This window comes from Lagopus muta, chromosome 1, assembly GCF_023343835.1.
Source record: "Lagopus muta isolate bLagMut1 chromosome 1, bLagMut1 primary, whole genome shotgun sequence".
Classification (NCBI taxonomy): Eukaryota; Metazoa; Chordata; class Aves; order Galliformes; family Phasianidae; genus Lagopus; species Lagopus muta.
In genome coordinates this window covers 49,602,220-49,808,111 of record NC_064433.1, presented here as the reverse complement: position 1 = coordinate 49,808,111, position 205,892 = coordinate 49,602,220, and the positions used below count along the sequence as shown (strand labels likewise).

Genomic DNA, 205,892 nt, shown 5'->3' with positions numbered 1-205,892 from the left:
GACAGCTCACACGCCTGGGCAGGCACCCACGCTTCATGTGATTCTCCAGACTTCACAGGCTTCCGTGCATCTTTTAATATTGACTTTCCTGCACAGCCTTTCCCTGCCCTTGGCTCAGTGACACCTTTGTTTCTACATGCCCAAGTGTGCTCCTCTCTTATCCAAGCATCAGCCCTGGGGCCGTGAGGAATCTGCTATAGCTCTGGTACGCAGTGAGCCCCAGTTTTATGTGTCTGCTCTGGGAGGTGGGGGAAGTGTTTGACATAAAGAGAAACATGAAGTGATGCCACTTCTGATGAATCCCTGCTCCTTAATTCTCAAAAGACACGCTAGGGTAAAGACATCCTGTGAGAATTGTTTTAATGAGGGCTAAGCAATTACCATTTAACTAGCATGGAGGATATGTTGTATTAGAAAGGGAGTCTCCATCTCTAGCATTATTCTTCCTGATACCCCTTGTCTATTTTTTTTTTTTTTTCCCTTTAATCTGTTCCATGATAGAAACAGATCAGGTGAGATCAAGCATATTTCACATCATATGGTCTCTTATGGGAACAGCTAATAGAAGCTGCTCTGTGGAAGCTGTGCCAGCTATGACACCCCTCGCATTAATGCCCTTGCAAAGCTTAGGGCTTGCAATCCATATTTAATGTATGTAGTAGTTTGCACTTTTGCATAAAAGTTGTCCCAGCATGCACAGTGAGATCAAAAGATAGGGTTTGTTTAATGGAGAGCAGAAATAATTGAGTGGAGTCATGGTAATTATTTCATGTATGCAAAAGGTTGCTGCAAAGAACAGCACAAATGGCTTTCTGCAAATGCTCTGGCTCTCTTTTGTTCTTAGCCTAATGAACAAGCAGCTTATGAGAGCATACATTGTTAAATAAGCACAGTCCTGGCCTGGAAATGAATGTAGCCAAGCTTACATTTAAAAATTCAAAAGATACAAAACCTTAAAATAGTTGTTGTGCAACAAATATGTTCTCTACACAATTGATAGCATGGTGTAGCAGTTTTATTAGCATACTCTGAGAAGGACAGCGTTAGTCACAAGTCACTGATCCAGAAATGGGGTGGTGAGCAGGCTAATAATATCTTTATAGGATATGATCCTGTGCAATAACCTTGCAAATGGTGAGACTGAAGAGACTGGTCAGACCAAAGGGTAAAGCAGAGATCTTGAAGTCATGCCATTTATAGAAAGTATTCTTGTCATTTTATGGATAGCAGGAGAGAGGAGTCTGGCATGTGGAACTCAAACTTTTCTCCATCTTAAGCTTTCCAATGTACTCATTCAGTAATGAGTTGTGAACACAATCACTTTAAGCACACTAAAAGGCAAATGACTTTTTATTTTGCTGGTTCAGTTTCCCTGGCTCCAGTAGCTAAGTAGAAATTTGATCTGTCAAACTCAGTGCTAAACTTCTCAGGGGAAATTATATATATATATATATATGTATGTATATAAATTCTATCCACATTCCTCATGAAAAGGCTTCTTCATCTAAATAACGAGCAAAAGTTGCTTCCATGAGTTTTCTGGGTGTTTTTTTTTTTTAAGATTTTAAGCCCACCCCTACCCGTGTCTCTCATGGTAGAATCATTGCCATTCCACAGAATGCAAAGGCAGCAGTGACATACTATCCTGTTAGACATCCCACTGCAATGATCCCAGTCCTCTAAGGCTTTCTTGTCTCATTCTACTCAGCAGTGCGAAGGACATGAGCGTTGTAGGCAACAGACACAAGGGCACAGATGGCAAATGATGGAGCTCTGAGGAAAAGAGCAAATTGTCTCTTTACCTGGTCCCGTGCCAGACATTTTGTCAAAATTCACAATGCACTGTAGGCAGGCTCCTCACCACCTTTGAAAGGCAAGAAGCAATCATTCCTGGAAGGAATATGGCAAAGAGACATTTTTGTCTTCTAATTCTTGAATTTATTTAGCGTGGTGGTTAGTTATGGCCTTGGACATAACTACCAGCAGCTACCTAGATAATATCAGCTGAATTATGTTCAGGCTCCTGGTTGTTTATAGCAGTGGTGATATGCTGTCAGAGGGCCTGAGATATGCAGAAGCAAAGATAAGAGAAGATGCAGTAATCTCACAGAACTGGACTCCCACGTTGCTTGTCAGAGAGCGTTGGCTGGGCTCCCAGCTTCATGACATTCAAGTGGAGGTTGGGTTTTGCTGAGGCAAGCGCGTGACCAAGGCACAAATCTTCCCTTAATTCCTAAATCACCACAAAGGGACAGCAGGAAGCACCTAGGACAGTGCCTTTTATTGAACGACGAACTAGTGATGTGTACTAAGAACCCTCTTAAAAAAAAAAAAAAAACAAAAAAAAAAACCAAAAAACTAATTGCTTTCTTGCATAAAAGAGAAAGTAGGAAGAATGATCCATCTTCATCACTATGCACTGCAAAGGAAGATGTATGGTGTCGTGGGCACAATGTCCTCCCAAACTGTGTGGCTTCAGACAAACTCAGCCCTTTTATGGTCAGATGGAGTCTGCACTGCCTCAGGGAGACTCGCTTTTCTGGTGAGTATTGAGCTTGCAGATCAGCGTCACTGAGAATTCCCGACCAAGACATTCAGATGTTACTTTCCTGAACAGTGCCTACATTGCCTCAGACCCAGAGGAGACGTCCACCTCTGTCACAATCCCAGGAAAGTTCTCACCCTCTGAATGCTGAAAGAGCAGAGGTGGGTTGCTGCTGCTGATTCCTCAGACAGAACTCTCACAAAAGTCAAGCTCAGAAACATTTTCCTGCTGGCAGCATTGCAAAGCTCCCTCACCAAGCACCACAGTGGCACGAGTAAGAGGGGCAGTAGGCTGAGGAACCACAACACCTACTCAAGACAATGCTTTGGCCACAAAGTATTTAGGGGGACTATTCTCCAGCTTGTCCATAGTCAGTTGCCCCTTAACACACCTGAGGAATCTGTGCCAAGGCTGCCCATGCCAGCCACTAGCTCAGGTGGAAGTGGAAGGAGCAGGGCAGACTTCTGGAAGAATCTTTGCCAAATATCCCAGCGCAGAGACCTTAGGAAGGAAAATGAGTCACAAAGGCAAAGGTTATCAACTTGGTATTCTGAACACATCAACATTTGCCAAGAATTTCCCCTTCCTCCACCATAAACAAACACATATATTGAAACAGATTAAAGTCTGCTGGTAAATTCCAGCTGCCAACAGCTTTTGCTTACAGAGCGGAGAAGGGTTACAAAATAATGGCTGCAGTGTTCCCTCTGAATCCAGGGAGCTACAGCCTCAACTCTGATTTATCCCCAGGTGAGTTGAAGAGCTCCACCTGAGCTGCCTGGTATGCCTGTGTTCCTGCTGAATCTGCCTGCCAGCAGCAGAGACCAAGTGATCTCAATGCATACAAGATATCCTCAGGATCCTGCTTGATTTCATTAACAGAGTACACGTTTGCAATTTTTCTTCTTTGCTTTTCAGTATGCTCTGAAGTGACATGAAGAATGGTAGAATCACAGAACATCCCAAGTTGGAAGAGACTCACAAGGATCAGTGAGCTCAACTCCTGGAAAGTTAAAAAAAAAACAGAAAAAGGAATTTGCATTGCCACTCTCCTTCTCATTCTGTTTCACAGGAAGGCACAAGGCACCTGGCACATATGTGTCTCCAGCTGATGTTGCTACTGATGCACCTTCACTTCGGTGGGCACTGAGTGCACACACATCTGCACTGCGTCTGCATAATTGAGTCCTGGTGAATAACAGCAGTTTCCGATGAGATACAGTTCTGTTCTTTTATTGTTTGTATAACTGGAAGGCTTTCGTTTGTGTGCTAAACTGTTCCCATGTGTGCTAATACACACAAGGGATTATACTCGACCCTCAAGTCCTTTCATCATAATAAAAAACGGCTGGAAGATGAGAAAACCCCCAAATCCCCGGATGCTCCAAACAAAAGTCAGCTCCCTCCCCCTTCACACATATTTTTTGCTAAACATCATTTTCAACCTGTTGTAGCTTTGCTCAGGAAATTCATGCTTGGGCAAGTTACAAGTTAAATCTCACCTCCCTCTGACTGGATTTGCACAATGTTTTTCCTCATGGCAGCTGGCCACAGCCTGTCCAGCTCTGAGTAACTGAGCCTCTGGAGAGATGTATTTTGTGAGCTATCAGCATGTGCTTGGCATGCCTGCTTTTGCTCAGCAAGAAAAATGTAGGTGGACAACCAGGAGTGTTTCCATATCTGTCTGAAATTATTGAACTGCAAGTTGCAAATGTAAATTGCAGATTTAATCCTTTTTTTTTTTTATTAGTCTCCTTTCAAATGTCAGTGATATTTACATATCAGGATGGAAACATAAGAAACTGAGGGGGTGGGTAAGCAATGAATGATTTATTAGAGATTCTATTTGGTGCACCAGTCCAAAACAAACGAGGCACAGCATATGGCTAACTTATTTCTTGTTTGTACATAATAAAAAATGGACACTAATACCTCCCAGCTCGATCTTCAATCACACATATTCATCTCTCCACCCGGTTTTAAAATGGAAGGTCTATAAAGCAATCCTTAAAGAGCTTACAACAGGGATCTGGCAGAACCAATTCTCCGGTTATCCGTTTGTGCCGCATGAGGGGAGAAGCAACCAAGCACTGCAAATTACCCTGAGCTGCAGAGACTGTAGGTAATTCTCCCTCAAAATTGCTCAGACTTTATAAGCACTTTGCCTCAATCCATCTTCGTGTTTCCCTCAACAATCTCTGCCGGAAAATTTCCTCCCGGTGTCTGGAAATTCTTTGCTCACTGAAGTGCAGAGTTAGGCTGAATGCCTGGGGTTTGTTTCCTGTTGCCCTGCCTATGAATGGCAGCTTCAAAGGACAGAAATTATCACAAGGACCCCCCCCTGGGGTGTGAGACCCTGCAGGAGCCCAAAACACTCTGACAGAGCCACCATGGGGCCTGCAAACCCTCCTGGCTGCCCCAGCATTCCAGGAAGGGGCCAGCATCTCAATCTGCATTACTGTTGGTGGTTATCTTCCTGGCCCTGGTAATGCATATCCCTCACATCCCCCTCCTCACTCCCCGCTATGCAACACCACAAGTGCCTCCCCCCCTTGACAGTCCCTGAGCGTCATATACAGGCCAGCCAGACTGTGCAAAGAGATGTTACTATGGAAACATTTACGTCTTCCCTTTGTGTATTTAATAACACAGCATACAGCATGTTTATCTCCCGTATATTTATTGATAAAAGAAAAACTCTTTTCCTTTGCAACGTTAAGATGAAAGACAGACAGACAGAAGGACAGACAGACAGAAAAAAAAGCAAGTTCATATATTGACTTTCCATCTTAATGAAGAAGAAGGGTGAATGGAGGAGAATCAGTTTACCTCCTGGTGCTTTCTGCAGTGCTGTATACATCTGAGAATTTCGTCACTCCCCAGCAAGGTCATTTTGGCCTCTATCCTGCTGTGAGCTCTGCATGAGCATCTCCTCTTGCCTGCAGCTGGCCCCTAGCTTCTGGATAGGAATGGATCCGACTTATCGCAGGAGCTCTCTGCTGAGATACCATGCCTAAGGCAGAAAAATAACATCAGCAGAGCTAAAGCTGTTAACGTGTCATCAGGAGTTTATTGACCGTGCACACACACTAATCTTCACTCAGAAGCCATCTTTTTGTGCTGCAAATTCAATTTTCTTCAGAGCTATCAGGCTTCTCTCCACACATCTAAGCCACAAATATATTCTGTGGTATTGAAAAAGGAACATTTGAGTTAGTGGCTAGCTAGTAGTTCTCTGCTTAGAAAACATTTGCTGTTTTATTTGCACAAAAAATCCTAAGGAATTGTTATTTAGGCTTGAAGAATTATCTTCTAGCTCAGTCACAAAACTCAAACCTCAAAGGAGAAACCTCTGATGTAATATCTGCAAAAGCAGAGACGTGTTTCGTAATGGAATTAGAGATGTGTCTCATTAAATTATGTAACAACGATAATTCTGCAGTCTCTTTCAGGAAAAGGGGAGAAATAACACTAATTATTACTAAATGGCTGGCTTTTTGTTACCTGATTTCACTTCCTGAATTGAGGATGATGAAAAAAAAAACCACAACAAAACATGTCTGGTGCTCAAATCGCAGACAAATTTCCACATTTGCAAAATAAAAAGGGAAGCAGGCAGCTAGAAAACAGGCAGATCTGGGTTAAGTTCCTTATTACATACATCATTTTTGCTTGCACAATTCTTGCTCACACATACCCAGAATCCTTTCTGCAGAAATCTATAATTACCATTTCAAGAGGAAAGATTGGGTGGGTACAGCATTTCTGTTTATTTTACAACAATTACAGTGGTACAATCACCTTTTTCTTTGCACTTGGGTGTCAGGGATGTGAGAGCCCTCCTTCAGCCAGCCAAACACAGAGATGCTGCTTTTCATCCACCCAAGCCAATCACCCACCGAGCTTCTTTGTAAGCTGCTGCATCCATCCTCTGAATTTTGCTTTGTAGCAAGATCTGCCTGCTCATTGGTGCATGTATCAGAGCAGTCATCTGAGATCACTCAGTTGCTAGCGTGCTTTCTGGCACTGGAGGGCATTTTTTTCTGCTGCCTCTTCCATCTTAGTGAGCCATTCAAAATCGATGCTTTATTCAAGAAAAGCAAAAACAAAATAAACACACACACAAACGAAAAACACCACAGTGAAGAGGAAAAATTGCATTTTTTCTCTCAGCAGCCAGTGTTCAGTTTACAGAGCTGGACTGACATACCCTGATTTGTATCGGTGATTATGACATCCTGCTGCTAAAAGTAGAAACCTGGCCATGACTGCCCTCCCTGGCCATGCCCGTCCTCCAGAATTATCAGTCGAGTTGTTTAATGAATGCCAGGCAGTTTTACCTGTGTAAACTGAGCCAAGGCCATGGCTGTACACAAATACTACCAAACCCTAACTGGAAAACAAAGGAGTCTTTTGCAGTGGAGCCAAGAGCAGTTTGCCCGACAGGGTGATAATGTTTTGAGCAAGCAAGGATCCATGGAGGGGGGTTGGAGCTTGATGATCTTTAAGGTCCCTTCCAACCTAAGCCATTCTATGATTTACCTTCAGAGCTGATGGTGTGCTGTAGGGCTGGCAATGTGGGAAAGCAACCAAAGGCTAGATAGTGAGAGAGTACATGGGTAGCAACCTTTCTAGCTCACTCTGAGCTGTATATGGTGCTTTAGTGTCCTCAGAGAATCATGAGGGGACTGAAACCATCTGTTCCCCATGGGTTTCATACAGGGTTAGCAAAACCAGCTGAGGGCCCGAGGAGCTTCTAGAAACGTACAGGCTGGGCTAGAGGTGAGGTTGCAGGGCTGCTTTTTCACTTGTTTGATTTAGCTCAGATAAAACATAATGCAAACTGCTTGAAAATCTTCCCAAGGTGAGGCTGCTTGCTAAGGCTGTAAGACTGTGTAGATGACCCACTAATGCTCTCCTCCATCTGAGTAATGGCTGCCCTTGGGTCTCCTCACAAACCACCAAAGGCTAATGTTACGCTGTAGTTACAAGGCTGGCAGAGTGTCAGGGACACAAAAACTCAGCCAATGCCCCACGCAGTCCTATCTCTGAGGAGCAGGTAGCAGGCAGGGAGGCTCCCACTTATCTGAGGGTGCAGTGACTCTCCTCAGCAAACTTCTGCCCTCAATTCTGCTGGGCTTTGTCCAGCGGGGCTGTTATGAGTGCAGAAAGAACAGCGCTTGGAGGGGGGGACAGGACTTCGTGTGGAGAACGTAAGAAGCTGCTAGGAACAAAGCAGACGCGGTGCTTGAGGGAGGTCAGGCCACAGAAACAAGAGGCACCAAACACAACCCTTCCGCTCCAGACGCCATTTTAACTCTCCTTGTCCTCCGTGCATCTCGCCTCACCATCTGGCCTCTTTCTGGCCTCAGCCAATGGCGGCTCAGAGTGCACATGAATACCACGCCGCCAGCCAATCAGCGCCGGAGCGCCCTGGCTTTGTTGGCGGGCAGGAGCAGGAGCCCCCCCAAATCCTCCAGCGCTCGCCGGCGGGCGGGAGGAGCCTCCTCAGCTGCTTCATCACGTGACCGCGCTTCTCGGCTGGGAGGTGTCCGCGCGGAGGAACACCATATAGTCCCTCTGTCCATCAGCTCACGACGGGGGGGGGAAAGTTATTGTTGTCAGCTTTTATGGTTCATCCGAACCAGGTTGGAACGAGAGAAGCCCAGGCCAGAAGTTACAGACCGAAGGGCGCTGACGAGAGGCAGGTGACGAAGAGCGGAAGGACACATCAGGCCGGATCTCGTTCTGCTTAGCGCGGTCACATATAAGGGCGGAGCGCGCGCTGTGCCACCTCATTGTGTGCCTTTAGCTGAGCTGACAGGTTGTTGTAGTGGCCGTGCGCAGCACATCTTCGCGCGGCGCTGACCGGAACACTTCCTTCCCCCACCCCAGCCGCCATGGCTCTCTAAGGGCGGCAGGGCCAGCGGCGGCATCGGCCAGTGCAGCGGGCGCAGCAGCAGCGGCGGCGGCCTCGGCACATCCCCGGCATCTGCAACCATGGCGTGAGTAGCGCGTGTGGGGAGCGCACGCTGTGTGGCACCTTTCCCTTCCCCCGGTTCCTAAAGCGGGGTTCTGCGGTGCGAAACGAATCCCCAGAGGAGAAGCTGTCTGGGCAATAGGTTGGGGGTGGGGGCTAAAAGCCTACTTGGGGGTGACAGAAACGGCAGGAAGTGACACTTTAAGAGGAAAAGCGAGCCGTAATACCCTATATTTTAGAAAAACCCACATCCTGAAAGCTTGGAGCTTTTCCAGTTTTTAAGGTTTTTGTGAGTATTAGCTCCCTATGCTTGTGTCCTAGTCGTACAGGGGAATGCCTTCGTACAGGGGCATTGGGAATAGCAGATGGCGGGGCTTCCAGCGAGCGGGCATTGAGGTATGAGTGGATCTCTAATGCCGCAGCGCTGGAGGGGATGGTGTGAAACCAGCCTGATAGAAGGATGTGAGCCTCTCACAGCGTTTCTCAACCGAATCCCCCTGCTCCATAAGTCAGCATAGAAAGGTGCCCTGTCCTTCGGTCCTGTCACCCTCCCCCTTCTCCCCCGGCGTTGATGGCGGTCCCAGCGACACGAGGTGGAAACGTGGCACGGCACAAAATGGCGGCGGGGCCGGGTGGGGAGCGGGAGGCGGCGGATCGCGAAATGGCTGCGGCGTGGGCGTGAGTCAGGGCGCGGTGGGCGGGGCGTGGGCAGCGCGGAGCTGGTTCTGCTGTGCTGGGGATGGGAATAGAAGAGCCTTTAAAAAAGAAAGAAATAAAAAAAAAAAGTTAAAGGCAAGCAGCCTGGAAAATGTCTGGTGTACCACCACTCTCCCTGCATGCTGTGTCTTACTGTGAAGGCTGTTATTCCAGTAGAACAACCACTGATGTGTTTGGAAAAAATGTCTGTCTTACAGGTTTTTCAAGGCACCGCACAGCAGCACTGCTGTAGTCGACAGAAAGACCTTCTCCTTGTCTACATCCTTTGACGTCAAAGCACTAAAACCTGACCAAGATGAGCCTCTTGAACAACGAGATGCTGTTGGGGGAGTCCTCCCCCTTCAGCCAGCCGTGTTCGGTGGCTGAGGAAAGTCTGGGACTCCTCGATGACTACCTGGAGGTGGCCGTGCCCCTCGGTTCGCATGGGTTCTCCAGCGACAAGGCTAAGGCAGTCTCCTCCAATTGGCTCGCTGTGGACAGTTTAGGCAACACCATAGATAGCAGCCAGGGTAAGGCACTAATTCATGCGGAGAAAATACATCTGTGGTGATAGCACATAATAAACAATGTAACCCTCCCGTTCAAAAATATACTGTGCAAGTTCTCTAAATGTAGAGGTAACATCAGGTGTGTACTCAGGCCTGGAAAGCATCCATACAACACTGATTACACAATAGCAAATGGCTAGTTACTAGACTGGCCTGTGGGAAAATGACACTTGTGTTGCCCTTTTAATAACATGCCAGCTGTTAAAGTAGCCTTCCCTGGAAGAGGTCACAAGAAACAAGTGTGGTCGTGTGTTTCAAATAGCCCTGAGTCTGTACAGAGTTGAGAGTAAGAGGGATGGAATGTCATTAACAGCTGACAGCTACATTGTATCATGCAGTACTCCCCCCCCTCATGGTGGGCTGAAGTTCTGGTAGTTAATCTTTTGTACCATTAAAAAGAATGGGGGAAGGTGTAACAAGTTAGGGTTTTTTTTTTTTTTAGGTACCTTCTAGAAGCTTACTTTATTAGCTCACTGAAAAAATATGCATTTCTTTTCTCTCTTGTTTAGAGGATGCCTTCTCTGGCATGGAGTGGATGGTGGAGAAGATGGATCTGAAGGAATTTGATTTTGATGCCCTGTTAGGAATGGAACATCTGGAAGCCACCGTCTCACCAGACGAGCTGATGGCCACGTTGGAAGACACGTGTGATCTTCTATTTAACCCTACCACCCAGGAATTTCACAACAAAGAACCTCCACTCATACCTGATCTAAATACCAGTCTCCCTGAATCTCCAATTGGAGCAGATCCCATGGCCCCTTTAGCTTCCCTCTGGTCTTTTCCCCTCTCCCCAGAGTCTCTGACTTCTGTTCCAGACCATTCATTTAGTTTAGAACTAGGTAGTGAAGTGGATGTTCTGGAAGGTGAAAGGAAACAGGAGGGCCCCACCTTTCTGGTAGTGATCACCAAGTCAGAGAAAGAGGAGGAGAACCATTCTGATGATAGTGGAATATGCATGAGCCCAGACTCTTATTTGGGAACGCCCCAGCATAGTCCTACCAATTCACTTGGATCCCCCAATGACAACCAGTTCCCTGCAGATGCCACCTGTGGCTCTGTGCGGTCCAAACCATATGACCACCCTGCTGAGAAGGTAGTGTCAGCAAAGGTGAAAGGAGAAAAGAAAATAGATAAGAAACTGAAAAAGATGGAGCAAAATAAGACAGCTGCCACACGTTACCGGCAAAAAAAGAGGGCAGAACAGGAGGCACTGTCAGGGGAGTGCAGAGATTTGGAACAGAAAAATCAGGCCCTGAAAGAGAAAGCAGATTCCTTGAGTAAGGAAATCCAGTACTTGAAAGATCTGATTGAAGAGGTGAGGAAGGCCAAAGTCAAAAGAGCTAGAGTCCCTGAGTAGGGTAGTCAGTAGTGTTCATGTGCATGTATATATGCTTGCTGCTTAAGCTGTGTATGGTGTCTTAATAAATTATTTTATAGTAAACTTGAATTTTGTGTGGTAATTGGGTATGTGTAAAATAAGTGTTAATTTGCACCACATCATTTGGGGGCTTCAACCACCTAGAGTGCACTGCTCCACTGTGGAGTGTGCAAATAGCATTTAATTAATGTGGTTCAAGTGATAGAGCACACATTACAGCTAATGTACAACTGAATTTATACTTCATATATCTAGTAAGATGGAGGGGATCTAATGGGGATACTCTCAGATCTTTAATATCAAAGGCAAAATCATAAAGGCTATGAGCCTCTAGAGGAGCCATTTAAGAGTACTTATGAATGGGTTTTGGAAAAGGTTCTTGAGGGAGCTGTATGTGCTTGTCAGGCTTCAACACAATTCCTGGTGGAGGTGAATGGTGCAGGGTACAAGAGTTATGAAATTAGGAGATGAGCTGGAAGATACCTCCATCAGAACATAAGTATGCAGAGGATCAGGTGCTTAGGAGTAGGGGTTTGTAGGCTGCATTGAGGGTAGTGGTTATGACTGGAGCCTGTGCTTTGTGAGATAATCTTTATACTGGAGTGCTGGGAGGGAAGGTGCAACTGGGAAAGTGTGCTGTGATGTTCTGTGTTACACTGAAGAAGCAAGGTGAAGGTGGCAGGTAGGAGCCTGCATAGCAGGGTGATTTCAGCCCATTAGATTTATTAGCATTCTTTATAGCAATATTAAGTATTCTTTTTTTTGTTTCTTTTGTGAGATTCAGAAATTCAGTAAGCTCTGTGGTCAGCACAGCTGTACCTGCTAATACCTTCAGGATTTGGGATGTGCCCTTTATCATCACGTGTGTGATGATTATTTTCTTTGGCTCACTGATACCCAGATTTAGTGATTCATCACATTCCTTAATCCCTGCTTGTCCTGCCAGGGACAGCTTTTGCATGTAGATGTGTGCATCCTTCCCGGGTTGTTAATTCCTGCTCACTTGCACTGACTTGTCCAAGCATATTGCCCAGCTCAGGCATCCACATGGAGCTGGTGTCTTTGTGCTCACAGCTTTTCAGAGGCAGCTAACGAGGTGATCTTATGCGATGCCTCTTGCAATGATGCTGTTCCCATACTTAGTAACTTAGTTAAGACTTTGCACTGGCTGAAGGTTAGGGCTGGCTATTCCTCTGTATGTTCATTTAGCATTTATAAGATCATTGCATTAAGAGATGGGAGAAAGCATCTGAGCAGCGGACAGCCTCCTGACTGATCTCACATGTGCAGGCTTCAGGAACCTCTTCGTTTTCTCACAGGCTCTCAGAAAAAAATGTGATTCAACAATCTCAATTGTTTACATGCATGGTGACACCATTCCCAGAAATAGACTTTGGTGCATGAAATACAGGCTTTAGCAGACCCCAGAGGAAGCCAGTGGAAACAGTGGAATTTTCCCAATCTGCACTCTCTAAAAGCTCAGTATTCATAGCTACCTTCTTCTTCATCCTGCATTTAGGGAGACCCAGGTGCTCGTAGTTCTCTTTGTAAACAAGAAGAGGAAACCGCTGCCACTGAGGACTCCACCACTTGCCCCTGTGAATAACCGAAGGGGCAAAAATAACCTCCATCTGCAGTGCTGGAGAATGAAAGCAGAATGATAGCAAACGCTTCCAAAGAGCCCTGGCAGAAAGCCCAGAACAGCAGCAAGGACAGGGTGTCCTTCAGGAGAGGAGTTTTCCTCAGCACTGTGCTAGTGGCAGGGAATTGTTGGCCATGTATCGTGGTGACAGAACCATCACAGTCACAAGGGATCAGACCTAGGCAGTACTATTTCAGCCACTCAGCTATCCCAGCTTTGCACTTCTTTCAGTGCACTCATGCAGCATCAGAAGCCACTAAATGAGGCTAGCTCTACCCACAAGCTCCAATTTTTGTATTATACAGGCACATGTTCTCAAAGTAACGGTTAGCCACCTCTCATTTTTCCTTCAGTTGTCCTTTTTCTCTCTTTCACACCTGTAGTGGAAATGCTAAGTCAGGGCTTGAAACAATGACTGAGCACCTGGTGGGAAGGCAGGTTTAACCCAGGGGAGCTCAGGTGCAAGCAATGCATTGAATGACTGGAAGGAGTGAGGCAAGAGTTCACCCCTTCCCAGACCTCATGTAAGGAAGTGGAGGCAAGGGTATTTTGCTGGAGATCCCTGTATACCTGAAACTTTCTAAGGGTAAGCAGATTTTTTTTTTTCCTTTATTTCTGTGTCTGCAGCTTCTGCATTTGGGTTTATTGTTACTTGCTGCTGTCTAGGACTTTGCTACCCTGCTACTGTTGCTGTGCTTTCCATCACATTATAGCATTACAACTCCCAGTGGTAGGCAACAAGACGCAAGAGAGCAACCACTTCAACTTTATTTAAGTAGGGCAGAGGATTTCTAAAGCACAAGCTACCTGCTGTGAGCCTGACTCCTCTGCATTACCACTGGAGTGCAAGGACAACTAGAGAAGAACATCTACTCTTTCCCTTCCATTAATGACAAGTTAGTGGAGGAGATAAATGAGCTTTCTTGCATACAAATGGTGCTGCTCAGCTTGGCTAGGTTGCTGCTCAGCCCTGCCAACAGCTAATTCCTTCAGAACAAGGTGTATGTAACCCTGCAGGCAGAGCAATCTTCATGATTTCCATTTCCCCTGCCCCCAACAGTTAGTGGCTGGCGCTGTTAATCCTCTTTAATGTAACTATGGATAGTCATGCAAACCTTTAATCCGTCTCAAACCTACTAACCGTTCAGCCTGCTTTGGCTGGAGTTCCAGGTTTTGAGCTGTAAGCAAGCATTAGGCAGCTTGCCTTCTTTTACATTCCTCATTTGATTGTTCTTCTTGTTTCAATGTGAGAAACTTCCAAGTGCTTCACCATTACATTTGTGAGCTATTTAGGGTACTGCTGCTGTGTTCCCCTTTCTGTGGTGACCAACCCCTTACCCAATGTGTTCAGAGCCCATTAGTTTTGTAGGTGTGGATCCAACACTGTGTGGATCATCAGCAAGATTGAAAGGGAAGTCAGTCCTAAAAAAACTAGCCAAACTAGCCAAGGACTAAGATTCCAAAAGTTTCTAGGACCCCTCCCAGCCATGGTTTTCCTCTCTCCCTACTGTGGTCATTTCAGCATTTTAAGTCTTGTATGCCAAGCTACTTTGGTTCGTTTGCAGCCAGGCTTGTTTCGCTCTGTTATTTCAGAGGGAAGAAACTGTTGAGTGTCCTGGGCAATCATGTTTTGTTATTTTATACTTGCAGCCTTCCTGATACGCTTCTATGCTGATACTGGCTGTCATTGCTTTCCATGCTGAGGAAGAACACATTTGCTGATACAGCAGAAGCTTTGAGCCACTCATACCTGCTCATACAAGTTTTCCTGTTTGCTTTCCATTTGCAAACAGAGGAAGACCATTAAATGGCTTTGTGAATCTTACTCACAGGAAACCAGCCCAGCACCGAGCATCTGGGAACTATTCTTCCTTCTCTAAACCACTTCCCTGGAAAGGTTTGACCACATTATTAATGCTCCAGAGCTTATATTTGCATTTATATTAAAGCTGCTCCTTCCCATCTTGATTCCCTGCTGCTTGTGGGTGTAGAAGTTCTGGAAGATGGCATCCCTCTCTTTCTCAGCTCGACCACTTCTATTTTTTTTTTTTTGCTGTGGGATGCTTGGCTGATGTCGCAGAGCTGGGAAGAGAGCCAGCAGCACGATGAGCTCAGCCTCCCTGGATTGCAGCTGTGCAGGAGAGAAATGCTGTCCAGCAGGTTGGAGGGCTGTGGGATGCAGCATCTTCGCTCCCAGTGTGGGAACCAGTCAGGTCGGAGGCCCAGTAGGAAAAGAAGCTATGGGAGCTTCTCCCTCCTTCACCCCTCTTCTCTCTGTTGTGAGGCAGTGAAGCCTGGCTGTGAGCAAGCAACAGAGAGGTGGCACACAAAGTTCAGATAGCCACTGCCTGGATTTCTCAGCTGGGGTGAGGAGCTGGCATGCTCTAAGCATGACTAGTCTGTAATATATAGATGGTTGGGAGTGTGAGAACGCAGTTTTATCTTACCACCAGGCAATGAAGACATTCCTCTCAAAGGCCAGCTCATGTTCTTACACGACAAGCAGGAAGCACTGCCATTCTCTCCTGGAGCTCCAGCTCTGTGAGAAAGGTGAAAAAATCAAGGCTAGGACATACCAGATCTTTGCTGTTTCCAAGGATGGTTTATCTAGAACCGCACTTTTCTTCTTGCTTTTTCTCCCTCCTGCAAGGTAAAATTTAATTTAGTTGGGGATACCGTTGGCTGTAAAAGCAACTTTGATTTCAGCTAGCAAAACCCAGTCTGACAATTGGCTTTACCTTCTCAAGCAAGTGCCACGCCTCTTGGCATACAGCCACAAGTATGGGGATTACTTGTGTTGGCCCTAATAGTCTTCCCTGCCAGTAATTAGAGCTCCCATCCAACTTTAAAATTCCAGGTATCCGGGTGTTGTTATCCTTGGGGAAGACTGCTTTGGAGTTCACTTTAAAGTTCCTTATTGACTTTGAAAGAGCAACTTCCCTATTTACTTATGTTTGCAAACAAACAAGCTGGGTTTTGTGCAAACAGAATGAACCACGCTTCCCTACCGTTCCTTTCTGCAGCAACAAAGGATGTTTTTGCTTTCCTTAAGGTGTAGAAAGTTGGCTGAACGACCACAGGAACAGGAGTGCGTAGGAGGAGCTCGGAGAGGACATATGGGGGCTGAGAAGGACTTCTTGAAAGTCAAAGGAACAGCTGAGTGCTGAAGGTGAGGATAGGACACAAAGTAGCACCCCCAAGATTTGCCCCTTTCAAGTCATGCCACAGCAGAACAGGCTTTTCCACACTTTGAATAGTCTCTATAACAGCTCCACACAGAACTACATGTATTAGAGCAGCTAATGCTCTCAGCAGCCAGCATGGAGTGCATCAGTTTTATAAAGATGTATGCTGCATACACATCATTTTCAACTATTTCTTTACACAGTCATTCTCTCCCCTCCTACACATCTCTCCATTTTAGGAGTAGAGACAAATTGAATAAGAGGGCAACCGGTCCTTGAACTGTTTTATTTACCACTTTTGGCTGCAAACAGTTGAACTGATCTTATTACAAGAAATCCCCTCCCATATGCTGTTAACACAGTTTCCAGAACACGTACTTTAGTATGTTCACTATTTCCCTGTTTGGACAAAGTACATCTGTGTGACCTTCCCTTCCACGCAGACACAACAGAAAGAACAGAACACAGGTGGTGCAGACTTACGATGCACTGGGTGGATACCAAATTCCTTCCACTGCTAACATCTGAACCAAGCTACTTAGACTCAGGAGTTAGTTCTAACCAAGGGCTGGTATTATTAGTACTAGTCTCTTTTTTTGTCTAAAGGGAGAACACTTCCCATTTGTTTAAGGAAGGGGTGGGAAGGGGCAGAGAAAGAGCTCCAAAAAGCACGTTTACAGTAGTTTACCAGGAAGATCATCTGGAACAACACTCCCATCTGCTGGGCCATCTACTCATTGCAGCAGGGAATTTAGCAGTATGAAGAAAAAAAAAAACACCAACAAACTACACAAAAACCCCATCTCTTCAATCCAGCACCACAGCCTCTGGTTCAGATGATTAGATAGAGAGCTGACTTTTGGGTCACAAGCATTCTTGCCTACAGGAGCTGGCAGCATCCAGCAGCAGTGCCCTCCTAGGGCAGCTGTAACCTCAGAAGAAAAGCTTGGGCTGAAATATGAGAAAGAGCTTTCTCCGTTTCAGACATCTTTCTTGGAGAGGGGTGACTGAGCAGGCAGAGCAGGAGTCATCTCAGTTCCAACCTGCACTCTGAAAGCCTGAGCATGTAGGAGAGAAGATGTCACATGTCAAGAGGAATCAGAGCAGGGACATTCACACAACTGAGTCATCCTAGTGACAGGAATGCTTGGATCAGAACAATGATCTGGTCTGTCTTCTTCAATCACAGCTACTCATAACAATCACTATCACAAAGGCAAAGACAGGCAGCACCTGTAACAACAATTGTTTAATCGTACAATACATACAAAACTTTTTACAATGTCAGAAAAACCTGACAGATGTTATAATGACAGAAACTGCAGGAGTACTAGGATTTCAGTCTTTTGAAGCATCCTTCCCTCTTAATGATTTACTTCTGCTGTCCAAAACATATCTCCATTGAGTTGGAGACTGGCAGCAGATGCCTTACTGAAGAACAAGATTTGTTTTTGGATTAGTCCACCTTTCTATGTCAAGAACATGCAAGACATGCTGGCTGAAGGGAGGTAATGATAAGGACAACGTATTGCAAAGACCAAAGAGAACCTCCATGGCCCCAGCAGTGAGTTCTGGACAGGTGCAGTTATTCTGCAAGTCTGATGCTAGTTTATTTGCTGACAAAGTGATGGATCTCCTACATCCATTCTCAAACACGCTGAGGAAGTGGCCAGTCCTGCCTTCTGAGCACTCAGCTGCAGATGGACTGGAGCTGCAAGAGTTCCTTTCATGCTGTTTATGGGATTCCAAAGTATTCTCTCTCAAATTTACGGAAGTCTTCCTCAGTAAAGACAGTGCCCTCAGGCTTCTTCTTTTCCTTCTTCTCTACAGGCCGATCTTTTGACTTTCTGCCTCTGTTCTGTGTAAGAACCTTCAGGAAAAACAAAAAGAAAAATAACATTCACTGTCATCTAGATCAAATCACAAAACATTTTTTGAGCTCGCTTACCACACCCTTATTATTTGCTAGTACCCTGCTACATTCTGGAATGCCTCCAGAGAAGTGTGAGAGGCAAACATTATCTTACCCAAAGCAGGTCACTGGGACAGCAGCAAGCACCCAGGTAGTTTTCAGAGCCAAAAAAGGAAGCTACTTTCTGATAACTCTTATTGAGACTGCAATATTGATTTTAACTCAAACTTTTTCTGAAACTGTAGCCTTCTTTTGTCCTGTCTCTCCATGAGACAACTAGAAAACCCAAGAAATTGGTAGAATTCCCCCGGCATTTTTTAATTGCATCATTGCAATGGTCATCCTTGCCATTTACAACCTCAAACCTGAAAAACAGTGGCCTAAATAACTTAGTTTCTTTAAGTTAAAAGTGTTGTCGTAAAAACAGCCTATGAATCTAGTGGTGTTGCTACCTTCAAATCCTGCCTCAGAACTATTATTTGGGAAAGACCATTGGTTAAATTTTCAAGTTATGAGAAACATAATTTCAGATGCTATGAAATTCCTACTGTGGGGGCCAGCAGCATGTCTGGTTCTCTACTAAAACAGCCTCTAGCTACAGAAGAGGAGAGTTCAAAGAACAGAAGGGAAGTCTGAACCAAGGCTTTGCTGTGAAATACCTTTAGTAACCAAGAGAAGTCAACAGTTACCAGATTATAACGAGTAGCTGTAAGAAATAAGATTCTAACCAGATTCTAACGAGAACACTGTAAGAAATAAGCTATCAACAAAAATTTAAAGCTTAGTAAGGTGTTTTGCTTGAGCACAAAGAAACACTTCAAGGCCACTACCAGGCAGAAACTTAACTCTTTTGCACAAGGACTAAGCTGGAAGACCTAAAGATAATTCCCATTCATCTGTGCTTCTCAGAGGAAGAAAGAAGTGTCATCCTTACTTGTTGGGTTACAGCTCTGTCAGCAACGCATCGTCCGCTTGTCATGTACTGCAAATTCGCTTTGAGGTGATTTACAGCTTTCTTCTTGTGATACTCCTCTAGGTCAGAGCACAGTGAGACAAAACACATCACCTGATTTCCCAGGCAGTACCTGAAAGCTGCTACAAGGAGGATGGGGAGGGATAGCCACAGGTGATCCTGACAGGGGCTGCAGGATACCACGAAAGCACCTGGCCTGAGAGTGTAGAGAGCAATAAGGCCGCTCTTCGCTAGAGCTAAGCCAAGACTCACCTATCGCCGACTTCACGACTCTGCCCTTGATCGTAGCCTTGTTCTTCCCAGGCCCCGCCATTACCTTCCTCCGCCGGGCGGCTCCTGCCGGTCTGCCGCCATCACGCCCCTGCTGGAGTCCCGGCGGGGCCTTCCCCCGGCCTGAAAGACGAGATGAGGAAGGTTACCAGGGCCACACACTGCGACAATCCCCTCCTCCCCCGCCTCCGGCCCCTCGGGCCTACCCGGTGCCTCCAGTAGCTCAAGGCCCCGCCGTAGCAACGAAGCAGACATGGCCACACACCCCCGCCTTTCACCCACTTCCGGCTTACCCAACGCACTTCCGCCTTCTCCTGAGACCACTTCCGCCCTTTGAACAGCCATACTGCCGTCTTTCCCCCGGCTGGGCGCGCATGCGTGAGGGAAGCTGGGAAAGGGTTTAGGCGGGAAGGAAGGAATGCGGAGCTGTATTGAGGCTCTGTGCTTTGTGGAGGCTGGCTTGGGCCAGCCCTGAGCTGGCTTTGTGTACAGATGCAACGCTGATGCCTGGCTTTCCTCTCTCCTGCCGGGCCTGCAGGCCCTCTGTATGTGTACCCTTACTGAATTAATGCATTGGGAACGGGCTTTTTGAGGCCCTGCTGTGGTGGTGATCACAGGGGAGGCAGTAATTACCAGCTGAGAGGAAGGGGAGCATCCAGCAGCACTGTCACATTTTGTCTCTGCAAGGCCCCCCAAAGCGGGTTTGACTGTGCCCAGCTCCTGAGGCGCAGAGTTTTGCTCCGCCATTAATTGCATCTATTATTCAGTATTACTTTAGCGTGTTTATTTAAAGCTTGCCTCCCCCGCTTTTGCCTCTCCAGAGACTTGCTGCTAATGTCTGCTAAATTTAGCTATCATCTGAATAAAGCGTATTCAATTATAGCCAACGCTGGCAGTAACAAGCTGGTGCTGTAGGAGGAGAGAGGTTTATTCTCCCTCAGATAGAGTCCCATAGGGAGAGAGCGGTACAAGCAGCGCTCGTTGTTTCATATGGCAATGATCTCTAGTGGTGGCTGATAGCAGTTAATCTGTGGCTCATTAACAGGCATCCATTCTCTGCAGGTTGCTCTCCAGTCCCTGCAGATGTCACCTCAGTGCCAATCTTCTTATTCTTAGTTCTCTTTGGAGTCTTGTTGGATGGTTCCTGGCATCCTGTGTCAGTATTTGTCATTGTGATCGTGCAAATGCATCTTTCTGGACAAGACAGTCTCAGTGCTCATTCTCGGGAAATATTAACTGTTTGCTTCCTCTTCAGCATGTCACTTCTCACTTGTGATTTTCCTCTTAAAGAAATCCAAACCACTTTTTTTGGCTAATTTGGGTGGGCAGTGGCTGGGTGTGTAGCCTGGTGTGGCTCTGGGCATCCTGGTATAATGGTTGATGACCCTGCACATAGCAGGGGGGTTGAAACTAGATGATCATCGTGGTCCTTCACAATCCAGGCTATTTTATGATTCTATGAATATTTCTCCATTTTCTTGTCTTCTGCTAAACTAGCAAAAACTGAGGCTGCTCAGCTCCTTGTTCTGTGCCGGGTTTGTCCCTGCAGTCATGTGAGTTAGCATATTTGTGAGGATGATACTGTGTTTTGAAAAGCAGACACTGAACAAGAAGTGATTTAATAGCCTGTTGCTGAAATAAAAGTGAGTGTTCTAGCCTCTGACATATTTGTCCTTACTTGAACATTGTTCAGCATATATTTTGGTCAGATAAAGGATAGCTGCCAGTGATACGACTGTGGGGAAAGCATTTCCAATTTTACCTTATCTGTCAAACATTCTCCTTTAGCCCCTAAGATAGAATTACAGGTTCTTTGTAAGCTGTTCATACACATGTATCACACAGGATAGCTTTTTCTACTAGTTAAACATGGCATTTACATCAATTAACTTTACCAGGCTCACCTGATGACATCATCACATGTGTTTAGTGTCAAAGCAGTGTAACCTTATAAATGTCTTATGAGGCCTCCTAATGCAAAAATATAATTGCCTACACTGCTAAACATGTTTTGATTTAACAAATTAATGCGTTACAAGCTGCACTGATTTATTGTCTCATTGGAAAACGTATGCCCTTTTCTATCTCAAAAGTAAGCCTCTGCAAACAGTATTGCATTTCTATTTCTGTTGCACCAATTAATAACGCTGTCAATTATGTAGGTCTCTGAGAAAATCTGAGTCCCTTCTTATTAAATATCTTCAGTATGAAGAAACCTTAATACAGGCAATGCCTCCTTTGACCAGCAAGGCTGAGTGCAAACCTGCTATGATTTTAGTCTGCAATTACCTGCAGGATAAAATTTAACGAGCGCATGGGGTCATTTTGCTGAAGAGGGAAGGCAAGACATTTTCTTCAAGTGCATTCACAGTCTCCTGCATTGGAGTCTGCTCAGGCTCTTGGAGCTAGTGAGAGCACTAAGAAGTTAAATAGGCGCATGCTTTTTGGTGAAATGCATTCCCCAGGTTTAGATCTGTTGCTGCCCCAGAACTGCACAAAGATCACCATCCGACATGAGCCATGGATTTTTTAACGCTTTGTGAAACCACGTAGCTATTATTAATACATTATATTTCTTCCACTTCTTTTAACAGCATCTGGCAGCCTTTCTCAGGGGATGATCATTAGTGTTTCTCCTAACTGCATTCTGGCTTCAGCTACGCTTGGTCTTGGCAGACATGGTGATAAGAGCATTTGTCATGTCTCTGGGTGACTTTGGTACAGCTAATACCTGCCATACTCCTGCAGATATAGTTGCACATTCTTCCTGTATTCTTTGACTTCAATGGAAAATTATATTTACAATTCTTTTTTCCTGAAATGCTAAACTAGATCAGTTTATTGTCTTGTATTTTACTTGTGTTTGTATGTTCCTTTAAACCTTCACTGGTGTAGAATTTAGGCATTTGGATCACATGATCTCATCTCCCACATGTCATAAACCATAAAATTTCCTCTGTTGACTTTAGATTAAGTCCACTAACCTGTGTTTGAGAAATCTGCTTTGTGCTGAGCACAGCATATAATACGCTGTATTTTTCTTTGCAGGAGCTTTGCTGGGTTTATCACTCTCACAGTGAGGATGCATTCCTTTTTTCATCATGGTATATACACTTAACTCTCACTTTCTTTTACCTGAATCACCTTTGAGAGCAGATGAGAAGCCCCAGAAAATAACTTTTTTTCCTGACTGGTGCATACTTTGAAAAATGTAATGTCAGGAGACTTTGTGGCTACGTCAGTAATAAGTAAATAAATAAATAAGGAACTCAGTGTTTTATTATACTCTTTAAAGGCTCTGCTCAAATTAAAATTTCATCCAAGAAAACTTCATCACTTTGTAATCTCTCAGAAATCAGTGCAGTTGGCTCTTTGGAACACTTTGGGGACAGAATGAATGTCAAATGGTATTCATTGAAATGTATAACATCCAAATAAATCGCTGTCTTAGAGCCTGAATAATCTAACTTGTGATGGCAAAAACTACAGGCGCTGCCTTTCAGATGGAGAATGTCCTTGCTTCTGAGAGTTAAGCTGTCTTCGAAAGCTTTCTGCTGCTAATGTTCATGTTTTATAGCTTTCTCTAAATTTCATGCCTCAGTGATTACCTGTGAGCTAGCTGGCTTTTCAATTACAAATAACTCAGCATACAGATCAGCTGAAGTTTTAAGTGACTTCCTTGTGTGGCCATTACAATTTTACTTTCTGCTTTATTTCTTATGACATTGAAAATGGAAAATTTCCCTGTTGGAATAAGTTGGTAAAGTTTCTGCTTCGTTTTGGAGAGACTGTTCTTTTCCCTGTTATTCTGGGCTATGGAAGATGGTTGAGATTATCATACATTTGGTCTGTGCCATCTTGTTATTCTGGTTAATATGATAATAAAATCATTTTGCTGTCTGTAGCGGTTCTTAACAGCGGTTTGTGTGTGCTCTTTTTTATGTTCTAGCTTCTGGATTTGGGGGGTTACACAGGAGTCTCAGTTTGAAGGGATATTCTGAAGAAAGTTAGAAAACAGAAGCTGAGAGCTGCAATACAAGTAAGATGCAACAATCACAAGGATTTATTTAGTTTAGGACTGTTTTGAACATTCTGATAGTGTTGGTAAATGGGGTCTTGATGTTTAAACACTGCGTATTGTTTGTACTGACACACAGACCTGCATTTCTTTCTTCTTTCAAAATGAAACAGACTGATTTTCAGGTTGATCGATAACAGATTTTCACCTTTGCATGCTCCTTCACATGTGGGTCACGTAATGTGCTTTGCTTTAGGCAGATATCCAGCTTCACCACATCCAGTGTTCTGTATTTTCTCTCCGCAGCAATACATGTTGATGCCTTAATCAAAGCTGCTGTCATTACTACTTATCTGTGTTTGCTAACCTCAGTGGTTTCTGTTGTGGTCATTGTTTCTACAAAGACCCACGGATCACTGCTTGCCCTGTACTTCAAGTACACAGGAACCTTTGTCCTTTAACTGTGTGATATGCCTTTGAAAAGTGATTTGACTTTCTGGCCTGCTGAGTTTGAACAAGTGCTGGACAATGCCTTGATTCATATCCCTGCGTGGGTAAGCTTGTAGTTACTGCAGATGGAAAGAAAGCCTTTTTTTCTGATTTTTTATTATTTTGTCTTAACACAGTGCATATACCTGCCTCTTCAGTGCACTTTTCCAGGTCACTGAGAAACCATCTCTGCATTACATAGCTTCTGCAAATAATATTGGCTCAAGCTGGGACTAAATCAGCTTCCCACTGGACTAGATGCCATAGTATGAAATGAGCTCTGCCTCCAAACAAGGCAGAGTTGTTATCCTTCCTATATAGATGGGATAAGAAGGCATAAAGATTAAGCAATTCAGAAAATATCTGAGACAGGACGTGTTCATGCTAGCTCTGAATGGCAATGTGGGGCCTTACCCTTTTTTCTCCCTCTTCTGCTTTTTACTCCAAATGGAAAGATACTGCCTTTGCTGAAGCTCTAAGAGCTGACTTTGTAGGCAGAAGTAATATTTTTAAGAACACAAATGTTGAATTTGGAAAGAAACACATAAATCCTTAGGGCCTTGATTGCCAGAAGAAAACATTTTAATAATAAATCTTGCATGCCAGTGAAGAGTTGGTGTCACAAGGTTTTTTTGTGGTCAGAAAAAACAGAATTTTGCATCCAGAATCACAAAAATTACAAACTTCCAGTACTCTCATACTCCTTACATAAAGGCAAAAATCTCATCTGAGGGACACCTGCTGCTGTTGCACACCTGCTATAGTGTCCCTCTCTCCTGCCCGCTGCTATCCTCAATATCAACAAAGGGAAAACTTCCTGAAGGGAGGTTGTAGTGAGCTGGGGGTCGGCCTCTTCTCTTGTGTCATTAGTGATAGGACCAGGGGGAATGGCTTCAAGCTACGGCAGGGGAGATTCAGGCTGGACATGAGGAAGTATTACTTTTCAGAAAGGGTGGTCAGGCACTGGAATGGACTGCCCAGGGAGGTGGTGGAGTCACCGAGCCTGGGGGTGTTCAAGGAAAGGCTGGATGTTGTGTTGAAGGACATGGTTTAGTAGGAGCTATTGGGAATAGGTGAACGGTTGGACTGGGTGATCTTTTAGGTCTTTTCCAACCTTAGCGATTCTATGATTCTATGATTCTATGAAAGGGAAGAAGTAGAAGAAGGATCCTGAACTTCTGTGTCACCTTTGGCTTTCAGCTTAACTCTTTATTTTTCCCTTATGTTGTTTGATTTGCCCTTCCTATCTTTCTCTTCTGTTTCATTCAGAACCACAGATTTTTCATGCCAGCATCTGTGAAATTTGCCCCCAAAACACTTCACTGTGGAGGACAGAGCAAATGGATAGAAACTGAAAAAGGGATTTTGAATCAAAATATGGAGTGTAACACAGATTCTTTAAATAAAGAGATTTGTAAAAAGGCTGTAGCTCTTAATTTAGTGAATATTGTAGCCTTTGGTAACACAAAGTCTGGTTTCCTCTGGGAAGGATGCATTTTATCCATGATTACAATGGAAATAATGATCTCTCATGTAAAGAGTGTGAGATCTGAGCATTCTTAAGCACCCTCATGCTGTGCAGATCCGAAACTGGGGTCTGTCAGTCATTGTTGAACGTGGCAGCTTTCAGAGCAGTGACAAAGAGGTGGAAGGCTCTGTGTTTTGTTCCCAGACTCTCTGCTCCAGGGCCATAAAATGTTTACAAGCCCCAGAGCTGGCTCTGGATGCAGTGAAGTTTAGCTAGTTATGCTTGTCACCTACCGTTAAGGGTTTGGAGGCAGACAGGAGATGGGCTGGAGCTGTCACAGGCTTTTGCTGCCTTAGGCAGGCCTTGTTAGCTTGATGCTTGATGTAGAATGGGGCTGTTAGAGCATTGCTAGCTGCTGCGGTTTCTGTCTGCTCCATCCTGTGCTGGAGCCCATCTGATCTCCCCATACTGGTTCAGTGGCTGGAGGATTGTCATGCCCCCTCCTGTTCCCCAGTGTCCCTTCAGACTTGGGAGGGACCATTTGGTAACAGCAGGAAAGAAAAGCTCCCTGTTGTCATTGATGTGGCAATGGACAGCAAGGCAGCATTGTGAATTCAGCTGTGAGCAGCAGGGCAGCTGGCTGCTTGTTGCCACAATGCATACTTTGTGGCTTCTTAGCCCAGGATTTTTGTTTGTTTGTTTGTTTTTCCCATCAGAATTGTTCAAAACCACACAGAACTATATGTGAGGCTTGTACAGAGCAAGATGATCAGTCCCATGGCTGTGTTTATCAGCACGGTGCCAGGCCCCTTTCTGCCTTCACCCCGCCTTTGTCATTTTTCCTCCTCCATTTTTCCTTCCTTTCCTTCCTTTGCTCTCTCTCTAACAGCGTATTTAGTCCTTCCTGGTGTTAATCCCTGTCTCCTTGACTTCTCTTGCTATCTCTTACCCTCCCCAGCCAGGATCAGCAGTTTCTGAGTCTGTGTGAAAGTGACAGTTCAACCTGACCTTTTATCAGTTGTTTGTGACCCTTTGCTCTGGAGTCCCTCTAAATAATCTGCTGGCTCTCTCTTCCTTTCCCTCACTCCTTTCTTTCCCTCACCATCCAGCTCTCTTTCACTGAATGTCACTGTCTTGTAATGGGTGGAACTGCATCCCCAGGGAGGTCCTGGCACCCACAAAACCCTTACTCAATTGGGGTGCAGGGGCAACCCTGGAAGTGCTGGTTACTGGGCACCCTTCATCTCACCACACCATATCCTTTAGGTTGGGCCGCCTTCTCCTCCAGGGCCACATCTGCTCTGCCCTGCCTTATGTCTGGGGGGAGGAGGGGGGACAAAGCAGTGGGAGAGGTGAGCAGACAGGCCAGGCTGCAGTTTGTGAGGCTGGTCCATGGTGCCACGAGGTCTCTCCTCACTAGATGTCACTGTGAGGCTGGGTTTTAGCTGCCTCAGGTGAGATAGGTGCTGAGGTGGGTGCTGAGCTCTAGGAAGGCCCTGCCAGGAACAGGACAAGGGCATAGAAGAAGTTCACAGGGCAAACACTGTGTTGCTGTTGATTTTCCCCAACCTTGGCAAGATGCAAGAGGGCTTTTTGAAGCGCAGCTCCATAATAACTCCTTTGAATGCTCCAGCCTGTACCTGTGTGTGAATCAGTGTGAATCAGCCACCGTGACTTTCTCATCTCCTGCTGGTCACGATACAGGTTTGGCAGCAAGTCCCTAGCTCACACTCAGCCCTGGATCACTGTTCACTGTCCCCATCTGCTGCCAGCCCTCCCTATGCACTTTGTAAGTCCTCCTCCCTGCCCTGGCTACAGCACAACTCCCTGCAGCAAATGGCTGTGCCCAGGCTGAACTGCAAGGAGAGGATATGGCACATGCTTTTATATCTTCTTTTATTTTTTTATTTTTTTCCTCTTTTCATTTTTTTAATTCTTTCTTTCCTTCCTTTTCTCTTGTTTGCCTTTTGTTGCCTGTTTTCTTCTCTTCTTGACTGCTCTCTCTTTGAACTCTTGCTTCTCCAACTGGGATCAATGATTTCTGGGCAGAAGAAAGCTCAGCCTGAGCTTATATGTCTTTTTCTTGACTGCCAGCACCTGAGTTCCTCTACATTATAAGGCCAACTCTTTTGTTGTTGTTGTTGTTGTTGTTGTCTTTCTCTCTACTTTTCTCTTACTCCTTCTCCCTCTGGACTCAGCAAAATGTTAGAGTGGAAATACCAACCCTGCCCTTTCCTGCCTAGCATGGTTTAACCTCCCTGTCCCTGTTCCTCTACTATTTGTTGCTTTCCTTAATCTTTGTGTTGAGAACTGGACTTTGCAATGATATCTCTCTTCTCTCGCTATTGTAGGGGAAAGGAATTGGCTGATAAATGCCCCATGAACTGTGCTGTCAAATGGTCTTTAAGAAAATGATAAGTTTTTTATTTTTAAGTGAATCATCTAAAAGCCAGGAGCATGGGAATGAATGTTACGTGGAAAACAATCAGTGCCAGCAGAGCATTTTGGTTTGGTCGTGCACAGGAGTACAGCCTCCTGTAGGCACACCTACATTCTCCTAGGGACTCTGTGACTTTGATAGCTGTAAGATCAGACCCCATGTATCTGTTTGCACATCCCTAAGAATTTCTACCTCTATACATATGTATGGAAATCATGCTCCGAGTGTACGGTGCATGAGTTCCCAACCTTGCATCCTCACTGAAAGTTTACAGGCAATTCACTGCAAGGTATTGGACTTGATGATCCTTATGAGTTCCTTCCAACTCAGAAAATTCTATATTCTATGCTTCTGTGCATAGGATTTGGATAGCTATAGGCAAATATGTGCATTTTTGTGTAACTGGGGTGTATACATTTACATAGACACATGCATCAGTGGTGTAGAGAATGTGGAAGAGATTGGTTAAGAACTATCAGAATATACAATCCATTTGGTATGAGCTACAAGGACTTTTAATATCCCAGCACTGCCTTCCTACTTCTCCCAGCTCCATGGGTGCCACAAGCTTGTTGGGGCTTTGCTCTTCAAATGAACCCAAGTCCCCACAGCTTACATGTCTTGGATCCTTTGTCCCTCCCAGGCTCCTTCTAGTGGTTTTGCACCATACAGGGCCAGTTCAGCAGATGCTTTTGTCATACTCCAACCAACACTATTCAGCACTTTCCTGTTGGTGTTTCGGGTTTTGCTTCCACGTTCCAGACAAGTGGATGAGGCTGGGATGGATCCATTCCCTTCCCTTTTTAGCCCAGCTGCCTGCTGTCTCTGAGGGCTGGGCTGTTGCTGTCAGCCTCTCCCAGATGTGACTGCCCCCTCCCAAGCAGACATCATGTCACTTTCCAATTGAAAAACCAAATGAAATTTCCAGGCGGTTTGCAGTTTTTATGATGCACTTGTTTGCTTTTCTCCCCTTCTTTCCTTTTTTGTTTTTTTAATTTATTTTTTGTTCTTTCTCTCTTCTGTCTCCAATTTACTCCTGCCAGCTGCCTGCTTTGAATTTAGTTTGTATCAAGGGCAGGAGAAATTCATTTTCTGCTTTCCTGTTTGGTGCAGAGTGGATTCTCCTCCCTTCGTTCTCCTTCCCTGCCTGTTTCTGGAGTAAAGGGAGATGCTTGGAAACATTTCCTTTTTTTTTTTTTTTTTTAATCTCCTTATGCCCTCTCATAAATCCTTGGCCTCTCTGCTGGGACAGGTGCTAACACAGTACTCCTTTCCTGATCCAAGATCTTGGCTATGTTGCAGACAACCAAGTGAGATCACATTTAATTACAAAAACACACAAAATATATGTGTATTAGGTCATTCAAAGTGGGATAGGTTTTGCATCTGCTCTGGGAAAACAGCTCTGCCACTGGGTAGCTGGGAGTTGTGACTCAGAGCATTTCTGGGTTCAGAGGCAGCCTGACCCACTGGGAGCTGGGAAGGAAAGCATGGCACGGCAGAACAGAGGCCAGGAGGTGGTGTGGTCCATTTGTGGTGGGCATCTGGAAAATCTGTTGTTTCACTCTGGAAATTGTGGTTTTGTGCTGTGCATAGAAAAGTTCCCAGTTAGGCACAAAGGACCTGAAAGCAACTTCCCAACTCCTATAGTGCAGCAATGTGTATGGGCCTTATATGTGTCTATGTAACTATAATACTTTATGGTATAGCACATTTGTGAGATGTGGTGTTTGCGTTACCTTTTAGCGAGGAAGAATCTTTTATCTCAGCATTCTAATTATGTCCCATTAAAATGCAAATTTGAGTTTATGCATTGAAATTGTCAGTGCCATTGCCATGGCAACTGGAGCTTGAGGGTGGGGAACTGGGAAAGGTAGGACCATGCATCTCTCTTCATATCCCTCTTCATTGCCTCCAGGTGATGGAAATCACAGCGCTGTTCCCCATGCACCACGGCACCTTCCCACTAGTGAGTGTGGGGCATCACTGAGGTCCTCTTTAAGTTGTTGTAATGGGGCAAGCTATTACAAGGACAGGCTGCTGGCCAGGTGCCAGGGAAGTGGAAGACCTAGTGTGCAGGTCTTTTTGAAGGAGGTGAAACTTTTTCCTTTTTACCTATATCATGCTTCCTGTGACGTGGGAAGGAGGAAAAGAAGGTCCTTAATGACACCCACATACCTCCCCACTGAAAGCCCTTAGATGCTCTCCCACTTACTGGAAGATCTAACAACTGTCTATACTTTTAGAGTCACTGACCTCCAGGCAAACACCTGGTCTAGCTGTCTGTGTGCTCCCCTGGTCAACCATCCTTGGCACAGAGTAGCCTTCCCCACAGCATATCTTTGGGGCCTTTCTTTTTCCAGTGCTTGTTTTACATATCCAGATGTGACTTAGTGCCTTCCTTCTTGGTTCATTCCTCCTCCCTTCAACAGGTATAGCTGGCACTCCTGGAGCAGGTCTTCCTCCTGTTCCAGAGTTGAGTGAAGAGGTTTTAGGATGCTGGGTGGAAGCAGATGCTGAGGGAGATCGGAATGCAGAAAATTTTGTTGGGGAAAAATGTGTGTCTGTTTTGGCTGTTGACTGAAACTGTAACAGTTTTGATGATACATAAAGCATGATGAGTTAATTCCCAAACCATGCTGGCAGCTGGGCAGGAAAGATGGGACTGCAGTCTGTTTTCTGTCTTCCCAGCCCTGTTAAGAGGTTCACAAAATCCTCTGAGTCCTCATTCTGCTACTGCCAGAGGATTGCTAGAGGAGTCATCAGGAAAAGCTATAGGTAGTGAAGCACAGGTCTGGATTGCCCAGACATAAGTTGAGGTCTGAGCCGTTGGTGAAGATCTGCTAACATCAGCAAAAGATGGCTTTTGTCTCATTGATTCAGGGGAGATACAGAGATTCGCTGACCCTGTGCTGTCCCTCAGCATAGTCACATGTTCCTGTGATGCTTGCAAGCATCATCAACCTCACCTGACAGTCTGGCATTGCAGCATCTTGTCCCAGAGCTCACCTTGCCCGGGTGAGGTTGTCTGGTGGTAACTGTGGCAGAGAGGTTGAGTCCTCTAGCAGAGACATCATAGCTTTCTTTCTTCTAAAAATATATGTTTTTAAATTGTCAGTGGAATTTCTTTTGCCATTTTCATCAGGTCTAAAAAAAGTACCCTTCACTGAATATTCAGCATGACAGTGCTCCCAGAGCCATGGCAGTGGTCAGTGGGGCTGTGGGTACCAACTAGAGTGCATATCTTGGCTTGCTCTCTCCTCTGGCTGAGGCCTGGGGGCTGGGATCCCTGATCCAAAACCTCTTGTAGGGATCTCCCCATGGACTTATTGTGTTTTTGCTTTAAGTTCTTTCCTGCTGGCACCTGAGCCAGCCCTGGCTCATTTTCACACAGCCTCCCGTGTTGCTCGGTCATTGAGTAAATTAAATTTCAATTACTTTTTTTTTTTTCTTTTCCTTTTTCTTTTTTAACCAGCAAAAGCAGTGGTGCTCAGCTGGCAGCAATCACTTGTTGCAGAAGGGATGAGTTGTTGCTCACTTTTATCTTTTTTCTCCTACTCTACTGCTCACTACAAATCCCTGGGAAAGGCCACCCTTGCCCTGAGCCTTCACACCTGTTGGCCATACCAGCTGCCAACACCTGGAGCCCTTTTCCTGCCGGTGACATCTTGTGGCACAGGCTGACAGGTAGTCAGGACTCATTGTCTGGCCAAGAGGCTGTGATTACTGCCCTGGGCAGCCCGTTCCATGCCCACTGCCCTCTGGTGCAGACCCTGTCCCTGACCCCCAGCTGCCCTCCCCTGACAGCTCCATGCCGTTCCCTCGGGCCCCGTCGGTGTCACACAGAGCAGAGCTCAGCACTGCCCCTCCCCTCCCTGTGAGGAGCTGCAGCCGCCATCAGGCCTCCCCTCAGCTCCCCTGCTCTGCGCTGAGAAAACCAGGGGAGCTCAGCCACTCCTCACAGGTCTTGCCCTCCAGACCCTTCTCTGTCCTTGTAGCCCTCCTTTGGACTCTCTCTAACAGTTTGATGTCCTTTCCTTATGGACGTGGTGTATGAAAGCCTGAGTAGTGTTTGGCTTCATTCAAGCCACCAGAGGAGGGAATTGAGAAGACAGGCAAAGGCTGTTGAAGAACTGGGCTACAGTGGACTGTATGAGTTCATTTTATCAGAATGGAATTAAATGCCTTACCTAGGTAGGTGCCCTGGCCATGCCTGTGCCCCAAGGCACGATGCCTGCTTGCAGTCCATCTCTCTTTACATTTATTCCACTTGCAGACCATTTTCCGCTCATCTTGGCTTGTTTATCTTTTGGAGATTTGCCCGGGAGTGGGTTAAGCTTCTTCATTAATAACCAGATGGATAAAAATCACTGGAAAAGGTAAATGAAATGCTGCTCTGACACATCTGATGCAGTGAGAGAGACAGATCCTCCATACTGGAAAGCTGTTCTCTCCCAGGGGTTTTCAGATATCACAGCCTCAGTGGAAGCAAACGGGACATGCCCAGATCCACAGTAGCATCTGTCAAGGTGTTGTGGAGAGAACTGTGGAACAACTTTCTTTCTGTGTTTCCCCATGTCACATTTGCCTGTGGTCATTGCTGCTGTCCTCTCACCAGTGGCAAGGATGGGATGGCACCCATGGCATAGCATAGAGTTAAATAAAAGAAGGAAAAAAGAGTAGGGAAGTATTTAGGATGCCTCTGGCTATTGTCAAGGAGGCTTTGCAGCAAGTAGAGGTCAGGCCAGTAGAAGATGTCTAGGCTGCTTCCAGTTAGGACATCTCAGCAGGAGATCGTACTGAAGGGTCAGCGTTGAAAGCAGAAGTTGCTGCTGCCCTTCTGAGCCTTCATCCCCATTCTCACCATGCTGGTGACACCAGGCACTCTGCAGCACATCTCTCCCATTGCTATGTGCCTCTACTCTAAACCTGTTTGGGATAAAAAGAAGCAGCGAAGAGAGAAGAGAAGGAGAGAAGAAATGAGGAGTGAAGATGAAAGGATAAGTAAAAGAAAAGGAAAAGAAAAAAGGAAAGGAAAAGAAAGGAAAAGAAAAGAAGGGAGCAAGTAGGAAAACTACTTTGGAAAAATAACTCCACTGTAATCAGGAGAAAAGTCTATCTTATTTTGTTGGAGCAGATGCAGTTTAAAAGAAGGAACATTAAGGAAACACTTTGGGGAAATCTTTAATCTGGTAGCAGCATCCAAGAGAAATAGTGTAAGAGAAAAAGACCTGAGGGAGATGAAGGCGCGGTGATGCATTAGCAGATAAATAGCTAGCAGTGGACTCTGGGCACTTCCTCATCACTGTGCCCGGCTCAGGCCAGCTGGGTCTTCTCTTCAGCAAATGGGGAGAGAGGGATGTGCATCTCCTGACTGTGTCCTCAGCTCAACAAAGGTTTTCCAGCGATCTAGCTTCTAATTGTGATACCCAGAGCTTGTTCCTTTAAGCATTTACACCTCCAATCAGGCCGCCAGTCCCACTACCATGTGGAGCCATAAACAGGGATAAACAGTAATTAGTATGGTAAATAGCTTGGCCTTGCATTTTCTGGTTACAGTATCATGGTAATTATTTCCGGCTCCCTGCCTGCATGCTTCTGCTGCCTGATTTTGTGCTCCATGCATCCCTTGCCAGACTGATTATCACCGGACGCACTGCATTCGGCGATGGCTCCCTCCTGTCTCCCAGCTGCTTCACGGGGTTACTGACCCAGGCCCATTATGCTGAGGCGGCTGGGGATGACTGAGAGAGGATGGGCTGATTTCTCTGGGTTTTGTCCTGTGAAGGACAGATGTAGTGTGTCTGTGTGGGGTATCCTGAATTCCTGCTCAGCATGCACAGATGCTTGGTCTCTTGGCCAGCATTCCAAGTTCTGCTATTCTCAAATGCAGCATGGATGCTTTGGCTAGGTTAGGGTGCCTGAGACCTTCTTACCAGCTGTGGGATCCACTCTTCACTTTCTGACCCAGGCTTCTCCCTTCTTTCTAAATTATCCCCAATAAAAGTCTCTGTTTTGCAATGCACTATGTTTTCCTTTTGCCCCTGCACTTCCCCAGAGCTCACGACTCACTTTTTCTTTCTGAACATCCCTCCTCCTGCAGACTACAGCAGGTCAGTACGCATCTGTTGCTTTGTTTGCATCCAGCCCTTTTTGATAGGTATGCACACAGGTGGGGGGGCACTGGGGACAGCCTGTGGATCTGGTGCAATTGCTCATTCACTGCCTCTCTCCTGGTGGCCAGGAAATTAGTGTGAGCAATTTGTTAGGAACCTCTGTCAGGTCCTGTTTTATTCATGGTTTCACATATGAAATGCCACTAAAATGGTTGTTTTTTTTTTTTCCCTAGTTATGTTTGAACACTGCCTGTGTTCATGGTGAGTTGGACTCCACAGCACTGTAAGGTCCATCGACAAATGCATTGGCTGCTCCCAGTGTATACCAGCATGCGCCACAGCTGACCCAGTTTTTTGTTTTGCTGTAGATATATGAGTGCTATTATTCACAAAGCATTGCAAACACATGCTGGGCTCCAAGAGACTCTCAAGAAGACAAATGGGCTTTGCTGGGGAAGGAGTGGCCAGGGGGTAAGCAGCTGCTGTTTCTCCCCAAAAAGAGCCTCACTAGCAATATTTGGTTGTGGCAGTAGCCACATGCACTTGGGATTAGAGACCCAGAGAAGACAGGGTCCTCAGGAGTTTGTGTCCATCCCATGAGGCTCAGTGCATGTGTTGTTCCCAAGAGGTTTTGGCTGGCCAAGTTTGAGGGCAGGCCTGTAGTGCAGTTTAAGCCCATTACTTCCTCCTCTGCCCACTGTGGACACTGAGACCTGAGGACTCTCCTTTTGTAGCAACCTTTTATGTATGTGAAGATTGTTACTGTGTCCCTTCTCAATCTTCTGCAGTCTAAACAGCTTCATTTTGCTCCATCTTTTCTTGGTAGGTTCTATTTTCTGCATCTCTGATCAAGCTGGCACAATTCTCCTAACTATTTGCAGGAGTGCTTCACTCTCCTCCCCCATCACTCTCAGTCTGACAGCAGAAAACCTCTCTCTCACCCCTCCAACCATAAGCCCTGATGGAGACGCACGTTATCCTTCACTCCTCAAATATAACTTTGACGACATGTCATTTTTCCAGACAACTGAAATAATTCATCAGATTTTCCCCACAAGACTTGGACTGGAGTGCATTGTTGTTCTCTCAGGCAATTAATTCTAGCTGAATCTTGGCTTAGATGTGAGCCAAAAAGGTGTCTGAATGAAAACTGATTTTATGTGTGTCTATGTGTCTCCTTTACAAAGTTGCTGTAGTATAGCTCTAAGGGGTGGAGAACCTTACAGTTTTTGCAGTGTGGTACCCATGCTGCCTGGAAAAATAGCTCTGCAGTGGAAACCAGCTCTTAGAAAGCTAGCCCTGCCATCCCCAGCCTTTCTGGGGAGGTTTACAGTCAGCAAACAAATGAGCAGTCTCTGGGAGGCTGCCTTTGAAAGCTGCCTTCAGATCCCCTCTGCCAACACACCTAAGCATTGTAAGTTTATTTCCTCTGTGCCAAGGTACAGAGAAGAGCACAAACAAAAACCAAAGATGTTTTACTGGGATTCTGCTGTGCTGCCCACAGGTTTTACTTCATGAAGGTGGAAGATCAGGAGGCACGTGTCATTGGGACTGGTGGAAGGTCATTCTTCTCCAGCATATCCAGCAAACGAGACTGGAGCCAATGTAGTCTTATGAGCTGCTCTTTGTCTTTATAGTTGGATCATTTTTCTGCCTATCTGCCTTCTGAAACAGCTGAGGGCTTGTCTTGAGGTACCCCTTCCTTAGCTGTGTCCAGAGGAAGCCTTCTTCTCAGCCTTCTGGCCCTCATAGCTTGCCATTCCCATACTCTTCAGGCACCTGGAACAGACACAAAGCACAAATGAATGAGACCCCTGCACATGCAGCAGTATTGCAATCTTTTTGGGTATCCAATAATGCAATTGCATCCTTCGTCCTGCTTCCCATCTGCCTGGCTTGCAGTGCAGGGTCACTCTCGAATCGCTCTGCACAATAAAGACATTCCCTTCCCTGCTTGATTTGCCTTCTACTGCTCTGCTTGCTTGCCATCTCACTGCAGCAGCTGGGAGAACATCAGCATTGCTTTGCTTTGCCTCTCCTCCTGCTGAGCACAGCTGAAATCGCACACGTCTTCTCTCCCCTTGCTCCCATGCCCTCCCTCTGCTGCAAGTTCAGCTGGTGGGCAATGACGCATGCAGAAATACCAAGCATGTGCTTAAGATATACAACAAGTACTGAGCTCTTACATGCTGCTCTTCACCCTTGTTCTCCAACACACTCGAGCAGAAGGATGGAAATATCCTTTCTGTGCAGAGGAGCAATCTGAGTCACACAGGGCTGCCCAGAGCTGGAAGCAAGATATGGACAACCTAAAACTCTGCATGATACCTTTTGCTTAGTCCTGGCTCTGACTGTGCTGTCCAGCCCAGAGCACACTGCCCACTGATGGGCTGCATCTGTGTGTCTCTGTGCAGAGCAGGAGAAGGCAATGTCTCCAGAAGGGTGTGGAGCAGATGCCTTGCATCAGTCTCACATGCTCTGGGCAGCCTGGTCTAGTGTTTGGTGACCCTGCACATAGCAACTAGACGATCATTTTGGTCCCTTTCAACCAAGGCCATTCTATGATTCTGTTCCAGTGTGAATGCAGCTGTGCTGTGCAGGGTGCATTGGAATGCCCTTCCCTTGGCAATGCGCTCCTTGCAGCCTGAGATTTGGTTGTTGTTTGGTGAGATGTAACATCATCCATCGGGTCACACCGAGTTGGTGCTGAGCTGGTGTGATGTTTGATCAATTGCTTTCATTGCTGGGCCTCGGGTTCTTCATCTCTGAGAGGAGAGCTAATTAGATCTGTTCCCTTCATCAAGTGCTTATATAATGCCTCTCCAGCTGAAAAATGCTGGAGAAGATGCCTTGTTTTGTATCTCAACAATATAAAAGTACATCAGCTACCTCTATATCTAGAAAATTCCTCACTGTTAGCATTAAAGATGTGGGAGAGCATATCCTGCTCAGTGAGGAGGCAAATCAGTGTGTGCCATGCTTCAGAGAGAACGGAAAAGGGGTGGCATAGGGAACAAGGAAAAGGACCCTATCAGTTTATGTCCTGGGGATCTGATCCTGGTTTCATGTTGCTCTGGAACCCAGAACCAGGGTCACTGAGTATTGTCAGTTTTCACTGTAGAGTTGTAGAATTGTAAAGGTTGGAAAAGACCTCCAAGATCACAAGGTCCAATCACCAGCCCTCCCCTACCATGCCCACTGACCCTGTCCTTAGTGCCACATCCAGATGGTTCTTAAATGCCTCCACCACCTTCCTGAGCAGCCTGTGCCACTGCAGCACTGCTCTTTCTGAGAATAACTTTTTCCTAATATCCAATCTGAATGTCAACTGAATCTCAAACCCTTCCTATTGTCCTGGATTATGCTTTTAATCGAGGAGAAAGAAACAGCCATCTTCTGCTCCATAGGCAGTCCTAAAAAGCATGTTCTTTGTTTCTGTATCATCTTGTGCCTTTACTGCACCATCTTTTCTGCTGCAGGACATGATATAAATAGAAAAAGTTGTATCCATCAGCATTTGAGGTGTCCCAGTGGAAACTCTATTGTTTGTATTTGGTTACCTGCTTCCTGTGTTGCAATCAGCAACGACAGTATCTGAGCCAAAGTCACATCTTTCTGAGCCTGGCAAACGTGAATGAGCCTCAGTTTGTAGCTCTAATCGCTTATGGGCTCTCACCTTGGTCCTGCTCTGGTTCTTGTGCCTTGGTAGATGATTGCCCTTGGACCCAGGTCTATGCTGCGCAAACATATCACGAGGTGGCACCACAGGATTGCTTTTGTTGCTCTTTTTTTTATAAATCCTCTTTATTTTCCATCCCAGCCCTAAGCCATCCTCTCCCTTTTGAGCCCTTTGCTGCTTTCTGCCACTTGGATGGCTACAGACGCTCATTTGATTTTCCTCCAGAGAAGTGAGGATGCCTGGGAGTGCAGCCCAGCATGGGTTTCTGTTCAGCTCTAGCCTCATCCTCTGCTCCCTGGAGGAGCTGCTGAAGGGAGGATGTTCTGCTGGGTGAGACAGCCCCTTAGAGGCTGGGGTTGACCCCACAGGATGCGTTGGGGAAGCGCACGTGCCCCAGATGTATCCCACAGACCCACATCTGGAGAAAATTCACCCTGAGCTTTTGAAGGCACTGGTGATCTTCGCAGCAGCTGCTTGGCACATTGCAGTGCTGAGCTTCCTTTTCTAGGCTGAGATGTGCTAAATTGAATTCCATCCCTCAGAGACCTCTCCCTCAAACACACACCCCCTCATTATGCTTTTCCTCTCTGCTGCTGTTTTCCATTACGCATCACCTTTTCACACATGGTCTTTGTCTCCCATCTAGAAAGCCGTCTGCCACTGTACCTCTGGCTGCCCTTTGAGGGACAGAGACTCCTTTTCCCTTGCATTCTCTTTGCTTCTCTCTTCTGCTAGAGGGATTGATATTTTTCCTTTGGCCCCTTTCCAAGCCATTATGATTCCCTTTTCCACGTGTCTCAGCCCATTTGGGGTGAGGAGAGCAGAAGCTTGGGGCTACCACAGGGATTTCTTCTCCAAAACATAAGATGCTCTTCCTTTATCATCCATCCCAGGTGGACCACCAGGACCAGGAACAGATGTTGGATCTGAATGGTGGCCGCAGGACCAGAAGAGGATGCTCAAATCCGAATGCTGGCCCTGCAGCTGGCATAGAATCATAGAATCATTTAGGTTGGAAAAGACCAATAAGATCATCTGGTCCAACCATCAACCCATCAAAGAGCAGTGACGGAGTGCCAGGCCAGCTGGGGAAGGCTCTGGCTGCTCCACGTGAGGAGCTCTGCCTCAGAGCCACAACACTGAATCACTCCCAGAGATCCCCCAGCAGCAATGAGAGGGGAAGGTGGGGAGACGTGTTGCTTCCATCTCCTACAACAAAGCAAGCGTAAGGGGATTAGGAAGGCAGTGGGGGGGGGGGGGGGGGGGGGGGGGGGGGAAAGGGAGAGATTAGGAAGGAAAGGGAACATTAAGATTGAGAGGGATAATATGCAGATCGAAGCTGTTGGGCTAGAACAGAACTTTTCAGTCTGTATATTTAGCTCTGTGAGGTATATAAACAGAAACCTACAGCCAGCTCAGCCACTTCTCCCCCAGCAGAGTGAGTCATCAGCTCTTGGATCTAAAGTTAGGTTCACGTCAGAGCTTACACTCTCTCTCCCTCATTTTATTTTTCTCTTTCTATTTTGAAGGCTGTGGGAAAAGCTGAGCACTGTCTCCTGGAAGCAGCAAACACAAAACCATGGTGGCAACAGATGCTGGACCTGCTGCCCTACCTGGGAATGCCACGGAGGAGTCTGCTGTCTGCCTGGCTGCTCCTCCTCACTCCTGTGGGTGTGGGATGAACTCAGCCCATGCTGTGGCTGATTGGTGCCACTGGGACATGGCCACAGGATGCTTCTAAGTCCAGTGTTGCAGGTTCAGCTTCTCCTTGGCACACTGCCAGACCTGGGCTTTGCCATTCCTCTCAAAAATTGCAGAGGAGACAGGGAGGGACCTTTAGAAATGCTGTGTGTGCTTGTGTAGGGCCAGTGTGTGCCATCCTTATTCCTGATGTCACCCATCTCCAGGCTGCTCCCAGAAGACCTCGTATGTATTTGCTGTTGGACTTGGTAATCATTGCAAGACTCTTCCAGTTGAACCACTCTATTCTGTTCTGTTCTGTTCTGTTCTATTCTGTTCTGTTCTGTTCTGTTCTATTCTATTCTGCTCTGTTCTGTTCTGTCCTGTCCTGTCCCGTTCCGTTCTGTTCTTTTCTGTCCCATCCCGTCCCATTCTATTCTGTCCCATTTCATCCTATTTCATCCCATCCTGTTCCATCCCATGCCTCAGAGCAGATGACAGACCTCCTTGAAGGAGCTCTGGTGGTTTGAGATGGAGCCCTGTGACTTCCTGAGCTGCAATATGAGGAACTGCTTGTCTGCAGACACTTTTCTTGGGACTGGGGAGAGGAGGCTCTGTTCAGAGAGGGCAAAGGTGTCTCAGCCTCAGGCTCTATGACAACGATGGGTTTGCCACAGTCCCAGCCCACAGAAGTCCTTCCTGGTGGAAGGAGTATGGGGATGAGAGGCTTTTATCTGGATTTACATCTTTGCAGGAGCATGAGCTGCCCTAGGCTTGCTCTTGTGATCACTGAAATTGTGATGGGCTGCATGACATGGCTATTTCCCTTCCTGGCCCCTTTCCATCTCCCCTCCTTCCAGGTGTTGCATGGTTTTATGAATCTGTTGGGTTCATTTGAGCAAGAGTTCAAATGTTGTCTAATCCTCATGGTGTAAATATGCTGGAAAACAAATATATGTGGTCCTGGGTTGTGGGCATCAGTGGTGACCCACAGGATGTTCTGCATCTGCATCTATCTCCCTGTCCCTCTCTGTGTGTTCTCTGCATCTTCCTTCATTTCATTTCTCTTGCCTCTCCTTGCTGCCCTGTTTCTTTCTGCCTGTCACACCCTCTCCCTCTTTCTCCTGCCCTCCTCCTCATTCTCTCTTTCTCATTTGATATTCATGCATGAATAAATTCAATTGCATTTTTTCCCTGTTCCCCCTGAAGGGGCTTGTTGGTGAATTGCAGGCATCTGAAATCATATCATGCTCAGATTCATCATTTCGGGGACAGAATTGAAGCCCTTCTTCCCGGGAAGAAAGAGCATCTGCCGTTTTATGAGACGAAGGAATGGCAAATGTCCTGTGACTGGAGGGGGGGAAGACAGAGAGCCAAGGGGATTAACCTCGGCAGCCAGGGTGGGCTTGCTGACATGAGAACACGGGGGGTTGAACCAGCCCCTCCAGTATATGTGGGAATGAGGAAGGGACACGTAGGTGTCTGTAAGTGGGAATGGGAGTGGGCATAACTCATGCCAATTTTGAGCTCTCTGGCTGTAAGTCTGGTCTTGCTTCAGCACTAGTCACTACCTTCGAGCTGTTACCCTGCAGCCTGAAGTAAAGCATAAGTCAAGCATCAGAACAGGCTGCCCAGGGAAGTGGTGGGGTCACTGTCCCTGGAGGTGTTCCAGAACCATGTGGATGTGGCACTAAGGACATGGTCAGTGGGCACAGTGGGGATGGGCTGACTGGATGATCTTAGTGGTGTGACCTTGGTGATTCTGTGATTCTATGGGCCAGTGGTAAACACAACTGAGTTCTGCTGAAAGCAGGAAGCAATTACCTCCTCTGCTTCAAAGGAGTATCAGAGCCTCTTGAGAGGCTGTGTCAGTGCAAACAACATGCTGGGGCTCGAAGGACTTATATATCAGAGCCAGCCCTAGGTTCCACGTCTTCTGCTCAGTGCCATGGCAAAGCAAAGCTGTGCTGGGATGGAGGTGCCGTGGGTGTTTTCCACCATAGATTGTGACTTTACCAGAAAGTGGGCTTAGAATCACAGAATCATTAAGGTTGGAAAAGACCTCCAAGATCACAAAGTCCAACAACCAGCCCACCCCTACCATGCCCACTGACCATGTCCTCAGTGCACATCCACAGATTTCTTGAACACTTCCAGGGATGGTGACTCCACCACCTCTCTGAGCCTGTGCCACTGCAGCACCGCTCCTTCTGAGAAGAAATCTTTCCTCATATCCAAAGTGAACCTCTGCTGGTGCGTCTTGAGGCTGTTCCCTTTCCTCTGATCACTGTTACCTGGGAGAAGAGGCCAGTGCCTACTGCTGTACAACCTCCTTTCAGGTTACTGTAAACATCTCTGTGTCCATCCCAAAGAGAGTTAACATAAGAGGGCCTCTTTCACAGTGAGATGGAAATGCTTGCTTTCATGGCCATTTTTGGGTCTGAAGTGTTAATTACCCTGACCCAGCTATTCTAGCTGTAAACGCAAATGCTTTGTCATTGTCTGGAAGATCTGGAGAAGGATCCATGCAGAAGTGAGAGAGAAAAGAGGAGCTTCTGAGGCACAGAATCCCTATTGTACTGCACCACAACAGAGAGCTGGGCATCTCTTTGCTGCTTATTTACAGTATAAGCCATCTGGCAAGAATACCTCCATCTCTTCTAACATCTGGGGTTTTGTTGGTCTGAGTAACAAGAACCCATGACCAGCTTTAAGGATTGAAATGACTTGAGATGAACCCCCACAAAGTCTGTCTGTGTACAGCACTTCACCTTGTGTCTCCTTTTCAGGACAGCTTGGGTTCACTCAGTACGCAAATGAATGGCTCCAAGGATGAGGAGGATGTGCTGCTGTGGGGCTAGGCTGCTCAGCCATGGGGCAGGTGGGGATGATGGGGCTACAGCACTCTGTGGTAGCATTGCTGTGTTACCCTTCTGTTACCACGTCGCAAAACACAGCAAAACACATCCATTGCAGGTGTGGGGATAGAATGAAGGCTGATTTTGAACAGGGGGTTGAGGTTATTTTGTTAGACATCTCCAGGAGGTGTTTCTGCTCTCTGCTTGCTTTGGGATACTTGCTTTCCAGGACAAGGCCATATGCCAAAGGCAGTGTCTATCAGGGAAGAGGGCTGAGGACACGGGGCAAGGAGGTGTCCTGAGACCCCCAGACCTGTGTGCACGAGGAGCTTTCTCCCTTTCCTCTGAAATCTCTACCTTATGTGCCTCTAATTGTAGGTTTCCCCTAAAGACATTTGGTGTCACTGTAAGGACGGCGTTTCTCTCTCCCTCTATGCCTGTACGTTGATTCTCTCCCTCGCTGTGCAGCCGCTCTGTGAGCTGCCGGTGAACGTACCGTAAGACACATATAGAGGCAGACAGACAGACAGACAGCACAGAGCGGCCCTTCCTCCTCGCCTCCCCACTGCGGAGCTTCCGAACTTGCCCCCACCCGCACCTCCATCGCCTCCCAGCACCCCAGCATCGTGCTGACCCTCCGGGCTTTTCAGAAGGAAGCTTCTGTCACTTCTTAACACCACCCGCCTGGAAAACACACTCACACAGCCACACACAGCCCCCCGAGCCCTCCCGCGAACGAAGAAGTCCTATTTGTGGGGTTTTCTTTTTCTTTTTCTTTTTTTTTTCTTTTTTTTTTTTTTTTTTGGACACCGGAGCTTCAGACTCCAGCCTGAGCAGCCACAATTTCTTACCATGTATTCTCCTTTTAAACCATCTCGTTCCTGCACACGCTCAGTCCTCGCAGCCACGGATCTAACACAACTCCCCGGTCCTCGCCTGCAGGTCCTGTGCTCCCCATCACTCAGCTGATCCTCATCTTTGCCTTTTATTTCCCCCCACCCCCTGGGTGCTGAGGTGCGTGTGTGTGTGAGTGTGTCTGTGTGCAAGGGGTGGGGGGGAATGCGGGGGGTGCCTTTTTATTTTTAATTAATTTTAATTTTTTTTTTTTTTTTCCCCGGTGGGGAATTTTTCAAACCGTTTTTGTTAGTAATTTATTTTGCTTCTCCGCCTCGGACACTTCTCCCTTGGAAATTTCTTTTCCATGCAAAGGTAGGTGAGACGCATGCACACCTGGCTGACCCTGTGTCTGTCTCATTCCGCTTGTCTGTGCTTCCCTTCTGCTGGAAAACTTGCATCCACCACTGTACCTGCATCACCCCTCTGCTCTTTCCTACCTGTTTCCTCCCTGGCAGAAGTAAAGCTTGGGGTAGACATGTCTGTCATGTTAGCGATCCCGGCTTTCCAGAGAGGAAAGTTGTTTCTCTGTGCATATGTGTGCTGTGCCCATGTATGTGAGGCTGCCTCTGTTTACCCAACAAGTCTCGAGAATCGGTTCGGTGTGTGCTTTGGGCAGGGGGGGGTGGTGGAAGGGCGATGAATGCCAGTCCAGCAATCCACATCCACGGGTGATTGCAGGAGGGGATGTGTTCATCACACTTCTCTTGATACATGGCTATAAAAGGTACACAGAGTGTGAATAATCCCATGGATTTAGAACCGAGCCATGGTTAGTTTGTGCTGTTGTGATGGGGAAGGACAGCGAGGAAGGGGAAGGATTACAAAACCTCCTCCCTGGAGAGATAACAGTCTGAGACTTGGATATATATATAACTTTTCCTAAAAGCATCTCGCTGGTGAGGTTTGGGTTTGGGATAATTTTTGCTTCTCTGCCAAGTGAGAGTTGGGTCGCGGGTCTGGGTTTCATAAATTGCCTTTCCCTGTTTTGCCTGTGATTATTATTGCATTCCAATTGTGTGTACAACATCCAAAGTGTCTGAAAAGGGACAGGGAATAGCGTGTACTTTAATACAGCAAATGCATCATTTTCTGTACATCACTGTTGGCTGGAGTCGAGGGAAGTGGGGGGGCTGAGGAACGGAGAATTAAAAGGGAAGAGAACCAGAAATAATATCAGACATTGGTGACTGGCCATTATCTGGCATATTTTCTGCCAGTACTGGTGTTTGTCACACTCTTGATGGAGACCTTTTGCTTCTTGGTAACAGCGTCTGGCTGAAAAGTACCAGGGGCTTTGGAAACAACAGAAGGAGAAAAAAAGAAAAGCAACATGCATAATTTCCCTGCAAATTGCTACAAAGAAAAATGATAAACCTCAAAAAGCAGAACTTGCTCTGTATTTTCTCCCTGCTAATAGGGAAGGAACATTGATCTGAGGGTTGCTCGTGGTTCTGTGTCTCTGTTGCTCCGCTATGTTAATTGTCAGCTGTTTCTGTGTGCTGTGGCAGAGCACAGGTCTGACATTCGGGCTGTCGGTTAAGGGTTTGTGATCGTGGCAGGGGGAAGGGGTCTGCTGATCCCCAACCGTTGATGCTTTCCCTCCAAGATGTGAACTTCTCTACTAGTGGGCAGGGCTGGATCTAGCCCCTCACTGAGGCTCCCTTTGGGGTTGGCAGGGAGAGCACCTTGGTGGGAGGCTGGCAGGAGCAGATCCCTGCAGATCCCAGTGGGAGGTCACCAGGCAGCAGTGGACATGTCTGGAGCGAGGCCAGCGCTGCTGCAGCCATCGAGGAGAAGCGTTGCGGGAGGGGGATGCTGATTCACCAGGAGCTCACTGCTTGCGTGGTTGTTTCTGGGTAGGCAGGGTGGCCTCAGCTGGAGGCTGCTCATGTGCACCACTAATGCTGGGCAAGCTTTTCTCTGTTCCCATTCTTGTCCCCTCCACAGCAGTGCCTTCCCCATTCTTGTCCCCTCCAAAGCAGTGCCTTCCCCTCTGGTCCAGCCCCAAGCATCCTCCAAGCACTACACCCATGCTGTGGCTGTGGCTATGGCCTCTCCTCTGGTCCCAGATCCTTCCATCCATTCACAAACTCCTTTCATACATAGCTGCATTCCTGCTGTCTGATGCAGGGTTGAAGAACACACGTATCCATGCCCAAAGCGACTCAGCTGTGTCCTACCCAAGGGGACATCCCAAACCAAGGGCGATTCAGCCTGACACGTTTCATCTGGGTAAAATCTTGCAATCCCAAGGTCTGCTGCAAAGAACGCATGGTCAGCCTTTTTTGCTTTTCTGGGGAAAAGAAGTGTCGAGACCAATTTCTATTCATTTTCTTCAGGGAACGAGTATCTGCAGCTGGAAACTCATGGAATGCTCACACAGTGTTAGGGCCCTTGCAGAGGGCCAGCTGCTGGTTTAAAGTCAATTTGATCTTTTATTAAATCCAAGACCTAATCCTGCAAATTCAATGGAGCAGGTGAACGGCTTCACTTGCACAGAGCTGCACTGAAACTGCCACGTCCACCAATGGGCTCAGAAACCAAGTGGTGCAGGTGGATGTGTGAGAGCAAATATTCCCTCTCTTAACTGTGTAGTTTTAATCTGTAAAATGGAATGACACAGGGGTGATTTTAAGATCATTTAAGGTCCACACAACCCCAACCTATTATTGGAAAGCAGAGATTTCTCCCCAGCCATGCAAAGGTGTGCAGTTTTTTATAATGACCTAATGGAGTCAACCGGTTGGGTTTATTCATCTGTGTCCGAAATGCGTAGCTTGAAGCTGTTAGAAATCGTGTGGTGATTTGAAAAATGTCTTATGCTGATACCGAATTTATTTAAGCCCTCTAATCATAACTCAGGTTCCATAAATCAACCCACTAACTTGGTAATAAACTCCTTGCTTTCCCGTTACTCATCAGCCCACTGCGTTTGAAGCGCTGCAGTGTGCCCTGAAGAGCAATCAGCCCCGTGCATCAGGGACTAATAGTGATGAGGAGATCTCAGCAAATGCCTGAGTGCTTGCTTGTGATGAGGGATCCTACTGCTGGGGAGTTTGTCCCTTGGCCAGACAGGCTTGGTGGGTCAGAGCCAGCCTGTGGGCAAGCAGATGTGCTGATGGTGGGAGATAACTCCTCGCTGCTTTCCTGCAGCAGTGGATTCCACAAGATCCCACTCCACCATTCCCCAACATTGAAGCTTGACAGGGACAGCTGGTGAGTGACATTCCCACATGAGACACTGGAGCTTGGCTTTGGGATGGGACGGAGAGGAGCTGCTGTGCTGCAGGAAGCTGGAGAAGGTGCGAATGCTGGGGATTTTGTAGCTGCGATGTGGATGTTGAGAGTATTTGCATGGTGAGATCATTGGGAGGGATAGGAGGTATTTTGTTTCTTTGAAGTGTCAGAGTTTGACTGTGGTTAGAAAAAAAATGTTGTACAGGGAGCACAGGTGGCTTTAGTGGTGTTAAGCATTTCTCAGGTGTTGGGCAAACACACCTTGCTGACAGGCTCAATTATACTTCTTGCTAGCATGCAGCTTAGGAGTGGATTTACCTTCAGGCCTGACTGGCAGGGATGGATCGGACCTTCTGGAACTTCTACTGCAGTGTGTGCTGCCCAGCATCATCTCCAGCTTCATCACAATTGGACTAGATGGTCTTCGTGGCCTTTTCCAACCTTAATGATTCTATGATCTCACCTCTCCTCCCAGCGCAGGGACTTGGGATGATGGTGATGCTCGTTTTCCTTGAGTGTGTTTATTTTTTCGCTATTTTGCTTCCAGAGCTATTCTAGGTTTGCTAGAGAGGGTGAGAGGAGATGGGGGATGGGGCAATATTGTGTGTTTATGGCCTTTTTTTAAACTGATTTTTCTTGCACCGTTGCCCATTGTGGTGAGGGGTTGGACTTAGACCTCAGGGATGAGGTGTGGGAGTGGCTTGCATTGATATCTTTGTTGTTTTCAATGATTTCTATTCAAGCAACCATCCATTTTTTTTTTCTTGGTGGCAGTGGGGAGAGAAGAGGATTTTCTGGCTCATAACAATGAGTGGCAGAGCTGGTATGCAAATTATGTGGGATGCAGGATGCCATTATAAGGTCCAGATCTACCTACTGTCTAGTGGCTAGGTCAGAAAAGGTTGTTTTATGAGAGACTGGAAGAGTGCTTCTCTAGCACTGGCTGCCATCTGTGCTTGCACCAGCCACAACTCTGTTCCTCTTGTGTGAGGTTCTCCTTGGAACACAACTAGTTATTCATACACTTTACCTCTCCTGCAAGTGCTTTGTGTTTTAGCTCAAAGGCTGAGGATGTGAGGATGGCTCCAAGGACAACATAGCTGGGAGCCCACAGGAGTGCTTTTAAAAAATTTCCATCCTCATCAGGCCTGTCTTAGCTGGCATCTTCATTGCTGATGTGAATAAGGGAGTAAATAACATGCTAATGACTTTCCCAGATGATGATGAAATGGGTTTGTACCTGCTGGTGAGGACATGGAAAAACAACAGGAAGGGAAGTAGCGAGGTCAGAAACACATGCAGAAAAAGATACAGTGAGATTTGCCTTGGGAAAAACACAATCAAATGCATCTGATGGCAACACAGCTTGAAAGAGGTGGTTTGCAGGGCTAGCAGTTGCAGAAAAGGGATGATGTGTGCAACTAGATCAAGGTGTGACAGCAGATGTCACGTCAGATGTAGGCTTGCAGAATAATTGCAACCTACTGTAGGGAATCTACATTAGCAGCGGGCTGGATTCAATGATCTCCAGAGGTCCCTTCCAACCCTTACGTTTCTGTGATTCTGTGATTGGGACAGCAATGGAGACATCAGGTGGCAGCCCACCTCTGTGGCTGTTGAGGAGCTCACCCCTTGGTGCATAGCATGTCATTATCAAAGAGCATATGGATGGCTGAGAGGCAATTTCCATAGAGGATCTGCACAGAATGGCTCTAGGGTTTGGGAGTTTAATTTATGAGTGAGGATTAAGGGCTAAAGGTGTGCAGCTTGGCTTAAGTGAAAGAATATGATGGGAATCCACTCACGTGGAAAGAGCCAGCGTCCCAGGGGAGGCATTGCTGTGAGCAAGTTGGAAGGGGAAGAGCTTCCTCATGTATCTGCTAGACTGGAGGTTCTTCTCCAAAAGGACATTTTTGGGAGTCTGTTTATTTGAGATTGTGTTAATTCTGTGCCTTGTTTTAATTCCATTTCACCAGCAATTCCTTGAGTGGTCTCTGCAGGCTTGGCCAAGGCTTCTCAGCGGTTATCAGCAGATGCCCACTTTGCTGTGCTGTGATGATAAGAATGGATGGAAGAAGCCGTGAGATCTAGTCTCACTCTTCCAACGGCCATGGGGTGCTGTCCATGGTACAGGCTGTAGGTGATATGTTTCAGGGAGTGCACCCATTTCTTCTTGGTTTTCTGCTCAATTCGGCCACATTCTTCCTTTGCATGAGGAATTGCTGTGAAGATTGTGATGCAGCAGCTCTTCTTCCAAATCAGAGAGACGTCGGAAGGATATCATTAGCCATACATGGGCTAACTGCTAGTAAGTCACTCAGTTCCTCACTGGCATGCACACAGGTTTATCTTCATGTATGTACAGATACACAGATGGCTGTGCACTCAGAAGCACCCTCAAGCAAGGGGCACGTGTGGTGATCAGGGAGTGCCTGGGAGTGCCCCACTGCTTGGGTTTTCCCTCTGCCTCCTATGTCACAGTGTGAGAATCCTGCTTAATGTAGGAAACACACTGTGATCACAGCCTCAGGGCTGGTAGTCTCAAGAAGGAAAGGGGCAGCTGTCATTTCAAGGCTGCATTTAGCATCTGGACTCCCAGAGGGATTCACCTGGCCCCATATCCATAGTGCCTCTTATGAGTCATGCTGAGTAGCATGGATTGAAGTGGATAACTGCCTGAGATGCAGCCATAGCTTGATCTGTGTGTGTGCTTGATCTATGATGGTTTGTCAGCCCATGTCAGCCCACCAGGCACCCCTCTTAGATATGAGTACAACTGCTATGGTGCCTTGGACAGATCTGCATCCAAAATCCCAGCTGCATCTGGCAACAGTGGGATAGAATAGTGATGTTTGTTAAGAAGCAAAGTAGGGAAGTGATAAAGGAGATGTTTCCCCCATCCCTTTGTTCAATTGTGTTATTAATCATGAAGCTTTGTATGTCACTTTTTGGAACTGTTGTGCCCTCGTCAGCGTGGGTGCTCTGAATACTGTAATAGGTCATTCCTCCTGGCTGTCCCTGCTAACCTTTCTCCTCCATGTTAGTAGGAAAAAAAAACTGGGTTCAAACACATTGTGTTAATGACCTGCAATGGAGCTAGCTCAGAGAGCAGGTGATGGGGAGATGGTGGGAATAAGGAGTGGGAAAAGTGGTATGAGGAGTTGCATTAGTCCTTGGGGTTAAAATTCTGGTGAAAGTGAAAAAAGAGATGTTGGGTGATGGGAAAGATGTGCTCCTGATTTTGTCACAGGGAGAGAAAATACAGTGTCCCCAAACCAGTCAGAAGACACAATGCGTGTTTCTTTCCAATAGCTGCAGGACTTTGGGGTAATGAATTCAAAGAGTCTCAGTGCTATCCCCTAAGGGACAGCATGTCTGCTTGCTAAACCTCTGTACTTGCTACTCTTTGTTCTGACAAATGCTAAGCTTCGAAGAACAAGCAAAGCTTTAGATCAAAGCACCTGTGGGAAGCCGGTGCCAAGGGAATAAGGTGGCAGAGCTTTCAAGATCTTAACCAAGGGTTAATAGGGGAGTGCAGCCCATGGTGGAAAGGTTGGTTGGATCCACGGACAGCACTGACACAAAAGGAAGCTCAGGCCAAAATATCAGGGATGCAGCATGGCAAGGCAGAGCAACATCAGCCAGAGATGCGTGGAGGCTCTGAGATCCTGAGGTGAAAGGGGCCTGAGACAAGTGTCTGGCAGGAAAACTTATGAAGGCAGAGGGTGGTGAGATCAGCTTCGTACTGTGGGTGTTGGTGATGGACACAGCCTCTCCTGCTGCAGGTCAGCTCCTTCTGCCACATGTTGTCTCTAAGGGCTCTTGTGACCTGTGCTTGTAGCGTGGGTACTCCTTAAATAGAGTACATCAAAAGAGTCAAATGTAGAAAAACCCATCAGGCCACCACTGGACAGTCTTTGGGCGAGCAGTCCCTGAGGTCATCACTAACACTCTTTCAATGGAGGCCCTGGAGTTTATTTAATTTCCCACATTTTGACAAGCCACTTCTACTATGTTATTTAGTAGAAAACATTCGGCTTTATGTTTTCACAGAACAAGGCTGCTGTTAAGTGCACCCAACCAGCAAAGCAACATTCTTTAGCACAGGCATGGTGCTATGCAGCATACAGGTGCCACTGAATGAGACCTGTTGTTTTGCTTTTCCTCTACCCACCTTCCTAGTTAGTCAAATGACTTTTGCAACCCACCTACCCATTGCTTCCACTGCTGTAGTATAGAAGAGATCCACAACCTCTAGTAAAGAGATTCATTGAATGCCCTCTTCTAGATTGCTTTATGTCCACCTCTTGGAATCATGGAATCATTAAGGTTGGAAAAGACCACTGTGATCGTCTATCGAACCATCAATGAGTGCCTAGACTGTATGGTTTTGACAGACATTTCCCAATCTTGGTCTTAAGGGGTCTGTTTAACATAAGTTGTGGTGTGATGTCAGCCCAGTTTCCTCAGCTGAGAGGGCCATGTGAAGGGCTGCAAGGGCAGGCTGGCTGTGACGTGTCAGCGTGTCCACACCTCTCCAAAGTGAGCAGACATCATCAGCTGAGAAGGTGCAGCACCGTGCTAGGGCATCTCAGCGACTGTGGGGAACATTTAGTTATGGAAAGGCCTAGCCAGAAGGTAGAACAAGGGCATGGCTTGCAGTGCTCTGGCTGCTGGTTTCTCATCTGGGTTTCTTTACTCTTTCTCCCTCCTTTCTAGGGGTTCTCACTTGCAGCGGACATGGCAGAGTGCATCCCCAAGCCTCCTTCCACCTGGCCCATGGGTCCACAGCCCCACAACACCTCTGCTGCCTGCTCACTAGAGCCTGTGAACATGGGGGTCTCAGAGCAGCAAATGCCACTGGAGCAGCCCCCATCCTCCCCAGAGCTGGGCGAAGATGAGGAAGTCACCTCCCCGCCAGATCCTGACGTTCCCTATCCTGACTTGGCCCCGGTCGTCTTCTTTTGCTTGAAGCAGACTACCAGCCCACGGAGCTGGTGCATCAAAATGGTGTGCAACCCATATCCTTTCTGAGCTGCCTCTTCTCCATCCTCACCTCCTGCCCCTTTCCTTCTCTCTCCCTGTCCCCTCAGGGTGCCTTCCAGGTAAGCAATGAACTTTCCTATGTATTTAATGAACCGCTTTGTTCCTTGCTCACTTCTAAAGGGAACCTCAGCTGTTGCAATGTGTGATCAAAAGAAGCTGCCTGTGAAAGAACTTCAGAGATACTGACAGCGCGGATCATGGCAGAATGGATTGGAAAGAAGGAAGGATAGGGAGAAATATTGTAAAAATGTTTGTTCTTCTCCTTCCGTACTCCCTGGGACAGAGAGGGGAAGCTTTTGGCCCAGGAGTTTGGTTACCATGAGTGGACGAGATGTCTCCTGCTTCTGAGCACATAGGTTTAGTGAGAGCTACTAGAAAACCACCAGTCCTTGGTTGCAAAGTACCATGGTGATCAATGCTTTTTTCCTACAAGCAAATATCACTCATTTTGCCCAGGGAGGTGGTGGAGTCACCATCCCTGGAGGTGTTTGAGAAATTTGTGGAAGTGCCACTGAGGGACATGTGTATGGGAACTGCTGAGTCACGGCCTGAACCTCTGATTGATCACCTGAGGTGAGCCATGAGTCAGCCAGAGGAGCACAGGTGAAGGCAATTCACCTGTGCTGCCGGAAGGGGTGGAGCCAGGCTCCACCCCTCCTGGACCTATTTAAGAGCTGGCTACCAGAGGGGAAGGATCTCTTCTGGAGATCCTCCTCTTTGATATCTTCTAGTGAGCTCAACCCAAGGGTAAGCTCTTCTACTTATTTTCTTTTGTGATCCTTGTTTGCTTTGCCTCACTCTTTTGATTATATTGCAATTATAACATCTTGGTTATACAGCTTTGCCTTACTCTTTTGATTATATTGCAATTATAACATCCTGGTTATACAGACATGGTTTAATGAGCAATGTTGGTGGTAGGTGGACAGTTGGATTAGGTGACCTAGGAGATCTTTTCCAGCCTTAATGATTCTATGGTGAGCTCTCTCGGAGGCATCTTGCTGTGATTTATGTCCAAAAAATACATTACAGGTGCTCTGGTGAGCCTCATATATTCTCTGGGATGCAAGCAAATCCTTTCCATGCAAGGGAGGCCACCAGTCATACACATATGTCCCCATTCACAATTAATGCAAGGAGGATCCTACAGTGCAGTCACACAAACAACTACCACCTGCATGGCTAATTAGCACCAAGGTTAATAGTAATGCTATATAAAGCAGGCAGAGGGCAGTTGTTGCTTTTTGGATTGTGAGATCCTTCAGGGTAGGAGGAAGTGGAGGGTTTGATGAATCGTCAAAGAGGTTGGTTTGAAATTTTATATAAACACCTTTCTGGGCATAAATCTCATGCAGTGGTGCTTTCTCCCTCGGAATTTTTTAGCTCCTAGTTAGGTGGCTGTTATCTAAATGGATGATTTTTGTGTTTTTGATGTGTTGGCTTCTAACTAAATCTCAGTGGCTGCACAGCAGAGGCTTGGAAAATATCGCCAAGAGACTTTTCAGCTTCAGAACTGAAAACCCAAGTGAAGTCTGGAGGTGCTGTTAGCAGTAGCAGGTGACCTTAGATGCAGATGAATCTGGAGTTTTGTTTCAATTTCAAATGTAGCATTTGAGTTTCAGATCTGAGCTCTTAAAGTTCAGAAGCTCTTGGAAAGGTTTGGCATTCTCAAGCACTAGTTATGGCTGAGAGTTTGTTGGAGATTCAGGGCTTCAGCTTTCCCTTCTATTGGTTGCTTCTTAAAATTTTGGAACTTCATACTGAATTATGCATTGCTTTTCAATCACTGCATGGCTGCTCTAGCTATATGTCCTAGGAATCTCTTCCCAACATGTTGTGGGCTGAGAGCAATGCACGATAGATTTGTGTCTATGAAAAAACTGCATTTAGAAGATGTGAGAAAAGCAATAGGCCAGATTTGGGGTCCAGATTTACTCCCGAATGGAGGAAGGAGGCTACTAGGATACTACATCCATGTTTCTGGCTTAAATCGGTCAAAACAATTCCTGCACGGTACAGAGTTTGAGAACCTGTAATTGTATTCTTCAAGGAGTTTGGTGCTGTATGCTCATGCTTGTGTTTAAGCATACATATATGGCATGGACTACAGAGGAATTTTTCAAAGTACAGGCTACAGAATGCCCTCTGTGACAATCTATGGCACATGTGAAGGGCAATGATGGGGCTGCTGGAAGCCTGTTGAAAGAGTTGTTTCAGAGCTGTGATTTCAGCTCAGCTGTGTGTAGTTTGCTTACTTGAAAAGCAGAGACTGAGGAGGGAGGATTCTGCTCTTCTGGTTTTTTCCTCTTTTAGTCCTTTTTTGGAATAAATCATGTAGCAAGTAGTTGCTTTTTTTTTTTTTAAATGAGAGAATTTTGCTACAGCCTCAAGGTTGCTTACAGGTCATTGCATATTTCTGGCATCACATATGTTTTTGACAGCATCATAGAAGTTGTGTGATTCTATGCCCTGGCTGCAAAGTGCTCACTGTGGTCTTTTCTCCATAAGGAAATGAGCTCATCTGTAAGGGGTGTTTCTATGAAAGTCAACTTGTGTCTTCTAAGAATTTGCTTGCTTGATTTTTGCATTCTGAAGCTTTTTCACCTTTTTATATTGGGCTATCAACTTCCAGGGCTTTTGTGCCAAGCCAGGAGAAAGCTGAGTCAACACCACAGGGCAACATCTGGCCTCTCCTGAAGATTCAGCAAAAAAGGGAGGTATTAATTAAAAGCCTCTTAATCTTCTCATTGACTTTCTACTAGGGCAGAGCTTCACAATCATTATATTTGGAAGTGCTGTCAATGAGACTTAAAATGGAAGCTCTAATCATTAAGGACTATGTAGTAATTTTTGTAAGCACAAGGTCATTAACCACCAAATTTCCATTTAGGTAATTGCATTCCACCTATTTAAACCCCCCTCCCCTGAAGATTATTTTTTCTTCCATGAGCAGTCCTGCAATTTTATGTGCTATTAAACAACTGCCATAGTCCTTTGCTGCAGTGCAGTAAGAGGAGAGGAAAAAAACACCCAAACTTATGTCTGTGTTTTAAAGTCATTTCTAGATGCATATTAGCACACAGATATGTGATGCTGTTTTTGCAAAACAAAGCAAATGAATTGGAAAAATCCAACAAGAACTGTGAGTGCAACTCAGTGTTAAGACTTTGTTCCAGGTAGAATTTGCAGTGCTTTTTCCCCTATGGAATATTGACTGGGATGGTTTTAAGGATGGGGTGAATGACTGCTTGAATTGCTGGAATGGATGATCTCTGAGGTGTTTTCCAACCTTGGTGATTGTGTGAAAGCGGGTTACTTTGGTTAATCTCTATTTCTCTTTTGATGACCAGACACAAGGCTGGCTGCTCAGAATTGCAGATGATGGGACTGCTGCAGCCGAAATGCAAACACAGTCAATATTTGAGATAGGACTATGAGAGAGACTGTAAGATTTTTTTCCTTATATAAAACCTGAACTCCATGTCAAATAAGATTTCAGGCTGAGCTTGAAGCGGAAATAGGGTGGAAAGTATGAAACGTGTTTCCAAAACAACTGTGTAGCATTCATCTTATGAATTCATAAAATCTTGGGAACTAAATAAAGGCTATGCCACATGGTGCCTTGCACAAAGTGCCTGATGCAGACATCAGGCATCTCTCAGTCTTCTCATAATTTGCAATGTGCATCTCTGCTAGTCTCCTTGGGGTTCCAGGAAGGCTGCTTGCTTCACTCATCTTATGGTCAAATGCAATAGATTTGGTTTATCCTCTGAGACTTTCCTTAAAAAGCTCTTTGCAGGGGTCTAGACCTCCCTTTGCTGTCCTATCTATAATATTGATGTGACAGCAAGAGTGAGAATGAAGTCTGCCATTAAAAAAATTGATGTACACACTTAATTTTTAGTACTGGGGGCTGTTTTATGGGGTAGAAGTCAGGACAGCTACTCAAAACTGGTAGGAATGCTTATGTGGGCAACCCTGTATCTTGTTAAAGATTTCCCAAATAGGGATTTTGCTGCCTGATGTCTCTAAATTTCCCATTGCTAAGCTTCAGGCTGCCCAGGATGTGGTGCAGTCACCATCACTGGAGGTGTTCCAGAACTGTGGATGTGGCACTGAGGGACGTGGTCAGTGTCCATGGTGGGGATGGGCTGATGATTAGACCGGATGATCTTAGAGATCTTTTCCAACCTTAATGATTCTGTGGTTCTGGAGCTATCTTTCCTATAAACTGTCGAGGCACTTTTCAGCTTGGGCTGTGTGTTAAGCGCACAAAGAAACAGGACCAGCTTTGGGCACATTGATGGGAGAGCCAGGGAAGCCCAGAGGTCTGCTCCCCACCTCCTTCCTGCCTGGTGCCGCAGGCATCGCTTCACACTTGGTTTGCTCATGTGGAAACAGTTGTAGGTTGCAATAGCCGTGCTTCCTGCAGGCACTGCCCAGTGGGAACAGAGTGGAGAATCAAGTGCTGGAGGAGGAGGGAGAGTGCTGTGTGTGTGGATCAGCAGTTGGTACTTCTCTCTGTGACGCTGAGCTGTGGTTCATGAGGATGTGGTGATGCATGCAGCTGAGGGGCCGACAAATCTTTTGCTTGTTAATAAGCTTTTGGTGTCCAGTTGTGTTATATATTACAGTTTGGGCAATTTGTTTGGTGTGAGTGAAATTCCATCTGCAGTTTCTGAAGTGCGTTGTACTTGTTTTTGCCTGAAGCAAGGGCTTATTTTTGCTTTGTGTGCTGTTAAACCCCTGCCTGCAGTCCTTGTGACAACTGGATGTAATTAATTAATAAGCTGTCTGCTTATTAATTAATAAATTTATTGCAATGTTTTAAATATTTGCTGTCTTACAGCCTGAGCTTCTGCACTCTTCTGATTGTTTACTTTTTATGTATCTACTTTTATTATTTATAGATATGTATCATATATATGCACTTAACTATAACTATATCCAATTAAAAATACACTTTAATTGCTTCTATTTTCATATCTGCACATGCACAAAAGAAAGGTTCCTACCACTCTAGTAGGTAGAGAAAAACTTGAAACTGTGACTGGAAGGTATTATAATACATCAGAGTGGCTTATGAATTTTAAGCAGTATTCATCATTCTTGAGGATGGGAGGGATCATGGCTTTTCATTCTCGGGGTCAGCAGTGTCAGCATTTCTGTGCATAGCTGGAAGCACTAAAACGTCTGTTATTCCTGCTTCTCCATTTCAGACAGATCTCTCCTGCTTCTCCTTGCAAATTGAGCTCACCAAGCAGGTGAAGAGCCTGGCACTTATTTGAGATCTTGGGTAGATATGTGTTTGTTTTAGGTCAGCAGGAAGGTGCTGCTCTGCCCTTAGGCATGGATTGATTTATGTGGGTTACACTGCTCTGTTCAGACCTTTCGTTCAGCCAACAGTCATATCTGTCTGTATACCAGGGAAGCAACAAGCACAAGGTGGTTTTCTGTTTAAAAGATTGTGTAACCTCGACACATTGCAATGTTCTGAACCAATGCTACAGCTGCTCCTGTTGTTTGGGAAACTGAGCTGTTCAGAACTCTGTAGAGGATGCAGTTTGGGTGGCATCAGTGCTCTCCTGGGAGTTCACTGAATGCATTCCAAACTTTAAGAGAGGACAAACCTGCCTCAGTGTCAGGGTTTTCTGCTGCACTGTCAGGTTCAGTTCTGGGGGAAATTAAGCTTACTGTTAGTGACTAAGGGTAACTTTTAATATATAGGTTGCTTATTAACTTCATTAACATCAGAAGACAATGCATGTGGTGGACCAACACAGCCATCATCCCCTAAGGAAATATCAGGGTTGGCCTCTTCTCCCAGGTAACAGCAATAGGATGAGAGATAATGGCTCAAGCTGCACCAGGAAAGGCTCAGGTTGGACATCAGGAGAGATTTATTCCCTGTTAGAGTGGTGCTGCAGTGGCACAGGCTGCCCAGGGAGGTGGTGCAGTCACCGTCCCTGGAGGTGTTCCAGAACTGTGTGGATGTGGCACTGAGGGACATGGTCAGTGGGCATGGTGGGGGTGGCTGATGGTTGGACCAGGTGATCTTAGAGGTCTTTGCCAACCTCAGTGGTTGTATATTCTAATCCATCCTCAGCTACTCTTCCCTTTATGCTATCATGTGCTTTAAAGCAGTCGTTTCATGCACTTGTGAACTTCTCTGTTAATTCTCCACTTGTGAAGGTAACTGATGTTTACCTCATCTAACTCCACCTGTCTGAAAGCCTCACATCCAGGCTTTTGTTATTAGATGGACTGCCATCTGTAGTGGAAAATTATACAAGCTTAACTCTTCAGAGGGTGAAGTTGCTCTCTGGAGTTGTGTGTTTTTTTTTTTTTTTTTCTTCTTCTAGTTAAAGAGTTTCTGGATAGCAGGTTGCAGAGTTGGCTGGCTGGCATCCTGGGCTGTCTTTGGGGCTAATGCATAGCTCCTTCCAGATACTATGGAGGTAAGGCAAAGGAGAGTGCAGGCAGCAGGCTTATTTCTGGGAATAGTGTGGGTTAGTATTTCCATAATGAAATATTGGGTGCTCTCTGGGCTTACTTTATAGTGGCAGTGGGGAGATGCATTATCTGCCTGGGCTCTGGATTGGAAAGCAATTCTGTGATAAATTTCAGGTTATCTCCTGAGATAGAAACCCCAACGCCCAGCTGCAGTTTGTGGGCAAAAGGCAAGTGGCATCATAGTGGCTTAGGACCCCCCAACAATAGCTGGAAAGGAATCTGCCTCTGCAAAGCTAGTGTCAGGGGAGCATCATTAGCGTGGGTCATTTGATATGCACGTTTGCAATGGGAAGTTTAGAGGGATCATTTGCTCAGTCAGACACGGTGTAAATTGAATTTAAACTCCTGCATTGTCATTAGTGGCCCACAAGGGATGGATGTATTTGAAGGGGATTTGAATGCTTATGATCTGTGAGAAATTGACTGGGTTGCACATATGTGAGATGTACGCAGTTCCAGGCAAGTGGGCAGATGTGAAGGCATGAGGTCTGAATTTGGCTGGCTTGCAAGCTGACCCTGTATATCTAAGCAAGAATGCTGAGACAGGATATCTCACTGCCTCCTGTCCCTTTATCTTATTCCCTGGAGGCTCTTAACAATGAGACATCAAAGACCATGGATTGGAAGTGAAACAGAGCAACAGGACAAACTAAACCAGAGCTCTGACTGAAGCTTTAATGTCCTCATAGGATGGAAAAAGTCTGAATGCATCTCTACTGTTTTGATGCAAATTCCTGTGCCTTTTCCTCTTTACTGGAGATTAGATTCCCAGTGCTTGGTGGAAGCGCTGACAGCAAAATACTGAGGAGAGATTGCTTTAGAAGAGGAGTGATTTTTGCTGTGTCTCTATTCTACTTCTGTGTTTCCCCAACAAGTGCCAAAAGCAATAAAAGACCAACTAATGCAGCTTGCTCTGGTGCTTCAGAAAAGTGGTGCCAGGACTTACTGCAGTAGGTTTTAACAAGGTGGTTGCTGGGCTTGTGGTCAGTGTACATGGACCGTGCGGGGAAGCAGGTAGGAGGGGATGGAAGTCTAATTCTTGTCTGGTGCAAATTGGTGTTTGGTGTTATAGAATCATAGAATATCCCAAATTTCAAGGGACCCACGAAGATAGAGTCTAATGCCCGTTACTCTGCTATGCCTAATAGAAACAAACATATTTACACCAGCTGTTGCTCATCAGGGTACCTTAGAAGGATTGGTTTTGTTGCACTGCACACTGATACCCAGTGCAGATGGCATGGTTGGTGCCAGCCTAGGAGGGAATGTAGTTGTAGTGAAAGAAAGGAGTGATGCTCTCTGCTGAGTATGGGGATGGTAGCAGCACCTACTGCTGAGGACCTCTCCTTCCCTTTCAAAATGTGCTGCTGAAACAGAAAACCCTTCTGGAGATTATTATGTGGATTCACTGGAAAATATCCTGCCTTGGAGATAAAAAGCATTTACTCACTGAGAAATGGTCAATTTGCCTTTTTCAACCACTGAACACTGCAGCAGGGTGTGTAAGGGAGCTGGATGTGGCTCTTGGTGTAATGCAAAGGGCAATAAAAACACTCATTTTGAGTTTAAGACCTATAAAATATTCTGACCAGACGTCTAATTGCATGTTCCGCCATAACAATTCGAATTAAATAATGCAATTAACAGCTAACAAATTGTCCAGCTGCCAATCTGAAGACTTGATGTTGTTCCCACCCTGGATGATGAGAAAGGGCCTGCAATTAGTTGAATTTGCTATGTATCCTGAATGTAATGCTTGGCTGGAATTACTTCAGGTGTGGAATAGTTAAGAGCATCAGCCCTTCTGCAGCAAATGCCTACATCTGCATCTGGGATAGTTAAGAGGGAAGACTGCATGAAAAACTTGGCCTGGTTCGGGTCTGGAGAGAACACAAGCAAAGTCTGCCAAACATTCAGCCTTTGTTTGGCAGAGGGAAGACCTTTACAGCCCTAGAGAGAAGGCTCTTTGGTAGATGGAAATGTAGGGCCTCCAGCTGCAAGTGTGAGGCCTGACATAGGATGGACTAGGCTCAAGCTCATATCTACTTAATCAACTCAGGATTACAAAAGAAGGGATGAAAAGTGATGATGAAAATGTGAGACCCAAAGTGATGGGGAGTGGTAAATGGAAGTTGTCTAAGTTGGGAACAGCTACTTTGGCACCGTGCTGCAAATCCCTGCTGAGCTTGGCAGGCATCCCCACACATCTGTTATCAAAGGCAGCCGATAGATCTGAGAGAGCCAGTGTGAGCACTGGGTGATCTTTATTGATTGCCATCATGGATAGGTGAGGCTGAACATGGAGGTGGTTGTAACCCTCCAGCTGGCAGGTCTGTGTGGAAGCAGGGTGTGCTGGGGGCTGGAGCCTGAGTGTGGCGTTTTGGCTGCTTTCCCCTTCCCAGCACTATCTGCAAGGTCAGCAGATGGGGATGGAGAGATGCCCATCCCTCTTCCCTCTCCCCCCAGCTCTCTCATCTGTGCTGATCAGGAGTGGGAAGAGGCTCCCTTGGGGTGGGGGATGCACAGAGCTGTAATGTGGGTGACCATCTGTCCCCTGGGACAGTGGTGCCATTTGCACTTACATGCTGTGGCTCATCCAGGAAGAAAGAGAAATCTGTCATTGCTCATGATATAAAGCCACATTCTTTACTTATCCTTTCTTTAGTCTTCTTTCTCCTGGTTTCCTCCTGTCATTGCCTACTGTTCAGGAGTCTATAAAAGCTTGCTGTTCCTGTTGCTCCCACTTCTCGAGTGTGACTCGGAGATGCTGTGTCCCTGCAACTCCCCCGGCAGCCCCTCCTGTCAATAGCTGCCCTGTCTCTCCCCTCTCCTTTCTCCATCTGTGTCAGTCTGTCATTTTTCCCTTTCCTTTTTTCCCTTCCCTGACTGTCATTCTCAGCATTTGTTTCTCGCAGTCTCTCTCCATTGACTGCTGATGTCGTTGAATTGGCTCTTTCCATCCAGCGTGGCTAAGAAGGGCACTCTCAGAAGGGTGGTGGTCACTGAAGTGGTGGTGGCCCAAGCTTGGTGGTTGTATGGTGGTGGAGTCTTGGTGGAGCTTGGCTGAGACTTGCTGGAGCATCTGTCCCCAGTCCCTTCTGGGAAATAGCCAGCTCCTACTGAACCCCGCTCCCTGGGGCCCAGCTGTCATGTGCAGCTGCAGACAGATGTGAGATCAGCATGCTTGCCATGAGCCATGTGGCTGTGGTGTCCTGGCTCTGTGCCCTGGCTTGGGAGCTGGGCAAGGTGTTCAAGGCTTTGTATATGCAAGTTGAGCCAACCCTGTTGTCTCAGAATCGCACAGAATGGCCAGGGTTGGAAGGGACCTCAAGATCATGAATCTCCAACCCCCTGCCACATGCAGGGTCACCAATCTCCCCATTTAATACTAGACCAGGCTGCCCAGAGCCCCATCCAATCTGGCCTTGAACTCCTCCAGGGACGGGGCATCCACAACCTCTGTGAGCAGCCTGTTCCAGCACCTCACCACTCTCTGTAAAGAACCCCTGACATCAAACCTAAATCTTCCTCAACTTAAAACCATTTCCCCTTGTCCTGCTGTTATCTACCCTTTCAAAGAGTTGATTCCCCTCCTGTTTGTAGGCTCCCTTTAGGTACTGAAAGGCTGCCATGAGGTCACCCCGCAGCCTTCTTTTCTCCAGGCTGAACAAGCCCAGCCTTGTTCCTGACCCCCAAACCATTGTGGGAGCTGTTTCAGCTTTACTTTAATAACTCAGTTTTGTTTACTGCTGCCTCCCAAAAGTAGCATAAATACTGAAATACCACAAGGGCTTCCAGATTGCTTGTAGTTTGAACTAACTGAATGTCTTGAGAGGCAGACTGAACCAAATGCAGCTCTTGTGTGATTTCGGCTCTTAAAGAGTCACGGTTGAAAAGGGTGTACATCAGTACAAATTAATCCAAAAGAAAGCTGCTGAATCCAGTGCTTGTAATGCTAGCTATGAGATTTGTCTCAACAGACAAGGAGAAGTAAAGAATGGGAAGAAAACGATAAAATATTGACCTTTCTATTGTGACTGGCAGCTCATAACAAACAGCAGCTGTTCTGTTTCATGGCATGGAAGAGGCGGCAGTTCAGTATTTGAGGGTGGAGGAGTATTTTCTTCCATGCAGAGGTGGATAGTCTATGAAGTCAGAGATCCAAAATGTTTGCCTTCCATGCTCTGCTTGTTGTTTGGCAGCACACTAAAATGCCATGAAAATGTGCTTGGCAAATCTGCATGCCCCATCATTTATACACTCCAAGGGAATGCTCGCCATGTTTACCTATACCTTGCGTCCTGTTTCTCAGCCAAAACCTCAGCACTCAAGTGCAGCAATAAGTCCCCATAAGAATACAAGGTCTTCACTTTCTATAAAATGTTCTATCAGCTTGCTAGCAAGCATTGCTGGAAAACATTGTTATCAATAATTAAGTTAAACCATGTTCAAACAAAATATGCTTTGTGATGTATTACAATCTTTGTTTCTATTCACGCATTTATTGCCTTATGATGTAATTTTTACACTGAGTATGTCCCCTGGTTTCGTGGATGGACCTGGCAGGCTCCGCTCTGTGCATGCGTGAGTTTCAGGCCAGGCCTTGAAAGTGTTTGTGTCACAAGTGAATTATATTAAAAAAGGCACGCTCAGAGAAGTGCAGCAGTAATAATACATTGCCTTTGTGGTACTGCCTGATGCTCAGTGCCGCTGGCCAGCTCTGATATTTCTTAATGAAAGATGTTTTTTTTTTTTTTTTTTTCTTTCCTTGTAGCACTTGTTTTTGCTTTCTTTTTTTCTTTCCCTGTGGCTCCTTTGATTCATCTCAATTTTGCAAGATCATTCCCTGCTTTGGAGTTTGCTCTTTTCCCCATAGTATAGCCCGCTGCTTAGCAGCCTCTCTGCTGGCAACAGCTGTTGTCTTCTTATCTGGAACTCTCTTTGGATATAACATTTTGGTGACTAGAGGGGGAATAGACTGTAGTTCACTTCCTTAGCCTGTCATACTACTGCTTCCTAGTTTCTCTTACAGATGGACCCTGTTGTCTTCCCTTGCATGGGGGACATCTTGACAATATAGTTTCATCCTTGCTGGGTGCACAGGAGTGTTTTCTCCCCTTGTCTTCTGTCCAGTGGGATTTCTGAAGTCATATGGTACATGCGAGGGATGTGTGCCCATACCAACATAACCAAAGACATGAAAGACTCCTGTTTTTTTGTTGTCACATGAGGTGGCAACACAGTTTGCTAAAGATGCTCGACTTTTCCCTCTGTTAAAGAGGGAAAAGTTACTCCGTTACTTAAAGAAATTCTTGTTTGAGATATGGGAGATGGGGTATTGGAATGGGGAGCCAAGAAGCTAATGAGAATAGTAAGTTCAGAGAATCAGGGAGCCAAGGTAGAAGGACTGTGTGTAGGGGAAATGGCAACACAGGGAAGGAACTGGTGATGGGACTGAGCAAGGCTGATAAAGGGGTGAATAACTGGGAAGAGTGTATATGGGTGGGAAGAAACTGTCTGTGAAAATAAAGGCTGGGGCAATGGGCATGAGTAGAGATTGCCTAGATCTTGACTGAATGCCATCCCTCCCTGTGGATGCAGGGATCCTGTGGCAAAACCATGTCAATATGCAATAAAAGACTGAGGGTTAAATAAATAAGACCTAATAAAACACCAAAAGCAAACAAACAAAAAACCCTGCAACAAAACAAGCCTCAGTAATTCTTCTGCAGGGGCAAAAATATTGCTATTTAAAAACTGCTGAAATTGGTTTTTCCACTGGGAAAAAAAAATAGCCATGCCAGCTATGAAAGTTTCAGCTCAAGCTGCCAATCAGGTAAAGCTTTAAGTGCCTGGGGAGGTTCAAGTTGAATATTAGGAAAGATTTATTCTCCATAAGAGCGGTGCTGCAGTGGCACAGGCTGCCCAGGGAGGTGGTGCAGTCACCGTCCCTGGAGGTGTTCCAGAGCCATGTGGATGTGGCATTGAGGGATGTGGTCAGTGGGCATGGTGGGGGTGGGCTGGCGGTTGCACTAGGTGGTCTTAGAGGTCTTTTCCAACCTTAATGAGTCTATGGTTCTGTAAGAGTGACTGCTTGAATTAGAAAGAGCTTAGAGTGGGATTAATTAATATTAGTGTTATCAATGTAGCTACGTACAACCTTCTGCCATGTAGCTTAGCTCTAACTGAAGAAGCCTTGTCTTTCTCTTACAATACAATAATTAACTATTAAAGTAGGTGCTTAAAACAACAACAACAAAACTCAACGCACGCTCTGTCTTTGAGAACAATGACCCAGGACTTTTCTAAGCAGAATTAATTGCATCACTCTACAGTGTGTTTGAGATGCTGTTATTTCTTTAACATGCATTTATAGCATATTGTGATATCTCACACATCCTTTAAATATCCGATAGCTTTTTAACTTAAAAAAAAGAAATCTATTTCACACTTAGTGGAATGCCTGTAACACATTTTTCTGGAATGTGTGGCAGATGTCTGGAGGAACTGTGTTTTCTCCCATATGGGGTTATTTTACTGAAAAATGAAATAGGATTGGCACTTCATTTGAATTCCCTGAGCTGTCACACCACGGATTCTCTATCTGGGTGTGAGACGTGAATTGAGATCATAGGTAGACCACAGAAGGCAAAATGTGTTCCCTTCTCCATGGGAAGTTCTCCTTCACCCAGAGGAAACGTGCTCTTGGGTTCACCTCATCTTTCTCCAAGCACTATAAGGGGTATAGAACAGACTGGGGAGGCCTGCATGGGGATATCCCCTCCATTAGACTGTTCTGCATGATCTAGAGTTCCAGAAGTAGTGCTAACTGTGTACTGGGACCTTCCTTCTTGAGTAGGAAGATGGCAGCTTTGAAGTTTCTCTGTCCTTGAGGAGACTCCTTATTTAAGTGATCCAAGCTGTTGAGGTGAGAACAAAGCCAACACTTCAGGGTTAGGTATTGCTGAATTTGACTCCTGGATGGAGTCATAAATTGTTATTTTTGTGGCTGTGTCAGGCCATAACTGTATGCAATTGCGTATGGCTTAGAGACAGATCCAGGTATCACTGTTCACTAGCTGTACTTTCCTCATATTTGGTGGGTGTTTGTGTTGACACCTCTTCCTCTCTGCCATGTTTGAATGTGGATTTTTGTCCCCCTGTCCTTGCACTGTGGTAAGTCCTGTCCCTGTGTGTCCTTTCTTCTGTTCCCTAGAACAGAATAGACACCCTGGTCTAGTATTAGATATGGATGTTAGTGGCCCCCCTTGCAGCAGGGAGTTGGAGTTTCATGATCCTTAAGGTCCCTTCCAACCCAAATCATTCTGTGATTCTATGATACAAATTGAATACCACACTTGGGACAACCCCCTCTGAACCTAGGACTTGTGTCAACATCTTCCCTTGGAGATAAATGGAGTGGAGATGAATACCAGGTGTCTCTGGAGGAGGCAAATGCATCTGCTTTCTCACTGTGGGACAACTGAGCTCTTTGTCCTGCCTCTCTCCCTGTGCTCAGCTCGAGCTGAGTTTCTGGAAAGTAGAAGTCCCAAGGCTTATTTTGCTGCTGTAGCAGTATGTGTGTGTGAGACATTTCTGAGCAGCGTTTCCAAAGGGTGGAAGAGCATAGCCCCATGCAATGCTGTCAGCAAGGCCTGTATATCACTTGAATTAAGGGTGTATACCATGGGGCTGCTACGCAAGGATGAAGAGGTTGTGGCCAAATGACGGGGGGCCTTTCACATAGGACAGAGCATGACTGTGGTCCCATCAGAGGGAAGCAGAGGTGTGTTAAGTTGGGCAGCTCTAGCAGGAGAGCACTAAGTGATTATCTCCTTCCCAGGCCCTTTGATTTCTTTGGGTGCTTGAATGTAATTAGGCAGGTTAGTGTCATGCACTTGAGGCTTTGTCTTGTACCTGTGGCATTACAGACTCTTGTGTGCGCTTGGAGGACTTCCTTATCTGTTGCTGTGGCACCTCTCAACTGGACATAGGATTATTCCTTTCTGAAGCACTTAGCTGCAGGCTTGCATTTGGCAATGATACGGAGGCCTTATATGCACCATCAAGTACAGTTATGTCTCAGTCTTCTCCCCCTGTATACTACACATGCACACACTGAGATGCGGGCAGGGGTTAACTAATGGGAGATGCAGTGATCAGATGGTCAGAGTGCCCTGATAATTGAACAGAAGAATGTGTGAAATACCACAGTAATGTGTATATATTGCTTGTATGTATTAGCCCTTTGCACTGGTGATACATTCAGAATAGATGTATTTGAATAATGATGCTAACTACTACACAATAAATCTAAATGAACTCTTTATCACTGTAATTTATGGGCATCTATATAAATTGAAGGAGTACTCACCATTCTCCTCTTGCTGTCCCTGAAAGTTACAAGAGGATTAGAAGACATTTGCATTGATGAAGCTTAGGTAAATATTTAACCTACTGGCAAGTTCCTCTCTAATTATCACTAAGAGAGACTCACTGTGCCTTCCCTTGTGTATCAGGCTTGGTGATGTCAGGGGATACAGAGAAAAGAAGGGGGAGAGATTTCCACTGCTGCTTAAATTCCTGAGTTATCTCAGTTTTTTTTTTGTCTGGAAGTTGATAATTTAAACCTGCTTGAGGTGCAGGGGGAAAGTGTGGAGCTACGATGGGAATAGGTCATGGTGGAGGAAGTTTGATGGAGTAGGTCATGGTGGAGGACATACAGTGGTGTGATGAGTTTTGGGCCACCTGAAAGACACCGATGGGGGTGAAAGTGACCAAAATGCATCAGATGGTTAAAAACAGTGGGATCCCAAGTGTTTCTCAGGTGGGAGCCCAGTTCAGATCACCAGTGCAAGGAGCTGTGTTTTGGTGGCTGCAGTGTAGCCCTCCCAGCCCTTCCTCAGCACCATGCTGTGGTGTGGTGCATTCAGGCAGCCAGTGAGAGATGCAAAATGTGGTTTGTTCGAAAACTAAGCTACAAGGATTGGGGTTTATACCCAGAGAGTGCTCAGTTGGCCAGTGGTGAGGAGACCCTGCTTTGGCAGAGGTAGGAGTGGGGCTGCGCAAGGTGGGCTGAGCCTCCTTACAAGATATGGAACTCAAGGCAGGTGAGTGCTCAAACAGAGCATGGATAATAAATTGACACAGCTCCATTACCTTCCAGAGAGCTCTGCTTGTTAACCCCATCTCAGAGACTCTAGAGTTTCTCAAACTGGAGTATAAATCTTACAATAGGGAATGAGCTCTTTCTTGCGTGACTTCATCCACCTTTCCTGTGTTGGTCAGGCTGAATATACCGTAAGGGACAGTCTTGGTGCTGTTTTCATGCGCTTGTTTGAACCAGGCATTTACTGAAATACAATGAAATCTGAGCTGGACAGCTGGATTTGAGATTCAGCTCTGCTTGGTTTGTGCTTTATTCACATCAATTTCCTTTCCTCAAAATGCTCCTATCTCTCACCCTGTCCCCCAGCCAGGGAAGCAGCTGTTGAGCTGCCATTTCTCTGCTTTTATGATGCCCAGGGGGAGGAAGAGACAAAGCAGAACATCTCCTCCTGCCTTCTCCTCTGATTGTGGGTGGGGAGCTGAGTTCCCAGCTGAGCCTGTGCTGTGCTTTCTGTGACATGGTGAGACATTGCTCTGGGGATGCTCTGGAGGTGGGACTTGCTGGAGGACGAGGAGAAGGTACTACAGAAAAGGTGACAGCAAGCCCAAGAGTTGTGGAAGCTTCGCTTCGGGTATTTTGCTGGTCCTCTGTGTGTCTGTCCATGTAGAGGAGAATTACTGGGCAGGACCTCGTGGTGAAGCCAGGAGAGTTGGAGCATGGAGAAGGCACAAGAGAGGGGACCTGGGGAATAGGACAGGGCAGTGTACTGAGGAGATGTGTGTCTAAACCTGATGTGTTTCCATGGATTGTGGCTGGCAGTGAAAATCCCTTGTTGCTTTTTTAATCCCATTTGGAAGAAGAAGAGTTGTGAGGGAATTCAAAGCAGAATGAAGCTACACCATTTCCTGCTGTAGTTGTACCCCTGGCCCCTGCACCTTCTCCTGTCTGGATGTTTCTATGACTTTTTTGAGTAAAACAACCTCTCGTATACTTGAGCTCCAACTCTGGCCCTGGCTCAGCTCCTCAGCTGGGTGAGCCATGCTCTGTCCCATTGCAGAGTGCTGGGGATGAGCCCTATGAGATTTGACTGGCATCCTCACCTCTAGTCCCTCAGCATCTTGCTCATGCTGCTGCTCCGACTGGGGCCCAATGTGTCCCTACTGCATGTCTTTTTTTTGTCACTGATGGCTGCTGCACATACAGGAGTCTATACAGCCAAAGTGCCCCTTAGCCATCTGTGCCTACAACCACCTCAATTCTCCATTTGAAAATTGCTTCCTTTGTTCAGTCTCATGTTTTAGTGGGGAACCAGTTGAGACTCAGTATTACCTGAGCATCTAACAGAGGAATAATCTGTAAGAAAGGACTGAAGGTAGCTCTGGATCACATCCGGGGATGGTGACTCCACCATCTTCTTGGGCAGCCTGTGCCAGTGCAGCACCACTCCTGAGAATTTTCTCCTACCATCCAACCTGAACCTCCCCTGGTGAAGCTTAAAGGATTGCTTCTTGTCCTATTGCTCTTACATGGGAGAAGAGGCCAAACCTGACCTCCTTGGAGAACCTGACACCCTCCTGTCTCAGGCTGCCCTCATCTGTCCCCTATATCTGTAGGTTCCCTGTGCAACTTTGCCAATGGGTTTCTCTCCTGCACATCAGGCTGCTGAGCTCCTTGTGCCCATACTTGATTACTGAGGGATTTAATGGGTGTCTGAAGTGTGGATTATTAATACTGACCTCAGGCAATGGCTCATTAAGAATGAAAATAAAACATAAAATGAATCAAAAAGGAGACGAAGAGGCTGAAGTTTAGAAAGGAACTGTGAGGAAGTGTGAAAGCAAGGATGAAGAAATTGAGTTTGAGAGTTGATTACTCTGGAAGCAGAGTGGAAAAGAAGACAAAATAGGAGGGTTAATAGGGCAGGAGAGCCAAGTGAAGGGAAGTGGACTGAGGGAAAAGAGAGCCCAGGCAGGCTTCCAAGGGCCTTTAGCCTGCTGAGATTTTTGGCAGGTGAAACAGATGGAGAGAGAAACTGTGAGTCTGGAGGCTGCATGAAATATTTAAGATGCTCCATAGAACTAGCTTCTTGGTAGTGGTGAGATTCTGGGCAGGAGGAAGACAAGAAAAGGTTTGGCTGATAATGGGAAGACTGAAAATATTCTGCCAACATGCAGCTCTGCTTTAGATCTTTCTTCTTACCTCTTATTTAATCTTCTTTGGAGGCGACATATTTTTTCCTTACATCAGACACGAGGGAAATTTTTGGACACTGAAGATTTATTTTGCTTCTCCTTCATTCTTCCCCTTCTTTCCCTTTTCCCCATCCCCTAAACTGAATGCATTTCTCAGACCATCATTAATAACATCAATGTGAAGTCTTGCTCCCTCCTTCCTACTGCTAAAGTAGGATATGCCTCTGTCCCCTTTGGGCAATAACCCCCCCCTTCTCCCTTACTTCCCTGTAGTGCAGCAAGGGACACAAAACTGGGAGTTACCTCCTCCAACCCCTTCCTTCTGCCCACGTGGTGCATCATTCCTTTGTCTGTTTGCTCTTGGGGAATCAGGAGACTTGAATAATGCTCAGTGCAATGAAGCCTGGAGCTCATTTGTGGTGATCACAGAACTACAGAGAGGTTTGGGTTGGAAGGAACCCTTTGGGTCCATGTGATCCAACCCCTACTTAAGCAAAAACACCCAGAGTGGTGTGCTCAGGAAAACGCCCAAGTGGCTTCTGAAGATCTTTGAGGAGACTCCACAGCCTCTCTGGGCAACCTGTGTCAGTACTACAGCACCATAACAGTGAAGATGCAGGAGGAAAATCTGGTTATGAAAGTATTCACAATGAACTTCTTGTTGACTTGGATGGTGGAGGCAAAGCTATGGAAGAAGCGGAGGTCATGGAGTTAGGGGGATCCAAGCAATGGCAGAGGCCATTTTCTCTGCTCAGCCCTACAAGAGGATGAGCATGCTAGCTACAAGTACCATTGCTGCTTTTAAAATAGGCAGCTATTCAGGCTTAATTCTGAATCTTTCAGCTCTGGAGATTCCATTTAGAGGTGACTTACTGCACCTGGCTTTCTGTAATCTTCCTGTGCATGTTGCATCCTACCCACCAATTTGCTGCCTTCCACCTTCATATGAACCACACTTGACTTTTTCTAAGAGGGTGGAATTGTTTTTCCTACTGATTCACTTAAGTTCTGCGGGTGTCAGGTCAGCAAGTGCATGTTCACCCTTTTATTGGTGGCAGGGAGGATCTGAAGTACGCTTGGCATGGTTCACAAAGCAAAAGAGTCTGGATTGTCAATCTTGAGCTTCTGTGATTGCTCTGCCTGGCATCACAAACATCACAAGACACAGTTGAGTAGACAAATATTACTGTATTAAAGGCAAAATGTACTATAGGTCCTTTCAACAGAAGAACAGAATGACACTAGTATGAGTTTAATAAAGGTGAAGGAGTGAGCAAAAAGTAAATGCTATCTTAGATGACAAAATAGCAGGTTTTAATAATGAACTCAACACCCTTCCCTGGGAGTAATGGCTTCCAATAAGCTTGAGCTGGTTTTCCACTCTTTGATAATCATAGCCAGAAAACATTCAGAATTGTTTTTTTCCCAGGGGATTTTGTAACAGGATCCGAAGTACTGAAATATCTGGTTAAGGCATTTGATAAAACATCCACGGTGCAAGACAGCAGCACCTCTTTCAATTTCTTCTGAAGATGAGACATGCATCTGCATTTGCAAGAGCAGTATGGCAGCTCACATAGCTCATATCTGAGTGGATTACATATGGGAAGCCTTCATGTTGATGCAGTCTCAATTATACTGTATCAAGGTTGGTATCAGTATTGCTTTAGCTTTCCTCTAGTGTCATATTCTCTTTGGCTGCTCCCATTTGCCTCTCGTTAGGAGGAACTCAGGAAGGGGGAGTGAATACACACCACCAGATTTGGCTTAGGGTGCTGGTGAGCTGACAGCTGTTGGTGGCTGGAGGAGTGCCTAAGGGAAGCACTGTGCCTTCTCATCTCATTTGTTCACACTTCCCTGGGCAGCCATGTTAATGCTTGGGCTGGGCAGCCCCAGTGTCTCATCAAACAGCAAGAGATGCCCATTTGTTTGACTCACGCTCTTCTGACTGCTCCCTGACTTGTGTAGGTTTTTTGGGAGTCTGTAAACACTCATTTCCTTCAATAAACATCATCTGCTTAATTTTCTCCATCACTTTCCCACTCTTTCACTTTCATGCTGTTTGCCCTTCTTAGTGTTCCCAGTAGAGGGGACAACAGATCTCCAGCTCTGGAGAGAGAGCAGAAAGTGCTCCGGTCTGCTCAATACTTCTTGCTGGGAATAATTTCTGGCTCCTGATCAGTAACCTTCCCAGAGAGGTAAATACAGGCTCTGACTCCCCACTGCTTTCTAAATAGGTGAGCAGCTTGCTTGAGGAGGATGGGATCTCTCAAGTGGGAGATTACTTCTCTTGGCTGGATGTGTTGGCCCTCTCTGGCTCATTGGGGCACACTGCATTCTACGTTATGGCCTGTTTTGGGCTTGTTTTCCATGCTTCTCCACAAGTACTTACATACCTTTGGTCTGAATATTCAAGTAGTGACCTCACTACAAGAAAGATACAGAGCTGTTGAAGTGGATCTAGAGGAGGACCGTGATGTTGCTCAGAGGGCTGGAGCTCCTCTCCTGCAAAGGCGGGCTGAGGGAGCTGGGCTTCTTCAATATAGACAGAAGAAGGCTCTGGGGAGACCACACTGCAGCCTTCCAGTACTCAAAATCAGGAGGGGGACCAACATTTCATGTGGTCTGATGGTGATAGGACAAGGTGGATTGGCTTGAAACTAAAAGAAGAGAGATTTAAGTTAGATGTTAGGAGGAAATTTTTTAACTCAGGGCAATGAGATACTGGCACAGGCTGCCAGAGAACTGTGGGTGCCCCATCCCTGGAGGTTCAAGGCCAGGTAGGATGGGGCCCTGGGCAGCCTGAGCTGCTGGGTGACAGCCCTGCCCACAGCACGGGGTGGGACTGGGTGGGCTTTGAGGTCTCCTCCAACCCAATTATTCTGCAATTCTACAGCCTTTTCTTTTTAGACTGTGATACAGACTATGGTTACAAAGTAAGATCTGTATCAACCTACTAACTAGGTGAAGGCTCAGCCGTGTCTTGAAGTTCATTTGAGGATAAACCTGCTGCACAGAGAGTGAGTACACAGGCAACCCAGCAGCCTGAGGCTGCTTTAGGAACACTCTGCCTGGACAGAAGACTATTTGCACAAAAACCCAGACCTGTTGCATGACTTTTATGTGCCCTGCTTGTGGCTTTGCACAAGACCTGCAGCATTTTCTGTGCTCTCACAACAGCTCAAGCTCCCACAGACTGTGAAGTTCTGATTCAGTTAGAGCACCAGTAGTTGTCAGCAGAAGATGCATGTGCTTCACAGAAAACTGCTTTTTTTTTTTTTTTTTTTTTTTCTCCCTGCTTTTGCTGAGTATCTGTATGAGAAATGTTTCTTAGTTCTTCTATCTTTCCTTGTCAAGTTGTACTCAGAATTAGTTAGGTGTTACTTCCTGCAGACTGCTCCTCCCATCCTCCCAGCCTAAGGCTTCTCTTTTTTGTGTTTTTTTTTTAAGCATTTAGTACAGTTCTCGTGCCCTCTTCTTTAACTGAGCACTATTTGTAGTTTCACTAATCAATTTTCTAGAGCCATGCTTCATTTCCAGAATTGCATCTAAGCATACTGTAGGAGCCTGGAGCTGAGAGAAGATTGGTGACCTGAAAGGGCAGGGGTGAATAAACACAGGCTTTGATGGGCATCCGGAAACAACCCTGTAAAGGTCTGAGAGACATTCAGGGGTGGTTATTAAATAACATAAAAAGGGGAGAGGTGACAAAGATGACTAAGAATTCAGGGAGGTCACAAGTGGAATCAATCCACCTTCTTAACAGAAATAGCTTATAGAGGTAGAGAAAGAAAATGAAAAAATGTATGGATTAAGCCAAAGTTAATGTTCTTCGGAGGGAACCTGAGGAGGCTGGGGAGACTTCAGGTGGGGTATTAAGACAGATTTCTTCTCAGAAAGAGCAGTGCTGCAGAGGCACAGGCTGCACAGGGAGGTGGTGAAGTCACCATCCCCAGAAATGTTCCAGAACCGTGTGGATGTGGCACTGAGGAACATGGTTAATATGCATGGTGGGGTTGGGCTGAATGATTTTAGAGGTCTTTTCCAACCTTAATGATTCTGCGATTCTGCACTGATGGGATGAGACACTCAAATTGGAAAAAGGATCTAATTTCCTTAAAAAGGAAATACTAAGTTTAAAAAAAGTACTTTCTAGTATTAAGATTAATTTTAGAGGATGGAAATGATTGTGGCATGAGGTAGAGGATGGTACGAACTCAGATGGCTTAAGAGATGGTTCACTTGCTGGTGGGTTGCACAGCTTGATGGGCAATAGGGTAGGAACACAGTTGATTTTTTAGCATCTGCCTGAGCTTTCCCTGTGTTATTCCTAACTGGGAAGGAGGCAAGATGAGAAGCCCTGATTAGAAGTAGGGATGAATATCATGTTCCTCAGAGAGGGAGGCTTGTAGGCAGAGTGCTATAGTCTATATGCAACATTGCCTTGAAGCCTCCCTTGTAGTAGAGTATAAACATATTTGTCCTCTCCCAAAATCAATCTCTCCATCTGTTTTATTTTCTAGGACCTTGGTTCTTATCTAGTGTTTTATCACTTTGATAGCTCTTACCTTGTTAAGAACGTCTGTTTTTCTTTCTAATCTCTTCACATCACCTCCCCTGGGTGCTCTCTCCTTTCTCTTACAGTACTCTGTGACTCCTATTTGTTTCTCCCCTCACTGATATCTTTTAGCCTCTGTTGGCATTTCTGCTTTCCCTTGGAGCAGTGGTGAGGAGGTGCTGTGTGGTGGGTAGGGGAAAGGGATACAGTATGATACAAAGCAATGCTATGGGGATCTGGTGTCCACAGGGTTGGGAACTGGTACCTTCAAGCTCCCATTGTAACCTAGGCCATCTCTGACTTTTGGTGGATTTGACAAACCAGTCCTGAAGGCCTCCACTCTACAGTCATGTGAGAGGGAGATTTATGGGAGATGGCATCTGCCCTCAGGTGATGTTCAAGAGATTGCAGTAGTGGTAGGAGGACCACCACTCTGTCCTGGCCCTCTCCACGTGTCTCCTCTCCTTCAGGTCCTGATGCACAAGGACAGTTTGACTGATAGTGAAGAAGCAGATTACAGCGTGTTAAAGGAAGAGAGGGCTTCACAGTCAAAATTAAGACAGTCTGGAATAATCATGGGTCAAGGCTGGCCAGGGCATGGGTAGAGATTCCTCTTCCCGAAAAGTAATGGATAATGTTGGTGGTAGGTGGGCAGTTGGATTCGATGATCTTAGAAGTCTTCTCCAATCTTAATGATTCTATGAAATGACAGGGCTGTCTACCTGCAGCCTGTGCAATGGTCCCCTCTTGTATCAGCCCCATCAGCAGTGCTAGCAAGACATGGGTGCACGGAGAAAGTTTTTTGTTCAGCCATGACCTCAGTGTAGAGAACCTGCAGGCTTGAGAGCACGGATATCCTCAGCATCTTGGTGTCACTGTCTAGAACCAGTGTCTTCTCTGATAATGCCCAAGGCAGGTAGACTGGATGGCTCATCGAAGTGCTGGTTTCCCACTCATGATGAGGAAGGCAGCCTGATTTACTAGCTGAACCTGCATCCCTATCTTCTCTTGGGCTCTCTGCTTTCTGGCTGGAGCAATGTGAGAGGAATCTGAATTGGTGTGTGCGTGGGAGGTATGTGCCATTATCAGTGCTGAATGCGTATCACTTGGTTATTCTCGTGTTGCACAGCAGGCAGCTCTGCTCTTACTGACTGCTAACAGCAACACTGCACCAGTGATGTGTGTGTCGGTGGTGGGCACCCTGTCCTCATCTGCTCTCATCAGGGATAAGAGTGGTGTTTTGTATTGCCAGCAGTTGAGTGCTTTGTTCCCTGGTACTGGTTACAGCAGGTGACAGAGCTGTTGGTGGGGCAACCTTCATGTGTGAACATGGGTCTGCTCAGGCATAGAGATGCAAGGAACTTTTTCCGTCTCTTGAGCTCTTCCTGCTGCTGCCTCTTCTCTGCCTTCATTCCCCAGATCCTCTCTGTTATTTTGCCTTGGCAAGAAGAGGTGTTCCAGTGTGCTCGAGGCTTGAAAAAACATAAGCAAAATTGGAAACGTTTCAGCTTTTTTATACATGTTTCAATTTTTCCTTGCAGTTTACAGCGCTAGACGCTCTGGATCTTATTACATAAAGATGTTGTTTCTTGTCATTAATCCAAGGCATGGTGGCTGTTCTTGGCACTTTCCTCCTAATTTGCTGCTCTCCTTGGTGAATAGCTATCTCGTCACACACAGCCACTTTCTGAACTTCCTACTTTAGCCCTATTAATAGCATTTTCTCTTTAACACTAAGGTCAGGGAAGCATCTTTTCCCATCTTATCTCTTACTCCTGCTACAAAGTAAATCTGCCAGCAGAAGAAATGGCAGCCTACTGGGACCTGGCCTCCTCTTACTGGGAAGCACAGGTCTGCCTGGGAGCAAGGCTTTCCAGGTAGGCACACTTAGCTTGGGCAAGAGTGACAGAGCTCAATTCAGCATCCATTCAAACAGTGGACCTGTGGTCACAGGTATGGGCTGAAGGTTGGACTAGATGATTTTGGTGGTCTTTCCAACCTCAATGGTTGGAAAGGTTCTATGGGCTTGTCACTCAAAAATGCTGTCAGGATGGCTTTCTCCAGCAACAAAATAATTTTCAGACCTCAGTTGCTCATTCTTCTATGAAAATTACATTAATATGTCAGTGCTAATGTTTCAGTATTGTCTAAATCAGGGATGTGGTGGAGACGCTGGTCCCTGGAAGTGTTCAAGAAATGTGTAGATGTGGTACTATGGGATGTGGGTTAGTGGGCATTATTGATGATAATTGGATGGTTGCAGTAGATGGTCTTTTCCAACCTCAGCGATTCAATGTTTAAAGCTGTCCCATGCACAAGGGTGATCTTTCAGCTGGACACTCATTGCTGCATGAGCTGTACCACTGGAAAAAGTTAGGGCCAGAGTTGTCCAAATTCTTCTCTTACACTCATCTGAGGTTAACCTTAGATATGTCACTGGACTTTTCTATATCACACTCATCTAAAAAAAGTTCATCATGCTCTGCCACCTGTTGTGATGGTTAATTAAGGTGCTCTTGAGCAATTGAAGTAGCTGGGAAAAAGGGGAAGATGGAAAAACAAGGAACCATTGCAAAACCAAGTGCTCCAGCATTCAGAAGTGCTGGTGCCTTTCAGTATGTGCTCACTTAATAAGCAGCCAGATTATACTTTGTTTTCCTGTGTTTGTTCGATGTGTGGCTCTAGGCTTTATCGACAACTATTTAAGCCCTGTGCTGTGCTGAAGACAGGATTATTGATTTCCTCGTGGTCTTTTTTTTTATTTATCATAGTAGTATCTGAGTGCTCATCATTGTAGAACCCAAGCACTTCACAAACATTAATTTATCTTTACAACACTCTTGGGAGGAAAGGGCTGCTCCCAGCTCACTGTTTATACAGAGGGGATGGCAGTGTGCACAGATGAAAATTAAAACCATCCAGTAATTTTAAAATCCTAATTAGAAATACCTGAGTACAGGTTTTTTCAGCACTCTTTATGCTCAAAGTGGGAACCATTCTGGCACAGAAGTGAGTTGTCTGTACTCCCTTGCACTGCACTCAGGACTTCTGTAGAGCATAATGTAAGTAACAGAGTTGGTGACCACAGATTAAAGTGACTTATTTTGTGCAGGAAGGCCTGAACTCCATACTCACTTTCAGCTGCAATACACCAATCCTTCCAGCAGTTTACTGTTCTGTGTTTGGTCTTTCTCAATGCTCTGCAAAAAAACCGTCTGTTTTTAATGTCTTTTATCTGTGTGCTCCTAGTTCATTTCTAGCTGTTCCTGTCCTTCATGCTAAACAAAGGAAAAGACAGTAAAGGAGCAGAGCTTGGTACCACTAGCAATACTGTGAGTGCATGGATCCAAATGGGGCTACACAGACAACCTTCAATTCTAGCATTTTCTTACTTGTGTGTAGGGCATCCAGCTCTAACAGTACTCTCAGCATAAGAAGGTATGTGACTGTATATAATTCTGGTAATCCTCTGTGTTTTCTACGCCTAGTGAAGTAAAACACAGCACCATCCTGGAATGCAAATGTAGTTCCTTGGTTAAAACTTGCGTGTGCCCTCAGTAGACTTCAGTCGTTTAATAAAAATGTTGAATTTATACCTTTTACGTGGCTAAGCAGAAAGATGTGCTTGCTGCCTGTTAGGGCTTTTTTGAAGTGTATTGGGAAGGCAGAGAAAGTTATTGCCAGCTGTACCCGGCGGCGTGATGGAGGGAGCACAGGTCTCATGGATTGATTTCTCTTTCAGTCTGTCCTGCTCTGTTCTTTGCTCACCCTTAATTCTCATTCCACTCCTATCTTGCCTGTTCTGTCAGCTCCCTGCAATACCGCTTCTTATTCAGATGGAAGGAAGTCTCAGTATTTTCCTCAGCTTCCATATGTGTTTCCTTTTCATCTCAGCCTCATCAAACTCTCAGGATCATTCTTTCCCCCTCCCTTTGCTTAGATGTTTTCTTCTCTGCACTCAGAACAGAACAGTCCTTCTCTACACTGCTGTCTTGAAGACTGGAGCCTTGAGACAGACATTTTTCCATGCTCTGCACTCTACTGACCCCATGGTGACATCTGGAAGGAAGTCCCTGTCGCCCCCATAGCAATGGATTATGAGATGGTGCACCATGGAGTTGGGAGAGAATAGCACGTTCTTTCTGGCTGACCTGGGTCGTGTGTGCTGGCACAGGAGAGTGACTGTATGGGAAACTTCCTAATAGGGTTTATTTTACTATCAAAATTTTAGAGTAGAGCAGTGAAATCTGAATACTTTGATTTTAGGCTTCTGGAGCAGACATCTTGCCCTACAGTCAGAGTTGGTCTTCCTAAGGTGCCCTTTCCGTGGCAGTGAGACATCTTAGCTTACCTGGCTGTTGGGATTTGCTGCTTCTGGTTGCCAACTGTCCTGCTTTACAGAAGGGCTGTCAACAGGGATCATAAAGCAGTGAGAAAGTTTGCTGAGTGACTGTCTAAGAAACCCATGGAGCAGGATTTCAGAATCTAAAAAGTTCATCTAGTTTGCTCCAATAAATATTTTGATTTCAAGCCAGAAATAGTGGATTTCTCTCTGGGGAGGTGAAGAAACATTTTCTGACGTGGCACTGCACTTTGCAGTACAGAATTGCATTGCTGTTTCAGGGCTAGCAGCTTTACTTTTTGACTTCTTGTTGTCACTGTTTGATCTCAGCCATATTGGTTGATTGTCTAAATGATGGCTTTATATGTCATAGTAAAATTTTAGTTTATTTTGCCTCTCTTCCAGCTGTATTTGCAACTCTGGTGTTTGCTTGGATTTGGATAACAGATGTCTTGTGGAGAAAAAGTCCTTGTTTATCTACTTGTTGGCATCTGTGAAAGAAAAACTAATCCTTCCATTGGAGCATTTCTAAGATCCAGCAGAGATAGATGCAGCTCTTTATTGTCAATTTTAACTATGTTTTAGGCATACATATTTGCTGTATGATGGGATGCCTGGTTCTCTGTGTGCATCTTGATGAGGAGGTAAAAGGATGAAATTTGTGTTGTAGGGGGATATCTTAAATTTCCTAGCTGAGAATTGGACTCCTGTGTTTCTATTTGCAGCAAATGATCAAGTCTGCCGTTGGAGCTTTTCTCCTCATTCCAGAATTGAATCAATTGTTACATGCGTTTTTTCCAAGTCCAGATTGACTGCTATGCATTTGAGTGAGAGCTTTTTTTTTTTTCTGGGTGTTGCTGGAGCAATCTGTCTTGCTCCATTTAGCAGAACATCCCCCTCAGATTTCTTCCCTCAATGGCTGATACTATCCCCATTTGCTTCTGCTGCAAGCTACCGTTGGGAAACTGCTAATTGCAGCTTATGCAAAGTCAGGCGTGTCTTTGTCATTCAACTTGAAGTGCTGCGCATTTGGATCTGGGAAGAGACAGCTGCACTATGAGCACCGTATCTGCACACTGTTTGGAGGTGGGCACAGCTCTGCCTGTCTGAACTCTCAACTGGCCCCCTGTGAGCAAAGTCAAAGCCATGCAGCTACACCTGGTGTGAAATGGAGCATTGAGTCACGTTGAGGCTGAGTGTTGTGCTGGTGTGATACTACAGCTTCCAGCTGGATCTGAGCACCAGTGTAGTATGAACGTTGCTTGCCAGATACTGTGCAGACATTGCTTTTGGGCAAAACTTCTCAGAGCTGAGCACCAGTGAGGCCATGGAAGGCTTGGTCCTTCCAAAACGGTGAGAAGATGCCCAGGTGCTGCCCACTCCAAAGCAAAGAGAGACACTGAGGTCTTGGAGCTTGTCTAGTGAAGGGCAGCAGAGCTGTGAGGGATCTGAAGCACATTAATGGGGAGTGGCTGAGGGAACTGCGGTTGTTCCATCTGGAGATGAGGAGCTCAGAGGAGACCTCATCACTCTCAACAGCAACCTGAAAGGAGATTGTGGTGAGGTGGGAGTCGGCCTCTGCTCCCAGGTAACAGAGATAGGACAAGTAGTAATGGCCGTAAGTTGCATCACAGGAGGGTTAGGCTGCCGAGGGAGATGGAATCACTGTCCTTGGAGGTGTTCAGAGCTGTGAATGTGGCACTGAGGGACGTGGTTAGTGGGCATGGGGTGGGGATCAGCTGATGGCTGGGCTAGGTGATGTTAGAGGTCTTTTCCAACTTTGATTCTGTGATTCTATGACCTCTGTTCTGGCTCTCTGCCCTTAGAATATCTTGGCCACGTGCAGCTCACTCAGAAATAATGCTGGCATGTCTATGCCATGTCTTAGCTCTTTTCTCAGTTTCTATTCCATCTGGAAATAAAGGGCATTTTTTGTGTCCCCCCCTCACACCACAACATAGTCATTTTTGGATGTGTAAAGTGGATTTATTGAACTGCAGGTGAAACAAGCTCCATTATCTTTTCAGCTTTGGCATCGTATATTCTGGTCGAGGTGCTGCTCCAAAGCACGCTCTTAAGAGGAGCCTGCAGCAATCTGTTTGATATTTATGAGCTTGTAATTTTATATCAGGGAATTTATTATTCTATATTAAAAGGCAGGCATAAAATAAACCAAGCTAAAGGGCACACAACCTTTCAAAAGGTTTTCAACCACTTAAATCTTTCTCTCTCTCTCTCTCTCTCTCTCTCTCTCTCTCTCCCCCTACATAATACTGTGTTTGAAAGCAAGATAACAAAACACCTGGACACAGTTCCTTTTAGCTCTTTGTGGAGACTGACTGCTGTTCTTTATGGAGGAGCAAAAAAATTCAGTACTTTTTTGGAGGAAAATTGCTGGCAGTGCAGCTGACTTATTTAAGACACATACTAAGCTGGGCAGTTGGTCAGTGTTGAACTGCCTGGGTACTTTTGACCCCTCTCAAAGCAGTTGCTGGAGGCAAGCCATGTTCCAGTACTTTCCTGAAGTGGTTTTACTGTCTAATGGTAGATTTGTTGTGGTTTTTAGTCCACGCTTTATCACACTCACAAATCCTCATTGATTCAGTTTATGCTCTGATGTGGCTTTTTCATCCACAGCTTTTATTCTGCTCTTTTATTTTTCTTAAGTCACTTTCAGTCAATGCAAGGGTGGTTGACCAAAGCACAGCTGTTGCTTGAGTCCTAAGTGGACATGGGTGGAGGGATATGCCTGGATTTCATTAAGAAGTTCTGTGCATTTGAAGTCATCCTTACTTGGAGTCTCAAAATGGAGCTGAGGTATGATGTTTGTGCAGAGATAAGTTTGCCCCACAAGCAAGACTAATTAACAAATGTCCATACAGCTTCTTGCTCTGAGGTACTGCTGGACCTGGGGAGACAGTTGGACTGGATGATTGGAGAGGCCTTTTCCAATCTTTGATTCTATGTATACTGTAAAGCTTTGCATATAAATTCATGCCTATCCATATTGGGTTACTGTGCACGTGCAACCATATAATGATTGCTTTCATGTATGCATGAATACGCTGTGCACAACTTCATCATGTGAAAGATACATTTCTTCACTGGTTTTGCATGAATGAACACATTAGCCTATAGCTTCTCAAAGAATCATGGAATCATAATAGTTTGAGCTGGAAGGAACCCGTAAGGGTCATTAAGTCCAGCTCCTGGAATCCTAAACTCTTAGACGAGGCTCAGAGCACCCTGTAGGTGTCCCTGTTTGTTGCAGGAGAGATGGATGAGATGGCCTTTAAGAGTCCCTTCCAGGTGTTAAGGTCATCCAGTCCAACTGCCCTACAGTGAAACAGGGATGCCTGTATCTAGATCAGTGTGCACTGAGCCTGGTCCAGGAGTTCAGGAATCCAGGAGCTGGATTCGATGAGCCTTTCAGGTCCTTTCCAACTTGGAATATTCTGTGATTTTGTATGTGGGTTATTTGAGCTAGACAAAGTGCAAGATTTAAATATCTCTATGGGAGTATAAAGCACACAAGCATGTGAGGGAGTTTCTGTGTGTTTGAGGAGATGTGAATGTTGGGTTGTTTTTTCCAAAAAATGAAGCCCTCTCAACCCGCTGATGTTTTGACGCCTCTTGGGACCAGAAAATTCTGCCATCTTGTAGTTTGAACATAAAACAGATAAGTGAAGCATTATAAGCCAAAGCCAGTTAGATTTTTTTACTGTGAGAGAACACCTTAAATTCTGTGCATCTTGGAAAGTGGGTTTGAGAGATGGCAGAAATTAGTAGACGGTTGTCTTAGGAAACATGTGATGGCAGTGTATGTTGGCCAGTTCTGGGTTGTGGTGTTGTGTGATTTGCTGAAAGCTGCTTCATCTCGGGATTCTTGATAGCAGAGCATAGATACTTTTCTATAATTACAATTTTAATGCATTTACTAGTTAATACATATATATTCTCAGCAGAGCTTGTCTGTAGAGTGTTCTTAACCGCTTGTAATTCCACCTTTGGAAGTTTCTGCCACAAATAAAGTGGAATTACACAGGAGAATCAGACCCTGTTCTCTAATTGTTCCCTTAATGGCTTAGCCTAATTAAAAAAGTGTTATTAAATAATTAAAATGCACTATTTTGTAATTCTGTAACAATCTAAGTAGTTACTCTTCAAGGCCTGAAGAAAAGATTTAAAACCGGGTAGAGAGCATTCCGACGCATGCAGAGTACATGCACAATCAATAGTGTTCACAGTTCAAGCTTAACCCTTCTTTCATTTGCCAGGATGCTTGTATGTATGATGTATGTATATATAATCTCCTGTCTCTCTTGGGAACTTGATTTTCCTCTTTAGCAGTGGGGTTTCTCAGGCAGTGTTCATACTTGATGGCTTTATGTAAATCTCATGAATCACTGGATAGCCATATTTAAGACTGCCTTCAGTAACTATCAGAGGCTCTGACTTCAGAAAGTTTAACTTTTTTCAACTTCCCAGACTTTATATATATATACACATATATATTGCATGTTAGCAAAAATTGAGGTTTTTCCCTGTTTCTCCAAGGGAGGTGTGCGTGTGTGTACTATCTACCTCCTGAAACCCATGGACCTACTTCTGTCCATGCTGACAGAAGAGCAATGTAAAACACTTGCAAGGAGGCTACGTATCATAGAAAGGTTGGGTTGGAAGAGACCTCAAAGCCCACCCAGTCCCACCCCATGCTGTGAGTAGGGCAGCCACCCACCAGCTCAGACTGCCCAGGGCCCCATCCAACTTGGCCTTGAACCTCCACAGCTCTCTGGGCAGCCTGTGCCACTGCCTCACCACTCAGTGCAGACTTAAAAGACCATAGAAAGGCCCCTGCTGTAGAAATCTGACATCAGGGATTCATGTGCTTTGTTCTGGGACAGGAGAGACCCCACTCTCTGCAGAGCCCTTCTCTGTGTTCTCTGGATGCATCTGCAGGTCCCCAAGCCCTGTATGCATTAATGTCAAGTTCCCCTAACAGAAGGGAATTTTCACTCTTTGGCTGTCCATGCAGCTTGGAAGATGAGTATTTGGCCACAATGGGGATGAACATCAAATCTGAAGCAATGACTTCTTTTAAAATGTTATTTCCCCTGGTGCTCTGCCTCTGAAGTCACCTCCTCTACCTCCTGCTCGGAGATACTTCCCTATCCCAAGCCAGTGACTCAGCAGTGATTACCTCCATCTTCATGCAGCTCACGAAGGGAGGGTGGCTTGGCAGAGAAGCCCTGCACTCCTCCGCAGGGCCTTAGAGACCGCCGATCTCCCCATGCCTGGCACTGCAGGAAGGCTTCTAGCTGCCATGTGTTAATCAGCATCCACTGTATGGGGAGTTGTCATTAAGTGCTACTGCTTTGTTTTTTTGTTTTTTTTTTTGTAGTTTTTGAGCAGGGTGGTAATAACAATTTTCTCTTGTCCTTCAAGTCCAGGATGAGCAGTCAGCTTTGCACTCGATTTCTGTGCATTTTCTTTAGCTGTGCTGTTTATTTTGTAGAACTAATTCTGCCTGGCATAAAAAGATAGAGCTCTGTCTCTATTGTTCTGTTGTAGCTGCCAATCTGGAGTAGTTACGGTTACCACAATTACCAAGAGATATGGATCAGTGCCTTGGTGCTCCCCAGGTGTATGTGAAGCATTGACTATAGCTATGAAAAACTTCCAAAAAGAAAAAAGACATTTATTTCACATAAGTGCTGATGGCGTAACTGGCAAAATGCTGAGAATGCTCTGGTTCCTGGTTCTGTAAGGTCTGGTACAGCTGCTGTGAGACACTGGAGGATCTTGGTTGGCTGCTATGGTGGTGAGGTGTGCAATCAGCCCTTTGTGTTCTTGTTTGGAGACCTGATTTTTCTGAATGTTGCACTAATTTTCTGTTTTTTTCAACTCTGGGGATTTCTTTGTCCCCCCCTTCTTTTTTTTTTTTTTTTTTTTTTTTTTTTTTTTTTGAAAGGGAGGAATGATATCACTTTGAATAGCTGTTTCTGCTGTCTCCTAAATCTACATTTCATATAAACTTTTTTTTTTTTTTTTTTTTCAAATTCTGGCTTGGGCTAAGGTTAAATCAACTTCCCATATGAGTGTTTGGCTTGCTTCCTTTGTATTCCACGTATGAACTCAATCTTTTCATTAAATAACTGTATTTCTTCATATTGACATATCTGAGCTTTAAGTCTGTCATGCATCACCTGATTCATCTTTCCACTGAACTAGACTAGAAGGGAGGAAAGTCCCCTCAGTGATACCTCACTGCATGGAAGAGGCTTGGCTGCCTTTGCATCTGTGCTCTCGTTTTCTGTCATTCTTCCCTTCACATGAAAGCTCCACATGCCTGCTCTGCTGGAAGCCCGCTGCAGGAATGAATTATTACATGCCTGTGGGTACTGCAGAGAGAAGAGACCCCTCCACCATCACTTCATATTGCTGCTTTGCGTGCCATTGCAGCTGTGGTCCCTTTGATGCTCTGTGGTGGATGGAAGAAATCCTGCTGTCTTGTGACAGACATATGGGTCCTGATCAGAGCACATGAGTGCACTGCCATAATGCAAATGATCAGTAGCACTAATTGCATGCTCTCAAGCAGCAGAGGATGCTTCAGTGTGGGCTGACTGGACAGAATGTCCTGACTTTCAGACAAAAGATCTGTACTGTAGGGTTTCCCTTGAGAACAGGGTGGCAGCAGGAGGTCTGCAGGCAGACTCTTGCTCACCTACTGCCAGACAGTTTCCATCCCCATCTCTGTAACCTCTGTTCAGCCTCACTTCTGGTTCATTGCTGGCTGCATCATTAAGGCTGGAAGACACAACTTAGGATCACCCAGTCCAACTGCCAGCCCATTCCCACCATGCCCACTGACCATGTCCCTCAGCACCACATCCACGTGGCTCCTGAACACCTCCAGGGATGGTGACTCCACCATCTCCCTGGGCAGCCTGTGCCACTGCAGCACCACTCTTTCCGAGAAATTTTTCCTAATGTTCAACCTGAACCTTCTCTTGTGCATGTGAGGATATTCCTTCTCATCCTATCACTGCTACCTGGAAGAAGGGGTTGACCTTCACCTTGTCACAACCTCCTTTCAGGTCATTATAGAGAGTGATGAGGTCTCCCCTGAGCTCCTCCAGACTGAACAACCCCAGTTCCCTCAGCTGCTCCCTATCAGAACTGTGTTCCAGATCTCTTTACAGCTCCACTGCTCTTCTCTGGATATGCTTTAGGGCCTCAGTGTCCTTCTGGAGAGACCCCAGAACTTAACACAGCACTCAAGGTATGGCCTCACTAGAGCCGATAACCTCCCTGCTCCTGCTGGCTGCACCATTTCTGATGCAAGCCAGGATGCTGTTGGCCTTCTTGACCACCTGGACACACTGCTGACTCATGTTCAGCTGGCTGTCAACTAACACTCCCAGATCTAGGAATCAGACAGGTGTTTAGGGTGTACCTCCCCAAAGAGGACCACAGTGGGGAAGTGGTTGTCTGTATCTGGGTGAGGTCATTTGCTTTCTTACATAAATGGGTGATCTTAGAATCTTTTTTCTCTCTTCCTTTCTGTCTCTGCCTACTTTGTTCTACTGCTCAGTTGTTTGCATTTTTCCCTTTCAAGCTATCTTCCCTTTTGAAAGGAGAAAAAATTGCCCCATAAAACCTTTGCTCATAATTGACGGGACTCTCTTGGCACTAGGGCACAGAGAATGAGTGTGATTGAAGGAGAGAGAAAACAAATGGTGTTTCTGTTCCTCTGAGAAACAAAAGAATTACTTTTTTTTTTTTTTTTTTTTTTTAAATTTCTTGTTTTAATAAGTTTATGCACAAAATGAAAAGGGGAAAAAAGATAAAAACAGAAGAGTTTAATTCTGCACCAGGGATGATCACTGTGTCTTGCAGTCCCTGTGCATGGCATATAATTAAAACCCAAAATAGAGCAGTGAAGTGAGGGAGGGTGCTGGGGTACAGGACCAGGCAGGAGGGGGCAGGGTTGCTCGCTTCAGAAGCACTGTCCAAAAATAAGTCCCTATTTCTTCCTCCTGCTTAGTTTGACAAATGGCCACCGTCTCATTTCTATCCATTTTTCTTTGGTTTTTCTCCCTTTTCATCTCCACCTGCCCCCATTCTCTGTGATGTTGCCGTGACTACTGGATATATTTTGGGGCATCGTGTCCCCAGCTGGGACTGGGTCTGTCCCGAGTTGCACTGCAGTGAAGAGGCCAGTGGGCTGTGGGAGCTTGCTCGATATTTTGTTGTGTCTTTTTCTCTTCCAATCAGCTTGATGTTTTTGCTTTGGGACAGGAGCTTTTATCTATTGATCTAAATATATTTTAATGCTGCTCATATCCCAACCACTGCTCCCCTCACACCTTTCACCAGCCATATATACACATTTTCTTTCATTCTCCTGTCTTACTTAGCTTTGATTTCTCTTTTTTTCTGTTTTGTTTTTTTTTTTTTTTCCTATTTCTTTTCATTTTTCATGTCTTCTCTTCCAATTAATATTCTGCTTATTTTACTCCCATCCTGTATGGAGCTGCAGGGTCTCCCTGGCATGTTGCTGGCCCAAGTGCTGTACTTCAATAGGCAATTGCAGAACAGGAGATGATTTTCTGTTGCATAATAAGGTACTTGTCCCATGGCTGGAATTACAGGCACATAGAGAGGAGAGGAGGCATGAAACAAATAGTTGTTTTAGCAACTGTATATAGGGGAAGAAAATTATACCCCTGATAATTTCCTGTTCTCTTGTCTTTTTCCTATGCTGGCATCTTATATTGTTGTTTTTTTTTCTTCCATACTTCTTACTTTCTTCTTCCTTTGAGTTTTTCTAGGGCATCATACTAATAATATAGCCACAAGGTGAAGGCCAACGGGTCTGTGAAGGAAACTGCTTTGCAAGAAAGTGAGAAATTCAGGTTAATTGGATGCAATCAGGTCAAAATTTAGTTAATCTTTGAGTGGGTGGGTGTGTTAGCACCAGGCTGTGTATGCGTGCCTGGTCTGGGGGCTGATCCAGGCATTTTCATTTCCAACTTTGTGTGAATGTGCACATTCCCTTGGAGACCGAGAATGATGCGCATCTGGGGAGAACGACAGGAATACAAAAGTGACACTCTTCATGTCACAGAAGAGAAACTTTTTCCCTGCCCAGCAAGCTAACAAGGCTGCAAAAACCTAAAGCAAAGTTAGTGGCAGAGCCGTAATCTCATAAACAAGATTGAAAGAATAAATGGAGCATCCATCCTTAGGAGAGGATGCTGCAGAGGGACATTGCCTGCATGAAGGATGAGGGAAAGGAAGGTTCCCACTGATTTCTCTATTGATTCTTTTGCATTTTGTGATTAAGGAACAGATTTAATTTTTCAAAATCATTCTGTTTTATTTGGTTACTGATGCACCTGCTGTTGTTGAATGCCTGGATGGGAGTGGAAGATGAAGAGAGTGGTGTATTTCTGGAGGGGAAAAAAACTGTCAAATCCTTCAAATTAGGAGCAACCTCCAGTCCAGCTCAGACCAGGCTGTTCAGGGTATTGGCTGGGTTTTGAAAATCTCTAAGGGTGAAGACTGCACTACCTGCCTTGGCAACACTTGTCATATCTTAATTATCTTCGTAGGAAAAAGGTTTTTCCTCTGGTTTTCTTTAATGACCACGTTCTACTATGGACAGCAGTAAGGAGATATGTTCCATCTTGTATGTACGAGGGGGCTGTATGTACTAGGGGCAATGGGAAACTTCAATAAGGCTAGCTTGTCTCTTTTAGGGAAAAGGCAACAAAAATAACTTCTCAAAGTCACCCAGTTGGAAATAGTGAAATTTTGGCATCTGTTAACTTTGACACACTGAAAACACAGCACTCTGAGTTTCTACGCATGGCTGAATGTGTTCCACTAGGCACTGCTAAAACACTGGTATCTCACTTGATTCCATGAGGTCACTTTTATGTCTGTCTCTGACATGTGAGATCAGATAAAATGATTGCCATCCTCCAGTAGCCATAGGTCTTTCTAAACATGGTTAAGAGTAGAAAACATGCCTGCAAAAATGCTACTGAAACAATCTCTTTATTCAGACCCTAGAGGACTTTAAACTCTAAATTTCAGTGTAGCATGACAGACCTTTGCCATTCACAAAGGGTGCTTGTAACTATTCAGCTCTCCTAACCTGCGTGGCATGGCATGACTGATGAGGCTATGGGCTTGTGAAAATACAATTTGCAGTAGCTGTTCAAAAGCTGTTTTACTTTCAGTGCTGATTTTGTTCAGCAATGGAAGTTAAAAATATTATGGGCTAGAATTATTCACTTCTGTATTTTTGTGTGTAAGTAGCTAAAGCATGATATTAATAAATTACAGGGTATTTCCTAATCAGTTTGAGTATTGAAAAATATAGTGGAAACTCAGCAAGAGGAATTACAGACGTATTGCAAGGGGAAGCCATTTAGAATTGCAAGCTGAGTACCCTTTCTTCTGAGTTTGGTTATAAATCACTCATGATTAGGATCTGTGGGAGGATACTAGAAAATGGAGCTGAAGGAAATTCCTAGGAAGCTGGAAAAGCACTATCTCGGTGACCTAGGTAGCAGAAAGGCTAAGTCATGGCTTCAAGCAGTGATTGAACACCTGGTAGGAAGGCAGGGTCAACCCAGGGGAGCTCAGCTGCATGCAATATACCTGAGTGACAGGAAGAAGTAAGGCCAGGATTTGCTGCTTCTCAGACCTCATGTAAGGGTTGGTGCTGGAGGCAAGGGTATCTTGTTGGAGATCCCTGCCTAGCTGAGGCCTTCTGAAGGTAGCTTCTTTCCTTTATTTCTATGCCCATGGCTGTTGCATTTGAGCAAATCCTCACTTGTCACAGCCTAGGACCTCGTTATTCTGCTGTTTTTGCTGCACTTTCCAATGCGTTGCAACCTGAAATGCTTCAAAGCTCAGAGATATGACTTGCTGAAGCTGCTCTTTCTTTATTCATTCCTTGGAGAGTCTCTAATGGAGGCAGGCACCTCATCTTCTACCACATCAAGAGGAATGGCTCCACTGATGAGTTAGGTAAACCATCTGGGGGCTGATGAACAGTACGAGTGTACTTGTGCTTCTAATTCTGGAAATCAGAAAGCAGGGTTTTATTGATGGGAGTTATTGTGAGTCAGGCTTCACCTCATGGTAGGAAGTGGTTGGAGATGAACAGTTCACACTCTGTCAGCAACACGAGGTATGTGGTCTCTCTTGGCTGTGTGGCAGCTGTCTGGTGTAGTTGGTTGAGTTAAGAGCTTGGAGTTTGTGCCCATGCTACAAAGCAAACACTTATCAGATACTTCAGTGAATGTAATGGATTTTAGTTTACGTTGTCTCTTAAGGTTGGCTAAGAGAGTGGAGGACTACTGTGGTCAGAGCTGCTTTGGTGTTGCCTTCCAGAGGAGAGAGCACCAGTGTTGAGTGCAAGGAGAGGAAGATCTTGGAAGCAGAGCTCGGAGTGCAGGGGATGAGGAGGAAGGGCTGATAGGTGAGGGTGTTCTCTGTCATTGGGGGTGTCCTGCTTACCACTCTTTTGATACATGGTGTGGAGGTGCTTTTCGAGCCAGGAGTGAGGTGATTTTATTTATTTATTTATTTATTTATTTATTTAGGTTGGAAATTGGGCTTTGCTTGAGAAGTGCAGCCCTGGTTCTCTGCCTTCTCATAGGGCTCTGGAACCCCTGAGGAGGATGGCAAGCAGGCTTATGTGATGCTGTACCAGTCTTTGTACCTTTTATCCTGTAGCTATGTCAAGGAAGCATGCAGCCCCTGATAGAAAGATTTTACAACATCTTTATCTGTGGCTTGCTAAATGCTTGTGATTAGTTCTAATTCCAGCTATTTATAGTGATTAGAGCACTGCTTTTCCTGCATGGCCTTGTGCTTTTAATTAGCCAAAGCAAACCCATGTGCTCCAAAATCCTTTCCTTCATCCAAATGGAGGACAGCTTTATCATTTCTGCCACAGCTTCTCTTGGATACACAGAGCAGGAGCCAGTAGCTGGCAATGCTGAGAGCTGACAGAGCCTGTGCTGCTGCAGGCAGTTTCCAAGGCATGGGAAAGGAGGATTGGAGACCCTTTTTGCTATATGTGTCTGCGCTGCTCATTGGCAAGCAGTGCCTGGGACGATGGTGACACGAGACCTGTGAGGCATGGGTGCCATCTACCCACAGGGTCTCTCTGGGTCACTTGTTCAACCAACATATGCAGTGCTGCTACCCCCCCACCCCCATATCAATCTGGTCCTGATGCCTTCAGCCCAACCCCTGCTTTCTGTTCCTGTAGATGCTTTCTCCCCTCTTCTCTCTGTAAGCGCCGATTTTCAGATAAGCGATACAATATCAACCTATTTTGTGTGCTATCTGCTGCACTAGCCGTATTCTCTGAACACAATAGCACAAATTACTTTACATAACAGAAGTAGGGAATTCAATAATAGCGGCAGTGGAGGGAAGGGGGAAATCAACCACTGGAAAAACAAGAGATGTTTCCAGCTATGAGTTTTAATATTCATGTGAGCTAAATTCAATGCAAGATTGATTCCTGCAGGCTGGTCCTGAAAAACTTTGCCAAAGAGCCTATGGGGAATCCAGATGACTGGTTTTCCTGAAATGCAGTGGAGAAGGTAGGAAAGTGGGGAATGAACTTAGGCCAGACTGGTATGGTACCAACAAGAGCTGTCATTGCATCTCCTCTGTGTAGTATGCTCATGCTCATTGTGGCGTATTACCCAACTTCCCTATGTCTGATTTCTTTCCTTTCTGAGATGGTGACCAAATGCTGTACGTGATATTCAGGGTGTGATGCTGACCCTGAAATATGAAGGGCTCAGCACTGTTGTTGTGTCCCTTTATTCTGTTCCTGCTGTGTTCTGACATCGTGGTTGAGTTTTCTAGCACAGCTGTGCAGTGAGCTGAGCTCAGCATTCAGCTGTTCCTATTGCCATTTCAATTCCTTTCTTCGCCTAACACAGTTATTTCGTAAATCTGAAAGATATGTGAATAATGTGCAGTTTTCTCCTCTTCAGAGGTATTATTTGCATTCACCCACACTGAATGACTTATTATGACATTGTCTATTTACTTAAATCTCACTCAAGCTCCTCCCTGCTCCTTCTGGGCTTGGGTACCTCAGACAACTTGGTGTTGCCTGAGATTTTGTCACTCATTGCATGCAGCGTTTTCTGGAGTGTGTGCGTTTAAATAACATGACAACATAGAAATGAAACTGTATCAATCACAAAAATAATTTACTGCCATAGTAAGGATTTTAGGTCTACCAGGTGTATATATTGATCAGTTTCATTCACTAGCTTGTCCCGTTTGAAAATATTCTGTGGGTTTGGTAAGTCATGATTTTCTTTAGTGTTTACATATATATTTAAAAAAAAAAATCTATGATTCTATAGTTTGTGAATAGAAACTATATTTCTATAGTTTATAAAGGAACATTTCTTTTGGGTATCATGGTACTCTGCTTCTAAGGGTTGTTTTATCCCATTTGCTGGGCCTGAATTGAAGACTTCCTTGTCTGGTGCTCTCTGGATTGGAAAGTATCTTGAGCCAAATATCCTGTGTGGCCTTTGCTACGTGTTAATTCTCAGTCTGGATGTTATTCAGACTACATTTGTAAGTGATGGAGTTGCCTCATGTCACAAGTCATCTGGAGATCCATCTATGAAGTACTGGAGTTGGAAGTAAATTATCATTGAGGTCCCTTCCAACCCAACTCATTCTATGTAGAAGTAGCATCTTGGTTGTTTTTTTTTTTTTTTTTTTTTGCTTGCTTATTTTTAAGCAATATGGGTTTGTTCCTGAGCCTCTTCTCTTGGCTCTTTAATCTTCAGCAGCACTGTGTCATTTTGAATGTAGAAAAGATGGAAAAGAAGCTGGAACAGAGACTGTAATGTGGGGAAATGTTTAACTAATTCCTTTTAAATGAGTTGAAGTTTAATAGAGCTATTGAAATGCAAGAAACATGATAGCTTTTCCTTTACAATGTGAACAGTAAGTGATATTGGGGTCATGCTAAAGTGAAGTGGGACTTGAGGCAAAGTAGGGAAATGGGTCAAGATGAGAGGAAATGAAAGTGTGGATGAAGTCTGTAGCAAAGGGAGACTCAGGGAAACTGTGCCAGTGATTAATAAGGTTCCTCTGCTAAATAACATTTCCCATCTGTACATCTGAAAGCAGCTCAGATATGCAGCATGCATTTAGGGATTCCTACAGGTAATAAAGTAGATGAGACACAAAATTATAAATGGATGCATCAGGGAAGTTCAGCACAATCTTGGGCTGCATTGTTAGTGTTATGCTATTGTTATGTTTTGCTTCCTTTTGTGAAGGGACAAAGTGGAGGTGATTGCCCTTTGGAAGAACTTGTTGGCCTATCTCATAACCTGTTCTAGGTGGAGGGAGAAGGATGGGCAAAACCAAGTCCTCATCCATTTTTTCTTGGTGCAGTACAGGGGTGGTCATGGTGCTTTCAGCTTGCTGAGCTGGTAGGGCATGGCATGATGAGTGAAGTATACCAAAGGGAGTGGGGAATAGATGTAGACCTTGGAGCGGGTGAAAAGTTGGAGAACATAAGAAGTAAAATGTTGTGGTGCAACATGGTGTGTGGAGCTTCTTGTTCAAACGTAGAACAAGGCATCACTCTGTAGACCTGACAAAATGCCATTTATTCCTACAGGACTGGGATCTTTACATTGAGCACTACTCTGAGCTCAGGGATGATTCTGGAGAGGGGGAAGAGAAATGGTGAAAAAGGGAAAAAGTGCTGAAGGGTCTTGAGGGACAGAGGAATTTTCATCAGGAAAAATTGGAAGTACCAACTGTAGGTTGTTTGACTTAGCAACAACTCAGGGGGGAACCTGGAAGGAATTGATAAGAACAGGAAGCTTCTTTTCCTGGGGAGTGAGAGTATTTGATTTAAGACTGTAAGAAATGCTGCAGGCTTATGGAGGAAAGGGACAGAATATTTTGAATATTCAAAAGAGCCTTGTGCCTGTGAAGTTGTTAAACTGATGGATGCCCCATGGCTTGTGACACTTGCAACCCATCTCTAAATGCTCCAGGAACAGTGTTGCTAGGATCCTTCTGGTAGGAGCCTAGAGAAAATGCCTGATTGCTGAGTGTGCCTCTGTCACTGCTGACTCTTATATTGCCAAGGAGAGAAGCATTAGCTCAAGGACAAAATTAAGGAGTGTGGCAATTATCAGACAGTCAGATTGGAAGTCCTAGTATGGGTTTTGACTATAGACAGCAAAGAAATACTTCACCACATTGTGGCCTTCTAGTACTTGAAGAGAGCTCATAAGCAGGAGGAGGATAGACTTTTTACACTGTCTGATAGTGATAGGGCAAGAGGGAATGGCTTTAAACTGAAAGAAGGAGATTTAGTTTAGATGTTAGGGAGAAACACTTACTTAGAGGGCAGTGAGGCTCTGGCACAGGCTGCCCAGAGAAATGGTGGGTGCCCCATCCCTGGAGGCATCCAAAAACTGATTGGGTAGTCTGGGCAGTCAGAGCTGGTGGGTAGCAGCCTTGCTGATGGCACGGGGCTGGAGCTTAATGATCTTGAGGTCCCTTCCAATCCAATCATTCTGTGAGTATCTTGGATTTAACTGGGTGCAAATCATCAGGAGTGTCAGAGTCTGGAATACTCCCACGAGTGATAGCAGCAGTTTCCAGCTGTTGCTGCAATCCAGGAGGGACCACTTACAGTTCCTTTTTAAACAAAGGTGACCAGAAGGCCACGGCAGACAAGGGCACGTTTGAAAATAGTGCTAGAGAAAGGAGTTGATGTATCACAAACAAGGAGAAGCCAAGCAGGAGCAAGCAGCGCCAATGCTGAATTCCAGGAGGACACAGCAGCTCAATATTTAAGGCTTTGCTAAGGTCAAAGAGAACAAGCCAAGAGAAAAGCTCATGGTTTGCAGAAGATGAGATCATTAACTATCCCAAGCAGCTTCAATGCTGTGGCTCTGCCAGAGCCTGGTCTATAACGGGGCCCGGTCCATGCTGTAGATTAAAGTGAGAAGTGGATTTTTTCCTTTGCTGTCTTGAGAGGAGGGAAGGTGGCTAAGTGAGAATGTGTCAGGGCAAAGGTGGGGATGTGCAGCATGTGTGAGTAGTGGTATCTTTTAGCAAGGTTTTGGAAGACTGATAGAAGAGGAGAAATTCAGTGTTGCAACAGAAGCGCAGGAGAGCTTGGGGGGGGGGGGGGTGGAGGGAATGGGAAACAGTGCAAAAGGAACAAGAGATGAGGAAGGCTATCAGAGATGTGAGAAGAAATAAACAGTAACCTGGAAGGAATAAAAGGCAATGGCAAGCAGGGACCAGCATCACTGAGATTTAGAATGGTCTCATTTTGAAAGGCAATGACATGTGCTGCTCATAATGCATGCATGGAAGCTGCAATCCTGCATGCACAAGCTTTTTCAATGATAAGGAAATGAGTAGCAAATTAATTAGGAATTGGGAGCGCTGTTTAGATTGGCTGGCAATCCATAAAGAGAAGATGGTCAAGTGCCATGACTGAAAAGTAGCTTGAAGCTCAGAGAGTCCTGGGTACTTGGCACGTTGGCAAACTGAGCTAGATAAAACTCTGCAAAAAAATTTGGCTGGCAAAGCAATGTACTTATCCTGAAACTGGCTTGCATCACTGCAGCTTCCCAGAGCAATACAGTTTTGTAGCTGCGTCTTCCCTGGACACCGAGCAAAGCAAATTCTCTTCTACCTGTCTGTACTGAAGAAATGGATGTGAAGAGGATAAGAATATTAGGCATCTCCAGTGAGTCTGAATTGCTGTTCTGACCTCTTTGACAGTGACTGGTGTAGAACGTGACAGCTGTCTGAAATTGTCCTACCATTTTGGGGTATTAACCTAGCATGAATCTAGCTTAGATGAAAGAGAAATGGCTGGGCTGGGGCTGGTTGGTGCATAGATGCTGTTGATGAACTGGCAGGGAGTACCTCCCAGGAAGGCATCCAGACCCTGCTGCAGGCAACGTGGGCTAATCCTAAGGGTGTGCATTAGAAATTGATGTAAGTGCTGGGGCTTTGAGCCTCTATAGTGATGATAACTGTGGTTTATGACTTCATTTCTCTACGGATTTCTTGGTCCCTCATTGCATGCTGTGGGATTCTGGTCTTGCTTCTTTCCAGTGGCAGTGAGTTCTGTTGTGGAAATGTACCTTGAAATGGGGAAGAAGAGAGGAGGGAGTATTTTCCATCTGCCAGCTTTGTATTTGTAATCTTCAAAAGCCTCTGTGCATCCACTTGGCCCTGTACTGACAGTGCAGAAGTTCCCCAGTAACCTGTGCCACTTAATACACTTCTGTCCTATTTTCTGTCCAGAGAAGCTCAGGAGTGAAAGGGAGGGATGGTTGGACTTGCCTCAACCAGCACCCTGTAATCATCAGCTGCTGTGTTATTAAGACCAGAATGGGCCACTAGAAATGTACTCTTACATCAGAGGTTGTGAAATATTTCTGTGCTCTCTATAGCAGATGTGGGACCTACATAATGGCAGATCAAAATTGTTGATTGGTGCCACCACTGTGGCAACAGTCTTAGGAGGAATCAAAAGGTACTGTTGATGTAATTGGAGGTCAGGGGAGAGGACTTCCTTAGTAAAAGGGCCCAGAGAGGTTGTGGAGTTTCCTTCCCTGGAGATATTCAAGACCCACATGGGCGCTTTCTCATGTGACCTACTGTAGGGAACTTCCCTGTGTAGGCTCTGCCAGTGCAGCACCACTCTTTCTGAAAAGAAATCTTACCTAAATATCCAACCTGAACCTCCCCTGATGCACCTTGGCGCCATTCTCTCTCATTCTGTCACCGTTACGTGGGAGAAGAGGCTGACCCCCACCTCACCACAACCTCCTTTCAGTTTGTCTTAAAGAGTGATGAAATCTTCCCTGAGCTCTTCTTCTCCAGACTGAACAACCCCAGTTCCCTCAGCTGCTCCCCATCAGACTTGTGCTCCAAGTCTGATGCTCCCAGCTTTGCTCTGCTGCCCTTCTCTGGACACACTCGAGGGGCCTCCATGTCTGTCTTTAGTGTGGGGCCCAGAATGAGCACAGCACTCGAGGTGCAGCCTCACCAGAGCTGAGTACAGAAGTATGGTCACCTTCCTGCTCCTGCTGGCTGCACTATTGCTGATGCAAGCCAGGATGCCATTGGCCTTCTTGGCCACCTGGGCACACTGAAATGACTTAGAATAGCTTCAGTGCAGGCTTTCTGAGATGATCACTATTTTTATTGAGGTGGTATCACTTACCATTGTCTTTGCCATCTGCCTTGCTTAGTTAAGTCTCACTCTGATACCCAAGAGCCTTCTCTTGTCTTGAGAGGCTGTTTTGACCTACCCAAAATAACTTGTACCTTCTGCAGATCCTGTGACCCCACAAAGAACTCCCTTCCCACATCACATATATTATTCAAACCATCTGCACGATGCTTGCTTCCTTTGCTCTGAACCAGTGTCCTTCTGAATGAGTCTTCTGTGCTGTAAACACTTTCCTAAAATCCAGTGTCACTTGTGTATCTCCTCGCTCACTGCCTCCCCCTCGGATGCTGCACTTAATTACGTTGTGAACCCTATTACTTAAAGGCTCAGCTATTGTCACTTCGTGAATTAGTTCCTGCGTGCTACTGAAAATGAAGTCAGGAATAGCTGCTTTTTCTTGTGGGCGCTGGAATTAGTTGTTCCAAGAAGCAATTGCTTAAAGCACTGAGAAGGTGTTGTGCTCCTTGTGCCAACTTACAGGTGGATTCCCCCATTTTCATTTCGTCAAAGTTTGCCACTGCTCCTTGCAAAACTGCACACCCGTTGTCTTTATCTGGAGCCCTAATGATAACTCTGCAGCGTGGGATTATAAAGATATTACAGTTCATGAGTTTGTGAATCTGCACAGAGGAGATGATATCCTTTGCACTAACAATTTTCCCCCTTAAGAGTTCTAAGGTTTCTGAGCTAACTCCACAGAAGTAGTTAAAAGTCTGCATTTTTCCTCCAACCCTTTAGCTTAATCCCAATTCTCTCTATGACTTGCAGCCAGGTATTATAATATCCCATTTGCTTTTTAGCATTCCACCAAGTTTCTGTCATTCATAGTGTATTAGTCATCATCCATCACCAGGATTTCTAGTTCACCTTAAAATCAGCCCATTTTGAAGTGTTTGAAGCCAGGCTTGGTGAGAGGAGGAAAAGAAAAAGCTGGTAGTAGAAATGTTAATGCCTGACCTTCCTCCCTGATTTAAGAATCTATGTAAGATGCAGCTTGATGTTTCTTTCCTGCTCCTGTCTCCTCTGAAGCTCTTTGAGTTGCTGAGGGAATGTGATTTCTAGGCTTGCATTTGCTTGCTAACGGGTTTACATTTTTATCTGCTGTAACGAAAGCAAGTGAGCTGGAAGCAGGCGTGTGAGGTGGGACCTATAACAGTTCCCCTTCCTCCTCTCTCCTGCTTGAACCTGGTAGGTTGAAGGGGCTGAGAGCTTTGCATCCCTATAAGTGTGGGGTGCTCTGTGTGGCACTGCTGTGGCTTCCCACATTGTAACATAAACTTAGCTACCAGGGCAGTCCCCATACTTGGCTGCCCTGCTGTCTCAGCACATGCTGCACATGGATCCCAGTGCACATCAGCCTCATTGCTTATCCATGGGGAAAGCAAGCTGTGTCCTTGCAGGGCTGCCATAGGGTGCAGGAAATAAAGTGCCTTCTCTTGCCCCATTCCATTATGCCCCCCCACACCTTCCTGCTGGTCCTTCCTTGGATCTGGGATAACTTCCTCTGTTGGAGTCCTGGGGTTGTCATGGACTGTAGGCTGCAGGACTATACCAGTCCTCTTCCTGTAGGGCTCTGCAGGGAAGGGACCGATGGGGTCTCCTGCTGATTAATCTGGTTAAACCATCCTTCACAGGGCAGATAATCCTGTGTCAGCATTCATGAGCTTAGACCCACTGATGAAAGCTCTTCTGCAGCCAGCTGTGAGCTGAGTAAATAGGGGAGATACTGCCGAATGTAATGGTTTTGAGCACTCTGAAAAACTCTAGGTGCCGAAAAGGACTAAGCTTGGTTGTGTGAGTCTGTCCATGTATGCATCAGATGCATGCTAGGAACAGCATCTGAGCTCCTACTGGTGCTTCTGGAGATGTTTGCCCTGGAAAGGGCTTCAGTTAGAAACTGCAGATTTGGTGAAATCAGCATACATTAATTGTTATCCCTTGGAAACGATGTGCTTGTTTTAATCAGCTCAAAGTGTTTCCTTTCGGTTTTGTGTGATAATGTAGAAGTCAACGTGGTAATAGGCAATAGTCAAAACCTTTAGGTCAAAACAACATACTTTCACTTGTTTGGATTATCTTTGTGTATATATCATTTCAAGCCATTGCAAATTAGGAAGACACAGGCTTATGGCATATGGCATGATGTCTGACTTCTGAGAGCCTACTAGAAGTCCACAGTCTTAATGCAAATGCTCAATACAGTTCAGTTTGTTTCTTCTTTTTAATGGAGTTCAGATCTCATGACGGCTGCAAGGCTGACAGCTCTGAAGGAGTCTTAATGCATTTGTGCGACTTGCATCCTTAAAGCTTGATATGTCCTGGCAACCTCTCTTCCATTTCTGGAGCTATTTTTCTCTTTCTTTCAAGGCTTGTGGAGTTTTCTAGGTGGGCATGAACAGTATCCATAAATGCATGCATGACCTGAGCTGTAAGGCTGGACTTGATGATCGTTAAGGGTTCCTTTCAATTCAGGATGTTCTACAATTCTCTAAGGTTGGATAGTGGGGTCTGTCATGCTGCCCATGTTGCTGGCTCCACATCTAGACCTCGTAGAGGCACAGGCTTCATTTTGAGCTCAGGCTGCCTGTGACAGCAACTCTAGACTATATACATGAGAAGAGGCAGAGTGTGGTTTGGGCAGACACAGCAGCTTCTCATGACTGCCAGGGGTGCAAGAGGGGTGAGGATGAAGCCTCAGACCTCTGCTTCTCTGAGATGTTTCCTCTGCTCTCAGTTTATTTGGTGTAGGGATCTGCCTGCAAGCTCTTGATGTCAGAGCAGGCGCAACCTTGCATATGAGGCCTCTCGGTAGTCTTCTTGCTCATCTTCTTGCTCTCGAGTGAATAGGGAAGGTAGCAGGTGAGTGACCTACCCAGGAAAAACTGAACGTACGCAAATTCTTTCTTTGACTGCTGTTTCATAGAGAGCCGGTGAGTTAGTGAGGCTGTGTAAAGGCCGTGTTTGGGGGCTGGCCACTTCTCCCAGATAACAGTGATGAGATTAAAGGGAATGACCTCAAAATGCACCGGGGAGGTTCAGATTGGATATTTGGAATAATTTTTTCTCAGTAAGACCAGTGCTGCTGTAGCACAGGCTGCCCAGGTAGGTGGTGGAGTCACAGTCCCTGGAGGTGCTCCAGAACTGTGTGGATGGGGCACAGAGGACATGGTTAGTGGGCATGGTGTGGATGGGCTGGTGGTTGGACTGGGTGATCTTGGAGGTCTCTTCCAACCTTAATGATTCTATGACCCAGGCAGGACATGGCACTGCTGCCTTCCCCCATCGCTCTGACCTGGTGGAACTAGATGATCTTAAAAGTCCCTTCCAACTCGAACCATTCTACAAGGGGTTAAGAAACAGGATAAAATGTGCCAATGGCACAAGAAAAGGTGTTGCTGGAGATCTCAGTGGCCAAGGCTTGTTTCCAAAGAGCACCACCTGTTCCACCCCTGCTCCTGCAGCTGTCTTGGTGCTGCATGGCGTAGCTGGGGTGACGTGAGGCACAAGCTCCCTCTCAGGGCTGGAGCAATGTGGGGAGAGGTGCGAGTAATGGAAATTGAAATGCAAATTCTTCTACTGAGTGCAGAAAAGGCCCCCATAAATCAGGAGTGACAGGAACACAAAGACACCATCAGGATGCATTTGCACAATCAGGAGATGTTTCATATATCAGAGAGAACCAAGGCACAGCCTCCGCTCCTGAAATAAACCAAATCCATTTTTTTCCTCACCAGTGAAGCAGCCCCTGAAACTTCTTGTTTAAAGAGCAACAGAAAACAGAAAGGAGATTCGTGTTAAATTTTACTCAGAGGTGACATGTTTTCCTAATCCAGACAGGAAAACATTTGTTTAAAAGGGTCAGGAAAAAAATAAACAATTCCTCTCTCTCTACACATCCAGCAATGTGATAGGAATCTGCATTTTTTTTTTCTCTTTTTATTTAGGTTTGGTCATCTACAAATAAAATGGTACCACAGCTGAGACCTTTCAGAAATAATGCTTCATAATGTAATTATGAATCTAGAAACAGCAACTTCATGGTGAAGACAGCAGAAATGCCTTCGGCAGAGATGCTGCATGCAGGACACCAGCACAAGGGGCCTGGCAGCACAGACAGCTTTTCCTAGGATTGCAACTCTATCCACAACCAAACATTTTGCCAGTCTGTACATAGGGTTGAGCCAGCTGGAGGTGCTGTTAGAAAGAGATTAAGTTTTAATCGGAAGTTAGAAGTGGCAGAAATGAGTGAATGAATTGGGCCTTGCAAGCCCTACCCTGGATTTTTAGTGTGTTCTCCATCATATTGTCGCAAGCACCAAATCCACCCAATTTTTAGTCTCTACAACAGATTCTCCACCTTGGCCCTCTCCTGGGGGCTCTTTGCCATCAAGAAGGGCTGAGCAGGACTTGTCCCTCTGCTACAGCAATCTGCAGACTGTGAATTGAGACTCACAAGGTGCTGGAGAGCCCTATTGACTGATGGATTTGCAGGCTATTGTTTCTCAGATGCAACAAGAGTGCCCTTTTTGGAAAAAAGAAACCCTCCATTAACCCTCCTAGAAATGTCTCAGTGGATATTCCTTCAGGCTGAGCCACTGTCCTCTGCTATTCTGGCTGCAAAAAGGGAATTAAGCAGATGAGCTTTACTGACATGATTTGGAATGGATTAAAACTTACAATTGAGTTATACAGGTTCTGCGTTAATAAAACCTTTCCATCACACCACCGCATGCTCCAATGCACATTAGAAAGCAGCTGCATGAGGAAGGGTTTGGGGAATTCAGATTTTTCCTGCAGCTGTTTCTTCCATCTCTGCCAGGCAGGGTCAGGTGTGTAATTTGCCATCAGAATCACTTTAATGGGGCTGGAAAGAGCCATCATCTTTTTTATGATGTGATCCATGATGACTTCTCCAATGCTAAACTGCTTTATTATTTCAGTGTTTTGAGCCATTTCAGAGCCATTGGGAAACCAGAAGCACTGCTAGAAAGTGGGAGGCTCCTTTCCATGGGAGGGCAATGCTTATTCCTTGGATCAGATTCCAGACTTGCTGTGTTTCCCTGTGAATGCTTTGTGTCTCATGGGTTCTTGCTCCATGTCTCACCAACATGGTGGTGAAACCATCTGTGGGGTCACTGACATGAACTGAGACATGAAAACCCAACATACTGGCACAAAGTGGATCTAGAGGTTGTAAGATAGTTCCAGTCTTCCACAGTGGTATGCTTGCCAAGATTTGATAGGACCTAGAAAGGTGAGCTTTTTGTCGTGTAGCCCCGCATCAAATTGTGAAAGTCTTCCCTGTGCTTGGAGACATTCAGTGTCTTGGTGCTGTGGTCTAAAAGGAGTTGTTTTGCTCAGGAGCTTGTCTGTGGTGCCTTCGGGGGTTTATTGACTTCAGTGGGTTTATTTCAGAGCTTGATGTTGGCTGACATGAGGGAAGATGCTGAAGGATCGCTCACAGCAGTTCTTTCTGCAGGGCATAGGACTTCATTGCAAGGAGGGATAGAGAATAATGAGCTCTTTTATTGCCTTTTTAAAAAATTAGGATTGATCAGAGAAACTATGGGAATTCTTAAGGAGGGGAAGAGAAAGTCGTCTTAAGAGGAAGACTGTGTCTAATTAGATATGACTAGCTTAAAGTAGAGGACTTCGACCATCTTCAAAAGAAACCAACCCACTTGCACCAAATATGTCATCAAAAAGCCTGGATATGCTAGGTGAGGAAATAACACTAGACAAACTATCAAAGTGCCTGAGTGTACACACCTCCTCCATGACAGCCCTGTATCAGCCCTGTGCATGTGCTCTGTATCGTTCTATAAGTTACACATACATTGGCATGCATCCTTTGGAAAGCTGTCAAGCAACAGCCCATAACGGGGCCAACGTAAGTCTATCAGTTATTTTTTTTTTCATACATCTTCAAACCAAACCCTGAAAGGTAGCATCCAGGAAGCTGAAAGGAGGGGTGTGAGATGTGACTGCTGACGGGGGAGGAAGGGATCAGCCATGTGCATGTGGGGAGGCTTTCAAGCTCATGGAGAGGTAGAGAAACAGAGAGCTTTATACATGACAGCACAGCCCAGTATGGTGATTGTCACTTGGATATCTATGGCTCTGTACGGCTGGAAAGTATGTTTGAAGGGTCACTTAGAACTAATTACACTGGAGAAATGAAGCTGAGCTGAGGAAAAAAAAAGAGAAAAAAATAATAAGGGGCACCATGCAGAAATACTGATGAAAATGTGCGTCTTTTCCTCCTTTGTGTTTTATAATGCTTGCCTTGCTCACAACCATGGTGGCAGCTGGTGGGAAGGGCACAGGGCAAGGGAGCAGGAAGGGATGCCTTATCAGCTTGACGCAGCATGCAGGGCTGGGGTGCGTAGTTGACACCAGTGCTGGCACAATGTTGGCTGCCTGCCTGGCCAGGATCCCTCTCCCCATGGGGATATGGGACCTCAGCCACCTGGTCCTTGGCTGGCAATTTGTCATCCTCTCCAGCAGCAGAGGGGTGGGAGTGGGTCTGGTGCAGGAACAGGCTGTTCTTTCTGGGAGAATGATGGGAGCTCATTTGCACTCATTTTTCGAGATTTACAGCAGGTCCATAGTGGCTGGCTCTTCTAGGCATGCTTGTGCTGTCTTTAGTATCCCGACCTAATCTCTGGCTTCTGTTTTTCTTCCTTGCTATTTTAAATCATATGAAAGCTTTTTTAAGTACAATGAACCCTAGTGGGTTCTCAGAACACGGCTGAGAGGAGCTGAGCTGTGCACACATGGAGGGAGAGATGCCTCCAATCAGCTTCCTGCTGATGGGCATGGAAACTTCTTTTCCAAAAAAGGGTGATGCAAAGGGTTTTTCTCTTCTTTATTCTTCTCTGTTTCCCTTGGGAGCAGACATGGGAAGCAAAGCATACTTTCATTGCAAAATGAGTGGACCTGGAGGCTCTGGTCACTGCAATGATTTTCTCAACCTCCAAACCTCTTTCTTAGTTGAGACTTTCCAAGAAGACCAATATTTTCTTCATTCTTCTCATGTCCTTGTTCAAGTCCTGTCACTGCTGACTCATAAGCTGAAGTGGAGCAAGCCAAGAGCTATGGTCTACCACTCTTGGAGAAACACATGTAGGTAGTCAGCCAAGTATTAGGTGTCCGGTTGGAGGAAGGGGCTCTTTCATCTCCTATACCCATTTTTAGATTGAATGTAAGGAAAAAGCTCTTTACAGTAAGTAAGTGTGGCAAAGAGCTGGAACAGGTTGCTCAGAGCCTGGTCTAGCCTGGCCTTGAACGTCTCCAGAGATGGGAGCATCCGCCACCACTCTGGGAACCTGGTTCATGTGCCTGCTCATTGCAAGGGAGTTGGACTAGATGACTCCTTCCAACACAAATGATTCCATGGTCATTTTTTTTCTCTCCCGAGTGCCTATCGAGCTGAGCATCACCTTGTTGATGATGAAGATGCACTTAGTACTGCTTTGCATCTGTGGTGTGTTCCCAGCCAGGTGGCATTCTAGGTTTGAGAAGCATCAACTTGTGCAGTAGCACAGACAGCTCCTGGTTTGGGTCTGATACCTGTATGCTGATTGCATAAGCTGAGAGCATGTATTGTGTAAAATGGGCTATGGGGAAGGGAGATAATTCCGTTGTCTGCTGTGCAGACAGCTGGATGTGTGATGACTGTGAGGTCTGTGAGATAATTTGCCATCTAGATACAAGGGTGTCATATCCCACAAGGCACGTAAGTGCATTAGAAACAGCTGTGGAGGAGCCTGTGGTCTTGTTGCATTTTGGTATCAGTGATATAAGAATCTGCAGGAATGAACTAGGAGCAGATTACTAGCCCTAAAGCTAAAATTTCTATGGTCCTCTTTTCCAATACACTGCTGGCTTTGTATTTGATCACATCTAGACAAGAAGAATTACTCTCTGATGAATGAAAAGACTGTATAGAAAAGACTTGAGCTTTGTTAGTCAGTGCTAAACCTTTTTGGGAAAGGATATGCTGCATGTAAGAGGTGGGAGAATAAATTTGCAGCAGGTGATGAGTGTGCTAACAGCAGGTATCCTGAGCCTGGTGGTAGCTGGTGTGTTATCTCACAGAGCAGCATATGACGGGCCCTTGGCAGGGCTGCAGTGAGCCTAAAGCATCTGTTCAAATGTGTGAAGAATCTATTTATCACAGGTAGCTGGCCGCTGGCAGCCACCCAGCAGCACTGTTCCTGCTTGCTGATTGGGCCAGGATATCAGTAACCTGGGGTCTCCTGTTAAAGTCCAAGCAATACAGTTTTGAGTGGTAATCTTTTGACCCGGTAGATTTCGTAGAATCACAGACTGGTTGGGTTGGAGGGGACTTCAAAGATCACCGAACCCCATCCCTGCAGGGCTGCCACCCAGCACCTCAGGCTGCCCAGGGCCCCATCCAACCTGGCCTCGAACCTCCAGGGATGGGGCACCACAGCAATCTGGGCAGCCGTGCCAGTGACTCACCACTCTCTGGGTAAAAGATTTCTTCCTAACATCTAACCTAAATCTCCCTCTTTTTTAGTTTAAAGCCATTTCCCCTATCGCTATTATCACCATTTCTGAGGTGAAATAACCACAGCACATAGCAGCCTTGCCTGTGGGTCTTTGTAGGCTGGTCATGACTCACCTCAGCCCCATCCTATGGGGCAGGAGATGGATGGGTTTTGTGTTCTGATTACTGGCATTTTTTGCAAGCTAAAGAATCTTTTTTTTTCTTTTTTTTTTTTTTTGTATGCTGTCTTTACGGTATGCCCCTTAATCATTAAAACCAAAAGGGAAATAAATTGCTGGAAATCAGGTAGTTAAGTGGGCACTGTTTAAACAGTGTGTGCTGTGGTTGAGGGAGGAATGTGGAGGTAGCTGATGAGTAGATGAGGCACTGAAACCTGCATGGGAGAAAGGAAACACAAGTGATCCTTTGGTGCTAGGTAATTAATGTACTAGAAGATGGATGACTTTGAAACAGTGGAAAGTATTTCAATAAAGGAACAGCTCCTGCAGGGTGACAGAAGTGGGAATGGTGTTTAAAAATAAATACCCAACAACAATAGGCTCATGGGAAGGGCTCTGAAAAGAGAAAGGGAGATACTTGGCACGGCTGGGAAGGATGGGGTAAAGAGCTAGGCTGCAGGCAGAATGTCCAAACTAAAATGAGATTAATGCATGTCCGTAGTTTGTGACAGGAAAAATAAGTCAGGCTGTAAATAAGAGGAGGAGGCATATATTTCCAGAGGCTGTCGGAAACTTCTGAGAAAATACTGTGAATATGAATCTATATGAAAGCAAATAGGTCACAGGAATATAAATGTGGTAAAAGTAATGTACTACGAGTCCTAAATCTGAAGAGAAGTGGTGAATACAACGGGCAGAAAGGCATACGGTAGCTGAAATACACTGTGCTGATGATGGAGGCTCCAGCCAGTCCTTTTGGCATCGTACTGTGTAGGAACCACCTTTTTGAGCTGTTCATTTTGCAGTCAAATGTGTCGATTATTTGTGCTTACACAGCGCATTCCTGTTGCAGGAACCTGGAATGTGGTTGGAAGATAGCAAATGTTTTGGCAGATGGGGGATGCAGGAGGGAAGTGAGATGAAAGAGTATTAGACTGGATTTAGTGCTATGTTATTGTAACTATAGGTTAATTTAATCTTGATCCCAACGAATGTATTGGCAGAAGATGGAAGTAGAGAGCACAGGTCTTCTGGCTCCAGTCAGTCTGTGTGCTATGCACCCAGACGGCAAGAGATCTCTCTGAACGGGCAAAGAAGACCTGCATTTACAGTAGTTAAAATGCAATGCATTACTTATCTCTGCAAAGTAGAACTTTGAGATTTTTTTTCCCCTTTTGTTTGCAAGAAAGACTTACGGGAGAATGATTCTGCCTGTGGGTACCACCCTCATCAAATGCAGTTATAGTTGAGATGGAGAACGATCCTAGGTCAAAGACAGTGGAGAACAAATTGGGAGGCTCTTGCTCAGTTCCCAGCTGTGCCCCACATCTCCTATGTGCCCTGGGGTAAATCTGTTTATTTCTCTGTGCTGTGGCTTCTTGTGTGCAAAGCAGAGATTGTAATCATCGTTCGCCTGTCCTGTTTGGTTAGATTAAAAACTCTTTGGAGCAGGCAGCTTGTTTTTCCGCATGTTTATGTAACGTTTTGCATAATTTGTATTTGATCTCAGCTACTGTCATCTAAGACATGTAGAGATACCTCATAAATAATACTAATAATATTTTAATATTGATAATGCTTAGTGCATTCACAGCATTTAACCTCCCCTAAAACAGCACTCAGTACCGTCGGCATCGCGGTGATTGAGCATGAGTCACGTTGGCTCCTTTCCCTGGCATGGTGCGATCTGTCAGCTGGCCAAAGAGCTGAGGCATTCAGTGAATACGTCCTGGGTATCAGGAACACCTGAATTTTAATGCAGTCTGTAGCAGTAACTTAACTGTGTGATCTCTGGGTATTGTTTTTCGAATAGGGACTTCAGGATTTGAAGCAGTGTGAGCCTGCTGCTCGGAGCATTGCAGGTGTTGTACTTAAGGATGTGGTTCAGTGGGCTATATTGGCAGTAGGTGTATGGTAGGACCAGATGATCTCAGAGGTCTTTTCCAACGACGTTAATAATTCTGTGATTTTTGTTGGTTGAGTTCCTTCCTCTTACACGAGAAGAAAATTTAATTAGCATCATCCCCACCTCACAAATACCTTTGTCACGTGCACCTGTGAGGGTCTACCTTTCCAGGAGGCCATCTATATCTATTGATAGATAGATAGATAATATCTATATCTATCTATCTATCTATATAGGTAGATAGATGTCTTTATATACAGCCCTTTTTCTTCCTAGAGGAGGTGCCATCAACTGCAGTGAACCTACGTGGTGCGAGCTGGCTGGTGCTCCTGGCCTCCAGTTATCTGCTGAGACAGATTGGCTTGGTTGTTTGCAATCAGCCCTTCTTCCAGACACGTGTCCTATAGACTATTGGTGCCAGCTCTCCCAGCATACCCTCAGGAACCACTGCGAAAGGCTCTGGGATGCATCCAGCTACAAGCCTGCAAAAAAAAAAAAAAAAAAAAAAAAAGGAAAACATGAAGGAAAAAAAGAAATGAATTCAAAGTGGAGGGGATAACATCCTGAAAATAATGAATTTTCTTTAATTATAACCAGTAATTAATGCATTGAAACAAACAACAGCTCATCCACAGCTCTTTCTGTTACTGCTCTGCATTTCACTCAGGCTGCATGCAATTTCTTCAGAGTGACCTTACTGAGCGCTCCTTGCACTTCTGAATTAATCTTTATTTGCTTTGCTGCAGAGCTTTGTGTCACCACATCACTTTCTTTTCTGTGCTGAAGCACTCCTCAGCAAAGCCTGCTAAGCTAAGCACCAACCACATGATTGCATGATGCTCTATCCACTGAAAGTACTGCCTAGCTGGGAGAAGAGAGAAAGGCAAAGAGGCTTTACCCCATCTTACCTCCTCTCTAATTCAGGAATGCCAGCAAAGTCAGAGTATCCTCTAAGATCAATTAGCCTTGGAAACTGTCTGGCCAGAGGAGGAAACTGGTTTACTTCTGCATCTATCAAGTGATGTGCTGGAGTACAGTGCACTTAACCTGTAGAGACCAGAGACTGTCCTTTAAAGCTGTGAGAAGGTCTGTAATCCATCCTTTGTGCTTTTATTATCTTCTCCATGCTCCTTCTGCAAAGGAGAGGGTTGTTTTTTACCAAAGTGCCCTGACCTTTTAGACCTGAGTGTCCATTTCAGGAGGTTCATTGGAATATCCACCTTGTGCTCCACAGAACACTTCCCAAGGCTCCCTGTGTCTAGCACCCATAACTGGGAGGGGAGGACAAACATCATGCCTGTAAAACACTAGGAAGGAAACAGGGAAGAAATCCCTTTGCTGGGCAGACAACAGTGTGCCAGAAATTGGAGGAGTTGACTACCCCTCATCTTTATCCTTAGACTTTACTCAGCACTTTGCAGCTAACTCCTGCTGCCCTTGACATGAATTCTCCTATCATAGAATCGCAAGGTTGGAAATGACCTGTAAGATCATCTAGTCCAATCGTCCTCCCATCACCACTGCTTCCACTATGCCTCTAAACCATATCTTGTAGTTTCTCATCCAGATGCCTCTTGAACACTGCCAAGGACGGCGACTCCACCACCTCCCTGGGCAGCCATTCCAGTGCCTGACCACTCTGTGAGAGAAAAAGTTCTTCCTCATATCTAACCTAAACCTCCACTGGTTCAACTTGTGGCCATTTCCCCAGGTCCTGTTCGTTGCCTGGGAGAAGAAGCCAAACCTCTCCTCATCACAACTTCCCTTCAGGAAGTTGGAGAGTGCAGAAACAAGAGAAATAGTGCAGAGTAGAATCAGAGAAACATTAAGGTTGGAAAATATCACTAAGATCATCTAGTCCAGCTGTTCACCTACCACCAATATTGCTCACCTATTAGCCATTTGCTTTTGTGAGCCATCAGACCCCCTGGTAGGCTGGGGGAGCATAACGTAGTATCACAAAAATGAACAGCAGGCAGGGATGGGTATGCTGGAAAAGTCCCACAGAATGTTTTGGTATATCCTTATGGGCCAGGGTCATCTAGAACCTGGCACCATGGTTCTTGAAGAAACAATTATTTCTTCCAGTACGATTTTTCATTTCAGCATCACTTTCCATTAGTGCAAGTGTAGGGAGAACTCTGGAAAGCAAAAGAGAACACTCAGGCAAGGCAGAAGGGAAAAACAAACAAACAAAAACTGAAAACACTGGGAGTGGGTAGGGAGCATCAACTCTTCTAAGGTGCCTACCTTTACCACAGGTGCCAGTAGAGAATCAAATCTACAGAGTGAAATCTGAAGATGATGCTTTTTTCCCTTCTTTTCTATTGTTTTCTCCTATATCTATCACTGGTTCCTTTCTTCTCCCTTTCTTGATAGTTAGTTGCATAGATGCTGCTGTTATAGTGCCATGTTTATCTGGTGGATGTGTCCAGTGGTCCCACACAAGGCAAAGACTTCATTTAAACCTATTAACCTATAAACCTATTGTAACCATGGAAGGGACTGTGGTACTGCCAAACGCATCAGGACTGTGACATCTGTTTGAAAAGTGCTGGAAGAAGGCTTCTGTGACTTGGGATGGTGTTTTTGGGAGGTAGATAGACCAACTACAGAAGCAAAGAGGGAGGAGCAGGAGAGATTTGGATTTGTTTCCAATGTATTTCACATTTTTACACTTTGGAAAGAACTTTCTGTCAAATAAGTCTGACCACATCCAGATTAAATCAGATAAAATGTCAGTGGAAGAAACCCACTATGCATCTGTCTTTGGTTTGAGAATGGTGACTCTACCAAACTGCCCAACCTGTCTCCTCGCTTCCCAGAGTCAAGCACGATGTGGGCTTGTGTTTTAGAGCATTCTACAGCTCAGTTCAAATTCAAATTATGTAACTCTGGAGGACATAAATTCTAATTACTCCTGGACTGCAAAAGTCTCCTTGGCTTGGTCTGCCCTGCTCATAAGTTCAAGTCCTCTCCAGCTGAGTGCAAAAATAAAGACTAACTCTTTTAAGGTGTCCGCTTAACCACTGATTCCAGTAGAGAATCGACTCTACAGAGTGAAATCTAAAAAGCACTAAGAGCTTTAAGCTTTGGAAGCCAGCTTGAGTTGAGGGAGCTTTCTCTGGTGGCCCTTCCCTGCCATGTTACCCCTGCAGATCCAGCTGCAGTGGGAAGCAGCTGCTGAATCTTCTGTTAGGAGATTTTTAGAGCACAGTTCTTTCAGCTGTCTTGTGTTATAATTATGTTTCAAGCTGCAGTCATATCCCCTCCTGCTGTGACCTTGTTGAAGCTCTGAATGTGAAGCCAGGTCAGGTTTTGGATAGAGATCTCCAGGACAGAGCCAGAATGCTGCGGGAGGCACCATTTGGGGGTCAGCAGGAGGTGCAATTCCTCAAGTCAGTCCTGAACTGATCCCACAGCATGGTGGAGTATTGCTTTGCTGGCAAGAAAGACGTGCAACGGCAGTCCTAGCCATCTGAGGATATTAAAAATCTCTTTCTCCAGGAACAGTCATTACCTCTAATACCCTGCTCAAGTTTAAATTTGGATAATTACTTTCTTCTGACCTAAAAAAAAGATCATTGGGTTTTGTGGTTTTTTTTTCCCCAGATGCTGTATTTTTTTCACGCTTTCAATAGTAAAGAGCTTTGTAGGAATGTTGTACACTGTTGAACAGATGCTCCGTTGCCTCCTAAGAGTTAGATGCAATTTGAAGGTGGGTAATGAGTTATAAGTGGAGAAGTTCTAGGGTCCAGCAGCTACAGGTGGAATGTAACTGTTGATAGTAGAGCTGTAGCAGCATTGATGAAGATGCATGGTATTTGTGAGGTATTTGAATAAGTAATAATGAATAATGAATCTCATCTGCAGACATTTGCTGAAGAAAACAACAGGTTGCTTTAGAAGACTGAGATATTCATCCAATCGGTGGGATCAGCCAGCCAGAATCTTTCGTGTGACTTGCTCTGGCTCTAGAATGATGGGCTCTCCTGTGTTTGCTGTGTTGAAGAGTATTGTAAACAAGTCTTTCTTTATCCCTGCAGCCTTACATTTGATTAGGGGCCCTCAGTGGCCTGTGGCAGCCTTATGCTAGGTCAGAGCTCTCCCTTTGTCTTCATGTTCCTAGAGTATCTGAAGATTTGTCTCATTGTGTTAATACCTCTGCATATTTGCTCTTCAGATTCCTTCTTAGCCTCTTAATCTCAGTCGTATGTTTTTCCTGACAGGTTAAATTTCTTTCTATTAGTTTTCATTCTGCAGAACTCAAGTGTTTAATGGACTCAATTATCAGGTCTAAATTAATCATTATGGAAAGAGTTTTATGAAATGAGAAATTTGTTGGTTTGTTTCTGTAATGGAATAAAAAAAATCCTTTCCAAAAGCTCTCTTCTTGCTGATATATATGCTCATTGCATATACAGTGGATATGATATGGTGTATGAGATACATCTGACTTAGGTTTCATTAGTCTCTAAGTCAGCTCTGAATTTGAGTTATGCAGCCAGAAGCCCATGTAGCCTGATACAGGGCCTCCTTTTGAGTGAACCTGGGATGTTAGATTGATCAGAGGTGCTCACCTGTGGTGCTTTCTTTTGTTGGTTTTTATCTCATTTACTCTGGATATGACTTTTTCCTCTTCCAATATATGCGGCTTTGGAGGAACCCCCCTTCCAAAGTACAGCAACATGGGTGCATTTGTCAAGCATTTGAAATCTCTCTTCTCCTCCTCCTTCCATGCTCTGTTGCCCTTCCTCTCAGGATCACCATCACATGTTGTGTAAGTCTTCCCTAGTGCCTCTCAAATCAATGTTACAGCCCTGTCTTGTTCTGGCAGTACTGCAGTCCTTTTCTTGGCATCAATGCTGTGAAAGATTTGAAGACCTCAGCATGCATATGCCAGTCATCTAAAGTTTAGATGCCTTGCTTTCATGTGAAGAGTGTTTATATGACAGTGTGACGAAAACAAACGTGTACAAGAGATTGCCTGACACAGGAAGACCTAGAGCATGTTGACCTTGAGGGCTTGCAAAAAAAGCCTCTGTAACTTGCCCTATATGGCTTGGCTGCAGTGAAATCCCAGCACTGCAACATTTAGTGTTGGCATTTAATTTCCAGTTTGCTCAGAACTCAAAAAGGGAGAGTTCTAAGTCAGGTCAAAAACCCACAGTCTTTTTTCTGTGATGTTGAAACGTTACTCTGCACTATAAAAAGCTGAAGAAGAAATATTTCAGCCTTTCCAAAAAAAGGATTTTAAGGCTTTTTGTTCTGAGGAATGTTTTGATTGTTTTGATCTATTTGAACACAAATACGTTTTGAGATGCATTTTCCTTTGAATGTAACATCTGATGTTCGCTCAGCTTTTTCTAGTGGGCTAGGTTAGCAGATTGGGGCTGAAGAGAAGGAAGCCTGTTGCTTCTCTCGGCTTGTTTTATAGGAAAAAAAAGGCCATGAAATCCTGATGCTTTGAGATACATTAACATAACAGAAGGGGGAAAAAGTAGTAAGTGCTAAGAAAAAAGTTGGAGGGAGTTAAAAATGAGACTCGCCTCTGAGGGCTTCTGCAAAAGCCAACAGCACTGAGGGAAAGAAAATGAGAACTTCTTTCCCTGGAGCTGCTTGTGTCTCTGCCCTTCAGAACACAAATCACTCCTTCCATTATAAATGAAATATTAACTGTCGTGCAGCAGTTACAGCATCCTACTGGCTTCTTGCTAGGAGGGTCACAAAGCAGTATAGTAAGGAAGAAATGCAGACCTCGTAGAGCTTGTTTCAAAAGCAGGGAAAGAAAATGCAGTCACTGCAAACTGGAATGACAGGGCAGGGCCAGCTACCTGGTAGAAAACACGCTTAGACAAGAAGGAGGTAGAGAGGATCGCAAGGGGCAGGCAGAAAAAGGAGGAATGATGATGCAAACATGGTGTCTCATCTGCAGGATGACTGCAGATATGCCCACCTGGAGCTAATTCAGAAGTGGGAGGCCCTGAGAAGATGTGTACACGGGTGGCCAGTGTTTGTCTGGGAAGCATCACATGCGGCTTCATCATTTACGCTTATGCAGTTTGGGAGGGTGACACCTGCTGCTGCTGTGTCAGCCACTGAGATTCTTTTCTCCATCATGCCATGCTCTCTGTTTCGGGATAAGGCTGTGACTGCCTATACTACAGAGTGAGCTGACCTTTCCATCCTGTTTTTATGTCCTTTGGTAGCTAATGCATTTCTACAGCAGGTTAAATGGGCCCAGGGTATTCAGTACCTGAGTTGGCAAGGCTTTACTTTAGGAGTGCATCATCTTGCATTATGTGTAGTCATGTTATCAAGCATTGTGGCAACATATCCAGGTCTCAGAGACACCTGTGTATCTCCTTAATTGTCCAGTAACTTGTGGTTTCCATCTCTGACTCCATCTCAGATGGTTTGAGGTGGATGGTAGTTTATCCCTTGTGTGCGCTGGTGATGCATTAGTTTGTCTGGAGAAAGGCAGTGAAGCTGGGTGAAGGGTCTGGAGCACAAGTGTTACAGGGAGTGTAAGAGGGAACTGGCATTCAGTTCAGTCTGGAGAAGAGGAGGTTCAGGGGAGACCTTAATTCTCTCTACAGTGACTTGACCTGAAAGGAGGTTGTGGTGAGGTGGGGTTGGCCTCTTCTTCCAGGTAACAATGATAGGATGAGAGAGAATGGCTTCAAGTTGTGCCAGGGCAGGTTGAGGTTGGATATTACAAAAAATTTCTTCTCAGAAAGAGTGGTGCTGCAGTGGCACAGGCTGCCAAGGGAGGTGGTGCAGTCACCATCCCTGGAGGTGTTCCAGAACCGTGTGGATGTGGCACTGAGGGACGTGGTCAGTGGGCATGGTGGGGATGGGCTGGTAGTTGGACTGGGTGATCTTGGAGGTCTTTTCCAACCTTGATGATTCTATGCATATTCCCCTTGAGTATCTACCCATCCCTGCTGGAAAACATGGAGGAAGCTCAATGGATACACAGCAGCTGCCTCTGGCCAGCAGCTGGATGGGTCCTGCTCAAGCTGCATAATTAAATCACTTGAACTTTGAAAGAAGTTAATTAGTAATGAAACTTCTGACTGAATGATGCAGATTGTGAAGACCAGCTTTGTCAGCAGCTGAAATTAATTACAGGCTCAGACACAGGGAGAAGTGGGGTGGGGGGAAGGATGCGGGGAGGGGGAGGCATCACTGAAAGGATGATGACAAACCTGGCTGCAGGCTGTTGCCGTGGTGATGAGAGGCAGTCATGGTATTTGACAGCTGTGACACATCAAAGGCAGCAGGTACTTCGAATTACTCCCTCCACTGACCCAAGTGGGCAGCCATCCCTCCTAGCTCGATGCAGAAGCTCTTATTTACTCCTCATGCTTTCTTTCTCTCTGTCACAGGTGGGACCTGCTTTCTTGGGGGGCCCCACCTGCCCAGAAAGAAGGGCACTATGTGGCGGCAGAAGGAAAGCTTTTCCTAATGTCACTTTAATCAGCAGTGTCCTCAAATGCCTGGACAATGCTGGTAAACTCTCAAAGCTGGTATTTGAAAAACAGGGGAGGAAAAACTGTACAGCCAGCCTCTGATTTCTGAGAAAGAAGATTCATGGCTTTGTACCCCTGGTTAAAATTGCAAGGTTTTAGGGTGTGCTTTGGCTGGCTGCCTGGGGGGTTGTGAATCTCAGGATCTCACCAGCTGCCTGCAGGTGCCCTGCCACTTCTGTGTGATCCAGGGTGGGCTACTGCAAGGGGAGCATGGGAGCATCTTGGCCACGTAGGCACTGCTGCAGCCAAAGCATATGCACAGAAACATGGATTTGTATAAACATATGAATGTCTAAGTTGACTATTAGAAACATTTTTTTTCCAGTAATAGCAGTGCTGCAGTGTCACAGGCTGCCCAGGGAGCTCGTACAATCACCATCCTTTGAGGTGTTTCAGAACTGTGTGGATGTGACACTGAGGAATGTGGTTAGTGGGCAAGGTGGGGATGAGCTGGCAGTTGGACTTGGAGGTCTTTTCCAACCTTTGTGATTGTACGAATATAAAGATGTGACTTCAAGCCCTTTTTCCTCAACTCCCTGAGTCTGGTCATGGTTGGAGAGTACTCTGTGCCATCAGACTTCTGGTGTCATATTTTCTAGCTGTCTGCTGAAGAAAATACTCTACATTTTAAAGCAATTTCTGCTTTTTGTTTTGCATGTGTTTATTTCAGCCAGGGCTGCTGTGAGCGTTGATGGGAATAATAGATGCTTGAGGGACTACAGATGACAGAGCTGCACTACAGTCAGTTGTGTCTGGTGACAGGAACAGGCATAAACTGAAACATGGGAAATATTGCTTAAATGTATGAAAACAGTGAGTAAACAGTCAAGCGCTGAAGCAGGCTACCCAGAGATGTTCTAGTGGAGATGCATCTCTGGAGACACTGAAAAATCAACTGGATGTGACACTGAGTAACCTGCTGTGGTTCACCCTATTTTGATAAGATGACCTCAGAGAGTCATAGAATCACCAAGGTTGGAAGAGAGCTCCAAGATCATCCAGTTCAACCATTCACTTATCACCAATATTTTTCACTAAACCACGTTTCGCAGTACAACACGTAAGCATTTCTTGGACACCACCAGCATTGGTGACTCCCCACCTTCCTGGGCAGCCTGTTCCAAACCCTGACCACTTTTTGGGAGGTTTTGTAACATCCAACCTGGATCTCCTCTGGGTAATCTGAAGCCATTCTTTCTAGTCCTATCACTAGTTACATGGGAGGAGAAGCTGACACTCACCTTGCCACAATATTCCTTCAGGCACTGCCCCGTGCAGTGCTTCATATGAGTGTGTCCACAGTCCTGGAAGCCTGTGTACTCTACATTCTCCTACAAGTGGACCTCAAGCTTGTTTGGAGGTTCTAGCAGGGGAGTGCAGCTACCGTATACCTATGAATGATACATCTCTATCAGGGAAGGTCTTCAGGGAAGGATCTTCTTCAATCAAGCATGCAGCTTCGAAAGGGATACATGTGGAGCAGTGAGAGAGGAAGGAGACACCCGGATCTAGCCACCCAGATCAGCCAAATCACCCCTGGTGGTCAATGGGGTGACAGATGTCATAGCCAGATCACCCTCACATCTATTGAGGAGATCCAGAATCAGCTTTTCTGTGGTTCTGTGAAAGATTAAAACAACAACAAAGTTTGGAAAGTCCAGAAAAGAGCTGTAGTCTTACCTGAAAGTCCTGTGAGAGCTAATGGAAACCTCTTTAAGTGCTTTTGTGGGCTTTGAATTGATTCCTAAAAGAAAGATAAAAGAGAGAGAGAAAGGTGGGAAACTGAAGCTGTGCCAAATAGACCTTGGAGGGCAGTCTTTTTATTCGTGCCATTTTGCTCTATCCTTTTCCGACAAGGCCTCTGTTTTTGCAGCCCACAGTGAGGGTGGGCTCCATGTGCTTACTTTGTACAGCGCTTGGATTCACTTTGTAAGGGATAGTGATAATGTGTTCTTGAAATCACCTTATAGCATGATTGGCACAGTAGAAACTGGTGTCTTGTTCTTGTCTGATTTTGCAACTGAAGGGAGCTCACTGAAAACCAGGTGGGGGAGAAGAGAAAGAATTAATAATCTTCCAGATCAGATTGTGCAGAGTTAGTCATGAATCACTGTCAGAATGAGCAAGGAAGAATTGCTCAGAACAAACCATGGATTTTGAGTGTCTTTCAGAAGTGGCCACCATTTTGGGTTCACTTCTGTGAGGAGTGAAAAGTCGGTTGTATTTTCAATGGGTATTTTCTCAGCTCTCTTAGTTTAAATTAAAAACAACAACTACAACAAAAAAGGAAAAAACCTTTGTCTGAAAATGGAAACCAGGCAGGGATGTTTGGGAGGCATGTGAAATTACGTGAGTGACGTTTGTGCCAGAGGTTGGAGGTCTGTTCTCATTAGATCTACATCACTGGTTTGCAATGCGAACGCTGGGAAGAAGTCACAGAAACATGTGCCCAGTTTTAGAGCTAAAACACTGTAATTGAATCCTGGGTAAGTGTGGATCAGTCCTAAGCCTCCTTTGTTTGAAAGAGCGGGATGGTAAGGAAGAGGCAGATAGAGGCTGCGAAGGGCACAGAGAGGTTCCTCAAATGCACCATTTTTACTCTCTTCTGTAACATATAAACGAAGTGGTGCTTGATGAAATTAAAAGGCAACAAATTAAAAATAAATAGGAGGAAATACTTCTTAATGTAAAGTATAATTAGCTAATGTAGCTTACGGCTGCCAGCTATTATTGAGGCAGTTATTTTAGAAAGATTCTCGACAAAGGATTCAAATGAATAAGCAAAGCATCTGCAGGGACACCACTATAGCTGAGAAAACAATTACAAGGGCTATCAATCCTCATGCTCTAGGGCACAAACAGAACAGCAGCTGGGGTCAGGAACACAATTTCCCCCCATGGTTACTGAATTACTTAATTAGGCACATGGTGATGTTCTATCCTGCATGGGTCACTGCTGGAAGCAGAATAATAGATTGGATGACCATTGGCCTGTTCCAATATGGCACGCCTTTATCTCCAAGCTCTTCTCAGAAGGTAAGAAGGAGACTTCTAGCCTTATGCTCTACTGCCTTCTCAGAAGGGTCCTACTCACTGGACTCATGCAGTGATCCAGCTGTCAGTGTCATAGTGTTCAATATAGACTTTCACCAGATCCCAGAGATTTCTGCTGCATATGAGTTTAGGGCACCATGGAAGATTTTTGGTTTGTTTGTTTGTTTCCTACTGTATTTGTGAGATTTGTAAGCCAACAGAAGAGGAGTCTGAGCCTGCTTGTGTTTAATTATGGCAACAGTCTGATTCGTGTAAGTATTAAGGCTTTCAGCTACCTTTCAGCTACTTTCCCATTTACAAAATGGTTTTGGCTTTACCAAAGAGTGAAGAAGTGAGGAACTGAAAGAGAAAAACGTAACAAATGTTTTGTATTTTTGTTATATTTTTTTATGACAGATGAGCCTATCAGCAGCTATTTCCCTTTATCTTCCTGTTTTGCCATCCCAAATCTCAAGGAAGCTTATCTCAGCCCTGACACTTTTGCAGCAGTTTTCCTTGACTCTTTTCCACTTGGTTTGAGTGTGTCAGCATGATGGTGATTTTGCTAAACTGTGTCACCCTGGGGATGTACCAACCATGTGAGGATATGGACTGCCTTTCTGACAGGTGTAAAATCTTGCAGGTAAGCAGACTTCCTTCCTGTCATGATGGTGCATTACTACAAGTCACAGAATTTCATGCATGTTTTCTTTCAGTTTGTGGTCAATACCTTACCAAAAGGTTGGTGAGAACATCCCTGGCAGAAAAGTAGCTTTCTATAAAAAAGGGGAGAAATAGCTTTGAGGAGTTGAATGTGGGGTTAGAGAGAGAGAATAAATGAAGTCTACTTGTGACCAGGCAGTACAGACTAGTTGCTAATCCTCTTGATCCTGTGAATAAAACGTGTCTTCCTGACACAGGAAGGACCTGCTGTTGCTGAGCCAACACCTGCTTTCAGGTCCATCCAAAGAGGCTCTGAGTCTACATCAAAGTACTTCACATAGGAGGAGTAAATAGAGCCCCTGCTTCCTTGCTTTGACAGCAGGTAGCACTGTGCCAGCACTGCAGAGAAGAAACTTGTCCAGCCTTGTCTTTAAGTCGTTTTCAGAAGTACTGAAATTCATGTTTGTTTCACTATCTGCACTGAAAAGTCTCAAGCTGGGAATGTGTGTCACACTTGTTGTTGGCTCTCTGTTTGGCAGGTATTTGATGATTTCATCTTCATTTTCTTTGCAATGGAAATGGTGTTAAAGATGGTGGCCCTGGGGATCTTTGGCAAGAAGTGCTACCTTGGAGATACCTGGAACCGCCTGGATTTCTTCATTGTCATGGCTGGGTAGGTTGATAGTTTGTGTTTGCTTGTTCTCTTTGTTGAAATGACTTCTGAAACTGAGAAGTGCTCCCCATCTGAAAGCAAATCAAAGTTTTTGGCAACTGTCCATGTTTTTCCCCAAGCGTACCAAGCTAGGTTAAGCCCCTCAAATCCTGATGCTTCCATCAGGTGAAGGTAAATTCTTGCAAAGCTGGTGAATGCTACTTTTGATTTGCTATGATGCAACTGATAAAAAAAAGTTTCCAGTCTGCTTCTACCATGGTAAATTTGCAAAACTTGAATGAGGCATCCTCAGGAAGAAACAGTAGGCTAGCTTAGCTGATGTGCAGCTATCTCCCAACTTCAATAGAGAGTGTTAAGTTGTACCAGCTGAAGAGCTAGCCCAGAAATGATTTTGCTAGTGGAGGAGGAACAACCTTTATCAGAGCTAAGTCAGCTTCTTTGTTTCTAACAGCAGTGTTTCAGTGTAGATATATATATATATATATATATGTATATATTTTTACTCTTGTCCTTTTGTCTTTGTATTGCATTAGCCTCAACTGTGGTACTATTGGGACAAGCTGACATTTGAGTGTTTTTTACAACAAAGTTGCTATAGAGGAGCTCTGATTTCCCCTCTGCATGTGTGAAGTGAAAAACCTACCAGGATTTGGCTATTAAATCACAGCAAAGCTTTCCTCTGTGATATCAGTGGGCATGCGTTTTTCTGGAATTTGTCCATTTTCAATCACATTGCCTTGTGGTATAATAAAAGAAGTCAGAAAAATTATGTAATGTTAATGTTCTTACAGAAAATGGGTGAAAATCTTTTCAGAGCAGCCTCCCCGACTTACCTCTCCCTCTCCCCAAAGCATTACCAGCATTTGCTGTCACCTGCAAGTGCACTGCTGATGGAGCCAACTGTGAGTTCAAGCTTGCTTTGCAGAGCTTTTCCCTGAGGTGCAGAGCAGTACCGTCTTTACATTTGCTTCTGACACAGTTGTTCTACAGAAAGATTTGGAAGTCGTTCCTCTGGAGGGGTGTATAATTGTTTGCTTCTGGGGGGAGCTGAACTCTGTTCAGTTGTGAAAGAGTGAAGGCTGATCCTCAGCTGGCTTGTATGAGAAAGGAGGATGGGCAGATGAAAGCTGCAGCTTTTTGTGAACGTAAGCAATGTGCATGAGATGGGAACCTATCTTGTGGCTGAGTGCTATGATTAGCATGTGATTTAGAAGAGGCCTGCATTATGGGAACTGTTTGGAAAGGATACTTCAGAACCCATGGTACTCCTCCATTGGGATGTGCTGCACATATGGGGTGAGAGGACAGCTCTGCTCCAGGTGGGTGAAGGACAGCCATCACACTGAAGGAAAGGCTTGGAAACTTGGGGTATTTCTCTGCCTGGCATCCCTGCTAGCATGGTGTGTGAGCAGTACAGCCTAGAGTGATGAAGAAATTGGTGGGGCAGCGCTAAATGAAAATAAGGAATTGCGCTTACCTCTTTCACTTGTCTCCTTCATGAAGCAAACTGCACCATAGGAGGCTCCATCTAAACATCAGACATTTCTTCACTGGGCAGATGGTGGAGCACTGCCACAGGTTGCCCAGGGGCTGTGGGGTCTCCTCCTTGGAGATCTCCAAAAACCACCTTGAAATTGCCTTAAGCACCCTGCTCTAGGTGTCCCCTGCTGGTGCAGGGGTTGGGCCAGTGGACCCAGAAGTCCCTGCCAACCTGTGATTCTGTGAAATTCTCTCTACCTAGATCAGAAATGTATATCTTTATATCCATTTATACCTTTCCTTCTGCTATCATTGCTGGATGAAATTTGAGAAGAGAGTCTTTTGCACATCTGATAGCAGTATTAGAAATGAAGCTCATATCTGGACTCCTTTCAATGCCAAGGAGACTTAGAATCAACTCCTTAGGTATAAAATAATCACTGTGGAGGATTTTTTCATTTCAGGTCCAGAACCGAAAGAAATTTGTTTCCTGATTTCTATACAATTGTTCTCATGAGGTGTCAGGCTGAAATGATAGTAATCTCATTAGAATATCTGATCTCAAAAGACTTCATCTGCTAAAGAAAGATTTTTCCATTTAGTTATATAGAACTAATGACTATATAATGTATTTTGAGTTATAAAAGCTTGTGGTTATTAATTCATTATTTTTTGAAATTCATTAAAATTGTCTGCACTGCTTAAATCAAATCCAAGCAGAGTCTCAAATTTGCCCTTATGTACAGAACATAGGCTTTTATTTAACCTCAGATTTAAGCCCCAGGCTTCATCCTGATTGGTCCCCAACTGGATTAGCTTGCTCTGAGTCCAAACTATGCCTTAGCCTTCAAAGCCTCCTGCATAAGGCCTTGCATATTTTCTCTGTGCCGATGAGGTAGATCCTGAAAAGAATCTCATCAACATTTTTCTGAAAGCCTCCTCCTTTCCATGGTCCTCTGCTCTCGTGGGCTGCAAGAGAGGTCATAAATTCAACTCCCTAAGAAACATCCAGATGATGAAAAGTAATGCACTGCCTAGATGACATTTGAACATCTCTCAAATTTGAGGAAAAGGACTGTACTTCTCAACTCATTCTCCTTTCTCCCTTTCCAAATATATACTCTAGCAGCACCCAAGCAAAGCATCAAAGGTTGGGAGGATGAACTGTAGCTTGGAAAAGCATAGTGCAGGTTAGGAACATTTCTGTTGGGTGTTCCTGGGTGGCTGAGGTACCTCCACTGGCTTTCAGTGTGACGGTGTGTTTTATCAAAGAGTATAATGATTATTTGCTGCTCTTGCCCCAGACGGTGCTTTAGTTACATAAGCCATGTGTTCAGGCATTCATATGTAGTTTCTCCTCACTTCCTTGGAAAGCCAGAAGCTATAGTTTTAGTTAGCTGAATTCCCTTGTGTGCCCCTGCCCTGCTTGCCCCTGCCCCCCACGCAACCCAGCAGCTTGAGGAAGACTCAATTGTCACTAAAAATGCTCAGTTTCCATGGCAATAGGAGCTGACATCATCAGAACTTTCTCCCCTCTCACACACTCCCTCCCCCAACAATCATCAATACGTTTTTTCAGTAAGGATTAGGAAAAAAAAACGCACAACCCCCCCCAAACAAATAAGTCCTATCTCAGCATTCTCCTCTGTTGCCCTCAGTGCTCCTAAAACCAAGAGAGGTAATTTGGATTGAATGCCCATGCTCTTGTGCACTCAAGCAACAGGGGCTCACACGTGGCTTGCAGACACTTTAGTTCCCACTGCTCACTGCTGATGGGAGGTTGCAGGTTCCCTGATATTTCAAGCAGGCAGTGTTTGTCACTAGCTCTCTTGGTGGGACACCCTCTTCCCCTGCATTTGTGTTTAGGTTGTGTCTGTCATCATTTGTTTCCCACAGTGATGCGTGCTTTTGGAAGGCTTGCTCTGAAGCAACTTAAAGGGCAGATTCATAAAGCTGAGACTACTATTTTTTTGAAAGCTGAGATCATCTGGACACCATCGATACTGAAAACTTAGGCCAGCATCTCTACATGTGTGAATTTAGGAGATGTCAATTATTTCTAGGCTGGTGCTCATCAGCTTTTTAAATCAGGCATTTCTCTAGCAATGAAGAGTTTCTCCTGCTTGCTCTACTCTGTGAATCAGAGTTGCGTTTACATGTGGTTGGAGATGATGCCATTGTCCCTGTGGAAAAGGGGCATCTCTTTACATGATTCTGTCCTAAGGGTCCTGCCTGGCCTTGGGATGTCAATTCCACCAGTGAGTGCTTGTTTGGTCTCTCTTGTATTTTGCAGCCAAATGCTTTAATTAGTGATTAGAGGCAGGAAATGTCTCTGACTGCTTCTGTAGCATCCCCTTGACATATTCTAGTATGGAATATATTTGTACAAACTGTAGGTAGTTTAAGGGGGAGAAATCTTCACTGCACGGCCAGGGGAATTTTTGTGATTACAAGTTTGTGTGTAGAATATATCCAAAGTCTTTCTTTAACTAGCTCAGTAGCAAAGAAGAGGCTGGTATATCTTTCACAGAATGTCCCATCTTTGTCTCTTCTCCACCATCACACCACAGCTTTGCTTGTAGGTCTTGCAAACTGTGATCAAACCTCATCCCAAACATGCCTTTGGAGAGGAGTGGCATATGCTCAATTCCTGGAGGCATTCAAGGCTAGGCTGGATGTGGCTCTGGGCAGACTGGTCTAGTGGTTGGCAACCCTGCCCATGGTAGGGAGATTGAAACCAGATGACATTTGAGGTGCTTTTCAACCCAGGCCATTCCATGACTTGTGTAATTTGTAATTTTAAAATAGAGTTGCAGGCTTGTTCAGTAGATTAAAAAAAACAAACAACATAGTGGAGAGCAGAGTAAGGCTCACTACACTGTGTAGTCACTTGAGTGCATTATACAGTAGTAATCCAGCCTATCTCTTCCAACCTTAAATTTTCCTTCTCCCGCAGCCAAGGATTGTGGCAACCCTTCTTATCACAGCATCTTCCTGTTAATTCATTCAGCTCCTTTCTCCAGTGCTCCAAGTCATGTTGATTGTAGGTTTTTCCCCCTCACAATCTCCTCTTCTAAAGAAAGAAAATCCTTTCCTATTAGTAGGGGCAGAAAACTTTGTTCCCAGATGTGTGGTGTTAGGTTTGTTCATACTGGAATACATGTTATTTGCATTTCCAAAGCAGCTCATGCTGTTCTGTATTGCTGACTTATCCTCTTCATTTCTTTTCTGTTTTCTCAAAAATAAGCTTCAACAGCAAAATCCATCAGTAATGTTTTTTTAAAAAAATTCTGCTAGGTTGTGATAAATAAATAAGGAACAGCGTGGCAAGAATTGTGTATCACGGTACAACTGCTCACGAATAAGTCCCCATTTACTGTTGTATGTGAGGCTTATTACTTAGCCTGTTTCTCTCTAATGTATGTCATGATGATTTCATATCATTCCAGTCATATCAGCATAATTACTTGTGTGAACCAGACTTGTAATCTCATAAGAAATTATAGCGTGTTAGTTTGATGATGTCTATTTTTCTTTAAACCTGTGTTGATTATGGCTAATTTTATTACCCACTTTTAATCTGTAATCTATCAAAGCCACGTATTGGTGATTTCACTGCTGTACCGTGACCAGCATCAGTCCAGTCAGCCTACTGAAATCACTGTGTTTCTCAAAGCACTGGCGCAACATCAGAATTTCACTGGCCCTTGGATGCTCTCCCAGTTTTCTGAGACTAATCGAAAATCAACAGCACTGGTGCAGGACTTTTCTGGCCATCTCTTTTAAAACTCTTGGATATAAGCTGTCCAGACCTGCTTATCTTAGAATATCCCTACTTTGATGGATACAGCCACAAATACTCGATCACAGCTGCAGTTGAAAACAGCTCATTATCGTCCATAGTACAAATGTACCATCTGACCTTCCCCATAAAACTTTTTTTTTTTTAACTGAGATTTCTGCCTTTTTAAACAGTTTCATGACAATTATGTTTTCTTGTTTGTTGTACCATTTTGGGTTCATTCCGTTCTCCTACAAATTTTCTACAATGTCATCTCCTAGTTACTATTCATTTTTCCCAACTTCCCCTCTCTTGGTTTCGCTATATTGCTGCTTTTGCTTACTACCTTTTTTAACCAGTTCGGCTTTCTTGACTCTATTTTTTTTAATAATACTTGATTACCACTCAGAGTTCATGACTACAATTTTTTATCCTGTCTTGTTTGATACATGGCTGTTTCCATGTGTCTTCAGCTTCATGCATATGGCCTTTCTAATCCACCAAGTGTATCTAGTAGTGCTGATGGCCTTACTTGGTGTGTACATAAGACATGTAATCAAGTAGTCCCAGATTTAATTTTACTGATCACAAAACAAACAAACCCAAACCAACCAATCAACCAACCAAATAAAACAAAAACCACTGCTGTATCTTTGTTCCTTAAATGTGATTTTTGAGTTATACTGTACATCACTGTAAATGCTGAGAATCCTCAGCACCTTGGCCTAACCTAACCTCTAGCAGGATGGATAAGGGGAGGTTTTTGTTTTTTTTTTAATGAGTTACAGACTAATACCAGGAGAGCCGTTTTCTAGTGACATTCATAGGATCAGAGCACAACTCAGGTTGGAAAGTACCTTATGAAGTCTATAGTCCAATCTCTTGCTCAGAGCAGGGTAAACAGTAAATACAGGTTAGGCTGTTCAGAATTGTCCTCCGGTCTTGAAACCCTTCAGATGGAGGCTGAACCACCTCTCTGGGCTCCTGCAGCACCTCTTATTTATCTGTATATCTAGTCTGAGCCCCATTTCCCTGCTGGATTTATGCCCACTGTGTCCAGCCCCTGGACATCTTGGTGGCCCTCTGCTGAACTTGATCCTATTTGTCACTTTCATCAAGGGAGTCCAAAGTTGAATGTGCTATTCTAGATTCAAGTTGCCCAAAGAAGATGCGGATGCCCCATCTCTGAACAGATTCAAGGCCAGGTTGGATGGGGCTCTTGGTAACCTGATCTAGCAGTTGGCAACCCTTCCCACAACAGGGGGTTTGTAATCAGATGATTTTTAAGGTTCCTTCCTACCCAAGACATTCTATGTTATTAGCTGCAAGCAGAGCAAAAGGGAATGATCCCTTTCCTTGTCCACTGGCTTTGCTCCTGCTGGTGCAGCCTGGCATGGCATCAGCCTTCCTTGCTACAGGGGTGCACTCTGGGACATGGGTCACCTGCTGTTACCCAGGTCCTTACCAGCAGAGCCACTACACAGCACTAAGGTAGAGGATTTTTTTATCCCAAGTACAGGACCTTTGCCTTTGGTGAACTCCATGAAGTTTCTGTCAGCCCATTCCCTCTAGCCAGGAGAATTATCTTCTTTATATGACAGAAAATTAATTTACAATTTAACTATTAATTTTAAAATTGTCATTGATTCTGTACTTGAAAATGCCTTTTTTTGACAAAGAGCACTACTCCCCCTTCCCTTCTGTCCTTTTCAGCCTTCCTACCTAGGTTAAAATCATTTACTTTAATATTCCTTTCATGCAGATCTTTCCACCAGCCCTTTCTAATGCCATTTAGTCTGTTTATGCTCATAAAATGAACAATTCCTATTCTCTCTATTACTCGGCCCCTGGCACTGCTGTACAGATGATATATTTTTTTTTTCCCTGCTCTCTACATCTTTCAGTGCCTTCATTAGTTTTGTTCTTGGGATGGAGGCCCTGCAAGGATGAAGTTTTTTTCCTAATTTCATCACTTTTTTCCTGTGGTTTTTCATTTAACAATCTACTGACTGGTATATCTCTCAATTTCCTGAAAATGTATTAATTTCTAATGAAATGCTGGTTAATGTTTTTGCTTCTCCAGTGGTCGCTCAGTGCTTTGGCAAGTCTGTCATCCTACCTTGCTGACCCAGCCAGTAGTTGGTTACCAAATTCCTCCATCTTCTGCATTCACTTCTGCTCAGGGTGCTTAAGGAGCTCAGCTGGAGCTCCTTAAGTTTTTTATCCATCCCCTAGAAATTCTCTATTACCTGTGGCATAGTATAATAAGAAAGACAGTTAATTCCAAGACACATCATGGGTGAAATATTGCCCCAGAAGTTTCTAAACCTTCCCAAGATTGCTTTTTTCTCTCTCGTTTCAGTCACAGTATGGCAGCACAGCTCTCATGGTATCAGAATTTCCTTTCCAGAGCATCCATTCAATTCTGCACAGTTATACAGCCCTTGGAGGAGGTTTTCTGGCATCTCTGTACAGCTGACATTCCATCTTGGTCTTGCCTGGTAGCCCCTTACATTGAGCAAAACATTTCTCCTCGCTGGCCTCTTAGCCACTTGCTTCTTCAGAAATGAGTTATGCAGCATCCACGGTGGGGACCTGGAATGCGTTGCTCTGTGTTATCTGATTAATCTGTGACTGTCATTATTTTGAAGCACTTTGTCTTGCTAGTGGTTATCTATAGTGTTAGATTTCTACATCCTCTAAATCCTTCTTTCATAGACCTGCAGTGATGCTGCTTCCCAAATTGAAATCCACTCTCCTGGGCAATTTTCACCCTTCTTCTTGACCATGCTATGGTAGATCTGAGCAGTGACTCTTTCCTTACTTCAGAACCCCTGATTTACACTTCTGGGACAGCAAGCAGTGAATTCCCACAGAATTTCAGCCCAGGTAAGGGGGCTGAAGGACAGGAGGTATCAGTCCCCTTCTTCAAATGCCCACCCAGGCCTAGGAAAAAAAGTTGTCCAATCTGGGAAGATGTTGCTGTGCCTGAGATGCTGATAGGCGTTAATCTTGCATTATGGGGAAGTGGGCTATCAATCTTCTGCTTTCTCTTTGCTTTTAATTAACAGTGGTCCTTTGGGGACCTGGCCAGAATTTGCATAGTTATGACTTTAAAATCTCAGACCATTAAATGCTTATTAGCAGCAGTGTAAACAGAGTGAGTAGTCAGAAAATCTCAGTTAGCTGATCTTCGCTGTCAAATGGAAGTTTGTATAAAATTATGGCAAGTTAAGGAAAACTGTAATAAATACAGCAATTAGGTGTTTCAAGCAGCGATCAGAGAAAGATGGAAACCAGCGAGCAGTAGGATAAATAACATCTTAACCAGAGGCAGAAATATCAGAATTGCAGCCCTTCCCCACCAACACGCACTCACTTTTTCCTCCTTAATGATACTAATTATTCCATTTGCTTTCCCCTAGTAAAACTATCCGTAGAAGTGCAACATATTGAAATGAAAAGAGTCATCAAAACGAAATGAATCACAGCAGAGAGGAATCAAAACAAGGAGGCAACGGTACCCTGTGTGCATTATGTGTAGCTCTCAATTATTACCGCTAATGCTTCGCCTCCCTAAAAAACTGATTCCCTACTGCACGAATGCTTGGTTTCACTAAAGTAAATTAAGTGGGCACAACCAGAAGCTTGCAGGACCAAGCAAGAAATGCTTTTATTTCCTTCTTTCGTTTATTTTTTGGCTAAGCAATGAAACACAGACCTAGGGGGCTGTGCTCAGAGTCCTTGTTTTCAGAAGCGAGCCCCATCACTCGTCTTCAGTCATCTGAGCCCGCCCGGTCCCTCTGGCTTTCTTATCACAGTGTGAAAACCTGCTTATGTCTTTTCATATCATGTCTCCAAAACTGTTAAGAAACTCTGACGTTTTCTCTTAGTGCTCAGTTTGGAGAGAATTCTGAGTGTTCAGGGGTGTGAAATAATCACATCCTAGGCAGCTAGGGAGCAGTCTCACAGGCTCTGCAAGCTTTCAGCAAGCTTCTGTTGGTAGGAAACGCTTAATGTAAAATAAAGTTCTGTACCAAGGAGAACGGTTGCAGGTTGTTGTTTCTTTTTAAAGATTACTAAGCACTGTAGCTCCAGAGCTGTGTAATTAGTAATTTATTACTCCCTGAAGAAATGTCTTTTTGCTAACAGAGTTACAGCCTCGTTAACTTTTTTTAAGGGAAAAAAAAAGAAGATACAATTTTGCAGCCCTCATTTTACTAGCAAGGCATTTTTTCCCTTTGCTTCTAACTTCCAGCTTTTATGTCAGCAGAGAGTTGTCTTTATGCAGTGTGATGAGCTCTAACTTTAACAGAGATAAGCAGGACTACTTAGCTGAATGCCCTGCGATTTGCAGAGCAATTTAAGGTCCTGCTGTGTAATGTCTGGCCACATCCCATGTGATGTTATCCCATAATTTCTGCAGTAGGTAACGAAAGGACTTCAACTCAGCTATTTGGGGCAGGGGAGGGAGGTTCAAGCCCAGCCGTAGAGGCACCAAACTGTGCAAAACCCAACTGGGCTCTTTCCTGTACTACCTATTATAGGGAAAATACTTTAGCAGGAGGGTTGGACTTATAGCACTGCACACGCTTTTTATTTCCCTTCCATCAGAAGGGAATGAGACCAACTTTGCTCCACCTCTGCACTGCAGCCACAGTTACATAGCCAGTGCAGAGGTACTCAGACCATTCAGAGCTCATTCTGGTGCCTAACACAGCAGTAGGAAGGTTTAGAGGTGTATGTGCCTCCCATCATCCCCCCACAAACTGCAGTTCTTATAGAACATACAGAGGTATTGACCTATGGGATTCTCCACCTCCATGGGCTTGTGCTGGGGGGCACCTGAGTAAAGGGAGCAATGCCATGGTAAATGGAGCAGATTTTGGTGCTGATATCTGTAGTAAAAAATCAGGAAAATTGAGCGTACTTAGCTGAAGGAATTCAGGGAGGAGCAAGCAAGTTGTCTTGTGTCTTCGTTGCCCCAAGTGCTCACAGATGCTAGGAACAAATGGCCAAAGTCCTCAGGCAACGAGAGCTTCCCTTTGCACAAAGACTCGCAGTGAGCCAGAGGCTGCAGCTCAGAAGACACAGCCATAAAGATTTTGGCTTCAGTGCCAAACCTGAAGTTATTTGACAAAGAATTATGAATTGATTAGACTGCAGTTAATTAGATTTCAATTGAAAACCCCTATCAGAGAAGGGGAATTAGGCAGCTTTTGAATTTAACAAAAATATATTGGCTTTGTGTCATAAGAAAAATACTGCCTTGGTATTTTTCATGAATGCTTTCAGAATTCATTTTAAATATTAATTTTTGGGTGCTAATTATCAGCAAATAGAAATCCGAGAGCCAAGATTAAGAAAGTTAATAAGTACATAATAAAGGTGTAAGGAGATGTAAATATGAAGAGGTAAATGGTAATGTTTGAACTGTTTTAATCATTGATTTCATTGAAGGTGATTGTGGAAAAGCTGCTAGCAAGGCACTGCATGAGTACATTACCTTTGGTTACTGTACAGCAAGAGAAAGTCTGAATTTTTTGGAACTCACACGTGGCTTTCATATTCTTTCTATGTCTACTTTAAAATACATTTATTCCTCGGACCTGCTGGTCAGCCTGTTCTCTTGGCCTGGCCCAGGGCCGCGTTGGCTGAGCAATTCTGCTGCTGTTGAGCAACAAGCATTGCTCTTCTCTCCTGGGCTTTGTCGCTGCTCAAGAAGCAGAGTGCCAAGGCAGATCCAAACCTGCTGGCATATGCCAAGCTGTGGCTAATGAAGCTTTTCTGCTATGGTCGAGGTCTTGTGAGCAATGTGGGTGCGTGATGCTGTGCTGGGTGCATGCCCCCTTGCTCCCCACATACCATCTGTCTCCTCCACTGCTTGGCATGGAATGGTGGTACTCCAGGCCAGGTGTTTTCTGTACAGGGTCGCTGTGCTAACAAATTGCTAGCTTGTCCCCTTGTGGTAGTTTGGACTCATCTAAGTTAAACTCAAGGTCTCATGTGTATTCAGCTAAGCAGAGCTGATTAGGTATAGGCTAATGTTTATCAGCAAGACAGAGGCAGAAGGAGGCCCCATTAAGAAGGTCAGTAGGAAAAGGTGCAAAAGGAACAAAGATGGAGACTGGAAAGGAAATAAAGGATTGGCAAGGAAATTGAAGGACATGAGGTAAAGCAGGAAAAAAAAAGAAAAAAGAGGGAAAGTCAGAGAAGCTGGAAGGAGGGCCAGAAGGATTAAAAGATGTGGAAATGTTGGAGGCATGAATGAGTCAGAAATGGGGTAGGAAGGGTGTGGGATGCTTTGAGAATGAGGAGAAGCAGAGTTCAAATAGAGATGTGTTCCCCACCAGACATCCTCCTGTTATGTGGGGTGAATCCCATGCACGCAGCTGGTGCCTCTGTTCTATTCCCCACTATGATAGCATTCTCACCATGCATCAGTCTTGAGCTGTGCAGTGCAGGGACAGTGAGTGTCTCAATCCTCCTTCCTTCCAGAAGAGTTTCTTACAAAAAGTTTTGAAGAAGCAAATCTCTACTGAGCGAAGAAGAATTACTGTATAAATTCAATTATCTTGACAGCTCACTGCTCAAATTCCATCACAGATCAAGAGCTGCTCTCTAATTTAGCATAGTTCCAGCTTCCTAACCTGCCCCTGTGCTCGCCAACCCACGCCAGAGGCCACAAAATACTTTAGTGGTGCTAGAAATGAGCTGCCATTTCCCTTGAGAGATGCTTTACACTTCTGCCCCATAAGAGGAAAGGACAGCTTGCAACCCACACAAGCTATTCTGCAGCCAAGACTTTGTCCAGCTACTTCTGAATCAAAAAGAAATGAAGCTTTTTTACAAACAGTGTGTACCTAAAGTAGCCAGGGAACAGGGGACAAGAGATGAGGGGCAGTCAGATTATAGGGTCTGCCCTTGCTCACCATGCGAGAATGCATGAAATCATGAAGTTTGGTAAAAAGCTCTAAGATCATCTAGCCTAACCATCTACCTATCATTAATATTGTCCACTAAACCGCAACTCTAAGTACTATACCCACTCTTTCCTTAAACATATACAGGGACAGTGACTCCATCACCTCCCTTGGCAACCTGTTCCAATGCATCATCATTCCTTCTGCAGAGAAATTCTTCCTAATATCTAATCCAAGTCTCCACAGGTGTGAGTATGAGGAGGCTGGAAATCTCCTTTGATTTAATAAGGTTGCAACTGTTTTGAATGGCCTTTAACACTGCTGTGCTCTTGGTTAGTGAACACTGAGTAAACGTGTGGTTCCCTGAGTTGCTAGACTGATAGAGATGGAAGCACTAAAGTTTGGTGCATGCCTGAGAATCCAGATAAGCACCATGGGCTTGCAACCTAGGGCAAGAGGTAATGGCCTCAAGTTGCACCATGGGAGGTTCAGGTTGGATATTAGGAAAAATTTCTTCTCAGAAGGAGTGGTGAGGCACTGCAACAGGCTTCCCAGGGTGGTGATGCAGTCACCATCCCTGGAGGTGATCCAGATCTGTGTGGATGTGGCACTGAGGACATGGTCAGTGGGCATGGTGGGGATGGGCTGATGGTTGATCTTAGAGGTCTTTTCCAACTTTTTCCAACTCTATGATTCTGTTATCACAAGATCTTGAGACACAAACATGGGAAAATGTGACCCTTCTGCTCTAAGTCTGCTTTTGGCTGATGCCTTTTTGTGACACCCACTTTTAACTTGCTGTCCATTACTATCTCCCACTTGTGGTATGAGGACATTAGGTACAGCCCAGTCTTACAGAGACTGCATGTACATACTGGGTTTCCAAGAAGCAGAGAGCTGACTGGAGAAAGGCAAGAACAAATGCAGCTGGGCTGACAATTCCTGAAATGTTGCCCAGGGTTGGAGATCCTATTTCAATAGAGGAAGGAAGTAACATCTGGGTTCATAGGCTTTGTCTACAGAGAGAATTCTTTGTTTTGCTGATCACTGGAGCCATCCCAGTCCACTGTTGTACAAGCATGCTACCCTTGTGCAAAGGTAAGCGTAAGCTGACTCATAGGTATCGCTATGAAAAGGCAAGAATGAATGACCCTGCTGCAATAATTGCAATGGAGTTGAACTGCAGTTGTTCTGGATGTGATTTACACAGCTATAATAGGCATAACCAATTTGCAGGGATTTAAGCATCTTGGATATCTTTTTATTATTACAGCCAAGACCAGAGGCATTGGAAGAACTGTAGGCAGAAAAGGTCTGCTGAATGAGCAGAAGTCCTGGGGCCTGCTACGACAGAACTCATTTTTGTTAGCAGTTGCTCACTGAAAAATTTAAGAGTTGCCCTTCTCTGACCCATCCTAGGGAACTGCCTGCCATTTTCATTGCAGAGTGATTGACTATTCCACGCTTTTTCTAGCTAAACTGGAACACAACTGCAGCAAATCTGCAGGCCTCGAGGGATCTGGGAGGTTGGCTCTCCAGTTGTCTGAACTGAACAGTTGCAGCTAGGGCAACATTCATCTTGCTTCAAAAGGATCTGCATCTATTATTTCGGTGATTATCACTTCTCCAGTAACACATGGATTGTGTCACATAGGTGGCAAGCTCATTTCATTTGGTAGAGTTAGTACATGCACATGGTTAAGGGTTCTTCAATAACAATACCAGCAACACAGCTGTAGCCACAAGAGGGCAAACCCCACACAATTTGTAAATGTAGGTTACACCTTTAATTGAACTGTGCTTTACTGAGTCTAAGGAAAGATACTACTTCTGTTTACTGATCTTTTCTCAGCATTAGCTCAGTGCTGTTCCCTTGTGCTCCAGTTTTGTATGGGTCATGATGTTCTTCAGGAATTTTAATTTGGTCACTTGCAGTTCAAAGATGACCACTTCTCAAAATTAGACATATTTTGGGGTGATTTGCTAATTTGGTATCTGACAGAACATGTTCAGATTGTTCTGTTTTCTACTGACCTCAATCTGGTTCTCTTGGGGACATGGCTTTCTAGGAGAGGGAAGAATCTTCTGTGAGACCTCATCAAGTTTGGAGACCTTTATGTTTCTGTGCATGGATCTACCTATCGCCTACCTAAGAGACCACAGCATAGACTCCTTCAGCCATGAAGCTGCCTTAATATATCACATCTCTGTTGCTGTGACAAGGTGTTAGCAACACCTGGGAGCAATACAACCACGTCTGTACACTGCTCTCCTTTAAATGTAGTTCCATCCTTCCAGAAGATATGTCTGATTTTGGAGCAACATCTCACTGATGAGGCAACCTTGCGTTATATTTTTGTAGAGAGGCCTATCAGTGTTCACTCAAGAGCCTTTGTACTGTGCTCATTTGCATCACATCTCCTTTGTGTGATGCCCTGTAGTTGTGTATATGTATGCACAACACTGCATATTCTTTCTCCTTTCATTACTCACTTCCCAGTTTCAGCTGATCATATCCTAGTCTATGTCTACCACTAATTTTTCTGTAGGCTATCTGTGTTTTTCTTCTGGGTTTGGTATCTTTTTGGTTGCATCTTGTGTGTGTGAACATTCTGATTACTTACATGGAATCCTTCCTCTCTGCTTCTGCATTCGGTGTATGTGGAACTGACAGCTCCAGGGAGGTAAATGAATGCCACTGCATTTCAGAAGAAGAACTATTTCATGCAATTACCCTAAAAGTCTATGAGAGAATAGAGTGAAAGGAATGAGAGAAAGAAAAAGAGCATGAGAGAGAATAATCACAACACTTCGACAGGTTTATCCTTTTGTGTTTGAAAATCTATCACTCTGACAAGTCCCTTTTGTGAAAAGTGTAGACAGATAACTTGACACTTGCTCTTCAAGGTCCTTTTGAGTCGAGAGGGTGATCAATGGAAGGATCAGTCCATTGTTGCAGTCTGTAGAAACGTAAGAGTCAAGATGCGCAGAAAGGCTGTGAGAAAGTCAATCTGTAATTGAAAGAGGAGAGAAGTCAGTGCTTGTGAGAAAGGAGAACTGATTGCCCTGGACAGAGGGCTGCATGCACACAATCCAAAAGTTTCACTCAAGTCATCTCCCTGATATTTCTCATGGAGTGACTTTACCCCCATTCTACTCTTGGCATCATTTTAGCTCTTCGTGCAAAATAATTTGAGATCCTCAGGTGGATTCTGCTGGCCAAGGTAAATGGTTATTGGAATCCAGCATCTTCTAGTGCTTTCCCAGAGATAGACAAGTTACCTGGGCATCCACCATACTGGGCAAGGAGAGGAGCAGTGGGCTAAGGGATGCTGAGCCAGGTCACTTCTGTAACCTGCACCTGCTTCTCACGAAGCAAAGCCAACACATTAGTCATAGTTATTTGCAATGCGAGGTTATTTAGGGAGCATACTGTTGGGTTAGAAAAACCGAGGTCTAGCATATGTACTAAAATTAGGATTGTTCTCTTTTGGTTGCTGACAAAAAGGAGTGATTCACAGCTATGGGAGAAGCCGTCCCACCTAGCTGAAAATGTTACCTCTTTAAGTAGAGGGTTTTACTTCTGTGTGAGGTAAAACAGGTTAATATGAGCCTCCTTCAGGGACCTCATCTTGCACCGTCAGAACATCTACAGAAGAGCTTTACAGAGTGGCAATGAAATTCAGCACCACACTGACTGTGTGAACAACCCTACCCTGTACTTCAAGCCAAGATTTTGGGTTGTTTAAACTCTTTCTCTCTTCTTCTGCAGGATGGTGGAGTACTCTCTGGATCTCCAAAACATTAACTTGTCTGCAATCCGTACTGTCCGCGTCCTGAGACCCCTGAAAGCTATCAACCGTGTACCCAGTAAGTCATACTTGCCTCTCATATATGGCCAGCTGGGATTGTACATGGTGAATACATGACCAGTAAGGCTCTGTGACGTGGTGTTCTCCATGCTGGCTTTAGATGCTAAATGAATGGGGGCTGCTGCGTGGTGTGTGCAGGCTTTTCCTTATCATGGGGGAACCCTGATTCCTCCTTCCTCTGCCTCTCCCTTTTTTCTCAAGTCAGCATTGCTCTCACTGCAATCCCGGATGGAGTAAGCAGGCATTGTCACTGTTATTTAACCACAGGAGGTATCGATGAAGGCTTCGGTTGTATCCAAGTGGGTGGAGGGGAGCCAGTGGGCAGGTTGCATGCTGTTGAGGTCCAGGGACTGTAGGAGCTCTGACCTCAGCCTTCTGTTTCACTCCATGTTCTGGCTCTTCTTTGTTCAAAGACAGCAGCTGTTGTGTGCAGCCATGAGACTTTCGGCATTTCTTCCATACTTTTTTTTCCGTTTCACAGAATGACAGGAAGTTTCTTTACTCTTCCCCATAATCTCCTTAATCAGGCATGCTGCAGTGGCTAAGACCTTGCCAGAGCTCTCCTAATCCTTTTCTTGAGCTCAGACTCTCCCTTTTCTTTCCCTGATCTGGGGAAATTTGCACAGTTGTCCTCCTAGTTTGTATTATACACCTTTTTTTTTATGCCAAAGTCACTTTCACAATGACGTTTATTTGAAGACAGATGTCTGAATGTGTGGCTCCACATCTTGTCCCTCTTGTTGGGTGTGTTTTTATCTCTTGACAATAGCCAGGGACAGTGACTGTTACAAAGTGTGACTGAGGAGCTGAGGCACAGTCCTGCTCACCTGATGTGGCAGAAAGGGAACAGGTGGAAAAGCAGCTGTTTTGGGCACTAACAACACACTCAGGAATTTAATATGTCCACCATGGGGGTGACAACATGGGACCATTTCTCCTGGAAACTGATGGTGAGGTGAGGGGAATACTGTGGAAGCATGGCTTATTCATCCCTCTGGGACGCACAGCTGGTTGTGTCTAGGCAGCTCCATCCTGCTATTGTGCAGTTCACTTTCCTCCCTGCTTCCTAAGGAGTCCTGTGAATCTATGCTCAGAGATCACTTCAAGGCTGATCCCTATTATCAGGGTAGACTTAACCTTTATGATGAGTGTAAACATCTTGAATGATGATGAGTCCAACTGACTCCTGTGGACGTCTGCCAAAGGCATGTCAGTCACTGGGTGCCAGTGGTCAGGAGCAAAGCTTGACTGACAAAAAGCCAAGGGCATGTTTTATCCTTATTCATAGCCTGGAACAGCTGGAGTCAGCCCTCTGTTCACAGGTGTTGTGCCTGTGAGGAGTGGTGTAGGTGAGACCAGAACCGGCCCACCAGAGACCTGTTCTGTAGATGTGAAGGCCCCGGAGAGGCTTTCAATCATCTCAGCTGACCTCCATGGAGTGTAAGCCATTGAATTTCCCGAGTGTCCTGACCGTGAAGCTTTTATCAGTATAAAGCTCCACCTGTGTGTAATTGATGCTGTTTTAATTTCCACTCTGTGGTTAAACCTTTATGTATCTTTCTCGCTACATAAATCTGTGGTTATATGGAGAGAAGTTTTTGGAAGAAAGACATCCTGCTATTAATTAAAAAAAAAAAAAAGAAAGAAAGAAAAAAAAATCAGTCCCTGGGAAAGGAAGCATTTACTTGTGGGTTGAAAACTGGCAAAGAGGCTGTAAACAAAGTCTTATGATAAATGGGAATGTGCTGCATTGGAAAAAGGTGCCCAGCGGGGTACGGCAAACATAATTAATAGGACCTTTGGCCACAAATCTTTTTTTAATGTCTTTTTAAAGTTCTTCATTACTGATCTGAGGAAAGAGCTAAGTTTATTAGTGAGACGTGCTGATGATACCAAACTGGAGGAGTCGCAGGTGTGAGCAAAGAAAGAGGAAATAACACAGCTGGAAGCAGAGTGGGATGGAGGTCTTGGTGGAAGCATTCCACATATCTGGGGAGGAGCAGGAGAAAATCCCAAACACAGATACACAGCCATGTTCATGTGACACAATGGGATAACATGGTCTAGCATTCCCCAGTGGCTATCTCAAAGGGTTTCATTTTATTTTTTTTACCTAAGAAGAAAATGATATCGAGTGTGTAAAGAAAAAGGTGGCTAATGTAGTCCATTATCGTATAGCACTGTGGCAAATGTCCATTAAGGAAGACCTTCTCCACCCAGTTAATAATTAGACTGTGAAGCTTGCTGCCAGGGGAAATCTTTCCAGTCCCAGATTGAGACTCAGTGTGGGCACAGTGAGTAAAAGGGGATTGCCCAAGGATGAGTGTTCGCACGGTGACTCTTCTGAATTCCAGACTCCCTTGCTTTAAGGTCAGAGCTGATGTTTAGCTGTCAATTATCAGCAATTAATTGCATTTCTTGTGATTCTCAGTAGGATGTGCTACTGAGCATTTCAGAGTTGTAAAGCAGTTTATTACTCTGACCTGCCTCATCATTCCTACACTCAAGGTATACTTAAAGAGTACTAGAGAAAACATGAGTGCCCTGTTTTTTGTAATATGTCTCATACCTTCATTAGCATTCCAGCTTATCTCTTGCTTTCCTGACTACAGCCCCAGGAGTGCTGCCTTTAGGGGTTTTGCCTGAAAATGCATGAAACAACAAATTATGGATTGCTTCTGGTCCTGCTGCCTCGTGATTCAATTTTGTAGCGGTTAGCTGATGTGACAAGCCACTAAACAAGTGTAAAGAAACAAAACACCCTTCAGGTCTGTGTCAGAGGCTTTTTGCTCTGAGCATGCCTGTGTCCTGAGCTGGGGGTGAAATTCTACCTCCATTTATTGTTGCTGTCCTTTTGCAACAGCGCGGCAGGTTGCTAGGTGAGCCATGGCCTTTCTGCCCGCGCCGGGTTTGGAGGAAGGCTGCTTTTGTTTTATTTCTGCCCTCTTTAGAGCGGGGAGTCTGTAGTCATATCTGATCATTTGAATTTCTTTCACTTCTGCTATTACATTTTTCGACATTGGAGCAGAAAATGTCTCTTTGGTTTGCTCGTTCTTGTCGCGTTGATCTCATGCAAGGAATAGCCTTTGCATTGTGTTTGATGCCTTCCAGTTCCCACTTGCAATTTAGTAACCGATTCATCATTTGGAAGCAGATTACTTCAGCTGAGCACACTGTGCGGAAGAGAAGGAGTCTGTTGCAGAGTGTTGCGTAGCAACTTTATTGAATAGAAAGTGTATACATGTGCTTAATATTTGGTGTGTTAGCACAGTGATGCTTAAGTGGGGAAGTATAGGCATTAGAAATATGTTATATGCTTATTTCTAGCTGTGCAGGAAATAGAATTTCAGATTTGTGGGAAGATCTGCTTTTTATTTATTATTTTTTTTTCTCAGAACAAGAATAAGCATTTACCATTCATTTTAATATGGCTTTATTCTGCCTATTTTTAGGTGGTTTGTTTGGATTTCTGATTGCTTCCTATGTTTAGTTATGACAAAGAAGTTTCAAAACAAACAACATCAACCATTCCATTCTAGAAGTATAGAAATAGAATATTTCAACTTCATCAAAACACTTTCCTCTACTACCCTCCTCCCTCTCCTTCTGTCAGATAAAGGAACCATAGCTGTCACAAAGCACAACCCGAAGTGTTTCCATTTAAATGAAATAGCATTTTTTATCAGCAAAACTGCTATGTACAAAACTCTTGGTCTAGCCCTATTTTTCTTTATTATTATTATTACAGTAGCTCCATGGGTCCAAATAGATGAGATTTCTCTATTTTTCTTCTACGGATCTCAGAAATATAAACCAAGACTTGTTAGTTTAATCTTCTTCATGCTTCAGAGCGGGTGAGTGAGGCTCAGAGAGTGTCACCAGCGATATCAGGAATCCAGCTGATGCCTCCTTAGCCCTGTGCTCATCCCGCAATATAAAAATAGTCTGAAACAGCTGAATTCTGGAGTGGGAGAGGGTGGTGTTTTAAATTTTGTGCTTTGAATCTGTACTGTACAATGAGCTACCTGTGTTCAGTGCTGTGACAGTGCTGGAGATGGAGCAGTCTGGCTCTGAACCCCATACCTGGCTCGGGGGAAAAGTGATGACATTTACTTCTCTAAATGTGTTTTTGAAGAACTGATTTCACTGATGAGCATGTGTGAAATTATCTTCTGATGGAGATATATTAGGCTGTAAAACAGTCTCAATCACAGCTAGATCAGACAAAACAGCAAGAGTATTTGATGGACACAGTCCTGCCCTAGAAGTTGGAAATGCAAAGGGATTATGAGAATCCCCTTCTGAGACCCAGTTCTTTACTTCAGATGTCTCAGTCTTTCTGAAAGACGACTGTCACCTGTTCTCCTCCAACACTGATTACCTTGTATTGTTTCATTTAACTATTTTTGAGGCTTTTTTTCCCTCTCATAACTTCCTTTGTGAAGAGGTAAATGAAACTCAGATGTTACTATATTTCGCAAATATTTAAACCTAACCTATCCTCAATTCATATAAAACACTCTGTTTATAATCACATCCCAGTGATATAGAAACCATAATTACAACGGTGTGCAAATGTGCACATGCAAGTTTATCCACACACAAGCATCATCCTGATTAGGATCAGCCCAGGGACAGGAGTGATGTCGGAGGTGGTGGAGTTACCATCCCTGGAGGTATTCAAGAGACATGTGGATGTGGCACTGAGGACATGATTAGTGGGCACGGTGGTGATGGGCTGGAAGTTGGACTAGATGAACTTAGTAGTCTTTTCCAACCTAAATTATTCTATGCTTCTCTCAGACAATGCCTACACAGAAGTTAAGAGGCCACAAAGCCCTCTTCATGCCCTAGTTGGACGTGTGTGACTCAAATGCAGCCAGAGATGAAGCTGCCACTCAGTGTGAGGTGTGCTGATCGGGTCAAGCTCAGCCTATCTCTTCCCTTCCCAACCCAATCTCACAGCCAAGTGGAGCGAAGCACTGAAAAGCGCTATGCAATTTATGCCTGGAGAAGGCCATTAGAGAATGCCTTTCCTCAGAGAAGGGGCAGATTGGTGATGGAAAAGAAGTCAGAACCACACTTCCCCCATGTGCGCTGTTCCTTGAGCAGCACAGCTCTTTATCAAGTCAATCAAGACCTAAATCCGACAGAAACTTTTAGGATAGGGAAAATAGCATGGGAGGGAGCAGAGCAGAGTGAGGACAGAAAAGGAGCTGGGGGTATAGGAAAGATGCATGGGATGCAAGCAGCAGGGTTTTGGGGGCATGGCATGAAGGCTTTCTCACCCTAGCGTGGTGTGGTGCACCTCTGTGTGTAGGGCAATGTGGAGAACTTAAGCACAGGGAGAAGACAGGCAATCAAAAGTGAAACAAGGGCAAGCACTATTATGAAGTCTATTGATGAATACACCTGATAAATGGGTAAATCAGTGCTTGCCTGGGGCTTTCTTAACCAACTGACCAGGTTAGTAGTATTGCTGGAGGAAGTCTTCTAGCCCTGAGAACAGGTTCCAATTTTATCTATTTTTGGTCTGATGTCAACATCATTTTTCATGTGTCTTTCACAGTGTTCAGAATATTGCCATGTTTTTAAATGGACAATCATGGTAAATTTGGGTAAAAGCAAAAAGAAAATTACACCTGTGTTAATTTAGCATCATGGCAGAGACCTGGGGAACACTGAAGTGCACAGAATGTACAACTGGTAATGTCTTGTTCTGTGCCACATGTTCTGCCTCTCTTGTTTGTTTGTTTTTTGTGGTCACAGTTCATGGGAGAAAGTAAATTTTCCTTCTCTGAACCAGTCTGCTCAATTTCACTGTTATTATAAACAAGTATTCAAAAGACACAAATTGTACCCTTTTTAAGTCATCATCTGGGTTTAGAATCAAGAGATCTGAATAAAAGGAATAAGAAAATCACAGATTATTTTTATTTTTCCTGTGGTTTGTAGACCTTTAGACCCCCATGACTCAGATCCTGCATTCCTCTTTCTCCCCACAGAAGTGAGGAATAGAAATCTCTTTTTTAATGTGATCTGAGATTATCAAGTCGTAGCAAGATCTCACACCTGAAGGTTAATGCCACACATCTCAAGCCTCTTGATAAAAAACTCAAGAGTTAGCAACAGCACTTTGGGGTCTACTGGAAGTAAAGCAAGCTTGGAGAAAAAGAAACAAAACCACACACACTCCAAAACAACAATAACAACAACCAGAAAAAAAAAGAACAACCAGTCTTAAAGAGAGTTTCACTGGAATCTTTGTTTCTCCCTTCTCCTCCAAGGGAATTGGCACAGACAGAATTTAAAAAATGCACAACTCCCTTTGTGCCAATTGTGTTGCCTTTCCAAACAAGCTCAGCCTTCAGTAGACACGGTGCTCTCCAAAGCCCAGCCACGTATTTTGCTGCCTAAATGGGAGCTGAGCTGTTTTGCAAAATCTGTCCCATGGGACCTATCAAGCGATGGATACCATGGAAATGTGAGCAGTAATGACAGTGTATTATCAGGTGAAAGATAATGTCGCATGCACTAATGCAGACTGCGCTCTGCGTGTGTGGGCAGGGCAATTTACAACCACAGCCCGAAGTTCCTTGATCTTTGTGTACTTAGGGCCTGATTCTCCCCTTCGTACACGTTTCGCCTAATGTCACATCGCTGCCTGCAGTAGAAAGGAACATGATTCACTTTAGTGACAGCAAGAGGAAATTAGTGCCGTTAAATCTTAACCCGGAGTTGCATTACCACTGCTTTACATAATATTTTTGCGTTATTCTGTCCTACTTATACAAAGCTGGATACGTGTAAGAACTTAAGGGTATTTATAGGAATGATAAAGAGGCTCGCAGCCACAGCACTAGAGTTCATTTTTGTCCCCAGTGTTGTGTGACCCCTGCAATTCTGAAAGAGAAGGTGGAGCTGTATGTTTCTAATGGAATTTTTGCTGACAATGAATGTAATCATCATTGCATTTATAACTGCAAAAAAAGAGTTGATCGGTGAGTGATCAGCAGTGGCAGGTGGTAGTAGGTGTTGATTATTAGATGTGCAGTGCAGAAAAAGAAACAGAAAAAGAAACAGAATGGCAGCAAACCCCCAGAGCCACCTCTCTAAGAAATAATCCCACAGCTGGCATCGCTCTCCAAAATAAGGAGACCAAACCTTGTACAGGTTAATGAGATAGGGGGGGCAAAAAATGGTCTCCTGAATGCAATGGTGTCATGGCTTAGGTTGAAGGTTGTGCCATGGGCAGGGCTGCCACCCAGCAGCTCAGGTTGCCCAGGGTCCCATCCAACCTGGACTTGAGCCTCCAAGGATGGGACACCACAGCTCTCTGGTCAGCCTGTGCCTAACCAGAGTCTGTGTAAAGAGTTTCTCTCTTATATCTAACCTAAATCTCTCTCTTTTAGTTTAAAGCCATTCCCCCTTGTCCTATCACTATTAGATGGTAAAAAGTTGGTCCCCCTCCTGCTTATAAGCTCCCTTCAAGTACTGGAATGTCTTATGTCACTGGTTGTGTGGCTACCAGCAATGTTATGGTGGCACTTACTGCATGTGAGTGTCAGTGGTGGAAGGGCTTTGAGCTGAGCTCACTGCTATCTGCTAACCTTAGCTGGGCTCAGGGCATCCATCATGGTGTGAAGGTGCAGTAGGGTTGTGTTAATAACCACGCTAAAGCAAATTAGCTTTTTCAAGGTTGTTGACACTTCTGCACACTCAGTCTCACTAGGAGGAACCTATTTCCCAGATGTGCCTCTGTCATTTGATGGGTAGGTAGGAAGGGTTCCGGAATATCAAGATTCAGCCCTGGCCCTGGCACCTATGCCCCTTCAGTGTGCTGAGCATTGTAGCTAGGCAGCTTTAGTCTCTGTTTTGGCTACTTCAGGCTTAAGCTGAGAAGTACTTTAAAGGTAAGGAGTAATGATACTTAATGCTTGAACTTGATGCAATATCCTTAGGGGAGACAGGGCTTGATGTGCCCATGCTGCTGAGAAAATGAACAGCAGCTTTTTATATCAGCTGAAGCTTTATAAGTTCTGGAAATGTCATGCTTTGATATTTTCTGTGTCTGTGGTCAAGCTGAGGAGCTACAAAGATTTGGATAACTGGAGCTTAGGCCATCAGCAGGCTGAATGGGATGAGGGCTGTAAGCCAGACAGAGGTGCAAGAAAGCTTTGCTTGTTGTCAGAGCAGGAACAGGGCATTGGTGAGGGACCTAGTGCTACTCCTAAAGCACGGGTCATGCTGGCAAGTGTTACGGGAGGTTCTGTCCGGATATTAGTAATGATTTCTTCTCAGAATGAGTGGTGAGGCATTGGAACAGGCTTCTCACTGAGGTGGTGGAGTCACTGTCCATGGAGGTGTTCCAGAACTGTGAGGATGTGGCACTGAGGGACATGGTTAGTGGGCATGATGGGGATGGGTTGATGGTTGGACACCTCTAAATGCAGATAATGCTTTACATTTGTGCCTGGGGCAGCTGTCTTTTTCTTAGTAGCAAAGCTGGTAAAAAAAAACACACAATACATTGTGCATCATATGCCAATACACTGTGCATTATCTAGGGTTTGTTTTATCTGGGTCAGGGCAGATATCTGGGCATGTCTTCTACAGCACTGGTACAAAGCAGAGGGTGATGGTCTGCAGTGTTTGTGTAGCTTTTACCGCTTGAGAAGAAAATATCAGGCAGCAAATGGTGTCTGTGCAGGTGACAGAGCACAGACTGAGGGGTGTCCTCCTTGGAGATCTCCAAAACCCACGTGGGCATGGCACTGGGCACCCTACTGTGGGTGTCCCTGTTGAAACAGAGTTTGGACCAGATGGATAAGACGTCTCTACTAACCTCAGCCATTCTGTAGTTCTGTGAGAAATCTGGTGGGGCTGCCCATTGACCATTGTGGCTGAGCTCCTCTCACTCACACATGTCTTTGCATGAGAAGCATCAATTAGGAGCAGTGCAGCAAAGGGAGCATTGTCCTGGCTGGCAAGGGAAACTATGAGTTATGATGATGGTGGAATTGGCAGTGCGCCTATAGCTGATGACTTTCTCTTTGCAGTGATTCAGACCCATGTTTTCACTGATGTAAATGAAAGCAATGTGTTAAACAGCAGTTGAGTGCAGGATCAGCAAGAAGTCAGTGAGGAGGGCCACAAGCTGGAGCGCCAGCTTGCACTGTGTGCACAGAGATTATGCACGGGGAAATCTTGCCAGCCTCATGCTATCTGGGTGGACTGCCATGCATCCTGGGGTGGGGAGGAAGGAAAGGAGGCATGCTTGGGCAAGCTGCCTGGCTGAGGGACAGAGCAATGCTTCAGGCACTCTGCAGAATGTCCTGCCAGTTATGGTCATAAGTACTGATGGAAACAGATTTGCTTTTGCTCCAGATAAAATGACAATCGGTGGCTTGGCCCATGATGCAAATGATCATAGAATCACAGAACCATTAAGGTTGGAGAAGACCTCTAAGATCACCTGGTTCAACCACCAGCCCACCCCCACCATGGCCACTGACCACGTCCCTCAGTGCCACATCCACACGATTCTGGAACACCTCCAGGGACGGTGACTGCACCACCTTCCTGTGCAGCTTGTGCCATTGCAGCACCGCTCTTTCAGAGAACGAGTCTTTCCTCATATCCAACCTGAACCTCCCCTGGCACAACTTGAGGCCATTGCTCCTTGTCCTGTCAAAATGATATCAGTGCTGAGCATTGTGTTCTTTTCTATCTGGTTTCATCCAAGGAAGGATTGTATCAGACTGTCTAGGGAGGGATCAAAATCCTCAGAGATGGGTGGAGTAAAAGAATTCTGAAAGAACTGGGTTTCTCACCCTATCCTGATCTGGCATCATTCAGAGCACCTTCAGTTAGTGCTATGGAAAGAAAACTGCAGGTCCTCAGTCCAGCAAAGAGGCCAGTGGAGAGAAGGCAAAGTACAGTGAGCTGGGACAGGGGCAGGGGGCAATTGCGCACACCTGCACGTGCAGGGCTGGTGGCCCTGCTGGGATCTTGCCTCCTCCCCAGCCCTGCCCTGCCATATGCTGGGTGAGTCTGCCTAGGGAAGCTTCAGCTGTGGCAGCAGAGCTAATCAGAGCTGACAGTGAGTGTCTGGAGGGAGTGAGAGTTGCTGTAGCATCTGCAGAATTTGGTAGGAAGGGCCTCTGGATGCCGGCACTCCTCTCCCTTCCTATCTTTTGTCACCCCTGAGACCATCTCTGCTGTGCTTGTAGCCTTGCTGCAAAGGGTGGGGTCACATCACGCTCCTTTCCCCACCCCTCATACTTGTTTGTGGGCACGGGACATCAGGGATGGGTTTTTCTGAGGCCCATTTATGTACACCTGGCTGTGAGGATCCTTCCTCAGATGCCTACAGCTGATGTCAGTGTTGTTTCCTACTTTCGACTGGCCTCCTTGTGAGGGTGAGCATGGAGGAGAAAAGGTCTTTCAGAGCCCACACCTGGTACTCATGAATATTTCATGTTTCTAGCTTTTCTTCTCCACGAAGAGCAAAATCTTTTCATATTTGATGCCCTGGGAGCCCTCTTGGTTGCTGAATGTTACTTCGTCAATGGAAACCTCCCTGCTTTTCTATTGGACTGCCTGGCCCCCTATTCCTTTCTCTTCTCAAGGAATGTTTCTTTTCTTTCTTTCTTTCTTTTTTTTCTTTTTTTTTTTTTTTTTTGTAAAGGTTGTTTCAGAAAAGGTCACTGTCCTTTTCATATTCCCTCCTTGCTGTGAGCCAGCGTGTATTCTGCTCTGCCAATGGTAAAGGAAAAATGGCAATGTGGGGAAGGGCAGCAGTGGGAGAGGGGAAGGCAGGCGGGGATTGCTGTGCATGGGTGCTGTGGAGTGGTAGAGAGGCAGAGATGGGATGTATTCACAGCACAGAAAGATAAAGGGGGAGAGGCAGCAGCAGGACTTGGCTGAAAAATTGTGAAGAACTGGCTTTCCAGTGCCTTCTAGAAGCTGTTGCACAGAAAACACTGATGTCACCATAGATGGGGGCTGTCCAGAACAAGCCCACCGTGGCTCTCCAGGGCAGGATGCTCCCAAAGCTGTGCTGACAAACATGCTGCCGTCCCTGCCTTGCCTTCTGTCAATTTCCATGGCTCTGTGGTTGCTTTGGAGACAGTGTCGTCTCAGGCAGGTTCTCCAATAAATCACCATGTTCCATTCTTAGGCTCCTCAACCTTTATCTCTCTTTTCCCCACACATTGTGAGTGCTTGAAGGACCAGAAACCATTTGCAGGGACCCAGGTCAGGTTGTACAGACCCTTCCTGCTTGTGGAAGCACTGAGACACCTGGCAATGGGCCTCTCACTTTGGAGACCCACAGCAGATGGCCCTGTACGGCTGCCAGACCGGTTTACTCCTGTGCAGGGCCAAGGGACTCAAAACGGGTTCCCAGAGCAATTGTTTTGCAGTTTAGACCAGGAAGGGAAAAAACGTTTTGCCCAAAGTGAAGCAATGTAAGTTGTCAAGAGGCTGGTGGTCCACAGGAGAGTTACAATTTCTGCTTGGATGGGTGTAGCTTCAGCGTTCTTTCTTCTATCCACAGTCACTGTCCATGGGCAAGGAAGGATGGGCAAACGAAAACCGGGTTTTGTTTAGATTTAGAAATGAAACCTACTAGTGCTGAAATTCTTTGTGATGTGGAAAAGATGCCAAATGCTGGGGTCACCTGCCTGGTAATTGGGTTGTAGACCCAGGAAAGGGTGCATGAGGGCAATGGCTGTGATTCTGGAGCTGTGGATAACTCAGTCCTGTATCATCATAAGAATCTACGAGAGTCAGAAAGAATATATGGTTAGGCAGGATGCTTTCGAGGAAAAAGCATGCAAGTTTTGCAAGTCATTGACAAACAAAATCAATCTTTGCAAAATCAGCAAATCCTGATACAACTCGTGTTTGTCTGTAAGATCCCTGAGGGATGTCTGCTCTGCATTTCAGCTGAAGGGCAATTTCATTCTTCCCACTGCCTCTGCTTGAGATGAGATGGAGCTAGCATCAGCTGCTTTGAAAAACACTGCTGTCTCTTACAGCGTTACTGGCACTGCTTCCTGTGTTACTTGGCTCTCCCTCATGTACTGACCAGGGCAGTTTATGGGAACTAGTGATCTTGTGCTGTGAAGCAGCATTAATTCTGGTAACATGCTGCACTGCAGTGAGGGTGTGTGGCTGTAGAGCTGAAGTGATGCAGAGCATGTTGCTGCAGAGCATGGCAGGTCATGGAGACAAGCAGCAGAGCAACGTGTCTGTGCTGTTGGGCTTTGTATGGTGACAGATCAGAAAGCCATCAGTGACTCATGACATGTCTGCGATCCCCAGCGAGTGGCTGGACTGCTGATGTTACTGATGTACTGTCTAGAAACTGCCATAGCTGGTGACTGGTGATACAGTTGGGCAGCCAGGCAAGCAGGACTTAACAGCTGCCCCATAGCCTGGCCTTAGCCGTCCCCTGGAGGAACTGATACCGTCACTTCTTCTCCTTCATAATCCGTCCTTAAACGTTTTTTCCTCCCTACACATTATGTCCTTGCAAATATCACTCCTGCCTATCCCATCCCCAAACATTCCCTCCTGACCTAAACCAGACTGACATCCCTTTCAAAGCACCTTTTCTTTCCCCTCCCCTCCCCTCCCCTCCCCTCCCCTCCCCTCCCCTTCCCTTCCCTTTGCAACAAGAGCAGCTGGAGAATGGAGACATCCTAATGCACAGCATCATGTGGCTAATTACTTGATGCTGGGCATACAGAGGGGATTAACTTGTGCCTCAAAGGGCTGTCAGTGAAGCCTAATCTTATCTTCCCCTCCTCTTTCCCCTTCCGCTGCCATCTGAAGTAATGAACTGGTTATAAATACCTAATTAGCTAATTATTGGCTGGCCTACATGAAACATCTTCAGTGAAGGAACTCCCTGGCAACCCCTCTGTGGTGGAGAGCAGAGACAACTGCAGGGGTGAAGGTGGTACAGTGATGCTTGGAAAGATTTCTAGGCTTTTATCATCCCTGGAGAGCAGCAGAAAAGTCATTAGCACCATGGAGAAACAAGTCTTTCTCATCCCTACTTCTAGCTGTATGAACTGAAGAGCCGGGGAAGAAGTAAAACCAGAGAAAGAATTCATTAGGTGATTTAACAAAAGAAAAGAGGGGATGATTTTAGAAACATTTGCACTGGCCAGAGGTGGTGTGCTGGCAGACTGTGAGCTGTGCCTACTGCCTGTATGCATCAGCCCTGCTTGGGAAGGATGCTTAGCCAAGAGAGGAAAGCGTTTGATGAGACTGCCACTGAGAAGACCAGTTTATTCCAATCTGTGTGTGCTGTAGAGGTCCATCTCACTGTGCAGGCTGGCCTTGGGCCAGCAAAATTCTCACAGGTTGCACAATGCAGTCATCATGCTCTGACGCCAAGCCATCTGAGAATGGGGTCACTGAGCTGCTGTCCACATTTGGGATGGTGTTTTCACTCCATTGCCTTTCTGCAGAGAAAGGGGGAGGGGGAAATATCATTTATGTGGCTGATGGTGCTGAATGTCTCATTCCCTTTTCTTCTCAGTGTTGCAGATGGAGGCCTAGGGTTAAGAGATCACGGCATCTCAGCAGCTCTGCTGGCTGCCTGTCAGCAGGGGTTTCGACAAGAAAGGGCAATGATCATAAATCTAGTCCAACTTGGGCGGTAATTAATTTCCAACACTCTGCTTTTGTATTTATGTAGCTTTTTTTTTTTTTGTCTCCTAATTTTTTCCTTGCTTCCCTCTTTCCTTCCTCTTCTCCCTCTCCCTCCGTCCTACACTTGCTCCTTCTGGTTCTCTTCCACCTGCAGGCATGCGCATCCTTGTGAATTTGCTCCTGGACACCTTGCCCATGCTGGGGAACGTCCTCCTGCTCTGCTTCTTTGTCTTCTTCATCTTCGGCATCATCGGGGTGCAGCTGTGGGCTGGGCTGCTCCGCAACCGCTGCTTCATGGAGGAGAACTTCACCATGTGAGTGCCTGAGAGATGATGTCCCTTTTTGTTTCTCCCAAAGGTGTTTCTCTTTCTTCTTCCCTTCTCTCTGCTTCTGCTGTCTGGCTCTCTGCAAACTGCTTGCTCCAAACCAGAAGCATCTGGTTTTAGTTCATCTTCACAGTGCATAGATGCCTTGGCACACTGGGATTCGGTTAGGCAAAAGTCAACAAAATTGCCTCTTGCAGCTCCTTATCCCAGAAATAGCTGATATTCAGGAACACTTCTCTTCATAAGACAAACAGTCTTACAGAAAGCTGTACTGCTGTCTGATGCCTCCAGGGACACCTTTGGCACCTCTGGGTTGGAGCTGAGATCACTGTTTGGACATAGTGCTTCACCTCCAGATGCTCTCAAGGGAGGTGGGGAAAATCACTGAAAAAGCAGCAAACTTCCCATTGGGAAGAGCCACAAGAGAGGATGGAGATGCTGGGAGAAGTGTCCCTCAGCAGAACACAGCTCCTCCTGTTGACTTGCAGGCTTTAAAATGTTTTCTTAAAACCACATACTAATTCCAGACTCTTGATCATGTTAGACTGCTTTAAAAAAATCTGTAGATCAATTTAAACTGATTAAATAGTTCTGAAGCTTTAGACCATCTCAAATTGGGGAAAAAAAATCAGTGCAAAAACATGATCTGCAGAACAGCAATGGGGTTGGGGAGTAGGAGCTGCTTAAAGCAAGTGTTTACAGTGTTTATATATTCCTTTGGGAGAAAGGGATGTTTAGGATGATTGGCCTTTATGTAAATCAGAGTGGTACCACTTTAATGAGTGTAATTAAATCCAAGCAGAGTCGATGTAACTGAGAAGTAGACTGGAGCTACGGGCTGCAAAGTGACAGATACTGAATAATCTTTGGCTGACCATTACTAGAGAAACAAAGACTGTGGGCAGCCAGTTCACAAGTGACGTGGATGTGTAATGACAGAACTTTGTGGCTTAGTACCAGTTAGCTCAGAATGGGAGGCCTCTTCTCTTTTCTTTTTTCTTTTTTCATCAACATCTGTCCCCTTCCAATGACCCGCAGTGAAAAAGTCTGCATTCATGCAATGTGAAGGCTGCATATTGTACCACTGCAAGGAATGCAAGTGCACCATGTAGAGTTTAATGGAAAAATGTAAATCTCCATCTTTCATATCCTCATCTTATCTCATCTCCAGCTAGGCAAGCATAGATGATTTTAATTATTCAAGCATTTGGAAGGTGCCTGCATTATTTGGAAAAAAACACGTGAACCTGTCATTAAACATTATACCAATAATGCCAACTGTCAAGGAGGAGTTAAGGTTAAGTCAACTTCATCTCTGCAATACCTGATTTTAAGGTGTTGCTGTGCAATCTTGATTATGCATGAACTGGATTTTTTATTTAATTTTGCTGGAAATACAGAAGGTTCAGAGCCAAATGTTATAAAACATGTCCATCAGTGGTTACACACACAAGCACACTATGTTAAAGCCCGATGAATGTCCTTAATATCATTGCATCTGATTTAGCTTTGATGCTAATGGGGAGAGTGATCAGAATGCAAATGCCTGCATTTCAACCTGTATTTATCTCCATGCAAGCAGATTTTGTAATTTGAGGTGGGGTGGTGTGGTGGAGGACAGAACTCTGAAAATGGAGGACTCGCCCCTGGAAAATCACTGATTTCCAGGAGCTCTGTCCTTCTCTTTTCTTGAGGAAATAAACTTGGAAATCCTTTACTTGCTAACGTTCCTATGTCAGAATGGCAGCTCCCAGCTCTATCAGTATCACTGGTGAGAAAATATCTGCTACATTAAGTTTAGAGACTTTTTTTTAATCCTTACAGACAAGGTGACATTGTCCTGCCCCCGTATTATCAGCCTGAGGAAGATGATGAGATGCCCTTTATCTGCTCACTGTCAGGAGACAATGGAATCATGGGCTGTCATGAGATCCCGCCCCTGAAGGAACGGGGCCATGAGTGTTGTTTGGACAAAGATGATTATTATTACTACAACTCAGTCCGGCAAGAGTTCAACGTCAGTGGCATGTGTGTCAACTGGAACCAGTACTATAACGTGTGCCGTACAGGCAATGCCAATCCACACAAGGGTGCCATCAACTTTGACAACATTGGGTATGCCTGGATTGTGATATTTCAGGTAAGATCTTCCTAACAAAGCTCAAGCTGGTTTTTTTTTTACAGCCCAGTCTTTCTTTGTTCCCATGATGGTTTCTACAGGGTGTGATGCAGCTGCAGAGAGAAAGGGGCATTGCAACTATTTTGGCAAGTGAGAACAAGTGCTCACCACAAAGTGTTCCTGAAGACAGGTAGGGATGTAGAGTTGTTCCAGGCACTGAAATGGGCTATGCCTTTCAGGTTGATGTGTACCTGTTTTCATACAGATCACTATAGCAAAGGAGTCTTTTTTTTTTTTTTTTTTTTAATTACCAGCACTCATTGCAGATGGGAGCTAAAATCCTTGCCCTTTTTATTTTCCACCTGCTGTACTCAGTGTCCAGTACAAGGGACACAAAAACTTGCTGTGGGTTTTCCCCTGCTGTGATCCAGGGAAATGAACTATTTTAATGAAATATTCCTGCTGTGGACTAGCATGATCTCACAGGCTTTGACAGTATGCCAGTGTCACCAAGCAGTACCATGCTGATTTCCTGGAATGGAAATTTGGCCTCCTTGAAAGGACTTTTTGTTTCTCACCTTCCTTGGAATACAACAGCCTTGCCAGTATCTGCCTGTGTATACTGAGAAATGAACTCCGGATGCCCATTTCCCTCCTGATTCTCTTTTTGTTTCTTGATTTTGCAGGTGATCACACTGGAAGGGTGGGTGGAGATCATGTACTATGTGATGGATGCCCATTCATTCTACAATTTTATCTACTTTATCTTGCTGATAATTGTAAGTATAATACTTGCTGTGTCTCAGCATTGCAAGCTAAGAGCCTACAAAAGTCAGATATTAGGTCAACACAGAAACTGGCTATCTGGATTTCTTCTTGGAACCTCAGGAATCCAGCTTGAGGTTTCTAACCAAGATTATATGGCAGAATCATGTACTTGTGACCCAGGTTCTTCCTATTCACTCAAAGAAATATGCTCAGGATTGAAAATCAACACCAGTGTAGGATAATGTGCTCATCCAACACATCTCTTAAAACAGTAGACCCAAAAGTAGAGAAAACCATTTCTTCATCTCTATTCCAATTTCTTCTTTTATGTATTTGAAGCTCTTGAGTCATTCCTCAAGAGTTCATTCCTCATTCCTGTTTTATGGCTTCTGGCAGCACCTGGATTCTTCAGATTCAGGGTCTCAAATTCAGATTTTGTCAGATTTTGGGTCTGTCATGCTGAATTACTTCCTCACTATGAACAAGAAGGAGCTGCTGTTCCCAAAGTGACATCAGTCCAACATAAACTAGCTGTGTGAGATCATTTGTGGCTGATGGAGACGGAAGGAGAGTGGTGTATCAGTGATGAGAACTTCATAAGCAGTTTGTGAGCACTGTGGATTTATACATGTGAAGGGTGAAGGTGGCTGTTTTATTGTAAGGAGATTTGTTGTTTGTGCATGGAAGGAGAGCTGACAAATACCATTGCCTTTTCCCTTCCTCAGGCCTCTTCCCATGTGCAAATAGATTTCCTTGGGAGGAATGCCATGTTTCTAACAAGGAAGAATTTCCCGTATTTATGAAGACTTGCACTTGATACTTTCAATTTTCCTATATGGGGACCAAAGTCAAAAGTAGAAAGGAAGAACTCAGGATGTATTGTGGGAAGTTTAAAATGTACATAGTAAATGCAATTCAGTTCTAGGTCACTTCACCAGTAAAGACCTCAGTGTGTATCTCCAAAGCCTACATGCTCTTAGACGGACTGTTGAATGGACCTGGCTCAGATTTTTTCTTCGTCTACTATTTGTCCTACATAGTCATGATCTCCTAGAAACAGATATTTATAAGCAGTTGCCAATAACATTAACAGACTTATGTGGCATAGGATCTAGTTTAAATTTGGACTGGTATGTCATTATTTGAGAGCAAACAAACTTTAGAAGTTTCTGGGAGAAATTCTGTAGACTGTATGTATGGGGAGTGACACAAGCAGAAATCTGCTGGTCCACCGAGGCTGAAGGCCTTACGAAAAAGCTGAATCTTCATGGTATCCCCTGTTTCTCCCCACCTCCTGATCTTCTACTATCACAAGGAAAAGACAAGAGAAAAACAGAAAGGTCACCTGTTCCCTTGGGTTGAAGCATGAGCCAGGACAGCAAAGGTGAAATGTGCCTTGAAGAATGCTGCTTTTACTTTGAGTCTGTGGAGTCCCAATGAGGACAATCTGGAAACATGATTGCGCAGGATGGGTGGGGAGCTCTCCCCAGCTCTATTCCCAGAGCCAAACCAAACATCCACTGCTTTTTGTGAATCCAGAAAACAATTATTTCCCTTATAGTTTCTTCAGATCTCCAACTACACAACTAAGATTTAGGACCTACTTTATTTCTTTTTTGCTTTGAGCAGCATGGCCAGGATACCTATATTTCTGTAACATGTAGTTCAGCGCCGAATTCACTCCCAGCCTCCCATGCCATCTCTCCCAGAGCCAGTGTTTGACCTTTGAGATGGGCATGTCTGTCTCCTGATGGCCAGTTTCAAAAACTGCGCCCTCTGGCCCCACCTCCAAAGTACATAAATTCTGATGGCATATTTTTGGATTGGAAACAGGAGCATCCTTTAGTGTTGGCTCAGCTCATGTGTATTCCCAGTGACTCAAACTTTGTCTCTGAATTTGCAGGCAGCTGAAAACCCTCAATTAAACACTCCACCTGAGATTTTACTGTGGAGTGTCATTGACATTTCTAGACACGCCCTCCTCATTTGCAGAAGCCATGTAGGTTTATTTCCATCAAACACTCAGAACATAGGAGCTTTATGCTAGGTAGGATATTTCCTTCGTCTTTGGTGGAGTTACACCAAGAAAAGATTTAGCATTTCTGTTACTTTTATTTCACATATAATGCCATGTTTCCCATATGCTGTTACAGCACTTAGCAAAACCACAATGTGAACTTGCTATCTCCTGGTGTCATTTCTCCTCCAAGCTGTCTTATAGCAATGACATTCCCTCTTCAAGTCTTCTGAAGCACAGTCCTTGTGGCCTTCATCCTGCCCTCCTTCTCCACAGTTGAGAGGCTTTGCTCTCTAAACAGGATTGCTCTGGCAGCTATAGTTCAAGTCTTGACTCTTTCCTTTTCCACATAAGGCTTAGCCTTAGCTCAAACTCATTCTTCTGGGGCCGGATCTCCTCAGCCTCCTCCTTAGAGCTATGCTTTCATTGGTGACTTCTGCCTTCCTCACAGATACACCTTCTAACATCTGCATAAGGGCACTACCTGTTAAGCACATCAGGCAGAAAGAAAGCTCCACCACCTGGGTATATTCACATCATTTTCTAGGACTCCTGCATTGATGTAGTCCCTGAAGACAAGAGCACCAGCTGACCCTGGCACTCAGAAGGGCCTTGCAGAACAGTCTGGTAAATACATTTGTGTATTTGGGAAATAACCTCCTGGTCTTGCTGGATTCCAGGGAGCTGACATCAAGGAAGGCTTACTTTCCTTTCTTGCGTCAATTATCCATTTCAGTCTTCATCCTTGAGGACCAGTGTTCTGTGTGTCACTGCTCCATTACTTGCCCACTAGCATTGCTTCTGAACTACAGGCTTTTCTTAGGTTCTCATCCACATAGCGATACTCCGGCCTCCTTGAAGTGCTTACATGTGTGGGCTTCAGAAGACAACCTGATTATTCAGCAGTAAGCAATAAAAATAATGGGCAAGTAAGTTAGCATCTCTAACACCAGTCAATTCTTACTTAATACTGCAGAGACAGGGATCAAGCCTCGGACTGAACAAAGCCAAGATCAGCTCAATCAACGTATGATTTGGTGTCAGAGCTGAACCAGATGACTGTGTGGGGCTTTGAATCAATGGTCTCCTGGTTCTGTCAGACACTGTGTCTGACTCCATGTCAGACACTAGTGATCTCTTTGCTCAGCCAGCTGAGATGGATCACTCAATTACAATCCATCTGGGACCTTTCCTGCCCTTCTGCTAAATTGGAGGCAGAGTCAAGCTCAGTAGAACATTGGGTTTGTAGATTTGCTTGTCATCTTAAGGATCAAGCAATCTCTGTTACTTGGTGTCTGATGTTTCTTGCTAGGAGGTTCAAGGAATGGGGGCTCGTTGCCATAATCAGTCCTCGCACTCCTCCCCTTTCCTGATATCAGTGGGAGATCACAGTAAACAGTTCCTGAGAGGACAGGGCTTGGCGATATAAACCTGAACCCCTCTCAGGATTCAACCTCAGGCTTACATCATGATCCTGCTGAGGGCATCTTGTTGCACTTGGCTTCTCTGCATGTCACCTAGAGAGAAGGTGTTGCAAACTTTAATTGGCTGTTCTTTTTCTGGAGGTGCTGGAAGATGCAAAGAAGATGCAAAATTGTGACCAGGAGTGTCACAATTTGCATTTCAGAAATGCATAGCGAGCATCCAACTCCCAAACCAACTCTGCTTTACTCAGAGTAAGCCCGAGGAGATAACAGAAGAGAGAAGCCTGTGAGAGGGTCATGTAGTGCTGAGGGAGAAGAGGGCAGGAGAGCACAATGGAGGAGGATTCACATTCCCAGTTACACCCTCATCAGTGAAAACGTGCAAGAGATCATGGACTACAGGAATCCATGGGGGAAAGAGAAGGGATCAGAATGAGGTGCTGTTTTCCTTTTCAAGGCTATGCTCTGAAGCTGAAGGGAAAATAAGCTTCATTACTGAGAAAGGCTCAGTGATGAAGGGGAACAGAATTAGAGCAACTTTGAAAGGTGCTGAGAGGAGGAGAATAAAAAAAAAGACCATTATTTTGAACTGATTTATCGTCCTTATTCTGAATCTGGTTATAAGGGCTTCATATTTGAAAGGTTTATTCAGATTCTAGCAGAGATGTCTCCTCTTTGAAATATGAAGAGCCAAGGTATTGAGCCTCCAGCTAGAGTGGCTGGGCACCTGTGTGCAAGAGAAAAAGATTTCCAAAGGCACAGGTTTGTGGGTAGAGTGGCAAAGTCTATACACTGAGGGGTAGGCTTCATGGGTTGGTAAAATTTGCTGGGGTGCTTTCAGGAAAAAATAAAACACACCACTTTTTCCATGCTTGAGAGTTGGGATCTTCATATCACCCAACTTTCTTGTCCTCTCCCCTTCACTGTGTTGTATGAAGGAGAGCACATGTCGAAAGATAGAGGCAGGACTGGATCCAGCTCTGAGTCTGAGCTGTCTGCTTGGAAAGGAGAGACATGGAGATGAAGCTGGGTCCTGGGCAAGTCATATAGGAAAAACACAGTGCAAAGATGTCCCTTGGAAGAGACACCTGATCCAGAGAATGCAGAAATCCCCAGGCGGAGGTGCCTCTCCTCCTAGGAGCTGCCCCACAAGGCCCATATCAGAGCAATGCAGGTGTGTGATCTTTGTTCAGAAATCACACCCTACATTTTCTCAATGCCATATTGCTACTTACAGCTCTGCGGGGAGTAGCCACCAATCACAGCATCATCGCATTTGAGTGCAGTGGAAAGATTTCCTAGTGGAGATTAATCTGTAATTTCATAATACACAACATGGAGAGAGAGATATTCACTTCCAGATCTCTCAGCACCAAGAACTGTCTCAGTTTTTCAGCTAGGAAAACTGAGGCAAAGAAAGTTAAAGGGGAACTTGCCAGTGTATAAAGTAAGCCTAGTAGACTTTTGGCTTTCATGGGGAGAACAAGATCTTGGGCTTTTTATTTCTGAGAAACTGGGGAGTGGGCTGTGGTTGTTTTTGTGCAGTAAATGGAAAACTGAAAAAGACTGGAAGACAAATAAAATAATAGAAAATACATGCCTGGTAACAAAAGATTCAGAAGAATAGAAATCGAGGAAGGAAGTATTGTTTTGACAGACTGTTTGGTGTCCTTCTCAAAATCATTAGTTTTTGCAAACTTCTCTGGTTTCAAGAGCTCATTCATTTCAGCAAAGTTAATCTCCCTGTATAGTGAATTAAGGCGTAAATAACAGAAATAAATAAAATTCTCGAGAACACTGACATGTCTTCCAAGAGCTCAAAGCAATAAATGACAACACATGATTTTTCCAGTACTAAAAAAGTAAGCAGAGGAGAAAGCAAGCCAATACAATCCTCCATCTCCCACCTTCTGTTTAACACAAAGGAGAGGGAAAGAATAAGCCCAATTTTCATCAAATGCATTGTAGGTAAGTTCTAAGCGACTTGTGGAAGTTCCTAAAGCCCATCAGAAGAGCCAAAAATTGGGCTTCTGTTTGCTGAATTTCAGTTCAGAGATCTAAATTCTGCATGGAAGTGACACTGAGGGATCTCTCAAGACCAAGCTCTGCCAGTCCTGACTCCCTCTGAAATCCCATCTCTATAACAGACTGGTGTTAGCTCTTGTTCCTGTTCTCCTGCCTTGCCTCTCCCTTCTTTCCTCCTCCTACATGTTCTTCTTCACACTAACATTACCTGTCACTCTTTCTCCATTGCTCCTAGGTGGGCTCCTTCTTCATGATCAATCTGTGTCTGGTGGTCATTGCCACACAGTTCTCAGAAACCAAGCAGCGGGAGCACCAGCTTATGCAGGAGCAGCGGGCCCGGTACCTCTCCTCCAGCACCGTTGCCAGCTACATGGAGCCCGGAGACTGCTATGAGGAGATCTTCCAGTATGTCTGCCACATCATGCGCAAAGCCAAACGCCGCACCCTTGGGCTGTACAACAGCATACAGAGCCGGCGCCAGGGCCACGTGGAGCCGAGTGATGCCCAACGAGGTGCCAACAGGAAAAAACAGAGGCACTACAGTAAGGATTGCACGGGTAAATCTGAAAATGTCAATAGTGGAAATGGGTGTGTAACTGGGAGCATCTCCATCTGCTGTATTTCCAAAGGACTTTGGTCTACAAAGCATAGAGTTAGAATTAATGCTGATAATTGAGCTTGAGGTCATGGGTAGTGCACCAGACCAGTAAGATGGGATTGACCAGCAAGAGTGGGAATGGAAACAGATGATCAATCAGAAATGCTGGAAACACAGACCTGAAACCATAATGGACAACATTAAAGGCACTGACTGAGGCTTGGAAAGGGCTCCAGGTCTGGAAGGGCAGCAGAATGATCACAGCCAGGGAGAGAGATGTATTAGGGGAGTATGAAGGAGTGTGACTAAGGATTGTACTGAGTGACACAGCATGTCTCCCAGAGCTCTCCTCCAAAAGTGAGTTTACAGGTGAGAAGTAAAGGCAGTAGAATTGCAGTAATGTCCCCTGAGCCAAGGGAGAAGAGCATTACTGAAGTCAGTTTGATGCGCTAGGGCAATGGAGACAATTTCTCTTGATGGGAGCACATCCTGTTGTGTAAAATTAGACATGAGATACCATTTAAATTGGATTCCTGGCCTGAAAAGTGACTGTAAAAATGGTATTATAGAGTTAGTATTAACTGCCTGCTGATACCTATCGTAAGAAATTCTCTCAGTTAACAAGCGAAAAGATGGATTTTCCTTCAACTAGTCTTGCATGCTCAGTCTTTCATTTTCTTTACCTGCTAGGAAGAAGGTTTCTGCAGTTAATGAATTAATTGATTAATCCCTCCAGTGTCTGTTTGATCTTCCAGGAACAACTGGAGGTTTGAGGAACTTGGTTTTCTCACTGAAGTCAGCAAATTGTTCTCATTCAGAGTGCACTGACTATCAGGAGGAACCGTTCTCATATTGGTTTTTCTGGCTTCTTGAAATACTTTGCTAACATAGTGTCCCTCACTTAGAGAGTTGAGTTCAGCACGTGGACTCTTGGACCCCACTTGCAACTGTTTAGGCCAATTGCAGCCCTCTTGATAATTTTTCCCTCAGTTCTCACTTAATTTAAATATCTAAATCTCTGGCTATGATTCCTGCATCAGACAAAACAGTTCTTCATGAACCCCCACTGAGCCTAATCACTGGCAGATGAGCAGTACCATGCCTTCTGGTGACAAAGCCAGTCAGTGTAAAACACCCAGCGGCAGTGGCTTTTATTGCTGCCCTTGAGATGATTTGCCAGTGTTTAGTCATCCTTACAGCTAAAAAAGCCCAGTTACAGAGTCTAAATAACTAGAAGCCAAAAACATACCCAGCTTGGATGCATTTTTTTGGAGGGAACAAAGCTTTCTCCTTTAAGCGCAATCATTTATCTCCCCAGGAATTTGCCAACAGCACAATCCTCTTGACTGCCCTCCTCAAGGCTTGGTCCAGCCCATTGCTGTGACAGCAACCTCTGATCTCACCAACTGCCCCCGATGCCATAGGGGGGAACATGACACATCCCGAAGGCTGTCTGTCCTGGACAGCGCTGACTCAGACCAGGAAGATGGAGGAGACAGTGAAGCAGAGGGAGAAGGCTGCAGAGGTGACCAGAGTGCCTCAGTGCTGGAGAAAGAGGAAGAAGAAGTGGAAGAAGGTGGGAAGATGAAGCTCTGTAGTGACATGTGGCGGGAAGTTAGGGTGAAGCTTCGAGGGATCGTGGACAGCAAGTACTTCAACCGTGGGATCATGATCGCGATCCTTGTGAACACTATCAGCATGGGCATTGAGCACCACGAGCAGGTAGGTTGTGCAGAATGGACATTGGGAGACAGAGGGTCATGCTTGGGGTTAAGGTCTGGCCAAGCAGCAGCAAAATCTGCTAGAGATAGAGACTGAGTAATTTGTACCTCAGGACATAGCAGGATCTTTTCCTGCCTATCCCTGCACCTAATCACTTTCACTGTCTCCGAGCGTTTTCTTCCCAGTTTCTTTCATTCTCTCTTTTTTTCCTTCTCCCTTCTTACTTCTATCCCTCTATTTTTCTTTTTCTCTCTGTCTTTTCTCTCCATCTGCTTCTCTCTCCTTCACCCTTGCCTCTTCCATCTTCCTCATCTCTCTCTCTCATTTCTCTCTTCATTAGCTTACTGAATCCTTAGTCTATTTGGTTAATTTAATGTGCTCTCTCGGGATGTCACAGGCACTTCACCAGCATCTCAATTCAAATCCATCAGCTTGCTAGCCCTTCCAGCTTAATTAAGGGATGCCTGAGCACTGTCTAACTGCACAAGAAGGCACCACCTCCCACCTCCAGTCATTTTGGGGGCTCATATGGCTTGAGCCTTTCCTTTACTCTGACAGCAAGAAGTGATAGATAAGTCAAGGCATAGATAGCACGTGTGATGACAGTTCTGCTTTTCATGCCAATAGTTTGCAGGCATCTCTGAGTCAGCAGTGCACTTTATCGTAATGACAGACTTGTGAGATGGAGAAGGATGGTGTGCCCTCATTTTATAGCTGGGAAACAGAAGCTATGTCTATCCTGTGATGTACAGAGCAAGCTTGAGAGGGTATTAAGTGTACCCATGGCCTTGCATCTGCATTGCTGGCTGACAGTTCTATTGCACGTTGAGTTAAAGGACAGATATACATCTGTCCTTCAAATCCGTGCTGCTGGTCTAATTGTGGCCATGATTGACCCCACTTGTCTGCCAAGATCACAAGAAATAAGAGATTTGCCCACAGCAGAGATGCTAACTGCATCAGGGAATTTTGCAGCCAAGGCAAATTTTAGCCACAAATACAATCTTAGGAAGCAAAGAAACAGACAGTGAGAGTGGTTTAAGCAGGCACTTAGACTTTCCCTGTTCTCTATCAGGGTGGAGATACCATGGAATCATAGAATCATAAAGGTTGGAAAAGACCTCTAAGATCATCTAGTTCAATATCCTGAGCCCCAGAGTATATGAATTTCCCTGTTTGAGGCAACGCAGGGGCTGAGCCACTATTTGAAGCCTCAGATGCCTGGATCCCACCCACACTGCAAGCATTAGACCATTTTAGAAAACTCAGCTGATTTCTGATACAAGGATGGGAAATCTTAATTTGATCACAGACTGCAAAACTGCTCGGGATGCCCCGGTACAGAAAAATACTTTTGGAAGCTCAGAGAAGGGGAATGAAGAAGAGACCGGAGAGGCTGATTCATGAAAACAGATAAAAAAGAGCCATGTATTTATCACGTAGCAGAGAGATGACTAAGGGTTGAAGCCTAGCACAATGTGAAAACTGCCCACTGATGTTTTGAAGATGCAGGCACCAAGCAGAGAGAGGCACTGTTCATTTAGTGTTATTGGAGATAGCAAGATATAAGAGTTCAGCTGAAGAATATTTGAACCGGAGGTAGAGAATTCACTCTGACTATTGTGTGTGCAGATTTAAGCTCTTCTGGGCCACCTCTGCTGTGTTTGTACAGCCCTCGGCAGCGCAGGATCTGCCTGCAGCCTCATGGTTTCTGGTTGCAGGTTATTAATGACACATCCTTAAGATTATGCTATCACTTTTTATCTAGAAGTATCTAGGAAGAGCTCACAGTCCTGTGGGCTGCTTCTAGTATTAAAAAAAAAGTTGACTGTATTGATCGTAACTGAAAAATGTGGTGCAGCTCTTTATTTAAAATGTGTGCATTGAGTTCTGTTTACCTAGCACAAGATTATTTTAAAAAGAATATTTAGCTTCTGACATGAATTCCAGGTCTTTTTCTGTCAGAAGTTACCTCAAAACCACATAAGCATGTACATATTTCCCTTTGCTCTTCCATGTTTCTCAAGCACTGCTGTTGGTATATCTCAATCTGATGCTTCACTGCCTCCTTTTCCTTCCTTCTGTTCTCTTTTTTCCTGTTGCTTTCTTTCATAGAAAAATATATTTTCACAGAAAAATATTCAGCAAAACCCCTCTGCTTATAGAGATCTGTGATTTGCAGCTTGTCACCATCCTATGGCTGAAGTGGTTTTTGTTGCTTCAGCTACTTTATCATGTGAATCTCCCCCAGATGAGAACTAATGGAAATAAAGACCCTTCAAGCTTAGACTTTCTGGTGCATAAGAGATCACAGTCCCAGACTCTTGCTAGGGACACACCTGTCTGGGAAAGAGGATGTGTGAAAGTATTGTAGGTTTGAGTGGTCTGGTTCATCAGCTTTGTGTTGCTCTGGTTGTTCACGGACTATACAGATGAGGTGGCCCAGCGATGAAGAACGTCCTTCCAGTACTTGAAAACAGCTCATAAGCAAGGGGGGGGACCAACTTTTTGGACTTCTTGAATGGGCAGATAGTGATAGGACAAGGGGGAATGGCTTTAAACTAAAAGAGGGAGATTGAGGTCAGATGTTAGGAAGAAATTCTCTACTCAGAGGGTGGTGAGGCAGTGGTACAGGCTGCCCAGAGAGCTGTGGGTGCCCCATCCCTGGAGGTTCAAGGCCAGGTTGGATGCGGCCCTGGGCAGCCTAGAGAGCTGGTGGGTGGAACTGGGTGGACACTGAGGTCCCTTCCATCCCAATGATTCTGTGATCCACAAACCACCAGGTTAATGGGGGAGACTGCAGGAGCTGGGCAGAGGGGTCAGGATCAGAAACACAGGTGTCTTGAGGACTGAGCCAATGTGCACATCTAACTTTTGATTCCTGAGCCTTGATCAGCAGAAAGAAGAATACAAATTGGAATTATCTGTTTGTTTGTTTTGAGTGAGGGATGTTTGAACCAGACGACCTCTAGAAGTGTCTTGCAACTTCCACCATTCTGCAATTCTGTTACAGTTTTTTTATATATATATATTTACAGAGTGCTTTTACTCTGTTTTGTTTTGGCTTGGTCTGGTGGTTGTTTTTGTTTGTTTTGCTTTGTCTGTTTGTTTTATGCCAGGAAACTTAACCTCAGCATCCAAATCACCTTAAAATTGGGCTCATCCATCAAGTCTTTTCTGTCATTCTGCTTGTGTGGCCAAGGCACCTTCCTATCTCCTTATACATTTCTTGTGAGGGAAATCAACAAACTGCATTGCTATGACTCATTCTTAATCCTTAAGCTTATCACAAGTTATCACTTGTAAACAGATTAGTTTATACAAATCCATCAGTGTGCATTATAACATACAATACCCTTAGTATTAGGTCGTCAGATATTGCTGGGACATGGCACAGGCAAAAATCCATCATTTCAAGCATAGTCCTGCTTGAGATACTTTTTGCAGTTCTTCAGATCTGCTTCTGCTCGGAAGAATTGCTTTTTAAAATCTGGTGTAGAAAATCAAGACATTAGCTGCTTGTGACTGTCCAGAAGGATCCTTTAAATAGCCTTAATTTTTGTTGGTATTCTCAGAGGATCTGGTGCAGCTCGCTTTTCTCCTTATTCAGCACAAGGATGAAAGGCTGTTCCCAGCTGTATGTCTCAGGCTCCTTTCTCATATATTTCTTTAAGCCTGTTGGACTTGCACATCTTTGCCATTAGTAGCCATTAAGACAATTACAGAGAAACTTGATTTCCCTCCTGTTGTGTCAACTTCCAGTATTCCTTTGTGCATCAGAGCAATACTTTATGAGGTGTGGATCAGGAAACTATCACTTGTTTTCCAGTTAAACCAGCCTCATGTACTGACACCTTCATATCCTTTAGCCTGCATGATTTCCCTTTATACCAGCATTTATTGGATCCACTACTTCATATTTTACACTTATTGCTTCTCTTTTTGCTATTTGCTGCTTGTCAGAAACATTCAGCAAGTGTCCAAGCCAGCTCATCATGCTGACATTTAGTAAATGACGGAACAGTCTCTCCAGGGTGCTGGATGAAGCCACATCACTTCAGTCTTGTAAAACTAGGGAATAACAAAATATTATGAAATTCTATCTGGTTGTGGGGTGGTGATAGGGAAAGTAAAAGCTAGCCGGTATGTTTCATAGCTGATTTATGTGACTCTTCTCATCATCAGAAATGGACAGAATGGGGAGATCTGTGTATGTATTTTTCTCTCTCATGTTCTCAAAGGCGGTGACATGCAGGTGGAGTTTGGTAGGGCTGGATTACATAGATCACATCAATTACTCTTTTGTTTTTAGGACAGTTGCCAATTTATTCCTGGGTAGAATAAACTCTTGCAGGGTGGTCTGCATGTTCTCAGCCTTTCCCATAATGTACACCTTTCTGGCTGCTGTCAGATAATGACATTTTTCTCCTGTTTTTTCCTGTCCACTTGCCCTCTTCATCAAGTTCACATTTCTCTGTCCAGAGTCTCCCACTTCAGCAGCATCCACTGTCATTCTTGACCATGCTGACCTAGATGTGAAAGCATACCTGCGCAGAACGCAGCCCCAGCTCCTAGCTGATGGCTTTTTCACTCTGCCTATTTATCTCTATCTCTAGAAATGGCTGCAGTGCAGGATCTGCCTGTCGCCTGTGTGTGTGTTGCCTTGTGCCTCTCCAGCTGGCTCTTCTCACTTTTTCCCTTCTTTTTCCTGAGTGCCTTTCTTTTGTGTTGCTCTTCCCTCCCTAGCTGGTATTACTTTCCTACTTTGTTTTTAACAGCGTCTTCTTTCCTTCTTTTTGGAGCCCATTATGCTATTTTTTTCCTTCTCATTTTGTAGTTTCTTTTTGCTGCCTGTGTCTCTCTTTCCTTTCTTTTCCTGCCCTGTTCTTCCTGCGCCTCTATCTAGGAAGGATGCTTTTCTGGGTCTGATTGATAGCCCATTAGAAGAAAGATTAACAGGTGGAGACTTGACTAGAGAAACAGATGTCAGGGAGGGAAGGAGAGACGGGAGAACAGGTGACCTTTTCCGTAAGTGAGATGCAAGCATGGCTTTTCAAACATCAATTGCTCCCTACGACAGCACAGGAGAGAAAGCATGGACAGCAGAGAAGGATAATCCACCATTGTAGCCTGTTGCTTTTTCGCATTCCTCATTCTCACCGACATAATCAGGCTGAAATTGGCATCTCTGCTTAGCATATGGGCCTCATGTTCCCAGCTGGTGTCATTACTGCCTGGCTCTCGGTAAAGTGATCTTCATCTCTCCCTTCCCTTGCGCACTTGTTCATTCTTCCTCTCTCATCATTCTTATCTCCCTTCCTCTCTTCTTCATTTTCATGATGGTTTTGTTATTCAAATGTAATTATGGGTATAAATTGAGCTATCTCCTTTTTTTTTTTTCTTTTTCTTTTTTTTTTTTTTTTAAAGAAATGGAATATTTCAATTAAATCTGCACTGAAGAGTGCATGAAATTACCAATGGATGCAGGGTAGACACAATATCACTGTGAGAAGCACTTTCCAATCTATTTATTCGTATGGGAGAAGAACAGAGAGATTTAGGGTTCTGGGGGGTCCTCCCTGAGCAATCTCCATATTTTGGGGGAGGTTCTGACCCAAAACCAGAAGGTGATGATTAAAACAGTGTCCTGATGTCCAGGCATAGCTCAGACCACTGTGAAGAAGGAGATCAGTCTTTGGCCACGATTTTAGCATGGAGAAGTGTAGATGTTGGACTTAGTGACATGGTCTAAAGCAGTCCCAGGCACAGGTTGATAGTAGGACTAGATGATCTTAATGGTCTTTCCAACCTTAATGATTCTATGATTTTATGATAACAAAACAGAGAGAGACTTCTGTTCGCTACCACAGAGGCATGGATCTTGGGTTCAGTGGCATTGTAGGTTAACATCAAATATGTAACCTTCTATGGGCTGTGCAAGACCTGCCCCAAGGTAAACATGGAAAATCGGACCAGAGGAGCTCTCAGGAGGAGTTCAGACCTCAGCTTTTGCTGAGAGGTGCTTTTTCTATCCCAAATTCAGCATAGGGAATGCCTTTATTTCACACAGCAGGACAGCAACAACGTGGCGTCCCTCTTGAATGGCATCGATGCAGACTCTGTCTCCTAAAACAGTATTTCACCATTGCTGAGGAAACGCTGTAGAACCTTTGCTGAACTTGTCAGTGAAGTTTCCAGGGCTGCACACGGTGAAGAAAAAGTCATTAATTCAGAAAACAAAAGAAGGAGTAATTTAATTTGCTCAGACTTGTTTCACTGATGGAGTCATTAAAACACTCTTCTCCCTTATGCACAAACACATCATTCTCTGCTGGAGGAGAATGTTTCACAAGGGCTGAAAGAAGTGTCAGAGATCCATCAGAAGAAAATGCCTGGGGTAGGGGTAGGGACAGGTTATGTGTTTTTGTTTTGGTTTGTTTTTTCTTTTCCTTTCTCTTTTTTCAACACAGTAATTTTGTGTCATCTCTGAAGATTTCTATCATGTACATCCGTTTTTCTCCTCTTACACTCTCTCTTTTCCTCATTTTGTCTTGCTGTTCCTATCCCTTATAGGTAGGTGTTAGCACTGTGGGCCTTGCTCTTACTCATACAGTTTGATATTCACTTTGGTAATTATTGAAACAAGACCAGGAAACTAATACATACCAAGGATTTAATGGGGAGCTAGGGGAGAGAAGATGAGGAAGGAAAAGGAAAAAAACAGTGGAAAAGGGACAGTGAGGTTTAGAGGAGAATGGGAAACTGTGTTCTGACATTCAACTATTTAAAAAAAATTTAAAAAAAAATAAATGTGCCACATATGCAGAAAGCTTTGATGGAAGAGACCAACTACAGATCAGCCACTTTTGCCCTGCTTTAAAAATACCAGAGTTCTTTTCACACAGTGACACAGCCTTTAATCAGGGCTTAGAATAGGATGTGGAAGAAGTTGGTTCATGTGAATGGCTGCATAGTTCCCTAACTGCTGCAAACTAATTTGTTAGGGACATAATATCTGTGATGAGGGTAGTAAATGTGGGAAAGAATTGGAACAGAAAGGTGACTCTGCCCAGCCTCACTTCTATCTTACTCATGGCTCTTCACAATTCACTACCGAGCCTGTCCCCTGGGAATGGGAATGGTGGCATTTTATTTACCACAGTTTCAGGGCTCTTTCAGTTCTGACTCTGAATTTGCCTTCTCCCCAGCCAGAGGAACTGACCAACATCTTGGAGATCAGCAACGTTGTCTTTACAAGCATGTTTGCCTTGGAGATGATCCTGAAACTTGCTGCTTTTGGTCTGTTTGATTACCTTCGCAACCCCTACAATATCTTTGACAGTATCATCGTCATCATCAGGTGATAAGGGGTCTTGGGTATCAACTGAAATACATATAGTAGAGAGCACCACAAAGTTTGCATGTTTTCATGTGCCTTTTCAAAAAAAAAAGTTAGAAGCTTTAACAGAAAAATAAGGGCATGAGCTGATACATAAGGCAAAGGATTGAGAGACTGTATTCCCAATACTTTTGACAATTCTGAGTGCTTCTGTCCCTCACTTTTACTTATGTTGGATGGAAGCCATCATGATTGTGTTGCAAGTCCACAACAAATATTGGTTGCAAAATATCTCCCAGACTACATAAATGAAGGATATTACAGAAGTTTAATGTGTGGTGGAAGGACCTGTCTTGCTGGGTCTTAGTTCTGAAATCCTTCCCTCATTCGAGAAAGTAGAAATGCCGCTTTCTACACATAAGTGCAAACCTGTAGTATATATTTCTAATTATATGTTGTTCAAACAAATTTTCCCTCTGACCTGCATGCACATGCTGCCAATGCCGAGCTGATAACTTGGATCAGAATTGTTATTCTCTCCCTGCTGTTTGTTCACTTCTTCTTCATTTTGTTCCTCTTGCTCCCTGGGCCTTTCTTGGCCATAGCATCTGGGAGATCATTGGTCAGTCGGATGGGGGCCTCTCAGTGCTGAGGACATTCCGTCTCCTGCGTGTGCTGAAATTGGTACGTTTCATGCCTGCATTGCGCCGCCAGCTCGTGGTGCTGATGAAGACTATGGACAACGTAGCCACCTTCTGCATGCTTCTCATGCTTTTCATCTTCATTTTCAGGTGAGGAGGCAGTTGCCTTGCAGTGTTTTGAGGAGGCACTGCACAGTTCATTTTGCTGTGAACATCAGTGTGTGAGCGCGTGGCTCATCTTGTCTATGGCTCTAGGCTTGGGGAGCATTGGCAGACATTTGCTCAAGAGGTTGAGGCTCTTGCTCTTCTAAATTGGTTTCAGTAGCTGAAGACTTGTTATGGTGAGGTGGAGAAATGCTGCCACCAAATATGTGTGCTGAACGTAATGTCCCATTGCAGGACAGGTGATGTCTCTTGGCAATCACTAGTATCCGTAGGAAGACCTCAGCCTGTAAGCTGATTGGCAGAAGGGTTAGAGGAAGCACCCAAGAAAATCTGTCAGTGGACTTTATGGATGCACTAGTAGGGAGATGAAGACAAATGAGAATGATGGAGAAAGCAGGTCTGAAGGCGTTAAATGGGCTCTGAGGCGGTGCAGATATGAAGTGAGGTTTTGTGATAAACTATAGGGTTGCAACACAACCTAGCTCCTTCTTTATGGATAAGTCCCAGTGGTCTGTTTGTGTTGTTCTAATACCTGTGTGCTACGTAAGAAAGAAGGGCCTATAAGAAAGAATGAGATAGACTCTTTAGCAAGGTCTGTTGGGATAGGACAAGGGCAATTGCTTTCAAACTAAAAAATGGCAGATTTAGATTGGATATGAGGAAAAAACGTTTTTTTATAATGTTGGTGAAGCACTGGGACATGTTGCCTAGAGAGGTGGTGGATGCCCCATCCCTGGAGACATCCAAGGTCAGATTAGAGGGGCTCTGAGCAATCTGATCAGCTGTAGATGTCCCTGTTCATTGCCGGGGATTTGGACTAGATGGCCTTTAAGGGTCTGTTCCATCTCAAATAATTCTATGATTAATTGCCATGGAGTGTCACTCGGACAAGTTGATTGTGATGGCAGAGATATTTAAATTTGGCACCAATTCCTATTCCTGTCCCAACAGTATCTTGGGAATGCACATCTTTGGTTGCAAGTTCAGCCTGAGGACGGATACAGGTGATACAGTTCCTGATCGGAAAAATTTTGACTCCCTGCTGTGGGCCATTGTCACTGTCTTCCAGGTGAGCTTACTTTGTTTTTCATGGGTGGAAAAAGCAATCACCAGGATCATGAGGTTTTTTTTCTCATTGTGGATTATTCCTTAATTTCTGATGGCACTGAAGGCTTTAGTATGCGACATCAAAGGAAGGGCAATTGTATATTGTAACTTAGTGACTGGTGTCTCTCAGACAGAGAGGCTCCTTCCTTCCTAATAGGAAGTTTGCAAAGGTCAGTTCTGTTGGAGCAACAAAACCTGTGTTTAAAACTCACCCGTAACATGGCTGCCCTCATATTTGTTCTTGTTTGTTTTTGCTCAGCTAGCATTACTGGGGCAGTATCAGTATACTGGGCAATAGCAATGGGCAGTAGCTGTGTGATTATGGGGAGGTTAAAAGGCCTAATGTGCTCTAAAGTGTATGCTTCCAGTGTCCTTTTTGGGAATCCTCTTTGTGTTCTTCCTTCATGTTAACATAATTTCTGCTCCTGGTTGCAGATATTAACCCAGGAGGACTGGAATGTTGTGCTCTATAATGGCATGGCCTCCACGTCACCATGGGCATCCCTTTACTTTGTGGCTCTTATGACATTTGGCAATTACGTGCTCTTCAATCTGCTAGTGGCCATCCTCGTGGAGGGGTTTCAGGCTGAGGTAAGTCATCAACAATGCTAATCCCATGGAGAGAAGGAGGAGAGGTGCTTAAAAGGGACCTCTGAGATATTTGGCAAGTACTGGAGTGAAGGACTCCCAAAGTATCACACCTCTGCTGTTCTCCTTCTTAAGTTCAGGGTGGGCTTCTTTAAAAAAACAGATGACAGTATTAATCCTTGTAGTGAAAGAGAGAAACTGTCCAGAAGGGAATTCACAATTTCCATCTCATGCTACACCAGCTACAGTGGGTCCTTTCCACCTCCTAAAGCAAGAATGCAGTGTCTCAGCCATCACAGGTCATGCTGGACTCCCTGGTGGTCATGGTAATGCATGACTGGCAAGGAAGATTGGCAACAATGAAATACAAGAAAAAGTGGCCTTTTCTGTTTGAGTTCCTATTTTCTTGATTTGTGTGTTACAGGGTGATGCCAACCGATCATACTCAGAAGAAGATCAGAGTTCATCAAACATGGAAGAGTTAGATCAGTTCCAAGAGATCCAGGAGGGCTCAGGTATGATAGCTCAAACTATCTCATTTGCCCATATCCCATTGCTGCTTAGTAGGAAGTCTGAAAGCAGATTTGGCAGAAAATTGGCTCCCACCTCCAAGGCAGACCTTACTTTCATTTTGAACTTAATGTTTGTGGTGTTACATGTGGAAATTTTGGAGCTGCACTGGCATCCTGAGAAAAGTGACAGCTAAAGGGAGCAGTTTTTGAGTGCCTAAAAACAGCAAAGAGGAGTGAGAAGATGGCACTCCTGCTCAGCTTTGGGGGCACCATTTCAGGAACACCACGTCCAAATCTGGAGGCCCCATTTGGAGAGGGGATACCAACACATTAAAAAGGATTCAGGCGAATCTGGAAGCCCTGCCTCATAGTGTGAGGCTAATGAAGCTTAGAGAAACTAGAGAAGTAACTTGATCACATACTCTGTAAATGCCGGCCATAAGGAGAGATTTTTGATGGTAGATGGCTCTTTAATTGAGCAGAAAAAAGCATAATGAGATTGTAAAGGTTGGAAGCTGAAGCTAGACAAACTCAGACTGCAAAAAGCCACATATTTTTAAGGAAGGATAATTAACTGTTGGATCAGTCTACCCACAAACTGCTGGGTAAGTTTTCCACCCCTTGAATACTGCAGGTCTTTCTGCAAAAGGTATTATACTTCAGGCAGGACTTGGTGGCAGGGAGCAGCAAGAGTATGAATAGTGAGTCAGGAGCTGGGGGAAGCAACCAAGTTGGCAGGACAGGAACCACATCAACAAAGGCATAAGACTTGGACATGTGAGCATGGCAGGTCTGCTGATGGTATCTGGATTCTAATAGTGGTTCACAGTCTGCCATGCAAGTCAACAGGGAGTCAACAAGCTCAATCAGCAAGACAAGGTCGGCATCCATAAGGTGTAAGGATGGGCAGAAGCATATTCACAGCATAACCCAGGCAAGGATCATAGGCATGGGTCTGAGCTTGAATGTATCTTCTGTGGTGAGGAGCAGTGACTCCAGGCTTGCTTGTCACAGCCTATTCTCACAATTTAGATTTTTTCATAGCAGTATGATCCTGAGTTGCATAGCTACACTGTGCCAGGGCTTATCTTGAGTGTAGGCAGCTAAAATCCTAGAAGGGCAGAAAGAAGAAAGGTTGCAGAGTCTGTTGGCGTACTCACAACAGTGACGCTGAGTGCAGGCAATGGTATGTGACCTCCATTATGCAATAGGTCAAACAAAAATGATTGCTCCAGTCCTTTCAGGTGTTAAAAGCCAGCATCCCATCCTTTCCATCCATCTTGACAAATGTCAGTGGTTTTTCACAGCAGCAAACACAGCCCTCAAAGATGCCCTGAATCTTCATGGTCAATGATCAGTCGTTTGAAGAGGCCCAGTGTAGGACAGGCTGTTTTGTTCTGCCTTTCTTCCTGACCAGCACTCTGCTCAACCATCTAGCCTCCAGGAGAGCCACAGCCAGTTTTGGAGACTGAAGAGAACATTTCAGAGTTTTGCTAGATTGCATTATTTTTGCCATTGCACTCTAAATCGAAAGGAATGAATGATGACTGATGCTAAACGGTTAACATGCTGTTAGCTGCTAACATGCTCAGCAGTTTGGATGTTGAAACAATCACTGGGTGGTGAGGAACCAACCTCCTTCTTTTTCCCTCTTTTTCCATCTTTCCATCCAGATCCCAAGCTTTGTGCAATTTCTGTGACACCAAATGGCCACTTGGACCCATCCCTGCCCTCTTCCAATGCCCCAGTGGCTGCTGGGGGAGTTTCCAACTCCTCACGCAACTCCCTGCAGCCTGACCAGATCCGTGTTGCTGTTGGCTCCCGGAAGAGCAGTGTGATGTCCCTGGGGAGAATGACTTATGATCAGCGATCTTTGGTGAGTGACTGAGTAGGAACATCTGTCATGCCCTTCTTTTGAAGTGCAAGGGCCTTTCTCTCATCATCTGTTGGATTACTACGAAGAATTGCATTGCTGCTATAAGCTTGTAATACAACCTCATTGCCTGCCCATAGGAAGACAGTTCACATAATTCATCTGTATTTCCAGATTAGATCAGTCAGTCAATCATAGAATGGCTTGGGTTGGAAAGGACCTCAAAGACCATCTAGTTCCAAGCCCCTTGCCATGGGCAGGGTTGCCAGCCTCTTGATTAGATTGCCCAGGACCCCATCCAATCTGGCCTTGAACACCTTCAGGGATGAGGCGTCCAGAAGTTCTCTGGGCAGCCTGTGCCACTGCTTCACCAACCTCTGAGTGATCTATTGACCTTATTGACCTGTATTTGCAGGTTATTGATCAGTATTCCATTGAGTGTAGGTTACAGCTTTTATATTCTTCTGGTGAGAGATGGGGAACACCATGGGGACAGAGCTTTTCTTTTAGGGAGACCAGGCTCTGGGCAAGCTGATCTAGCTGCGGATGTGTCTAAAGGAGAGCCCTAGGAAAGAAGGGAACAGGCTCTTTCATAGGGTTTGTTGTGATAGGACAAGGCAAAATGGTTTCAAACTAAAATACAGGAGATTTAGGTTAGATATAAAGAAAAAGACTTTTACAGTGAGGGTGGTGAGGCACTGGAACAGGTTGCCCAGAGACATGGTGGATGTCCTGCCCTTGGAGACTTTCAAGACTAGGCTAGCCAGGTTGTAGGCAACGTGATCTAGCTATGGATGTCTCCGTTCTTTGCAAGATACTTGGTCTAGATGACCTTTAAATATCCCTTCCAACTATAACGATTCCAGAATTCTATGATTCTGTGATTCTATGTTTTGTCCTCTTGCTCAGTACAAAAAGTCATGCCCTGAGTGAGCTGAAAGCATAGAAAGGTCCAGGTGCTGCCAGAACTTCAGAGTCCCATAATGGATGCATTTTCTGGAACCTTTTGTTACAATGAATAGAGAAATCTTGGCTTGGAACTTACTCATATCAGGTCCTGCTGTCCCCCAGTGCTTCTCCAAACACTACTAACTGTCCAGTCAACACATCTCAAACCTGCCCACCTTGTAACATAAGCTTCTGTGACCCCTACACACTACCACACATGGGTTTTGAAGGAGGTGCATTGATAGTGGAAGCATTCATGCCCCTGTTATTTCTAAAAAGGGAGAGCTGACAGCTGTGTACTACATGGTAACTTGCTGATGTTGTTGAACTAGACTGCAACCAACAAGCCTGTTTCTCTCATTTCTTCTTTTTATGAAGACTGTGCTCAAAGGTGTTATGTCAGATTATCCATCTCCCTGTACCTTGTGTTATTCTTTACCCTAGGGCTGTGTAAAATGCTGCCAATCAGATTTTTTGAAATCTTTATTCTTGCTTTGTGCTGATATAAGTAACAACATCAGGCATCTGGCCTTTGGCTTTATTATTTACCTTCCCTTTAAGTGCCTTGCGCACAGATGGTGCTATAAAGTGATCACAGCCAACACCCCTGCTAGCTCATTATTAATTTGTTGTGAGATTTATACCAATTACAGCTACATTCCCACTATGCATCTTCTTTGAGGGGTAAAAAAGGGTGCACATGGCTTAGGACCCCTGGGGGGATATCTGATGTCTGCCACAAAGCAGTGCCTTCCCTCGCTAATTCTGTGTGGCTGAGTCCCAACCCACTCTCTTACAGTCCAGCTCTCGCAGTTCCCACTACGGTGCCTGGGGCCGCAGTGGGGCCTGGGGGAGCCGTCGTTCCAGCTGGAACAGCCTGGCACGAGGACACAGCCTGAAGCACAAACCTCCCTCTGCTGAGCATGAGTCCCTCCTGTCCGGGGAGAGGCACAGGGCAGGAGATAGGGAGCTGGATGGAGCAGAGAGAGTGTTTCACCACCGCCGGACACTCTCTCTGGACAACAAAGACTCCTGTGACCTACTAGAGTTGGCCTCCATCCCATCTGGCCACAGAGGGACCTGTAGGCCAGGGACAACATCAGGGGGCAGTGAACATCAAGACTGCAACGGCAAAATGCCCAGTATTGCGAAAGAGATCTTCCCAAAAATGAACAACCGCAAGGAACGGGGAGAGGATGATGAAGAGATAGACTACGTAAGTACTTGGTGTGGGGAGCCTGGGGTTACAATGCAGTGCTGTGGGAAACCCCAACTCTGTCCTCAAGTTTCAGTCTCCCTGCCATATGGATGGGAGAGCTTGAAGAAGTGCTGTAAGTACAGGTGGAGGATGTCACTGAATGTAGGTGGGTCCAGACAAGCCCACACTGCATTGTCAGGCTGCCCACAAGGCAGTTGTGCAGATAGATGGTGGGAAGAGAGTAGAGATGATGCATAGGCATTTGAGGGCTGTTATTTCAGAGTACTGCAGCCAGTGGTTGTCACAGGTTAGAAAAGGTCAGGCTTTGTGAAAAGGAAGAGCTTTGCTTTGGAAATAGATGCATAAAAGACAAGGCAAGTGTGTTTTTCTGTGCCAGCCTGGGAGACCGCCATACCCTATCTGTGAGCATATCAAAGGGTGGAAGACAGTGCATATGAAATTAAATCAACTCTGAGTCCAAGTGCCAGCAGAAGACTATTCTGTCCTTGCCTCTTATTCAGCTGAGGTATTGAGGAAACATCATACTGATGTAATAGAGCCAGTGAACGTATTTTGGGCAACATCCACCTGTAGATAGGAGACCAGCAGTTTTTTTTTTTAATGATGCGAGGAGGAAATGTGAAGGTGAGAGGTGAACAGGACCTGGCAAAGAAGTACTACCTCCTCTATAGTGTCTTGTTGTTCTTTGGGTCCATTCCCTCATCCAGGTGCTAAAGAAAGGCAGGTAGCACACGTGGGGAGGAACACCTGATAGTGGTACTTGGGGATCACATGAGAAAGTGAGAGTGCCTCTGTTAGGCAACGAGAAGTCAACCAGTGACACTTGCTTCTCCTGCATCCCTCCAGAGCCTGTGTTTTCGCATCCGGAAGATGATGGAAGTCTATAAGCCAGACTGGTGTGAGTTACGGGAAGACTGGTCCATATATCTCTTCTCTCCACAAAACAGGTTTGTGCAGTTTTTTCCATAAAAGGGTTGAGAAGATGGGACAGATTTTGTTGCTGTGCCATTTGCTTTCCCTGAGCTGGACGTTAGATTGTAACTTTGAACTCAGCATCCGGGAATGTATTTCTTCTTCCTCGTCTCTCCTTCTACAGTCAAACAACATTTCTCTTCCTTGATTCTGCAGAGAAGAGGGAGGACGAGAATCCTAAATGCCTATTGTGTTTTTCCTTCCCTTCGGAACATCCTGTTTTTCTTTTGTGTAACTATAAATATTTATAGCAAAGTGAGGCAGGGAATACTGACATTAAACCAAAAAGGAGAAGGAATATATTATTAATGAGTCCATAACACAGATATTTTCTCCCTTGGTACCAGGACATCCTCTCCATTCCATTTTCAGTCCTACTGCCAACTTATCAGCAATATCACACCCTTTAGGGCAACATTAGAAATCTTTTTGCTGGAAAAGAAAAATAACAGCAGCAACAACAAACAAACACACATATAAAAACAAAACAAAAAAAAACCCACACGTATTTAGAGATATATTCTTCCCACTTAGAGGGTCTTCCCACCAGGAGAAAATGCCCACATACCCCAGCCAACAGCATTCTTACCAATGTGCCATCACCTCTTGAGGAGTAGGGAATTTTGTTACAGCCCATGGAGGAGAACTCTTTGCTCCATGTGATACCTGGACACTCTGTCTTTCAGAGCAGGCAGAGTTGTGTTCTCCATAACAGCCAAATTACCTGCCCCTCCTCAGCTTTCAAGATGTGGCCTCATTGTCCTAGTGTGAATCTGGAAGGGTTTGCTACACCAGAAACTCATTATCGAGCACTCAATTTTCCATGCTTCTAGCTTCTAACCTCTCTCTGCCCAAGGTACAGTTACCTACTGGAACTCTTTTGCAGGTTTCGCCTCCTCTGCCAAACCATCATTGCTCACAAACTCTTTGACTACGTTGTGTTGGCCTTCATCTTCCTGAATTGCATCACCATTGCACTGGAGAGACCACAGATTGAACACAGAAGCACGGTGAGCACTGTTTCCTCCCATCTACCTTTTAACACAATGTCTGACAGAGGTGTGTAGGCACTCCTGGTACTATAATGGCCTTTGGACATAACTTAACATTAAACATAACTCCATCTATTCAAATGTCCATGCATTAGCTATTTACATCATATATTCTTCCCCTGCAGGGTCTTATAATGTGTCAATCTCCTTTATAATAGGGTAATCCAAGTTTGCTCCCTTCTAGGGAGTGATGGAGTCCCATGGTTAAGAGATGGTTTGCCAAATGGTCAGGGATTGGGAAATAAAAGAAGTACCTTTCACGTGCAGTATGTCATCATGTATGCTGCTTTTGAGCTATTTTGGAGATGGCTCAGACTAGCGTGTCAAAAAGGAGACTGAGCAGACAAGTGACTTCTTTTGCATCTCTTCCTTAGTTGACCCTTCAACTCTGTGGTACTTACACACCCTTCAGCAGTCAGTCAGTGTTCAGCAGCTCTTAGGAAAGGAGTCCCAGGGCAGCGCAGTACATCAGGACTGAGCAGCACGGTAGAGTGAGGCAGCAAGCACCTAGGAACCAGATTTGTATTTTGCATTGCAAATCCTATTCACAAGAGCTGTATGGCATCCTGTGCCAGCTGTGGTGTGGGGTAGAGCTGAGGCTTGCGAGCCCAAAGCTGTCAGTGCTGACCTTTGCCAGGAGTGCTTCTTTTATTCTTCCAACCTTCAGACCCTTCACAGGAAAGAAAAAGATATCAAGTTCACCACAGGGGCCTCATGGAATAACAAGAAGTCAAGATACATTTAAAGCCATTCTCTCTCTCGTTTTTGTTTTTTTTTTTTCTAGGAGAGAATCTTTCTCACTGTGTCCAACTACATTTTCACAGCAATTTTTGTAGCTGAGATGACACTGAAGGTAAGTTAATGGAAATGAATGGCTCAGAGCCTCTCTCTCCAGTGTCAGGAATACCATGGCTCATGTTTGCTCGGCACTTTTCCAAAATCTCTCATTTTTTTCGATGTCCCAGTCCTTCTCCCTGCTTTGGTAAAGGGGAGTTAAGTCCACTCTGGGTGTGCATGGAGGAGATGCTTAACCTGAGCTTTAAAACCAAAGGGATCTAGGTGTCTGGGAGGAATAGCTAGACTCCAGCTATGGATTCTGTAATAATATCAAAAATCCATTCCCTTCCTCCTGGAGCAAGAGAGGGAGTAATTACAATGATATTAATGAATTGCCATTAGCTGAGATAATTATTCAATAGGTGTCACTGCAACAATAGAGAAATCTGGCCAATCCGCTTGTGGTGAGGAAAGAGACTAAATAATGGGGAAAGTAAGTCTCAAAACTATAAGTCTGACACAGAACTCCCTAAAATTCATTCCTAAACTACTGGTGTGATTTTTAGAGTGTTTCAGGAGCCAGAGTATGGGTTTTAGTTCCTGGTTCTAGCTCTTAAAACGAAATTAATCTCTGTACTGGGAGGTATGTGATATTGGAACATCCTCTACAGAGTTCTGTTGCTCAGGGATGCAAGAAGAGGTGAGAAGACACCATGGCAATCGTAGTGAAATGCTACTCCAGAGTTTGGCCTTGTTTTTTCTAGTGTTTGGTGCCACCACTTTGGACGTTTTCCTTCATAACCTTCCATTCAAAAGGAAAAGGTGATGAGACTGATTATAGGATTCAGAATGAGTCCTTGCTGCTCCATTAGGAGCAAGGAGGGGATAAGCATTCAACAGTCTTCCCCTCTTCTGTGGATGTCCTCTATCAAGCAACATGGAGGACCAATTTAGACCCCATCCTCTTCCTTCTCTTGCAGGTGGTCTCTCTAGGCCTGTATTTTGGGGATCAAGCTTATCTCCGCAGCAGCTGGAATGTCCTGGATGGCTTCTTGGTCTTCGTGTCTCTCATCGACATTGTGGTCTCAGTGGCTTCTGCTGGTGGTGCCAAAATCCTAGGGGTGCTGCGGGTCCTCCGGCTACTGCGCACCTTACGGCCACTCCGGTCAGAGTCCTACCACGTTCTGTTCTATTCCTCCTTCTTACTGGTCCCCCCAGGAAGGGTCCTGGATTCAGACCCCACTGTAATGGTCAAAGGGTGGTCTTTGACAATCCACAGACCTTAGTCGTATGGCTCTGACCATGGAGATATTTCATCAGACATCCAACCCATGGGATGAAAGAGGATTTGGAGCCCTGGTAGGAGTGTTTCCCCATGACAGGCCACTGCACAGGGAGAGCAGGGGCCCTCTGCTGCTGAAAATGCTCATCTGTGGCCAAACACTCCTGCTCTGTCTGTCTGTCACTCTTCCCTTTTCTTTCCTTCCAGAGTCATCAGCCGAGCCCCTGGCCTCAAACTGGTGGTGGAGACACTTATTTCTTCCCTCAAGCCCATAGGAAACATTGTCCTCATCTGCTGCGCTTTCTTCATCATCTTTGGCATCCTGGGTGTACAGGTAGGATTCCTATTGCCCTCAAACAGCCCTGGTACTCCCATACCTACCATGGGCACCTGTACCCCCAGCTACAACAGGCACAGCAAACTGAACAGGAAGAGCAGGCAAGCTGGGAAACTTCTGCAGCTGCTCAGCCCCATGAGATGTCTCCCTCTGAAGTGTCCCCATGGCCTTTGGCAAGTGCTTCCAGCTCTTCAACGAGTGCAAACATTGCTGAATGTGCAAGACAGGAGTTAATGCTTGTGCATGCCTGGCAGGATCGGGTCAGGGTTTGGGTCAGTGTTACAGGAAGAGCCCAGAGCTGGCTCACTGGACACATCCATGCCACACAGCAAGGACAAGCAGCTCCATTCCTACTTGCAGGAACTCTGCCTCCAGCCAGCTCCATTCCTCCCTCTTGCTATCAACCCTAAGTCCACCCACATCCTCCTTTTATTTTTTTATTTAATTCTCTTTATTTTTGGTGAGAGGAGCGAGGGTGTGGGCGTTACTTACATCTCAGGGAATGCGCTATACTTAGTCTGCTCTTATGCATCTGTACAAATGCACAATCCAGTACCTTCCATATGGAGAAGGGAGCCCTGGGCAGAGAGATAGAGCAGTGCAGCTTTGCGAAAAAAAATAGTATCTGAGAAGCAGGGGATGTATTTTCTGGTTCTTTACCCACAGATGATTTTCTTTCCCATCAGCTTTCTTGGTAACTGGGAGACAGGGAGGGGTGATTGCTCTTAGTGGCTGAATAGAAGATTATCAGGCTAATGGCTTTAATTGGATCCCCAGAATACTGCCCTAACAGCTGTCAGATGGCAAGGACTTACAGTCACTTCTGCCTGGAGCAGTACAGTAAGATGAAAAGCCAGATGTGAATTTGCAGGATTGGCCCTATCTCCTTACCAATGTATCAACCAGTGCTGTATAATGCACTGGTGTTCCCTCATACCTCTCCTCGAGGGAACCCTGCAGCCCACCTACTTCATTGGGAGCTTCTGCACATCCCAGATGTATGGTGAGCCCTGGAGGGAAAGGAACTGATGGAGTTGCTCCCCTTCCACAGCTCTTCAAGGGCAAGTTCTACCACTGCCTAGGGGTTGACATCAGGAACATCACCAACCGGTCTGACTGCATGGCCGCCAACTACAAGTGGGTGCACCACAAGTACAACTTCGACAACCTGGGACAGGTGAGTGTGCCTGCAGCCCACATCTCTGATGGGAACTCAGCTCTCCTCCTATATGTACCTCTCTGAGTGCCTGAAAAGCCTGATCTTAGGGCTAGGAAAAGCAGTTATTTGGTACATGTATCCATGTAGAGCCTGTTGCTGGTGGTTTAGTAACAGGATGATGTGTACAGGTAGTGGGGAAAGAAAAGGGTGGCAGCAGAGAGCTTGATTTTATTGTTTAGCTCATGCTGTGAAGCAGATGTTCTTCATGACCTCTCCCCTCTGGTTGATGTGGCTTCCTATCCCTTCTCCGCCCCCCTCTTCCTCACTGAAAGGAGCAGGTTTTGATATGTGCAGAGACACGGGCAGAAAGAGTACTTCAACACTGTGTGTGTTAGAGCGTAAAAACTCGCTTATTTTTCCCAGTCTGCCAGATGCACCTGCTCCACATCTGCTTTGCTTTTTTATTGCAGGCCCTGATGTCTCTCTTTGTTCTGGCTTCCAAGGATGGCTGGGTCAATATTATGTATAATGGACTAGATGCTGTGGCTGTTGACCAGCAGGTATGAACACATCCTTGCAAAAAGACCTTTTCCACTTTCTGCAGCTAGTAGCTTGTAAGGTGAGAGTGTACTCTAATATCCTGCTTTGGACACCTCCCTCTAGCCAGGTTCTCCTTTTAGGGCCCTTCTCAATCCCTCGCTCTTCCCATTGCAAGTGGTCCAGGCTGTGCCAAGTCCATGCAGTGAAGTGCAGCTGTGACTGTAATGGCCTCAAGTTGGATGTCAGGAAAAATTTCTTTTCATAAAGACCAGTGCTGCATTGGCACAGGCTGCCCAGGGAGGTGGTGGAATCACTGTTCCTGGAGGTGTTCCAGAACCGTATGGATGTGGCACTGAGGGACGTGGATTATAGTGGCCACAGGCATGGACTGATGGTTACACTAGATGATCTTTCCAACCTTAATGATTCTATGACCATGTAGTGAGTGTCTGTGGTAATTCTCACCCCTCTAACCAGTCTGGATCACATGGCAGGTCTTTATAACAACAGAGCAATCAATAATGCCATATGCGTTTCTGAGCATGCTGGCTCCCTTCTGGCCCACAGATGGTTGCTTTAATACCCCATAAGAAGAGACTGTTGGGCTGCTGCCTGCTATAACACCATTCCTCTATTGCTAAGGCTATGACCTTGATAGTGCTGGTTTAGGCACCTGCCCTTGGCTGCACAGCCATGGGCCTGAACCTTGGATCTGATGCTCTATTTACCTCTGAAATTCTGCACAAAATGCACTACTGTCCATAGTTCTTGCTCTTCCCATCCCACTCCTCTCATTTTCATAATCCCACCCCACCTTCTCAGCAGCCAGTCGTCATGGCGGTACCCATCCCTATCATTTCTGTACCAGCACCCATCTGATCACAGCCTTTCTGTTCTCCTCCAGCCGGTGACCAACAACAACCCCTGGATGCTCCTCTACTTCATCTCCTTCCTCCTCATTGTCAGCTTCTTCGTGCTCAACATGTTTGTGGGGGTAGTGGTGGAGAACTTCCACAAGTGCCGACAGCACCAGGAGGCTGAGGAGGCCCGCCGGCGAGAGGAGAAGCGCCTGCGGCGACTGGAGAAGAAGCGAAGGAGTAAGGCACAGCCTAAGTGTTTGGTTGGTTCGTAGGCCAAGGTTTTCTGAGAAAAACCTTCTCCTCTTCTTTTTCTTTCTTGATGGGCCGGTCTCTAAAATGCATCGCTTTTGGCCGTGCTCTGAGCCTTCCTCCCTGCGTCACTGCCACCCGGCTATGCACCACACCAGTGGTCTGGGGAAGAGGGGGTGGCTGATGAAGTCTGTTGGGAAGCTATGGTGCTGGGGAAGCCATGAGGTTTTAGCATCCAGCCCCCGGGGAAATAAGGTGCACCAAAAATATACCTGTGTACATGTTGGTATGCACAGTCAGCACAGGACACACATAGTTCAGTAGACCTCCTGGGCTTCATGCAACCTCAACTAGTGTTAGAGAGAAGACTGAAGTTATACTTTGTGATTAAACCAAAATTTCAAGAAAAGAGAGAGGAAAAGAAAAGAGGAAGACACTTGTGTTTTGTTCCTGGCTCTTTCTGTTAGTGTTGCAGTGTCACTTCTTGGGGTCCCAGGCTCTCTAAAGTGAAGTAAGCCCTCTCCCTGGTTTATCTGTTCTCTTCTGTATTACTTTTAAACAAAAATTGCAAAAGCATACTTGCCCCTAGATATCTTCCCTACTACCCCAGACTGATGGTTTTCTTCCATTCACTGCCCATAGGCATGCTTTCCCTTCCTCTGCTCCAGTTTTACCTCTCTCTTGTGACACCCTGGGGCCTCTCCTGGAACCATCTGCTCCCTTTTATCATTTATGATCTTAATTTGTTGAGGCATGAAATGCTGATTTAGCACCATTCCCACAAAACATAGACTGACAGATTTCAAGCATTGATTTTCTTTTCTTTATTCCATTTATTTTTCTCCCCCCTTCTACTTTCCTCTTTTTTTTGTGATTCATTTTTCTCTTATGCCCTCTTTTACCTATGCTTTTCTGTCCTTTCTCTCTCCCGCCTTCATTCCCTTGACTTTCACATTTATCACCCCTTTTATGCCTGCTTCTTCCTCAGTGTTTCTTACCCATCTCTCTCTTTCTTCCAATTTCCTCCTAACTCTCCCCATCTCCCTCTTTCCACTGAAGAGGCGCAGCGTTTGCCGTACTATGCTACCTACTGCCCCATACGCCTCCTAATCCATTCGGTCTGCACAAGCCACTATCTGGACATCTTCATCACTTTCATCATCTGCCTCAACGTGGTCACCATGTCCTTGGAGCACTACAACCAACCTGTGGTGAGTGAGATCGTGGAGAGTAATTATGCTCTTTTGCTACAGCTCTCTAATGCTCACTGTCTACCAGAAGAGGTAGGATGCTTGTGTCTAAAAATACTGTTGATGTGTTGCAAGAGTTAATATAGTAGGCAGAGATATGTGAGGAATTTGGTATGTGCTTAGAAAGGCAGCCCCCACTTAGAGATCTGTAATCACCTGAAATGAAGAGAGATTAGGTATATAAGCAAGAGTAGGGTCCCTAGAAAGCTTTGTATAATTAGGTCTCTGTGCTTTACATTATTAATGAGATAAGTGGGTCACCCAAATTTAGCTGCCTAGTCTACTTGGTATGTTTTCCTGGACCCTAACAAGAGGTGTGGTGGAAGCAGCAGTGCCCTTGGGAGCTTCAGGCTTTGCATCAGATTTCAAAATGAAATTCCAGTTCTCCTGCCATATGATCTGAGATGCGAGGACTGGATTGGCTGATTGTGTGGTCACCCAGCCACCTCTTTCCTGTAAGAGGAGCTGAAGGGGTAAAGCCTCTGAAAAGAGCCTCTCTCAGCTTCAGGGGTGTGATTCCCAGCAAAGGACATGGTGAGCTAAAGGAGTTTTTGACTTTGGCTGGAGAAGACCAGGAACCTCTGAGTGTTGTTGGCAAAGCTCTAGATGCTTCTGATAAAATAAAAGCATTCTGCTTATATCAGAGATGCTTTTTGCCTTTATATGTAGACAAAGCATTCATTATGATATTTGCCCAATGGCATTTCAGTTTTCTTTTGAGGAGACTCGTAGTTTAGATGACACTTTTGAACAAATGCTGTCTAAGGTAGGTCAGGAACTGAATCTGTCTGTTATCATTCAGATATGTTGCCTAGTTCCTCTGTTTCTTGCCCACCTTTTGTCTCGCTCCTAGTGGTGCCCAGTTTTACTTTGCAGGAGCTTCCAGCCCTTATCTGTTTCCATCCTTGTGTCAGACCTTTGCTTGTGTCAGAACAAGTCACTGGACCTTTCTTACTCCTCAGTTCCTTCCCCTGTAACACAGTCAGGCTCTGCTTATAAATCCTGTCCAACTGCTTTGAACCATTCCAGTATGAGGTGCCACCAGTGCTGCCCATTGGTCACACCGGTCCCTGGTGGCGGAGAAACTCACAGCTGAGAGATGACTCGTGTCTGTCCCAGAACAAGGCATGCAGGAGTTTTCCCCCGTTAGAGATGGCATTTATACATGACTGAAGCAACAACCTTCCTGCCTCGCTCCTTGCCCATAGCTAGGCCAATGCCATTAACGTGGTGGCATCCAGATGACGTGGGCTATTGGCTGAAGAGGAGGCTGATGAAACCTCAGTGGAATCTCCTTGCAATAGCCACCTTCTTCCCATTATGCTGAGAAGTGTAGGAGGAAGAAGCAATAACTGATCCCCAGAACAACATGGGGTGGAAGGGCTTGCTGATGGTTGCCTTCAGTAGGAGACCTCCATGTTCAAGTATAGGGAGCATGGGGCATCTTCCCCATCCTGTAACGAATCACTGGCACTCAAGAGAGACCCCACAGGTTATGAACTTACTGTTGCTTTTGCCTCAATTCTTCCACTCTTTCTTTCTGCTGACAGTCCCTGGAGACCGCTCTTAAATACTGTAACTACCTGTTCACCACTGTGTTTGTGTTGGAGGCAGTTCTCAAGCTGGTGGCCTTCGGTCTACGTCGGTTCTTCAAGGACAGGTGAGCAAAGGGTTGTGTAAAACATTTCTGTGGGACAGCTGGGTGTTGGAAGGAGACCTCAGGGATGAATCCCTATCTGGAATATAGTAGCAGTCCCAACTATCTCCTAGTTCTGCACAGGAGAACTGCAGTGCCTGGGCAACAATAAGGTTTGTCCAAGAACTGCCTCTGTGTTGGCATCTGCTAGTTAGGCTAGAAAGCAAAGTAGGTGGGCTTAGAAACAGCCAGTTTTTTCCTGCCCTTGAGGCAAACTGGGAACATGCTGAAGCAGAACGTATATAATGAAGCTGATATGAGGTAGTGAGGCCATAAAAAGCTGAGCCCATTAGTCAAAGCATAGCACCATAGTAACACAGCTCCATGCTTTCAGATCAGGCTGGTTTGCCTCTGGCTGCTCAGGCTGTGTGCAGAGTGAATCTGTTTGTCTGCAAAAGCCCATACAGACTGACTCAGAGTGGGGCCTTGGATTTATACGTTTAGGATAAAGTGAAAACAATTCACATTATTTGTCAGGGAAGTGGAAAACCTCTGTCTTCCTGTATTCTCTTTGATTTTTTCTTCTTAAGGTGGAACCAGCTAGATCTGGCCATTGTGCTGCTGTCTGTCATGGGCATTACATTGGAAGAGATTGAAATCAATGCGGCTCTCCCAATTAACCCCACTATCATCAGGATCATGAGAGTGCTGCGCATCGCCCGTGGTGAGAGAGGCACAGGCAGGAGGCAGGGATGGGGGTGGCCATGGGGTGGGACCCAGAGCAGTGACTCACTGAGCAGTGGCTGTAGAGGCACACACTCCTGCTGTCCTCAGCCCTGGAAGCAGAGAATAGAAAGGAGTAATTGTGATACACATTGCTTGGAGAAAGAGGAATCTTGGCCAGAATGTGTCTGGGAAAAGCAGAAGCCTGATAGGCATGGGTGGCAGAAATAGTGTGTTTAGGAAGGAGTAGATAGACTGGAGGAGAAGGAACTGGGAATGTAAATTGCAAAGATGTGGGAATGTGGGGACAAGGGGTACATTTCAATTTTTCAAGGGCGAAGGAAATCAAGGCTTCTGTCTTGTTCTACTGCCATTAGTAGGTATGCAAAAGGATGAATCTTCTGAGCTGAGTTTGAGTGACATTTCTCATGTGTTTCTTCTGGCAGTCCTGAAGCTGTTGAAGATGGCCACTGGAATGCGAGCACTGCTGGATACAGTCGTTCAAGCCTTACCACAGGTAAAACCCACAAGCTTCCCCCAAGACTCTCTTTCTGCACCTTTTTTTTCTTTCCCTAACGGTCAATTCTCTTGGTTTCTCAAAGGCGATGCTCTTTAGTGAGCAATATTGGTGATAGTTGGACTAGATGAACTTAGAGGTCTTTTTCAACCTAGGTGATTCTGTGATTCTGGGTTTACTGTGATGTACATGTACCTGCCTGAAAGGGATGCCCAAGTTTTAGTGTTAAGTCATGGGAATACAGCTTACCTCACATCCCAGTTTGCCAGTGGGTGAATGAAATAAATCTTGATCCAGGGTAAGGGCAGGACTCTTCCCACCATGTCTAGCTAGTGTCTGTCCCCAGCTAGTTTGTTGCTAGTCCCCAGCTCTTCTCTCCCTTCTCCAAAAGAAAGGGAGAGCAACTGGCAGTCATTTCAGGAGGAACACAGGTCTCTGTCCTTCTCACCCTTCCCTGCATGTTCCCCCTATTCCCTTCTCTCTCTCACGTGCGTTCCCATCACTGTTTTTCTTAGCCAGTGCCTCCCCGTTCCTGCTTTCTTTTCTTCCTTTCTCCTCCTGGATCCCTTCACAATTCTGAGCCTCTCATGTATGAGAAGCAGTGACGCGCTCTGTTGTGGCTCACGCAGCCGGCGGTTAAGTGTCTACCACAAGACAGCTAGACAGAAGGATTCCATGAGCTGTGAGCAGCAGCTGTTCCTGAATGAGATGCTGACTTTACATAGGCATCGAGCCTACTGAGAGGATCCTTTGTGACGGAGAAGTGACCTGGGAGACTATTCCCTTTCCTTGGGGATCCTTGAGAGAGAATTGTTAAGCAAACAGTAATGGTACCAAATTTCCCTACTGATCACACATCAGATATTTCCCTGGCAGGCCCTGAGCAGGCAGCTATCTTGCGTGATATCAAAATGTACGGGGGTTTGTCAGTTGCTTTATCAGCTAATGTGCCAGTCTCCATGAGTGGCAAGGAGCTGAGAATCAATCTGAAAACAGCATGAGTAGTTACACAAGGAGTTTACCTCTGATGTTAGTGGCAGACAGTGATGTCAATCTGAATTAGAGGAAACCCATAGTATGAAAGCCAGGGGAAATTCTGTGATCTTTCCTGAATCCTGAGCACTGTCTGATTTCCAATCTTTTTTATTTTACAGTAATAATTTGTATTTTTGTATAATGTTAATGATATAAGTCACATCCAGGCTATATAACAGCATCCCTTGTCATCCAGGGTAGTTTGGAACTGAGATACATTGAACAATGTTAAAATTGAAGTGTTCTTGTTGGAGGCAGCTTGGTGCCCCTAAAGTTTATTAGTTCTGTCTACACTGCCCTAGACTGGCTCAGTGCAGTTCCTCTTCTCCATTCCAGGAGCCACAACTACTGTTTAGCTCTGGCAAGGATCTGAAGTAGAGCAGGTCTCCAGATCCAAAGAAGAATCATAGAACCATTAAGGCTGGAAAGAATCACAGAATCATAGAATGTTTTGGGTTGGAAGGGACCACAAAGATCACCTAGTCCAACCATCAACTCATCCCTGTGACCACTCTAGACAATGTCACTCATGTGACATCTCCCCTTGTCTTGAATACCTCCAGGGGTGGTGACTTCACCACCTCCCTGGGCAGCCCATACTACTGCAGCACTACTCTTTCAGGGAAGAAAAAATTTCCCAGTATCCAACATCTGCAGATGTGGTGTGTTTGCTCTGCTCAGATGAATACACACAGATAGTATGAGCTGGCTGAAGTGTGTTCAGCCCTCAGTAAAAGGACTCTGTGGTATATTTGCAGTTAAATGGTGGGACTCAACTTCTACCCTTAAAATATGGTGAATAAACAGGAGAGGGGGAAATAATAGAATCATTGGAGTTGGAAGGGACCCTTAAAGGTCATCCAGTCCAACTCCCATGGGGCTGTTCATATCCCATGGAAATGTTTGTATCCATGTCACGCAGAGAAGCAGAGTCATCAGACATTGAAGGGTTTTGCTCAGGATGGCAAAGACTGCAGCTGGGACCTCAGTTCAAACCCTGCTCTGAGCCACAAACCACAAGGATATTCTTCCACGCTTTACAGATTCTTGCTTTCTTCCTCACAGTCACCTCCAGGCCCTTTGCTAACCAAGATGATCTGTCTTTTGGAGGTCATTAGTATCTGCTGTGACCTCCTTCACAAACATATGTCTGAAGGTCTGGCTCTAGGTGTTCCCTAGAAGGAAAATGTGAAAAGTGCTACCTAGTATCAAGCCTATGACCAATCCAGTTCCTATTGACTGGCTTTTGCTTCCTTCTGTAATGGCTTGCTTTCACTTAATAAAGTTATATAGCCAATAGATCAAAAATCACTCCATAGTTAAACCTGTGTCAAAATCTGCACACAAAGCAGGGCTAAAATCCCCCACTTTCACTGTTAAAAATTGCATTTTGTCTCCATATTTTACACACTGAGTCTTCAGGGGACAATTGAATTATCTGTAATATTATTCTCCAAGATTTATTGGCTTTGCCAAGAGAAGCAGTTTAAAATAAGCTGTTCTTTCCCTTGTGCTTTTTCCTCATCTCAGCCTTTCTCTTTGTGTTCCTAAAGCACAGACTCACACCGGGGATTTTGGCTTGCTAATGGCATATAAGGCATCTCCAGTTGTCCTGTTCCAATTCTCTTCCTTTCTCTGTTATACTGCAACAATTCTTAATACTGAATAGAGCTTTAATTTTGGAGCCCCTTGGAAATTTAGTCCTTAGCTAAATTTTATTAGCCTCCTTTCTTTTAATGCCCTATAGACACAGACACAAAGGTGTGTGTTCAGAGCATTTACTATGGTGTCCAATTTAGTCATCAGAAATAATTCCTTCCACCGCATGTGTAGGGAGCCAGAATCTGGCAGCCCAGAGGAGTGGGTGTGCTGAATCATTCATTTCTTGCCTGAATTTGGATTTCACAGCAGTTGCAGTGACTAAATTAGGTTCCTGAAGTAGATAATCCTAATAAAGGCCCAGCTACCATATGCACTCACAAGCATTCGGGTCAGATACTACTCAGGTTTCGAAAAACACTGAATATCAGGTCCTTAATTCCCCACCTGCCTTTGCCCCACCAGTGGTGTGCTAATTGTTACTAGCATTTTCAGCCTGCCACTTTTAAAACTGCTCTCCACATATATTCATGTGCCACACATGCTGGGATGCAGGAGATTCAGAGGCAGAGCGGTGATTTGGGAAAGTGAGGATGTGGGGGCAGCGCACACATTGTTGGTGCTACTTCTGTGTACCATGGAGCAGCAATCCTCCCATTGTGGAGTTTATAAAACGTAAATGCTGGAAGCCCAGAAATCAGGCTTTGCCCCATTTTTCACAGGATACAGAAAAAGCGGTGCTCTTCACTCTTTTGTAGTCTCCTCTTCTCTCCACACAATTTAAAAGAGGCTTTTTATCCATCTTCCTTCCCATCTCCCTCCCCAAGCCCTGCTCAGCCCTCCACATATGGAGGGTTGTATCTGTGTCCCCATCTCTCTGGAGCTCTGCTTTAATCATAACTTTGGGAAATTTAGGCAGCTTGATGGGGCATGAAGCACTGCAGCTCGTCTGTGTGCTGTAATCTATAGTTTTACTCTCACTTAGTCAAAATGGGTTCATTTCCCTGAGCTCCTGCTCTAATATGCCTGCATTCACCTGACCAGCAGTTGTACACTTTAGTCAGTACTGGCTAGAAACAGCATCCTTTGTATGTGCTGGCAGCTGTTGTTCCATGGATGGCATAGTCACTGGTAGTCGCTGGTGATTTCCAAGGTTACTGAGCAATTGTTTTGTTGCATTTGTACCCTGAGAATTTGTTGCTCTACTCTTCTGGCTTTGGAGTACAGAAACTAGTGTGCGTACGATTCACGCTTGCCTGTTCAGATGAGGTAGGCTGACTGTGCTGTTTGCTTTCAGGTGGGGAACCTTGGACTGCTTTTCATGCTCCTCTTTTTCATCTATGCTGCTCTAGGAGTGGAGCTTTTTGGAAAACTGGGTAAGTCTGAAGCAGCCTGTGCTCTGGTGTGAACTACAGATCTGCTGGGAGTTTTTTCAAGCTCAGTACTCGTTCAATAAAGGGACTGAATTATTCATTGTCCTTCATTCTCCTTTTTGTGAATTTGACATAAGCAGAATTTCTTTCTAAAATGTGATTGTTCTAACAGCTTAAAAGAACAAAAGTAGTTTCTAGTATTTCTTTCATTCTTAAACCTTCAGTTTTTCTTCACTGTATTCTTTGGTAATGCTCTAAGGCTACAAAAGAAGTCAGGTAAAGCTTATTCATGTCTCTTGCCGTGAAATATTGATCATGGAGAAAGGCAACACAGTGACGTGTTGGGAAAGTCATCCAGAGCAACCCAGAGTTACACCACCAGTAGTGATTTTTTGCACTGCTGTACAGCAGTCAAGTGTTGTTGGGCAACAGCCCACTGTTTGGCATGGTGCTGAGGCCATTAACTTGGGCCTCCAGGTTGTGAGGAGCCTGAAGTCCCCTTCCCCAGCTCCTGCTGTTGATCTCAGAGCATGTGGTGTGTCCCCCATTAACAGCTGTGATCCCTGTTCTTACAGTATGCAATGATGAGAACCCCTGCGAGGGCATGAGCCGTCATGCTACCTTTGAGAACTTTGGGATGGCCTTCCTCACACTCTTCCAGGTGTCCACGGGAGACAACTGGAACGGAATCATGAAGGTAACTGGGCCTTAGGGGTCGTGTGAGAAATTCTGAACAGAGCTCAGATCAGCTGTGCTTGGTGCTTTGGTTGGAAAGGGAGAGAAGCATAGGAACTGAGTTGCCAGACAGAAGGAAAGTTCTTTGCAAATATATGGTACATTTGAGTGTGATGTGAGCAGGCAGAACTGCACAGCATCAGTTCACATACCTGGGGCCACAGTGGCAGAAAAATGCGATGGTCTGAAGATTTAATTCTGTAGACCTTTGGGCAAACTTGCTCTGAAGCAGAGAGCACAAGTTGCATCCCATGATCAGATAATGTCCTTGATTCTTTGAGGACTTCATGATTCTAGAGGCTGTGGAGTGATAGAACCATTGCTCTGTTCTTTCCAGTGGCATGGGTGTTTTTTGACAGAAAGATCAGCCAAGCTTGCATTCTTACTTTAGTCCTTCCTTCCTTTCATCATTCCCTCTCAAAACCAACTTCCTCTCAAGGATACCTTACGCGACTGCAGCCACGATGACCGGAGCTGCCTCAGCAACCTGCAGTTCATCTCCCCACTGTACTTTGTCAGCTTTGTGCTCACAGCCCAGTTTGTCCTCATCAATGTGGTGGTAGCTGTTCTCATGAAACATCTGGATGACAGCAACAAGGAAGCCCAGGAGGATGCAGAAATGGATGCTGAGATTGAGCTGGAATTTGCGCATGGACTGTGCTCCCGCAAGTCAGGCTCCTCCAAATCAAGGCAGGGAAAAGGAGCAGGAACAGGAAGCGGTGGTGGGAGAACAGAGCCTGAAGGACGTATGTGCACGAGATGCTACTCTCCTGCCCAGGTGGGTACACCTTTGAGCTTACCAACCAGACTGCAACAAGCGGCTGTGGGGAGAAGCCAGGGGGCCTAGATGATTGAGGGCTTAGCAGTAGCAGGCAGACTCTTTCACTTCAGGGTGAGAGGCTTGATTTTAGCAGTAGAGTTGGTAGCATTGTGAAGAGGCAAGGATGTAATAGCAGCAGGTCCTGTAGCACTGCTCGGCAGCTTACTGGCATCATAAGCATAGGATCCTGAGGGTCAGCAGAGGAGGGATGGAGCAGATTAGCTGAAGCTGTATTAGGAGCAAATTTGAGAGGGAAGCTCAGGAGAAAAGAGAAGGGGAAATAGCAGATGGAGTGAAGCACATCAGCAGAGCTGGAATGGAGGTGTGAGCAGTGCTGGGCTGTACTGTGCTGACAGTGAGTAAAGGCAGTCTATCCTTCTTTTTGCATTGGATTTTGGCACCTTTACACACCCTAAGGAGCAAATGCTCCCCCTGTGACCCTGTGCAGGTACCTGCAGAACAAGATACTGCTCCAGATGAGTCAGGGTGGAGAATCCAGCCCCAAATTCACAAGGAACTTTGAAACGAAAGCTCGGCATTCTTAAAATGATTTCTCCCATCCTCCCCCCCTTCTTGTCCCCTAGGAGAACTTATGGCTGGACAGTGTCTCTTTAATTATTAAGGACTCCTTCGACGGGGAGTTAATGATCATCGATAACCTATCGGGCTCCGTCTTCCATCATTACTCCTCGCCGGCCATGTGCGAGAAGTGTAACCATGACAAGCAAGAGGTAACCTGCGTACGAGGATGCGTGAGGGGACTCTTTCCCCAAGACCTGCACATCCACATTCACATGCCCGCAGGATATCCAGTGTGTGCTCCTGGCTGTAGTTTGTGTAGGCAGAGGGCTTGGCCTGTGTTTGTCATCTATCATGTGCCACTGAGACTGCCTTTGGTATGAGCCTGCCCTCCTTAGCCATGGGGTATGTTTGAGGTGGTAGAAATCTGAGATGTGCCATGGTGTAGGTCAGGAGGGACTGACTGAGATGTAGGTGAAGACAACATTGTGTTCAGTTCTGCAAGAAGAGCAGAGGCTGGAGCTCACCGTGTAGAAAGAACTGGAAGGTTCACACCCCGGTACTAGCACTTGGAGACAACTCTGGAAGATTCTAGCATGTTCATTTGCTTCATTTGAAGCATATGTTTGCTTATTCCCCGTTGAGGAGAGTGAGCTAAGCACATGCTTACATGCTTTATTGAGTAGAGTTACTGTCTGTGAGCCAGGATTGGTTTGTGATTAAAACTGGTTAATGAGTTTGATATAAAAAAAAAAAAAACTAAACAAAAATGAGCCCACTGAGAAAGTTTTAGATCCTCTTTTCTGGTGTAGAACCTGTTAGTTGACAAATGGGTTGCTGCTAAGAGCAGGACTGTAGATGCTTTGGAGAACCACTTCATAAGCAATTTGTCTTTTCATGTTATAAAACTTCAGAGCAAAGTAGCCTGGGAGATGTTAGGTGAGAAATATAATTATTTTTTTCTCTGAAATCAATTTGTTATATTTAAGTACTATGGTCATGATTAGTCTCACATCAGTAGCTGTTCTCATCTGTCAGTATATCACTACCTCAACAGCAGTCTACACCATCTCCTTCCCCATAACTAACTTGATACACTGCTCTTGCTTGTAAGGAAACCAGGAAAGTTGAGAAGAGAGCTCTTTCTGGTAGATACCCACATTTGAAGATGGTAATATTTCATTTGGCTTTGGACCCCTAGTTCTGATGTTTTACATTTTTTTCAGTCTTTCAGCTATCTACTTATCCCAGTAGCTTCCATTTGCAGGTATCAAAACGAAAAAATAGCTGTAGTTTCCCAGTACTGCAACACTTTACCCATGGACACTGCATTAATACTGTCAAATAACTGTTTTCAAATCATTCCGCTTTCCAGTGCTTTATATAAGTCCTTATATTCAGCAGTTGATGCTCAGCCTTCTCAGAAAAATAAGTCTTCTAAAGGTATTCCAGAATGATTGCCCTCAAATCAAGTCATTTGCAGCCAGTTTGCTGCATTTGAAAACCTTCCAGATAGTCTTCAGTATTCCTGCTTGGGAATTAAGGCAACATCAATTTTCTTACCATCCCAGCAAGGAAACTGGATGGCAAAATCTCCAAATGCAACCCACAGCAAAGAGTTTAACAGAAAAATCATTACCAAATAATTATTCTTAGTTCAAATTTTCTAATGGTTATTACAGAGCCATAAATTGATTTTCTAAATTGATATTTCACTGTATCTAAAATGTGGAATTGAAATGAAATTATCTATATCCATAGGAATAATGTCAGTAGTGAAGAGTGGTTATTTTATTTCTCATTATATGAATCAAAGTGAAAGGTGAGGATTTTAAGTCATAGGTTGATCGTGATCTTCTCTTTGTATTTCATACTGGAAAACCAGTGAGGAAATTCCAACAGAAAATCACAGCTAGACTTGAGCCCAGCACTAACACCAGCAATACACAGTCATTAATTAATCAGAGGATACTCAGGTGCATCAACATAAGCAGAGTTGTGCATTAGTACCAGTTGTACACTGCCAGAAGGTACACTGTGCACATGGAATTGTACTGTTTTTATGTTGTCTTTTTCAGCACATGTTTTTTAACAAAACAGGATGTTGGCTGCTCACCAAATCACCTTAGCTTCGCCTTTGTGAAAGTGATCACATTATCAGTAGAAAGGTTTTTTTTTTCCATTTCATTTGTAGTTTAATCCGAGAAGATGCTGAGCAGAGTGGATGAATACAACACTTAAACATATGCTCAAGATTTTAATATGTGTTTAGCTTTGTACTGTGTGGAGTACAAAGTGCTCAGTGTCTTTCTGAGTTAAACTGCTGGCCTCTTATTTTCAGACCAATTATTTGGACTGTTAAGGATTTTCCTAATCATGGCTCTGTTTAAAAGATAGCTTATACCTGCAATGAGTTATTTTCTAAGGGATATGTGCGTGTGGTTCAGTGCCTGTGGTTGGTGTCTCAGGCAATTCATGCTTCTACTGAACATCCCATCGGCCCTGCACTGCCATTTGTTTCACTTTTTTTTCTTTTCTCTTCATCTTTAGTTCAGAGTATTTTTCAATATTCTCCAGGAATGGAAGCTACAAGAACATAACAGAATATGACTAACCTCTTCTTCTGTCATTTCTGTCCTTTCACTTTCGGGCTGGTTGACAGTTAGATGTGTGTATCAGTGGCTGATGGTGTATTTAGCCAGTGAGCAGCAGTGAACAGTGTTCCCACACACACAGTTGATCTGCTCATGACTCTGTTGATTGTGCTTTTTGTGTAGATCCCAATGTGGACAGAAATTGTGAGCAAGCAGTTCAGTGAAGAATAGCCAAATTCTGGCTTTTGTTGAAACCCTTTTTTATGGATGGAGAAGGGAGTCACAGATGTTGTCACATTTCAAATTCACATTTCTACAAGCTGTAAGGCTGTTCTGCTGTAACAAGCACTTGTGCAAGTAATGGATGAGTATGCACCTTAAATGGGACTGGATGAAGATGGTGTTTCTGTACACGATTAATTGCTGACTGGTGGCTGTGTAGTGTGCTTGATATAACATCCTTGTGAGTCCTCTGGTGTGTGTATGCACCTCAAGCATCAAGCATTGGTTACTTTGAGCTCTCTACATGGTTGAGTGACACCACGTTCGAGAGTCAGAATAATATCCCAAATGAGGATGCTGTTTGTGCCCTTTATTTAAATCCAGCTCAGTTTTTCCCTTCTGTTTATTCCAACTGCCTTATCCAACGATGGAGACTCTTCCAGTCTCTGGCATTGGCACAAGCCATTAAACTCCCAGCTCAAAGGAGTCATGTCTACAAATATTCCACCTGCTCTTACCGCATAGAAGCTGTACCCAGTTCTTGCAAACAAAAACACAGGGAAGGACAATATTACTGCCCAGAAAGAAAGCTCTCTTGACTGAGACAACCTGGAATATAGCTGTTCAGTCAGGTGCTGGTGGTGGGAACTGATAGGACTCCAGAGACCAGCTACAGAAAGTCAGAGAATCATTAAGGTTGGAAAAGACCACTAAAATAATCTAGTAAGTTGAGCACAGGATGAATAGAGCGGCTACTTAGGCTACTAGAAAAAGGAGAATTGTAAGACAAGGTCTGGCAGAGGGGAATTGTAAGCTTGCAGGAAAGGTGGGAGTGGGGGGTGTGTGCTGTGACACAGGCCAAATGATGGAGAAAGCTCAGGCACAGGGCTAGAGCAAAGATGAGTTTCATGGATGAGAAAGATACAGTAGTCAGACTTGGTTTCAGAAATCAAGGGAGCAATAGTACAGGGTGGGCTGGCGGGGTTAATTTAGGGATGGAGAACAGGAGGGAGGGTGGTGTTAGCTAAGTAGGTTAGAGATGAAATAGAAGATGCAGGGAAGCTGGAGGGAGGTGGGATTTCAGTGATGAAGGTAAGAGAATACAAAAAGCATGATATTGGCATGGACTGCAAGAGGCATGACTATCCCTGGAATGAAAGCATCTTTGTGTTGAAGAGGGCTGTCCTTGGCACCTTCAGAGACGGGTCTATTCCTTATCTCTCTATAGAGCAGACTGCCTTGTCACCAACCTGAGGGAGCCCTGGGACAGATTCAGGACTCCCTTCTACAATACTGGCATTAGGGGAGCATGGACTGGAGATGGGCTGCTTGCAGATTCTGTGTTCTGCTTCCTTAGAAAGTGGATTCTTCTGTCCAGCCCAAATCTGGGTTAGGCAGAACCTGTTGTATCCAAGGAATATAACATAAAATTCATCTTGGGCCTACAGGCTTTTACTTATCCTTCATAAACAGCGTGACTGCTTGAAATGTGGACTCTAGACATCCAATGACAGCTCCTTCCCTTCCCGCAGGTCCAGCTGGCTGAAATGGAAGCATTATCCCTCAATTCAGACAAGTCCTCTTCCATCCTTCTAGGAGATGAATCAGATAATCGCAGCACTTCTCAGCTGAGTCCTAAGGAGACCAAGGTTAGCCTCAGGTGCTCATAGGCATGTTGCACTGTATTTCTGTCCCTGCTCCTCAGAAGTGCTCTGTGTTCATACGTATGTCCCTGCTGAGGAATATAAATGTTGGTCACTTTTCAAGAGCTTCTCCATAGAAGAGAAAGAATGGATGTATGTTTTTGAATGTTCTCTTCATCACTATTAATAACTGCCTTTGAATGACCCTAAATTTAAAGGATTTGAGTGTGAATTATGAACATGTTTATCTAATTCATAGGAACCTTAAGAGACATCCATTTCCTGACAAGTCTGCTCTGTGATTTGCCATTAAATTTCACCAGGTTTTGTCTTTATTTATTTATTTTTTTCCAGGATGGCCAGGACAGCCCTGACTCCACTGAGGCAGGAGATCTAGGGGAACACTTGCTTCCAATATCCAGCACAGATGGCTCCACAAACCCAGACAGTTACCTGTGTGAAATAGAGAAAACTCCTTTCAACTCAGTCCAGTCTTGGCTAAAGCATGAAGGTACCAAAGGTGAGAACAGCTAGCATTCCCCAGGTTTGTGTGGATTGGTTCAGCTTATCTGCCTTCCTCCTGCAAGGAATGGTGGTAATGTGAGGCAGGGTTACACTAACAAAGAATTCACTTTCAGTTCACCAGTCCTGGGGAGTGAAGATCATTTCCTTCTTCAGCTGCTAGATCTTATACACTCCTTCAGACTTGCCAGTGTGAAGCATCATGAAAGACTTGCTTCCTATTTGCAGTAGTGCACCTGCTTGTTGTCAGAGCAGAGTGTCAAAGAGATGAAGGGGCACAGGTTTCAGTGACTTGTGAGCTGGGTAACCTGTGTTCACTCTGCAGGGTAAATTATTGCTATCCCATGAGACCAAGCTCCTTGAATAAAGCCGAAGGGAACATATAAGACATCTGCCCTTTGTGGAAGTCCCACTGTTCCACTCCTGAGCACAGTTTCTTAAGCCACCAGTTTATTTATCTCCCTTCATCCCCTGCTTTGCAGGATCTGGAATGAAAGCCCTCTGGCAATGATATCTGGCTGAATCAAAGCCTTATGGCTCAGCTTTTCTCTCCAAGAGCAGCAGCAAGAGAGGCAAGCTGGGCTGTTGCTTTATGGCTCTGAGCTGTGTTGGATCTGTAGGGTCTGGTGCAGGTTTTTGCTATTGTGCAGAAAGTGCTGATTCATTGTGTGAACTCTAGACTGAGGCTTCTTGGCCAGGAGTGTGTGTTGTCAGATATCCTCTATACACTGGACTTGCAGGACCCTTGGTGTAACAGCAGCAAAGGCACCAAATTAAGGTGGAGGACTCCTGAACTTTTTTTTTTCCTGTTTGTGTTCTCTTCCCTATTTATTTTGGTATTTTTCAGTCCCTCCCAGCCCCTTTTCTCCAGGTACATCGTGCCCTCTGTTACCTGTACCAGCAGAATTTTTCCACCCAGCCATCTCTGCTGCCCAGACAGGGCCTGAGAAGGTCTCGTGTGCACATAACCTTCCTAAGATCTCTCTGCAAGGCTCATGGGCATCACTGAGATCTCCGAGCGTGAACTGTTCACTTCTTCACCAGGTAAGGAACCCTACTTACTTCTGCTTGGAAACCTTGATTTCCACATCACATGCAAAAACAGAGGAGTGAATAGGGAGGAAGGCAGACAAAGAAGAGAGGCAAGCTGTGGACAGGGGCTGGGTGACTCTGATCTGACTTGGAGGAGCACAGGGAACCACAGTGTGTAGGAGGGGTGGGGAGGAGATAATTTTGTACAGCAAAGAAGGGTTGTATAGCTCTACCCCCTGAAATTACATGCTCTTCTGCTTTGGATCAAAAAGCAGTCTGACAGCTGCAGCTAGCACCATGTAAATATGGAATCACATCACGTTTTAGCTCGCCCCTGGGCCCCATGCACCAAGTACACTACAGCCACCTGCATGCACAGCAGCCACTGTGTGAGCCAGGGAGATGGCAGCCACACAACCACCTCGTTTTCTCCTGGTGCTGTGGCTCTGGATCACATCCACACTGTCTCTGAGCTCTGTTCTCCCCTTGCCACTTAGCTCTTGCACCTCAGAAAGACATTGTCTCTGAAAAGGCATCTATTTCTCATTGAGAAGAAGAAAAGCATTGAGGGAAGATCAAGTGTCTCTGAATTGCAGAGGAGACAGAGAATGGAGTCCATTGGTGATCCCTCTTATTGTTCTTGGAACTCACCCCATGAACAATTCCTGTTCCCAGGGACACTCTATTCCAGACGAGCTATACAATAAAATCATGTGTTATCCAGTTCTGTGTGATAGACACTCTTAGCACAATACAAATGTGTACGAATTCACCAGGGATAAATTTAGCCTTGAGCTGAGGCCATTGATTTGTTGTGGTATTGAAACTTCTCATATAAGTTTAGACATGAAGAAAAAGATCTGGAGATTGCATGGCACTGAAGGAAAAGTGCTGAGCCGTTGTAAAGGAGAAACTGGTAAACTTCTTATTATGTGAGACAGACTGAATAGAATAGCTATGGTTCAGGAAATCAGATGACACCAATGTGAGCAGTGCAGTCAATATGCTGGGGGAAAGGAATGCCATCCACAAGGACCTGCACAGGCTTGAGAGGTGGGCCCATGCAAATCTCATGATGCAGACCACTTTCCTAAGAATATGATGAAGTGTGGGTTAAGTAACTAAGTACTGTCACAAGGACATTAGGGTAATTTTCCCTTTCTCCTGAAAGGAGATTTGAGTTTTCTCCCCTAAATACAGCCACTGCTGCTTGTGCTAGTCAGAAGAATCTCTTTTCTCTCCCAAAATATTTCTGATTCTTTTTAATGAGAGGAGGCTTCCTGAGGTTTCCACAGAAGCCTATCTGCTTTCTGGCCAGCTGACGATTTTGATGTGCCTGCAGCCTGTCTATGTGGCAGGTTCACATGGACACCAAAGTGGTCCCGCTGCCTCCTGGACTGACACCAGAGCTCACAGACCCAGCATCCCTTCCCTCTGGTGGAGCATTTTAGGGGAGAGGAGAAGGTTCATCCTGGAGCAGAATGAGAGGGTGGTAGACATGGAACAGGTGGTCATGGCATTGAGTTTGCAGAAGTTCAACAGCCATGAAAAATGCTCTCAGCCATAGGGTCTGATTTTTCTGGTGGTCCTGTATGGAGCCTGGAGTTGGAATTGGTGATCCTTAGGAGTCCTTTCCAACTCAGGATATTCCATGATTCTGTGATTCTATGGAATCAAAGCTCAAAATATAGAAAGTTTCCTCCCCCAGAAGGGAACATCCTTGGCTTTGGAGCAGGTTTCAGTTGGATTACAGTTGCCATTCCCACCAGAGGAGAGTGAGAGAAGAACTGGAGTTTATTTTCATACCTCAAATCACATTTAAAAAATAAATTGTCTTGCTACTCTTCCCATCTGAACATGGTATGCTTTCACCCCCCAGGCTCCTGAGAGCGACACATCACTGGACAGTCGGAGCAGCAGCTCGGCGGGCAGCCTGCAGACCACACTGGAGGACAGCCTCAATCTCAGTGATTCTCCGCAGTGTACCCTGGACCTCCCCGTGGCCCTGTGCCCCATGCCGGCTGCTGGCGACCAAAGACCCCTGGCAGCTCCCCTGTCCCCCACCTCCCGTCGCCGCAGCCTACGGGGCCGGGGGCTCTTCACCCTGCGCAGCATCCGTCGGCACCAGCGCAGCCACAGCAGTGGTGGGAGCACCAGCCCTGGTTGCACCCACCATGACTCCATGGACCCTTCGGATGAGGAGGGGGCAGGAAGCAGTTTGCGGGGTGGAGGCAACAACAGCGAGCCCTCGGAGACCCTCAGCAGCCTCTCGCTGACCTCCCTTTTCTCGCCCCCGCCGCCAGGGCTGACGCTGGGGAAGAAGTGCAGCAGCACCAGCAGCCTCCACGCCAGCCCTTCGCTCCGCCGTCCTGCTGCCCACCACACCAAGCCCTTCTACACCGTTGACCCCAAGGGCTTCCTCTCCATGCCCTCCTGGGTGACGGACTTCTGCAAGGACACCCCTCCACAAGTGCAAGGAGCAGAGCCCGACGGCCCCAGCAGACTGGGGACAGGGGAATGCGGCTCCCTGCTGCCGTCCGAGCTGGGCGATGGGGTCAGCAAGAGGAACAGATGAGGGTCCCTGGGTGTGGGGTGTGCGGAGTCTTTGGCCACCGGCATGGGGAACACATTTTGGCAGTTGCTTCCCAGCAGCGATTCCAAAGGATTTGGGGGAAAAAGAACCAGGCAAACAAAAAATTATAAATATATATATATACATAAATATATATATATATATATATATATAGAATAAATACTCTGGTACCGTACCTCAGAGGCGTGGGAGAATGCAAGCAATACGGGAACAGTCCTGCCCTAGGGCAAGACCTGGACCATCACTGCAGAGACTACAGCAACAAGAAAAGGCCATGGGGCTGGGAGGGATGGGACCCTCCGGCCAGGCAACCACTGCCTGTCAGCCATTTAGTTATATACATATACATATACATATATAGAGAGAGATCGATTTATTTATTTTTTTTACAGAGAGATTATGAATTTCAGAAAGTGCTAAGGAGGACCAAGCAAATGGGAGCTGAAGGAGGTGCTATGCAGAACTAAGGAGGGTGGGAGAGTGGGGTGGGATGGAGGGAAGTGGGGTAAGCAGCAAGGGAAGGTTACCTGGGGCTTGCCTCGTCTGTTTCTGGGAACTTTCTTCTTATTCATGCTTCCATTTTAAATTTTAAAAACTGTGGGGCAGGTCTTCAGGTCTAGTATAAATTGGGCAAACAGTGACTGTGCTCTTCTGGTGGTGCAGAGCAGTGGTGCTCTGGCTGGAGGGGGATTCGCTGCTGATTTACAGCAGGTGAAAAACAGCTGTGGAGTACAGGAAACAAACAGAGGTGAAAAGCCTGACTTTGAAGGGAGTGCAAGAGCACAGCAGGCATGTTCATGGGTGGAGAGGATGTGAGCTCCACAGTGTATTTGTGTGGCTGTTTTGTTGGTTTTTTGCTTTTCATTTTGTTCCAAAAGAAAAGAATTGCAAGGGTTACAGGGAAATCTGGAGCAGGAGGGGGGGGTGGTAAAAAAAAAGGAGGGGAAATTGTACTTTTCCCATTCATTTGCAGTAATTGTGATATTTTCTTTTAGAAGCCCAAAGGTGCAAAAACCATCTCTAGAGATACCTATTATTTTTGTATCTATAGCTATATATATATACATATATATATATATATAAAGAAGACAAAAACTAGAATTTTAAAAAGGACGAATAAAAGCAAAGAGGGCTTCAACATAAATGGTAGTGGGCCCTCTAGCTGGATACCAACCCTGCCCCAAGTCCCAGCAAGAAGACCCTACGAGAGCATCCTTGGCTCAGTGTCAGCTCTGCTTTTTCTCCAGCGTCACCTCCATCCTCCGGCATTTTGCATTGGTGTTGCTGGGACCAGACCCCAGCTCAGCAAACAACTGCAGATGTGAGGAGCAGAGAACACCAGCTGTGTGTATGTGTGTGTGTATGTGGTGTGGCAGATGTGAGGGTGCTCGTGTGTGTTGTGTACTGGATGGCTCACTGCATGGTGAGAAGGGGAGAGGAAGAAGGAGGGTGCTATGGCTCGCCTTGTCCTACATCACAGGGCGCCATCTGTATGCTGCGGGGTGGCTTGAAGGCAGATCGACTCCTTAAACCAAGTCCTGCCTCAGGACCCAGGATTCAGTCCAACAGATGTGATTCTCTCCCACGTGGCTGCAGAAGGATCTCCGAGGCCACTGCTCCCTTTCCAGCAATGTGACCGCACACATCTCCTCCTTTGCTGGGGCCAGCCTGCATCTCCCCTGGTTTTACACCCTGCCCAGGTTTGTGGGTAGGTAGGAAAGGGCATCAGAAGCCACCTAGGAGGGGGGCATAAAGACTTCCCATCCCTTTTTTTCCACCAGATAAAGAGGGCTGCTACCGCAAAGCTCTCCTTGCTGGCATTTGAGGCATTGCAGAGAGTGGGTGGCAACACCACAGACTTTCTGGTTTTATCATTACCTGTCTGATTACTAAGCTGCTGCTGCATCTTACAAACTGGAATTGTAAACAGTATCACATCGAATGGGACAAACAGCAGAAAGGAAAAAGATCATTGCTACATGGACTTGACTTATTATCTGAAAGGAGAATTTGCTGTCTTACAAGTGTGCACACTGACTGCGGGGAGGTCAGACCTGTGGGCAGAAGACAGGAGAGCCCAGGTCCTTCTCCCTGCAGAAAGATTGCTGGTCTAGATTTATTAAAGCAATAATAAGGGTCTTTAAATGCCTTTTTTGCACTCGTCGTTCTTTGGGTGAGTCACCCCTGCCCACTCCCCTAGAGGCAGAGAGGAGAGATGAGGCACACAGAATCATGGAATGGCTTAGATTGGCTTAGATAGAAGGGACCTAAAACGTTACTAAGCTCCAAACCCCCATAATTCATTCGCTGTCTTTGGGAAAGGAGGATGGTCAGTCCCAAAAACTGAACATCCAATTCAGTCTGCATTAGATTTCCAAAACAAATTTTAAAAAAGCCTGAAAAAATAAAACCAACCCAAGCCCTACCCATCAGCATGTAGATTGTTTCCTGTAAGGTGGCCCTACGTCCGGTTGGACAAGGTGATCTATCTTAGTAGTCTCTCCAACCTTAATGGTACTATGATTCCACAATAAGAAGACTTGGAGGTAGGCCTCCATGATGTTAGAAGCTACCCTGCTATACTGTCACGATAGATACATGACCTGCACTTGAGATAGTTGGGAGGGAAGAGGTGTCACACCCCAAGAAGAGGTCACCCCAATGGCTCTCTTCCCTCATTAAAGGGAATAAAGCCCCACTGAAGATGCAGGTGATGCTGAGACACATCTCAGCAAGTCTCTGCAGGCCTTTGTTCACCTGGTTGCTCTCATCACCTCAATGTGAGCAAGCAGCAGGAAGGATAGATGGATAGCCAGGCTGAAGGCTTCAATTCCTCCTCAGAAGAGCTCAAATAATCTGCTTTCTCTGCAGAATCCCTCCATTTGTTTTGCAAAGGTACTTGAGTATCTGCACCACTGTCACTCACTATAATGTGGACCCTGCTACTATTCCAGGGCAACAGCTCCATGCCTTCGTGTCACAGTGGGAAGGGTACCCATGAGGTGGTGGCCTCGTGGAGTGACTTACAGCCCTCAGGATGTTATCTCCATTTATTCTCAGTGCCCTCTGGAAGTGATTTGCAAGGGGAAATCTTTGCTTCACTATTGTTTGGGGACCATGGCAGTCCTGTGCCCCGTGAGGCCTCCCTTTCACCTCCTGTTGGGGTCGTGCCACAGACTGCCTCCCTGCAAGGACTTTCAACCTGAGCCATATGACTTGAGCAGAAGGCTTCTGGCTTTGGGAGTAGGTTGCCATGGAAACAGAAGTCTAGGTTATCTTTAGAGAATATTTTGTCTCTCTCTTTTAATTATTTACCAACTGCTTGAAGAAGAAGGAGGAAACATCCATCCTTCTTAAGGAGGAGGACACAGGATGATAACACCCAGCAAGAGCCTCATGTATCTGCTGGGCTTCCTGTGGTGGGGTGGGCTGCAAGCTTTCTCTCCTGCATTTCCCAGGTCTGCCCAGCTGTCAGCACCTGCGAAAACCTCCATCATTACCTGCCCACATTCCAGACAACACCTGATGGCAGTCTAGGATCTGCCCAGACTCCCATACTCCCACTTCCCAGCAGGGACCACTTTGCAGCAGCTTCTGTTTAGATGCTCACTGCTGTCACTAGCCCAAGATCACTCCTTTTTGTCCTACTGCCACGCCACCTTCATACCCTTCTCTCCCCTCCATTTGCCACCAAAAGCACCTCCTCACTCTGATGCAAGGTTCTTCCTTATGTTCACATACTTCTGCTGTGTCCTTCTTCAGCTTCTGCATTGCCAAACTAGATGCATTTCACTGTTTTTATCTTACCTTGCCATCCAGTTCATCATTTTTGCTAAGCCCTCTGTGTATATTTTGCCTTAGAATCATAGAATCGTTAAGGTTGGAAAAGACATCTAAGATCATCTAGTCCAACCATCAGCCCATTACCACCATGCCATTTTTTGGCCACGTGGGAACACTGCTGCCTCACGTACAGCTGGCTGTCAACTAACACCCCCAGATCCTTTTCCTCTGCTACAGGCTGTAGTGCTGTATGGAGTTGTGATCAAAATGCAGGACGTAGCACTTGGTCTTGTTGACACCCATATAATGTCATCAGCCCACTGATGTAGCCTATGTAGGTCCCTCTGTAGGGCCATCCTACCCTCAGACAGATGAATACTTCCTCCCAACATGGTGTCATCTGCAAACTTACTGAGGATGCACTCAACCCCCTCACCCAGATCATCAATATTAAAGAGGGTGGGCCCCACTACCTACCCCTGGAGAACACCTGTCATGAACTTCTTGCCACATCCTTCAGTTCACCTTCATTGCAGCTGTAAAGCAGCACCCATACAGAGTGGTTCCCACCTCTTCTTTCACCTCAACTCCTCATCTGCTCCAACCTGCTCATGAAAAATGCACCAGCATTCAATATTTATTCTAAGAGACCCTTTCCCAGAGCTGCTACCCGAACAAGGTGTACTGCTGGAGTTACTCCTGGCTCCTCCATCTTCATCTGTCTTCCTCATCCCAGCCACCATTAGCTTAAAAACATGAGAAGCATTGATCAGTGTGCACAGTTACTTTTTGCCAAAAGTCAGCAATGCTGTGTGTTTGGTGAGGTATTGGGACAGGCTGCCCAGGGAGGAGTTACTGTCAAGTGACTCCAGGTGGAGGTGTTCAAGAAAGGGGCAGATGTCACATTGAACGACATGGCTTAGAATGGTCAGGGAGATGGGTTGATTGTTGGACTAGATGATCTTAGAGGTCATTTCCAACCTTAACAATTCTGTGATTCTATGTTTTGACTTCTCTTCCAGTGAGACATCTGTAAGGCATCACAGCAAGTGTCCTCTACACTCACAATGAGAGCAAAAGGTGTAGTTAAAATGGTTTGAAGCAGAGAGCTATTTTTGGCCAATGTGCTTCCAATTGCCAACAGAAAACTGAAAATTTTATTATGGAGATGTGGTGGTAAAGCAGCTTCACTTTGCTTGTTCTCATCACCAGAACTGCACAGAGCAGAGGCAGATTAAATCCTGCTGATTTTCTGGTAGGCTGAAGTACAAAACGTGCAGCACACCTTGTAGGAGGTATTCAGTGCTTTGCAAAGGCAGGCCCCTGGATGTATGCCATCCAGATCAGTTTGTCTGCATGTGATTTAAATTTCCAAATATTCTTTTTTCTGGTCTTCATGAATACTTTTTTTTTTTTTTTTTAATGAGATGTGCCTTACTTCTCAGTTTTTCCATGTTATTTTTGTTCCTTGCTAGGCACTGGTTTGCAGTAGGAGCTCAGTATCTCAGTATCTTTGAATTATTATTCATTTCTTCCCTCTCATTTAGATAAATATATTTCTTCTCCAGCACTTTTCCCTTCTGCATATTTCCAAGGCCCATGTTTATTTCTACTAGAATCCTGACACACTTTGAACAAGAGCTGGCAATGTGATATTCAATATTTATGCCTCCCCGCCACTTCCAGAGCAGATGTGCTCAGTGTACAGGTGAAAAGTTCTCACTCGCATCAAACCCAGCAGCCCAGCCATCACTCTGCAGCATACCTCTTCTGCTCAAGCAACTGTCTCAGCAATCTGGGTTCTTCCCTTTAGCTTGTGCAGGTGGTGGGATCACACAAACGGTAAGGTACATGCCCTGCATTGATGCATTTCCAAGGACATTTTAATAGAATCATAGAATGGATTGGGTTGGAGAGGACTTTAATGCCCACCCATTTCCATCCCACTGCCTTGGGCAGGGCTGCCACCCATTATCTCCAGCTGCTCAGGACCCCTTCCAACCTGGCCTTGAGCACTTCCAGGGATGGGGCACCCACAGCTTCTTTGGGCAGGCTGTTCCAATTTTCCTAGAGGCCAGCACACACTTCAGCCCACATACAAGGGGAAGCATTATGGAAGAACCTAAAGTACATGATATATGCATTGGGACTTATCTTTATCACCTGCCAGTCCTCACGATAAGTCTTGCCCTTGAACTACCAAAGCTTTAGATATGAAGTGCCAGGTGAGCTTTCCTCTAAAACAACCATTGTCACCTTTAGCAGCTTCTAATCCTTGCTGGGATGATAGCCATGAAAGCAGATGACCCCATTTCTCCTCTCAATTAAGATGTCACAGTTAA

The 205,892-nt window shown here is 45.1% G+C and overlaps 3 protein-coding genes and 1 long non-coding RNA gene across 12 annotated transcripts; 3 read left to right on the top strand and 1 right to left on the bottom strand.

Moving 5' to 3' along the window:
* Window positions 1–8,093: 8,093 nt before the first annotated feature.
* Window positions 8,094–11,240, top strand: ATF4 (activating transcription factor 4). The gene is made up of 3 exons (XM_048930828.1): window positions 8,094–8,550; window positions 9,440–9,751; window positions 10,300–11,240. The coding sequence occupies exons 2-3, from the start codon at window positions 9,538–9,540 to the stop codon at window positions 11,148–11,150; spliced, it is 1,065 nt and encodes a 354-aa protein (XP_048786785.1). The 5' UTR covers window positions 8,094–8,550; window positions 9,440–9,537; the 3' UTR covers window positions 11,151–11,240.
* A 1,778-nt stretch (window positions 11,241–13,018) lies between these two features.
* Window positions 13,019–23,014, top strand: LOC125687345 (uncharacterized). Of its 3 annotated transcripts, XR_007374054.1 has the most exons (4): window positions 13,019–13,399; window positions 14,464–14,710; window positions 15,866–15,982; window positions 22,202–23,014. It is a non-coding gene; the product is annotated as an uncharacterized LOC125687345 (long non-coding RNA). The 3 variants fall into 3 exon arrangements; XR_007374053.1 differs by lacking the exon at window positions 22,202–23,014 and having other exon boundaries at window positions 15,866–17,107; XR_007374055.1 differs by lacking the exon at window positions 22,202–23,014 and having other exon boundaries at window positions 14,464–15,463; window positions 15,866–17,107.
* Window positions 17,233–19,513, bottom strand: RPS19BP1 (ribosomal protein S19 binding protein 1). The gene is made up of 4 exons (XM_048932428.1): window positions 19,360–19,513; window positions 19,136–19,276; window positions 18,845–18,942; window positions 17,233–17,868 (listed from the first exon to the last, which is right to left on the bottom strand). Exons 1-4 carry the CDS (start codon window positions 19,496–19,498, stop codon window positions 17,734–17,736), a joined length of 513 nt encoding a protein of 170 aa, XP_048788385.1. The 5' UTR covers window positions 19,499–19,513; the 3' UTR covers window positions 17,233–17,733.
* A 19,730-nt stretch (window positions 23,015–42,744) lies between the features above and the next one.
* On the top strand, window positions 42,745–200,211 carry CACNA1I (calcium voltage-gated channel subunit alpha1 I). 7 transcript variants are annotated; one of them, XM_048928798.1, is made up of 37 exons: window positions 42,745–42,915; window positions 50,755–51,056; window positions 117,805–117,916; window positions 118,476–118,609; window positions 134,565–134,662; window positions 148,490–148,649; window positions 150,486–150,801; window positions 151,467–151,559; window positions 157,250–157,556; window positions 158,931–159,334; window positions 166,543–166,694; window positions 167,279–167,464; window positions 168,431–168,548; window positions 169,022–169,177; window positions 169,599–169,689; window positions 171,360–171,562; window positions 173,307–173,723; window positions 174,573–174,673; window positions 175,585–175,708; window positions 176,535–176,603; window positions 177,508–177,692; window positions 178,017–178,143; window positions 179,198–179,323; window positions 179,776–179,865; window positions 180,750–180,942; window positions 182,014–182,165; window positions 183,755–183,864; window positions 184,431–184,564; window positions 185,010–185,080; window positions 189,012–189,090; window positions 189,663–189,784; window positions 190,262–190,600; window positions 191,227–191,373; window positions 195,510–195,626; window positions 195,975–196,140; window positions 196,990–197,186; window positions 199,054–200,211. In XM_048928798.1, the coding sequence occupies exons 2-37, from the start codon at window positions 50,776–50,778 to the stop codon at window positions 199,747–199,749; spliced, it is 6,573 nt and encodes a 2,190-aa protein (XP_048784755.1). In that variant the 5' UTR covers window positions 42,745–42,915; window positions 50,755–50,775; the 3' UTR covers window positions 199,750–200,211. The 7 variants fall into 7 exon arrangements, with proteins under 7 accessions (XP_048784755.1, XP_048784723.1, XP_048784734.1 ...); XM_048928766.1 differs by having other exon boundaries at window positions 180,750–180,969; XM_048928777.1 differs by having other exon boundaries at window positions 157,250–157,571.
* Window positions 200,212–205,892: the final 5,681 nt, after the last annotated feature.

Excerpts from the sequence above, each read along its gene's own strand:
- ATF4 (XM_048930828.1), top strand. The coding sequence starts at position 9,538 with ATGAGCCTCTTGAACAACGAGATGCTGTTGGGGGAGTCCTCCCCCTTC. Across the intron at positions 9,752-10,299 it reads CACCATAGATAGCAGCCAGG|AGGATGCCTTCTCTGGCATG; the intron begins GTAAGGCACTAA and ends TCTCTTGTTTAG.
- RPS19BP1 (XM_048932428.1), bottom strand. The coding sequence starts at position 19,498 with ATGGCTGTTCAAAGGGCGGAAGTGGTCTCAGGAGAAGGCGGAAGTGCG. Across the intron at positions 18,943-19,135 it reads AGTCGTGAAGTCGGCGATAG|AGGAGTATCACAAGAAGAAA; the intron begins GTGAGTCTTGGC and ends GCTCTGACCTAG. Across the intron at positions 17,869-18,844 it reads ACAGAGCTGTAACCCAACAA|GTTCTTACACAGAACAGAGG; the intron begins GTAAGGATGACA and ends TTTTTCCTGAAG.
- CACNA1I (XM_048928733.1), top strand. The coding sequence starts at position 50,776 with ATGGCAGAGTGCATCCCCAAGCCTCCTTCCACCTGGCCCATGGGTCCA. Across the intron at positions 51,057-117,804 it reads ATCAAAATGGTGTGCAACCC|TTGGTTTGAGTGTGTCAGCA; the intron begins ATATCCTTTCTG and ends ACTCTTTTCCAC. Across the intron at positions 189,785-190,261 it reads ACTGGAACGGAATCATGAAG|GATACCTTACGCGACTGCAG; the intron begins GTAACTGGGCCT and ends CTTCCTCTCAAG.